The following is a 266,485-nucleotide window of genomic DNA, read 5'->3' on the forward strand; positions in this document are numbered from 1 at the left end:
ACTGGTACAATGTTCAACAGATTATGTCTGGAAGTGACAGAATAAACATACAGAATAACAGTGGGCTAAAGGAAGACCCTGACAATACTCTGAATGCAGAGAAGAAAAAGAATAAGTTGCTTTAGGGATTGCTGTTTGCTGTTCAGTATAAATATTGAATTGCTGAATACTTGTTAAAAAATATGTAGACTTCATCGCACTGAGCACAAAGAGTCACAGCCTCAGAGGAAACATAAAAATCAATAACACAGAGAACTATCTCCTAAGTGCAAGAAAGTCTCTTGGATTCTTAGTTTGTCTAGTGACTTCATGTGAAGCGTATGACGCTTTTCCAGGGAAGTGGGCATGGCACCAAGCCTGATGGAGTTCAAGAAGGCATATGGATGGGCTATCCTGTGCAGGGCCAGTTGGACTTGATGATCCTTGTGAGACCCTTCCAACTCAGAATATTTTTTGATTGCACAGAATTTTTCTACTCACTCCATGAAGAAGAAACCTTTGCATGATGAGGTTCAACATTCATGGACACAGATATTGTTTTTACAAGAGTTTCATTAATGTAAATATGTGGACAAGGCAACTGTATAAAATGTGTGTGTGTGTGTGTGTGTGTGTGTGTGTGTGTGCGTGTGTGTGCACAAGAACACAAGCTGGAAGAGAGTCTTTTTCCTTTCAGCATGGTGAAAATACGAGCCTGACTTGACATGGATTAAATTCCAAGTAGCACAAAAGCTTCTGGGCAGTTAGTTAAATGTCTCTTACTGTGTCATCATGACCAAACTACAAAGCTCTGAAAGCATAACTACATTTGCTAACTTATGTTAATCAAAGGTGATCACAATTCTTCTTCAAGCAGTCAGAAATGCAACAATAGGTACCAGAAGAAGTCCATTAAATAACACAAGAACCTGTATGTATTCAGAGTGAATAGACTACCTTGTCAAAGAAGAAAATACCTCAGATGTAATACAGTGTGACAGAGTTTCTCAATAGTAAGTCTTTAAGAAAAGACACGTGCATTATAAAATCAGATGCATTGTTATGATCATCTAATCTGATTTCTCATATACCAAATACCATCAAACCTGACCCGGTCATCAAATCCACAACTTCCCAGCATGCAGTATAGCTACCTGAGAGACTTCAAGCTTTACTTAAAAATACCAGGAACAAATTCCTTAGAATTAGTATTATTTATACTTGTTCTCCTGTTTCTGATTAGCTATGGCATCCTGCTATGCTTTTTTTAAATGGATCTAAGAAAATTTTGCATCTAAGTTCTCCTCATTGTACAAATACTTCTTGACCTTGGCAAAGATAAAATCAAATTCATCTAAGCTCTTCTTGAGAGCAGGCTTTCTCAGACTGATACTGTTCTTACAGCTTTTTTCCTAATTTGTCCAAGATCTCAACTTCCATTTGAAATGTTTCAGTGTTTTTTGGGTTTTGTTAATGCCAGAAAGGCAGAGATGACACCTTCTTATATCTCTACGAGATGTTTCCCTGCTTTGTAATCGAAAGACCATGAGCATTTTTAACAGCTGTAGCATCCGGAGAATTCATTATTAAAAGAGAAAGCAGCATTTTTACAGGAGGCTGTATAGGAAGACACAAGGTCAAGAGTAGGAGGGACTGGCATGTGTTGCTTTTTCTGATACAGTGTGCTAATGTCCTCCTTTTCCCTACTTCGTAGCCTTCCTTTTCAAACCCCATAATCTCTAAAACATTTGGAAAAGTGTCCTAAGTGCATGCAATTTGGAAAATGGCAGGAGCTTTTCCAATGCAAGGCTGTAAGTCAGTGTCACGATCAAGAGGGGTATGTGTTCCTCCCCTATGGTCATGTACCTTCTGTGTCTGGATTACTTGGAACATTCCCTTTTCCACACTTTCATGCAACTGCATCACATTTCATGCTTCCACTAGCAATTTTCTTTCCCTTCTGCTGGTGCATACTGTCATCCAAAGAAATAGTCTGTTTTTCTGAAATATCTTTCACAACAAGATACTTTTAAATGATACCAGCAACTTCCTGAGACATTTTCTCCCTTTTAGGTTTCTGTTCTTCTGTTCTGCAATTGCAAGTCTCTTTTAACATGTCGTTTCTTTTCCTCAGTGTTACCCTCTCTTTACTTTAGATGTTCTTTACTTTTTCTTTAAACACTTATGTTTTCAAATTAACTTTGATCTCTGTGTGTGGGTTGGCCTGGATAATACTGCTTTTTATCTCTGTTGTATGTCTGCACCTTTTTCTCCATTAATCTTCCAAACCTATAAATTATTGCGGAACATGTTTCTATTTTCCTCTCACTGCTTCCGCCACAGAGAATTCACACTGACTTTTGACTTACTACTTTAAGTTGTCCCAGACTTTTATCATGCTCAGCTTTTTGAGAAAGGCTGCTAATATCTTAAGGCTATATTTTGAACTCAGAGAAATACCTGTAACTTCAAGTATCTTCAGCAAAAATCTGTGGGCATCTTTCAGAGATGAGTTTGACCTTCCATCCGCAAACTAAGTTAAAATATGTGCCAGTGCACTGAACATGTTCTCTCCGCTGTCATATCTATATCTATGCCATCTTTATCTATACCATCTATATCTAAAATCTTTATCTATGTAACCTATATCTATGTCTATCTATAGCTATTCTCGATTATGTTATGTCTCATTTTTGGTACATCTTTTTCAAGTCAGGCCTATGAAAAAGGAGAAGAACCAACCAATTAAAATATAAAAATGAAGACAAAATCTCTTTTGGACTCTTTAAGAACACAAATAAAAATAATGTCTCTCTCACTTGGAATTTTAAAGATATGGATGAATTTTGGAATAGTGAAAAGATAAAAAGGTTGAAATCTTCAGCCTGGACTCCATTGGGAGGCAGAAGAATTGCTCATGCCATTAATCATTTTTGAAACATGAAAACATCCTTCTTATCCACAAAACCCTTCAGTGATTTAAGGTGGGGAAAATATATTTTGGGTATGTATAGAGCATTCTGTGTTACAGTATCAGAGGGAAGCCCCCCCCTGCAATGCCAGCATGCATTGAGCATTGACCTGTGCACAATTTCAAACCCCAGCAGATAAATGTTTACATATTCTTGATTTGCTTGTCCTCAGCTGCGTATTATGCTCTTCAATAAAACAGGTTGTCAAGTGACACTTCTTAAAGGAATGGGAGATTGCTCTTTTTCTGAGGTGCAGTGCAGATGGTGTTCAGATGGAGAACACATGGGCAAGCCAGTCATCAGCCCTCAGAGGCAGTGACAAGAGTCTTCATCATGACCAGAAGGCATAGAGCAGAGTTTGAGGCAATACAGAAAATTTCTGAGTCAGCTGAATGTAAAGGTGAATGCAAAGGCTTGCACCAAGCAAATGAAATTTTTAATGACACTTTTATTGCTAGTCACTTTGAGATTGTGCTGCTTTAAAATCTATTTAGGCTTGTATTTCTACAAACCAAGCTTTGGTTGCTTAAAGGCTTTTGGTTGGGAACTCACTAGAAGGAAACAGCTAAGTGGATACTCCAAAGTTCTGGCCAGTTCAATGCCCCTGCTGGAAAACTGTCGTCTTCATCATTCTGAATGTTTTATTAGTGTGTGACTACATGTAAAGCAAGGGTTCCATCCCTTTCTAGAAAGCTGAAAAAGACAAGTTAGAGAGAATTTAGGGTCTTGATTACCTATGCACCAAGGCATGATTATTGCAGCATGCAGGTTTGCAGCTCTCTCACAAGCATAGGCACAGGCAATGGCCCATATTAATTTTGTCTCACTGGTCTGAGGTCTCTGTCTCTCCTGATATCTGTGTCTCTGCTTTGGGATGAGCAGCCTCAAGTGCTCGGGACTAAGGTCTATCTCCATTAACTTCTCCATGTGATGACTTCTCCAGGGAAAAAACAGATTCATCAAAAACATTCAGTTTGGTACCTGCATGGTTCAAGAGCTCTCCAAACAGCAGCAGGACTATTTTTCACAATTATCTCCTTTCAGACATGTCCATAATATTAAATTGTGTTTTTCTTGGAGAGAAAAACATTGTTTTATGTTAATTGTGACCATAAAAAAAGGGAATGCACTACAATGTGAGAATGAATTTGCACAGAAGCAGACTTTGAAAATAAAAGTGCTAAATTACATTTTATTGCATAGCTAACTATGTACAGTGCAGTTTTTATAACAATGATATATCGAATTAATACAAATTTTCACAGGCTTGAATGAACCCTGTGCTAAATCAGGAAGGTACTTTTTTGCTATTTTCTAAAAGTAACTGAACTGCTGGCCTCCTTATCAAGAAGACAATTAATATTCTCCTGATTGTTTCACACAATTAAGGAATATGCCATACATAAACAGATTCTTTACATTGGCATAAAGATAATTTTGCCCATAGTCTCTGTATTCTGAGACAGCTTGAATACAGATGGCTTGCGATAATAACACATTTGAAGAATAACCTCTAAGCCAGTTTGTTCTAGAAATCAGCACTTAATCTCCAAATCCACTTAGTTTGGGGAGTGATACAAATACTGTTTATCAAATGCCGTGGTTCAAGATTATTTCCCTTAACAATGGCCTTCAGAGCTCAGGATATCCCTTTCTCTCAATGACAGAGTGAATATGTTTAGAACAGTTTCAATCTTCATGATGTCAGATAAAAGTTAGTTAGATTCAATTATGATCTGGGATTAAGGAAAGACCAAAATGAATGCTAACCATGAACAAATCCTTTAAATTGTCAGATTATGATTGCTTTGTTGACATCTTTAATAAATCAGACAGAATATTTACATTTTTCTATTCAGAGTGGAAATCACTGAATATTTAAAAGTTCCGTGTTTTCATTTTCCTAAAATTCTATATTAGATAAAGCATAATCACCCTTTCCTTACGCAAGACCTAACCACATGAAGAGATATTGAACAGAGAAAATACTATTGTCTCGGCTATACTCCTTTCTACAGTAACATTTCCTAAAAGTAAAATTGATAGCACTTAAATTTAAGAACAAAAGACAGATTAATCATAGTTTGAATAGGACATGAGCACCTTTGAAATTTTTACCACACTTTCTCAACACTTGTAAATCAGACCTTGATTTTTAAAATGTTTATTACTCCCTCCAACATTGCCACAGGCTCAAAAGAGTTGTTTTTAATAACAATAGTAGCAATTTCAACAGAATTCCCTTGTTTTTATCAATGCTTTGTTTACTTTTGAACTCAAAAGAGAAACACAATTAATTTAAAATTTTAAAAAAATCCTACTTGGATAACATTTCTATAATTATATGAAGAAATAATCTTCAAACAATACCATTTTGGTATTTATTCCATCAGAAAACTCTTTTGGTCACTTCTTTCTTGATTTTAGTCCATGCAGGCCTCAAAAGCAATTTAAGGGAACAAATATCTATCCACACTCAATTGCTAGGGATCAGCTTATATTCAAATGGTACAGACTACATATTTTTCTCCTGGCATGGACCATCTATGTCCATGATGTGCATCAAGTGGCACACACAGCTGCACAGAATTTTTTTAGCTCAGAATCTTTAATAGCTCATCAAACGATGCCCCTCTGATAAGAATCATATCTCCTCATCTGTTTAACACACCCCATGTGAGAGGACCACCCTCTCATGCAGGTCTATGGACAATTCTTACCATGTATCACTGGAGTATATTGTCTGCTGCCTTTTTACAGCACCTGAGGTTCAGAGAGCCTTGTCACGATGTGGCTCATCCTTCAGAAAAGGGTTCAAGTAAAATGGAAAGGCTTTGTGAGCGTACAACAAAACTCTGGAATGCTGGCTCTGGCAATGATCACAAATAGATATGACCAGAGAATGTGAGAAATTAAAAGCTAGTAGCACCTCCCAAAAAAATATTTTTCTCACTTCCAACAAAAGGAACATCGTAAGGCAAAGGTGATTATATCTAATAACTTTTGACAGTTTTTTGCCAATGTGTCCAGTTACTCCTGAAAGACATTAAGTTTCATAAGATGCTGTAGCAAGACGTTTCACAGACTACTTACTGGCTATTTGAAGAGTGTCTGAGTTTATTTACTTTGGGCCTCTTATTTTCCAACTTAATTTCATTCCCCCAAGCCCTTTTTTCTCAAAAAAGACTTTGGTCAGTGAGTAACCACCTTCTCAATGTCAACCTTCATCATACAGCCTCCAAACTAGTCTTCCTCATTCATCTCTTTCTCATCTAGAAGAGTCTATTTTCATTTGGTTCATACTCATACAGGAGGTGTTAAACTCTGGAGGAATCAACTCTGTACCACCAGCAAAAAATGAAGGACACCTTCACTGGGGACGTTTCCCAGCATCTCATCACCACAGCTCTGAGTAGTTCCTCTTTCCTTCTTCCTGAGGGCCAGAGGACCAGTTCCCACTGGGTTCAGGACTGTCAGGAGAGCAGTACAGATCACTGAGTGTCACACAGGACCCAGAGTCTGCAGCAATGATCCCACACCCAGCCATCGGGGAGGGGACCTGGGACTGAGGAGCTGCTGCTGAGCAGTGAGTGACCATCCCAGCTTTACGTCCCTTGAGCATAGGTGGTGGGGTGTAGTGGAATTGAGATAAAGTGGCTCCAGAGCTTGTCTCAACCTCTTAGTGCTGTGCTCTTGCAGTGCTTATCTCCTGTTCATTGAAGGCTGCAACCCTTGCATGATCTCTGTCCTTTAGGGCAGTGTCATGAGCCCCTTTTCATGGCCTGTTAAGGTGTCATTGCTGGAAGACTTTCTCAGGTGGGAAGAGTCAGATATGGTGCACCCTGTGGAAGGATTCTCTGTGTCCTAAACACAATTTCCTGCCATCACTTCTACTTGAACTGTTCAAGAATAAACAAAGATCAAACTAGTAAGTCTGTACTGTGGACATCCAGGACCAGAGCCCTGCAGAGAAATAGAAAGAGAAACAAGATGACAGTGAGGATGAGCCAGCCTTCTTTCAAAAGGCTTCAGAAAGAGAAAATCAGATAGACTGGCAGTTACATGACCTTTAAGCCAACTACTTGTGTGTGGCAAGAAGATCTGCCTCCTAAGACCAAAAAGGTATTGACTTCTCAAGTGCCCTCACAAGCTCTCTGGCTTTTCCTGGGGAAATGACCAGCTATCAGTGAGCATATCTGTGCAGTTACATTTACACCTTAATTTTCTCTACCTTCTATTCTGTTTTTATTTCCTCTGCCTTTTTTCACCTTCAAGTTTTCAGAACCAGAATAGAAGAGAGAAAACAGTGTTAGCAGGCTAGAGGTGCACAAGAAAACACAAATCTATGATCTGACCAAAATCCTGTAAGAGGTCATTTGATCATTTTTCTGGTGCTATTGCTCTTATTAAATTATATATCTGTGTGGACTTTTTACAGGAAGAGTTTTCCCTACAGTTCTCAAGAATTAAATCTCAAAATGGCTATGCAGGGAAGGAGCCATCCATTAGATGTTGCCGAACAGGAATGTTTCATTGGCTGCTTCAAAGCCAGTTACTGTCAAGTACTTTTGATGAAGAGACCTATGTGTGCAAAACAGAAATCAAGAGGCTGAATGGCCCCGACAGCCTTTTTGCACTGAAGTTGCTTGTTTAAAGCAAGTTCCAGTCAAGAATAATTGAACTCAGTTCATATTAAATTGTTGCTCCTTAGCTCTGTGAAATGAGGTAGATGATCACAGTCCATTTCCCATTAGCCTAACTGTCTGCTCTGCTGAAACCACCTGCACAATTGAAACTAATTGGTGCCCTCAACAGCAGTATCAACAGAGAGGATACAATTAAATAGTAATGGATTATGAACTATATCCTCCCCATAAAGACATGATACCTTTAGATACTGGCAGGAGCAAGCTCACCTAGTTGGAGCTTGGAGTGGGCTGAATTTACACCAGTGGGCTGCCAGTCAAGATCCAGTCACAAGCAGAAATGCAAGTCTATGCAGAAATGAACATTAATAAGGATATATTTATTCAGCTGGAATATAGGCTGGCCTAGAGCAGGGGAAAATACATCCTACTCTATTTGAATTGAAGGGATCAAAGTGATATGAGCCCCAGAGCTATCGAAAGGCCATCAGACACAAATCTCATGAGGGATTCCTAAACTTCCTTCCCTCTAGGGACTCATCAGTGCAGCAATAAAAAGTGAATGGCATTGACTCATAGAACAGGCTGAGGGTACATGTACTAGGTACAGTGCTGCTGCTGATTAAGAGCAGCCTCTGACCAACAACTGCGCTGTTTTCACCCATCAGTGGGAGCCAGACCACTGAAGAAGCCTGGTGCACTTCTGACAGAAACAGTTCCTCTTCTAAGCTGGGCAGTTGGATTCATCTGGCTCTCTGCTGTGCTGCTCCTCAAAGGGCAGTGTGTAAGAAAGGCATGAGCATGTCATTCAGGGGCTGCATCTTAAGGAATTTTTTTGTAGACTCACTAAAAAATGCTTTTATTGGCTTTTACAGATATATGAGCACTTGTGCTTCTCTGTTACTCGTTTTAATAGGGCAGTTTATACTTTGAATTTCTATAGAGTGCTTTTTTCCTAAGGACTCTAAAATGATTTTTAAAAGGCAACAACAAAGAAAACTTCATACGGCAGCTGGAAGAGAAGCAAAACTTTTCTGCTTGTGTAGCTATTTTCCCCTCTCTGCAGGCCAGTTTGCAGTTCAGATCATCAACTCCAGAGTCAGGACTGAATGCCAGGCATCCTTCCATACAGTCTAACAAATATTAAACATTTGCTCTAGCCATATTTGATGCCTCAGAGGGGTTGATGCTCTGACACAGCAAAGAGAATCATTTACTGTATTGTTCTGCCTACAGATACGACAGTTCAAAGCACAATACCTTGTGCTTCTTCAGATTTTTCTGTTTGTTCAACAGAGAATTGCTACTCACTGACAATCTCTGTTCAAAAACATAAAATATCTGTAACACAGCTGGAGTGATATCTGTCAATGCATCGACACGCACAAGCCATAAAGTTGTTCAAAATAAATTGTAAAAACAGCTTCTGGTTTCAGATAATGACTACACCACACTAGGCTTGCTCTCAGAGCATTGGTTTAAGACATCAGACAGGTGGTGCTCTCTTGGATGCACACAAAGTCCAGATTTCTCAGAAGTGATTAGAGAGCACAGCTGCTCCTGATGTGTGACTCTTACAGTCAAATTTTCAGATGACTTATTTATCAAACTGATCTGCTTTCAAAGTCCAGCCCTGGATATGAACGATAAATTGATTTTGAGTCCCTACTCTTTTTTGTAAAAAGGATAAGTCAAAGGTCAACCACAAAAAAACCCAGAAACAAACAAACAAACAAACAAAAAACTCAAAAAAGAGATCAAACAAAAAAACCCCAACAACCCTCTTCACTTCTGAAGAGGTGGTGCATTAAGCACCTGTAAATTTTCCCTGATAATACTAGAATAGAAAGGTTCTTAAACTTGTGAGTTTTCTAACACATAACTCTCCTCCAAATTTTCATGCATTTAAAAATTTTTGTGTAGGAAAAAATAATCACCAAAACAAGGGAAAAAAATGAAAAAAATGCCTAGATTTGCACATGAAAAATTCCCTACATGAATTGAAAGTGAATGTTAAAAAAAAAATTCAAAGTGAATGTGTAAAACACATTCAGTCTACAACTGAGTGCTCATGCATCTTTATTTTTTTAGATCTTAACATGATTTTCTGTTCAGCTGGCAGTTTCTTTTATCCACCCTGGGGTGAATGTAAATGGTATCCTCTGGTGATTGCTTAGGCACTGGCAAAGAGCTAAACAATGGCATCAGCAGTGCAAGTGTGAGTCAGCTGTGGCAATGCTCCTGCTATTTGCAGTTGTGCATAAGGAACTACTGCTGATTTATTTCTCAAGGGTCATCAAAGATAGAGTCTGCAGGCAAAAACAACTTTCTTACAGCTATCCATTCATTCCTGAAGGAGCAAAGAAAAAGAAAAGTATTAGAGATCCACTTTTCTCTTCTTCCTTGAACTGTTTTATAGTGTAAAATCTCCCTTCTGCCATGGTTACCAAACTAATTTTTCCTAATCAACAGATCTGTGTTTTCAGTCTAATCAGATCAGAATGGATGTCAGGATAGGTTATATCTACTGATATTTTAATTTTAAAAATAAAAATACTTGCGGACAGGAACATTTATACTTTAATTTATTTTTACAAGGCTCCTACATCCTTGTTTGCATCTCACAACAGAACATAAGCAAATAGGAAATGCTATCTAGTACGAAGACAGAGAAAACTGTTGAAAGCAAATGCATTCAATTGAAAAGTAGCATTATTTGGGATCTTGCTGAATCATACATCACTTTCCAACTATATTTGCAGACTTTAGAAACATCTTAACAAAGAACAAAATCTAAAGATGCAATCCAGAGCATCCTGATATTCATGTTTAATGAATATATACAGTGTTGTTCAAGTCTATCCCTCACTTTGATTAAATTCCCTCTTAAAGAAAAATGCATTGAAATACAATTGTTCTTTAAAAGAATTTAAGAGACAGTGTAGCAAAAAAAAAAAAAAATCCTGATCAACTGTTTCAATTTAAAGAGCACACAGTAAAACCATTAGAAGATAGAGCTACATGTCTTTAGAATACATAGCAATAAATAAATTAAATCACCCAGAACAAATAGCACCAGCTGCTCCACAGATAAATATAGAAACTTGGAAATATAAAGGATAAAGCACTTCAACCTAAAATAAAATAAACAGTAAGAGGCAGAGAAATGTTGTCTTAGTCTCAAAAGCCTTATGTTACCCATTTATTTTGTACTGAGTCCATTTATTTTTCTCTCATGCTCTTCCCTCTGTGCACTCAGTGCATACTAAACAGTATAACATGAATTGTACCATGCTGCATTTAAACTTGATGGTGTCTAAGCTTACCTGTGACTTTGGAAACAAGGGTTATTTTCAGGTTTGGAAAATCTCCTTTCCCTCTCTTCCCATCAGCATCTAAAATGTCATTTGTGAGTTGGCTTTGCAGCCACTTTATTGACCATTCTCATGGTAAAAGGAAGAAAGCTGAAAGATAATTAGATTTTGAGTCTGGGTGAGTAATTTTAAGAGCTTTGCTAGTCTGACTCCAGGATATATTTTGTGTCAACCTCAGCTTTGTTCATTCAGTATAAAAGGCTGCATGTTACAAGACAGGATGGTTCAGCTTCACAGGGTTATGGAAGGGCAAGGAGATGACATCCTCAGAGCTTAATTATGTCAGCCTTAATTTGAGTTCCGTCATCATAAGTGTAAGTCAGCATGTTAAAAGTTGACAAATCTGATCCTTCAGTAAGCAAAACCAATTAATTGCTTTAAAAGATGCTGGATAAATGAAATTGATAGCAATAAAATAATTTACACTAGGAAATGTACACTTCAACATAAAAATCAAACCAAAACAAAGTACCTCATCTCCTCAAAACTACTGTGAAAATAATGGATTTCCAATTTTGTTACAGATGAACTAACGATTTACACAAAAACACACACAGATTTTTCTATGAAATGTTAGTTATCACGAAACTCTTGAGAGTTAACATACTTTTTTTGCATCTGCAATAATATAGAAGGTAAAAGAGCAGGAAATCAAAAATTTTTGTATAGGAAATGTTTACCCACAAAAGCAGTGTTTTTCTGAGAAACTCAGCATTGTGTGCTAAGTGTTGCAGCTCATCTGAATTTGACCTCAGCACCCAGATGCCACTTACTCAGATAGTGAGTTGATTCAAGGAAGGCACCTATTAAATGGCTCTCAGAGTTGGAACAACTTAGATGTCCTCTCATTTTGCAGCTAAACTGATGTAAATGCTTTGACAGTGCTGCAATGCTGTCACAGCTGTGAGGAGGTAGAAAAAAATAGAAGCACCTTTGTGAAGGATCAAATTTTCTCCCTGCAGCTTCTTCATTTCTCTCAACTGAACTGGACTCTGTGTACAAGCTGCAAACTACTAAATCCTCCTCAATCCTCTTTTATTGGTTATGTACATTTATACTTCAAATACATTTTCCACATCCCTCCACATTCTTTCTTTTTTTTCTGTACTTATTAACGGTTATGAGATCTTCAGTCTTATCTCAGTAGTTTTTCAGGCCTTGCAGGCATCTCTAGGCACTCTAGACTTTCCATGTCATTCTCATCTCAGTTCTCACAGGTCTTTTAGTAACAAAAATACATTATTCACCTCTTTAAAATTTAGCTATGGAAAGGTTCAGCTGTCTAAATTGGTCACCATTGAGTCAATCTGTAGAAACAGGCATATCCAAAGGGGGATGTGTCTCCTCTTAAGACAGGCAGCTCTTTTGATGTCAATTAACTTCTAGACATGTAAAATCAGGCAAGATAGGTATTAATCACATGGCCTGTATTTTACCAGATCCAGCCCTTCACCCTTTTTGCACTCTGTATTTGCAATTCTATTTATAAAATGGGTTTTAAAACCCTCTATAGGGAAAGCTAGATGCAAAAATGTTTACTCCATTTACTTGGAGTATTTTTATGATGCACTTCTTTTGTATAAATAGCTCAAATTTCATTGCCTTGTTTTCCTTCAATATCAGATTACAAATTCATGTCTAATTTGCTGTCCTCTCTCTTCCCTAAGGTCTCTTTTAGCTTTACTGCTCTTTCCATCCCACTTAGTATATGTTTTCCAGTTTATTTTCTCCTGCATGCTTTAATTCTCATTTCTGCCATCTGAAACTCTTTTTACTCTATTGGAGCCCTCAGGCCTTTTTTCACTTTCCTCCCTTATATCCCTTACAATATAGTTCATGTCCTTGAAAACAAATTTAAAAAACTACATATCTCAATCCTCTGTCCAAACTAGATTTTTTTCCTAATCAAGAAGCTATATAGGTCTGGCAAACTACTCAAATGTTGTTGTTGGAAAGTGAAGTTTTGATGGAAATTGTGATCAAAATCTCTTTTACTGAAATTCATCACATATATCACAGGCAAGCTGAGCAGGGCAAAGCATTTCTGACCACTTCTAATTGTAATTTATTTTTCAGCAGCAGACTGGTTTATTTGCTGTAATATGCTAAAATTTTCAGTGACAGCTGGAATGTGGGTTTAGACAGCCTTTGCACTGTAAAGTTCATTTCTGCAACAGGGAATAGGAGGAGTTGTTTTCCCTTACCCTGAAGAAGAAAATCTTAAGCCAGAACAGTGAAGAAGATCAGATTTAAGAAAATTTAGAGGGGGAAAAGCAGAGGTCACCATAGCAAATTCTCTTAATCAAGAATATACATGAGTTGATAATATTTGCCTGCCATTTTGGAGTCCTTTCACCAATTTGAAGAACAAAGGTCAAAATTATTTCATATTGCATTCACAATTTCATGGTTTTTAATGAGTGAACATTATGAATAACAACAGGAACACTACAAATCATAATTTTATCATGCTATAACCATACTCAATGCATAACACACAGAGATGAGCATTGGAAATTATGGTATTGGTATTGGCAGTGTTGCTGGCTAGCTGTGTGCTTCAGATGAATAGACAATGGGTAGTATTTAACACATCCCCGTAGTATTTCACAAAAAGATGTCTTTATTCAGGAGGGGATTTTGTTGCTTTTTTAGGTTTGAAGCTCATAACACTGCTAAAGGCAGGTGTCATAAGCAAGTCCTATGCAATTTTGTCTTTTCAGTTTTGTCATTAGACTTCACAAGCTGGCTTCCATGGGATCCTTATTCTAAAGAGTACAGGCTTAACCATTGATAAATACTGATTCCAGTGCACCCTCTTTTCTTCCCTCTTGCATCAGAATCAAAGGCAAAGCTTCCATTTCAGGTGTCTCTTTTCACTTCATGTAGTGATATAGTGAAGTAGGAAGTACCAATGGGAAGAAAGATGATCAAGAAGAAAAAATTCTGTAAGAAAATGGTTATAGAATTATAAAATTAGGGAATTCATGTTACTTGTTAAAAAATGGAATTTAAACTTTCTGTTTAAAATAAGTAAGATGATGACCTTATTTGAGAACAAAGGATGGGAGAAATGAGCCATTTCACAGAGTTCCAAATTTCAGGCAGCCATGCCACAGCTGTCTGGTTTCAAAGAAGTCTGAAAACATGTATACCGTGCAGCAAGGGATAAAAATCTTCCCAACACACCTGCGGAAAGCCAAGCCTGAAGTATGCCCTAGGTAAAAGCAGAGAGAATCTTGCTAATACAGGTCCCTGTGCTTTAGTTGCTAAATAAAACTCAGAGACAGTCCTAAGATAGACAAAGACTGCAGGACTGCTGCTAATTTAAATTCAGTAAATAATTTTCTCTTAAGCTCATACCTGGCAACTGCCAGTTTTACACAGACTGTGTGATGAGAGCACAGCTACCAGACACCTAAGGATGTAAAACCATTAAAGGTACAATTTCACCCCATCTATGTCCACTCCAAGGTTTCTGAGGACAGTGAATGCAGACCAAAAGAGAGCCAAATACAGGTTAAGATAGGAAAGTGATGGCTTATTTCTAAACTGTGCTGAATAGAAACTCAGCAACATGGACATGATTATATGATTTTCTGGCAATAGCATTTCTAAGAGACACACCAGGTATGTGAAAACTGTCACTGCAAATCTGTGCCTTGGGAAAAATGACTTTCCTGGATCCTATGACAAATCTCACTTCATGAAATCTCCTATTTACTTATGTGATGATCCCTTTCCAAAGTGTATCACTCAGTCCCTTCCCTCTTTGTCAGACAGTTCCATAAACATACCTCTTGGATGGATAAGGAGCCTTCTTCCAATTTCCCCTCTAAATTTATTCATGGCCAATTTACAGTCATTTGATCTTTTGCCAATACCATCCTTTAACTTAAATAATAATACTCCTACTCCTTCCTTAATATTTACCTCTGTAGTATGTCATTCATTCATTTAATTCATTCAGTGTAAAATAATCCTTATAAATGGGGAAATGTTGTAGCTATAAAATGAAAATGCACTATGATGACCTTTACTAAAATCTGGCACTAACCTGATTTTATTAAGTATCAGAAACATTATAACAGATATTAAAATGTGGTGATATTCCTACATTATGCAAATCTATATGGACTCATTTATATTCTTTTTGTCTTTTCTTTCTACACAGTCCAGTTTCACAAATGAAGAAATTTTAATAGTAAGCCTAGATTTTTAGAGAATCATTTACATATTTCTGTCTGCAAATAAAAGATGAGAAAATACATGTTCAGAAAGCTCAATAGTTTATGTAACTGATCAGCTATTTCTGCAATCTCTCTTTCAGGTAATAACTATTACAGTTGTCTGTACAAATTAGTTACTTAAAGGTGCACATATTTTGCACCCAGTCAGAAAAGAAATTGAAATCTGGACTGGGCCATTAATAAGTCCACCTGAATTCAGTAGACCAAATACTAAGCAGCAAACTACTGACCTTTTCCGTTATGCTTTCCTGTGGTTACTAAACCTACATTGAAATATTTTGCATTACCTGTACAGCAGGCATCTGACCTGTGCTTTTTTATATACAAGTATTATCAAGTTTGCCTATAATAGTGTAAATTAATAATACCAGTAAAACAGTCTGATGAAAAGATCAGTTCCTGACTCAGAAGACTGGAAAACCTGGATTTTCTGAGAGTATGAACTGATAAAAAAGGTTTAGGATTTTCTTACAAATATCATGTCCTTAAGGTAAATGTTAAGTCTGGAGTCAAAACATAAATATGCATTGCCAAGAAATTCTGACCATGTCACAGACTTTGACTGTAATATTGTTCCTTGTACTGAGAGCAGAACCATATGTATATTAAGACAACAAAATTCATTCACCCACACAGCTGACCTCTAAGATGTCTTTGCAGTCACAGTGTGGTCAAGGTTGGAAAGGAGCTCTATCAGTCATCTGGTCCAACCCCCTGCTCAAGCAGGGCCATCAAATGCAGGTTGTCCAGGGAAAAATCCAGGCAGCTTTTGAACATCTCTAGGGATAGAGAATCCACAATGTCCTTAATCACTCTCACATTAAAAAATATTTCCTTCTCTTTCAGTTTTTGCCCATTTTTTCTTGTCCTGACACCAACTTGGCCCCCAAAGCATCCACTTTACAGCCTTGCGATCCATAGCAGGTATGAGAAAGAGACACTTGTGGCACTTTAGACTACTGGTGAAAGGCATGGTCTTCTCCATTTGAAGTTTTTGACTTTCTACATCTGCATATTTCCCCAAGCTACATGTGTGAGGCTGAATATGACACTGCACTATCCCTCAGTGCTGCTGACAACATGTTCTTGGGCTCTACTGAGTTATTTTCATTGCGTCAAGCAGGTAATTTCTTCCTATGCAGAGCTACTACTAGACCATAAACCATACACAAAAATTTGGCCTTGCCACCTTTTAGTGCCAGAAATAGTTATAGAGGGGGAAAAAAATGTGTTTTCAAGTGGAAGAGTTTAATATAAACAACAAAATATTAGCCCTTTAAAGCATGTGATCCTCTAGTGAAAAAAAATCAATATCCTACTCCAAGTGGGGAAATGGTTAGTGAATAACATCATATTGGTCAGGACATTGCTCTGGCATCAGCTGAGTTTTCAGCTTACACATCCAAGAGTTTCTTTTCAATAATAGAGGAGTGCCTAACACGCATTTCAGCACAGGGATTGCCCATGTAGTACTGCACTTCCAACAAATCTTTTAATAGACAGTTTTAGCCACTATTACTACTCTATTGCAACATGATATTTTCATATCAGTTATTAAACATCAAACAGCAGTTTCACAAACATAAATCACATAAATATGTGATTTTAATAATCAGGTTTTATTCATAAATGAAACTACTTAGAAAGAGACTTTTTAAAATAAAAATCTGTTTTCATTTAGATAGAAATTAATGTGAATTAATAAATTATGTTATTAAATAATGACTAATTAAAATAAATTAATAAAATTAATAATGTGAATTAATTAAAATTACTCAATTTCTACAAAAGTCTAGTGAATAGGCTGTTAAGTCCCTAACTCCCATAAGAGTAAGCATTCTGGACTTTAGATATGCTGCATAGTGGCTTAGTTACTCATGCCTTTTTTTGTTATGAACAAGCAAACAATCAGCTCAGAGCCCTAAGACTTGTGCCATGTATTGCAGTTGCTGTGCACAGGCATTCATTCATCCACATTTAGTAATGTGCAAAGCACTGTACAGTGTGTTAAAATTTATCTGTATTGCTTTCCCCTCATTGCTCAAGACATGAGGCATTCAAGATTCCCAAGATTTCTTGTGAAACACTGTTTTACTTGAAGCTTTACCATCCTACAGGGATTTTACCATCATTTGTCTGCATTTACAGCATTATCACTCCGGCACATAAAAGTATTGTCCTTAGCTGTCCTCAGAAATAAATATTTAACCGATGAGATATTCAGTATAGCTCTTTATCCTGCAGAGTCCTTAAGTGCTTAATACATTTCTGTGAGTTCTGTGTAACATAATGGATCAGCTTTATTTGAACATAAAATGGCATTGCGGCTTCCTGTGTTTTACTTGAAGCACAGTAATTCTCAACCTTTTTCAACAATCATTATGTCTTTTCTGAAAGTTCTTTTCTCACTTCTCAGTCTCAGGTTCTTACTTGCTCGATGAGAGTTGGGAGGCACTTGTCAACCCATGACCCCAGCCTTGGAGGAACCCTGGCCCCATTCTGAGAGCTATTCTCTCTGAATATCTCAGGGCACATTACCAATAATCATTTGTGTAATTGCTCCAGGAGAACATATTGTTTACTATTTTTCAAAGAAAATGTCAGCTATAATCATCAAGAATATTATCAAGCTGTCATGATTGCAACATGTTGTGAAAATAAATATTTTTATATTACCATCACTTGGTATTTGAATCAAGTAATAATACTAACATTTTGTTTGAACTCTCCAAGGTATTTATTCTGTTTTGTTATGATTCAGATCAATTATGTTGCATATAAATTAAACTCTTAAGTATGTTGTTGAAGAGGCGAATATTCCTTTTGTTTTATCCAGCAAACAATTTTTTTTTTGTTGTAGCTTGGTAATTCCATTCTTCATATGATGCTCTCAAATGGGAAGAATGCTTTTAAAACTCATCAAGTTCTGAAAATGCACAGTGGAAATACTCTTATTGCTTTTGAGGCCAAAAGAGAAAACACATTGTAAAGCAGTCTACACTCTGGACACAGATATTCACTCTACACTACACATATTCAAATCACAGTAAGGCACCAAGGACAAAAAAAAAATATCCTGATTGTAGATCCTTTCCTTGCCATCAAATCTTGTAGGAGAAAAACCTAAACAAATAAAAGAGCCTCCAGTCCATCTTCTATGTTAATTCTTGTTTTGTTTCCTTTTGTCTTGCTAATTCCAAGGTGTTGAAGCTCAAAGTAACTATTTGTCCTAGGGTGACTATGGTGCCTGTACCCCCAATCATCTGTCCTGTGTGTGCTGTATGTTCTGTACCTTTAAGACTGGTTCTGAGAGCGAGCAGGGAAAGAAGAAGAGCACAGTTTGTTTTGAAAACTGTTCACTCTCTGCATCTCCTCTCCATCCTTGGACGGTGTGTTCATTGGATGCACGAACAGTGGCCAGAGAGGTTATTTTTCCTTTTAGTTAGTCTAGCTAGCTGAGGCAAAGAAGCTTCCTGGACTGTTTTTTCTCCTTTTTCTTGGGACCGTTTAAATCTGCTCTGGACTGAAAAACCCAGAGGAGCACCAGGAGCTGCATCTGTGGCCCACTGGGGCCTGGACCTTGGCATTTTCCAGCACTGAAGGGACTGGGACTGATAGAGCTGAGAGAGCTGAGCTAACTCATGGCAAGGATTTGTCTCAGTTTTGCCATTTCTCTTCAGACCAGTGAGAGGTTTTATTGTTTCATATTATTCATTCCTTATGCTTGTGGTTAGTTTGTTTGTTAAATAAATAGTTTTTTCCACTTTTCTCCGAGGAAGTTCTTTTTCCAGACCGGCTGGGGGGAGGGACCATTTGGGTTTGCTCTCCGGAGGTTTCATCTCAAATTTGCCCTAAGGACACTATTCTTTACACTTTCTGCCATACTGTTCCTGGTGCCCAGAAGCACACTGTTGACAGATAATGGCTCTGCCTTTACAGCCAACACTTCAGGTTTGACATCACATAGGAAAACTGAAATAATGTTTCTGTTGAAGATTTGCAGTTTGGTCATTAAATGGTAGATTTTCACCAACCAAATCTCTATGTAGCATGAGCTATCACTGCACCTGCTGCTTTACCATCATATGTTTGATTTCCTACTAGATATCCTCATTGCCACATGCCATTGGCAGTGTATAGCAATTAATTCAGATCTTACAATCTTTTGCATTGTGATGGAATGTTTTAGTAGGGATATGATGGATTCTCATCAGATCGTTTTTCATAATTAATGCTATCTTGCTTGAGATTCTAGACAGCCTTTTGTTTTCTAACAGTGTGTCTACAAAATGTAAAATGTCTGGTGCATGGATGCAGTGCCTTTACTTGCTCAAGTTTTCTTATGACAAACTTCGTGGCAAATCCAAACAAGAAAATTATGCCTCCTTCACTTCTTGTTCACAGTCTCAATTACAATGGCTGTAATGAGTGCATTTCCAACTGTTGTCAACTGTAATTTTTGCCTTCAAAAATGCCTAGGACCAGCTCCATCTCTGCTTCCAAATATCCCAGAACTGGCTTTAGGACTATATCGCTGGTTCCTTTGTATTTCTTCAGCTGAACCTGAAAGACAAGGTCTAATACTGAAAACCAACAACTAATTCTGTGTTATTAGAGTAATCCTTAAAAAAACAAAACCTACAACAAAAACCCCACATAAAAGTAAGAGATACAACTTAAACTGTCCAAGTCTTTTTTTTCTCATTGGATTTTTCACCTGCTTAGCACAACCCTCCTGTATTTCTAAATATTTTGATTCCAAGCTTCCTTATGGCATATGTAAGGTTAAACATAATGCTGCTTTGCTGTTCTCAGTAGTGATTTACCATATTGCTGAAGCTCAGCTATTGTTCTGACCCTTTAATGAAGGAAAAAGACCAAAAAAAGTAGAAGTGTTGTTTAGAAGAGAAAGCCTGAAATACTTGTTTTTAGCTTTTTTAAAAAATTGATTTCATTTTAAGTATAAGAATAACTTAATGCACTAGCATGGGGCATGGAGGGAAAGCAGTTTGCATAAAAGGGCCATCAGGTCCTTGTGGAAACCAGGTTGAACACCAGCTATGTGCCATTGAAGTGAATCAGGCCAGCAGCCTCCCAAGCTGCCCTAGGAATGTTGTCAGCAGGTCAAGGGAGGTGATCCTTCCCCTCTACTCTGCCCTGGTGAGACACAGCCAAGTATTGTGCCCACTTCTGGGCTGCCAGTACAAGACAGGCATGGATACACTGAAGTGCATTCAGCAAAGGAATACAATGGTGATTAAGGGGTTGGACCATCTTTCACACAAGACAAGGCTCAAAGAATGGGGACTGCTCAGCCTGGAGAAGAGAAGCATCAAAGGAATCTTATCAATAATACACCTGACAGGAGGGTGTAGAGAAGACAAAGCCACATTTTTCTTAGTTGTGGCCAGAGGACCAGAGGAAATGGCCACAAAAATATAGAAAATTCTATCTAAACACAAGTAAGAGACTTTTTATCATGAGATCCATCAAACATCAGAACAGGTTGCCCAGAGATGTTTTGGAATCCCCTCACTTGCAGATTTTCAAAAGATGCCTGATCATGACTCTGAGAAACCCTCCATAGCTAATCCTGATGTAAACACAGGGGATGGCCACAAAGATGGTCAGAAGGCTGGAGTACCTCTCCTGTGAGGACAGGCTGAGAGAGATGGGGCATGTAGTGGCAGGACAAGGGCGAATGTTTTTAAGATGAAGGACGTAGGTTTCGACTATTAGGAATAAATTCTGCTCTATGAGGGTGGTGAGGCACTGGAATATGATGCCCAGAGAAGCTGTAGATGCCCCATCTCTGAAAGTGTTCAAGGACAGATTGGATGGGACTTTGAGCAACCTGGTCCCTGGGAAGGTGTCCCTGCCTGTGACAAGAGGTTGGAACTAGATAATCCTTAAAGACCTTTTCAACCCAAACTATTCTGTGAATCTATATCCAGAGCCTCATCCCATAAATTTCTAATTTATAGCATGCTAAGTAATACCCACTTACTTACTGACTCCTAATAAATACTGATTTGTTGCTTGAAACCTGAAGGCATGGTGGAGCATTTGAGGGTAGGAAGGCAGGGAAACTAGTTTGCCTATTTTTTTTCTTTAAAATCCTTAAACTATTAGTTTAAAGAAAATTCTTATTAAAATACATTTTTTATAACACTACATTTTTCTAATAGACAGAGAGTATATGTGCCAAGTTTGAATAACTTCAAAGATTAATAAATCTGGATTAAAATCATCTGGCTCTACCACCCTACATAAAGATGTGCATTGCATATATAAGATGACAACAAACACTGTGGGTTTTTACCTTGTGGATCTGACTGCCATTTTCTTATGGACATCTTCACGTGGATTTTTCACTTCTTTCAAGTGACTCCAGAATTGCCATTACGTACCAAATTTTCCAAGTGCAAATTTATCAAGTACTTGCAAATAAGCACAAATAAGCTCCATAATAATATCATATGTCTTATTAAACTCTCTATAATTTGCTCCATTCAGTCTAGTTTTACAAACACTACTTTATTAGCACATTATTCATCATAGAAATATCTGCCTGTGTTATTCTTTATAGTGAAATATGTCATGACATGGCTTTACCTCAGGGATTTTCATTCTCATTACTTCTATTCTTACCCAGTTTTTACACCTGGAATGCCATCATGTTCTGAAATACTATCACTGACAATGGGACAAAACATAACAGCACCAGAAGCTGGATGGGCTGTAGCAAGACCTGTATCATGACTCCAATTAAATTATTTATTTTGAAATTTTGCATTTTCTTCTTGTAAGGTTTCTGCAGTAAGCCATGTATCCTTTTGATTTCTTCATATTCTCATTCACTTAGAGACACCATGGTGATATCTTCATATCTCTAAATTACAATGTTTTTGCACTGCAAAGGACTATTAACTAAATTTCTTAATAATCTTTTCCTAAGCACCATTAACATAATTAACAGCCTGTTAACTAAGACATTAGACCTTCAGCATCACATAATAAATTGTAAGGCCACAGCTGGTAGGAAATCCTTTCATGAAAAACACTGCTCAGGAACACAACAGCTAGAACTGTGAAAATCTGTTTGTTCAGTGGTGGAAAACTTCCAGTGTCCATTAGAGACAAACAAATGTCTGACTTAAATTGCTCCTAAAATGTGCTTAAATAAATATCATGCTAAGGAGCTGAACTTCCAACAGCCAGAGCTCCATGAAAACTGGTTAATTATTCTTTTAAAGACTTCTTCCTTAACGGACATCATTTTGCTACAATAGCTATATATTGGGTCATTAACTACCCTTCAGCAACAATTATTTGATATTATGGTGAACTATTCAGAGAAACTTTAAATAAGAAAATAAAATCTTGCTGGTCATTAGGAAGCAGCTAAGGCAAAAGCTATCATGACCATGCATTTTGAGATATTTTGAGTAAATAATTTGCTAATAGCTAGTATCCTTTAAGTTTTCTTAGTAATTTAAAACAAGTGCATTAAGCAACTGTTGTAATTCTTATGCCAGTTTTGCCATGCAAGTCCTAAGTTTATGAATTTTAATTTCCTTCCTCTTTTTAAAACACTACCACACTGTTTTTACAACATTAAAGGAACATAGCTTAGACTCTTTTTCACATACACCAGTGCCTTTTCTTATTTGTCTGGGGAATGAACTGCTGTTAGACCAAATTAACTCACATGGTGTGACACACTTCACTCAGCCCTTGCCACAAGAGTTGGCACCACAAAAGTTGCTATGTCCTACTTAGGAAATCAGCACAGAAACAAGCTGCATAATGGCTCCATTATGGGAACATTAATAAACTGCCGACACTTAGACCACTTTAGAAAAGTTTAGGGGCTACGTGGCTGCCAAAATGATTGTCACTATGTTGTCATAAATACTAGATCAAAACAGTCAATATAGCTTTGAAAATCTGAGATGGACTTCACTGTCCATCCTGAGTTTTCCCACAGAATCAGGTCCTACCACTTCCACATGACATGAATTGCAGAAATTATATGTATCAAAAACACGTAATTTGCCTTTGAGCATCCTTTACTTTTCCAGTCATTAAAACAATCAATTCCTGTGTCAATCCAGAATGAGCTGTTTTACATGAAAACCTTTCCTGTTCCTCTCCTGAGCTGTCATGTTCCCCTGTTGTATGCCTTTCACTTTTTTATCTTGGTTAAGCAGGATAAAAAAAAAATACAAGCAAGCAAAAAAATTACTAGATCTGCTAGGGATTGTTTGGTTGGTTTTTTACAGTCACTCAGCATATGAGCAATCAAAGGATGAATGCAGAGAACAGCAACAAAATGAAGGTGAAATTGTAGAAAATGCTGCTTTGCTCTTTTAGTTGCTGAATTTTCTAAGGCAGTCACACTTTTGGAACTGAACACCATCATTTTGCTAGAAGTGTGGAAAGGAACAAGAGTATCTTCTGTTTCTAACCTCAACTCAAACCCTTTTGCCCATGTTCTGCACTATCGCTGCTGTTGCCATGGGCTACTTAATGCTCCACTTTACCTACAGAAGATTTTCACCCTTTCTTTGCTCAGTAAGGAAAAAGACTGTGGCTTCAAACCTTCAAGTCCCTCCTTAAGACCCACTTCTACAACTATTATCAATTCTGCAGGTTCAGCTGCATCTAGGACAGCTGAGCAGACACTGATCAAGGCCCCAAACACCATTATAGCAGCAGACATAACACATCCATGGACTAAGAACTGCATCCCAGAAAAAACACACAGCCAAGTCAATATTGTAATTTAGCCCACATTTGTACTCCAGTGTAAAAAAAAATAACAAGAGAGTTACAGATAAAGAGAAAACACAGTACTGTCAGCCATCCTTTCTCAAAGAGAGTCAGAGCACAGCTCAGCTCCCAACAGGTTGCAGAGCAAGGAGCACTACACTTTACTGGGTCTGTGGATTTGCCAACATCTTTAACACAATCGTTCAGATCCTGCTTGTACAGCCTCATATATGGTTGCAACCTCATATAAACCTGCATCTTTATAAGTCTGATTTCTTTGCTCTTAAAAAATAAGGAAAGATTTTAATGCTTTAAGGCATAAAATTTTCTTTCCCCATTTTTATATTTCTTAGTCTGAAAATCCCAGACACTATACTTTCGAAAATCGTTCTTCAGAGTAGAAATGAAGGATGTGAAGGAATAAAATGTGTAAGAACAGATGATTTTTCTCCTCAAACAACCTGACACCGGATACTGAAACCCCAAGTGGCTGGTCCTACTATCATTTGCTCACATGAACAGTGCTCAGTTCAACACAAGATATTACAATGAAGTGATCTAAGGCATGTCTCCAGAGTCACAAGACTATGGAGCAGAAAATCCACATGAAGAAGGGAAATCTTAGAAAAAAACTTATGTTTTGAGGAGTTTTTTGTGAATTTTTTCCTCCCTCTATCTTCTTGATATACAGTTGTAAGTGTTGGAATTAATACATGCTTCATTCCACGTCTGTGGATAAAGGCAGGATTTTTTTTTGAGCCTATAATTTTAGCACAACCTAATGAACACACAGTTCTCCAATATCTGCCTTGTAAATAATCACAAAAGCACTTGTTTTTCAGATTTCCATCACAAATATTAGTGTGTCACTTCAGTCCACCCATCTTCCCTAAAGACAAATAATTTGATCTAACAGGGAAAAGAATTTGAACAAAACCAGAGTTCATGCACACAGGGGAAATCACTGAGGAAATCAAATTTATGATCACTGTACTGTGAATAAATAGCACTTTGACACAGGCTATAAAATAAAATAAATATGTCTGCTAGTTAGTTAACACTTATTGCACAAGTAAATACAACACACATTAAAAAAGGTAAATCTTCACCAAGAACAAAATATGATTTGCCATGAACATTCAGCAAATCTGTCCACTGAAGTCACATGAACATATTCTTACATATCTTGACATATACTGATCTGTCAAAGAGTTCTATAAATCATTATTTCTTGATCATGATTCTATGTCTAGCCCTTCCATTTCACTGATGTTATCTGTGGCTGAGATTGGGATCAGCTCCAGAGCAGATGACTCTCACTGAAAACAATTCCCAGCTGAACAGAGTAATGCACAAAGACAGTGAGAGGCTCTAATGATCAAAGCCAACACACTGAGCTGCAAGTCTGAAGAGGCAGCAAGTCATATAGGGTCTGATATATAAAGAGTAGACGCTGACTGTGCCAAAGAACAGAATTTCTGGGCAAGCTAGTCCCTTGAGATGACAGTGGCTGTCACTCTGCTTCCACAGGACTGGGCTAACATGGAGCAGGATGATGAGCTCCCTCACCATCACAGACCACACAGTTCCCTGACAGCAAAGTCACTCTGCCGCACCCCATGCTGTTTCTCTTTGCCTTCTCTTTCCTGCAGGGAGGAAGTGATGTCACCTCTGCTCCAGGGGGCAATCAGAGACCCTCAATCTACTGATAAAACCCTCTCCTCGTCCTCCATGCAGAGCCTGGCAGTGGCACTGATGTAGGACCACAGCTTGAACATGCACTTGAATATGGTCTGGCAGTGCTTCCGGCCATCCCCATGCCTCAGAGAAGTCCTGGAAGAAGGAGTTCACTGTGTCCCTAAGAATTCATTCAGTTAAGTGAAAACTCATTTTATCATAGAAAAAAATACTACAAAATCTACAAAAAAAATTTTAAAATTATCTTGCTATCTTTTATTTTTGTACAGTTTGGATATCATAAGGCAAAACTGCAGAATTCAGTTCTCAAATAGTTTATCACAGCATGGCTTGGGGAAGTCCAGCTAAGGTTTTTGAACATTTGGGTGTGCACATGGTAGACAACAGGGCAGTGGCCTGGAGTTTGCCACAGGGAAACTGGTGCTGATATTACTGAAACAGAAAATTTGTAAGTGTGGAGGCAGTGCTGGGATGGATGCTGCTAGAGGAAGCCGGGGGCTCTGACAGAGCAGCAAGTGTGGCTGAGGGTGTTATCGCCCCATCTGTCCACCCCTCTTTTCTCTCCAAAGGCAGCCTTCCCAAAGCAGAGGCTGGAGAGACAAAGGTGGCTGGAGCCCGGCAGGGTCCCGCTCCCGGCTCATCAGCCTCCGGCACTGGGGCAGCGGAGCTCAGTCTGACACAGCCCATCTGCCAAAACCCAAAGTGAGAAACGGAGCGACATCACACAGGAACTGTGGTTGTATTAAGGGGATGTGTAAAGTCGCGCTTTCCAAGGGAAAAAAAAAAAAAAAAAAAAAAAGGTGTAATTAAGTCAGTTACTGTGCCTAGTGTTTGTGCACGGTATCTGTGGCAGCACATTCAATTAAAATTACAGAAAAGGAAATAAATCTCAGCTGGAGCTCTGCCTGGATAAGTGCCCAAGCAGGAAGTAGAGTTGTATTGTCTGAACGATTTATGTTTGTGAGCAATTAATAAAACAGATTTTTCTGTTGATTCTGCACTTTTAGCTGATAATTATGGAACATTTTGGGGGTGAGGAGCTGCCACCCTAATTGAAATAAATTTTTCACTTTAAACAAACAAGAAGCAAAAATAATATAGTATCTTATCAAATTTTTAAGGTAAGAAGTGTGTTTAAAAATTCATTGTTTCCCATCTATTGTGAGTTTTCTTTTGGTTCCATAAATATGGTTTAGAATACTTTAAAGTATTTTAAAGCATGCTTTGAAGTCCCTACCCATTGCCACAACAGACAAAAAGAAATCTTTGCATAAAACAGTTCTGTTAGTGCACATTTTTAAACAAAAGGGGTCTGGTATGACATAGAGCCTGCCATAGGCATTCCAGCTTTCCTACAAGATCTTTGTATAAACCTGGGCAAGCCACATCACCTCTTTGTGTGTTATCTGTGAGGGTGGGGAGGCATGGAAAGTCAATATAGCCCTTCCTTCCCTTAGGAAAATGCAGAGAGGAGAAAATACAGAGAGTAGGTATGGCCACACATATGGTTGCAGATATAGAAATGACCTCAAGAAGGTCAAGGTACAGGCCAAGAGCTGGTCTGCAACTCTCTATTCAACAGTAACATTCCCCAGTCATGACCACAGTCCCTAACACTTGTTTTGGCTCTGCTATCTCAAACATTGCCTGGGAAGGGCTCAGGGGCAGCAAGGGGCAGAGGCCTCTCTGCAGTGGTAGCTTGGACATGGCAGTCCTGATTTATGGGAGACAGGGAGCAGGGTTCCTTCTGGCTGGACACACACCATGCAGCACCAACTGGCCTCAAGACAAGCCCCCTGCCTGTTTTATTTACTATTATAGACATAGCCTGTAAAACCCTCTGATAAAGGGCCATGGCTTCTGCTTACAGACAATATAAAATTAGATTAATGGTGAGAGTCAAGTACATGCTGTTGTTTGTCAATTTGACCTGCAATTAGATCCACACAGACAGTTTCTTGGCTGAAGTTTTCAGGACACAAACAACGTTTTGCAAATCCAGACAACCCTTTGCTGGGTTGGATTCTGTCAATGACCTGAAACCCAACAGCACAGCCTCCCTCTCTCTTGCAATGTTTGTGCTGCTGTAAGGACCTCTCCCCTGAGTGTGCTGCTGCACACTGGTGTGAATCAGACAAGCCAGACAGACAAGAGGTCCTGCAGAGCTGCAATCCAAACACATTGGACCAGGAAACACATGAAGTGTGAAACCACTTCTCTAGCAAACACCCAAGGAATAGGCCATTGGAAGAACTTCTGGTGAAAGTTACAGTTGTGTAACAAAGCACTACCCAAAGAGATGAAGAGAAAAACTGGTTTAAAAAATTCCTGATGGAAGATTGTGTCCTACTTAAATCAAAGCATTTTTGCAGGAATGTTTCTATCTGTAGAGTTTACAAAAATAGTCTACTCATTCCTTTTCTATATGGCTGAAACATTTCATTTTGAGAAATTCAGAGCATTTTCTTTCACTGCTAGTGATAATGTGTTTTATTGCAGAGTATCTCAGAACTGACAGGCTGGGAGTTGCCTGAAGACAGCAACTGACTGTCCATTCCTTTGCTTTTTAGGTACAATCAGCTTAAATAGAGCATCCCTGGCAGAGCTTTGTCTAATCTAGCCTCAAAAGGCTTTTCTTTTTTGTAGGTTTCATTCTGATTACCAATCAAAAAGTTATTCCTAATATCTAACATAAAATTACCTCACAATTTTGAAACTATTCTAGAGAAAATGTCATCAAAGCATTTGGCTTTACAAAAACAAGACATATATTAAAAACATTATTTTTCTATTCCCTAAACAATTTTCAGGATGTTTTTCAGATGCTGGATCACAGTCAGATGTCAGTGTGACATTAAGGGATAATCAGAATTTACTATAGAATAGTCACTCTCATTTCCAGCTCTGTGTTTCCTCCTCACGATTATATGTGCAGGACTACCTCCGTGCACATCTGCAAATGTAAGGAGACAAAATAGGGTGCTGCTTCACCTTTAATTCAGCTGAAGAAAGCCTTGGGTAAGCTCTTAAGTATGGCACAGGCTGAACATGGAAGTGAGATCAGGAGGGACCACAAGAAATAACTGTTACAGAAAATTATTGGAGTATTCTTAAATTGTGAAGATCTTATTACCATAGAGAAAGTAGGGGCAGTGAGAACAGCAGGGAACTCTCTGCAAATAGTCCTGAATCTTGGCATGGGGAGATTTGCTATTTATGTGCTTGCAATACAGGACAAAGCTGTCTTTTCCTTTTTGAGTATCTGCTGGGAGTGCAACGTTTCCCAAATTAATGAAAATCAAGAGTTAAGTTAAATGACATAATAAAATCCAGACATTGATTTTTATGTTAGGAGTCATCTTTATGCAAAGCATAATGTATCATCTTAAATGTCACTCATTCAAGAATACTATTATAATGCTATTCCTTGGTGATGGCCAGGAAAAAAAAGTTGTTCAGGACATTCATCAACAGTCTCTATGCCATTTTTTTTGTCTACTATTAAACCTAACTGTAAGAAATCTTAGGTATTGGTTGAGAGAACTCTGAGAGAGTTGCTATCAGAGCTGGATCCTCTGTGTGCTCCATTCTTGTGCTCTTCTGTGTGCTCAGATACAAGTCACCCCTAAAAATCAAGTAAAGACAAACAGGGAGCTGTAGGGCCAGAATGCCAGAAAAAAAAGGGGTTTGTACCTGGAATGCTAAACAATGCTGACGGAGCACTAAGCCTACAACCAGCAGCTCCCAGAGGTGTGTAAAGAGTTTGGAAACTGTGTTTGAAACAATGTAGAGGGGACTGAGCTCATGCCCCTTTCCCAGCTCCACACCAGCTCAACCTAGGCATGCATGAAGCAGACTCTGAGGGAAGAGTGCCATCTACTGAACCCCAGCCTTTCTCTGGGCTGCCCACCCAAATATAGCTCGCTCAGCCTAGAAGCCCCACATGTTGCCACCTGCAGCCTTCCCAGCCCACTGGAGACAGACTTTCCCCTCTCTGGTCTCCCTTAAATGCAATGTGAGCAGTAGAAACCTATAGAAATACCACCACGATATAGAAACAGAAAACAAATTTCTCTTATATTTCCTCTTTTACAAATTAATTGCTTACTTATATAGCAAGCGAAATAGCAGTTAAGAATAGATGTAGTACTTGGATTGTTCTGGAGGTGGTTAACACAGGTGTAAATGTCCACAGCTCAGCAGCGCTGCAAAGGAATCATTCTTCATAAAGAAGAAATTGATCTATTCTCTTCTAAGACTAGAAAGCTCTACATCTACTGATCAACGTCCCTATTCATCAGAGCAGTAACTTGCTGCTACATTATCTGGGCCACAAGGGTGCTATGGTATTTTTCCATTCCATTATAATAAATTAGCTATTCTGCTATTAACGTGCTTCATATTTAAGAGAGATAGTCACCAGCTCCTAAAGAATCAGAGCCAGTCCTTTACATAAACTGTCCCAGGGCTCAATTAATTACTGCAGTGACCAAGTGTTTAAATGAAACTTCCTCTTCCAGATATACCCCATCAACACAGAGTGGAATCAATAAGGCTCATTTCAAGCAATTTACCCACCATCTCTATATTCCAGGCAGCACTTGCATTCATCTGGATTGTATTAGTTTATCATATGTCTCTTGACGTATTTTCCTGTCAAACCTTCCTGTTCCATGCTCATACAGATGAATGAACAGTGTCAAAATAATTTCATTCTGTTTTATCTTTGCAAGAATTTCAGAGCTGCAGATGGGAGATGGAGGTAATTATCTAGGTCTGTGAGGGCCATGGAACAAGGACAGCATCCTTTCTGATTGTCATAGACATACTTTAGTTGATACTCAGCCTTCAGCCAGATCGCTCTGAATAAGAGACAATGATAATTTACTGTATCACCCCAACAGCCTTTATGGTCCTTTGCTCAGCCAAGGCAATTGTCTCCTCAGATTCTTTGTGCCATCGGAATGATAAAGAAAAAAATTGTGTTCCCTTTTGCCTCAGGAAAAGCTGTGTAACTTGCCTAGATATCAGCTTGTTATTTTTTAGTTCCTTCAGCTCATTCCTTTATTCAGCAATTACAGAATATGCAGGAGATGAGGCAGCTGAAATCATCTTTATCAGAGTTTTAATCTGAAGCAAAGGGCCATCAGGCAATGAAAGAGACAAACTGAAGTTTCTTAGCAGTCTGCTTGACTCACAGAGATCAGACTGAAGGAGATGTCTGCTCCCAAGTGACTATTTAAGAATTAACCTTTAAAGAGAGCATTTGCTAGATTGAAAAGAAATGAGAATTCATTACTTCTAAGGATGTGGCCCAGAATTGCTCCTATTCTCCTGACAGGCATCTCTCCTTTAAAAAGCCTTCCTTTCAGATGATTAGCTATCATTCAGTAGTACCACTACACTCAAACACACATTCCCTAACAAGAGTTGTCTCCTGCCTCCAAACCAGGCATCAGAGGCTGGCCTGCAGACTTAATACAATTGCAACTGAGCGAAAAGCTCATTTGAATTTCAACAGCCTGTGGCCACAACAAGGAACAAGCAATTTCAGGTTTCCAGGAATTTCTGGACAAGAAGCATAATATAGCTGCATAGTTGCAGTACAGCAATATGTAAAATATGCAACTAACTGAGTATTTTAAATTATGCTCGCGACTTAAACTGATGCACACACTTCATATACAACTTGATTATCCAGGCTTGTATCAATAAGATGGAGTGGAACAGAAAAGAGAGCTGCTCCTGGCTGCAATATTTTTTCACTGCCACAGAGACACTACCAAGAGGGTCTCCTTCCACTGCAATAATGTATGCATCCAGTTACAGAGAGGCTTTTTATTTGCTTTTTCCGGCTGTAGAATGCAATGCTATACTTGTGCTCACATTGTTGCGCTCATGTCTACTGCAGAGGATAAAGTCTTTTTGGAAAGATACCCCAAATCCAACTAGAAGAAAATACTGCCTTCATATCTCAAGTAGGCATCTACATTGGGCAGTTAAAATTAGAGTAATCTGATTTTTTTTTTTCTGTTAAATTTCAAATTAGAAACTCTGCAATCTTATTTTGGACTGTTTTTCATGCTTTCTATTTTTCTCTACTAGGAAAATAGATTTTTTTTTCTTGAACTCCTTCACAAACCCCAGTGGGCAAAGGTTTAATGTTGATTTTGATCACAATACAGTCAGTAGTAGACCCTGATCTTGCAAAGAGATCAGTGCAAAACCTTCCTTGTGCTTTTAGCAAAGACAAAATTTTCATTCAGAGGGAGATTAGCTAAATCCTCTGCTCCTTTATTTTAGAGAACTGGCTGTTTTGCACTAGAAAACAAAAGTGAATAAATGCATTTCCGGGATGTTAACTTCCTTTTAATTTTTCATGGGAGGGAGCAGTGGCCTAAGAATGTTTGATTTTCCTTGGCCGGTAAGAAGATATTTTTTAGACAAAATATTTCACCCCACAAAAGGTGTGCTTGAGAGATTTAGTGTTAAGAACCCTTTCTGTTCCTATGTCAGAGATGCGAAGCACAGAAATTCCCACAAATCCAACAATTATGGGCAAGAGAGGCAAGGAAACCTCATCACTTTCTTATCTAGAACTTGATCCAATGACAACAAACTAGAAGTGAATTAAAAGACAACAAAGAGAAAGTCCATCCTGTGGAGCACCGAATGGCCTTCTATCCACTCAGTTCCCAGAAGAAAAGGATGCTCAGCAGCTCATACTTTTCTTGATTTTCCTACAGTTCATGTGTGGAACATTTTAAAAAGGAACATAAGTTTTGTATACTGGTTATGTCAGTCCAGAACCCTTCCTGAGAATGAGATTCACTCTGACAAAACAATCACAAAATATCCACTGTTCAACAGCTCCTAGACACAGTGCAGTGGACTGAGAATAGTATGTCAGATTTAATTTTAAATGTGTCCAATTTTCTTTTCTTGTATCATATTTTCTTGGGGATTTTTATAGGATTCTTTTGACTTTTCCTGAGTTAATGCCCTGATTTTTAATTTCTTTTATTATCATTAGGATACATGAGAACTGATATAGTCACATCATGATGTCAAGCATTTGCAAATAAATAAGTATTTATGGACTTCAAAAACCTGAATTATGTAAATAAAGTTCAATAAATTGTGAAAATACATAATATTTTCCACATTGTGTCATGTACATCTTCTTCAAAAAAAATTCTTTTCAAGTGATACTATGAGCTTGATAGAGCATAACACTTCCACTGGAACCATCAGGGTTTAATTACATGGCAGCATATGTGCTCCAAATATTTCTAAAATGGGTCGAATTTGCAATGTAAATGCAAATCAAAATAGCTACATGACCTGTGCAGTAGCCAGTTTTCAGAGGTATATAGCAATCCCATCCAGAAAACATTGAAATATTCTAAAAGGGGAAAAAAAAAAATAAAACAAATGTAAATCAATCAACCAAACAAAACAAACAAATAAACCCAAACTAAAAGACCTCAATCATTTGTACATGTTATGCTGAAAGACCAGAACCCAGCACAAGCAGGGCCAAACATCATCAGCCCACACTCTTCATTTCCTCATTGCTCTCAAGGGACTGGGCTGCTTGCAGTCAGCATTGCATTGTGTCCCATAAGACCATTTGTTATTTTACAAGACAAAAGGAATTTCAACCATCAGGAATATGCACTTTAAAAATAAGGAGACATTTTAGAAAGAAGCGTGTACTGATTTTAACAGCAATGTTGAGATATAATGATTTTGGAAAACATCCTGAGTAGAGCACATTTTTTTTAATTAGAAAAAACAGTAAAGACTACAAAAGGTGAGGGTTTTGCTATAAATACATGCATATTTCTCATACTCTCCAAAAGACAGAACAACCAGCATTTTTTAAACCAAGGCATATGCCTGACTTCATCCTTAAAGTGAGTCTGTTTTTAGAAGGGATCTGAAGACTCAGTTTTACGAACTTCAGCCAAGAAGCTGAGAATAGGCAAAGTAACCTATTACTCTGGAAAATACAGGCCATTATACATCTTCTCTAAAAATTTAATTACATAAAAGAAAAAGATCTTAGCTAATCAAACTCATGCAGGAAGCATGTGCAGGGTGACTCATGCCTTCCTCTGCATTGTGCTGGCAGAAAATGGAGCTGGTGGAGGAAATGCCTTCCCTGTCTCAGTGCAATGCACTCATCTGGCAGCTGTGGTGGACTCCAGCCACCCCAAATTCTGGCAGGGGAACAGGCAGGGTGTGCCAGGACCAGGCTTTTTATAAGCCAGAGGAAGCACTGCAGTGAGAAGAGGTTATGATTTTCTACAGGGCACTGATCCTGTTACCAGCATTGGTTATCTTTATACCCCTCTAGTTTGTTTTTCCTGGCAGAAGTCAAATGCCTCATATAGCCATGCTCATATTGACACAGGCATAAACTTGTGTCCATAACAGATTAAGAAAGATTCATACTCAGATTACGTTTGCTGTGATAATCACAGTTCTCAATTATACAACTGTATATAAAATACCTAACGTTTCAAGAAGTAACATTTTTCAACATTAAATTAAACTTGCTAAAAATACAGTATACTTCCTGGAACATCTCTCTATATGTCAGAAGAGTAATGCTGTATTTATAGCAAAGATGATACTCCCATTAAATCTTTCAATCAGCTAGGGACTGAGATAATTGGCAAAATTCTCTTCACTGCTATTTAGTCAGCTGGCTTTAAAACCACAGTTAAACTTTACAACAGTGTTTCTTACCCACTCTAGTTTTATTTGATGTTATTATATCTGTCAATCTTGAAGAGGAAGATGCAGAGAGAATTGAAAAAGTTTTTGTTTGCCTGATCATTCTGAATGTGGTCAAGGTGGCAAGGATAAGGAATGAGATAGGGCATCTAAGAAAGAAAATATTAGTTATGAGTGATAGAAAAGTTTCCAGGTATCATCACTGCACTATTTCCCATCTTCCATTCCACATAATAAAATACATCCCCATGGATGTATTTTGCATTCAACATAAGGTCAGCTGTCTGTGGAGTAGAGTGTACCTGGAGATGCAGGACTATGAAAGGACATTGCCTGCAGAAGAGGCACTTTCAGTCCCAACCAGCTGTGCTCAGGGACAATGGCTGACAAATGGGTGATGCAGAAATTTTAAATTTTAAACTTGTAGCATGAGGTTTACCAGTATTTTTTGTCTCTCATGCCACATCTCAGTGCAATCCATAGTAGTGTCAACACCTGTTTATTGGCAAATACCTTGCAAGACAAAGGGTTTGGATAGACTTTTACAGCTGTAAATCATAAAAGGTACAAAAATTAGTGCATAATTTTCCAATGTTTATTTTTGTGGGCTATTAGACCTCCTGAAATGCAGCTGCTTGATCAGACATTTTAAGTCTAAATATTTCTGGAAATTATGTGCAAAAGCATTCCACATTTTCACATAGCAGTGATCGTAGGAAAAAATATTGACTTTTTTACTCCAAAATGATATACAGAATGGGAACCATCTTACCTGGTTTTGCCCATCTCAAACATAGGCATTTACTTTACTTAAGGTATAGATTCACCCTATAAACTACAGAAAGACTGGAGAACCTCCAGACAGAGATTCTCCATCCTAAAATAATTGGCAAAGATGACTAGTGCAGAGTGAGCTGATTTTCCCTATTAGGAGCACAAGTGGGAGGTAGGAGGATTTATATGCTGTTTAAGTATTTTCATAAGGTACAAATCTTCACCACAAAAACTATTAAAAGAGGCCAGCTGGAAACATTCCCACTTAATATTTTAATATGGATTTCCCCAAGAGGAAATGTTTCACCGTCACTTAAGTAATTTGAAAACTGCTTGTTTGAAAAGAAACATGAGGAGGGAAAAAGTGATTTTGCCACGCATTCCAGTAATACAATTGTTAAGTAATGGGATAAAAAGCTTGACTGCACACATAGAGAAGAACACAGAGGCACAAAGGTAGGAGGGGGAGCTCAAATTACACCCACCCCTCCTCATGCCAGCCCCATCTCAGCCATTAACCCATTGAAGGCCCATGCCCACAGCCATGAAGGAGCACAAGGGCTCAAGGCAGGTAGAAAACTCCCCACCCAGATCCTCCAAGAGGGCCACAGGAGTGCCTCAGCACCATGGACTGGGGACATCCATCCCCAGGAGGCAGTGGGAGCTGCTCTCCAGCTCACCCAACACAGTGCCTAAGACACTTCTTGGCACTGTGAGATGCAGAGGAAGAGAATTTCAAGTTTGCATATGATTGATTATGGGATGTTTAGGGCAGGAACCAGAGGTGGAGAAAGGGAAGGATCAAGGTGATTTGGGAAGGAACACACATAGAAAGATAGAAGAGTAAGGGGATTAAAGGGATCAGTTATGTATGAACAGTAGCTGGTCAGCACACTCATCTGGCTGTGCCCTGCACCCTATTAGTGAAATGTGTCCTGTCCTCTTGCTAAACCTCTCTCTAACTCTCTAAACCTCTCTCTAACTCTTTTCCTGGGTGAAGGACTCTCTGGGGTGTGTGGGCATCGATGTGTGTGTCTCTGGGAGTGAGGTGGGAGGAAGTGGACAGTGGTAACCCAAAGCAGCTTCTGCATGAGCTGTGTGGCTAAGCCAGTTGCAGGAGGGAGACCAAGTGGGTGTGCTCTGTGTGTGCACCAGTGCAGGTGTGTGTAAGAGTATCTGTCCCAGCAGCTGGAATGAAGCTACAGCTTTGGGGGCTCATATGGCCAAGTGCCAGAAACAGGGGAGACTGGCACCCAGGGACAGCTACTGGGTGTAAGAGCCCAGCTGTTGGAGAGACCCACACTGTACATATGGAGATACCCATCTCCACTAGCAGACCTCCACCCTGCTCAGACAGAGAGGGAAGTAGGATGAGGAAACAGAATTAGCGTTTTTAATTTTATTCAATAAAGATATTTCAACTGACTCAAACTGTGGATTTTTGCTTTAAAGAAAATCTTCACACTGTTTTAAATGGGTTTTTCCTCCTGTTTTGAAGCACAGTATTCCCTAGGATACTAAAGATATGCTTCTATTTATTGCCTTTAGAAAAACTTACTGGTACAGATTCTAAAAGTATTCTCATCAAGAGCAGAAAATGTCTGAATGCCTTTCTGAAACTACAAGTTTCAGAAGTAATTCAAACATCACACAGAGGAAATTTTATGGCCTTAGTAACACAGTAGGACAGGTTAAACGATCATAATGTTCCCTTCTGGCCTTAAAATTTATTAAGTACCTCCCATTTTTTCTGTTGATAGGTTCAGTAATACTTTTCAATTGCACATCTCTCTGTGGATATTATATGGTAGCTGCATATAATTACTTCCATCTTAGAACATGAAAACTCAGATTCACAGGAGTTAAGTGACACAATCATCATGCAAGAGTGCACTAGAACCTACATTAGAGCTTAGATTTATTGAGTGGCCATTCTTTGTGCAGTCCATCAGCCTCCTAGTTTCTCCCTAGCTAGTTAATTCCAGTGTTCCTTTTTTCTTCCCTTCAGAAAAATAACAGCAATATCACCTTCTTATTTCTATTGATCTATAAACTGTTGTCAGCAGTGATTTCAGCTCATGGAATTTCTTCAGCTATTTCTAAGCAAACTACCATGGGCAATCTTAGCTGTGTAGCAGCAGTAACAGGGAGCTAATTGCAAAATAATTACCTTAGCATTTAAAAGACACGGTTTGCATCCTCTGCTGCCATACCTGGTAGAGAGGCATGAGACCTGTACCAAGAACCTGTACCAAAGCCAGCAGAGGTTTTCAGACTGCTTTTGAGCAGTAACTACACACCTTACAGTGTAGAGGTACCCCAAGTGCAGCTGTGAAAATCCTCTGCAAGTTTTCATATTTTATGGGCACCTGACATATGTAATGGGAAGTTTGTGGATTGTTCTGGAGATAGGATTGTAACTTGCATATGCACCAATCTTATCTTTGATTGTTATTCTGGGTAAAACTATTTACATTTTAAATGATGCACACTCATTCAACAACATAACAAAATAATTATGACAATATTCTTTGTAATAAATTGCAGTGAGCAAAAACTTAGATTTTTAAGTTTGAGATATAAAGTAAATTGGCTATTAATACTTAATTAGGCTAATAAAAAATTGAAGAACAATTTTCATAGCATATTTAATAAATATATTTCATGTGTAAAATGTCTGAAGCAACTTAAAAACACATTGAATAAAAATGTGGAGTTTTTATTATTATTTATAGAAACTGGAGCCCTGAGGTGGCTCAAGTTTCTCCTCTCTGGCTGAGTTCAAGGGCTGATTAAAATTACCTATTTTCCACATCAGCTCTGCCCCTTTCTCCGTTTTACTCCATAGCTGAAGAAGTTTTAGGGAGAGATGATAGGATAATGTACACAGAATTGATAGCACTACGCAGGTGAGAGTGAAGACCATGTGCAGCTCCTTCATTGAGCTCTCCTGGCAGCAGCCTGCTAGCAGTGCCTGGGTAAAGATGCAGAAACAAAACAAAACAAAACAAAACAAAACAAAAAAAAAAAAAAAAAAAACAAAAAAAAAAAAAAAAAAAAAAACAACTGAGAAAATACATTAAAGAATTGCCTCCTTGATAGCAATACCAAATGTGAAGGGCACCCACCCTCAGAAAATGTATTCATCACACACAGAGCCATGGACTGTGTGACATGCTACAGCTGTATAAATGTCTTTCCATCCTGCACGTAGGAGATTGTACATCACTGTTTTGTACATAAACCTGGGGCGCTCTGCAGCCTGCCTCAGTCCTACCTGGCATCTTCTATCCTGCTAAGTGCCAGACAGCAAACCTAATTACCAACCTTCCTAACTCCACCCAGTCCTTCACTCTTGTTAGATCCTTCTCTATTACATATCAGTTGTGCATGCTCAGAAGTGCCTTTTTAACAGAAATTAGTGTCTGTTATCTAACTGGGGACTTGTATGTAGATGAACAGGCACTTGGCTTCTCCCTCAACCCTTCAGAGAAACAAAATGCTTAGAGGTGGTCAGAGACGTGACTAACTTTACACAACTTTGTAATGACCACTGCCAGCCTAATAATCTATACATAACATCATTTACTATATCCCTTCTCAGGTGTCTCTTTTCCATGTCAGACATGCTAGGTTACTTGCCTCTTCTTACATAGAAATCATTCCCTGCCTCTGGTTTTTTGGTGGTTTTTTTCTGAGGGGTTTTAAGGACTTTTTTTTTCTATGTGCTTCATATTAAATGTTATTCTGAGATCTTTTTAGTATTTACCTATATGTTTTCCATGAATAGAAAAAGGAACACATACTGATTTCAATAATCACACAATAAATCCCTTATACTTTTCTTTTAGCTTTGGTCTTTTACTTGGTTTCTCTTATGTATTTCTTTTTCTTATTTGTGCTATTTTTTTCCTTTTTAGTCCAGGATCATTAGCTTCCACTGGAGGTTACTGATCTGTAAGGGCAACCTGTTTTGCCATTCTCAGGTACAGAACTCATTCCAGAAGAGGTGAGGAGCTGTTTTCTTTTACCCAGAAGAGACAAAGTACAAAATACAACTGCTTAACCTCAGTTTTACTAAGAAAAATAAATACCTTCACACACATTAATTCTTACATCTTCCTACATTAACTGGTCCTAGCTACTGGTTGTAAAAACTGAGGAAAGGAAAAAGATTACTTTTGCTATTATTTGCATTTTTAACTATATGATGTGCTTAAGTTTTGGAAGAGTGGCACTCAGATATATGAGACAAGAAGGAGAAAAATCCAGATTAGAAGAGGAGGAAAGAGGATTCTAGGGTTTTAATACAGTATTTAAATCTTTTATATACACTGCAATCATTTCCTTTTATTGAAGCAAGCTTTGGCTTTATAATTTAATCATTCTGTGAAGGACTAATGTGGAAGATTTTTGCATTTAAACTCAATCTTCATACCTGTACCAATATATGAGTTGATGGCAAATTAGACCAAAGAATTGCATTGAAGTGATTTGGAGGAAGCAGGGAGAGGAACAGCAAAAAAGGATTTTGGCAAGCCCTAAATGCTTGGGAAGACAGATAGCATACCTGACAGAATTAGCATGTGTATCTCAGCGTAGAAATTTTGTGGCCAGGATTTTTGCCGGTTATCTCCTCCTTTACCCACAGGGGGGAAAAAATCTTCAGTATTAACATATTTGTTGAATGAGGCACATAATTCTGTCTTTCACTGTACTCCATTTCTCATAAGGCACATAATCTATTCTCAGATTTCCCAGCTGAATGCAGCTCTGAGCTTGTGGAAAGGATTACAGAATTTTATTTGAATACAAGCTAGTAGTTGTGTTTTGTGCCCAGTGTGATTACTGAAATCACAATGTGTTCCTTTTTATGTATGGAGCAGATTTATGCCAGCGTATACAGAAAAGGCTTTCTCTGCCATTGGCAGTGAAGGATATCATCTGGAGCATCTCCTAAGGCCACACAGTTGAGGTACACCTGTTATTACATGTTATAGTCTTTCTCCACTGCTATAAAACACAAGGTCTGTATTTTTACATGCGCTTAAACTAATGATAGATGAGTCATATTCCAAATTACTCTTGTGGAAAGCCAACTCTCAGGCATCAACCCATTTTCATGCAAGCATGCCAAAATGAGATTATATCTTTGAGCCAAACAGCAATTAAAAAGGCCCTTAAAAACACTAATAATTTTGACTTAATCAATATTATTGCTCTTTTGAAATGGAGTTTAGAATTTGTGCAGTGGCTTTGATTTTCACTTTTTGTTAAATCAAGCACTGTTTTTGCCAGGATGGAAAATCTGTCACGTTGCAATAACACTTCAAGCACATAAGTACAGTATAAAAATTGAGCAAGTGTAGCTTTAACATGAGGATGGGAATTAATTGTTCTTTTGCTGTAATATCTGGGGAAGCTGAAGGCAATTCACATTTCCATGTGCCACCACAATAGTTTCAACCAAACTAATCATCCTTCTAGCATTATTTCCAAGGCTCTATAAAACCCCTGAGCATGACACAAGTCATGCAGCAGAATTCAAGTGAAGACAGTACTGAAAGATGAGATTCATGGAAGAATCATTTATTTCAGAAATTATTGTTTGGTAGCGTGGATTTAACTCAACAGGACATTCCACAAGAAGGTATTTCTATAGAATTCTTTCTACTGTCATGCCTTTTAATTGGGTTTAAAGTCTCTGATGGCTCAAAGTAATGTACACAAAATAAGTAAGCAGGCAGCTGCAAATACAATAGAGGGAAAGAAAAGATGTCATATGTTGCTAAACAAAGATGTGACATTTGCTGGATGGAGAAGAAAATAGAAAGAGTAGAAATATTACAACCCAACAGGATTCCTGATTTTACATTCTTCTTCTCTTCTACTTTCATTCTGCTAGCACATGGGATGGATGCCAGAGATGCATCAAATTGTCCAAGTATAATTTAAGTAGTCAGGGAACAGATGTTCACAACAGTTTCTGGTCAGTGCACGGATTTTACTACCTGCCCACAAGCTTCTACCCACTGTGAAAACTGTATTTCTGGAAGATGTATTGTATCAGTTTATATCAAAATACATGTATTCTGTAAGGCTGAATGACCCTAATTGACTAGCAAGGTAATGCAATATCTCCTCCTTTCCTCTCATTCTCCCATTCTCCAAGACTGGATAGAAATCACTTACACTGGCCAATATTATAATGCAGACTTCAAATGCTCAAATACTTTAGGAATTTGACTTTGAATGTTGGTGACTTCCTACAGCGTGAACAGGTGGGAGAATGCTGGAAGCTGAAGGTGAGCAACAATTCTCCTTCCCTTCTCCCTTGTACATTCAGCAAAGGTCACTACTTTAATCCACACTTTCAAAGGAAGAAGATTGTGCCAGATGCAGAAATCTACCAAAACTTTTTTCTTTTTTCATTTTTCCACAAAATGTAAGATAAATGGTAATTTCTCTAAGTTGATCATCAAGGTGTATTGATTCTTTTCATTTAAGAGGGAAAGGTGCTTTGCGGCAAGAAAATACAAACCAGCTAAGACTAATAACCTACTGTCTGAGTTTAGGAATAGTATGCTTATTGAACTGCATGCAAGTAGAAGATCTCTTTTTTGTAAATCCTCTGTTTTAAACAGGAGGACAATATAATGCTGTCTTATGTCATTAGGTCTACGTGGTACATATGTTCCTTCATGTCTAGGAGATCCCTCAAAATAGTCCTGAAACAAGTGGTCTGGTTGGATGTCCAAGCACTATCTTATACCCTGTGAAGAAACAAAATAATCATAGTAAATAAAGCTTTTGCTATTTTTCCACTGTCATAAAAGCAACCATGAGTAACTTCTTTCTCTCCTTAAACCAAAGTTCCTGAAGTGGCTTAATACAGAAATACAGAATAAGATAATACTATGTAGGCTTCATTTTCTCCAGGAAAAAATATGCTGGCTAGGTAGTTAAGAATTAAAAAAATAAAAAAAGGCAAAACACTGAGCAGGATCCTTCTTTCCCTGGTTAAAATGCACTAACACTCAGATGTTGTGTAAATGGTTCCACACCATCTGGCAGCTATAAAGGGAAAAGCAAACCATCATTTCAGGTTACTGTACTTCTCACATTTTTAATAATGTACCACAGTGTACTCATTGTCATAACATACAGCACAATGTACAAAGTATTTAAAGTGCAGTATGTTCCCTCTCATTCATATTTATGCTACATAGCTCAGGAATGCACTTACATGGTGTGCCATTGCTATTCTGTGTGTTGCCTGGCTGCAGAGATTGCATGGGATATATGAGAGACAGTGCATTGTACAGAAATTACATTCTCTCCACAACACAGCCTTGCACTGCACCACGGGTGAGAGTCATAGCAACTCCTTCTTCCACCATGCTGATACAGGGACCCTGTAACCACCTCACAGTCTGCTCCAGCACTCCCACAGACTGAAGCCTATCCTGCAATGGTTCCCACTGCATCCCTGCAGAACTGCACAGACATCGACAGCCAGCTCCCTCAGCACTTGGCCAAACCCTGGGTCTAATAAGAATCAACAGATTAATTCAGGGCATCCCATTCTCTCTCTGTATCCATTCACCTGCTTCAGTGATGCTGAACATGGCCCCAGCATATCTGTACCTATATTTTTCTCCATTCAGACATGGGGAGACATGTTTCCTCATTTGCCTTGCTTGATTATGATGGTGACTGGAAGCACCAGTATCTAGGGGAAGGAGTCAGGAAGGATGCAACCACAGACTTTGCAAGGTCTCATGTTTGCAGCTCCCTAGGTTATTTTTGAAGCCAGCCAGAATGGCAATACAGTCCTCTGATTCTTTGTAAATACTTGTCTGTCCCTACAGAGTTCCACTGACAGAAATTTAGAGAGGGCAGGTAAGGGGCATTGCTCATGGCCTAGAAACAGTGACAAAAAGGATCTTTCCAGGACTTGGTACATACATAGTCTTAAAAATGAGATGGTAGCAAATTATTTCTCACAAGCTCTTTTAGCAGCTCTCACATTTTTATAAATCACAGTCTCTATCAGATGTAGCTAAACTGGGGGAAAACTCATGATGAATTCTGTCTTCCTGGTTGACATCCAGTAGACCTCTTTTTTCCTAAGGAAGGCATCATTAAACTTACACAGCCAGACAACTTAGCATGTGTCATCCAGTCTGGGATAGCTTTCCATACATATCTTCTCAGCCCACACCAAGGCAATTAGCTATTTTAACCTTCTTTCTCTGAAAGTTTACAATATGGAAATGTCTTGCTCTACCAATTGGAGAACTACGCTCAGCATCGTCTTCCCCACCAGACTCTTATGCCTTCTGTTATCACAGTTTTTCTCTCATCTTTCACTCCTGTACCAAATGCAAACTTCATGCCTACTCCTGCTCTTTCCTCATCCGCTATCCATCCTACGCCCCCTCCTTCAGTTCAGTAGGGTTTTTCCTTCATTATATGTGCATGCTACCCAGCAGGCTCAGCCACAGAGTGAAGCTGGCATCTCACAAGTTCTGCCTCTGCCTTCTGTACATCTTCATTACATTGAGAAATAAATTATCTTGTTAGTTACATTATTATATTATAAGTTGACAAGTAAATCTTATTATAAAAGTGTAATGATACAATAAGATATTTTATTCATGCATTTAGCCCTCAGTCTCTGACACTTAATTATATCTACTGCTGCATGGTGATCTGAAACATTAATTTGAAAAATCAACTAAAATCCTCCATAATAGACTGGTTTCCTGCCCTGCTCTTAGGGTTCTCTTTTAACATATACTGAAATTACTTAAAACATGTCCAGTGAACCTTAGAAGAGCTTGATGGTAATGGAAAAAAAAAAGAAAGACTATACAGGAGGTATTTTGTTAAGAACTGCAGGGAGAATCAAATCTGATCTTGTGTATAGGATGAAATTTTACAAAGACAGAAATCGATCTTCCCTAACAAGAGCAACATAACACCCTTGCATCTGGTCCACCACATAACAGTGAGCACACAACCAAAGTGTGTAATGCTATTGCACAGTGCAGCCAAGGCTGCTCCCCAGATTTTCATGATGCTTTGGCCCATGGTACTTTTGGTTCCCATGAAGACATGCTCATATATCCATGCTGGCCAAGGAAGCTGTAGTGTGAGCTGGACACTGCACACCATGGAGCCCTGAGCACTCCTGTGATACAGCAGATCATCCAATTTTTGCCTTTAAGGCAACCAGCATTCAGTCTCTGTTGTGATTCCCTACAACTCCCCACCACCATAGTATAGATATCCCCAGAGCTATCTTACAACTTGAAAGGAAAAGTAATAAGTTGCTCCCTCTGCTTTGCAAGTGTACAACCCTTATCTCATGGTAGGATCTGATGGGGCAGCCAGTAACTGCAAAGGGAGTCAGGGCCAGACATCTTGCAGGTGAATCAGGCCTGGGATCCATGTGGGACGCAGAAGACCCATTTGATGCTCCCAAGAATGCCAGCAGGTTGAACGCCACCACAGCCCTGATGATTGTCCAGGACAGAGAGTTTGATATATTCATTGGAGCAGTACTTTAGGGATATTTTTCAGAAGCACTATTTAGATGCACCAAAGCCCTGTTGCACAGCTCTTCTCCCACGTGCCTCCCTGCATCACTGAACCATCCCAGTCTGCATCCTAAAAGAGCCCCAGAAGTGCTTGCAGGTGTAATGGCTACAGAGACACACCTGAATGGAGTTAGAGCTTGAAGGGGGAGGCAAGTCAATTGGATCTTAAGGTAACAAATATTCTGAAATGAAGAAAAAAAAATTACAATTCTAAAACTACCTATAAATTGTTCTCCTAACATGGGGATGATCTCTTAGCAAAGAATCTTCTCTCATGCTGAAAACTAGTCTGATCCTGCACAATTTCAGTAAGGAGCCCACAGACAATAGAACAGGGACATTTTCATTTTCTTAATGTGAACAAAACAAAGGATCTCATTAACTTGAACCACACCTACCCTCTTTAACTAAGCAAGCTGACAAATTTTCCCATCAAGTGTAAAGGAAATAGGAAGAAAAAAGACTGAACCTCTCCTCATTGTGAAAAATAAGTCTAAGAAAATTCCAGTAGAGTTGCTGCACACAGTGTAAAGGAAAGCCTAAGAAACTTTGACACTCAGTTTTTCATGAGTATCAGCTGGAGGTAAATGACTAACTTTTCTGCACTCCTTCAAAAATCCTTCTGAAAACTATATTCACTTCATCACCTCAGTAAAATTTTGTCTTCTGCTTGCATATCACATATCCCATCAAACTTCAGACTTGGCACTTTAAACAGAAGACTTACTATCAGTAAACATGTCTTTTCAAGCCTTACTCTAGCATGATTCTATTCATCAGTAATAAACTCTGACTATAAATCTTTTTTACTGCTATACTTCCCTCTGTGTCAAAAATTCACATATAGATTTGGTACAAGCAAGTCCAAGTTCCTCTGAAAGTTTAGGAGGCAAACTCTGCAATGACAGAACATTGCAAGTTATAGGCAACTATAAAAACATTCAAGTGACAAAATATGCCTGTTTGCAATTCAGGGAGAGTATCAGGACAGCAATTCATGCTACAGTTTTCAGAATAACTAAAACTCAATAGCTGGGACAAAAGATTTTTTAAAAAATCAGATCCCATTAAGACACTGATGCAAGTGACCAGGTTTTAATATAAAGTGAGTCCACAAGTTGTCTACTAGGAGCTCAGCATTTTCTCAAAGTCCAAATCTAATTGTAATCAACTCTACTGAAATTTTAAAAATTAGCACATGAATTATTTTCAAAGTCTGTTCTCTAAGGACATTCCAAAAAAAAATCTGGAAAAGATGATATGAAGAGTAAAACAGTTCAAAATCTTGACTTGACCCATATGTCCATACTATTTAACCATAACCTTGGGCACAAATTTACCATATAGTACTTAAGTCATCTGCAGAAGACATACTCAAAATCACAACTGTCTCCTTCAGTTAGTAATATTTAGGCAGTAAGCATAAAAAAGGTGCTGAACTGTTATGAATTGTTTAGGGTTCCTATAATGGTTTACCTCAATCTCTTTCTGAAAATCAGCTATCTTCTGGCTGGGAATAGGTGTAAATTAATCTTTTCATCTATGAATAAATAATTCCTTCTAAGTACAGTCTTTCTCTGATTTTCTAGTGATTCTTTTTTCTTTAATGTTGTTTTAAGAAGCATCTTCAATTAAGGAATAAACAACCCATTCTGAACTTGTTATTTCAGCTCAAGAAAAATGTTTGGTTCAGTTCTTTGTAGTCAAATTATTAACTTAGACAATTGTTAAGGAACAATTAGTTACAATGCAGTTCTGAAATAAGTCCTTAAAAATACATATATAAATTTAACCTAAATTCCACCAATAATATGGAGAAAGAATTTTATACAGAAATTATGATTCTATATTTAGAGAATTATATAAAACACATTTGGTTTTAAATTGACAGGTCTGAAGAACATATGCATGAAAAACTTTTTTGTTTAGTAACCAAGAAACAAGTTTCAAGAATAATGTAACAACTCAAAAATATACTATATTATCCTCAGTAATTGGCAAAATCAATACCTTACTGCATGACCTACAGTATCTGTTCCTAGGGGAGCAATAAATTGAATCTACTTCAGAACAGGAAACAGTGGTAAACAGAACCCTAAACTTTTCTAGAACTTCATTTGTCATGTATGATTTATCATTATTTTTTTCATTTCACAATGTAAGTGTCACTTGTTGGTTTCATCTTCTGTAGAAAGCAAATTGTTTTGATGAGGGTCAACTGTATGAGTTGGGTAAAAAAGGCAGACTGGTCATGATCGTTCACTTAAATGGAAAGCCATCCTACATGAGTGCCATTAACAGTATCCTTCCTGATGGCAGAGTATCTTAATGCAGTGACCCAAGAAGGGAAATGCTCTATCTCTGAATTTTACCTCAGGCATATTGAAATATAAGTCAGAGTGTAGAAGACTAAATACAAGGCATTTTTCAGCCTTCCATGCACAGAAAAAAATAGACTCTAAAGAAGACAGATTTTAATTTGCATTGCCAATTATATTATAACACTTAGAATTTTCCCTTCCCCTTAACCATGCCTTACCCTATTACACACTCATTGTGCTAAATACTGTTGATAGATAGAGGCCCCATGGACTGCAGTTCAATCGGAACAAAATGAGTGAGAAGGAATGGAGTGAGAAGGAATGGAATAAGGAGGCTGGAAAAAATCCCATGGTTATTATGTTAGACTATTAACATTAAAGAATTTGTTATATGTACACAAGGGATGTGGAAAAGACCATGAATAAATGACCTTGCTTTGGGAACTTTGGGAACTTTGGGAACTTTATGGCTTTAATGATATGGAGAAAAAAGCACATTGTCTGTAGAAGTGATTGGACTAGTAGAAATTGGTGCTGTTGTCAAAAATGGGGTGCATGCACAAGAAAGAATATGAAGGAAAAGCTGTGAAACCCCTACAGGACAAGAACCTGTGATGTACTTTGACTGCAGTTTAAGGTTCAGTCTGATACGGACATAACCATCTTCTTTAAAAGAGAACAAAACCACAAAATTTCTAGCTTTTGTAGAAAAAATGTAAAAATTCCATAAGAAATTAGTGTCATGGAATCCATTTGCTTTTGCAGAGGGCTCAAGGAGATTTACATTCCACCACAACTATCATACTTCCATTGGGTAGCACCAGTTTTTACATAGACCATGTTCTGAGTGGAGCTAGCACAAATCTGCATTATTCAAATAAGTCTGATATGTAGAGTAGCCACATGGGATGTAAATCCCATTTAATAAGAAACCTAAAGAACTCTGCTCCCTCTCAGCTGCAAAATTCTCTTGAATGGAAAAATTAGATGATCTCCAAAATGTCAGTCTCTTGTTTTCACACAATATTAAATCAACCTTTTTCTAATGCCTTGTGCTACTCAATTTGTTTTCAGTAATGTAGTTTTCCCCCCTCTTTTCCTACATAAGTAAAAATTTTATTAAATTATTTAATCACCACATAGAAATTTGAGATTAAACTGCTAGTAATTCAACCACACATCTTTAGACCTTTCATGTCTCCTCTGAAAGTGAGTTGTCTCCTCTGAACAACAGAACTTGCAAGATGAATTTAAGAGTCCATGTCAAAAAGAGGTAGCAGTAAAATGGAAGACTGATGCATTTAAAAAAAGGCTAAAGCAGCTACCGTTTTATATTTTATTTCAATACTTAAATCTCTTCTGCACTAAAAGTTGCTAAATCTGTTCCCTTGATCATGATTTGTGAATAATTCACTTACCAGTTGCACAGATATTTTTTATAGTTCCAGACAAAATGGAATTGTCCATACACTATGGTCATGCTGCAGTCTTCTGAACTGCAATTAATATTTTTTTATATATCAAGATTTCCTTCAGGATAACTGTAGGAGTAGTATGAGCCAGATGCTCAGTCCTGAGGTGTGGGAAATAGAAAAAGGAAAAAACTCTCATAGCAGTGCAGATGTAGGCCTAAAGTTAAAAAGATACAAGAATGAGGACGTAAAACAATAAGACTGGTTTTGTGCTGTGTAGAGTTAGGCCTTAGCAAGTAGAAAAATATGTTGAGCAAGATAATAAAAACATTTAATAATGAGGCTTTGTGCTTTATTTATAGAAGAGTATAAAAAGTTCCTAAGTAATGAGAAATATGAAACAAACAGTTATTGTTAGATATTAGGTAAACATGTAGTTTTAATGATTGGTTCATGCAGATGCTTGTAAGCTCTTAAAATTTTGCTATTGGTTAGAAAACTTTTAAAAGGCCTTGTAACACAGAGAATTCTGGCTGCTGTTGCCATCTTTCTTGTGTCACCCTGTACTGAGGCTGATGTTGCAATAAAGCTGGAGAAACATCTCCTGGCAGTCCCATCCCACTATTTGGAAAATTATAGATCCAGCAGAATGGTGCCCCCTTCATTTTAATTTTTATATATATATATATCAAGATATCCTTCTGGGTAACTGTAGGAGTAGTATGGGCCAGATGCTCAGTCCTGAGGTGAGCTGAGACCCTGGAGCCCTGGGTGTTCCAGTAGGGTCTGAGGTCAAGGGGGTCAGGGGTCCCTTGAGAATCCCTGATACTAATAATTTCAAAGGCTGTTCTCCACTCAGGAGTAGCATATTATCTACCACAAGTGTACATGTGAAACTAGTTTTGTGTTGATCATCTTTCACTCTAAAAGGGTCATTCCCTGGGAAAACTGAAATTCATGAAGCTATCTAAGGCATTCTGTGGACAGTTTCGTCCTCCTCTTTTCCTTTCTCACATCCTTCCTCTTGTTTTTCCTCCCAACACACAACTCTCAAACATAGAGAGCATTCTGCCAAGCATGGTAGAAGCTGAAATACTCACTTTGAATTATTCAAAGAAACAGGAAAGATTAAACCTACTTCCACCTCCAGATCAATTGCTCAACTGCTTAACCTGCATTTGCAAAAAGGTAAGCGGAGACAGTGCTGAGACACAAAACGGTGCATGGAGCCACATTTCAGCTTTCGGGCAACCTCTTGGGCCCTAGTTTCAGTACTGGCATCAGTGGGAACAAGAGGAAGAGCAAAGTAAAAAATTGCTGAAGTGGTGTGACAGGCCTCTTTGGCAACAGTTAGTGCCCGTCTGGCAGAATTAACAAGAATCAATCATGCAGTAAGATCATTGGAAAAAGAAAATGAGAATAACAAGAGACAAGCTAAACAGTATCTCAATAAGGTGGAAAGGCAGATTCTCAACAGGCTGATGAGAAGCAGTTGATAGAGGCTGTTACAGCCATAGACAGAATTATGGCAAGTAATTAAGCATAGGGGCATTGTCAGAAGGTGGGTTTGAGCTGGGAAAACACTGCTGTTCAAATGTGAGACTGGCTCTGGTTATTCCAGCAATGCTTATTCCAGCAGAGCTCAGGAAGAGGATCATCAGAGCTGTCAGGATGCAAGAAAGAGTCTGATTAACCTCTGGGTGGACAGATATATATTTTTAACTACTGTGCCATGTACTGACCTGCTGCCTTGCAATAGAACATAGCTCAATAGGGCTTACAACCTTTAACAGCAGAAGGACTTTCATATCCATATTTCTGTGTCTTGACATGAAAACTTATTTTTACCTGCCCCATACAACATAATTACATGATATTATGTCAGTGTTTAATCCCATTTCATCCACAATAGTCCCACCTGCTTCAAGAACGTAATCATAAAACTCTTAAAGGTATATATCCAAAGGATAACTCTGTCCATTCATTAGTTAGGAAATAAAAGGAAGATAGTATATAACCTAATAGCAAAATAGGGATTCCAACTTCTGTTTACTTGCATTTAAAATGTTTGATTGTTTTAATAACAGGCTCACTGGCAAACTTCTAATTTGGATCTATTATCTTCCTCATTAGAATTCCAGTGGCAGAGTGAGCACATGGGCTGCTTATTATACAGGAGTTCATTATCAAAATCTAGCACAGATTGATTATCAATAAAGTGTTTTTCATTTCCTTCGAACTCCCATCACAGCACTCTTTTTATTTATTATCCTTCCACTCTCTTTTCTTTATCTAATCAGCCTGTGTTGAATCAGCTGCTAAGTATTCAAGAGCAAATGATTTCTTCAGCCTCATAACCATTACAAGGTGGGAGCTATCCTTCAGACCAAATGTGTTATTGTTCTGCTTAAGATCCAGCTCTCCTTTCATTTTTAAATCCTTATACATCAGGAGTGTAATGATACCAAATGACAACCAAACATTTTTCAGTTAGATATAGAAAACACATTTCAAACAAAGAATTTACCCTTCTGATCTAGAAAGCCAGAGTGTGGACATGCACACTGTAACCCTCCTCCTCACCAGCTGGGGAGATCAAGTACTGCCCTCCCTGAATTTCTGCTGGGAGAAAGAGGGGCCTGAGAAAGAGCCTAGGCAAGGTGGAACCCAGGAGCTGTATCTGGGCTAGATGGCTGAGGTGGAGTTGCATACAGCTGGTCTCTCTGGGTGCCTCTGTGATTAACACGGAAACAGCACATAGCAGCTGAAGTTCCTGCTCATCTGCAATCAGTGAAATAAAAATAAGCCACCCTCCAGAGCTGTGATTCCTAGGACACAAGAAGAAATGGTGGACAATATTTAGACACCATCTTTTCGACTTAGAAGCTGTCAAAGGTCATATCAATAAATTATATAAAGAGGAAGTGTTGGGTACTCTTTTCAGTGGAAAAGAGGGAAAATAATTCAGAATGCTTAAAGGAAGACCATAGATCACCCTGTGATACTAAACCAGGGAAATACTTTATTCATCACCTATCTGGGCCAAAAATACCAGGGGGAATTGAGATACTTGAAAATTTTACTATCTCTGGTAAAGTTTATTTACACAACAAGGTAGATACATTCTTTAAGTCTTAGTACTAGTAGTGGAGATGAAATAACCTCCACCTACAAGCTAAAGAGGGAAAAATCTAATTTCTGCTCTATGATTTCTAACCCAGCTGTTTTATTTATATATCCCAGATCTAATTTACCTGAAGTGTAATACAGCATGCAGTACATTACTCTGAACTTTTCTATTTTCATCCTACAACTAATAAGACTCAAAACTGATAATGACTCAACCAACTTAACTGATAATATTCCATGAACTGCTCAAAACAGACCCTCATTAACAGTCAAGAACTCCCTATGGTCCCTCGGGCATTTGTGAAAGAGTATTTCAAGGGGTTTTGAGATGAACTCTCTGAAGTTTCCCAGCTGGCCCATGATATGAAGTGGCTGGTTTTGGGGGACCCTGCTGTGCTGGCTGGGCTATCCTTGGCTGGGGGATGGCTCTGCTGGCTGGAGACTGTGCACTGGGGAGCCTTCTCTCTGCAGCTGAGGCAGATAATGCTCAGTTTCAACTCGTGAGGGAAGTGTCAAAGTGGAATAGAGGACAGTATCAGAGCACTGGCTCCAAATAGGACAACCACATCTGAACTGGAGCAGCACTGCAGCACACAACTGATTTCCTGCTGGAGTTTTACTCATCTGTTTGAAAAGAAAACATCACATGCTTTACCCACAAAAGGCACCTACATATCCCATTCTCGAGCATTTTTTCATAACTGGGGGAAAGAAAAATCTGTAAAGACTGTAAAAATTATCCAAAAAAACATAAGTGACACTGTGTCCATGGCATTCATTTAAGAGAAGTTCCTTAGCAAGTGGCAGCTTGGTGATTCTCTCATCCCAAAGGCAGAAGTTTTAAGGAAACAAATTTATTGTCTAGCTAAAGGCTATCCAAAACTTTCTATCTAAACTTGTCTTCTCAAGTCCATCTCTGTAAAGTGACTGTCTCAGTTCCCTGCCACTGAGCTTTACTAGAAATAACCTTGCAACCCTGTCCTGTGTGTTCTCCTGCTGTAGATCTACAGAAATAATTTTTCTTTCCATTTTAAAAGCTGTTCTTTTTCTTCTTCTATCTTAGACCACAAGTCCAGACAGAGTAGGTAAAAGACTCAATTTAATGTTCTTAAGAAAAATTTAGGAGTCATATATAAACATAAAAACTGATAGAGGAAGGATCCTGCTCCAGAAAAGGTGCATAAGGTGAACAACCTTTTTTCCCAGTTGTTTTGTTTATATGTAGGTGGACCAGGAAAGTTCTTTGTAAGAAGATGTTTTCTTAGCATTGAAAAAGACTTCTCATATAATATGCAAATAACCAACATGGTATTTCTTAGCCAAAATGATAAAATTTTACCAGCATAAAATACAACTGCACAAAAAAAGGCCATAAGTAGTTCATACTAGCTGAAATAAGAACAATGAACTATATAAACTAAAGCCTGAGGGCTCAAGCTGATCAATGCTGGAAGCCAAAGAGGATTTACATCCTCTTATATAATATTTTATTCCTGTCTAGATATCCTGTGAGCCTTTTCTGCCCTCTTTGACAAGCTAGTAGGCTTGATGAATCATTGTTTGTTTTCTGATTTAGCAATTCCCATGTTCTTTTAAAGAAAATAACGTATGACAAGGTCAAGATTATGAACACAATTATAAAGGAAGCTTGACAGATCAGATAAAACTTCTGGGGTATAAAGGAAAAAAAGTAAATAAGGAGTTTGAGAACAGACATTAGTAAGCATAGTAGGAATACAAGCAAAAAAAAAAAAAAAAAAAGACAGTTTCAGTCCTGGAAAGGCACAGCAGTTATTTGTCAGCAACAGGAAAAAAGAGAAGTAACCATTGTTACCTGGTTGCAAACTAAACCAGGACTGGTAAGGTATAAAGTCATTGTTGGGATTTTTTTTTTTTTTAACTTCACCAAATTTAAATGAAAGAGGATATAATAATAATAATAATAATAATAATAATAATAATAATAAAGAGGAATCAAATTCTGAGCTAGCAAAATTGCAAATAAATCAAAAATTTATGTCAGCCCACTACAGGGCTTTGCTCCCTGTGAGGATCTGGTCTGGATACACTGCAATTGCTGTTCAAAAGTGTGTGCAAGCCAAGGGCACAGAGCTTGTCAGGAAATGAAAGACTGAGATGAGTAGATTCAGAATGAAGAAAAATAATCAGAAACAGCATATCAGGTTTTAGGTAAGCAAAGAAAAGAAAGTCTTCTTGAATGAAAAGCAATTTACAAGTGAGCAGAAGAAAAAAAAAGATGATCTGAGGAACATCAAGTCTTTGAAACAAGAGGGGAAAAGTTCTATAAAATTAAATTATTTTGATATAACTTACAGAAAATATGAAAGGATTTAGGGTAACAGTGAGAGATGGGCACACAGGAAGAAGGTGTAGAGGAGACAGAAGAGATGAGGTAGAAAGAGGACGGTGTAGCAGTCCAGATGCTGCGGGGTGGGACTGTGATGAATAGCACCTGTTTAATTTTCTGGTTTGCAGTTAGTGTTTTTTATGTTCCTTTTAAAAATCAGTGGCTGGTAGCAGGTAAGAAGACTGCTTGTCTGACTTCTCTTGACTACTTTGCCACTGGGCTTTGGCAATAGAGGAACGTTTTACAGAAGGGGCAGTTGCTTCTCTTCTGACAGCAACTGAACTTGCTCAGCAGGGAAAAGGTGAAGGAGAGCAGAGCTCAGCATCTGGGAAGGGACAGACTTGGCAGACAGGGAACTGCTAAGGTTGAGAAACAGGTGGAGAGGAGCAGAAAACACATATTTAATCCAGAGCTAAAGAAAAGAGAATTTTCTGAGGTACTTGGTGGGATGGTGGAAGCTGAACGAAAGCAGCAGGCTATTTAAATGTTCTAGACTAATAACAGGGCTGGAAAGAAAGTCCTGCCCAGCCCAGTATAGGAGATGAAGGTTTTTAGTCTTTTTTTTTTTTTTCAGCCCCTTATGAGTTTCTCACTTGAAAAAAATACTTACTGTTCTGTTCTAATAAAAAATAGTGTTAGAAGTTCAATGTACTGTGACACGTATTGCAGTAGCCACTTAAAGAAACAGAGCCAGACTGTGGCTTCACTTCAGGGTGAGGATATATTCAGCTCAATTTCTAGTCCCAGCACAGACATTTCAGGGGATCTTGTGTAATATCCTTTATGTTACTGCTTCAGTCCAAAGTTTCTGATATATACACATTATATGGTCACACATTATATGACCATAAACCCTTGCTTAATTCTGGAAATCTCACATATTCATATAAGTAAAAAGAAACTACCTTTGTGTGTCCTTTAAGAATTTGTCCAGTTTCTCTTATTTGATACTTTAGCAAAAGCTTTTCCATTAACAAAAATACCCTAGGTTTTAGGTGTAGTATAATACAATATTAGTGCTAGTGGAGGTAAGTACAAAATAGGAGTATATGAGAAAATGAAGTGCCTCAGAGAAGAGGTTAAATTTTAACAAGGAAGAGGGAGCACTGGAGATGGAGTGGATGCAGCTTTGTTGCTTCTGCCAGTTGGAAGTGATGATTCCTGCAGGCACACAACACTGCCAGCAGTGAAAACAGGGAGAAAACAGGATCTGTCATGAGATTACCCAGACTTTGTATCCTTCCATTCTGAAAATCCAAAGGAGGACCCACTGCCTTCTTCAAGCTCCTGCATAAGTCCACTGAGCTTGGCTCTGAGCTGTAAGTTGTCTGAGGACTCCATTCTCTTTAGCAGAAAGAGATTATAAAAGGTTAATTCCTTATTCTAAACAGAGCTACTGGCAGCATTTACACCCTGGCTTATGGACCTGCAGCAATGGAAGACACTTTGTCAGTGAGAATGTCTCTCTGGTGAGATGCAACGAGTACATGAATCATGATTTGGTTGCATTATTATAGTCTGCACTGTGAAACCTGAACTGCATTTGTGAGACTACAACAAAGTAATGCACTTTCTCAAAACCCAAGATATGAACTCATGAGCTTATCATCACAACAGTGATGCCTACAGTTAAGCTGATAACTGCTACTGAGGTGAGCAAAAACACAGGATGCTGAAATATTGTGGGGTGATTTAGCCAACCATATAGGTGAAACAACTAGAGGTATTTTTGTTTACTGAAACACAGTGCAGGCACTTCTCAACCTACATCCTTGTAGTAGAGTTCAACCTGTTCAGTAAAAAACTATTTAACGAAGGAAAGCTGATATTTATTTCATGAGATTATAGAGCAATACCACTGCTTCAATGCATCTGGCTCTGTTTTGGTGTGGATGTTGTTCAGGAAAGAATTCTGATAAGTAGACTGAAGAAATGCAACATATTAGTATGTTAAGAAAAGTGAGATATTGAATTATGTGTACACTGCATTAGCTGACACTATCTCCATATCACCAGGCAATGTGTCATACTTGCTTTGAGATTTTTTTTTGTTGATCAGTTATAAACAAAGGGAGTAAAATTTTTAAATTGTGCACCTGTGTTGCACCAATAAAACAGGCAATTTTGTGCCTAACAGGCCATACAAATGCACTCTCATGCTCTTGAGGATTTTCTGAGCACAAACATTATTATGGACCTAACTGAGATTGAAGTGACAAATGGTGCAGCCTGAAGCCATGTTATCTATTTATAATAATAATCTTTCCCTCTTGAAAGCTGTATCCAACCCATTTTATGATTTCAAGGTAAAATTAAAGAAATGTGTTTCCTGAAATGGAGTTTGGGTCGATTCAGCCAAAGCTGGCTGGATGAAGGATAGTTTCAATCCTTTATTGCAGTCTGAATTTGCAGGGAAACACCATATTTTGAACCCAAGACCTGTGCAACTGGAAAATGGAATAAAGAAGCTATAATAAATTCTGTTACTCTATTAAGGGCTAAGAATTTTCCAAGCAGCTGCAACTATTGGCTCACTTTTTAATTATGTAAGATACCATCTTTAAACATAGAGAAAAGCTTTGTTCATGACTTGTCCCTCTGTCACAAAAATGTGTATTATTTCTGAATTCAAAGGCATTCTTTTTCATGGCCCATTTGAGGCCAGAAGTTCACAAGTGCTTTAAGCTGGAATTTGCCAGCATTGACCCTAAGAAAATTGCCCTGCTGACTTCCTCCACTTCTCATGCCTGTTGTTGCGTTTCTCCAACCTGGCACAAGGATACATGCAGCTGAGTAGCAGACTGAGCTGAAGAAAGCTCAATCTGAAGTGGGAGAGGGGACAAAATGCTCATTACATAATTGCATGAGAAATTTAAGCACAAGGATGAAGGCAATGAACTAATAAGAACTAACAGAAGCTGCTGGGGAAGGGTGTTCAGCAAGGTTGGTGTTTTGGGCACCAGTGCCAGCTCCTGGAATGAAGGTGCATGATTATCCTGCTCTTGCCAGCAACACTCAGCACCCTTCTCCTCCCCTTCGCTGAGAAACCTTCAAATGCTGAGAGGAACAGGCTAGACATAGCCCTAACCATGTAAATGTGTGCCTCAAGCATTTCTCAAACCAGTTATAGATACATCTAAAACTACAGGAAATCTGTAATTTACAGTTGTCATTTTCACACTGTAAACAAGACTATTTGCTTTAAAGTGGTCAAGGCAGAAATATTTGGTGTTAGATTCATGTCAGTTACTTGGTAATTCATGTTAATGCTGTCCTAGAACTTTCTTTTCTGCTCTTCTACAAGAGTAATCGTGACATTAAAATACAAGTTTGTCCAATCTAAGAAATGTGTGCAGTGTAATCATGAGGTATGTTGTACCCTATGCTTCCAAATGGAAAGTAATTAAACATCCTGAATTACAATTTGTTCAGAAAAAGCATCATGTGAATTCTTTGTGGGCAATATTTTACATTTCGTTTCCCATTCCAGCACACCAGAGCAATAGCTCTGCTAAGGAATTGCATGTCTAAGGAGGTAAAGCAGAAATTCTAATAAAAATTTTAATATGTTCTATTTTACATGATTTTCTCTTTTAATGGATATGAGTTCAGAAAAGAGCATCTCATTTTTCTATGAGATAAAATAGGAGCAGGAGCAAATACTCATCAAAAGCTGCTAGGTCATGACATGCCTGGTTTGGAGTGGGTATTACCTAAGGAGAAAAGCTTTTGTTTCTCTCGGAGGGAAAGGGAAAAATTTCAGTGAAATAGAAAACCTGCATGATAATTTCATTATGTCAGATCAGTGATCCAGTTTGATGGACTAGGACAGTTAGTACCAGCAAATCTTCTGGCTAAACATGCAAAGGAGGAGGTTACTCACCCTTCCAGGCTTATTAAAAAAGACTGCAGGCATCATGGATCCTTTAAAGGACAGTTAAAGACGGCAGTTGTCTTTGCTGGTCACATATAGTTAGGTAACTTGTTGCCTGGAAACACAATCCCAGTGGTTTATACACTATAAAGAGTCAATTAAAAAGCTGTCATTGTTCCAAATTTTAGGTATTTTCTTATTTTCAGCTTTTGCCTCCTATAAGGTAACTGCTCTATATTTTATAAATTAGCCATAATAGACATTACACTGATTAAATACTTTCATAAAAGTAACCATTAGTAGAAAGAACTCATGGTAGGAATGAGTACTTGAAAAAGCACAACTAACTTAGAAGTGGTGTAAAGGACTCCTTTTGTCCATCCTTTCTTGATTGACTGAGTAACAGAAAGGTGTGGGATAAAGTAAAGATTACTTTAAAGTGCCCAAGAGGTAAAAGTGAGGAAAATAAAATAGCAGCGGAAAGCTATTAAGGGAGCTGGCTGCAGGCAGCACACTTGTGTTTGCATAAGGGCTGTCCTTCAGACAGACTCGTCAGTGTGCTTGGCCCTTTATAGAACATCAGAGACTCCAAGGCTCAATTTAAAATAAAACCTGATCAAACACTGTATGTAATCTATGCCTACCCTGAAGTGAAGGGAAATACTCCTGAGGAATGAGCTATGTGCTGCTTCTGAATTACAAACACCTCGACCCAGATTACAAAGAGACAAGGTGTTCAGTCTCACAGCCCCATTTTAGGAACTTGGCTCCCTATCTGAAGAGATGCCTCAAGAAAGGATCACAAAATAAACCTGCTGAAGGGGAAGCTGCTTATCTAGCCCAGAGGAGACAGAACAGGTTTTTCCTTTTTTTTTTTTTCTCCTGTTCTCCTTCCCTTCAATCTCCTCCCATCTGGAGGAATCTGTCTGAGAGACTCAGTGCCCAAGGGTAAATCTTTTTCTCTGAAAGTAGCAGGCTTTCATTCAGTTGTATGGTATTTAACCCACCTAAGACACAGGCTGTTTCATTCCCTTCATCTCTGCATATTTTGAAACTGGAATTTCAGTTCATTCTCCTCCCTGGAAGAGACTGAACTGCTGGCCAGGCTGAGGACAAGCTGTAAGGACTTAAAGAGCAAAGTAGCCTTTCTCAAAACACTGATCCACAGAAGGATCTTGCCATAAGAAAAGCACAGCAGTTACGTGAAAAAAAGCAGAGAGGGGAGGAATTTGCAAAAGGAAGGTACTAATTCACAGTCTGGTGAGGCAAGATCTAAATCACACATCCTGGTTAATGTATCCAGAGAAAAATTCCCACTGTGGCAAACTGTGAGGAAGGAGGCAACTACTCATACACATATCATCCAAGTTTTAGGGAGGGCATCTGCAACCACCCTGTGAATACACTGAACTTGGGCTGTATAAAGGTGGTACCTGCAGAACAATGACTCCAGGGTCCCCACCACTGAGAAACCCACGGTGAAGAAGGACTAACAGGATGCCACTGGATCCATGAGTGGTGCCCATGTTCTGCTTGATTTCTCTCTCCACCTGCTGCCACCCTTCTCTATTTCTTTCCATCTCTCTACCTTGCTATTAAATAAAATCCATATTACTGACTTTGGCGTATGGTCTCATTTGCACCTTACTTTGGGGAGAGGCACATCTCACTAACTAAACCATAGCACTGGCTCTCAGCCCGTGTTGAAGTCATAGCACAGTCCTGGCTGAAAAACCAACCAGGGCAGAAAGAAAGCTCCCAGCAATGAAACTGGACTGCTACCTACACCACAAGGGAATACGTTGTGGAGGGGTCTCTGGCATTTCAGATCCAAATATAAACATTTTACAACTTAGCTAGCATTTTACTCAGATACTGCATAATGTATCAACAGTACTCAGAAAAGGACTGCAACTCAGGATTTTCCTTTCCCTTCTTTCAAGTGAGGATTCCAATTTCTGATCCAGGAGCTAGGCTGAGAGCATGTCTAATACACCAAATATCCATGCTGAGACAGATGGCACAGCATCCACTTTGTGAAACGTGAATGCACTCAGGTGTAACACAGATGCCAAAATTCTCAATATTGTCAAATACATGGCATCTGTGAGCATGCACAGAAGCGAAGTTCCATGTTTCTATAGTACATAGGGTTATCCAGCAGCTGAGCAAAATGCTTTGGGATTTACTCATCAAACAGTATTTACGTCTTTCAGAGCAATATAGGATTTGATCTTCAAACCCGTGAGTAGGATTATTGTTTGATACTTTGTCACTGGCCCATCTGGAGCTTGCCATTATAGCTTCCTCCGGGACAAACCACTCTCAACATGTGGAATCTGCCACCGGAAAAGAATTAAGCTCATTTAATTTTCAGGATTAGAAATCAGTCTACAGGACTGTGTTTTGGGAGGAATGGGGATGTGGTACAGCTTCCAAAGTAGCAGATAAGTCTGCAAAGTAATTGCAATATAGGGAAATGAATTAGTAGCTATTATCTTATTATCTGGCTTATTATGCTCTCCAGACCAAAGTCCCAAATGCGTTTGTATCTTCTCTCACACAGTACTGCCACATTTTATGTTCCAGACATGGGTTCCCTTTTCTGCACACAGGAGGAAATGGGTACCTTGTTCTGGAACTGTTGCAGCAGCACAGGAGTGTGGTGAGAGTTCAGCAAAAAAAAAAAAAAAAAAAAAAAAAAAAAAAAAGCTGAACTGAAACCTGTATGTGAAATATTTTGTGGAAAGGGGGTCTGAAAACATTTGTTAGGGTGACATATTCATATCAGTCTTGATATACAGAGCTTTCATCTATGGGGGAGGGGGGAGGTGTATGTTTGTATTTAATACAATAAATTCAGGTGGGAAGGGACCTCAGGATGTCTCTAAGCAAACCTGCTCCTTAGAGCAGTGTCAGCTCTTAGATAAGACCAGGTTACTCAGGGCTTTTTCTAGCTGAGTCTTGAAAAACTAAAAGGATAAAGACTTCTCATATCCTGTGGACAACCTAGCACATAGCTTCATTGTCCCCATGGAGAAAAAGGTTTCCTTCCTTTCTTTTCTTCCTTTTCATTCCCATCTAAACATCTCTGTTTCAGCTCATGCCTCTTGTCTCTCCTCCTCCTTCCATTTCCTCCTGTGCAGGCCTGGCTCCACCTCCCCAATGACTTCCTGCAGGCACCTGGAGTGGCTCTTTAGCCCACCAGAAGCTATCCCTGCTCCAGGCCAGACAACCCCAGCCTCTTCTGCCTCTCCTCACAGGGCAAGTGCTCCAGTTCCCCACCATCATGGGGGCTCTCAGGTGAACCTATCTGTGGTTATGAGTCTCTGCCTGGGGCTGGGGGCAAAAAACATTTTTCCTCTCATTTCTACAACGCTTCCACCAGCTTATACAAATAATCAGGAAATAGAAAACTCCTCTTCAGTGCTTTTTTCCCTTTGTGGAATAAGCTTCCAAGCCACTTCTCTGTGGTCCTTTAAGGCTTCTAAATACCTGGTGTGCTAGGAAGGGAAGGTGTGTGCTCTGCAGATGCACCTGTCCTGTGCAGCTGGGTGGAAGGTGGATTGAGCCACTGTTCCAAATTTTTATCTTCAGGTTATTTGGGAAAGGGGGAAGAAAGGTGAGTTTTTTCCTTTTGCACTTTTTTTGTTTTAGCTTAACAGCTGCTTCATTCAGTTGAACTTTATCATTTCTCATCCAGAGTGATTTTGAAAGTCCCAGTTTCTCCAGCTGTTTTGCATGGCTGTAAGCTTTAAGTTTCCTTGTTAAGATGAACTTCATTTTCCAGCTATTGATCTTACCTTCTAAATTTTTCATTCTCTTTTTGAAGCTGCAGCCAAATAGAAATGTTCCTGCCACTGACTGTGATTTTCTCACATGAAAATTAAGCTCAGTGTATAGTGGTATGTGAAGGTAATGAAATCATATCATCATCTGAGAAAAATCAAAGCCTTTACCAAGTAGCTTTTATGAAATTTTTCTCTGTTTTTCTGTACAATGGAGGGCCATAGTCTCTCTTGGCCTAAGTGGGGCACTACTCAGCTGATAAAAATATTCTGATTCCATATAAGATTCATAATGATTCTGTTTACTCTCATAGATTCACTTTCAGCAGATTAATGATTGTTTTCTTTCTGGAGAAGATGAATCAGTAATAATACTTTTGGGTAAGAAAGAAAAACTTACGGGATAGAATTGCAAATGTTTAGGTGAAATATTGTACAGGACAGAACTGTAAATTAAGGCCACATACACATACCTGAAATGCCTAAACTTCAGCTGAATTTTTTATACATTTACTCTTCTATGGATCTAGGGAAATTAGTTAGAGTAAGGTGATGATCATTAGTCAACTACCAGAATAAGAGGTAGGAAATGTTGACTTCCTGGACCCGCAAGAGTATGTAATTAAATTTTCTCCTATTTTTAATCAGTGTACCTCTAATTATAAATTCATAAACCACCTACTGACCAAACTACTTCATGTAAATTGTTTCTGTGCACAGTACCTCAGTTGCAGGAAGGGTATTTGTCATAGAAATGGAGGGACAAGCAAGAATTAGAAAAAATAATTCCAGAAAATTTTTTTTCTGAGATCTATTTTACCATAGCTGGGAGAGCTCTTACTTATTGTAGGAAAGCCATAGCCAGACAGGCTTTTTAGGCATCTAGTCTAAGCTCTGAAGCCTGATCTAGAACCTCCTGGAGGAAGATGTTTCAGTATCCCCATAGTCACAAAGCAGCCCCTGAGATCTCAATATCCTTCTCTGGGTGCAGCTCAAATCAGCAGAAGCCGAGTGGTGTCAAACAGCTCAGGCACAATGATGGGATGCTCCTGAAGCCTGACAGTGTCAGAGCATGGACAATGTGGTGTCCCAAGAGTATTGGGCTGCAGGAAACACCCAGCAGTTGTAAAGCTTGGTCCACAGTTGTGGATGGATGCAGTGGCACCTCATGGCTTCCAGAGCCTGGCAAGGAGGAGCAGTGTCTGCCAGCTCAGACAAGTGTCAGAGGGGTGACACTGCTGCTCCTGCTGGGTCTCCCCAGCTGGGCCAGCTGTGGGGCATGGGAGAGCCAGGCACTGCCCTGCAGCTGCAGAGGGAGAGCATGTAGCTGAGGCTGATCAGCCCAGGGACTGGGGGACATAGTGGGGTATAAATCAGGCTCTGGTCCTCAAAGTCAGATGTGTGCAAGAGCCACACAGACAGCACCAGATATAAAATTTCCCTGTATATTCTCAAAGTAGCAGGATTTCTGGCTACCTTCTACTGCCCTCTGGATTTCACTATCAGCTATCAGTTTTACATGGAAGTCACTCAGATACCCCAGGGATGGAAAACTGTTTAAAGTAAACAAACAATTGCACTTCCATGCATGGTAATCACTGCAAATGTTAATAAAGCTGTTAATTCCCCATTTCATAATGAAAATGCCTGTTTCAAAACCTGTCTGACTTTTATCTGTAAGCAATGATGCTGCAATGCTCTGGCCATCCTTTGATCTTAGATACAATGAGACTTTGAAAAGCAGCAGACTGTCCATTGCAGCCTCAGAAGTCTCCTCTCTGATCACTATGTTTCTGTCAGTACAACCCTACTTTTATGCTGCACTTGCAAACAAAGGTCCTGTCTTCTTTCCTCACCTCTTCACATCTTTCGTGACCTATTTCCCAACAAAACTTTGTTCTTTTAAGAATGGTAGCTAAGAAAAATTTGCATTTTTTCCTTCATTTCTGGGGTTGTTTTTTCTTTTCCTTTTGATGCCATTGGTGACACGCTGAACTCAAGACTCTGGTCTCAGCACTCCCTTCCTCCCTCTGGCTCATTTTGTGCCACCCCTCCCCACCTTCCTGTGCTCCTTCCTCTTTATGCTATTTGGTTTATGAACTCAAAGAATATAACTGTTCTGTTTAGGAAAAAAAAGATCACCTTTTCTTTTGATCCACTTCCAGTGCTCATTGTACTACCTCTTATTCCATTTCTTCTACAAAAGTCATTGTTAAGCCCTTTTTTTCGAAAGTATATTCCTTTTTTTGATTCAAAAATCACTACTTCAGTGCCTTTTGAGAACTCTTTTATCAGTGCTGGTATCTTTTGTCAACTCCCACCACATTTTCGATCTCCATTTCCCTCGGTATGATCCCTGAAGAGTTGTTGTATTTTTCTTACCTCTCTTCTCCTCAGTGCTCATTTCACATAGGTTCCCATGTTACAAACAGCATAGTTACTGTAATCCTTCATATTTTTGGACAAACTACACATTTACCCTCTGAACATTAGTACGCTGAATTTTGTTTCATGCCTGCTATTTCAATTCATGAAAGTCATCATTTTTTGCTCTGCAGAAATAAGTGATCCTGCAAGTAGTTACATTCAACCTCCACTAATCTTTGAATACGGTTTACAGTTTTCTCTGTCTTAAAAAATGCCCATGTTGTAATTTTCCTCATATTTGTGATGTATTTACTCTCCAGACTGAAGAATCAGCATCTTTCTGACCCATAGCTTAATTTTGTATCATTGTCCCAAGCCACTTAGAGCTCAGCTTTTGAGTATACTAAGCCTAACAGTGTATTGAAGCACTTAAACATTGACTTACTGTTCAGCACACGTGCAATCTGCCCCAGCTGTAAGCACCTGCTCATGTATTTTAATTTAAGCATGAAATTACATCCTCAGGTGGATCAGAGTTCATGGGTTCAGTCACATGTTTTCCTCTGACATCCTGGGGTGTTGCTCAGTGCCAAATCACATCCGTGCAGCACTGAGCTCTCCAGAGTCAGACCTAAAACACTACGTTTTTTGTAATACTAATATGGGGGAAATCTGTGCCTTCTGTGCCCTCCAGTGCTGACATTTAATTTCAGTAAAACCAAATATAATGCTGGCAGACACACCCACCTGCCAATCACCACATTACCAAGTAGCTGTCTATAGATGTATCAAATCCTTTTACCAATTCTCTGTTGAATAATTTTCCCATGCTCCTCAACCACCACCCCAGACACTCCCCAAATTAAACTGGATTTCCAACAGTACTGTTGCAATTACTTTAACATACATCCCACATTGCTTTTCAGTACAATGATCTGTTCCTTGTAGCACAGGAGGAAATACAGCCTGAAATATAAATTTGGAAATTAATAGAGTCCAAGTAATTATGGATCCTGATACTGGTATATATTCTAGTTATGAAAAGCATACCAGAGAAATTGGAATAAATTGAAAACTTATAGGAGAGAGAATATTAAAAGAACAGTACAGTGCAGGGATCAAATTTACTCATGAATATCTGAGCAAACTCAAAGGTGGTAGTGCTGCACACGCTAAATGGTTAAGAGAGTTTTAACACAAAATAATTGTGTCTCTCCTACAAAGCTTTCTCATTTTCTGCTTACAAAAGCAGATGATTAGTGTCCCTTCAATCAGTGTCCCTTGAATATCAACTTTTTCCCATGCAAACTTCTGAAGCAGTGATTGAGTTTCAGTAAGAAAGCCATAACCCAGGCTTTCTTGCACATTTATCTTACGCAGTTGCTTTTCCTATCTAGATCATTTCTGTAAATTTCATGTGGAATTCATATTTTCACTCTGGGTCACAATATTAATTTACTTTCCAAAGTATGTTTCCCTACTGAAAATGCAAAATATAAAAACAAACCATACAAAAAACCCACTTATTTGCCCTCTGTTTTTTAAAAAAGACACTATCTTGCAGAGAATAAGTACCAAATACTGAGCCTAATCTTCAGAAGTATGTGTTCAGTTTTATAGCACCTTCAGCACAACAGGAAATTTAATAAGACATTTAGATTAAAAAATATATTCTGTAAACTGATGGCTTAAGACCAAGTTTTGACTGGCATTATTTTTAATTCTTTATAAATTTCTGAAAGGAATGGAAGATGAGATGTGTTTTCAGATTTAAATAAGTAAGACACAGATTGGCTAAGGGGTCTGGATTACTGCCACTGGTGCCTGAAATTCCCAAGTGATATGACCACTACAGCCAAGCACTGTTGCCCTGTGTTGCCCTGGAGTTACTGAAGTTACACAGAATTCCATCAGTGAAATACTCCAACATTTAGAGATTTTTTACATCTGGAAGGTACAAGCCTGGCTTGAGCATCTGACACCAGAAAAATAAGGAGGAACTTCAGTATTGCAAGAGCCTGCATTGGCTCCCTCAAGGGTTGAGTCCCAAGCAGCAGCAAGAGTGACTGTGAGAAGCTTTAAAAGTTTCCTAAAATTCATCTGAGAGCTTGGGCACAGAGCTCACAACTGAGTCAGGACAGATAAGGACCTGAAAATCTATTTTGAGGACTTTTTGGACATGCTCCAAACACATGTGGTGTGAGCAGACTCCCAGGTTTAAAGCCAAACAGATGCTGAGACATCCATGGGCCTGAGGACTGCAACAATCCTTTGGAAAGAGCTGTGATGTTCAGTGAAACAGCCGTAGTGGCCCAGCACCTGCCCGGCTGCAGAGATTGCAAGGCAAGCTGAAGGAGCTTGTTAAGAAATGCTTCCAGCAAAACTACACAGAAAATATCATTGTAAGGGAAAAAAAGGGAACACTTCAAACACAGCTTAAAATGATTATTCTGCAAATAAGTGCTGCCTTCAATCTCAGTAAAAATATGTGTTTGCATGAAGCCAGCTGTGGAGGAGAACAGTGCATGCTTTAACTTATAGAGCAAGAGGAGAGAACCTTTGGGGTCACACACCAGAGCAGGACAGCACAGCATGTGAGAAGTCTGTTCCCCTGTCCACTTCCCCTGTGACACCTCAGAAAGCCTTCCTGTGTGCCCCAGGGGACAGCTCAGCCTCACAGGGTCCAGCTGTGGAGAGAAGAGCACTCAGTCTCCCCCAGGCATTCCCTTGTCCTCATTCCCAGGTTTCCCAGGGCTGGCAATTCCCACAGCATAGCAAGGCACAGTGTGTGGGCACCTGCCTGGCAGCACCTGCCTGGCAGCACCTGGCACATCTACCAGGCCCCAGGAACCTTCCTCAGCACCAACTTCACAAACAAAAAGGAGAACTCTTGTTGTCTATGGTAGAGACCCATTTAGGGAATGTTTTGCCAAGTTCCTTTGAAAACAAAATGATTATGTAAGTGCAGACCAGCCAGCCAGTACAACAAATTCCTTCTTCCCTTACAGGCACTTTCATTCCTCAGTTCAGGGAGCAGCAGGACTTAAAAACAGATGGGGTCCTCTGGAGGGAACCAGCCTTTGGAGTTTGCAGTGTCTTTGAAACACTGTGTTAGCTCCAAGTCCTCCTTGCTGTCCCTCAGGAAACTCAGTGGAGGAGGATGCTGCGGGCCTTCCCACAGCAGGGGTGGGAACTCAGGAGAGGAGGATACTGTGGGCCTTCCCTGTGTGCAGGCGATGCTGCTGCAGGGCTGGGACACCTCAGACCTGTGTCTGTCAGCCCATCTGCTCATGTCCAAAGGAAGGTTCTCAGTCCTGGCAGCCTTCTCCAGTGGCTGGGTGGTGCTTCTCCCCTCCCAAAGCAGCTCTGTCTTCTCCTGAGTACTGCCCACCACAGGAGGAGTTTTAGCACTGCTCAGAATCTAATGGATTTGGATTGTACTGATGTTGTACTTCCTCTCCTCAGATGGTTTCCTCTGTGAAACTGCCAGGAATGAAGGTTGTACTTTAAGTGTTGCTAAATCCAGTAGCCTGGCAGAGGAGAGGCTGCCACTGCTCCCTGTGCCCAGGGCCATCCCAAGGGGACCTGAAGGTCCATGCTGCCTACTGGGAATCCATGGGGCTTCAGGGACCATTTACACAAGGTTTCCAGTCCCTCCAGCAGCCAGCTCTCAGAGTCTCTGGACTCTCCAGTGCCCATCCCAGACTGGGGGCTGTTTGCCTGACTGGGCTACAGGAGCTTACCCTCTTGCCTTCCCTTGTGCCTCCATGTTCTTCATGTGTGCGTGGTCTTTTAATCCCATCATTTAAAAATTTATGTTAGTATCTCCACGTTGTGCTGAAATGAGAAGTTTTACTATGGAAACTATAATTTGGTGGGTATTTAAATTTTACTGGTATTCATGTGATCTGTAAAAATATGTACCTTCTAAGAATATCTTCATATTTCCACGCCATAATCATAACTTGCTTCACATGGGCTGAGATTTATCATAAAGGACTAAGGAAAAGATCATGCTGTTTCTACAGCTGCTGCCTTATGTCTGTTTTCCTCTAATGCCTGTGCATGAACCCCCCAAACTAGAAAAAGCTTTTCTTGAGCAACTGAAAATCTTGGGAGTGAGATACAGAAAGACACTGTGCGCCTAGTTTTATATTTGAGACATTTCCAGATGATTCTTATATTTCCATTTAGTAGGTCAGTCACAAAGAATCGAATATAAATTATTAATGGAAAAGTGGATCTCTTTTTTTTTTCTTTTTTATCACTCCCACTGGGCCCTGATCAGTGGAGTTACACCAGGCTTTTTTACAGTCTACTTTGTACTAATCAAAATGCATAGGCAACTTCTTAATCAAATTATTTTAGAAGTTGCATCCTAGTGTTCAGTGATTGTTCTAACTCATTACTGCCAGGGCAGAATCAGTTTTCAGATTCTTTCCTTTTTTGCCATTCTGAAAGTGTATGCACTTCCACAACACAGAGGAAAATAACAATGTTCATGTATTCACAGTAGAGCTTTTGCATCATCAAATGTTACCTTTTCATGTGGGATTATGTTATTGCTCTTAAATAATCAGGCCCTCAATTTGTGCCAGTAAAATTATTACCATGATTATTGGGGAAGCATATTTTGGAAATAAAAGCCCACTTTGAAAGGCCGAACTGTAGCTCTCAACTTAGTGAACTCAGATCCAGTAACAAAATTTCTGGAAAATTCAGGTGAAAAAAGGGTCTGTCTTTTTGATATTACACATCTCCTTTTCCTTTCCATCTCTATAGTTGAAAATACTGAGTTTGTTTCCAATTATCTTTTATTAAGCTTGTATAATAAATTGGGCTTTTTAATTACAGAAATAAAAATATGAAAAGCAATTTAAAACACAGAATGATTCTTTAGGCCACCAGAGGTGGAAGATAATTACCACCAGAGTAAAGTATTATTTGTAAAAGACATCAGGAGAGGAACAGCTTTTCACAGTCACAAGTGGCAATTATACACTAACCTCTCCAGGAATCTCCATGGCCACTGAATGCTATCAATGCTTCTGTGAAAAATCGCCTTGTTAATGAATTTCAGCATCTCTTGTTAGCAATAAAATAGGTTATAACTAATTTACAAAATAAAACACTAGAAAAACACTGGCAAATCTACATATGCCACAGTTGACATCCAGAGATTTTTGAAAGCCTAATGACTGAAAAGCTCACTGCTGCTGTTGCCAGGTGAGCAGTGAAGGAAGCATGGCTGTAGACAAATTTTATTTGACAATTATGTGATCTCTTCTGTGGAGTTTTTTTATGTGCAGAAGCAGATAGCAATGTCTAAAATATTAGTTCATGTTTTACACTACAGCCTTAGGTAGAAGAAGATGATACTGGCAAAAGGAAGTGTCAGTAAAAACCACTCTGGAGTAAACACAAATTTTAGATGCTACTCAGTGGGAAGACGTGTGGTTCAGAAAGTGCAGAGAAATATATTACAAGAGTTAGTGCAGGCTAAATAATGAAAAACATGCAGAAGCACATTCTGCAGTTATGAATCATTTTTCTATCACAACTATCATTTTTATTAGCTACAATACTAATTGAGTTTCTTTGTAGCTACTTCAGTTCATCTCACTGTTAGCAGAAGAGATATTAAATTGCGAATCAGAGCCTGTGGTGATCTCATGGAGGCAGGTTCATAATGAAGGAATAAAAGTGCCCATTTCTGCAGCTATGCTTCATGAAGCTGCAGAGAGAATTTACTGAGATCTCACTCAATTTTCAGCTTCTGAAGCTAACAGATAAATGTTTACATGCCACAGGAAAACTAGGAAGAGTGGGGAGGAATATGATATATAGGAACCAGCTCTGGTTCTCATCATGCCCTGAGCTTATCAAACCCTTCCTAGGAGTGAGCTAGTGGAACCCTGGCAGGAACAGTGCCCGAGCCCACTAAGCTGCCTTTTGTCACTTAAAGCCGTGCTGGCTGGCTGCATCCTGTGCTCACAGGGCTTACAAGCAGAGTTCCCTGCAAACCTGACATCACCCCACAAAGATGTCAAATCTTGAGCTTAGTCAGAATAACAGGGTAGCATCCATTTTTCTTTTCCACATAGCACAAAGGGATAGCTGCACATGAATTCTGAGCAAAACTGTCTCCTAATTATATTTTTTCCATATGAAAACCAGCTCAGTAAATATCCCTTGTATCATGTCACAGTTATCAGTTATTAGCTGGCACGCTGATCAATTTTCAAATAACAAGTCAGCTGCCTTAAAGTTCTGCAATAATGATCTTGTTGCTCTTTTTCTGTTTACTGTAAAATATTTTCTATGCATTTGTTTATGTGTGGTTGCTACATTTCTGAAATTAAAAGGTTATCAGGAAATGCTGTTAGTAGTTGACTTTGGGGCTAGAAAGTAGGAGTAGATATGAAGTGTAAACACTGGAATGTCCCCTGCTATCTGGAAGGATTTTGCATGCAGTGAGCTGTAGGATTTGGCATGTTTGATATCCAAGATCAAAATTTACCTGCCTGCAGATCTGTCCAATGTGGACACAGCCAGGTTAATCACAAGCCTGGTTTATGCAGGTGAGGAGGAAGCAGTGAAGGAACCAAGAGTGACTTAAAGCTGTAAAATGTCATTGGTGCCACCAGATGGACTGAACCAAATGGCTGCCAGAGAGAGGGGCTGAGCATAAACAATTCTGTAAGCAGAAGAGGAGCAAGAGACTGACAATTACTTAGTTCAGAACAGGAGAGTCTCTATAAGTGAAGCAAAAAGCCAGAATCAATGAATCAAACTTATTCAGTAAGGGAGGAGAAAGTCTATTTGTCTGCTTGTTCATTTGGGGGGGCTTTAGTAGAGTTCTATTTCCTGCAGAGCTATATGTTCTGTGTTCTGTTGTGAGATATGTTCTTAGTCCACAAAGTCACAACAGGCCTTACCTCTTTCAGTCTGTGGAGGTTCACCAACACACATTTGCATGGGGCATTAACTGCTTTTGACTAAAACAGTGTCTTCTAGATGAGCGCTAGGAGCTGAAGCATTCAGCACTCTCTCACAGTTTGCTGTCACAGATAATCCTTATGTGGAGGACCTGAGCTCTGTTTCCTCACAGAAACAGGAAAAACTTTTGTTCATGGTAGTGGTTGCTCAGCATGTTTCTATTCTCACAGGAAGAACTCTCACAACAATTCCATGCAGTGCTATAGGCTGGGGGCAGAGTGGCTGGAAAGCTGCTTGGCAGAACAGGCCCTGGGGGTGCTGGACTTGGGGGTGCTGAGCCTGTGTGTGCCCAGGTGGCCAAGAAGGAATCCTGCCTTTTATCTATGTGAGCAGCAGGAAGTGATTGTCCTTGGTACTGGGCAATGGTGAGACTATACCTCAAACCCTGTGTTCAGTTTTGGGCCCCTCACTACTAAAGAAAGACATTGAGGTGCTGGAGTAAGACTGGAGAAGGGCCACAAAGCTGATGAAGGGTTTGGAGTGCAAGTCTGATAAGGAGCTGCTGGGTTAGTCTGGCTGGAGAAGAGGAGACTCTGGGGACCTTATCATTCTACAACCACCTGAAAGGAGGTTGTAGCCAGGTGGGGGTCAGCCTCTTCTCCCAGGCTGCTGGTGACAGGAGGAGAGGACACAGCCTCAAATTGCACCTGATGAGGTTTGTGTTGGACATCAGGAAGAATTTCTTCACAGAAAGGGGGATTAAGCATTGGAATGGGCTGCCCATGGAGGTGATGAAGTCACTGTCCCTGGAAGTGTTAATGAAATGACTAGATGTAGCACTTAGTGCCATGGGCTAGTTGACAGGATGGTGATGGTTCAAAGGTTGGTCTTAATGATCTCAGAGGTCTTTTCCAACCTTAATGATTCTATGATTACTAGATATCAAATGAAATTTTCCTGGGAGGTACTTACACATTGGAGTAAATCATCTCCCTTTCCTTTTTGATAAATCTAACCATAGCAATCTCTTTAAACCTGATAAGGCTTATTTTCCAGCCTCTAATCATATTTGAAGGGGTTTTTTGACAGTCAGTTGAATTTTTTCAGTCTTTGTTGTTTGTTCAGTGTTTGCTCTAGGACAATTCACATGTATTTGATGGATTTATAGAGAGAAAGCCCCTTCTCAGCTTCCCTTCTCCTAGACTGAAGGACCTGAACTTCCACCTTCTAAAGCAGATTTGTCACTCCTCCACCCTACCAACTTTTCCTGCAGCTAGTCAACATAGAAATCCCCTTTCTTGACCAGAAGTGACCAGAAGTACACACATATTTTATTCATCATCTTACCCCCATGTCAGTGGTTTTCCTTACAGAAGTCTCTGTAGCTTTTTTTGGGTTTTTCGGTTTGCTTTGTTTTCTCAGGAGCTGCTAAATACTAACACTTGTGCCTCTGTGCCGCATAATTATTTCCCAGTCTGAACTTTACAGTGTTCCCTCTGTCTTTGGAAGCAAATAAGTTCCGAAATATTCAAGGAATGTCTTTTTCAGTCATTCCCCTGTTGTCCATATCTGCTACCTGGTATACAGTGATAACCAGCAATCCAAATGTGCTGCCTGTGCCAGCAAGCCCTGCTGGCGCTTCAGACGAATGTGCTTGAGAATGTCTGGGACAGAACAGGGTTCTGCAGGGACCTGAGAAACTCTTCTTCAGCTGTCATTTGAACCTAAATAGAGACACATCCATACCTCGAAAAGAATGCCTCATATTTATTTTCTCTCTCTCAGAAACAATAAACTAATTTTTGCTGTTTAACTCTGGTTATTCACTGAAATAGGGTTCATTTACTCAAGGACTGAAAACTCCAAGTCACCTCCGAAGTCTAAAGATGTGAGCCCAGTGCTCCTCTCAGACAAAAAGAAACCTCTTTCTTAGACATCAGCACCTAAGAGCCAAAACCGTGGAAAAATATATAGGAAATTTATTCCTTGCAATATCTTTTTTCCATCTCTCTGCATTTGAAGGCAGACAACTTGTTATTCAGGGAATCAGGGCTGTGGGATGTGGCTGTTGGATAGCCAAGGTCATTTTGAAGTGTGTGTTTCCAGTTGAGGCACACTAAGGCCCCTGTGGTGCAAAGTTGAGATCGTTTAGAGTGTCTTCACAGAGTGCACACATAAAGGAATCAGTTTAGCTTTTGGGCTCCCTGTATTTAACTCACTGGTAGCTACTTCCCCAAACAATAAGAGCATCAGCCATCAAATGATTGCTGCATTCAGCTGTATTTCATTGAAGTGAAATTGAAAATCCTGACAAAGAAAGGGGAGAGACAAGATCTTGTTTTATCATTTTGTTGACTTTTGTCTCCTAAAGAAAAAGATTAAATTGTAATTAATAAAATAAAACAGTTCTGCAAGTGAACACCTCTCTAGGCATTAACAGTTGACAAAATATTCTAAAAGCTGTCAGAATAATAGAAATCTTATTAAAGAAATAGAAAAATGGCATCTTACATGACTCAGAGTCTCAGACTTCTGTTTCAAATTGATGCCTAAAGAGTCATGCTCAGCAAGTGAAAGGGCACAGTTCTGCACCTGTGTTTTCAAATATCCTGCAGTACAACTTTGAAAGAACCCTGCTGTGTAACATCTAGGCTCGGTGCAAGACCAGCCACTGAGATCAATACAGACACTCAGAACCCTGCAATACTTATAGGCCATTACAGCAATTCTAAAATCAATGGAGTATTTAACAAGGTGCTAATGTAACTCCATTGAGACCAAGATAGAGAGCCAGCGACAACACACCTGTGACAGATTTTTGCAGAAGCATTTTCAATTACTGTGTATTTTTGAAGAAAGGATAAATAGCAGTTTTCTTTGTGCCTGGCATCCTAAACAACACCCCATCCACAGCCTGCCCCGCACTGTGGCTGACATGGTGCTGCAGTAAGGCTGCTGTGCTTGAACCTGCCAGACTGCTAAACCAGCCCTTTCCAGCAGTGCTCCTCAAGGCAGCTCACTACCCACACCCAGCATCCAGTGGCACCGTTCTAATACACTGCCAGGCGATGTACCAAAGATAAAAAAGAAATGCTTAGAGCAACCTCTTCAGCTGCAGCCAATTAAACTCCTCTAGAGTGACCTATATAGAATATACTTCAAAGGTCACTTCTAACTTTGTGTAGGCCAGTAAACTGCCCCTTCATAACATCTAGTGTGCATAGCAGGTGCCATGGCAGCAACACTGAGGGGAAATTCTCTCTTTGCATGGAAACATGTGACCTGCAACTGCAAATTTTTGATCCCAGAGTACAAAAGGGACAAGAGAACTGAAATTATATTGCTGTAATCAGTCACCTCATTCATCCAGTCTTAGGCAGTGACTAGATGCCAATCCTCTACAACAAAGGCAATGTAACAAGTTCCCATTCTGTCCATCCTCTCTCACTGAAATTTTCTGCACCCAGTTGTGCAAGCATCTGTTGGAAAAATATTCCAAACTGGACCAGCCAAATGACTGTGTTTTTAAAAATAAAAACCATTTTAAAAAAGGACAACAACTACCACTCAAAAATATTTTACCTTGATCCTATTGCACAAGTGGTTTGGAACATGGGCAATAGCTAATTGCATTTGTGAGACCAAGTGCAGGCAACACGTGGAAAGCTTTGCTTCACAAGAGTGTAGTGGCGTGTTTTAGTTCTGTCTGTTACTGTGTGCATTTGTTCTTTGTTCCTTTACCATTCTAAGTAAGTTATAATGGTTCATTCTTTGTACCCCGCCCTGAGTTTGTTCCCTGTGGTTTACCCCAGTTACAGTTATCCATCAATTATTGTGTTATATAACCCCCAGGTCCTCTCTGTCACTTTGAGGCCTCACCCTGGGTCTAGAAAGTTCCAATGAGGCCATTAAGTGATTGGGCAGGATCCTGGCTGTTCCCTCCTTCCCCACCTTGATTTGCCCCTCAGTTTGTCTGTCTTATGCAGAGCCACTCCCTACCCTTACCTGATCGGTCCTTTGTTGTACCTTTCCCCTCTCTCCGCCCCCAGTTAAGAGTTGCTGTACCGGGATGATCACTGCTCTGCGGAGGTGGACACCCTGGAGGTGAGGAGGCTCCTCACAGAGTGCCAATAAACTTCAGTGGATAATTGTCAGTCAAGTTCTCCTTTTGTCCTCATCATCATCACTCTTAGCCATGCAGGTAACAGGCCCCACGGGATCAGCTTGGTTGTCCAGCCTTACTGGGCTGTACCGCACTTGTCACCAGTATCAGGGCTGGCCAAGGCAAGCTGGGAGAGCACTCCCAGGGCTACCACCATGGCACAAGAGAAAATCAGCATGGAACCATGAAACCTGAAAAACCACTTTATGATTGTTGTCTTAGTCCCAGAGACCTTGCTTCTGGAGGGCTCATAAATCTGTTCTCTCTTCCACCCTGCTCAGCTGCTGTAACAAGCTGCTGGAAGATGTCCCTATGGTACAAATTAAGGTGTCAGCACTATACTGATGGACTTGGGAAACCTTTGGTTCACATACAGGAATCTTTATTAAGTTTCCTAACTTATAGAAACTGTTGCTCCAAAGTTTCTTCTATGATGTAGCATTTGCACACAGGAACTTGAGACTGCAGACAGAAAAGAAAGATTAATTAAAAAAAAATAAAATTAGGGTGTCAGTCAAAAAGGTAGATGCAGCTTGCAGTTATTACTTCATGCTTTTTATCTCAGGAGTCATAGAATCATAAAATGGTTTGGATTGAAAGGAACATAAAGATCATCTAGTTCCAACACTCCTGCCACTAAACCAAGTTACTCAGAGCCCCATCCAATCTGGTCTTGAACACACACAGGAATGGGAGGTCCTCAACCTCTCTGGGTAACCTGTTCCAGTGCCTCACCATCCTCACAGTAGAATTTCTTCCTAATATCTAATCTAAACCTGCTGTCTTTCAGTTTAAGGCCATTGCCCCATGCCCTATCACCTATCACCTGCCCCTGTGAAAAGAACTGAGAGGAAACAGCCATGTAAGAGGCTAAAGCACTTGGGCTCCATATCCACCTTCCAGTCAGTATCTGAAGCTGTGGGGTTGAACACAGCTTTCCTGAAGACAGATTTTTTATTTTTCACTCATCCATCTTGATTCCCTCCTCTCTTTCTCCTTCATTCTTGTCACTTTTTATCTGTTCCCTTAATTCTGCTTTTATTTGAGATCTTTTAAATTCACTAATCTAGTAATTTTTACAGTTCAGTCTTCTCCCAGGAACATTTAATTGGCTCAGAGCTTTGTCTCTGAATGCTAGATCCTGCACAAAGTAAACTGTACATTGCTGGGAACCACAGAACAGGTGGTGGATACCATCACATTTAAACCATGATGCTGCATGAAGCCATTCACTGGGTACCTAAACTCAGGGTTTTTTCAGGTAATGTTCTAGAGCTATTTTCATTGGGATATGATGCTGCAGTCTATAGTCATTCTGAATGACTGAATTATGGTCAAATACTTTTGAGTCTTGATTTCAAGAATCTGGAATTATCAACTGCTTGGCAATAATTAGACACACTTCTGAAAAACAAGCTCTCTTTGTTTTTCTGCTAGAACTAAGTATTAGGATATTCTTAGTTCCTGGTAAAAGGTATTACTCTAAGACTCTTTTTATAACCATGTATCAAGTTGCAATTATAAATCAAATAGCTTTACAATTAAAAGACATGCTTGGCCTTTTTTTTTCTTGTGAACATTTGCATGAAATTGGAGCTTTGCTGTCAGGTTTTTTAATATAATTGAACCTTTTCGTAAATCCCTCAATTAAAATGTGTAACAGCTTTTTATTAAAAAGAGCACAAATTCATCAAAACAAGTAACAGCCCAAACTGTCACTGAATTGTTGCATCTGTGTTTCTTTGTCACCTGGTTATAGATCTGGAAAGTAACACAGAGGTGCAGATGACATTCCATTCTTCTTCACTGATATCACTACAGACTCCCAGCACTCCTCTGCCTATTTTCCTTCAGGACAGCAAAATCAGTAGTTCCTTTGGAGCATGACAGCTATTTGCAGCTCATTGATAACATCTTTCTACTAAACTATTGTTTTACCTGGTCTTTACCATTAAAAGTGTTTATGTCTGCAGTAATACAGCCCTTCTCTTCTCCACAGCCCTATATATCATCCGTCAAAGGGATTTCTACTCAAATGGAAGAATACATAACCCACTTTCTAGGACAGCCAGTTATCTTTATCCCTCCAATCATAGCACTACCTCATTTCATAGAAAATTCATTTTTATTCTGTCATAGGCTCCAGCCTTCTCATATTTTTCTGCATCATAGCATGGTGCAGTAAGCCTATGACAAAACATGAATTAATTTTTTGTGGCTGCAGGAAAAATCGTGTGTGCTGTAGGCTGCAGTAATTGGGTGATCCTACTGGGACACTCTGATTGTCACTGCAGGATTTGAAGTGGCAGGTGTTTAGTTGTGATGCAGATTCATCCCCTCATGCCTGCGTTGCCTAACAGCATGAAGGCAAATCCAAAGCTTCCAAAAGCCTGTAAAACTCTGATAATCCTGCTAAGATTTATTGCAACAGTTCAAGAAAGAGATACAAGCAAGTCCTACAATCAGATAAGAAAAAAATAAACTTTTTTTAAAAGATAAGCTAAAAGATAACTCTAAAGGAAGAAAGCCTGTAATTCACCTTAAGTACTATCCAAGGAGAAACTAATTCCTTTCAGATGTGGGGTCAAGTTTTATGTGGAGTCATCTTGACCTGTAATCAATTTGGCTAGGAATAAACATATGTACTCTAAGGAACCATGGAACGAACATAAAATATGATCCCTAACACATCTAGTCTAACTCTCTTGGAGCTCTGTGGAAAGGCTGCCATTGATTTTGATGGGATTTGGATGTAATTCTGTCATTCAACACAGGCGCTTTTATTCAGGACATTTTGGTTCTCAGCGTCATAAAAAATTGCAGCCACATTACCATCAGGAGAAACCAGAAAAGCATGATACTTCTCAAAATTAATCTAGAAAATCTTTTAGAAAGAGTTGTGCTACCTCTAAATGAGTCCTTCTCTGCTGGTGGTGAACACTTGTTCAAGTGCTAGTTTAAATTGGAAAAGGGTTTTCAGCACAGCTGGAAAAGTAGGGAGAAATTTCATGAAGCTGGAGCTTTCTGCTTTTGTCCTTCCATGAGTGGCACTTTGTTTAACATATGAATTCTGGGGCACTCATTGCTGACAGCCATCACTAAGCAGTGGTTCCACATCCTAAAGTGTAGGGAATAAAAATACATAATTGCATTTTGCACTGGTCAGTGCATTAACAAAAGAGTTTCCTATTCAGTGATTTCTATAACTACCAACAAAATGACCCAAATTGCTCTTTCTCAGACACACCAGATATAAAATGTAATTCACTTCACAGTGCTGAGATCTATGGCCTAAGTTCTTCTTCGTGCATGACAAACAGGGCCATAAGAAAATTTAAATCATATTTCTGATTGTTAGAGCCTTGGAAAAGACATAAAGAAAAATATAACTTTTCATGACTTGAAGTATTTGAATTTCAACTTCTGACTAGAACAGAAACTAGAGGGAAGTTGTAGAACCTTTGAGACAAGGCTAGAAGCAGCTGTTTAAATCAGATAGTCATACCAATCCACTCTGACCATAATGATATTGGACAGTAGATCAATGGCTGAGCATAACCTTGGCACTCTATATAGTCTGTTGATAATATTTTGTTTCACAAAGTTTGTGTCAGAAAACAGTCTGAAAATGAAAGCAAAATTCCTTGTGGGAAAAAAGTCAATATCAATGATTCTTTCCACTAAGAAGAAGGAAGGACCCCACAGACTCTCATTAGACTGGAATCAGCTGGAATATTTATGTTTTTCAGATGGGTTATCCTCAGCCCCCAGCAGGACAGACTCCTTGAGGCTGTACCCCAGCCACCAGTCCCCACACTCCACTTGAGCCCTGCAGCCTGGGGAAGTGGGAATGATGAGGATGTCCTGGCTGAGCAGCCCCAGCGTCAGGGCCCACCTGGGCCACCCAGAACAGTCAGTCAGCTCAGTGCAATGCCAGTTCCTAGTGGCACTGACACTGTCTGTTCCTTCATCTTTCCCCCTTTCCAGCAGCATGTCAGACACTTCCTGACTCCTGTTGGCCACTGAGGACCATTCTTTCTCTAGGAGTTCAGGTTGGCTAAGTGGAAGCCCATTCTCCTGTCCTCAGGATAATCATCCAAAAATGATGGAGCCTTGCAGTTTTGCCAGTTACTCTGAAACTGCCCTTAGGAAAGGGTAGGAAAAGCCAAAAGCAAATCTCTATACCACAGTCAAGGAGAGCAGCTCCACTGTCTGTGGAAACAGTTGGACAGAAATGAAGGGAAACGAAGCATGCCTCACATGTGACTGCTCCACTGGCGTGGTCCAGCTGAGAAATTGCCAGCCACTGTCAGCCCTTCTGTTGAGGACACTTTTATCCAATCTTGTGTCCTCCATTTGTACTCTTTGAAGAGGATTGGGTTGGAGGGCATCCTAGTTTCTTTCACAACTCAGCTCCATGCCTGGGTGTATGTCAAATTCTGAACTCTCCATGCTTTTTGTTTATTACCTCAAGCAGAAACATCTCTACCTCCCTCACACAAAGTCATTGCCTGTTACAACTGCTTCACATAGGCAAAATCACTCAACTGGTCATTACTGACCAGAAGCAACCATGCCCAGAATAAACCTTAGTAGAATATTAGCTTATCATAATGACTTTTCCAGGGATGTTATGCAAAGGTAGGAATTTTTTTCACACTTAAACCTCAAGTGCTGCATATACATCCACCTTATTAATCACATTTTATAGGACATCACAACCAGACTGATACATGCATTGTATTACCAATGGTCAGTTTAGATAGAATGGTACCCAGCTCTGAGAAGGGAATGAATTTGGGATCCTCACATCATCCTCCCTCCTGCAAGCTTGACTTTAAAAGTTCACTTTGAAGACAATCAACTGGATAGCAGGATGGCAGTTAAATTTTCTGGACTCTGAAAGCAGACACTCACAGGCTAGGTTTCCTAGGAAGCACCTGTCAGACCACACGTGGCTGTAAGAGATGCAGCTGACTCAAGGCACAAAAGACAGCAAATCTGTAGCCAATCTGTCTGAAGCAGTTGAGAGAACAAAAACTTTCTGTCATCCAGGCTGGGAAATTACAGTGTTTGGTTTTCACAAGGTACAATAACATCTACATTGTTTGCCACTGAAAAATTATATTTACAGTCTGTTGAGATGAAATAATGTACTTTAAAATCCATGAAATTTAGAAAAGCTGAAGGGTTACTTTTTAAATAGCATTCTCTGCTGCCTGAAAGTTTTTTACTGCAGACTATAAGACACAGCAGTAAATGTAGTCCCACTCCTGAGCCTGAAAGCTAAAATGGCCATGCTGACATACAAAATAGTGAATAATACAATTAAAGTAGTCTGCTTTCCTTCTAATATGAGCTTGGAGATGTCAGTGCTAGTACTCTTAATAACATTGTGCATTATTAAAGATCTCAACAGCTGTTTAATGTTAATACAAGACCCCTAAACACATTCTGAGAGGTTCCATGTCAGTCCAATATAGGAATTGCAATTTTAACTTACAGTACAATTACTACCTTCTCTTGCACTCTGAAAGTTTATTTCCTGTTTTTTCAGGCAATCATTAATCTTAAAAAAAAAAAAAAAAAGAAAAATTTAATGTTCAGAAAAGAGCTCCTAAAATCTACCTACAATTCTCCATATCTCTATTTGAAGAAAAAGAAAGTTACTCTAGAGTCAGCCAAATCTCTGCCCCCTTCCTAGAGCCTTGGTATTAATTCCTCGTCTTCATTTTGCCTTGAGTAGAATTCCACTGTTCCTGTTTTCCAAGACCGAGCAATACTGGCAGCAGCTGTGATTCGTAAAGAATCTCATGCAGGATCTGAGTTTAAATTCTAGCTGTTCACACACTGCGTGCTAGCATATGTTATAAGCAACCATAAATTGTGTACAGATGTGTTCCGGAATTCCAGTGAAGCCAAGCTAACAACACTGAATAACAGCTCGTGTGCTTTGTAATGATACATAATGAATGTCCTGTCATATAACAGAGTCCATCTCTGTGTCAGGATTTATCCACTGGGTTTGGAAGCAAGGAGTTATAATTATAGTGTGAATTTTTAAGCAAGATTTTTAATACAAGATATGCAAACCAAAGAGAGATGACTGATTTCTGGGGAACATTTTATGTAAGAGATTCTGATTAAATGAGCACACAAGCCAGGGCTTTATATATATATATATATATATATATATATATATATATATATATATTTTTTTTTTTTTTTTTTTTTTTTTTTTTTTTTTTTTTTTTTTTTTGTTTAGAACACTCTTGAAGGTCTAAAAACAAAAACATTTACACGTAAGTAAAAAGAAAAAGTATGCAAACATTGGCCTAGCTGGAAAAGCAAAGTGACAAGTGCCAACAAACGGGAAATAGAGGGAAGCACAATAAAGGAATGGGGTGGGGTGATGAAGAGGGCAGGCTGTTGTCAGAGGAAGATGACTCTAATGACCAGGAAGAGCAGGGCTGAAGGGAGATGAGTATCTTTAAAGTACCCTGTACATATTCTCTGCTGCACTCTTGTGCAAAACTGGTGATTTTCTTAGAGAGAAGATTGTAAATTAGAGTTTGAACAATAAATGCTGGGAATATTGACCATCTTTGTTGTGGAGAGGGCAGCCCATCATTGCTCACATACCAGATGTGCTTTTTCCATGAGTCTAACAGAACAGCAGCTTTGCTTTTCTTCTCTTCTGACCAGTGGCAAACACCAAGCAGATAGAGAAAGCTTGACTAGAAGAAATAATTCTTTTCTTTAAGCTGTGTAGACAAAGCAATAGAGGAAAAACAAAGGCCTGAACACAGTATCAAACTGTGAGCATAGGTTAGCTAGCAGCTGGCAGAATATCAGACCTCTGTGGCCTGCCCCACTTAGAGCCCTCAGGAAAAGTGCCTCAGCATGTGTTTTAAGATAATCTAGATCAAGCTCTGGTCCTGCTATCCTGCCCATGTCCAGCTTTTTATGCCCTTCTCTGCAAATTTAGCACAAGCACTTATTTGATTGCATAGCGAAGGGGTTCACAGAGCTGGAAAAACTGAAAGCTTATGAAGTAAAATAATGAGATTTCAGCGAGGTAATTCCCCAGGATAGGATTCATGTGAAATCAGAGAGATGCCAGGACTAATGCAGGAGTGGGGATAGAGGTGTGCAGCCTTGGTACACAGGGAATGTGCCGGTTACAGTTACCTAGTCCTAGATTACCTTGAGCTGCTGTGGAAGCACACCCTGATGACTCGCAGAAAATATCACAAGTTCTTTTGCAACTCCATAGATAAAATTTTGCCTCTTTGGCTAATAGAGAGAGACACCTTTTCTTATAATGTGTTATATATGTTTTGGTTTTTGTTACCCCAGGTTGCTTTCCGGATTGAAAGAGGGCTTGTATGCTTAATGAGAGTACTCTCCATTAGACAGTAGCAGCAAATCATTAGTGAACAGCATCAGCTCTGACAGAGACAGCTTTCAAGATTCATCCTGTGTTTGAAGGTGATTTGCTACATCAAAGCTGAGAAAATATATTAATAAGGCAAAAAACTCTGGAACTTTGATTTTATCTTGCTTTTTTGTTATTGAGCTTACCTTTTAGTATAGATCTTCTTTCTTCTTGCATTACGCATTCCAGTGCATTTCTCCATATGCATAGTATTTGCATCATTTGGCAGAGAACATGAAAACCTAAACGATGATCAGACTGTGCTAGAAAGGGTCTGTTAACAGAAAACACAGGCAGTTAAATCACATCATATTAAATCAGCAACATTCTTACCCTTGAAGCATGGCATCTTATTATTTATGGACTATTTATTCTTGACTCTTTGGTCTCCTTATATCTCATGAGCCTGATTAGCTACATATTTGATGGTTTCGTTTCCTCCTCTCTGAAATTCCTTGGATTAATCCATGCAGGTCATTTTGCTAACCCACTTTTTCCAGACTTGTGATACTGCTTGCTACCCTCGGAGTCTACCTTACAACGTTGATATAGCTTAACACTGGCTGGTCTCCAGCCTTTCTCTGGCACAAACAAAAAGATGAATACTCCTATCCCTTATCTGGGAGGGACAGATGCAGCTGTACTTCCTAGCTCAATTTTAACTGCATATTTCTGAAAGATTAAGTGCTATATACAAATTCAGAATGAATCTTTTGAAAGCATATCTATGGAAAACATGTAAAAGCACAGAACTAACACTAGAAAGGGCTGTGTCTCAAAAAATCTCAGGTAACATTAGATTGTCTGCCTACAGACTGTCAATGAACAACAATAGATTTCTGCTATTTTATTGTCCTACTGCCTTTTATCATGGTAGATGCTATATTATTTCCTTGAGTCTTCTCTTAAGGCAGACTATATTTGAATGCTTTATACAGCAATGGTTTCTGATTTTCTGGGAAAAGTGGTCTGAATTACATGACATTATGTCACATAATGATGATGGTAAGAAGCAGCAAACTGGTACCATTTTTTGGCCAAGATAAACTGCAATAGAAGAAGAGGACTTGATGATAAGTTACACTGGAGGGATTTTTGCAAGGGATGACATTTCATCTGAATGTCCTAAACTTCACCTTAAAGCGTGTCCTGTGTTGGGCAATGGAGTTCAGTGGCAATGGTGCAGGACTCCACAAAGGGCCTGCCATCAGCTCCCAGACCAGAGTCAGTCTGGCAGACCTGGTATCAAGTACACAGCATCCAGGGTGATTTGGTAAGAAAGAAAAATACAGTAAGAAAATAAATATTAAGGCAGTGTTTTGTATATATAGAATAACTCTGGTCTCAACAACAACAAAACACCTCTTGTTACTGGCTCTAGCCATTTCAATACTTTTTGGAGAAAAGCAGCACAAGAGGAATTGCTCCATCCCAAAGGGTGTGTGTTGCTACATCAGAGAGCATCTAACTACATTGTTAGGACTTCAGCTGTTAGGATTTAGCATGCTCCACTGCATTCCCAACCCAGCATTCCCTACTTAACAGATAAGGAATTAGTTTGGTGATTAAATTATTTCCATCAAATGCTCCCCCTTTCAGCTATGTTAGTTGTCCTTTGTTGCTTTATTGACCCCGTTTTCCAGGCCATTGCCTTTCCAAACAGCAGTCCTCAGAAGAACTATCCCATTAGGGAAACAATTCGTTTGCAGATTTTAATTTATCTGGGGCCTTACTGGGGCCTTACTGGTATCTGGTTGCATTTCTTCACCTGTTAGCTTGCTTCAGAAGGTTTTACATGCCTTTGCTGCCATTTTAATTGATTACTTTGGTTTATTAGGCAAAGCACTACCCCAGAGGCAAAGGCCAATGCCCAAGTACTAAGCCACATTGTGCTGACATGCAATGCAGCAGCTCCAGAACTTCCCAGATTTCAGAGGCAGGAAGAGAACTGCTTGGAAAATTTTGCCTCAGGGGATAATTGTCTTTCCTAAGGACAAGTGAGTCCAAACTGGGAAAGGCAAAATAAGCACCACAGCTGAACTTTCAGAGGTTGGTCTTGTCTCAAGAACTTTGGCATGGTCTCCTCATTGGAGCAGGAAGACAGGGTTGCCTTGTGCAAAAAATGGGGCAGGAGCATGACCCTGCTTTTCTCCTTCATGACCCATGGGTCAGTATCTGTCCTTGTAACACAGAAACTATAGACACTTTGACTGGGATTCATCCCTACCCAATGCACATGCTCGTATTGGCTCCTTCCATTTCAATATTGAACCAAGTTGCAGAGACAAATTCTGGCCCCATGGTATTACTCAAGGTGAACAGCTGAAGCATTCAGATAGTCATTTTGTGAATCAGCTTGCAGAGGCTAAATAGCTAGATTAAAAGAATACAGGTGAGAGAGTGATAAATCCCATGATCAGAGGCATTTACAATGAGATATGACACTCTGCTTTGTGCTGTTTGTTACTTTGGGCTGGGATTTTTAAATCCCAGTCTTTGTTGTTTTCCCAGCTTTGTTTGCTCAAGGCAAAGTGGTTGTTGAATACCTCACACAGAGGCCCCTAATTCTGACTGGGACAGCCTGTAATATAAAACTTTAATGAGACACAGTACCAGTATGAAGAGATATGTCATTCCAGTCTTACTGCTGCTGGTATTTCACTAATTTTACCATATGGTCCATGTCTTCAGTATGCTATTTTCCTATAGTTTCAGCTCATATACCAAAGCATAGCAAGATGTACACTAAAGGCCACATTTTGCTAGATTTATTCCCCTGAAGATGTGTCCTGTCAGATCAGACCAGCCCCCAAAAAGCCACAGAAATCATGCACACGATTTTCCTGGTTCTGAAGGCAGCATCATGGCTGGTTAAGCAAATCTCTTTTGACTGGCCTGACTGAAGGGAAGCGAGTAATTTCGGAAGCCTGGCTTGTAATGTAACTATCCCTGTCTGGCAGAAGCTCCTGGACCGCGGCTATTTTTACTATTCCTGTGTTCTGGCTGGAGACTCGATTGCTAAAGCCGGTTTTGTGTCTCAGCAGTAAAGGGTTACTGCTGCGGAGCCGAGTGCGGCTGAGGCGCTGCAATTGTAGGATAGATGCGCCCTCCCGTGTACCAGCTCTGAAGTGTCTGCAGAGACACAGCATTTGGACATCAAGGCTGGTCTCTGGAGATTTGGAGGTTTGGGGTTTTCTTGTTTTATTTTTTTTAACAAAATTTTGTCCAATAGCAACCCTGCAAAAACTGTCATTCGATCTGCCAGAATTTATCGAAAAAAAAATAATTTGGAAAAACATGGAGAAGCTTAGACTTGCTAAACATAATAAGATAATAAATAAGAATAGTGGGGTTGAGTCCTCCTCACATGGCTTTTTTTGCTCATGCAGAGAACACAAGTCAGAAGAAACGAGAATACATCCACCAAGAGATTTTGCTACTTCCAAATAAGATCTAATATGACTTTATACATCCACCTTTCATAAAATCAGTAAAATTTCTGTGAGATAGAGCAGGGTAAAGAAAGAAGTATTTCAAGGTGACAGTCCCTTTGCATGAACTTCTTTGAAGGAGTGTAGCACCAGTTGTACATTTTAATTTCAGGGAACCAGCAGAGTTTAGGTAGAACCACTTAGGAGAAATCTTTTACTTTTTACTTACTTCGATTTTGACACCATCATTGCTACATTGATTCACCACAAAATATCAAATCAAAATAGTGGCCATCAGTATCCATGTACAACAGTGGAAATTATTGTGTTTTTCAAGAGTCTGTATTTTTTCCTAAAGTAGGAGAGCATATTTTATTAAAATGTAAGATATCTACATTACAGAGCTATAATACAAGAATCTCCAAACTGCCCCAAGGGATGTTCTTCATTAGCAAGGAAAAGGTCCTGAAGACAATTCTATTTTAAGTAGCAGAAGACCTATGTCAGCTATTCTTTATATTTTCCCTCAGCAATGGAATGGAGTAGGAAAGAGAAGTCTTCCTATTGCCCATTTTCATGTAGCTGGCTAATCCATCTCAGTTCTTGGCACTTGTCCTCAGTGACTGGGAGCAGGACATATCTTTGTCCCTGGATGCAACTTAAAGGGATCCACTGAGCAAAGTAGGCACTAAACTGGCTGTTTAAAGGTGGTACTGTGAATAATATCTGTTGGGCGACAAGAGAGCTGCTTCAAAAATATGCTTTGCCTTCTTTCTTTCTTTATCCTGATATCCAAGACAATCAAATAGTCAATATCTTTATTTGGTTAGAGATGTATTGGACAGCTTTCCTTTCAACAGATTACCCAATCAGATTAAATGTTGTCTATCCTTTTTTCCTTTTTTCTTCTACAGAAGGGAGTGGTATTTCTGGTTTTGGATAGTTTTCAAGCTATTTCTCTTCATCTTCTATTGTAGGTAGGAAAATTCCAGATATATTTGGGTTTTATTGATCTATTTTGCCTAATCATCATACATTTCAATGTTGTTCCTCTGCTGTATTTGTTCCATCAGTCGTCTTAACTGGCAGTTTCTTTAATAGTCCTTGTTCACATATGAGATTTTCATAGCTTTGAGCTACTTCATTTCTCTAGAGAGAAAATTAATTTACACTTTAAACATAAGGAACACTTAGTCCCCATTCAGGCTGCTCTTATGCTATGAGCTGTCTCAGATCTATCAAGTTTGTTGTTGTTTTTTTGTGTGAATTTGTTTATTTCATTCAATAAAAAAGAATCTTGTAATTGGAACCTGGCTTCCTGAAATGACACTTTCTTTCACTCAGGCCAACCAAAAAAAGAGACTCACCATTTTTTTCTGAAGTTTAAATCACTTCCTTTTTTAATAAGCCATAAGATGATGCTGAATCATTTTCTCATTCTCTAGCTCCTGTTAGTGTGCCTTAAAAGCCAGTGAACAAAAAAAAAAAAAACACAAAAAAAAAAACAAAAACAAAAACAAAAAAAAAAAAAAAAAAAAAAAAAAAAAAAAAAAAAAAAAAAAACAACCAACCTTATAAAGATAATTATTAAAAAAGTGGAGGTTAATGCTTGTGTTGTTACTAAACTCTCAAATATATTTGATGTATGCAATATAAAGTTACCGCATATAATGACAGATTAGGAAGATTCTTTTACAGTTCTAACACCTAGGGCCCAAAACTGAATTCGACAAAAACTTCAAGAGTACACACAAATGCTTTGCGGAATTGCCTTTTGAACTGAGTTTAAAACCTTGCTGGTAGTATTTACTAATCTCTAAGAGGTTGTCCAGGATATATGTCGGCCCTCGGGACCCCAAAATTATACTGTTTGAAACCAATTTCTATTTGTTGGGGTGGTATCAATCCATAGATATCACTCACAGGTAGATTACATGAGTTCCACAATATGTTACCAATTATAGCATCTATGCCCTCTAACCACCATTTTCCTCCAACCATTCCTGGTATCTTCAAAGTTAGAGGGAAATTGGGTTTCTCCTGCCAGTTAGAAAGAAATCTAACAAAATCTACATAAAGAGCCCAGAGCAATTTAAGGAACTGAAGCAATAATTCAGAATGAAAAGAGGCATCTTCACAATGTTCCTGCTCAATAAAACTTGATGTATTTTCCCCTAGCTCCACTTGATAATTTGAAATTAAGAGTACCTGTGCTTTCTTACAGAAACTTTCTACATCAATACTTTACAAGAACATCGTATAAAATACAATCAGTGTATGCAAATAGCAAGACAAAAGATTGATGTTATTAATTTAGTTGAGGAACAACAATTTAAAGTGGACTGTCTGGGATCTGATACAGAGATGGGTTTCTAAACTAAAGAGGGGATGACATGGAAACTTGCCATTTCTGAAGACCTTGGTATCAAAGTTTGCCTTTTCTCCAGGCACGGTAATAAAAATACAAACCCACTCATAAAAAAGAATGCAAGGTTTAAAAGAGCTCTGAGAACTTAGTCTAACTTCTAATATGCAGACATGATGTGTCACCTATCACATGCAGGTAGTTCTCAGATAACTGTTGGATTCATTCTAAATTTCAGCAATAGCCTCCAATTTTTCCATTGCTAATACTGATGCTTGAAATCAGTGTACTTCATCAATTGTTTCACAACAATGAAGTTACTCTGTTTATCCCATGGATTGATTATATGCTACTGGTGGGTTACTTATTTGGGGGGGTTGTTTATTTTTTTTGTTTGTTTGTTTTAATAAAGAACACATTCAGTCAGGACACCATCAGGCCATTTTGTTCTTAACATACTGTATTCCCTAGAAACATGCAGGTATATGAAGTGAATGTATTTCACACTAATTTGTGTACTGGAAATCTGGTCAGCTAAGCAGGGCCTCCTCTGAACATTTGTCAAGTCCTCAGTCCCTATCAGATATCACCATCCCAGCCAACACTCCCTGTAGCGCTCTGCACATTCCATTCTGTGAGGTAGGATCTTTATCTTCCTTACTGTCTGGATAACAGATTATACAGTTTGCATGCTACTTAAATAGGAAGAGTAAACCAAACCATTACTATTACTTTTGGTTAGACAGAATGGGAATTTGTGTCCTATACATTTTACTTAGCAGCTTATACCGTTTATTTACATAACAAGCGGTAGGAGGAAGATCACAGTGCAAAGATTCCATTTTAAAATGAAGTAATTTGTCAACATTTGTTTTTCCACTCATTTCAATTTGCATGCAAGGATACTAAGTTTTATCTCTGTCTGTGCTACAGGGCTATAGTTTATTCACAGCAGGAGAGAGAGCAAATATAACAGCAAGCTAATGGGCTGCGCCACCATCTAGCTGGAGCTGAAGCTTACCTTAGGTTGATGTCACAGTACAGTAGCTGCAGCAAACAAGCCAATGTGAGCTGCAGATTATAACTTATTTGGGCCATGAGAATGAATATAAGATTTGAAATTCAAGAGTGCATTTTAAGAATGTGTCTGAGACAGCTTGTGATTCTTTCTGATTTATGTACAGGAATGCTGTTTCAAACTGCAGTTGTAGCAGCCACTTCAAAATACCAAACTGGCAACATTGACAACACTTTATAGATGTCCACTATTTGTCCTCTGGGCACCTTTAGAGCCAGTGGAGAGACCGAAAACTTTTTGGGAGTCACTCACTTAGAATCACAGAATCATGGAATGATCTGGGATGGAAGGAATCTTCAATCATCTGGTTCTAAGCCCTCTGCCATAGGCAGGGACACCTTCCACTAGACCGGGTTGCTCAATTCCTCATTCAGCCTGGCCTTGAGCACTTGAGCACAGAGAAGGCCTCCAGAGCTTCTCTGACCAAACTGTTCCAGTGCCTCACCACCCTCACAGTGAAGAATTTCTTCCACATATCTAACCTAAATTTCCCCTCTTTTAGTTTGAACCCATTAGTCCTTGTTCTGTCACTACAGTTCCTGAAGAAGAGTCCCTCTCCAGCTTCCCCCTTCAGATACTGGAAGGTTGCTGTGAGGTCTCCACACAGTCTTCTCCACACTGAACAGCCCCAGCTCTCTCAATCTGTCTTCATAGTGGAGGTGTTCTAGTCCCCTTATAAATTTCATGTTCCTCCTCTGGACTCGCTCCAAAAGTTCCACATTCTCTGTGTGTTGGGGGCAGCAGGACCTGGCTCTGGCACCTGGCACAGTCCAGGGTGTACTCAGAGGCAGAGGCAATGGCACCTTGAAGGGCATGAGGTCAGCTGGCTGGAGCCTGTGCAAACAACACCAAGGGTGTGGGTTCAGTCCTGAACAGGTCATTCACATAAGAGGTGGACTTCAACATCCTTGTGGGTGCCTTCCAAGTCAGAACATTCTGTGGTCTGGAAATAAAGACCTAATTCTCTCCCCCGGCTACAAAAGGAGTGTGACAAAAGCTCAGATGGAGATGTCTCTCCTTTTCTGACATACTGTAAGACTGGGGAGATAGTAACCTGCATAAATCAGCAAAGTTACTACTTATCCAACACTAAATCTTTAGTCCATTGATATCCCCCTGCCAAAACAAATATTTTGTGCTTACTATAATACACCTACATGGGGAATGCTTAAATTGATTTTCATATCAATTTAACTTAAATTGATATGAAAAATGACTAATATTATATATGCATATTATATATAAAATATATTCTTTTCAGAGCATTTCCATACTGACTGTTCAGTTTCAAAACTGAACAGATGTCCTTGGAATAGAAGAGATGGACTTTTTCTTATTACTCTTTCACAGATAACAGAGACAATATTATCCAGTATGATTTGAATTATTTGGAATAGCTATTACAACCCAGAGGATGACTGCACATGCAACAGGCTGGCCCTTACCATCAAAGCATTCACATAAAGTTTCTTTACTGAGAATGCAATGGCTGCTTCACCTGAATGTGAACAAGCTTGATGCCCTGTATTTGATGACAGTGATGGAGAGAAAAGTACTCCTTTTTAAAATTTATATAGAATTTTTCACTGATGCAATAATAGTAAAATATCTGGGGGAAAATATAACAGTGAAAATTTTCTTTACTGATATGACAACTTTATTCATTTCTGCATGCAAAAGCTGAATTATTTATTTGCATGAGGCAATTTATTCTATAATAAAGTTGCAGCAAATACTTGTTGATGTCTTAGGAAAAGTTTTTACTTGATCTTACTTACTTGAGGTAAGTATAGGACTAAATTTCTTTCTCCAGATATATAGTTTATTGTTAGCTGCAGTCTGAAAGTGCTTCTACAAGCACAGCTTTGAGCTGGAGCTACAGACTTCTTTTTTGATCACAAGAGATGAAAAATTACCAAGTCTGTTTGCTGTTTGAATGAGGTGTTATGAGAGAGATAGCCATCTAACTGTTGATAAGCCTGGGTATCTCATTGCCTCCTGTGAGTTGTCATGACAGCTATGTATTTTGTATTTCTGCTGCTAAAAGAGTGAACAGAATTGATCAAATGGGCTGGTAGCAGGAACTGTTCACTGGAAATCTCAGATCTTTCTGGATGAAGGTGGAAATATATGAAAATACACAAGCTGAATTTCAAAAAAGCTCTATGTAAGAGATTGCATCCTGCGTTTAAGGATAAAGTTGTCTAAATACCCCAAGAGGCATGTTTTCTCCTTTCTGGAAATAAGAAATTAATGGGAATAAAACTCCTCTATTCTCCCGGTTTGGTTTTGTTGGGTGAGAGGTTTTTTTCTTCTATTGCTCTAAATTTCAGAGTGTTCTTCCCATGAGGAGGATCTCTGAGAAGGCACAAGTAAGTGATGGTTGGATAAGAAACTTCTGGAATAAAGTGGATTGGATCCCCAAGTCCAGATCTCACAGAAATGAGATCTCAGTTCTGAAGGATAGAAAACAGGGAAATCAGAGAAATACCTATACTAAATCTTGATTGATTTGATAACAAAGACTGATCAACAGACATTGAAATACACTTCTGCTAGAACTTTTGGCCATTTCTGACTTACCTTTCTAGATGATTCTGTACTAGGAACAAAATGAATAACTGTAATGTAGTTCAGTTTGTGCCTGGGGCATGAGTTTTCAAGCACCTCTGTCCATGCTGGTTGCAATTTCAGACTTTAATTTTCTCTGATGTGGAAGCCTGATTACAAGGACAAATGTGGAAGTCCAGTTCAAATAACCATGTACTGTGCACATTCATTCTCCTTTGGAAGCTTGTAGGAAATTCTTGTGGCCAGGAAAAGCTCAATTTTCAGAGCACCTGTCTCTGAGAGGTTTTCTCTAGCATCACATCTCTCAGCCTCTCATTTCTGGCACATGCATTGACTCTCCTGTGGGCTCCACACAGAAGACTTTGAAGTGTTAAAAGAGTCTTTGATATAATGCCATAGCAATTTAATTATTTTCTCCCGTGCTGCCTCAGCTACACTAAGCTTAAGGAATTAGATGGGATGCAAGATTTTAGCTTTAACTTATAAAAATGCAAATGATCTGGAATTAAATTGCTCAGGAACTTGACTCTCCATCATACAGTGATAAGAAGCACTTGAGCTGCAGTTCTTTCCCATGGCACAGAATTCTTGCCTGAGTGATCACTGGACTGGGAGCTTTTCCACCTCACCTCCTCTTCCGATCTCCAAAGAATTTAATGTGCTACAAAGTACTTATCTTCCACTCCACTCTGTTTTCAAGGAGGAAGTGACCTGAAGCACAGATCAGATTTTCAGAAAGTCCTTTTTGATGTACTTCACATTTATATCCATGGAAAGTCCTCCATCTGCCCAGAATATCAGTTTTCCAGGGCTCCTTTTGCACAAGAAAATCAACAAATACCCCCACATATCTTGTGACCCCTTGGGCCTTTACTCCACCTTCTTGATCTCTTCTGCTTTTGAAAAGACAATTTGAAATATCTCCCATTGCTGCTTTTATGCAGGATCTTTAGAGGATTATAGCAGATAATGAAACACAAGTTTAATTCAAGGTGAGAAAACAGCATGATTACAATACATTGTCATTCAAGCACATAACAGACAGACTGCCTCTGCATCCCTGTCTCTTTTCTCCTGAATGTGGTATGGAGTTCTAAAGAGCAGAGTTATTGTCTTTGCCTTCCATGTATATTTTCTCACCAGACACATTGGATTATTGGAAGTCACTCAGTAGCTTTCCTGACATAAGATACTTGAGCTACATATATGTGTACACGTACATATACGTATACACATATATATGATATCTCTCCCTGATAGTTAATCTGCTTAAATCATTTTAGTTTCCAGGTCTTATTGACTGTATCAGCTGTTTAGTGTTTCCTCACTATGAGCTGAAGTTTCCCCTTCTTCTGCACCCTCAGAGTCATACAGAATTCTGTGCCTCCTCTGTGCACCTTGCCCTGATTTGCTCCACTTTCTCTTCAGTTTAATTCTGCTGTGGTGTCAAATCTATCTACATCTGCTTTTCCCAGAAAATGCTCAGTACCCTGTATGTACATGGTCTATGCACAGACACATCCTTGGAACTTGTTTGTATTACTGACTTGCAAAACCTACAAGATACACAAGCAGAGAGTGGCAGAAATTTAACTGAGAACTGAGGTTCTGTTAACACATTTCCTCTTGTGAGAAAGGCTTTTGAGACTGTAAAACAGAAACACACCTGAGGGCCTGAGAGATTTTAGCCTGCTAGCAGCTGCAAACTTTTTCCTAAGGAAAAGTTTCTCAAGAAAGCTTTTTCTCAAAACAATCTCGGCAAACAACTATCCTTTCTCAAAACAATCTTTGTCCAGCTAGTTAGCATTTGCCATTTCTCTAGTTTAACCAATGACATTAGAGAGGTGTCATTCCTATTCACCAATCATGTTAAGTCTGTATCAGAACACCTTATAAAAGATTGTAAGAATTTAAACAATAAAGCCTTCTTTTTCTATACTCTTTGCCTTCTGAAATATTTGGAGTCTTTTGTGTCCTACAGCGACACACACCCAACCCGTGCTTTGGCGCAGGGCACAATGTGTTGGAAGAAAACAATAAACACAAGCTCTCCACTCTATATAGCACTTTATAAATATGTGTTTATTTCCTCATCTTTCACCAGTTTTACAGTTTTAACCAGTGCCTCAGTGGTAATGTTTGTCAGAAGCATACAGTGGAACTTCAGATAGTTCTATTCTGTAGTTATGAAATTAAAAACAAATTAACAGGCCTTTCCATATGGAACTGTGCCAAAAAATAATGAAACTAATTTTTTGTAACATATTACAGAGTTACATAAGATTTCGACTTACATTTCTATCTTACTCCATGTATTGTATTTACACAGTTAACTAATTTATTATTTACATTTTTCAAATTCTGTAGCCATAAATTTTTTTATATTATACATTCTAGTTTAAATTTTTATTACAGAAATTATTTAACACGCATTTCAGACACTGCAACTTCAATATTTCACATGAGTTCTAGGAAATTACTGCCTGGTTTCACTAGTGATGTGTCGAGATGCCTCCTTCATAAGAAAATACATATTATAAAGAAATTTTATAATATTCAGAATCTTGAATGTTATAATATTCAGAATCTTGAATTTTGAAAAAACTAACTACAAGGGATGTAATAACAATAACGCTATTTCCTTTTCTATGCAATTTTTTTTTTTTTTTGGAATGACATTTTACCTGAGATGCAAAATTGTTTAATGTGTGGGCTTTTGATAAAAATTTTAAATTTTACAGAAATGTCGGCCTTCTATTTACTGAGAACTACTCATATCTGTATAGATATATAAATGTTATTTATATATCTATATCATATTTTCCAGAAAAGTCTATATCTACATAAATAAACATTGGTATTATATTAGGAAACTTCCCACTATCCTTAAAAAGCAATGTGCTCAAGTACAGTATTCAACTTCTGACACAGACACAATAGTAAATGTGACCTCTAATGGCAATACTTCCTTCCAAGGGAAGTAAGAGGTACCTGCTGAATTTGGAAGACATAGCAGACAACTTATGTGGACCCAATGAAGGAAATTTTATATATCCAGTCCCAGAAAGGTTATGCAGGAGCATCTGACACAGCAGACAACTTTGGGTCAACTTTCCATGTTACATGTAACTACCGAAATAATGTCTTAATAGAAAAAAGTTAATTATAGAAAACCCTTACAACAGTTAATGCTGTGTTGTCTTCTCTCGTTACAATAATATGCATTTCTATTAACAAATGATTGCAGATACCAAGTTTAAAGCAAATGGTCATAGATTTCATGTTTCTTTTATTCTGTTATTGGTAGACACTGTTAGGCACAATATGACATTCTTTGTAAACATAAATGTTGATACATTAGACCACAAACTGAAGTTACAGAAAGCAGTACACAGACATGTAGGAAGCACAGATCCACTACACATTCCAGGCACAAATGCAGCCATCTGGGAGGCCTGACCCTGTATCCATCACAACTGAAACACCCGGCTGATGCCACTGGAAAAGAAATGCATCCTGGTTGCCAAACACTCTGGCTTCTGAAATAATTCTCCTTTTTATCTTCTACCAAATATTTCATATGCTTTTAAAATACAGATGGTCTCATAATCACATGTTGGTAAAAATGTATTTTACTTTATTTACCCTGAAACACTTAATTATTTCAAAGTCTGTGTGAAGAACTAAGGCCCCTAAAACAAGTAATGTAAGTAACACATTTAGAAAGTTCTCTTCAATATGTATCTACATATTTTTAAGAAGTGGAAAATAATCTTCCACTAACAATTCATAAGAGAAAATCTCTTGAAGGTTTTTTTATTTCCCAAACTTAAAAGTGCACTACACTTTCTGTGCAACACTCTGCAACTTAAGAATCAAACCGAGGAACAACAAGTTTGAACTTTTGAGTGTATTGCTTATTGCAACTCCCACACTTCATAACCTTCATGGGTATGGTAGGCACAAATTAATATGAGCTATTTACATCCAACAGAGCAAATTAGAACTCTTATCAGAAAATATTTCTTGAAAAAAAACAGTGCTTAAATTATGTAAGTTTTAAGAAATTATTCGGTATCCTATGGTTATATGAGGAAATAGTAATTTTAGTCTATAAACTCACAGAGGATTTTGTTCTGCTAATGACCCATAAGCAATCTGAGTATACAGTTACTGTTATTGTTATTGGGAGCTAGCTCTCTTCCTCTGAATAATCAGGAAAAAAAAGGTATTAAATTATTTAACAAAAAAGCTTTGGAAAGATCTATTAATTTTCCTTTTCTAACTTGCTAGAAATGGAGAATAAGGCAACAACTGAGAAAAAAAAATCTTGCTTTGTAAACCAAGCTCCTTAATACATTTCTTAAAAGTGAACTTTCATGCTGAAAAATTGCAAGGCCTTAAAAGAGAAACTTTAATTACTTTGAAAAGACCATGCCTTCTGTTTAATTCACTATTTTAAAGCACACTCCAAAATGTATTGAGAGGGATTTATTTCAGTGTAATAGATGAGTCTTCAGCTTTAAGTAACTCCTTTTTATGGCTAAAAAGCTTCTATAACATCCTTCAAGACTGAATAGTGTTTAGAAAAATGCCAACAATTTCCATTGCAACCTTCTATATTCTTATATTATGGGAGTATTCTAACCTAATTCAATGGAAAAACAACAGATGGTGTGCTAATATCAGTGTCTTTTGAGTTATAACCAGACCTCAAAGCACAGTCCTTGCTGTCTCATATGGCCTGTATGAGTTCATTTTTGCAACTCAAGGCAGATAAATTTCAATGAACAAAACTGGCTGATAAAGTCATGGCAGGTGACATTGAAGTAATGACAAAATCATTCCATAAGTAGTTTTAAGTCTAAAATATATAGAAAAATTGCCCAACATAAGTAAGACAGACTACAATTCTCCTATTTAGAGAAGGGAAAAAAGAAGAAAATTATATTATAAGACTTCTGAACTCATATTTCATGCTAAGCAAAAAAATTCACTTTTAAGTTCATTCAGTGCTCGATATCCTGCTTTGTCCACTTCTTTGGTATTCTGTTCTCATTCTGCAAATTCTAACAGAATTTTAATGGTCATCTTACTTCAAATGAAAGAGCAATGAGCTGAAAGCATAACCAGAACAACAGATGCCATAAATCTGCAGAACACAATAGTTCTAATGATTTCTGTCTCTTTATATTCACTTTTTGTAATGATTGGGGGCATCTGCAAATGCAAACTTCAGTCTGTAGGCCTCTGCTAGGAGTACGCTGATGTCTTCATTTCCCCAGTGTACTGTGGGCAAATTCTGTAAAAATATCAGTAACTCCTAATTGAAAAGAAAAAAAGAAAAAAGAAGTAAGTATATTTTTTTCAAATAGCACTGTAATAACTATGTATTACTTATACAATGATCATTTATAAGCAACCACTCATGTAGCACCTCTGTATCCCAAACAAACCTGAGATCCAATTAGCTTTAGTGATTTTTACATAGATACTTGCTATTCAACCTTTCAGTTCAGAAACCTGCTAGTAATTGTAACTGAAATATGTTATTTATTAGTTGGGTGGGGGTTTTTTTTTGGTGGTGTTTTTTTTTTGGGGTTTTTTTTTTTTTTTTTTGAGAAAAATAATCTGTGTTGTTACATATCCAAACTATTTTTATGGTCCAGGGCATGAAGTTATACAATTGGATACATTTTCAAAATTATGGATGATTAGAGGGAATCCCTAAGTCTGGGATTCTCTCACACCAAATGCAAAGATAATGTATAGGTGAAATTCACTTCCAAGAAGCCTAAGCCCAGAATCAGAGGTAACAAGAAGCTCACTGGGACAGTGCCTCTACATTCAGTTCTGATGAACACCCATCAAAATCCACCATGATCCGCAGCAGCACAAAGCCTCAAATCCTCACCTGTAGGCTGAAACCTGCCAGCTCTGAGAGGACTCTTTGGAAGATCAGCTTCCACAAATTGTCTCCTGACTTCATGCAAATGACAATTTTTATAAGGCTCATATTTTGACTAAACTCAGGAAGTTAGTTTGCTCTTTAAAGAAAGAAAACTAGTGACCCATAAGGTCAGAAACCCTCAAATGTGATGCAAAAACTACTCTAGGCCACATTTGAAAATTTCCATAGAGCAGATCACCTGTCTCATGCTTTTAATTATTTTGATAAACTGTGGCAAAACAGCAAAAGAGAAGGTTTTGATGAATCACAACAAAATGAATGTGAATTTTTATGATGGGAGGTATAAGGCAATCTTAGGAATAAGTGAAGTTGTTAAGCCTGCTTGTGTCTTCTAGGTTGCTCTTTTTTCGCAGAAAAAATGCAGAAAATTTGTGCACATTTGTATACATGCATATGTATTTGTGAGGATGTGTATATTTTTCTGTGAGTATGTCTGTTAAGGTTTATCTAAAGATCAGAAATTAGTGAACAAGAATGCAATTAAAACCACTGCCATTATCTTATTATAAATCAGAATCCTGCAGTATCATGTATAAGTACCCAGGGAAATCATTCTTCTTCATAAGAGTCTTATTTTTCTTGTTCCTCTTTCTTCCTCCTCTGCACCTGTTTTCATAGAAGATGGCTGTAGAAGCCCTTAGCAAGGATTCAGTGATTTTAGGAAACAGCCAGGAGCAGAAATTAACATTAAATGATTTCTTTGTGTTTGTGAGAAAATTATTTTGACTCCATCTATTTCACGGTTTTGCTATACTGGTTCTTGTAATATGAAAAGAGAAATTATAGAAGTTGAGCAGTACTGTATATTTAATTATGAATAATAAGTAGTAATACAACAGAGTTAGCATGAGAATATCTCTATTACACTTGAGAGAACACATTTTTAACAAAGTATTGTACAATTGTCAAAATCCCACTCTTTAAAAAAAATTTCTATGTACTTATTTGACAGTTATGCTGATAACTGTAATTAATAAATTAGCAGTAGAGAGTAGGAGGGTTGTGTGGAGGGATCATAAATGCCTACCTCCATGAAAGTTCTTTTCTCCTTTTACAAAAGTAACTTTCAAGCAGCCCTAAGACACAGCAATTAATTCAGTGAGCTTTGTGAAATTACCTCTTTTACTGTTTGTAGTCTCAATACTTTTCTGGGTCAGACTTCTGGTGTAAACTAGTTCAAATAATTCATATTGCTGGAGCAGTGTTCTGGTTTTCTTTTGGGCTTTGGTTTTCTTTGGGCTTTGGAACATCCAAAGACTATACCTTTGATGCCCATGCTACTTGAAATTTAACATATAGCTCCAAATCTGAAATAGTACTGTTAGTGATGAACTAGTTCAATACTTCTACCATTAATTTCAAATTTGATAATAATTTTCATCTGAATCAAATATATAAATAAATGGCAGAATAATGCATTGACTGTCCAAGTCTAGTTCTGTTTGAGTGGGCATTTTGCCACTGTTAGCAAGGAAAAAGACCAAAGTCTAAGACTGATACTGACTACTGAATATATGTTATAAATCCAAGTAAAGTAACTGGCCAAAAACATACTACTTGTATGACTGTCTAAAGATAAAGCTTATGTTCCTGTAATCTATTACAGAGCTTCAAAACTTGCTCAGATAGAAATAAAGTTTACATCCTTAAAAAAAAAAAAAAAAGTTGGCAAAAACCTTACTAAAGAAAATGTTATTTTCTTTAAATAAGAAAAATTTATTTTTCTTTAATTGTTAAAGAAAATCATGCTGCCTTTATTGCTGCATATTGAGCATTCTTTGGAAATAAGGAAACTGCTATAAAGAAACAATCAAAACCCCCAAATAAAGTCTTTGGATTTGAAGAATTGTACAAATTAATTACACTACTTAATATTTACAAGACCACACGACAAGTAAAAGACAAAAAAGAGCAAGAATTACTACAAGTGACTCGAGCTTACTAATTTACTTTTAATTATCATTCTTATTTTTTTTGCCAACAGATGAACAGGAACTACTAAGCAGCATGTACAAATAAGGCATACATACTGACTTTTTAGATTCATTTTCCTATCCACAACAGTATTAAAATATGAGGTACTCTTTGAAATGGAATGAATCATAATGTGAATTAATATTTCCCATTAAAAACTTGTAGGTGATAAACTGCCTGGTCTATTTCAGAAGAAAACTGAGTCTAAAAAATCAATATTTGTAAGACATTCCCGGAAGAGTTTTGTTTTCTGCTTAATTTAAATGGTATTGTGATGACACCTGGCTGAAGAATCAGGGCAGCCAGGAGATCATCATCAGAGCTGGGGTTTCTAAAATCCCAATCCAATGTTTGTTTACATTTTGGCTGTATCAAGAAAAAATGTGCTCAAAATTATGTCCTTTGAATCTGGCAAATAGAGTGCCCTGGTTTCCTGGACTCTTACTGAGAGGAACAGCTATATAAATGCCTTGAACTGGGGCCCATCTGCACAGCCCAGCCTGCCAGCACAGCTTCAGCTTGGTCTATTTGTGGTGTCTGCCCTCTCATGCCTACCACAAAAGGCATCTCCATCCTCCCTCTCTCCCTCCTTGCCAGCCCAGCAGAGGAGGATCAAGGTACCACTTGTATTTGCTCCTGCCCCTCATCAAGCACAAGTGAGGAGATTTTAGTCAGTGTTACTACCGTGGTTAGGGGGCTGCAGCTGATGTTACCCAGGGCAGTGTGAGAAAACAGGCTTTTTTTAGCAGGGAGAAGAGAAGGCTAAGGCAGGATCTGAGACCAGCTCAACACAGAGGGACTTGGAAAGAAGAAAAGAGGTGCCAAGAGGCAACAGTAACAAGCTGAAGCTAACTTGTCATACTACGCTAACTTGTCATAAGAAAACAATCCTTTGCAATGAGGGTGCTTGAGCAGCTTGCCAGGGAAACTGTGAATCTGTCCACTGGGATCTTCGCAGCTCACCTGGCACACCCCTGAACAGGCTGCTCAAGCTCTCATGCGAGCATGGCTTGCAGCAGCAATTTGGACTATGGACCTCTCTTCCACAGTGAAATTTTCCAGCGTTTTATTTTTTAAAGGACATGGGCTTAAATAGAAAAGAAATCCGAAAGTGCAATAACAACAATAAAAAAAGTTAAACATTTGCCCCTTTGGACCATTTCAAGATAAAATAAAGTTTCCTGACAAATATGTATTTTTCATTTGTAATTAAAGGATATAGGGAACTGATGCAGCAAGGTCAGACTGAATAAATTACAAATCTATAAATCAAACTGACTTTTAAGTATGGTAAAGATCTGAATGTAAACTATATACTAGCCTTTTATTAAGGAGACTTCTGGTTTACATTGATGTATTTAACCCACAATTCTGAAATAATTCTTCAGTACATTTGAAATTCAACATTTTTGTTACCAAACAAAAACTTTATATTTTAGAGGATTTCACTCATCGTATTTCCACAGCTTTAACTACATTTGGATTTACATGATACTTTACATATGTGTGTTTGTAAAATATGCTAAAACACTTTATATATAGCATGTTCAACCATGCTACTATAGATAAAGTGTTTTTAACACTTAAAAGCAGCTACATAGAGTGCAATTTTAAAGTAAATATACTTTCAAAATGTAATTTTTCTCAGATAATTAACATGTATTCTAGAACTATTCTCTTCACCTTGTAGTCAAGACAAGACAGTAGTAAACATGCTGGAAGTGCTGTGGTATATAAAAGCACCTCTACATGTATGAAGAGTAAAAGTATGAGGTCCATGTTTTACACACCACAATGGCAAGAGTAATACTGTAGGTTAAGCAATGGCTGTTGTCAGACACAAAATTATTCTTGAGGGAAAAAAACGTTATCCCAGAAGATCCAATACACATATCTAAACCAAAATACCAGGCTACCAGATAGACAGCTCAAAAAGGTGATTTCCAAAGCCTTTATTCCTCAGTTTTCTCTAAAATCAAAAAGGCCAAGGTCTGCTCCTTGCAGACTAAATCAAAACTGAATATTAATAAAACTGCACAAAATACATTTATATTAATTATTACAAAGTTATCAGCCTCCTTCTCATTGAGATTTTTAGCCAGTGAAACCTCAGCATATAAAAATAATCCATAAAAAACCCAAACTCAGAGCAAAGAAAGCAAATTTTATCATGTTTTGGAATCTGGTTCATTATCAAAGCTCCTTACAGTATGATGTCTGCTATAATCATGTTAGAAATACAATTTTTTAGCATAAGACTGGCCAATAATACTGGTTATTTGGCAACAGCTATCTGTAGTTGTTATGCTATTTATTATCACTCCTACCTTGACTCTGTATGTTGATCTTGAAGGAAGGAACATCAGAACCAATTAAAGAAAAAATAACATGTTGATAGTTTATAAAACATAAAAATGTTATTCTAATGAGTAGATCACTAAGGTATCTTCTGTGCTAATCAAAGCAATATATTTACTTTGAAAATCCAGAGGTTTTGTCTGTGTGAATTATTGACAAATTCAATTGCAAGGTTGTTGGTTTTTTTTAATAGAAGAAACTTAACATGACATAAAAACCAGTAATAGTGCTTCCACTTTAGATAATATAAAATGGCAGTAACTAAAGTTAAAATCAAACTTGAACATACTGAGGACATTACCAGAGTTAGTTTTTAGTGTCAAAACTGAGAACCGAGCTATTAATTTACCAAATAACGGCACTCCTAAAATGCAGTACTTTTCTATGAGAGTTGTTAATCCTTCCTGCTGTTAACTGCAATGTAATTATGGTCTGAGTACTCCTGGTCTACCATAGCTCTATTTTATACTGATAGGCAGAACCTACAATCTTGCTATATTTTATGATCGTAAACTTCACAGTATTATACTTTAGGACCATATATAAGTAACTTAAAGGTAAATTAAATTTATATATAATCTTCAATGATTTGATAAGAAAATGCTAACAACTATAATTTTAATAAGAGCTGTATGGATTACACATTATGAACATATAAAAAACACAGCAAGATTTATGCTGGCAATTTGATTAAATGGCCCCTTTATGAGAGTTATTTGTACTTTCCAAAGTTGTACTTGAAATCCCAGAGCATAGCACCTACTTTTAAAGAACTAATGAAGAGAAATTCTACTAAAATTTATTTAGAGTAATTATTGAGACAACCTAAGGAGGAAACCAATTATTGCAATGGGAAAAAAAATTCTCTCATTTATCTTTTTAGATAATAGAAAAGAGCAATAAACCCTATGCATACATTAAAAGAAATCTAAATGGTTTTATGGGAAATTGCATAATGTTGGACCAGAGATAGAGCTGGATGATGACTCATACATTTGTTTGCAATCACATATAAGCACTATACAGGCAAAGAATTCCTTAATATAGGGATTATTTATTTCCCTTCTCCTTTACAACATTCTTTTTCACTTGATTGCATTTATGACTGTCAAGTGTAAAAGGAAAGGATGGCAGTGCCAAGTGGGCATCTCCTCCATGGCATCAATCCTTTCCCTGCACTGTGAGCAGACAGACAGGTGCCTCACACTCTGTAAGAGCTGCAGGAACCAGGCTGGCACGGTGCTGTGGCATGTTAACCTGTAATCCTCTTCCCAGATATTTAGGATCAAGGATACCTGCTGCTTTGGGACTCAGCCAAGCTCACTACAAATCCTCCCCCTCCAGCCTGCTATCAAAGCACTAACTGCACTTGCTGGTGCCATGAAAGCACAGGTCCAGCACACACTGCAGAGCCTGGATGACCTTGTTCAGCTGCCTTAGTGCTCCCTCTCCCCTCTCTCTGCTCCTTGCTGTTGATATGATAGTGCACCAAATGAATACAGCTCTAGCTCTGAGACAAGTTCTCTTTTATTTCTTGAGTAGTTTCTTGCAAAATGCACAGCAATATTCCCTATGCTGTTGCCACTTCTTACTTCACCAGATGTCCTAACCTGCTACACAGTGCTGCAAATAATGAGTTCTATTTCTGGAGTGCTGTGCATCTTATTAATTACCTGTGTCTTGAAGTAAGAAAAAACATTTCTTTCCTGTTGGGCCCAGCTGGAATTGAGAATACTAAGATTTCAAAATCTAATACTAAAGAGATAGTAGGAATAGGTCACCTACTGCAGCTTAAGAAATATCTGCTGCAGATATGAGTTAAGAGGCATAAGTGGACCCGGATCCCTAAGTGGTACAGCTGAGTGTCTGTGCTGCTTCCTGAGCATGGAAAGCACATGGCAGTAATGACTGAGGTAGCACAGAACAGTCCCTTTTGCATCCTGGATGCAAAAATGCCTTCTTTGCTCCTGTAACTTCAAAGACTATGGATGAACCAAAACTTTGATAAGCACAAGATGGGGCAACACTAGTTTATCTATGCTAAGTGGTGGGAGCATTGAAATCTGCACTCAACACAGTCTAAAAGGTTTAAGAGACATATTCTTGGTCAGTCATAAATCAGTGTCGCTCAAAAACTTCCACCTGGAATGCGAAAGTTTAGAGGAAAGAAACAAGAGTCAAAAAACCCTAAATCAAATATTTGCTGAAATACTGTAACATTGAACTTCCTTTTCCATTGAACATTGAAATTCAGTGCTACATTTGATCTTTTCTTGTACATTCCTTTATTGTGCATTACTTACATTATGCTCCTAGATTCCTTGAAAGGAACATTAATTCTTTCAATCAGTCATATACATCTTAATTTTGACCTTTTTTTCACACATCATGACATCTCAATCAATAGACTATAGCGCATGGAACTCAGAACAGTAGGAATCTAACTACAGAGAAAAAATGTTATTCAAAATTCCAACTAGACTTGTTGCACCTTAAAATTAATTTTTTTTAAATCTAAATATTTTAAAGGTTAATTTCTTCTGCTACCAGCTTATATTCAGCACCTCAGGGACACAGTGGTTTTCAGCAAGTATATATTTTTTAATCCTTTGATTCAAATACAGTATAAATATATATACATAAATATATATATTCTTTGATTCAAATATACATTTTAATTCTTCATTTCAGCTGATCAATCTGCCATTAATCTTATGAAAACATAAAGAAGTATGCTATTCTTATAATTAATTTCATATTCCTAATAAGAACTTCATAGAAACACGCCTTAATGTCCTGAAAATGAAAGCTTATGGAAAGTTGATGGTTTTATCATTTCCCTTTCATGTTTTCCTTTTCATGACTACTGAAAAAGATTCCAGGACTCAGCATACTAAACTAGCAATTAAAGTCCTGTTTCATCCAGTATAGATCTCTTACACAAGTCATTAGCAACCTTAATTGCTAATCATAAAATATGTGGTTCTAAAGGACTATGTCAGAGAAGCTGTGCTTAGCTTCAGCTCACTTAGCTGAAGAGAAGATTTACATCTGCTTAAAAAGTACATTAAAGGACCACATCTCAGGTGGTATTATAGGTAGTCTTGTTACCTTGGTTTCAAATAAAAACCAAACCCCCAAGTAATCTCCAACCATAAAACAGGAATCAAATTTGCATGGTAGATCTTTTTCTCAACTAAACTTCCTATCCATACATTATTGTCTCAAGTTTATAAAACAAGGTTAAGGAATCAAAGCAAGCATTGCCACAGAACCTAAAGGACTTAAGGTGCCAAAACCTTATAATGATTTTATGATACTTGAATACTGATTTAAATTCAAACTTAGAATGGACATTCAAACAAAAACAGTCCTAGGTTCTTTCTCACATTTAAAATAGATAAAACAGAAGTTCCATTTTACATATCTCACATGGAAACTGAGTATCTCAGGAAGCTTCACACTTGTATCCAGGAAAGTTTCACAGTTGATAGAGTAGTTCCAACAGAGATGACAGTTCCAATTGCTAGAGCTCAGAACAGAACAGCCCTGAACCACTCGGATTATAATTTGTGCCATTTTTTTAATAAAACATTGTTATATTGATGGTATTTGGAGATATATGTACTGCTTATGTACCAAAATACAAATCATTACAAATAAATAATAAAAAGCCCAAGTATGTAACTTACCACTAGTTCCATCCAAAACACAACAAATAAACAACAGATACAAATACCCAGAGTATAAAAGTATGAAGATCAATTGTCATATAATAAAAAGAAAATGCGAACAAAATTCACCCAAACATAGAGTACACTGTATCAATTAAGGCTGCAGCAATTATGGCAGAATTTAATTTCTAAAATGATTTACCAATAAGTTACTACATTCTATTTTTTTCTGCAAACTAGCAAGATCAAAATATTACTATATCTAATTCCAAGGGAAAATTTACAATTCTGCCTCTCCATGAAGTCCATACGCTAACCACTCTTCTTGGTTTTCCTGACCATAATTTGGCAATGCATTTTAAGAGGGACAATTCTACAGCTACAAATTCACACACATTTCATTTCCTTTTCTACAACTACTTAGATTTTAACACTGCAGCATGAATAGCTAAAAGCTCAGAAAAAAAAAAAAAAAAAAAAAAAAGGAAGAAAGAAAATCATAAAACAACAACTGAATATAATAATATAATGAAGCACAGGACAAAAGTGAATCAGAATTGCGTGTATTTCTGACCTAAAGTAATTATTACACTTTGACAAAGTGCTGTAAATTGTTCTGAGTAAAGTCTCATCTTGTTTTAGAGAAAACATATATTAGGATGGCTGATGCAAAATTTCCTGTTTTCTATAACTTAAGAAGTGCTGCCTGAGATATGTAACTTTTACATCCAATAAATATGCCACAGTGCAGAGCCCACTTAAACTAGTGTATTTTTAGAAGTAAAACAAGTAGTCCTAAACACTGTTCAAGTGGAATATTTTCAGTATCCATGGGGATATAGGACTGAAAGGCCATTTCCATTACATTGCTCAATCACTGCCAAATGAAGCCACACTTTGGTGTTTTGCTCTGAATAACAAACAATCATTCCCCACTTGCCATGTCAAAGCCCATAAAGCATTTGTGCACCTCTAAGAGACTTAAGGACAGCAGTACAGAGAACCAATAATTTGGCAGTGGAAGAAACCTTCATGAAGATATCACAGTTAAAGGGAACAACCTGCCCCATCTGATAACTGAAAATTTCCCAGTTAACTTGAGAAGCCTCACAAAAATCAATACGAAGTAATCTGAAAATCCCTTCATCTCTGAGGAAAATGCCACTGTTCAAATTAAGGAATCAATTAAGCTTCCTTGGTGAGCACAGCATGCAAGCACAAGAACACAAGACAGAGGATCACCCAAGCTGCAGAGGTTTTCCCAATGTACAAAAACAGCATCCCCACAGATTTCTATCCATTCCTTGATGCTTAAAAAAAAATATGATATAGAATGCCTCAGTCAGAGAGATATTCCAAAAGTGCATCCATAGACAATAGATTGAAACATCAATTCAAATTAACACAATGTAATCCAATTGTACACTATAAGCTCAAGAATTAAAATATGCTAAACTAATAAATACTACATGAGAAACATGACTAATAACTGAGACTGTGCTCAATACACCTCAGTTTGTTTGAGGATGAGAAAAATCCTGAACTAAGATTAATCTTCCTGTACCATACAATGACATAAATTTATTAAGATTTGTTAGAAAATATATGCTGCTCTTTATGTCCTGATATTTCACATAAAAGATGTTTTGCTTTATATAATGGTTTATAAATAAAAGTGAAATAATTTATATACTTTTGGTCTTTCACCAAAATTGCATTATGACTTAAATATTTAACCCTATTATAAAACATTCCAAAGGCATTCTAGAAGATGATCATATTCTCTATCAAGCTTTGCTTCACCAGGTTAAACAAGCAACATTCTTCTAATACTCTCTGCTAAGGTCAATTCTTCATTTCCCAGTCTACTCTTATTAAACACAGTTCTAAAGAAATCGCACAAAACCCAAATATATAATTCTCATGCAAGTCCCAGAGAAATGTAAATTTTCGAAACGAAGACGGTATTACTGGAACCACAGAAAAATAATAACTCTAAATAGAGTACTTGGAAGCCCTAAGATACAAATATCTTAAGGCCCTGGACTTCTAAGACAATTAAAATACTATCACAATTTCTTTATATAATATTTAATTGCCTTTCTTACACATCACTATACTGATAAAAATAAATATCTACAACTCAACTTTGGCCAGACAGAATTCGAGATCAAATTTCTATATAACCTGATAAATGCCTCAACTTTCATGAAAAATACGTGTTTGTAAACCAACAGCTGAATGCAGGGTTTATTCTTTACTTATACACAAAAGAACAGCCTCCAGACAAACATGAGAGAACTGAATGTCTTTTCAGTACAGTGGGTGACAATGGGCTAGGTTAATCTTTTCTCACTGCTCATTTTTAAGATTTCCAAGATGTAAGTCCTAAAAGCTCTTGGGCCATGACTACCTCTTCTTGGCAATCCTGGTCCACACAGATAAGGAAATAAAGAAGTTTACACTGAAACTTTGAAAGAATCTACACATTGAAAGCAGTGGCCTCTGTCATTGTATCAATACCCAAAGAGCAGTTTGGCCAAGGAACACACTGACAACTGCACAGCAAAGATCAGATAGGTCAAAGTCCTTAATTTCCCACTATGTAAGGAGAAATATTACTAAACCCAGAGAGAATCAATATGGAGAGACAAATACTGTTTTTATAATAATTATTTTAACTTGTGACAACTAGTATTACATAAACTGAATATGAGTAATATTTTGCTGTATTTCTCCCAGGTACTGCATTTTTACTTGGTTTTGTAAAAATTCCAATTACATCAAGAAGAAGGTTGTGGCCTTCAGAGATTCAAAGAAAAACCTCAAAAAAAAAAAATCTATCTGAAATGGTTATCCAAAGAATCAAAACCACAAATAAACCAAATAAGTTTTAAGGACAACATTACACCTAAATTCATTTTCTTTGGATAACTGGACTTGTGACAACTTTATTTCTTTTACAAGACTATACCTTGTGAATAAAATGTCATTGTGTTTAAATAAATAAACGTAACCAAAAAGTGTTTCAGAGTCTGGCCAAAAAGACACTAACATTTCTAATGGATAAACATTTCAGTGATGTACCACATGGTGTAAGGTAAGTGTTTGATGGGCTGGTCACTGACAGTGACACATCTCTCATCTCTTTCTGCTTCTTTAGCAGGCAGATGAGAGGAGAAATTCCTGTGTTCATCACAATAATCTCCTAGAAAGGAAAGTACAGCACAGCTTGGAAGATGTGACCTTTTCTCACAGAAGAGAATAAAGACGTCAACTACATGAAATACAATTTTCATAGATATACTGCTGCTGGCAATTTTGTGTTGCTTTAATAGGCCTGCGAGCTGGCACTGCCATAGCAGTTCTGTGCCACGCTCTGTCATCTTTTCTCAGGGGTGGCAATATTTAAGAAAGGACATGGTAGAGAACAACAGCTATTAAGGATTTCAGATGCCCCTTTTTAACCTGCCGGCCTATGGGGATCAGCACCTGAAACTAAACAAGATGTGTGAGGAAAAAAAAATCAACACAAAGCTTTAGTGAATCAGCTCCCAAGGACTGGATGGAACCATTGCTATTCATTCAGCTAACAGCAAGCAAATTCGACTCTGAAGAAAACAAATTAGGATGGAATAATAAGAGCTCTTAGAATATTTGAAAAGGGATGTCTAATGCAAAAAACACTACAGAGAGCTCGTGCAAAGTTGTGCAAAGATTTTACTCTTTATGGCAGCTGAAAGATCTAACCAGGAGGCTATGATAGTAATAGTAAATCTGCCATAATGACATTTCTGGAAAAAATCTAATTCTGATTTCTTTACAAGGATGACAAAACAATAGGCATTTCAGTTCTTGTTATTTTTACTGTCTTGCAGTTGCAAAGAGACAATTTTGTTGTAAGACAGCAAAATTTACATGCACTAGCATTTAGGAAACCATAGGAGAGAACAGAAAATTGAAAGAAAGAAAATTAATACTCTTTCATCTTCTTGTCTCAAAGAAAGGCATATGTCACTTCATCCTATTACTCAGCTCATACTCCAAAAGCTTCTGGTTTCTCTTTGTTCTCTTATCAGTAGTTTTGATTGAGTTTGGTTGTCAAGTGTATAGGCTCCTGTGATTTTAGTCTTCTCCAGGGTTACACACTGATAAGGCCAATAATTGACATTGCTATGCAGCAGGTTCTGCTGAACAAATAAACATGGAAAGAAAACAGTTTTCTTTGTAGAGAAATGTCTCCAGTGACAGCTGTGAATTACTAACTAAATGAAAGTCCTGCCAGTGCATTTAGTTTAGCAGGTCACTTAAGTTGCTCAGGATGAACAGGAGTTGTTTCTTTGTTCAAGAAAAATTCTTTTTATACTGAAATGGAGAAAATTCAGAGATCCCTTTGTGATATTTACTGAAAATAAATAAAAACATTGGTTGGTGAGAGAAATATATCATGCAGGAATGAGAAATTGCTTTTTCTAGAAACTTACAGGACAGTAAAATCAGATTTTCACTGTGTGGAAGATTTGATTTAAAACTTGGACAGCAACAGCAGCACTGTGAAGTAGAAGCCATAAAACAAGGCTTACTGGAAATCCCTTCAGATTATACATACCTAGCATCACATCTTTCCTCTCCTATAGCAGGAATGAAACCGAATACAACTCTTGCCAACATGTGCAGATGAAGGGGACGCCAGTTCTGTATCCCATCCTCAAAACCACACTGCTCAATCCCTAAGGAATTTAGTCCTAGCATCCTTAGACCTTAGAGGTCTGAACAGAAAATATACATATATTTCTTTTTTACTTCATGTAGCATTCCAGAACAAGGAAGGACTCAACTTGGAGGCAGAGCAAAATCAACTTGCTTCTAGAGTTCAATAACGTATTGGATACAGAGACAAAAATTAAAAACAGTAAGAAAAAAACAGTGATTACTCAACAAATATTGAACCTTTTTTTAACCAAAATAGTGCTCTTCCTCTGCAACTAGGCTTTACAGAGAATCACAATTTTAGACATATTTACCACTGCAATATGTTTCTAACACTGTGTGCTCCCAGTTGGTAAAGATGACTAAAAATTACTAGATTCCAAAACGTTTAGAAGGCATTTGTTTGTAGACAAAAACATTATACATGTTTTAGAAATGATGACCGACATTTCAAAATTATACACTCTAAGGCCAGTTCATTGTCTAACTGTTTCAACAACTGTGAGAGCTTTAGATACTTTTTGTACCTACACATGATAGGAACCACATATGTCAGTGGGAGTATTGTATCTTGACAGCTACACAACATAAACACCGGGCTGGTTCCTACGGTCATAGATGATACTGCCAGAGAAAATCATTACTTATCCTGTTCTAACTCCCTGTGTGGATAATAGGAACTAAATCTAAACATATAGTTGGTGGTTTTTTTAATTTTAGGGAAAACAGGACGTGTGACCTATTCTAATTTTCCTTTATTTGCAATTTTTTTTCATTTGACTATATCAAAATATGGCTCACCTGAAGAATTCAAATGAACAAGTGATTCAAGATTTGCTTATGCAACTGCTCTGCTCTCCTCACTTTGTCACAATGGTAAATCTGTGTCATCTGCAGATTTTTATTATCAGCTATTTTGTTAGTGGAAATGTTGAATAGCCTCATATTGACTCCCACAGACACTCACTAGACAAGGCTCTTCTTGAAGATGATTAACAAAAAAAGTATTTTTTTAGTCTTCCTAGTAGGACATTGTATTATATTTTTGTTGATATTGTTAAATGCTATTTAAGTGTACAGAATAAAATAGACCACAGTATGAAATTATTATATTGCACATTTGCATCCACCAATGTAGATTCACTTTTCAGAATTAAAGACAGAAATGAAGCTGTTAAGAATGACATGGGGGGAAAAACGTTTCATTTGTCTTAACTGATAATAAGAAAATTGGCTAAGTAAATAATAATAAATAATAATTATTAGACAGATAGTAAAATAATAGAATTTAATACTTGTAATTAAAACTATATCTTTTTTATCTTCCTGAACATAGTATTTTCTTCCCACAATATCTTCTGAGATAGATAAACAAAAACATGCCACACGTACAGAAAGCATTTACATGTTACAAGATTTCCATTAAAATCCATAAAGAAAAATGAACATAAAGCTCTTTTTGAAGACAATATTAATAACTCATTGCTACTGTTAGCTGGACACACTGTGGTCACTGGAAAACCAGTCTCATTACAGTATTATGCTCTGGTATGTTGGAGCTTCCCTATTTACAGTCTTCCTGAAAATTAGGAAAAGCTTTGGACAGCCTACTGATAAAGTGAACAAGCCCATCATCAGGAAGAGTTCTCATACCCATGTAGATATAGTAATGAAAATTGATTGAGTATTCAAAATCTACATGGAGGCAAAAATAAATATTCAAAGATATCCAAATAGATAAAATTATCCAAAATAATTTTGATTTCTTTCTGAAAAGTAAACATAAATAAAGGTAATAAAATGGCAAATTATTTCATTGCAGTTCTACATTCATGACCTAGAGTATACTGCTTATTGGTGAGTGATCATGTTGCCACAAGGGAAATGATAACACACTCAGCAAGACTGAAATAGGGCTGAAGCATGAAATAGCATCCTTGCAGCCCAAGCAAAGCACAAAGTCAGACTACTTATGGTGACTGGAACCATTCCAAGCCTGAAGCTACCTCATTTATTTTCTAACACCGTGTTGAGATAGCAAAGTTGCAGTAGGGATTTGGAAAGCCACAACAGTCAAATGCTGATTCATGCAGTTAAATCATGCTGTTACTACATTATATTTATGCTGTTATCATGCTATTTTTTGATGGGAGACTTCATTATGGTCAGAGCCAGAGCAGATGATGAACTACATGTCAAGAGGAAACAACAGTTTCTTGTGTGCATTAAAATATATAGTCTAATATCAGGTGAAATTAATTCTAGTGATTAAGAACCATTACCAGTTTCAGATACCGTCACACAGAACCCTATTTCAATGGTTATACAAACATACAGCAATGTTTTGCCAAATGAAATTTAGCTGCTAATTACATGAGAACAGCTCTTTTACATAGAGACTTTAACATGAGTTTTTATTTTTCTTTGATGCAAAGAATCCTACTTTAGCTGGGTGTGTTCTTTGTATCTTCAGGAATAGTGTAGTTTGGATTTTTCTAGGGTTTCCTACAGTGCATCTTCAGCAATTCTGTTTGACAACTATAACCAAATGATTTAAACAAAATTCCTGGGAACCCAAACGGCCAGAAAACCCCCTGGCTCACTGACAAGAGTTTATCTGAAAAGCCAGATTTGGAAAGCACTATAGAAATACTGTCGACTGATCACCTGCAACCTCCAATGAAAAATTCACCTTCTAACTTCTAATTTCTTTGATCAAATCTTCAAATAAGTTCAATCATTCCACTGGAGTATAATTTTGGGTACTGAGTTTCTTTTGCTGAATACCTAGACTTTGCTTGCTCTGAATAAACTCAGTTATTTTTTCAAATTTGTGATATTCATTTAATTACTTAAAATATTTTTAGATATTTTCATCTTTCTGTAAGTAAAATCTATATTCTAATTCTCTCCCCATTAAGATTGTAGAAATGGGCATTATATTAAAAAAATGTTAAACCATCTTCCAATTTTATGTTTCCAGCATGAGTCATTTTGTGCTGGTCAACTTTCTAAATTGTTGATCTTCACCACAGCAATTTTAGCTGAATTAGCTTCAGAATAATTTTTTGCAATACTTGACAGTCTGGCATTGCTTTTCTACAGCAAATATCCACCATTATGCAGATCTTTTTATCCTAAGCCTCAAATTGTTAAGACAGGCAACTTTACTGAAGCTGAAGTGTGATAATTCTGCAATTAAGATGAACCCAATGTTGCCTCTGAGAAAGAAGTAATTATGATGAAACCATTCAAGATACAGGATGACTGTAATGTAGCAAAAATGAAATCTGAACAGACAAGAACATTCAATGGAATTTAGAAGAATCAAAAATCTCCTCCAGTGCCCAGAAGTGTACTATTCTGTCAGGTGAAAATTCAAACATCATGGGAAGTTACACATTATGTGTTGCTCCAATGCGCAAATCATAGTTGGAATGTATATAAATGAACTCATTAAAAAGCACACATGTGGGGTTTTTACCAGATAGCATACACAGCCTCTTGTGGTTTGGATGGTTTTGGCTGGGCTTGTTGGGGCTTCTTTATTTGTTTGCTTGGTTTTTTAACATAAAGGGAGATTCGATACCTTTGAGGTTCTGCCAGACTGAAAATTTCTGGCAGCAACTTTATTTTCTATTGGTAGAGGGCCTTCTCTGGTTTGGGTACTTATTAAGATCAGCTAAGAAAGCACATCCAGAATGAAACAGCACTTTTTATAAACACCAGTATATGGATGCAAAAACCTCAGCTCAGCTTCTCCATATGATTTTCTGTCAGGATTTTATGCAGTATTAACAATGATATATGTAAGTCTTAACTATAAAACAGAAAGACTAAAACCTTTTCATCTTGGTAAAATGCTTTGCAAATTATATTTAAATTGCTCTGCATATTTGTAAAACATTTTTTTGTTTTGCAGCCTATTTACTGAACTAATATTCTATTGATTCTCAATGTGCCCAATTAAATATGCTCTGAAAAGAGGTATGTTTGTATTAATGTAGCAGCAGCATGCCTCTGGATCCCTGAGAGCCTACTCAAAATATTCAAAATGCTATGCCTTTTTATTTTGCTCTGTGATCAATTTAACTCTTCAACAGCAGCATTTACTAAAAATGGTGAATTCAATTTGTCAAATAACTCAACTGAAGCCAAAATCAAATTATTATTCTGGTTCACTTAAAACCATCCAAAGACCTAGAGGGTTATCAAGAAACTACTTTATGGATAAGAGAACAAAAATCAATCTGTTTTCTTGCATCCTTTCCAAGGGGTTATTAGCCCAGCAATATTCATCACCCGTTGCATTCTGTGTGAATACTTTAAACCTTATTCTTTTTCCCAGAATAAGCAAAATAGAATCCTGTTTCAATTATGATATGCACAATGTGATTTTCAGATGTAATCACAACTACTTAAACTAAAAGTTATTAGAATATTGTGACAAAGTTATTATAAAAGTTATTAATATAAAGTTACTGAAAACAGACCAAATCTGTTAGAGATTGTCAAGAGTCCTCTGTCCCTAAACAGGTATTTTCCCTCTTCATATATAGTTGTCTTTTAAAGAGTTGGAGAAGAAAAAAAAGTTTCCTACCAACTTCATTTTAACCTACAGATTTATGAATTCTACTAATATTACATTTTTATAAATTTGAATTCATTGTGGTCTTTGCACATTAGCATTAATGATATGTGTTTTCTTAACAGTATAGATTTCCCACAGCTTTTCAATCTTTATTTTCTGCAGTTGAATATAGCAAAACTGTGGTTCCCCTGTATCATAGGGGGAAAAAAAATGGTACTAGGGTTTTGGGCAGTTTGTTTGGGTTTGGGTTGTTTTGTTTCTTTTTCCTAAAAAAGCTATCTTCACCGTGTGCAATAGTCTGATAATGTGAAGAAACATAAAAACCATATGAGTACCATCAGTTGTAAGATTACAGTACAGGTCTGTTAATAAAAAACCCAACCAACAATAAAATATAAAATCCAAATTATAAACAGCATTGTAAAATAATTTTCTGATCTTGCAATATGCAAGTACTGTTCAAGTACTGTTCAAGTATTTGCACAGTAAAATCCACACCACAGTATTCCTGAAGATACAAAGAACACACACAGCTAAAGTAGCTTTAGAGCTGAAGAGACTCTAACATTAGTTTTTATTTTTCTTTGATGCAAAGAAAAATAAAAACTAATGTTAAAATCTCAATGCACCTAAACTCATCACATGTAATTAATTAACAGCTCAATTTTTCATTTGGCAAAACATGGTTGTATGTTTGTATAATCATTGAAGTAGGGTTCTGTGTGACTATATCTGAAACTGGTAATGGTTCTTAATCACTAGAATTAATTTCACCTGATTTTCTTTCTTCATGTTATTTTAATGCAGGCAAGCAAGTGTGAAACTCCAAGTACTGCTCTTCAGCTCGGGAAAAAGTTGTTATCCATCATTAAATATCTTATGCATGAATGGTTTATGACCCCATCAGAATATTTGGATCCAAACACTGGTTTCTGTAACACTGTTAGAAAGAGATCTCCTTTAAAATAGCAATGATTATGCTACATTCGGCCCAGGCCAGTCTCATTCACTCTAAAAGTTGCATTTGTTATTTATTTTTGTTGCTACATCTGGGCCTATTTATTAGGTAGCAGTTAATTCTGCAAGGACAACCTTCAAAAAAACCAATCGCATAAGGGACATAAAGCCATATTAAACATTTTCCTGCAATTAAAAACAGCATTAACAAAAACAATAAAGAAAAAAGCACTTAATCTAGCACAAATTTCACTAAGCAATTTCCATTAAAAAATTGAGAATTAATTCCTGGGGAAAACAGGAAAATCTGACCAATTACATTACAAGGTTAATGGGAATAATCTAATCACATTCGAAATATGCAATTTTCAGGGAGCAAAATAAAATAATGATTTTGGTAAAGTGCAGAACTTTGCAGACACTATGTAGTCAGCTTCACAAGATTAAAGAGCTGAGATCCTGGAGCTTTTATGGACCCACTGACCCAGAGTTCGAGGCAGGAGTTATTACTATGCCATTGTTACTGCAATGATCTCTGACTGTCTACATCGAGAAAAATCTCCATGTCCTGTATTTGTTTTAATCCTTTATATTTCCTTGTTCAAGAAGCTCTGATTCTGAAGAGACTGGCAGATAGTCAGGGACCAAGTGATATGTTGGTAATACTCTTTTTTAGGTTTTTCTGCTAATTAGTCACTATACAAAATGAGTAGTAATGGAAAGGTTTAAATCCAATCAATAAAACACATTAAATCAATTCTTGGCAAAAAAATACAGAATACACAGTACGATTTTACAGAATAACTATAAAATAAAATAATGATTAATTCTAGTGCTTACTCAGTGACAGTAAAAGATAAGATCCATTACTAAAAAGTTATTTTCCTATTATAATCACAAGGATGTGTCTCCCACAAGAAAGCCCAAATTGTATTCAAATCTGTAACACTAAATTCCTTAAGTTCAAATGATAAGAACAGGGGTGCACACAAAGGCTCAGGAGTCTCTGAAGAGTCAGGTAAATCTGTCCAAAGAAGGAATGCGTGCTAAAAAAAAGATTCTTTTTCCCTGAAAACATTAAGAATGTAAAGGGCTTTTCCAAACCATATGAACTGTATAAACACTATGTCCTAGAGTTTTTCTCCACACAACAGCAAGTTTCAGAGAAATTATGTTCAATAGCTCTTTCCCTCTATGGAGCAGCCTCCACTAGATTTGCTCCTGGATGCTTCAGAGCTTCCACCCCTCCTCTTTACTGGCAACATCTCTGGTTACAATCAGTACAGGAAACAATATTTGGGCTTGCAGAGACATTCACTTCCTCAAGGAAGTCTCCCCAGAGTACTTAATATTCAGACCATTTAATGTAGGATTTAACAGATGAATTCTAATTTCTGTCAATGCCATATTCCTTCATAAATAAAACAGTGGCATAAATATTTGCACAGGATAGGGTGAGATCAGAAGTGACTAATTCATACATGTCTTTCCACTGACTAGAATTGTAATTTATAGTGACTTTATTTCTAATTTAGACCTGAGTTACAGGATTCACTCTATTTCACCAAACCTTAAACCAAAGTACATAATGCAACACATTTTCAATCTAACTGGTCTCTGAAACACGAATCATATCTTCATACAATATTTGTACTGAACCATGCAGCTGGTTAACATCTTTGTTACTTAAAAGATTATTTTTGAAAAATAAGGAAGACATTAGCTAATATCACATATAATTGATTAAGAAAATAGAAATAACTGCTTACTTTGTGATATAGTTGATTAGGGTAATTTTGAAGAACACAGAGAAACACCAGAGTAAGAACTCTGTCAATACTAGTATATAGTATAACGAACTCGGCTGTCAAATACACTACATCTGCTGTTAAAGATTTTGCTCTGTATGAAAGAAGGGTTAGAAGTTAATGAATTGCAGTATGTCACACATGAAAAATCCAAGCACAAATCTGCACTTTCAGTGCTTACCTTTAAACTTTTTAATTTGATGCATCAACTAAAATTGCACCACATCCCCTGACTATCAGAAAAGCAAACTGTTCAAATAACAACTTAATTTGAAACTAACTGCAGAAAAAAAACCTGATGAAATGCAATTTTTCAAGTGGCATGAACATTTACATGGAAGAAAATACAGACTATTCAGGACTATAAATTACTATATCCTTTTTTTTTTTTCTTTTTTTTTTTTTCAAATAGTAAGCAGATATGAAAGTATTACAAACTGACACTTGTGTGTAATGAGTCAAATTATATCTCCGAACTGTTCTGGTGAGAGACATGAGTTAAGACCTTTGCTCTTCAAGCATGCTTCCCATCTACTTTCAAGAAAAAGTAGCTGGCCATCATTGCAAAACAATTCTCTGTACTCCTCTTACACCTTACACTTTTCCTCTAGAAAGAGGCACTGCAGCTTTTACAGTGAAGTACCTCATTCCCTTTTAGATGCTCTCAACTGATGTGCTAGGGAAGAAGGCACTTATTATTACCTCCCTTACCTTGATTTTCAGATTTGTTAAACTCCTGAGAAATAAATGACTTTGTAAAAGCCATGTGCCCCAGAATTACGCTTCAAACAGGAGAAGGTAAAAATGAAGTTACTGAATCTTAACATTCATAACAAAGATTACAGTTAGAAATATTTATAAAAGATTAAGATCTTTAAAAAAATATTTTAATCATATCAATATCAAAAGCTGAATATCCTTGTCCTGTTTCTTATCAGCAAGGTTTCAGTTTTCCACTTTTCATGCTGCATTCCAAATTAAATTTCTACTGATATAGTATGCTAGCCCTGTGGAACTAGTCTCTTTAGCAGGGATTTTGAAAATTTCTTTCCATTTTGACCAAGTTATTTCCATGCAATACAAAAACAAACAAACAAACAAAAAACCAAATAGATTTCCCAAGGTAAGACATGGCTGCAGTGATTAGATGTTTAAGGACTACGTCTTCCTCAAGTGTTTTGGAGAGAGCAACGCTCAGTCTCACTGACTGCTGTGATTTATCTGATAATATTAGACTAGATCATATCACAGAATAACTACTGAGTTTCAGTAGCAAATACATATATTTAAGCTACTTGAAATTCAAAATTATTGTACTATAGCTAGTAATTTTACTATATGCCACTGTTCCAATCATCCTGAGGAGGAAGGAGGACCTCTGGGAGACAGCTAGATGGAAGGAGGGCAACAGAAACAGGGGCAGATTTCAAATTCAGGTAGTACAAAATTTATCTGTATTACTGGAATCATATTAAATATTATTTTTAACCTGCTAGGCATGAGCGATGTATTATTCCCATAGTCTCTTGGCCCAGAAACTCAAGCAAAAGAAAGAAAGAGAGATGAATTTAGGAATGAAAATACACACATTGCTAGCTATATAAGATACAAATCAAAAGTGGGGTTGGTTTGTTTGTTGTTTTTTAAAAATTATTTTCAGTTTCTGCTTGGCACATTTGAAGGTAAACTTTGGGGGAAAACAATGTATAACATAGGAAAAATAGGCCTGCAATATAATCAAAGGAAAATTGAAAGCCATACAGAAAGAGATATGTAAGTAAAATTTTTATTTCCTTTTTCATGCTTCTTAAGCCATTTTTAGTGTACCATACAAGCTGGTCAGAATTTTCCAGTAGCTGTCCAGACAGAGGGAAAGTTCTCTTCCTAGTACTGAACAAGTACCAGTATTAAAAGAACTATGATAAACAGTCTGTTACATTTCAGTGCAATATTAAAATTTTGAAATAGTAATTTCTGTGGGACAAAACCTGTACTTCTAAGACTGTATGTAAAACATCTTTGAACTGTTGTGTTTAATTTACAACACAGTCACAAGCAGAGACCAAGTCAAGATATTCATGACAATCAAAATATGCAGAAGCTTTTGAGAAAGTTGAGTAGGGTTGATAAAAGAGCAGTTAAACTGTTACCACTCATATAATTCTCTGTTCATTAAGCTCTGCATGCAAAAATAAAGTCAGCAATTTTATTTTTGCAAATTGGCTCTTCTGAACATAAATGATTCAAGAGCGTTGAATCCCAGCTGTCTCAGAGATTACCAGTACTCAGAGATTAAGAACTGATCTCATGTTAGATCGCCAGCTATGACTTCCAAAGTCTAAAACAGCAGAGCCTCCCGTCTCTTGAAACACACGACAATGTTTGGAACATCTTCCAAAAGTGCTCTTTATTCCCTAATAAAATCACAGCAGCGTTAGTAGTCAGGCTCATTACAGTTAGAAAGACTGCCATGTTCATAGTTCTTAATTCTTTACAGGTTTTGGCACATCCACAGAAAAGACCCTTTTAGCTTCCATACACAGAAGAATGAGGGCACAGGGTGCATAACTACAAAATCATCTAATCAGAGAGTTTAGAGAGAAGGAGGGCAATCATTCCTCTGGTCAAAAAACTAATTCTTTCAGAAACATTTTTTTTAATTATTTTTTCTTTAATTGAAAACCATTTATTTTTACTGTGGAAGCTATGGAAACTAATTTTTTTAGCACAGTACATTCTAAGAAGCTATTAGATTTGTTAGTTACACCTCATATAATATGAAGCAAGCAGAAAAAGTAAAATTTAAAAATTTACATCATAAATTATGTAAAGATCACAAAAGATTAATGTAATCTATATTGCTGTGGTTGAGTGTAAAAAAATATGAAATTACCTCTCTGATATCGACACATTTCTACAGTAGATAATTTCTTGGAAAGCTATTAATATCAAACTTTTTAAACAAAGCTCACTACTTATATAGACAGCAGAACTGAAATAAATTTGTTTTCTAAGCACCTTGTTATTCAGCATTTATCTAAATTTTAATAAGACATAAAATTGTGCATGCATTTATTTTGGTAAACAAGTCAATAAGACTTACTTCTTATATATAAAATAATTAAATAATAATTATTTATATAAATAGGAATAAAGCACAGTCACTATCCTGAAGATCTTAGGGCTCAAGTATAAAGCAGGAGACAAAAAATTCTCAGAAAAGTAAAAAGAAGCAACACAAAACTCATCAATGTGACTGTAAGTGCTACTAACATACTCAAGCCAACCTGTCAAACCTATTCTGGGCATAGCAAAAAACCAGAACTTGACACGACTTAGGGCAAAGCAGCTGAATATCTGCATTAGGTGCTCCATTTAAGTAAGAAGGCAAAGTGGGAGATAGCATCATTACTTTCCTGTGAATGCAGGTTGGTGATGGAGCTGTCATCACGGGCTGATAGACTGGAGTCAGCATCTCAAGGCTGAACCTGAGATGCCATGTAAAGTGTCAGGATTAGACCATTAAAGGCCTCAAAAGAGAAAGTGTCTAAATTTTCCTTGGTGCTCAAAAATAAAGAGAACTAAGGGAGATGCAGAACAAGAAAGCAAGAAAAAATGATGGATTGAAAAATAATCTTTACACCTTCTTTGCAGTCTGGGTGAATATAATTGGAGCAAAAATGCATTTGTCAAAGACAAAGAAAAGGACAATGCAGTAATAAAGATGTGAGTTGATGACAGCATGGGTGAAAATGTCTTTTAGATAAGCCTATATCTTAAAACTATGAATAAAAGATCTGCAAGACAGGTTCCTTATCACAACATAATGAATTTATTTTTGTAGCTCAGCTATGTCAACAAAATTATAACTTCCTTTAAGTACAAATCTAACAGATAAGCCAGTATGAATTCAACTATTGCTAACTTAATTGTAACTACCATTAGCTTATATTCAGATCAACAGTTGAATCTAGTCCCTGAAGTCTTGTTTCTGTAAAACCTTTCCAATATCTTCCAACAATAAACTCAGTTGTCATATTTTCTACTAATAAATAATTAATTCCAAATATGTTCAAAATCATACATGAATACTTGATCACTTAATAGTATCAGCTACTCACATCTCTCAAGAATTCAGGAGAATTTTGGAATTATGGCAGTAGTGAGGAAAATGAGTAACAGAAAGCCAAAGTCTGAGACATGCTGATGAGTAGAAAAGTTTTCATTAGTTGCACGTTTAATTACTTAAGCTTAGATAGTAAAAGCTAACTGAATTTCACATTTTGTATTCAAAAGGCATACTTTATCACATTAAAAAAATTATTTATAATAAGCTTACTGCTTCTTTTTTGTTTTGGTTTGGGTTTTTTTGTTTGTTTGTTTTTGTCTTACACTGGTATGGAACCAGTAAATTAACATAAAATATTCATATCATCAACAGAAACATCAGAAACCAAGAATGAACTGTTTGAGTCTATAAAACATTACACTGGTTACATAGGAAAATCTAAGGCAGGATTAAAATTTTTGCCATTTACTACCTAGCCATTCCCTGCTCTTTCATATTGAAGTATAAACTGCCAATCTGAACTATGAATAGAGCAAGCGAGTTATACAAACTACCTTTCTGTACCTGGGTTTGAAGGGCACCCTAAAGAGGACTCAGTAGATGTGAAAACCAAGAGAGAATAACAAGCTCTAGTGAAAACTAAAAAAACCCTCACTCTTTTCCATTATATTAATCTTTGTATTATACATGGGCATGAAATATTAAAGCATCTCCCTGAAAACATGTCAGTTTAATTTCACTGCTATCAAAAAGTGACTCTGGGGAATTTGAAAATTGCTGAATGTAATAATTTTTATCCTCATTACATAGCATTGCATCACACAGCTCACTGCATTACATAGCAAATTTCAAAATGGGATTATAGCTTACTAGAAAGATCACTGAATAAGTAGGACAAAATGCAAGCAGCTTTAAACTCCTAGGAAAATAAAACCATCTGATATTTTGTACTTAACCAAATAAATGGCAGCGAGAGCAACTTGTTCAAATGATTCAAAAGAGGACAACTATCATCATGACTTGATTACAATCTCACAATGAAAAAATTACTTCGTTTTGTTATTTGAAACATGAAAAATATGGCAGAGCATCAACAGAGTGTTACATGCCTGTGTTCCAAGTCTATAGATACACCTGTTTAGGTATATACATGTACATCTATAATATATACATATAACATATACACATGAACCTTTGAGCATTTGGAGGCCTGAGTTGAAACATTTATTTCTTCTACCCTTCCTTTATCAAAACTTACTTCCTTTCATATCTTAATACTTAATTCTACAGATATAAACTAAATACCAAGAAATTTTCAGGTTGTATCACCCTATAGTAGAGTCCAGCTTAACTTCTTCCATTTCAAAATTATTTCTCTGCTACATGACAATACACAAAAAAGTTCCCAAAAACTACAATCACACACATAGCATGTTTGTAATTAGGAAATATTGAGGGATGAACATTTGGTATCTAAGTCAATTAATCTGTTCACATCAGGAAGAATAAATATCATACTTATACTGATTGCTTGGTTGCAGACATACTTAAAAGAATGAAAACAAGTATCTTAAGAGCAAGTACTATTTTCTATCATCATCTTGTCTGTAATATTGCTGATAATATACTCATCAAATAATAAAAGTATTGCATAACCAATTCTTTTAAAATTGGTCTTTCATTCAAAATCTGTTCAGTGTCTCTTCTGGCAGTGATACACCTGATGTTCTTGGGAAATTATTCCTACTTAGAATTCCTGTGAGATCTGTATTTCTACTGAAAGAGGTCAAACAAACATGTAAAAGACAACCAGGAGTTTTCATAGCTAGTAGAAAAGAACCAGGCCCTCTGACTGACAGTAAGGACAGACTTTTTACTCCTGTCATATACAGAAAAACAAACACAACACATGCTATGAGCAAAACAAATGACTGAATGCATGTAATTCTTAATACAGATTAAGAACAAAAAACTTCTGTACAAAATGTACTATGGCTATGACTCCTCAATAATGTGAATTCAATGCAATCAGAGTACTCCAAACAGCATTTACTGAACTTCCCAATTTTCCAATGTAGTTTAAGTGCTTATTACTTTGAAGACTAGGCAGTGATCTACAGCTATTATTAACAAAGTGGAAGAATAATGGATATTATTCTTGCCTGTGGGACAGAAGTATCATTTAGAGAATTGATAACACTTTAGTTTAGCCATTTTAAAAGGTCATGTTACACAATAAAGAAGGCCAAGGCTTTTAGTGATAACATATGATGGTGATAAAACTAGCATGGATCTACACATCCTCAAAATTACCAACTGCATTTCTATGTTGTAAGCAATCCAAAGCAGTGTGATAAATGCATTCCTGTGTATTCCTGATTTCTGTACTTTATATTCTAGTTTACAAGGTCTATAAAGAAATTGAACCGTATAGAAATACTTAATTATTAAATAAGTACACAAATCTGAATGTGTGTAAGGAGAACAAAAGTAGTCTTCATAGTACTATACCATGGTATTATTTACTTGAAGCATAGTTGTAATAGATTTGGTAGAGAGAGGAAAATTATGCTCTTCAGTGAGGGAAATCAACATAAAAATTTACTAGGGAGGATTAACAGTGAACAATTGTAATTGAGAGGTATGGATACCAACATTAGAGATGATTTTGACAAAGTACCATAAATTGAGAAAATCTGACAGTGTTAGCAGGTAGTAGAAATTAAAGCTGTTATGTTGTGCCCTTAGGGATTTATTCATTTCAAAGGCAGGCTATGACAGCTCTGAATAAATCCTTTCATGAAGATAAAATAGATTGAAGTGATACACAAATTTGCACAATGGTTCATTTGTAGAGGGCCACAGAGTTCAGTCAGCTGGAGAGAAAATAAGCTGGTAATGGGCCATTTCACCGGGGTAGGCAATGGTGGGGGCTTTGCAGCACAGGCTATTCACATTCATACAAGACTTTAAAGCCTTTTAGGCATTCAATGTGTATGATAGGATAAAATTCAATATAAATATTCCTATGAAAGTGAACTGTCACTAGTTCACAAAAATAATTGGACTTCTATGGATGCATGCAAATGATTTGACTATCTACCATATTCAAATCTTCTTACAAACAACTTCCTGATATGCTTTTTGCTGGAAAAGATGTAAGATATTGAAATGTAGGGGCCTGAAGTCCTTTTACTTCCTAATGAAAAACAGGGTCCTTATTTGAAAAGACAGCTTGCCCAGCTTTTTTGAAAAAATGAACATGACCTTGTTAGAGAACGTTATGCTATATAGATGAGAAATTATAAATAAATACTTCAGCGATGCATTCAAGATTAAAAAATCCAGTTACCTTTTCAGAAAATCTCTGCAAAATATCAAGGTAACAGCATCTCCAAAGATCATCTTCTCAAAGCCTGCCTCAGTTAAAACAGCTTTTTTTTTTTTTTTTTTCCAGAGTGGACAAAGAAAACACACCTCCTACTGCTTATAGTCCATCACTTCAGGTCTAACAGTTTTGGAGAACTCTAACAGTAAGATATCGTCAGTCTTGCTGCTCCTATTTTGTCTTAAATTCATCCCCAAGTAATGTTAGGAAGGTAAATCTAAAAAATGCCACCCTGTGCTTGAAAAATATCCCCTTCACTTACTTGAAAATCTTTCTCCTCCAGGATCTCTTTCCTCCACCTGACAAGGAAGGCAGCACAGACGTACAAGTGGAAGTGAGAAAAACCCTCTGGTTCAGACTAGAAAAAATAAAAATAGATCATCCTTTCAATACACAAATAATACTTTTGATCACCATATGCCCCAAGCGTATTTTTATGACATTTACTTCTAACTACAAATGTCAGCTACATCTGTCTCTCTTTGTATCACAAACATGCTTGCATGTAATCTATGCCAAACCTATTCATTGCTATTATCTGTACCACGGACAGAGATGAGGCAGCTTCCATTTCTCATACTTAAATTCATTTTTTACTGATGTGTTTTCCATTTCTGGTGTTATCCATTAGCTTATATCTGGTATGAAATACTGCACTGTCCAGCTCAACACTGTGGCGTGAACATATGTTTCATCTCCATTATTAAGTCAACTCTACTACTAGTAAGAGCTTTTGAAGTATAAATTTTGATATAGGAAATTATTAAGCATTGTAATAATAAAAATAACTTGTATTATACTGAATGGAATTAAATGTTTTTACCATAGGAAGAAAACCTACTTGTAAGATTAAATATTTACAGCTCAGTTTTGCATTCAGATCTGCAGCCTTCTGTTCTGGTTCAAGTCAGCAGATTCCATCATAAACTCCCCCTAGAAATTAGTATTTTTTAATTTCACATAAGAGTTTAGCAAATTTTGTTCTGAGGTCTTTAAAAGACATCACTAAGTTTTCTCATATTATCAAATAAATCTCATTTTATTTTCTATACCACTAAGAACCAAAAAATAATTATGATATTAAATTATCAATGTTATGACTGTGAACAAATGCTATGTAAAATCTCATTAAAATAAAATTTGAAAATAATAATTATAAAATTAAACTACATAATCTGGCAAACTGAGGTATATTTAAATTCTGATATATATATAATTTACAATATTTAATTGTATTGCTTTGAAAATATAGCAAGCTTTTTCATATTCTCTGCTGGTCATTTCAAAATTTAAGTTTACTCCTTAGAAAACTACAGTGTTCTACTCAAGTATAGTGAACTGAAACAACTTCTTATATAAAGCATAACATGGCAAAATACCTATTTTATTGCTATTTAACCCAGAACAACATGGTATTTAAAATTTGTGCAATAAATAAACTTCCCAGCTATAACAAGTGACAAAGGAAAAATATTCTCATACTAAAACTTTTCATTCTCCTCTATCCATGACTGATAAAAGAGCAGAGCATGCTACGAGAGATTTGTAAAACACCTTGTTAACAGCTACAGAAACTGCAGACCATCTGGTCCACCAAATCAGTAAGGTTCCAGAAAAGAGATATTGCCAATTATCTGGAGGGAAGTTTTTAGGTTTAAAAGTGTACTTGGAACTGAAAATAAGAATTAACTAATTTTGGAAACATTTTTAAAAGAATTATAGAAAAATTATCTGCCTATGTATAAGAACCTGTACTTTGTCTAATGATTTTTCTGTGGTTTTTTTCACCAATAAAAGTTTCTTCAAAATGAAGCTCTTTTAAATGAAACAAAATAGGTTTAAAAATGCAATTCATTAGACAAAAAATACATATCCCCAACAGATTTAAAAAAATTCATCATGCTTCATAGATAAGTCTAGGTACAAAGTATTTCCAATGGATAGTTTTAGACAGTTTTAGAAATTGAGTAAAACAGCTAATGCATAATTGCCTTTTCTAACACCTGATACCTATTATACTTTTCCATTTGCAGCTTTTGAAGTTACAAACAGTTTGATCTCTAAATGTACAGAAATGCAGACTACCAGCTAAAAGCTATTTAAAATCAAGTATAAACAATGACCTTGATTTAAATATTTTAGAAAAAAATCTCAAGGCAGATGTACAACCTTCCAGAAGACTTATTCTGAACATATTACAGACAACTCTGAGCACATTATCTAAGAACCATCTGTCACTATCAATAAAAATCATTTAGATTGTTAACATCACAAATATCTCATTGCCCTGCAAATGCTGGATCTCCTCTGCAGCTGAAATGAAAGGCATTCTTTGGACTGCACTCCCCAAACTTCTTAAATTACACAACCACCAAAAGAATGCAAATTTTGTTGTATGACAAGACTGATCATTGTCTTGTCAATGATGAGTCTAAGCAGCCTTCTGCCCTGGATACTTCAACATTTAGGGAGTGTAACACCTCATATATTTGTATTTATATACGAATGTTACTGTACATTTGTATTTACATACAATACAAGATTATTGTTCAAATACTCAGAAAAATTAAAGCTATGAAATTTTGTCAGGGTTAGGTATTAGACCACATTTCACACACAAGTAAGAGCTCAGACACAAAGACTTCCAAGCACTCAGTAATTACACATGAATAAAGCAACCTTAAGCACCTCCATTTCTACCATATTACAAAGAACAGATAGTTTAGCTGAAAAGAGATTTAAATAATTTTTGCCAAAATATCCAAGCAAACTATAGAAGAAAAAGAGAAAGAAGCCAACACATGAACATCATGAAAAGTGAAATATGTTGGCTGCTCCTCTAAGTTTTGCATTTTTGATCAGCCAGGAGCCTTGACTTCCTAGGCACAGACTCAATTCACTGTCCAAACAGACTCAAGAGTTCCATTCTGAGAAGAAATACAGCAAGAACACACCAGAGAAGTCCATCACAGTAACTCATTCCTCTCACTAGGAATGACCAAGAGCAGATGACTGAGAATAGGAGTGCAAGAATAGCAGCACCTCCGCAGAATACTCCAAGTTTCAAAAGTTTCATGCTTACAGATGTCCTAAGAGAAGCTGCAGAATATGTCAATTTAATAGGAGTTAATGGATTTCTCTTAACTTCCTAAATCTTTTTGCAACTGTAAAAAGATTTTGGTAAATCACCAAGTCCTGGAACAAAGAATTCCAAAACATGAGCGCATGCCATATAGTATGTCTGGTTTAAACCTGCTAGTTTCATTCAAATTAGTTCTGATATCTGCAGTGAAAGAGTATGAATCACTTCCTGTTCGCTTTCTCCAATCCATTCATATTTCCTTCTCTTTTGCAAAGTAGAACTGTTTTGCTTATTCCACTGTTCCTCATGTACCAGTTCCACCACTTTTGCTCAGCCCTCTTATGCATCCTTTCTTGTAGTTTTCTCATTTTGAAATAGGATTAGACTGTATATAGCATATAAGCTGCAGAAAGAATATAACTCTCATAGTGTTCCTAGTGATATTTTGTTCTCCTTACTTTTTCCAATAATTCCTAACCTTTGTTTTGGTGGTTTTTTTGTTATTTTTCTATTCTTGATTGCTGCTGAGCTTATATTTTCCCCTTGTGCTTGACTGTAGGAAGCTATCTTGAAGCCCATATCAGTAAAGCTAGGATTGGCCCAAACACACAATATCCCTTTATATCTGTCCACACCAAATTTTACGTGTTATTTATGCCAGGCTGTTAAGAGAAACATAAAGTTCTGCAACTGTTTGCTGTCCACCTCTCACCTTTACTACCCTTACTAATATGGTGCTGGCAGCAAACTTTGCTGTCTTAGTTGCTCCTGTATCCCTTTTTTAACTCTTCAGCAGAAAGAGCTTAAGCCTCATAAGAAATTGCAACAGAATTACATGTTAGTACTTTTAATTTTGAAACTTGCCTGCTTGTTCTTAACATTTGTTTTCTATATTTCAGGGAGTTATTATTCAAGCAAGGACATTCCCTTGAATTCCACAGCTGTGTTTCTTCTTCAATAACCTTTAGTGAAGGACCTTCTTCAGTGTTGTCAATATTCTACATCAACCTGGTACATGTGTTCACTGGCTCTCAAGCTTTGTGAGGTGTGATTTTTCCCTACAAAAATCATGTCAACACTTTCTTAAAATGACACATTTAGTCATGGTGAAATAATATTACAATCAAGTTTAGAGAATCGAAGTCACCTTAATCTTGTCATTCTAAAAGATACTGGAATACTTGGCAGGCTGCAAATATTTTTATTTACACAGCTGCGTGCTAGCTCATGTGGGATCATAACCTTCTCCTGCTTTCCAGTCAGTTATATAATGAAATTTCAATTATTCAAAAAGTGCTAAATTTTTTTACTTTTATTCATTGTACATGTTTAAAAGTTTTTTTACGGTTATATGCAAAAATACCTATTAACAACACTTTAGCAGAGTTTGCACATTTTGGCTGGTTTTGTATCACTGTTTTTCCTTCACAAGGACTATCCCCAAGAGAGTTATCCTAAAAACAGTAAGTGACCACGAGCAGTTGCCTAGGCTGAATCCAATCTCACCATAAACATAGCAATGAAACTGGATCTTTTATGCTTTAAAAAACCAAACCAAACAAACATAAAACATAACCTATAGGTAAGGCCTACAAGAAGCTGTTTCTAATGGGAACATCCATCAATTAACATGAGAATTTGTGGGCAGGTTTGATCTTTGCATAAAAAACATCTGATTCAAACATACTTCATAGCATTTCAAAATCTTTAATGGAAAGTAACATTTCCAGGTCATAACATCAAGCTAGAAATATCTGTCACAGCCAAAAAACTATGCAAATATCTCAACTTTAGAGTTCATTAAATCCCTTATAGAAGAGTTGTTTTTAAAAATACATTACAAGAACTGTGTTCGCATTCCCTATTTCTGCTAGGCATGTTCAAAAAAATTACTTATCATACAATCTTCCATTGGATTTGGCAAATTTATGCTGAAAATGAGGTGAAGGTCAGTTTACACAACAATTTAGTCATTACCCTCTCTGATCTAGTCAACACCAACTTGGCAACAATTCCTGAAATATGACTTGTGATATAAACTTCTGCTGTGAAATCCCAGTCACAAAGAACACAGACCACTGCTGGAATTTTTTGGATCAATACCTTGCCCTGTTGGAATGCTCCATATGGCATGCAAAATTCATGTTAAGACTACAAATCAATGTCAAATATAAATGGATGCTAGTGATAATTACTATTTACCCAATTTATCCACACTTCAACTAATAATTTAGTTTTATGAAGCACCTTTCATATAAATTTTCACATGACCTTGTATTTTCAGAATGGAGTTTACTGCCCTCTTCACTTGCTAACATGCTCAATTCAAATAGATTAAAAAAATAACTAACAAAGTGTGTATTTGACTTTTTTATCCTTTCTGTTCCAGAATAAACTGTAGTGGAAAACAAAAATCAATGTTTCTCATTTGGTTCTTTTAAAGAATTCACTATGAAGTTTTTTAAGAGTTCAGTCATGACTAGGATGTAAAGTGGATTCTCACTCAATGAAACACTTTCACATCCAACACTGAACTGTCATCTTTTACAGCTATTTCTCCTCTTGTGTGGTGGTTTATTACTTTTGCACATATGAGTGTTGCTAGATGTTTGCAAAGGAATGGAGCTTCTTATGCAACTCCTTTAAAGCCTTTTCTTGCTGAATTGGATATTAACAAAAGAAAGTAAAGCAGTTTTTTTGAAAAATGCCTTGGATACAAATGCAAGAAGATGTTGAACTCTACACAAGGAGAACATTTTGCAATATTTATTTCTAACATTATTTTTAAAATAATCTAGATAGACACAGAAGCATTATGAATAGTGACACTATCAGAAAACATAATTTCTTTCCTCTAATTTCCCATGTTAGTAAGCCTCTTGTTATCTGTAGTGAAGAGTGACCATGAGTTGGTTCTTTGTACTTGCTGGAGGAACTATTACTTAATCTACTGCTCTGAATTTCTATAGCTTGAAAAGGCAAACAACTTCTATTTTACCTAATAGTTATAACTACATAGAACATAGCAAAACAGGGATATGGCAATATGAGCATGAATTCTGCCAGTGATAGATCCATCACGTGATTTCAAATAACAATAGTGAGGGCTGTATATAAAATCCCAATCTAATATACACATTTGTGGCTCCTCTAGTAGGAACAAAAAATTACTTCCTGCAAGTTATTTGTTTGGCAGTGAGAACGCAAGAACCAGCAGCAAGAACTAATGAAACTCTTCCAGGTTGGTTTCAGTGCATTTACAAGTAGGAGCAACACAACACTATAAGCCCACATCAATAACAATAGATAATTTACACTGTTTAGGTTTTAGAGAGCAGTTGATTACTTACAGTTATATTTTCTTTGTTCACCATAGTTGATGTATGAAAAAACAAGCTATTTAGGTTAGAGCAATTAATATGGTTCCTAATTATCTTATCAAACCATGACACAGTGCAATGACTCAAAGTAGCGAATCTCTGTGTAATTAACACTGAACATCACTACGTCATTTACTCCCTCTAACAGCATGAAATACAAGCATACAATTAATTCTGTTTCTCATGTATATAAAGGTGAAGCATATACTTCCCTACACACCTTAGTCCTGAGTAATCTCCTCAGAAAAGGCTTAGGCAGACAGATCACACAAGCTGTAAGAGTATATGAGAAGACAACACTACCAACAGCCTTTTCAAAAACTTCCACATGCTTGAAAAGTCTAACTCTCTAGCTATTTCCCAGAAAATTCACTTTGTATCTTTAATTTCCTGATTACCCTACCAGAACTTAAAATCCCTCTTGCAGGTGTGGAGGTATTGAAGTTGTTATAGAAAGTCTAAGGAGCAATAAGATAAGGATAAACCCAGAAGTGACCAACTAGCTGCCTCCCCAGCATAAGTGAAGTTGCAGAAAAAACTTTCTAAAACCTGCAGGCTATTTCTTTTTTAATAGGTTACATGACAGATTTGACTAAAAACATCCAGACAAAATATTTTCCAAGGCATGCACATTTAGATTTCATCTTTGTTTCACCATTCAATGATAGAAAGAATATGCATTGTAAAAACTTTTTCTATTTAAGCTAGGCTGAAAACTGGGCTTCAATTATTCAGACATGACTATCCGTCTAGAAAGAAATTTGTTTTGAAGTTTCCTTCTAATTAAAACCCCATTCATTCTATCTGAAATCACTAATTTAATTTGTACTTAAGCATTCAAATTCTGTCTCAAGTCATGACTTGGCACCAATTAGTGGGCCAAAAATGTGGTGGGAAAAAAAAAGCAAAGCTGTGTCACACTAAAACCAACACTGCTTTTAGTCATAGAATTCCATTTAAAAGTATGATTTAACTTAAAAAGCACAAACTAAATCCAGATCGTTAGTAAATATGTGCTGCAACTGATTTAATTCTGAACTACTTTGCTGCAAGGCAAAATATCTTCACATAAATGCCAACCTGCTTTAAGTAAACTACTAATCTGTTATAGGGACACAGTTGATTAAAAAGGAATATGGCAACTCTTCCACCTGTGAGAACTTCAGCAGATCATGTGAACCAAAACCAGACCACAGTTTATCACTAATCTCCCTTTAAAAGGCAAATGAACACAAATAAGCAGTATGACTAATATTTACTGAACTAATTCCCTATTTCACCTTTTGAAATTCAAAATTATTTACCTCATGTATCATTTTAATTATTTTTACAGTTTATTCCCAGAGAACCTCGATACTGGAAAATTAATTAATGGGCACAATAGAAGAACTGTCAGCATTGTTTAAATATAATTTCTGCACTAGCCTCATTTACATGTATCCCTTTATTATAAACACTGGTACTGCTGAATTTTTTGTATGAAATTGTTAGTTCATTAAAAAGAGCACAACGATATCCTTTTCTGCAGATATTCATGGGTTATCAAATCTACTGAAATACATGCTCCAGACAATCATTAGAGTTTTTAGTAAAGGATTTCAAAGACACTGAAATAGTTGTATAATAGCTGTATCATTGTTTAATTAATTGGCTTTAGCTTTATCATATTATTAGGTTTCATAAAAGTTATCAAATTAATACTTCAAGGCAAACCTACAGAAAGTAGTAAGTGCTAGTCTACCATTTCACAACTGAAAAAAGTAATGAGAATACCTCTACACATAAATCACATATTTATACTGAAAGACTAAAGCAAAATTTAAGTAACAACATTAAAAAATAATGTTTGCTTATTGCAACTTCTCATCAAATAACAAGAAAGTGATTACTGACACACTGCCAAATTTCTTCGTAATTCAAAGAAATCCTCTCATGAAGTATGTTTTAAGCTACATATATCACTTCCAGATAGCGAGGTTCTCATGTGGCTTTCTAGACAAAGTTGGTGGTTGGATTACAAAGAACTCTTAAATAACATATTATAGGTCATTTGAGGAAAGCATATGAAGTAATCCAACAGAGATATTGCTGAATTCTGGTTCAGTAAATAAAAACTCTACAATCCTCAAATTCCTACTTCTGTAAATCGGGGGATGATTACATTAATGAAATGTAAAAGTTTTGTGAAGATTTCTTATTAGATTGACATTTATATCAGAACCTTGCCTTTTCTAAGAAATATCTATTTTCCTCTTAATAATAACAACAAATAAATTTTCAAGCAAACTATCTCCAAAACTTTTTCTTTCTGTCAAGGAACACACCATAAAAGCTGAGAATGAATAAATATGTCACATGTTCAGTCACATGTTTTCTAGGTGGTCTTGTTGACTAAGAAGATAAGCAGAAATACCTAAAAGATATTTAGTAATAAGCATGAGATATTACCCTCCTTCCTTGTTTTCCAAGCTAGCAAATTTAGGCATGACAGAGTTAAGTCATAACACAGAGTCAAGAACATCATTCAGCTTTCTAGCACAACCATTATCAGGATACTCAAGACGTATCACTGGCTGCCTCCTCTTCTCCCTTCATTAAACCACATTAAACTACGTTTTACAAAACAAGAAACAAGCAACAAAATCCTTAATTTCTGATCACCATTATTCCTGTTAGAGGCTAAGAAACAGCTGGGACTGGTATTTTCCTCCATTTGCTGCCCTGCAAAAATCTTATTCATGAAAACACTGCTTTCTTGCAGACCAACACTATTTGAATCAATCTCTACTTAGAGATGGCAATTTTCCTGACTGTTCGATCTTGCTTTGTGATGATGACTTAATTATACCAAGTTTTTTGTGACCATATGACTGCTTACAACATTCCTTGGTCTGCATGCTTCACATTTCATTCAACTTCTATTAAAACAAACTAATAATGCCCCAGAAACTAAAGTAGGCAGTTGCTGAATGCAGCAGCATCTTGTCCAATTAAAGAAAAGCACAACAACTGAAAACATTACTCAGCTGCTCTTCAGCTATGTCCAGCACAGGCTCTGTAGTCGTGATTGTGCTAAACTGCAAGTTTGTAAAAGGGCTTATGTCAAAAACAACTGAAAACCAACATCATTTCTCATTTCAAGTATCTGAAAATTGTTAATCACTCAATATCACAGCTGGAAGTGTTAATAATGCATGAATTTTAATTAAATTCATTAAATACTTGATAGCTATCACCAGGAGCTTGATCTTGTTGGGATGAATAAGACTAGCTGCTTCTTTTGTTAATACGAAAGACTCACAGAGCTAATCCAAAAACTACTCTTCAGACCACTTCTATTCCCATCCACCAACTGCTTAGCACACAAAGAATTAATAGTGAGGATCAGGTGCGGCTTTGCTGAACTCTGATCAGAATGAGAGCCTACATCTACTAAATATGACTGCTTTTATTAGATTCAGCAAAAATATTTCCTGTGAATAACACTACAGCTCTGAGGATGCTAAATGACTCCATAGATGCCACAGCTTGCTCAGAACTTAAACCTCTTTTTGGATGCTGAATCAAGGTAAGATCTTTGATTTAAATCTTCTTAAGATGCTGACAATCAACTGCAGAACAATCAAAATAAAGGCTGCTTTAATAATAAGTCTTCACACCAGACCACTGACTGAAGACAGCAGCATAAAGCAAAAGACTTATGTGGGAATGGCAACACCTGTAGAGCTGTTGCAATCTGCTTTATCAAGGTTCTCTGGAGGTTACCTCTGATGCTACTATTCTTATCTCTGAAAAAAAAAAATTTCTATGTTGACCCTGAAGAGCCCTGAGCAATTACGAGATTATTACAACAGTAACACATTTATACTTTTCTCCATCTCAGGCACTAACCATCAATGTATCAGACACTAACCATCAATGCTTTCCTAGCAGCCACTTCCTTAGAAAAGTTCCTACAAGAATATCCAGTAGCAGTGTAAATGAAGAAAAGTGTCAGAAAGTGAGGCAAATTTTAAGGTACAACCATCTATATGCAACTTTATTAATTCTAATATTACCAATAATGAATTGGGGTTTTTTCTAGAAAACCTTACTCCATCACAAATACAGCACAAGGGCTTAAAAAGCTCTTGTTCTTCAATGGCTTTTCCCATCCTGACAGCCCGAGGTAACCTGCACAGATTCGTGTTTTTCTTGTTTGACGTGACATCACCAGACTGCGAAGTTTAAGTTACTCAAATCTCTTACTGCTGTCAATAAACATGACTTGCTGTTTTCTTTCCATCAGCTTTTGTAAGCAACACTCCACTAATCCATGCTGACATTTAAAGGACTGAGTCTTCGGTACCAGGAGCTTGAGACACTTCCAACAGTTGACAAAGCAAACAGCACTGCTCTAAACACTACCCCTCCCTTTAAGCAGCTCAAAATAGGAGGACAGCTTTGATCCAAAGGAATAAAAGCTTTCTGGCTGATTTTTTTGACCAAATGCAGATCTTCAGCTGAAATTCACAGTAAACCACCTAGTATAGTACTTCTGCAAATTCCTTTATCAAAAACTATTGACCAAATGCTTTAAGAGGACAATACCAGTACCACTGAGAGGTCCTGGACACTGCATTAAATTCCCAAGCATCTGTCCGAATTTTCAGAATTTCATTTTACCTACCTCTTTTATTTAAGACTTTAAAAGACTACATAGTGAAGTTATAAATTACTCTTTCTGGATTTATTTTCTACTATTATAAAAGAAAAAAATTACATACAATTTTCTTTAAATCTCTCTTATTAAGTTGTAACAGGCAACAAAAAAAAATCATTTAAAAATTAAGCTGCCAGACTTCAAGATGAATTTTGTCAACAAAATGAATGTGAAAAAACAAATATGCTCCACACTAACAACTCAGCCTTTAGAAAATTAAGACAGAAACCAAACAAAATATTATCGACTCAAGGTGTGAACTGAAATATTTACTTATTAAAGGATGTAGCATCAAAATATAATTGTTAACTGTATCTGTCCTTCAGTTTTATAATATTTTTCAAATTAATCAAACTGATTTTTCCCACATGATTTTGCTTATAGCAATGAATACTGAAGACTCTGAACTTTTAGACTTTAAAATCTGGCTAACACATCCTAAAATGCTGGAAAGAAGGAAGTAAAGCTGTATGTTCAAGCATAAATTTAAGTTAATTCAATGTTTTCATATGTCACAAATAATGTAAATTGCAAATATAACTTCATTTAGTACATAGCTACAAGATTTTTAACACAGCTTATTCTGTTACTTTGTGTACACAGTAATTCTTTGATTCCTAAGCATGCTAAATCAATATAGCAAAGGATATAGAAAAAATAAATAAAATAGAAACCATATTTAATGCAATTAGATACCTCACAAAAAATAAAGGCAGATATTTTATGATAATCAATACCAATCATCCAGTGCCATTTTGGAAAACTGTTTTCTGTACACCTTATTTTTCAGGGCTGCATTAAAAACTTACTGGTATAAAATCTCTGCTATTACAGAGCCATTACAGAATGGCTCTGTGGAAAGATGAAGCTTACCACACACTGACAACATCTGTAGCTCCTTCCAGCCAAAACAAAGGCAGCACAGTGTGCATAGTTGGAAGAAACATGGTTGAAACAAGCAATGTGCAAAACAAAGTGATCAGCTCACACAAAGTTTTACTGAGAATTTATACACTGAAGAGACTCCCAGAGCCATGCACCCAGGCACAGTGACAGAAACAGAGGAGGCAAAATACTAACTGATTCCAGAAGTTTTACAATTCTTAGGTCTAATGATGAGCTACTGTAGATGGATCCTGGCCACCTTTCAAGAATCTGCATTTGCCACATAACATTCAGACAGCAAGGACTGTATCAGGAACATTCCAAGGGCTGTTAATTTTCCATGTTATAACACTAAAGCTTGGCTAGCCTTTGAAGGCTGTGAAAATTCACTCTGTCCCTGGGCACTTAAACAATAAAGCAAATTAATAATCACTTCTCAAAAACAACAAGGTGCTGCTACTATGGAAACAGGTGGGAAGTGTCAGCACTGCTCAGTGGGAACATACAGGTAACCAAACAGCAGAGTTCTGTTTCTGTAACAGGTACAGAACTAAAGAGAATTTAAAACAAAAAGAAAAATAAGAAACAAAGAAGTCATAGCCCAGATAAAATAAAAGCCATAAAGAGTGCATGTGTAATGAAATGGGACTCAATACCAAAGAGGAAGAGGATCTACAAGTCAGAAAAGCAAAAATCTCTCTATCATATACCTAATTTACATAGCAGATATTCAGAGATCATATTAACAATCACACTTTAAACATGAAAAATATATATATACTGCAATCATACATTTACTTTGCACTTCAATATTTTTAACTGCAGAAGTCATGCAGTATCATGAAACAAAACATTTCAAACTGTATTTTATGGAAAACTGAACAAAATTGGTATTTTTATTATGAAAATGCTTTACTAAAAAGCAGGTGTTGGCTTGTTTCAAGACAAACCAAGAGCAAATAACCACCAGAAAAAGATTTTTTTCTGAAATATTAAAATGAAGTTAAAATGTACTTAAGAGACAACTTCTCTTTTTGCAATCTAAGCCTTAAAAAATCACCAATGAAAGTTGTTTACACTTCTCAGAAAGGAGAGATTGATTTGTTTTCCCATTAAGACACTGATTTTCCACAGTTTTGATAAATTACTATTAAGAAGGAAAGAATCCCATTAGAAAGAAGAAAACCTGTTACCTAACAAACAGGAAGATTATTAGAACTTAAAGGCTAAATCATGAAAATGCTAGCAGTAGTTCTGTGGAACTTTTTGACCACAGTGAATAAGATTTTTTTCAGCAACATGAGAATTTATTAAAGGATAATCAGAAGATATAGTCTTTGTTGAGTTGATTTGTATTTAATAATTTATATAAAACTTTCTCAAAGTCTGTTCTCCTTTTACAGAAAAGAAACAGTAGACAATGATATCTGGAAATTTTCATCCATGACTTTTTCAAGAAAGAAAGAAAGAAAGAAAAACTGACTGAATTGAAATGAAAAGGAGGAAAGCATAGGTAATTCAACTGTTATCTCTATTGTCCTATCTACTAAACCATGTTTCCTCTCCAAAATATTTATTTCTGCCTAGAATGCAAAAAGTCCACTGTATAGCTATTTGTATCTCTTTAGCTTATTCAAGGTACTATTACTATCTCCTAAGTCACTTCATAAAACTTGCATTTTCAATACTATTTATTGTGTTTCATAAAAGTTCCATTAGAAGCAAATTCAGTGCAAATAGAAGCTGGAGGCATAATTTCCATTTATTACTTCTTATAATGCCTTTTTCATTCAGATATATCAACACAATCTACAGAATTTCTGCCATTGTTCTCAAAGACAGATAAAGGACAAAAGATAATCACAGCATGTAATTGTTCTAATCTACCAAAATCCATAGGATATGCAATAGGATATGTATTAAACGTTATGCAACACAATGTACAATATTCCTATGGATATTTACGATGATCCAATTGAAGAGTATTGTAAAAATTATACGCTTTCAGTCTGTAGGGGTTGTATTCTTTTTCAAAAACAGGCACAAGAGGTGAAGATGATGTCTCCAGAGGAAAAGTGAAATTCCCTTAGGAGCTTCCCTTCAGACTAATTGAAACTTTCAGGGATCATCGTGAACACCAGGAGAAAAATTACAGTAAAGAACACCAACCAGAGCCAGAAACACTGATGAGAGGATCAGGAGGTAAACAGAGTTTGTTTGATTAAAAGAATCTTGTAGAGGTCAGAGAAGGCTCCAAGGAGCTTTCTAGGATTCAGAAAGTAATTTCTAAATGACACAGCTACTGTGGTTTGGTTTGGATTGCAAACATTCTTTTGAAACACATTCTCACATACAGTCATGTACTGAACCACGGCTAAGGCCAACCTGAGGTTTTATAGAGCATCCAGAGTCTTGTCAGAACTAGTACATGTTGTTATGAACTATTCTCTTGCACATTTAAGTCTTCTTGCAGTTTTATTTAAAGTTTTATTTATCTCATATTCCTTCATTATTTAAAAGCATAACAGAAAAAAATAAGTCAGACTGGGAATTTCATGTAATGTTTTCCCATACAGTCCCTCTCTGCAGGAAAAAAACAATCTGACACAAACTATTTTAGTTTCAAAAACGTTCCCAAGCTAAACCACAGAAGAGCCTTTGATTTTATCTCCATCATCTGTTTCATTTATAAGCAAAGACTGTTCCATGTACTGCAATAAATTCAAAGCCTTCAATCTGTCTCCTGTCATAAGAAAACTGAGAATGTTGCAGTGCGAAAGATGGGAAAAATTATGCATTTCCATTAATACCTGAAGTGGCCAAACACCTTTTCACTTTAGACTAAAGCAGAATATCATGCCTAATTTCATTTATTCTGATAATCAAAAAAAAAAAGATAACTAATACAGCCACAACTCCAATTATCACTTAAAAAAATTAAGATTTCTCAGAACTTGGTAAACATTTATGACATAAATCTTAGTACTCTGAAGTCAGATAGATACCCCCATCTTCGCTCTAGGAAAGGAAAGTATAGCTAATTCAGAATTATTGCCACATGCTCTCTTTCATTATTCAATCTCTTTAAGAAAGCACGGACATGCACAATTGCTACTCCAACCTCCAGCAGTAATGGTATTCATCAGTAATCTTCTCCTGAGCCTTTACAATGGCTCTACTACTTGACTTCAATCAGCTGTAAAGCTCTTTTATTCTGTTATCACATCAGTGTGAGGGAATGAATGCCAAGGATTGAATGCCCTCCTAAAGGAGCTCAGTCATGCTGTTAGAATAGCAATGAGCTTCATCTGACACTGCTCAACACCTTTCACACTCCCTCACTCTCTCAGAGAAACACATGCATGACAAAAATAAATGTCTGTTCAGTGGGAATACTAAGAAACAATTCTACAGACTAATATACTAAATAGAGCATATCACAGTTTAATAGAAAGAGTTGGAAGTTGATAAAAAGGATGCAATTAATAGACGACTGGCAGCAGTTGTGTTCCATTTGTCAGAGGAAAGGGATGACTGGAATAATTATGCTACTAGTGAGAAAGACTCAGAATTTCTACACAGAATGTCTCATCTATTAATGCTCTTAAGCGCTTTTTATTTTTGCTGATGCATGGACCTAAGCACAAACTTGTTCTTAATCATTTTAATAGAGTGATGAAAACTAGAGGTCAGATCGAAAAATGGATGACTGTTGATATTCAAAGTAGAATCTTTTGGTAGCTCAGCCTGTCTCCTCCCTGCCCTGTTCAGTGTTGTGTACACGGCTTTAGCCAAAAGAAGGGGATAAGCCTGATATGAAATCTCTGCAAATATGCCCCCAGAATCCAGCCTGCCACATCGACAAAGCTATCAGACAACTCAGGAAAGCAACTGAATTGCCATTTATAAGTTAATACTGCTTTTAGAACAAACTCAGAGGGTTTTTTCAATTATTTTTATAATTTGAAATACATCATCAAAACTTCACCATGAAAGTAAGCTACACTTTGGCAGGAAAAATAAAAAGTGCCTTTTTCTAGCTCATGTACGTTATTGGATATTCATTAATAAATACATTATAAAGTGCTTTCCAAAAGTTAATATCTCAGTAGTTAGTTATGAAAAATTCCTGATTAGCTATAGTGTCTTTCCTCAAGAAAGCTTATTTCCACTAAATATTTTTAAAAAATTTAAATCAAAACTTATTTTAACAATTATATGGAAAAAACTACACAGTCTTGTAGATAAGATAGAATAGCTGAAAGGAGAAAAGACATCAGAAAGCTGGCAAAGAAAATGAATCAACTAAGCTAAGAAAACAGAATTCTTTTTGTAGGACATTCTCTTTTAAATCTACACTAAGTTGCAAGTCCATTAATTCTCTAAATCTTACACTTCATAATCAGAAACCCAATGGCTTTATGCTTCTATTTCCTGACAGTCATTAAGATATTCTGACTTTCTCCCTTCATTTAAAATGTTTATACTAAAAAGAAATAATCTTCCTTGCATGAGAGCTTATTTAAATTCCTGTGCTGCTCCATAAAGGAAGAAGAATGGTGCTGTAGACTGTGAAATGCCTTTGTGTTTGACCAGAAGCATATTATTTCAATAGTGCACTACGCTCTGCACTCCATTTTAGAGTGAACAGGAACACAGTGAAATCTTTCTGCTGTGAAGTATGCCAGCATCAACTCCAGCTTGGAGAAACAGAGGATGACTTTTGTGCCTCTCCTCAGGAATAAGGCATCGATGTGGCAAGCGAATGAGGCTTCCGAACATGTTTTGAGAACATGAACTGACATCTCAGCACACCAGAGATACAGTAAAACTTAATGAGTGACTCAACTGATAACATTTTCTTGAGAAACTACACTGCTCCAGTGACTTAAATTGCAACTTTTCCAGTAGGAATGTGTTAAATAGTTTCCTGCACCTCTCAATCATGCTTGTAAAAAGATCAAAACTCAAGATGAAGCTCTACAAAATATCTTCCCCAGTGAAAGTATATAGCTAAAATTGTATCTGCAGTGGTACTAGACTTTAGTATATAATATTTTGGTGATACCCTTTCTTAATAATGTAAGGAAGAGAAGGCATCAACAGAATTCACTCAAGGATTCATATTTTTTCTCTTTTTTTTAGTGTAGGTGAGCAACAAAACTTTATCATAACATGGTCCAGTAGTTGACTAGATGATAATTGTAGGTCCCTTTCAAACGAACTATTTTATTCAGTTCTACTAATTACATCATAAAAACCAGTTATTAACACATGCAGTCAGTAAAACCAACCACATCTCATGTAGAAACGGGGCAGAAATGACTGCTTCTAACATGGTCAGCCAGCCATTCCCTGCCTCTTCTCACAACTGCGTGATACAGAACTGCCCAGCTCTGCCTTGACTAAACTTAATCATGTCTAATAAACAATAAAATTAAATTAGAAAAGGATTCTCCTTATAGCCATGGGCAGAAGGAAAGAACTCAATGGCAGCTGAGATACCGCAAATTCAATCCCCTCTCTATCAGGAGAACAAGAAAGCACTCACAACTCACACTTGGCTTCAGTAAATAGCATTATTCAAAAGAACTAGGCTGCACCAAAGGTAGATTGCAAGAAGATACATGCTTGATGAGATAAAGACTTCTCAAGGTTGTTAACACACTGTTTTTACACAACATTAATGAACTCATGGGCATCAGTTTCAGAATTATGTGTGAGATGAAGCTTGTTTTAGAACAGGCATGCATGATTCCACGTGTTCATCTTCACACTTCCAAGAAGTAGAGTTTCCAAGAACTCCTTCTAAATATGAAGAGTTTTCTGATTCAGGATTTATTTGTACTTCTAAAAACAATGAAGCAGAATAAGAGAAAGAAGAAATCAAAATAAACTGCTTTAGTGAGTAAAAACATTTAATGAAGATATAACTCTACAAAGTCTACTTTTCTATTGACACTAGTAGAATTTTTGGACATGACACTAGGAAAAATATTTATAACAAGCTGATAAATCTGAATATAAGCTAAGGGGATAAAATGCACAGAGTAACTTAAATCTTAAATTCAAATGCATCTTAAAGAAAACAGATAGTGATTACATTTTAATACCAAAATGAGTAATTGTTAAATTCCCAATTAAAAAGTACTTTACAAGACTTATTTACTACAATAAAAGTACCTGCAACATTACTCTGACTTTGCATAATTTTCTGTTAATTACTTAGACTTAGCAATATGATGGAAAACCTAATAATGTGGTATTTAGTACTTATATAAAGGGGCAACCTGGAAGAAAACCAAATTCTGAATGGTTTTAAATTACCCAAAAGATGAAAGAAATTTTTATTTTCCCTTAATTTTCCAAGCACTTATTTGAGGGATCAAAGCATGTTACCACAATGGTTTTATTTAGAAATATTAAAAACAAGATGACTCATCTCTCCTACACTTTGTTCTCTCCACTTCATCCCTGCATCCCTGCTGAAAGTACAACATTAGGTTTTGTTAGTGCTGCTAAACAATACAAATGTCCCACCTGTAGTGGGAAATTATCATGATTAAAATTAAAGGAATATTTATTTCCAAATATATGCACTTCTGTCATTTAAACACATATAAGAGCAAAATGCTTCTGATATTAACAATGTGGAACTAAATAAGACATAAATTATTAAAAAGGGGATTACTGGAAACACTGGAGGCCAAAATGGATGTTTGCTTAACACCAGGAAAAGGAAGCAAGAAAGACAGGAGACAAACAAAAAGCAGGTCTTTATGAGCAATATTAACACTTAAAGGAAACCACTTTGCAGTTTGAGTAAGTTTATTAACACAAGAAAGTCTACCTATAGTAATCCCATTAAAAATAAGAACTTTGATAAAAAATTATTTATAGGCTTTCTTATTTAGATGCAAAGATATAATTTTCCTATAATACAAATGATACTTTATGTAAAATATTTGTATCCATGGTTTTTTTACACTTTCCTCTGCTTATTTATTTGTCAGCAAACCAAGCAACCTGGTGACCTGGACTGAATGAAGAAGCCAGCTCTTCTCTAAACTCCCATCACATATTTGAAGACCAAACAAGAAGTTAAATTTTCCACTTGTGTTATATTGCCAAGTGCTCAAATAAAATGTACACAGAAGGAAGAGCAGAAAATATATTTGAAAGGCAAAAGAGGACAAATTTTTTAACAAAAAAATTTTAAAATTTTTAAACAAAAAAAATTTACATAGAAAACCCAGATTTCAATATCTCTCACAGTAAAATGTTGCACTTTTCTGTTTAAATATTTAAATTAGAATAAAAATTCAGTATCAATATTGCAAGCTAACAAATACTGCAGACAAAGAAATGCTGCCTAATTTTGCTTGTCAACTTTGCATTCCTTAGACCCCTAGAGGTAACATAAAACATTCCAGCCAATATGTGGTTATGAAAAAAACACAGTGCCCTGTAGAACAAGACAGTCTTGAATCACATGGAGTTTGTAAAAAAATTTAAAAACAACAGCATCTTCTTTAACCTTTCTAATCTAAAGATCTTTTTCTATGTAGAATACATGGAAATGTTATCAAGAGAGTTTGAGAGTCCCAGTATGGCTACTTTAAAAGAATCTAGGTTGAATATCTTGTCTTTGAGTAAGGGAAAATCTAAGGAAGCGCAAGCTTTAGGAAACTTCTTCCCATCCACCAGTATCATAGCACATGGGTATCTTGATCCAGATGTTGGAATCTGGCTCAAGTCCTAATGATCGAATCTTCTCTCACAAGTTTGCCCTTTTTGAATCCACAAAACATTCAGGACCCACGGAGTGTTGTGGTAAAGAGTTCAACAATTAAACTGTGTGCTGTGTAAAGAACTATCTTAGGCTTGGACCTAACACCAGTTTTTAAATGTGACTAAACTTTTCCATATGTCAAATGTACTTTGTACACCTATGCTACATTTTCCTCTCAATCATTCTCCCCTCCCTCCCCCCCAACGCAGGCAAAGAATCTTGAAGGTGCAAGTCTTCACTTTCACTTATTCTTGACTTCCTCCAACCTGTTTCATAGGAACACCATAGATTTATATAGAGGCAAAAATTAGGGTCTCTTTCATTCTCCATTCTAAGATTTTCCTAAAAGTATTATGACCTCCAGTCCTTGTTCCTAACTGGCAACACATATGCTTAAACATGGTTAAGGATTATGTACCAGAATATAATTTCCTTTTCCTACCCAAATCTTTCCATGTCCCTTTACAATTGCATGAATGGGAATTTCAAGTGCCACTGGATTTTTGTCACTCTGTCTCAGACGGTCTTTAGGCTTTTCTTGGTTTCAGTTCTATGCTTATTCTGAATGAGTTTTTACCAGCTGCAGGCTTTCCTATTCTGTTATTCACTTTTCTTTCCTGATCACTTGTGATGACACGACATATCAGATGTACAACAGGCACACATAGGAAAAGTACAGACATCTGCAGTACTTTCTGTTCATCAACTTAAAACTGCATTTTGATCTGAAAACTTTTTGCTTTCATGCTATCAGATACTCTTCTGTTCAGATATGAAATAAGGGAATATCTATTTTGTTTCAACTTCATCTAGTGTGCATTTCAAAGTAATTAAAATTGACCTTTTTTTAAAAAAAATTCTAATCAACAAAGTTCCTTCACAGTGAATAAAGGAGAAACAGCGGTACATCAAAATACCTTTCCATTAGTACTTCCCAGAGGCTTGCACTGTCATCTCTGAATTGATAACTACTCAGCAACTTTATTATGTCAAAACTGATAACAAGAAAAGGTTCACCAAAAATACTTTAAGTGCAAACTATCCTGAAATGTGTTTAGTAGGGTTTTTCTGATCTGCTCCCCAATGGTAGTATTTCTGAGCACGTTTTCTCCAATTTGACATTTTAAAAATAAATCACCATAGCTATGTGGGGGTGCTGGAATAATATCATAAGTTTCTTAGTTGTAGGTTTGATGTGATTTGGACTTTAACCCTAGCCAGGTAAAGTTTCTGTCTTGGAATGTGCTTATCAGAGGTTGATAAGAGTTGCCAAGACAACTCTAATCCTCTGCCCTGGGTTTCGATCGTCCTATTGTGTTTTCCCCCATCCCATTGTACTTCTCCCCCACATGTCCACCATCCCCCAGACCCCAGACCTTCAGGAGAGGTGTCTGACAGGGATTGGTGAGTCTCACAGGGCCACATCCCAAATCCACCTGATTTGTTAATGTTGTGTATTGCATTTTGACCTTACCCACCTGGCTTTGTGTGATTGGTCTTGTAACCTGTATCCACCCCTGAGATTTTGGGGGAACAAAAACCCCCTGTAACCGAGGCCCGGGGTCACTCCCCAGAGGCACAGGCCTGGAACCAGGGGCTGCTCCCTGAGTTACCCGAATAAAACCTTTTCTCCCTGAGCCTGGAGTGTCCCCTCTTTCTAACCACGGCCGAGACAGCTAAGGCAAAGGGACTGCGGAACCAAAAACCCACGCGAAGGTACTGTTGGGTGTATCACAGCTAGCAGGGCGGCCCAGCTGACGCTGAGCTGACCTGAGAGACAGATACGCGAAGCAACAGATTGGCGCGCCAACTGTGGGGCCTGCAGACGCCTTTTGACCCGCTGTGCCGTGGGAGCTGACACGGAGGCCTGAGGAAGACTCGGACCCTGTGACCCAGAGACCTTCTGAGAGGACGTCGCCTTGTCGTGTCCCGAGGTCTTCAGCATTTCACGGAGCCACTGGGGTTGCTAAAAAAGCACCCCTGGTGGAAGAAGGGAACAGCTCCTGCCCAGAGGAGTCCCTTCAGGCTCGTGGTTGCCCCAGCAACGTCTCCAGTGTCCCGAGGGCTTGGTGAGTATATTTCCTATAAGGGAGGGAAGGATACCCACCACAGAGGCTTGGGAAGCCTCAGGGAACCCTAGGAGGGACGGGACAGGGGGGGACCGGGGGTCCACCCGAAGGAAGCCCTTACCCCTAGGAAAGGACGCCCACAGGGATTTGGGGGGTGGTTTTGCTGGGAAGGGGTGGTGGAAAAGGATAACAGCTAGTCGGAATGGGAAACGGACTAAACACCACCCAGAAAGAGGTTCTTAAAAGTTTAATTGGAGTTTTAATTGTTGCCAAAATTAAATACTCAAAAAAGGAACTGAAAAAGTTTATTAGGTATTTGTTTTTGCATTTTCCGAATATTAATTCGGACCAAGTGAACAGCATTTGGTTCTGGGAAAATGCTTCTAAAAAGTTGGAAAAATTAGGGAAGTCAGGAGACGTCCTGGCTGCAAAATTTGCATTCTGGCCGTGGCAAATAAAAGCTGCCTTAGAAGAGATCACAGGAATGCAAGATAACAAAGTTGCATTCTCTCAGAGCATTCACTCAGTCCCTTCCCCCCATACCCCTCCCCCTGCCTCTCCCAAGTCCCCCCAAACCCCCCGGTCCCATTCCCCTGCCTCCCCGAAATCTCCCAAACCCCCCAGGTCTCCCCTTTTTCCTTCCTCCAGGTCACCCAAGCCCCCCAAGTCCCCTAAAACCCCCAAAACCCCCCCAGGTATTTTAAAAAATGCTCCGGCCCCCCGGGGTTCCCCCTCGCCAAGCATTTTGAGAATTCCTGGATCCCCCGCTCCCCGCAGCCACGGCCGGGCTGCGAGAGGCTCCCGGGGCAGTCTGGCTGGCCAGAACGCCCAAACCCCCCCCACTACCCCCCCGATTTCCCCAGCCAACAAACCCAGAGTCCGTTTCTCATTCGCCGAGGAAGACCGCCAGTCCCCAAATACCCCGGGTGGGTCCGGCAGCGAAAACGGCTGTGAGAAACCCCCGAAGGGAGACACAGAGACCCCCCCCTCCCCAGAGAACAAAGGAAAAGGCCTCCATAATGGCGGCAGCCACGAGGTGCAGCCTCTTGGTGCCCTTCCCCCTTCTTCTTGTTCCCAGAATGCCTTTCAGCCCCCTCCTACTGGCCCTTCCCTGTACCCGCCCCCTTTTCCCTCACAAGGCCTTCCCCCGCCCCTTCTCCCGCCCCTTCTCCCGCCCCTTCCCCCGCCCCTTCTCCCGCCCCTCCCCACGCCCCTTCCCCCGCCCCTTCCCACGCCCCCGCAGAGCCAGGGGTGGGGTTTACCCAACTCCTACTGTGAGGGCACCGCCCCAACTCCGCCCAGAACCTTCCCCCTGCCCGCCCCGCCCCCGGGGCGGGCGGTTCCTTCCTCCGAGAAGACTCCTTATCCACCCCACCCCCTTTTTCCCCAGCCAAGTTTCCCGGATCCGAGCTTTGCCGAGCCATGTGGGCCCGGGGAAACCCCGCACCCCCCACCTTCCCCACCCCTGCTCCTGGGACCGGGAGGGGATCAGGGCAAAACCCCAACAGCGTGGGGCTCGCCGCTGCCCCCGGGGCTGTCGGCTGCCCCTCCCCCGCCGGCACTGCCGGCCCCTCCTCCCCCGTCGGGGCTGCCGACTGCCCCTCCCCTGCCCGGGCTGCCGGCGCCGCCCCCAGTGCTGGGACCGCCCAGTGCTGGGACTGCCTGGGCTGCTGCCTCCCCCCCCCCCCCGGAACCGCTGCCGCCGGGGCTGCCGGCGCCCTTCCCGGAAACGCAGCCGCCCGCTCCCCTCCCCCCACCGAATGCCGGCGCTGCAGCCGCTTTTGCCGGGTTCCCGGGACAGTGGCTGAAAGGACCGGACTCCGTGGCCCCCCCTCCCTTTCTCCCCCCGCCGCAGCAGCACCCCACAGCGCCGTGGAGCCCCTTCCCTCCCCACCACGGCGCGAGCGAGGCGCCGCCCCTGCCCCAGCCCGCGTTCCTGCCGCCCCACCACGGCGCGAGCGAGGCGCCCCCCCTGCCCCAGCCCGCCCCCCCGCGGCCCCCTCCCACAGGGGGAGCCCCACCGGCACCGCCCCCGCCCTACCCCCCACTCGGGAACACGGTGTCCCCGACTGCACCTTTTTTGGGAAATGCTTTTCCAAGCTTTCAACGGCCACAGCCGCCCGTGCCACAGGCAGGCTGGGAGCAGCCCCCAGCTTACCACTGGGAACCTGAGGCAGCGGCTGGGGTCCAAGAGGGAGGGAAGCAGGAGCTCGGGGATGCAAACACAGATGGGGTACCCACAGTTACTCCGGTGACATACCGAAGGAGCAGGGGGCAGGGAACCACGGTAGCCACCTGGAAAGCGTTGTCACAGACGCTTGTTAAAGACCTCATGAAGGCATTAAAGGAATATGGGCGACATAGCCCTTATTTCGAAGGCTTGTTGTTTACTTCCTTTGGTGGAATCACAGTTGTACCTTTTGATTTGAAGCAGATTTTCAAGTGCCTCTCAAGCAAAATGGAATTTGAGCTATGGGAGGTCACTTGGAGAAAACTGCTGAAAGCTGCATTGCCAGGTTTGCTGGAGGACCCAACCACAGCAACTGATAATGCAGGCAATCCTATTACCCTAAACCACCTGTTAGGGGAAGGGGATTGGAAAGCAGCCTCAGACCAGGCTACCAACATTCCCCAAAATGTCCTTGAGTTTGTAGCTAATCAAGCATGCAAAGCCTTTCTGAAAATGCGGCCCGATGGCCCCTCACAATATTACTTAGACATTTTTCAGGAACCACAAGAACCCTATGTCAAATTTGTGGAGCGACTTGCTTCAGCTGTGGAACAGCAATTTAATGGAGAGGAGGCACAGAAACAAGTGAACCAACATTCATGTGAGGAGTTTGAAGGACTGTGTTGCTTCAACCTGTCATCTAAGGCTGAAAGCGTCAAAAAATCAATCCAGCAGCTGCGAGGAATGGTCGAGTCCATCAAACAAGAAACAGGGGACTGGTTTGACAACCTCTTTAAAGGTGTTGGACTCTCTAACATCGCCAGCTCGTGGATCAAAACCGGACTGTTGTTTCTGTTCATCATCTTAATTGTAGCCATTGCTTCTGGTTTGGTCAAAAGCCTGATCATGAATGCAATTTTCCCCACTACTGCCCCCTCAGTGCATTCAGTGACACCTGCCATCGAATTCCCACCGGACTCTGACTCCAGCAGCGAGTGTGAATCAGATATATACACTCCAGACCAGTGACACAAATAAAAGAAAAAGGGGGAGGTGTGGGGGTGCTGGAATAATATCATAAGTTTCTTAGTTGTAGGTTTGATGTGATTTGGACTTTAACCCTAGCCAGGTAAAGTTTCTGTCTTGGAATGTGCTTATCAGAGGTTGATAAGAGTTGCCAAGACAACTCTAATCCTCTGCCCTGGGTTTCGATCGTCCTATTGTGTTTTCCCCCATCCCATTGTACTTCTCCCCCACATGTCCACCATCCCCCAGACCCCAGACCTTCAGGAGAGGTGTCTGACAGGGATTGGTGAGTCTCACAGGGCCACATCCCAAATCCACCTGATTTGTTAATGTTGTGTATTGCATTTTGACCTTACCCACCTGGCTTTGTGTGATTGGTCTTGTAACCTGTATCCACCCCTGAGATTTTGGGGGAACAAAAACCCCCTGTAACCGAGGCCCGGGGTCACTCCCCAGAGGCACAGGCCTGGAACCAGGGGCTGCTCCCTGAGTTACCCGAATAAAACCTTTTCTCCCTGAGCCTGGAGTGTCCCCTCTTTCTAACCACGGCCGAGACAGCTAAGGCAAAGGGACTGCGGAACCAAAAACCCACGCGAAGGTACTGTTGGGTGTATCACAGCTAGCAGGGCGGCCCAGCTGACGCTGAGCTGACCTGAGAGACAGATACGCGAAGCAACATAGCTATTAATATTTCCTCTGTGTTCAGTCTCTGAAGTAATATGATAAAACAGAAAATAATAATAGAGTTAAAATAACTAAGTATATCTAAAGTATACTAGGATAAAATGACATTTAGACATGTCTTTTTAGTCAGCAAGGAAAAAAATCACATTAAATTTAGAAATAACCTCTTATAATGAATCTCTCTTTTAAAATATGACTTAATCAGCAGGTTGAAAGATTATCACACCAGAAGATAATGTGAGTTTGTATGAATCACTACTAATCAGCTATCCCCAAAAAGGAAAGTATCTTTGATTGAAATGCTATATTAAAAAGTATAGAAAATATCTATCTTAGTTCTTTTTAAAGTATCAGCTGTAAGTTTACAAACTATATTTTAATTACTGTTGATGAGCATGATATAGGTTTTCCTCTTCATTACTCAGTTGCATACCAGCTTGCCAGTTAAATCTTTGTTAATATTCTCATTTCTAAATCATATGAGTGTGATCAGTGCTTACTTTCTGCTAGGAAAAAGGCATAAAACACAAGTTCAAATGCTTACTGGGTTTATGAAGAAGAATACTGTAAGAAGGATTGCTTTGACAGTTCCATTAGATTAACAAAATCCATCAGTTTGCACAACATACATTGCTCTTCAAAATGCAGGTATTGCAACTTCCTTAGTGGATGCTAATGCATTTAAATTGAAAAGCACTGGTATCACATCTTTCCAATGCAAATCTCCATGGAAAATAAATTGAAATACACTGAATGGCATCTGATTATGGCATTTATAAACACAGTGCTCTCACAAAAGAGTAAGGTAAAAAGAAATTAAGCACAACTACTGTATGTTTTCTCATGAAGATGTAACTATATTTTAAAAATGTACATGGAATTTGTAACAGTTTTTTCAGATATGGAAAACTACATGACAATTTCTGGAATTGTTGACCTATACAGGAAAAAAATTACTAAAACAGAAATTCAAAAATTTGCAAAATAGCAAGCATGGGTTTATGAAATGCAGGTCCTGATTGACTACCCAGAGCTCTTTCTAGGACAAGGTGACCTGCTGTGCTAGGTTCTGATTTATAGTTACAAAAATAAATTATTAATTTTATCATGTATTTTATCATGTAATCATGATACAGCAATGTCATCAAATCTAGATATATGTGAATTTTTGTTAAGCAAGCACAAATAGTCTGAAATGACTACTGTAAAATGTCCACAGCTTTTCTGTTTTTTTCAGCAGATGTTGAAGAGGCACTGAGTAACATTAGACACTAAGAACAATTTGATAGACTGCACTGATCTCCATATAATAACACAGTGCACAACTGGCCTTGACATTATGTCTAATTAATCCAGGATTATGTAAAATGGATTGAACAGGGCTATCTGAAATCTTATGTCAGTATTCACATTAGCAAGTAACTGAAGGCAATGGGAGATGATGGGAAGGTCAGAGCAGTCTGGGCTGAGATTCCAACAGGATATTGCCTATAAACACCTACAAGTACAAACCTCATAATAAGCAGCATGGCTATTGGCACCACACTCTTCAAAAAAGCTAGAAATTTTCATTTCCATGGCTGTAAAAAATACACTGTTAAAATAACAACTTAGTGGTACTGGATAGAGAAAATATTTTTAATTTCAAAAAAACAAAGAAAATACAAAAGCTGCAACTGAAGGACTTGGAAACAAAGGTAGAAAGGTTGGTGAATTGTCAGTGCTGCTGCTTAAAAAAGTGGAGAAATAAAAGCTAGCCTGTGTGAAATTAAAGCATTGTGAACCTCTGTAAATGGAATGAAAAGAAATCTCAGTAATCAACTAAATACAAGTGTGCTTTATTACTCTGCTAAAGTGGGCTGAAGTATCCTTAGTGTTATAATATTCAACATTTCAAAATAATAGTAGCTAAGTTCAGTATATAGCTCACTATAAACATTAGAGAAAAGGGTATTGTTAAACTTCACAAATTACCAGTTCGACTAGAGGCACTTAAAAAAAAAAAAGTATCACTTTTTAAATTCTTTAAATTTTTAAATAAGTTATCTTCAAATGAAGTTTCCAAAGGCATCTTTTGCAACCTCTGTCAGTATACATTAATGAGAAACTTGTACCATTTGCAACACACAGTTCAGCTTCTATGTGATTGCCTGAACTCATTATTTCTCAAACATCAAGGTTAATGCAAACTGAGAAAGCCATATAAAGTACACTGGTCTTTCTTACAATTAATTCTTTATTAAATAAAAATCAAGTCCTATTTCCTCCCTACTGTGGAAAAATACAGTTCCAGAATGTAAGACATCTCTGGCTTGAATCAAAACTTATCTTCATTCAAGTACCACCAGTCACAGCTTTCAAAAACTGTAACAGCAGATGTGGAGTCACCACCTCTGAAAGATGTTCCCCACAACAGCTATTTTCACTTTGTAAACACTTTCATTGTTTACTAAGTCATGACAGCAACACAGTAATGATGCTCAAGCTGTGATTCAGATATTATACTTAGTCTTGAGTGAGTGTTTTAAAGAAATTTGAATTTTAGCTTCATTGAAAAATATCATTACCCTATGGAACATTACTGAAGACAAAGGAGTTAAGTGAAACGAATCTCTCCTACTGACTCCCATGTACATATTTGTTAAATGGCCTATTGCACACATAGTGAAAATGGATTAGGGTGTAGCCAAAAAAGTTGAATATAAAAATGAATGTTTCAAAAAGGTAAATAGACTAGGCAAAATTTAAAACAAACAAAAGATGGAACCATAACATTAATTCACTTATTTAAAATATGTAGTTATTATTACTAATAACTGATTTGTATAGTTAATCAGAATAACCAGTATGTTAACTACATATTTCACAATTTGTACTTCCACAGTATATACTCTGTTCAGAGACCTGAATAACCAGGACAACTTTATTTCTGAAGTGGTGCCCAACAGAAGATTTCCATGCTGAAGTTTTTTGTTGTGTAGAAATGTATATTAACAGCTGAAGGTGGCAAAGATTTAGTGGAATAATACTTACTAAAGACAGCCCAGAGGACTGCTGCAATCAGATTATACTCAAAAACCATTGTCCATTTCTGATGCCATGTTAGGCATCACTTTAGAACTTCTTCATATTCACCTATACACCTGCAGCACCAGTAGCATTATTTCAATTTCAGACTACAAAAAAAGTAATTCCAACTCAGCACAGAACAGCTAAAATTTATCAGATTTATATACACTTAGAAATAGTTGGAAATTTTTGATCAGTAGTTTCTGAACTACTGCTGGGAGAATACAAACTAAATTGGGATAACCACATGAATACTTACAGAGAAAAATGTCAAGAAAATGAAGGAACTGAATGATGGAACATCTGAGTAATGACAGAAGAAGAAAATTACATATTTCATCTGATTTAAAGGGATTCATATTTATATTAGATAAAAATTGAAAAAAAAAAAAACAACAAAAGAATAGGAATTGGGCTTTTTGAAATTCTGTGAGGGGAAAGTACAGCACAAATTGTCTGGAAAATGTAAGAGAAAAATTTGTTGAACAAAAGAAATCCTAGGTAGAATCTACTAGAAAAAGTTATGAAATAAGAGGAGCAAGAGCTCTATTGAGGAAAAGAGGAATTCTTGGTATCAGTAACTGTTGTCAACTATCTCAGGAGAACTGTCATATAGTTCTGAAACGCGTATCTTAACTAAGGAAGACAGGTCCGGAAAAAAAGTAGTTATGCAAATCGTAAGTATAAGCTGACAGTGAAGTTTTAAGAAAGTCTCAGATCACCCATGAGTAGGATGGAGGACAAAGAGTGAAAAAGACCCAAGAACCCCTGTGAGACTGGAAAAAAGGGCAGAATAGCTCTCAAAATAGACAGCCAAGAATAATGCAAGTGGCAGAGCAAAGCACAAACCATCATGTATCAGGAATACAAGAAAGGCCAAAGTATTAAAAAAGTAGCAATCACTACCAGGAGCTACAGGACTGGAGAGACAAAAGATAAGATTCTTATTATTTCATGTAGTTCTAATGAAGTTGTGCATTCCAGAAACAAACAGTAATTATACTAATTTCATACACCCTTCACAAGGACCTACACAGCTACAAAGATGCCATTTTTACTGAATTTTACTAGATTTGTCAAATATTAGCTTGTCATTTCTCCCCCTCACCCTGCCAAAGTTGTATTTGAATTTAGGTACTATGTCTTACACAGTGGAAAAAAGTTTAAATTATCTTTAACATTGAATAGATTTTCTGTGCAGGCAGTGTTAGCTATGGATGTCTTAATAAATTTGAAACAAGGAACCAGAGACCTGTACAACATGTAAGGACCTTTGTACATGTGTTCAGGTTTTAACAACAACAAGACATCAGAACAAAAAGGGAAAAGTCAAATGGCAGTCATGGTTTAGTTGTTAGTGCTCACTTCTATGAACAATAACAGACACAACTAAATGGAGCTTCATAAAACTAAGTGGATTTAAAATATTAAACTAAACAACTTGAAATTGTAGTGTAGTCTTAAGTGTGAGGTAGCCAGAAAATACATCAGTGAAGCCCAGTGAGGAACAGCTCAGTGGGAGGAAACATATAATTGAAGAGCATATGGATGTAAAAAAGGCAATTTTCCTTTTTGTCTTCTTGTATAGCAACACAATTCTCTTCCAGACTTTGGTCTTTGAGAGCAATATCAATTTTTTTAAAAGCCTTCTAGAAACACTGGCTACTTTGAAGCAGCCAAGGAGCCAAGGAGCAAAACAAACTATTTTCTAACTATTTTCTATATCTAACATTCTACAAGTATTCTATATGCATTCACCACGATCCTGATCAATAAAGCACTTGAGAGTACATGGTTAAATAAAAAAAAAAAATCATGAGTTGTTCTATTGAAGTCAATGGGATTATTCACATTCTTCAAACTAAGCTAAGCATAAGAAAAAGTATTTTCTCTCTGCATTCACAATCAACCTGCATTTAGCCACAGAAAAATTAACATCTATTTTAACAGTACTGGAAGCTGCCTAGAAGAACCTGAATCTAGAAAAACATACAGGCTTCCCTATGCATATCACTGAGTTTTGATTTTCTGGTTTTTGCATACCTAAGTACCTTCCTCTAAAAAAGCATGAGTTCTCATCTTTTTCCTTTTATTTTCTACACTGAATCTTCCCCTATTTCAATGAATACTACCAAATTAAAATGGACAAAAATTAGTGATATACAAACATATTTCCAATTCACACTTACTTTAAAACACTCGATGGTGGTCAAGAATTTCACATCAAAAAAAGTCCTTTTAAATATTATGAAAAGATTTTTAAGTCACTTTTTGCAAAAATGGGAGAGCTTCCATTTTGAGATGAAGATTTTTAAATTTGAGTGCCTACCAGCATGCTGTGTGTTTACGCTACAAAGCTAATGAAGACGGAGTCAATATGTTCAATGGAGCCTACAAAGGCATTCAGCTGATAAGCCACTCTAAACCATAAATCTCATAAATCACTCTAAATCTCTCTAGGCTCCTGAGTTTATTTACTGGGTGAAGCTTAGATATCCAACACAGCAATGAACACAAACTTACAGAAAGATACTTCTTGCATTTATATCTCAAACTGAACCCCACCTCTGCTGTTCACAGCAAGCCCACTGGTAGGAAGGACAGACTGGGAACTTTGGAGTTCCAGATCTGACAGACCTCTAAACACAGAAATGCCCATGTATTGCCAAGTAATATGCAAACCCACTCAAAGGTATGCATTTGTGTGAATTAGCAACTTCAACTGTAACGAGGAGTCATATTTAACCATCTCAGAGAGGCTGCTACTGTCAGTTTTATATCTGCCAGTGCCAGTGCTAGTGAACCTGCAGATCACAGCTGGGAAAGTGAATGTGCGCACTGCTCTGGGCTAGAATGTGGTCCAGCAGAAAATCAGAACCCACTTAGTCTGCTTTCACCGAGAATTTGGGAACCCTGTCACTCCACAAGAAACTTTAAAATAAAAAGGAAAAACTAACAAACTAGACTTGGATGATCAACAAAAGATATACATACACACCATTGTAATTCCACAAATAGCATCCAGCTTTTTTTTATTTTAGGAGAAAACCTGTGAGCTATAGTCATATATAAAATACTCTCATATATGAAGGAGAGTACTCTAATTTCACACTGAAAAGCTGAATTATTAAGAAATTTGGTTTTTCTCCCTTGTGCAAATACTCCTTAGGCTTGTTAAAGACTGTACATAAAGTTATACATATCTATATATGGTTGAAGCATTGTGGTTCTTTTTTTGACCAACAGTCTTACCTTTTTTTCAAATTGCATATAACACAAGACAAACAATAAGGGGTTAGTGACTCCACTGGTGCTGTACCACTGAAATATAATTGCCTGCCACAATAAATTCCTAATGAGCGCAACTCTTGCCAGTGGAAGGTTGCCCTGGTAACAAAGTTATTCTAGAATGTAACTATCCGTTTGGTAGAAGGTGATGACATTCAGTTGTCTGACAAAGATTCGAAAACTGTAAAAACTTTTCAATTGCTCAAGTTCAACAGAAGCTTGATGTACCAGGACTCTCTTGACACAAGAAAATACTGATTTGCTGGATACAAAGGGATTGAGAAAATTCCAAATGAATGCAGAGTTAGAACAAGGACATTATGTTAAAACAGCTACATGTTTGGATTGGCAGTCTTGCAATAAAAAGTTCTTCTCTCACTTGTTCATGTCTTCCTATGGTTCCAAATAACTAAATATGATTTAAACCATACTTTTGCATTTACTTTTAAAGAGCACAATGTGAAAAGGTTTTCCTGAATTATAATGGAAGTTGGCAAGATCAAGGTTGGGCTCAGTAGAGAGTAGGACTGTGAACTCCAGCTCTGAGGTAGGGAGCTAAAAAAATTCCTACGAGAAAACAAGAGGTGGCAGAATCAAAAGTAGAGGCATGACCTGAGTACAGCTCCTGAGGACACTCATGCTTTTTAACACAGGAGCTGTTTTCTCTTACAGTCTATGGCAGGTAGGGACAAGAAGAGTCACTACCAAGACATACAGTATTTTTACCTTTATTTCCTAAGAAAATTAAACTTTCATGTTCACATTTTACACCTGGCAGGAAAGGTTATATCCCACTATGTCTGTCTCCACTACTCCAGAACATTTAACCTACCAGCCAGTTTCAAATTGACAAATGCCTAGAAAGCTGAAAGACATGATCCTACCCACATATTAATAATTGGATATTAAATATTCATATGTCCAGACAAAAGCCAGATTTTAAAGTTAAGTTACTGTCAAATGAGAGAGAAAGTGTTCATGAATTAAAAGGACAAAAATAACAGAGCAGAATCAGTGTTGTTCACTAAAATACTATGTGATCTTGAAAAATACTAGTTTGGTAGAGATGCAAAATTATTCAGAATATCTTTTACTGGTAAAAAATAAAGTTGGCTTCAAAAAGTTTCAGAAAGCTGTTGTGCCACTGAATAATAAATTGACAAATGAAATTCAGCCTGGATATGCACACAGAGGTAAAAACACTGGAAAGCATAAACATCTGATGTCATCCATGACATGAACAACAAAACAGTCAAGTTGGACTAACTATGAACAATTATCTTAAGTACTCACCTTTGACAGGAGAAATGGCAAGAAAAGGTATAAATAAAAAAAAAAAAAATTAAAAAAGAGGAAACAAATGTCATTTATGGTGTTCTGAACTGTTAAAGAAGTTTCCATTTTCTACACAACAGAAATAAGCACAAAAAGCACATGAAATGGCTTTTGTAAGTACAGATATTTTCAGCCTGTAAAAAGAATGATTGTATACAGAGATAGAAAAGAGTTTTGAGACAGTTGATGGGGGAAAAGTGAATAAAGAATGATGTGACACAATTTCTCATAATCAAAAAAGTGGAAGTGAATTCAAAAGAATCTTTGTTAAATCAAAGAAGGAAAATTTCTTTTCACAATGCATAAAGAAATTACAAAAAAAATCACTGCCATAGGATGTTTTAAGCAGCATACTTTAAAACAATTAGTTAAATATTTAATAATACTCAATAGGCATTAAAAATCAGTATAAGAGATAAATATATAATGAAACTTGTTAATAGAAGATGGGAGGGTATATACCTTCCCCACTATTTTGCTCTCACTTAAATGTGTCTTTGTCACTTAACCTAACCTGGTTCAAGGATCTTTGTGGCCCAAAAAAAACAGACAGGAAAAGTGAGAGGTCTCACACTGTCTAAATCCCTGGCCATGAAAAATTAAATTTGATTTCAGTACTCTTATTTTGAGTCTCTTGTCTCAGGTGGCTTAAGACTTTGATTGAGACCAGAGTAGCAATAATCTTTCTTTTATAGATTCCACAGTGTCTGTTGAGAAATGTACTCCAGTTTCAACTTTAATTGATTTTTTTTAAAAATAAGCACAAAACACAAGACAACTCTACTGGAAAACACTTAAATAATTCTAATGTTCAGGGAATGAAATTCGCTGATTGAGTCTATGTGAAAAATAGAAAGATAGGAAAAAACTATAACTGCATTTTTGAACACTTCCTAAATTCCTGTGACTTATGGCCAGACAAAAATTCATTATTATGTGTAATTTTTTTTGTTTGCATGTGGTTTTTTTTGTTGCTGTTTGTTTGTGGGGGTTTTTTTGGGTTTTTTTGTTTTTGTTTTTGGTGGTGGGTGGTCAGGGAGAAGGAAGAGCAAGAGGTGGTGGTGTTACTATTTATGTAACCAAAATTTTAGTTTAATAATTCCCCAGACTTAGACATCTACTTTCCATACGGAAAGAGAAAAAATGCGCTTCTGCAGTTTTTCATGAGTTTAATAAGATTTCTGGATTCTCAGCACTTCTGCTACAGTTGGAAAATTGTACCAATATTATTTCTTAAAATTTAACATTAGATGCCTACTTTTAAACAAAATCCCATCAATCATAACCTAAGTAATGAGCTACATAAATGATACCAACAAATAAATGGGAAACAAATATGTCAGTTACCATATTGGTCAATAAAGCCTGAGGTCCAATATGAGATACATGAAAATAAAAATGAACACTAAGTCAAAGAAATGAAAAATACACTCCAGCCTTCTGTGGAGACAGGATATAAATGGTGGTCAATACATTTACATTTTCCAGAAAACATAGTGGGTTTTGTGGGGAAAGAAAGCATCATTTCCTCAATTAAAAAAATAACAAATTGCAAGAAGGAAAAAAATGTATTTTTCTAGTCTCACCTGCAGGATTTCAGGAAGAAAGAAGCTGGCAGGCTCCACCAGCAACAGGTGCTCCCTATTGAAGTTTGTCTATGGGATGCAACCTGAGAAATGTTCTATCTACCAAGAAAGAAAATCTTCTTTGGAAAGATATCAAAAAGGACAAGCAATCATTCTGATCTAACACTAGGGCTGAAATCACAGCTCTTAGCTTTCATCCTCTCTGCTTTGCACCAGCTGTCGTGGTCGTCAGCCTCCTCACTTCCCTAATGTGAAGAAAACTAACAGATACTACTAAGGAGCTGAGGGGAACAGAAACTAGAAGAAAAAACCATTTCAGCAGTGAGACAGTAAATCAATTCACCAGGACTGTCAAATTCTATCGGTGCTATTATTTGCCTTTTTCTGTGTCTTTTGTTAATCTTTGTAACTGTTTTGCATTTTACATGGTAGGATTTTATAAATTCTTTTATTGGCACCTAATTTTACACAGTAAGCTTTAAGGTACCTTGGTAACAGTAAAGTTTTCCTCACACAAACACAGGGCAATGCTGCAAAGTAGGACAGCAGGGGACTGTAAACAGTACCTATCTCACCTCCCTGGTTTTGTGTTTCCAATGAGTCCGAGTGCATTATTCATGTCAACTGCATCAGCTACTTACTGGTGAGCTGGCAATACAGCAGTCAGCTAAGTGGTACGAAACAAAAATGCCTCCTGGCAGGTGAAAATATTAGGCTGTAGACTTCAACTCTAAACATTCGCTCAGCATATGACAGCATGTATTTAGAACTGAAAATTAATACACATAGCTCCTACTTTATTTTCCTTTTCTGTTTTCTTTTTTCTGAGCAAGCTTTTAGCTATGAAACCTGTGTTGGTGTCTCTTCTGCAAAATATGTACTACTGCTATGGTGAGTTACACAGAGAAATCACTGCACAAAAGACCACACAAAAAGGTGATTTATGTGAGAATATCAGATCAGAAGGTAAACACTTTAATAAAAAATATATCCACTCCATTCTACATGAAAAACAAATAAAATTAAGTACTTTTCTGTCTATGAAAATTCCTATCTTATTTAAAACACCAGTCAGTAACCTTGTTATCTTGCATCCAGATAATGTGATGGCATTGTTAGAGACTTCCTTTCAGCTGCAAACTGCCTACAAATTAAATGTAGTTTTGAACTCCATATTTAAGCAGTTAAAATATACTGATACTCAAAACTAAACACTGCTCTGCTCTAAGTATTGGTACACAAGCACTGACATTCAAGTCCTGTATTGCCATTTCTAATCAAGGATGAATAATTGGGAATGGCTGCCACCACTGGAATAGCATTGCTTCCTATCTCCCAACACAGGAAGACACAGCTCCATAAACACAGCACATCTTAGAAGTGCTCAGAGGGCAACACACATTTTAAGAATTTAAATAAATGAAAATAAAAACTTGAATGGAAACTACTGTAAAATGTCTTAGTCTGAAGGAAGGATACTCTGAGATTTGATGGTAAGCATATAAAATAAGACAGCACAGATGCCGAGCACTGAAGTGTCTCAGCCTTTTCTAATATAATATGTTGAATCTTGAGGTAAAGTTAGAAGGCCACAAAAGTCAGTTTCAAATAGCAAACCAATTTTTAAAATAGTGTCAAAGCATCCTTCTGTGAAGGACCAAATATAAAAATAACTTGCATTTTGTAAGTCCATAGAGATATGTTAAACACTTACATATACTGAATAATTCAGCCAACGTGCTATTTCATTTTACCAATCCTTCATGCCAAAAAAGATGATAACATATAAAATAAAAGGGAAGATATAATAAGAGATAAAAATCAGGTTTCTATGTTACATTATTTTGGTTTGTGGACATGAACATTCATATTAATCAGTTTCAGTTCTATGGATTTAAATTTTAAATGTCTTGGGTATAACTTAACAAGCAATTGCTATTTTGAAATAATTTACAAGGTATTTACTGCATTTAAAAAAAAAAAACACAGAATAAAACCCAAGACCTGAAACAAGTAAAGAAGTGGGATAATCCACTCATTAAAATGCAATTCAGGTTAAAGAATAAATCCAACTAAATACTTACAGCTAAAAATCTTTCTTAACATGTCTTTTGTAAGCAAAATTGCATAATGTTTTTACGTTTTCTACTTTACACTGTTCTTCCTCAGAAGAGAGTGATGTATTTTAGGGGATTTCATAGATGCACTTACAGAATGGCAGAGTATTTACTCAAGTGAGGATTTGGGAGCCTTTTCAAATTTCTCTTCCCCTCAACTCTAACTAGCTCAAGTACAGGTATTTTGGATATGTTCAATGATTTACTCCACAGGCCCTAACAACTGACTGATTGTAGTGGTTTTGGTTTGAATTTTGAGTTTTTTGGTCAACGCACCATTTATGTGGTGGTTTAACATTCGCCAAATTTTGTTTGCCAACTGGGAGATAGGATTTTGGGAGAAAAAGGCAAAACAGGCTTAACTGAAAAGTAAACAGACAGTCTATTAACACACAGTAAGGAAAAGAAAGAAAAAAAAAATGAAACTTCCAAAACCCTTCTCCTCCCCCCACAAGTGTTCACTTTTCTACAAACAACCTAGAGACAAAACCTGTGACATTCAGTCAATTTTACTATTTAAATATAGTCTTTTATCAACTCTTCAGGAGAAGAGTCTCTTGTTTACTATGGAATTTTTTTCCACTGACAACTTAGAAAAAGCTCTCTTGTGGGTTGGAACTCTTACAGAAACAGCTGTCTGGGGAAACTGATAAATCCTAAATTAAACCAGACAGAGAATGACTCCAGCCAGAGTACTCTTACTACCATATATTCCACCACAGAGGTGGACATCATTAAAGTGTCCAATTCTATTCTCAAGAAAGTCACTGGAAGAAAAGTAACAAATACCGAGACAGAATGGTGTTCCAACACCTCCAGCCAAGAGCACTTATCTCTCACACTAAGAAATACACAACAGCAGGCTATTTAAGTGTGCTGTTATTCCCCTGAAAACCCTCTGCTGCAGTTCATGAGAAACTGGGGCCTGCTGTGAGAATCACCAGTCTAAAATTTAAGCTGGAAACAGCACAGTATTTATTTTTCCACTGAAACAGATGAAAACAGGCAGCTTGGCAAAACAAGGCGTGGTTTCAGCTTTAATGAGGAGAGAGGAAGACAGAAGAAAAAAAATTTATTTTCCATGAAAGCAGCAGCAGTAGATCCTCTCTTTCAAAAGGTGCCACTGGTCTCCTCTCATTGGATTGCTGCAGGAAACAGAGCCAGAATGCACTCCTGGCGCAGACATGAAGGGATCTGACCTGCCTTCCTATTCCTTCCACATGAAGGAGGAGTCTGACTGTCCCACCCATCCTGAACCCTCCGCTGACACTGCTCCTATGCCATTCCCACATCATGACACTCACTGGGACTGGAGATGACGGTAAACAGGACCTCCAAAATGCCTCACCCCTTCCCAAGAGCCACAAGGTAGAGTCTGAGCAAAAGCCTGACATCAACAGTGTAGGGATGAAAGCCTGTAAATGTCCCTGCTGATGTTACATAACAACATAATTAGCTCACCCTTCTGAAATTAAAGTGCAGGTAAAGCTATTTCTGTTCAAAGTAGCTCATGATTATCAGGGGATAAAAGTCAGTACATCCTAAGTAGCCATTGAAATAGAAGACAGTAAAACTGTAAATCTAAGCAGAATTCTCATGTGTCCTTAATATACTGCATTAGGATACATAAGGTAGCAAAAGCAAGCCTGATAACAAGATCATCAGCCTTTGAGTTTAGGGAGAAAAGTAGTTAAACATCTATCCAGCCCTTACAATTATTAGTAGGATTACTCCCATCTGTATCTGAAAAGCTAATTATATTTCTTGCCTTTACTGATTTTTCATCTCTCGTTCAAATCCAACATCACAGGTCCATCCATAGCTAAACCCTCTGAAAAACTTTAACAATATATCTCTAAGTGAGAGATATATTTTGGCCCATAGCAGGCATTACAGTTAAAAATATGAAACACAAGAAAACCAACTGAACAAATTCTGTCACTGAAGTGTTTTCCATTTGGAAAGCAGCACTGCTAAACAGTTGTAAACAATTAAGTTAGAAATTGCAGGCAAACAGAATGGCTTAATGACAAGTTGGGTAAAAATCTGTAACATTATTGCTTAATACTTTAGCAAAAACTTTGCATGAACTTGACTGGCTCTTGCAGGTTCACTGCATTTATTATCCATAGTATCAGGGTGAAAAGATCTATATTATAGGTTCATAGTCTGTGTAATATAAGCACAATTGAAACCTGATTAGCAACTTAAGGAATTGCTTGAAGTTGCTTCAGAAAAAAGTGTCTACATTAAGATATCCTTATTGGTTTTAAATACACTATTAGACAAGACATGCATACAGAACAGTCTACTAAATAATGAAACCTAGGGAACAGCACAGATCTGCTGCACCTGCTGAGTCAAAACACAGAATTACTCCTTAAGCTTGTTTAATATACAAAAATAGTCTCCACTCTGTGCATAAGAATTCCATTTAGATATAAATACCTTGAAGAAATCTTGATTTAAAAGATACCCTTGGAAATCTCATGCAAAGATTTAAGTATTAAGCTTATAAATACTACTTTAAATACATCCGATTTTTTAAAAATATATAATTAAATAATCAGAAGTACTTATTGTGGATAAAGAATCCACTGAAGTGCAACTTGAGACGTGCCTATGGACTACCAATGAGAAAGGGCTCCTTTCAGCATGGCAATACTTTGAGAAATTAACCCCAGACTTCATTTTCCAAGGAAAATTCTCAACATTATAATAGAATCACAGCTCAGAGGTGAGCTGAAATTGAAATTCTGTCAAAAACATCTACTTTTGGGGCACATATGGGTGGTTAGCTGGATTAAGGAGACTCTCTCACATGATTTTATCATACAGATTAAGGCTAATGATCATGAATCAAGTGCAGTGCTAGAGGTAGCATGCAGGAAAACATTCAGTAGCTGGAAATACTGCAGCAACGGCAACAAAAAATAGTCAAAAGGAGATAAATTAGTTACAGTAAAACAATTATATAGCTCAATCTTTCAAATTATCAGAAAGGTCTTATAAAGAATAAATATTTTACACTGGAATAAAATGCCAGGTAATAACAGATATCACAATGAGTAACAGATATTATCATGAAACAAAGGAGGCCAAAGAACCTCAGATGGAAACAACAGCCACATTCAATTCAGATATTTACTGAAGATAAACTTTGCAAGGATACCACCTTTAAGAACAGATTAACAGTAGAACTGATAGAGTCCTCATTTCTTAATATGTTCTTTTCAGATTTGGATACCATCAGACTTCACTGAAACAATTTACTGGACTCATTAAATGAAGAGCAAGCGGTTCTTCACCCTCTGTCACAGGGCTGGATAGATGATCTAAGTACACATTCTGGCATCAAAGTCTATGAAACTAATAGAGCATTTCTACATAATAAGTAAATATAAAGACACTGATATTTAAAGATATTGTATCTCTTTACAATGCATAAATTATGAGTTAATCTCATATTTACTGACTAACACAGTTGAAATTTCTTATGGAATTTAAAATATTATTACTTTTCCCTCCCCCCAACTTCAACAACAAAGTTAGTAGATAAGGATATATAGTTTAAACATATAGTCAAAAATTGCAACCAGAAGCCACTGGAACATCAAATAATAGAACTAAGAATGGGTAAACCACTTTTCTCAAATATCAGTTCTTTCTGTTGACAATAAAAAAAAGAAATTATTGAGGAAAAATAATTACTGCAACAAGAGGTCAGCAACATAAAGAGTTTTGTTTGGACAAACAGTAAGCAAAAGACATGGCAAAGGACAAAGAATGGAAGATTGAAAGCTGATATTGGATTGAAGAGTTAAGCAGGTGGACAATAAGAAGCCTGAAACTCAGAATTGATGGAGGGCATTGATTAGGCACAATTCAATGTTTTGCTTCTCTGAAGAGACAGAAGGGAATATTGATATTAATTTTGAGTGAGTGTTCATTTTAGTACTATAAACTATCACCACATCAAGTGCTTGGCTTTGAAGGGCAAGAAGACTGAAGACATTAAATGTTTCTAAGTAGCAGTGATCACTGAAGGTTTTTCCTCTTATTAGGATGATTCTCAGGTGACACTAAAGCAAAGCATTCTAGAACCACTCATAAAGATACTGGCATGTTGAAAAAACATTATCAGAGTCATGGAGGTTTAAAAAAGTACTTACTTGGTATGTGTCCCATAACCTGATGGTACATCGTAAAGGGACTTCTCTCATCAGCAAGTTATTCATCCAACGAAAAGCAAATTGCAAGTATTTCACCTCATGCTGATCCAAGTGCCTATGAACTTGTTCTGAAGACAGAATAAACAGGTATTTTACTGCAACTTTTCTGAAATCTTGAAGTATCAAGTGCACTGCCTAAAACAATAAAATACTCCTCCAATCTCAAGGAAATAACTTGTGGTGGTGCATGCAAATTCTCACAACCAAATGAGAATATCCAAAATATAAATTAGTTAAACATTACACTGGACTAATTTTTCTGCCACTAGACAGATTAAATAGCTGGTCTGAGTTGTACTATCATAATAAAACATTAAGATCAGAGTTTTAAAAAATACACAAAAATAGACAAAGTTATAATGTGAAATTATTAGGTACATATATCCTCACTAATTTCTTAGGTGACAAATTATTTGGGGTAACACTACAAGAAACATCGTTTCCAAATAACATAATGGCCCCCAAAAATAAACTTTTAGCAATCAAAAAAGAAAATTATTAAATTAAGAAGCTAAAGAAATATAAGGAAAGGACATGTAAAGGTTGCATTCATCTGAGATGAGAAAAAGTGAGATTAATGTTAGGAAATACAGTGAGAACACTTGAACTAATTTGCAGCTTAAATAATTTCTTAGTACTACAAATAAATGGAAATAAAACCAATACTAATAAATAGTTTCTAAACCAGTATTCCCACACACTATGTTTATTGTAGAACATACACTATTTGAAAGCTGTGATAATCATTGCAGGGGTTATTGCTAGAGCTAACAGAACTAATCTAATACATGGCTTGTCTATATTGAGAGAATTTCCTGCAAAAAGGATCATAGACATTCTGTTAACAGGCTTTAGTTTACAGGCTCAAATATGACATTAGCATGGTGTAGATGACAAGTACTGCAGAAATGCTAATGTTTTATTTTGAACATATTTATGACAAGAAGTCTTTGTTAAAGCCTAAGTAAGACATTCCTACTGTCTTTCTGTATACAAATATGTTCTTTGGAGATTTCTGCTGCCCAGATAATCCCTTCATCCAAATTCACAGAGATGTATTATCAGCTAAAACAATTAGTAAATGTTCATCTTCCAAACTTTACAAATCTAAGAAATATCTAAGAAATCACTATACCACTAAATTAATTAAAAAGAATAATCTCAAGAGCATAGCAGCAGTATTACAGGAAACATTTCCTAGAGATTAAAGTAACAGAAGTGACACTAAATTATAATTAAGACTGAAGCTGTTCATTGTTTTTTCTCCACATATATTTTTCCGCTATATGAAAGTATCGGCCAATATAAAACAGTTGTTTCAATACGGAAGCTGGAAGTAGAAATCTTTTAGATTTTAAAAAGAATCAAAAATGAGGATTTTTTAAAATAATAAGACATCACAAAACATTACTCCAAATACCTACTTATCACACCTTGTCTCCAAAGATAACTGAAAAAAAAAAACAATGAAAATGTATTAAGCCTATCTATTTCTCCATAGCAGCCTACATTTATCTGTGGCTAAAGCAGTCTTCAGCAGACCTGGTACCTATGTTCCTAAATCATACCCTTCTACAATATAAATATTTTAAAAATAGACAATTTCTTAAATTGTGAGGCTCAGAACTGCACACCATGCTCAAGGTGATGCTGCACCAACACTGAATACAGTGGGAGAATCAATTATTTTGACCAGCCGCTGATGCTGTGCTTGATCAGCACCCCAGGATGGGATTTGCCCTCCTGGCCAGGACAAACCAGATCCCTTTCTTCAGGGCTGTTCTCCACCCCCTCCTCTGCCAGTCTATACCTGTGCTCAGAATTACTTCATCATGGGTGCAGAACTTTTAACTTGTTAAATTTTCAAATCTTAAATAATTCATTGATGACTGCCATGCTTCAATCTAACAATCCCTCTCCAAGGCATCTTCTTCCTCAAGAGTCAACAGTGCCCCCCTGTAGCATCATCTGCAGACTTGGTATAGGGGCATTCAACTCCTACGTCCTAATCACTAATAAAAATATTGAATAGAGTCAGCCTTAGACTTGAACATCTAAGAAAATTACTGATGAATGCTCACCTGCCAAATATAGCTTCACTCCCTACAACTCTGAGCCCTGTCCTCTGCCAGTTGCATCAATTTTAGATCACCTATTTACACCAAATGCTGAATTACTATTGTGTGTCTGCCTTTGCTTTAGAAAAATTTAGCTTCAAGTTAAATATACTGGAGTAAGATACTGGGTTAAATTTATTATTTGAATGTCACATTTGGATACCTACATTACAGATTATTATGATTCGATAATCTAGTACATCAAGCAGGATGCCAAAAAAAGGGCAGTTTTATTTCTAAGCAAAATCATTAACTCACAAAATTTTTGTTCTTCACACAGCAGAAACAATTTTTATTTGCTTGTTTGTAGCCATTAAAAGTAAGTAATGAAGAACAATAAATTGTGCCAGTTGTGATATTTCAACTATGGTAGTTAATTGGCATAATGAATTTCTTGAAAGTTGCTTTCTAGTCTAAATAAGTTGAAAAATGGAATCTGCTTTATAACTAATTGATGCAAGGCTGGAATAGAAGATGCATTGAGTTAAGAACCTAATTCTTCCTACTTTGTAAATAATTGTAAGCAGAAGCAAATTTGCTGATAAAGGTAATTTGGACCGGCATAATCTAAATCTAAATTTTCCATTTCAATGAAAATAAGTATGTATGTGCAATGAACAAGAAGATATATAATTATTGTCAACTCTAAGACTTCAAGTATTTCATAAAAACTACTTCTACTGCAGCTTCTGATAGCAAAATTATTTTACAGTTTAAAAAATAATTCTTTAATCAAAACACAAAAGAAATAAAAATTACATTTATTAAGTTTCCCAACACTTTCAACAAATCTATACATAAAATTTGGGTAAAGGAAGTCTTCTGATCAAAGAACAAAATACATGACAGAGATGTATTCCAAAGTAGCATACTGTTAAAAATAGGTACCCTGTAGACAAAAACCATTTATAACTATTCATATTTTTATTACATACACTTATTGGTACCTTATTTTGAATTATCACATTTAGCCACCTTAAACAGATGCTTCTCATACCAAATGGGCCTATAAACATAAAATATTTATTCTTCATGTTCAATGTCAGCATCTCATGCTGTTTCACTGAATTCAAAATTAAATTCTGTATGATTACAGAATCATGAACCAAACAGTAAAATATAGAAACAACCTGTTGAAACAACTTGACTGCTGTCCTGACAGGAGGACGGTGTTAGAACGAGTCCCTAGGCAAGCTTATACATAAGCAAAGAAAAACTACAAAATAATGTAAGATTATGCCTGAACTGACAAATTACATAGCACAGCATGGTGTCACCAGATCCATCTGTACCATTCAACATTTCAGAATGTTAGCCTTTAGGTGCTCACTTTTACTCAAAGATTCCTATCAATCCCAACAACAGTTTCTGATGTTTGACCTAGTTTTGAAATTTTGAGTATTACTTAAACTTTATTTTTCAGTCATACTTCATACCCTGACCAATTTGGTTTTAACTCTATTTTATCAATATTTTATACATATTTTGCTGTAAATATAAAAAGCACTAAGTGTTAAAAATTATCTGAAATGCAGGTAAGCTAACAATCTCTCATAAAGAGGCCTTTTAGTTCAACAAAAGGAAGAAAAATTAGTATTTCTCATGAAAAGCCACACAATTTTTCTTAAAAAGTGCAAGAGTAACTGCTCTGATACCACAAAGCAAAAAGCAAAATAATGAGCCAATCTTTGCCACAGGAGCTTATTGGCACTGCCCTTTGCATGCACAATGCACAATTTTTTTGCATTGATCCTTAACGTACAAAAATGTCACAGAAACACATTAGCACTCCTGTTTTCCATGGCCTCATATAATCATTCAGGCTGGAAAAGACCTGTAAGATCTTGATACTAAACCAAACACTGCAAAGCCCTCCAATAAACCATGCCCCTAAGGGCCACATCTGCACATCTTTTAAATACCTCCAGGAATGGTGACTCAAACACTTCCCTGGGAAGCCTGTTCCAGTCCTTGATAATCTTTCTGGTGAAGAAAAGTTTCCAGATATCTAATTGATGCATTTCTGCATGAGACCAGAGTGTTTTTAGCCCCACGAAGGTGCACCACCTCCTGAGGGTTGCCCATAGCCTCTCAGAAACGGCTTATAAAAATAGCAAGGTGGCATGATCAGAGATGTTTGAAAAGCAAAATGTTTTAATTAAGATAAAAATAGCAAACTATACAAAACAAAAGAGTAAGCCATGCACAGTGCAGGGACGATCCATACATCTGCTAAGATATCCCAAAAATACACCAAGAGTCTACATGCCTAACACTTGTTAAGGTGGGGGTGCACCACTACATCCAATCTAAACCTCTCCTGCCACGACTTCCTCCTCTTGTCATTTCCTCCTGTCTTGTCACTTGTTATTTAGGAGAACCGACCAACCCCCACCTGGCTACAACCTCCTTTCAGGCAACTGTAGACAACAGTAAGGTCTCCCCTGATCCTCTTTTCCAGGCTAAACACTCCCAGCTCCCTCAGCCACTCCTCATCAGGCTTGTGCTCCAGAGCCTTCCCCAGCTCCATTGCCCTTCTCTGGACACCAGTGTTTCAGCACCTCAATATCTTTCTTGTTATGAGTGGCCCAAAAGTGAACACAGGATTTCAGGTGTGGCCTCACCTGTGTTTAGAACAGGGACAATCTCTGCCCTGGTCCTGTTGGCTATGTTTCTGTTACAAGCCAGGATTACATTGGCCTTCTTGGCCACCTGGGCACGTGCTGACTTATGGTCATCCAGCTGTCAACCAGCACCCCCAGGCCCTTTTTTGCAAGGCAGCTTACCAGCCAATCTGCCCCAGCCTGTACTGCTGCAGGAATGTTGTTACTGAAGAGCAGGACCTGGCATTTGGACTTGTTGAACCTCACAAGACTGGCCTTGACCCATCAATCCAGCCTGTCCAGATCCCTCTCCAGAGTCTTCCTATCCTCCAGCAGATCAACACTCCCACCTGACTTGGTGCAAACTGACTGGGGGTGCACTCCATCCCAATGTTACAGTTCCCACATACAGAACCTTGCTGTCCAAAAGAAAGGCCCTTGTCACCAGTCTGACTGCTTTCCTTTTTAGTACTCTATTTGTTGAAAGCTAATTTTAAATCTAATTGTCTCTCCTGAATAATTTCTACATTGTTCAAAGCCAGGATTTTTATGGCATACAGAGGTAAAAGTCTGCAGTAAAATCTTGACACTGGATGTTGCCAGATGCAGAAAAGGCTTACAACCCCCAATGTGAAATTCTGAACAAAAGTAATTCTGTCAAGACTACAGCTTAGCAATGAGTTATTCATAGTTATGTATATTAACTTTTATTAATATACATTAATTACAAATTAAGTTCCTGATGACTGGAGAAGACATTCTAAAGATCATAAATGTGCACTTCAAGACAAGATCTCATCATGATACATAGTTCTATTTCAACTAATAGTAAAGATCCAAGTCAAATATTTGCATGCTGATTATATCTTCTTCCAGACTTAGTTTATTTTTTATAATTGGCTAAAGTTGTCTATTGTAAAAAATTACAACAAAAGCATTTAAAAATACACTGAAAGGTGCTAAAAATGAAAATACGACTGGCAGAAACACAGAAGTATTACCAATTACATTCTCCTCATGACCTACAATTTAAAGATAATGATCTATTTAAATTTAGCTCACTAAACATATAACTTGTAGCTAGGACTGAGAAGTATCTTCATCATAACAAAAGATATGGTCCATATGATAATGCTGAAAAGTCTGACACTGCTACCAAAGCAAGAGAAGAAAATATTAGAGGAGGGAAGGAGGGAAGGGAAGGCCTGGTTGCCTCATGGAATCAAATGGAAGAAACATTTCTGTGGTATGTAACACCAAATGGAGAAAAATATTAGGAAAAACATTTAGTAGTAATCAAGAAAGCTCTACCCTTCTAGCTAGAAGAAAAACCCCATGTTTCCAGGTGGACCTCAAACTTAATCTTCCAAGTGCAACAAACAACAAGGAAAACATATGTTTGATGAGACACTTGTACTTCTAGGTACCATCACTGGACTTCTCTAGTCTGTTATTCTAAATCATAACTGTATGCATTCATAAAAAGGTTTATGCCTGACCCTTTTTAGATTTTCCCATCATGTGAAAAATCTTTTTTCTTCCCTTTTTTCTCTTTTTTTTTACTTTGCCATGAAAATAGTAAGGTTTGGCTATTTAAGGGGTCTGAACTCTGTAATAGCATACAAATATAATCTCCACAGTAAAACATAAAAATATTATTTAAAAGATATATTAATTAATTATAATGCCCAGTGAACAGCACTTACAAGTGGATTAAAGTATAATACAGTAATTACAACCATAAAATCAGATATAAAATAACTACTAGTGAGCTAAATAAAATAGCTTTATTAAAATGAGAAAGAGCTTTGGAGTACAAATTAATTAAAACAATTATGAAATGCTTACAAGATTTTCCATCACTTCAGCACCAAGCTGACAAAGAAAGATGGACTAAGAAACAAGGTCCTTATTAATCACTCATTCTCAATAGCAGCAGTAAGGTCTAAATAAATTTTATGTCCATTTCCAATTCAAAATGCTTTCACATGGCTGAGAATACCAGTTTTGCAATTCCTGCAATTTGAGCTCTTTTTTCCAGATACTTCAGCACAGTCCTAACTCAAAGTTATTGGTGTCTGTAAAATGTTTTACAACATAATTAAACATGAATTTAATTTTGCACATACAATTATGCATTCTTTAACCATCAACCAAAAAAATCATTAGCATGATGAAATAGATCAAATGTCATCTATTACCCCAGTTTCATTATCATTTCATTGTAGGAACACCCAAGATTCAAATTAAAAACCAAATTAATTAATCTATATCTATCACGTATATTGAACAGATAACTTGTTCTGTGAGTTCTGATTAAACAACAGTAAATGGATTAATAAGAAAATTTATTAGTCTTGGTTGATATTTTGCCTTTTTGAGAGCCAGATTTTTCTAAAGAAAAAATCAAAACAATTTTCTCTACAGTTTAAAAAGTTCAATCAGCAGAGAAACTCAATGTCCTTCAGAAACTATGGAAGCATTAAAACTACTCAAGAGGTATTTCTAAGTACTTTTTGGATTAATTCATCATATGAAATTAAGTTCTGAGCAGAACTGTGAAATATTTGTTTGCAACATTGAACAGTTCTATGGGAATAAGCACCTTTATCTCCTTAGACAAGAACCTGCTGAATGGAAAACATCCACACAACAATCAGAGAAGAAACTGTAAGAATCCCAAGTCAGGACATTTAAAACTTTAGCAGCCCATTAAAAACACACAGCTCTTAAATAAACTCAGACTTTAGAAAGGATAATCCTACCAGTACTAATCCTATTCTAATGAAGAATGTTTTATAAAATTCTCCAATTAAATAAAACATATTATATATAAATATTAGGAGCTTTATCAACCAACCTTTTAGACATATCTACAGCAAATATTTCAAAGCACGAGAAGTACACAAAATGGTACAATTAAATAAGCCTTTCCACTGTGGTTAAACAAAAATGCATAAAAATTAAAAAGTTTTAACTGACTACATTTCATGAAGAACTTGATCTGCCCATATTTACACATAACACATACTATTTACAAGAGAGCTATATTTAAAAATTTTATGTGAATAGCATAACAATGCAAAATATGAATTTAGGCCATAACATGAAAGGACTTTATTACAATCCCTTAGTTCTGGCATCATCTATAGAACTTGACATAAGGGGCCAACCAAGATACTTGTAACCCAAGAGAGAAATAATTAAGGAAGGTATGATTACTGGAGTCAAGATTAATTTGCTCAGAACATTAAGACAAGAAGCATTATCTAACTTGTCTGTCATTTGGTGTGAATGAAAACACACATAAGATATCAGCAATAAGAAAAATAGGACCTGCGAAATTTTTAATAGAACATGGTTTTAAAAGGTGACATAGCAATTGAACTGCACTTACGCATAACTAACAGTATCTCCTCAAACAATACTACTCATTATTTATTAAAAGTCATTCTTTTAAGCAATCCAAGTATAACAACTTAAATTTCACACTAAAAATATCTTCCTCTTAAAAAAAAAAATTACAACAATAAAATGGAAACTAGAAATTGTCCCAATGAAAACATCTTATATAGGAATAGCTGAGTTAACTCTCCAAAACAGATGATCAGAAGGTGCACTCACAGTGGAAACAGCAGAAATTCTGAAATTTTACTGAATCTTTGAAAAATGTAGCTGAATTCCAGATAAACTTCTTTATGAGAAAGTTAAAATGCAGCACTCTTTTTATGTTCTTAGGTATTTTTCCATTACTTCCATTTTCAAGAAAAGAAGTAAAGCATATACAGCAAGAGCTTTTTTAATTATTATTTTTAATCATTTTCTGTGTTTTTCCATCTCTTGTTACTTAAATTCAAGGAAAAGTTCTACAAAATGGTTGATGATTTTTGGTGAAAGAATGTGAAACACTAGTAACAGAGAATTTCTTTATCTACAAGAAACAAAGAAGATCAGACTGTGCAGAATACAAATGCAAAATCTGGGTTGAGTTGTTCTACAAAAGATGCAAAAAATATTTTTTTAAACTTATCCCCACAGAAGTTGCAGAATATTTATACTGTGCAGAATATTTATACTGAGTTGTCAATACTGGCTTTATAATTTTCTGTAATATTAATAAGAAACCAACATATATAAAAAATACTTTTAACATTATAACAAGCTAAGTTTTTTTCCCTAGAACTGTCTTATTGCTAATTTGGAGAGACCACTACACAATTTTAACAACTTTTATCAATGTTTATGGAATCCCCAGACTACTTTTCTCTATAAATGCTCAGCCTTCTCCAAATGGCTACCTCAAACTCTCATGTAATTACCAGTTGTCTTATACTAAATTGAAGAAGTTGAAATTCTTCCAAGCTTGACAGCAGCCAAGTGCTAAGCACCTGTAAAGTCTGGCAACACAAATCCCAAATTACTTTGGACATTCCTATACCATGTCTCTTTGATTTCAAGCCTAAATGAAGTAAAAATGGAAGAGTGTCCCATGTAAGTATGACCTGTTACAAACCATGAGAAATGGTTCATGATTTAGAGTAGAGAAGCTCTACTGGCATTACAGGAAACACAAATGATAATTAGTTATAAGAGATTCCTTGTATTATTGATCCTCTCTCTCAATTTTTTGTATAATTCCGAGAAAAATCTGAATAGTGATGACGAGTAGACTAATGAGATTGAATAATGTTTTATCTTCAAACTCCATCTCATCTATAACAACATTCCATTAACAAACTAGAAAAATTCCATTAAACACAATTCATCAAAATTATTTTCCAGAGTTCAAGCAGCATGAGATTATGATTAAATTAAGAGAGTATTTTTGCTGTTTGAAGTCTTCTGCGATATTCTGGAGTGTACACACAAGGACAGTTACTTTGAGGGGAGTTCTGATCCATAAGGCTGGGTTAATGAAGGTTGCTTGAATGCCTGACATAATGCATTAGCACTCTCCAAAGCACAAGCATCATCTTTCATATACAGGTAATCCATTATTATTAGCAAATAAGCAGTACAGGCTTCATCCACTCACACAGCTACTTACTACATCAAGATTTGCTTCACCACACAGTTACCCAGCATCAAGAAAATCATATGACACAATGCCAACAGGAATATTATTTTCTTGCACAGTAACCTTAATGAGCACTTAGGATAAGTACAGAAAATACAGATCATGAGGGGCTTTTTTAAAAAGCAAAGCCACTGAATTTATACCAGCCATACATTTCCCTTTAACTATAGTATAGCAAACCCAGAATAAAAAGACAAAAGCAAAAAGGAAATTAAGAGTAAACAACAATATTCAATCAAACTATGTCATGATTGCAGCAATAAGTTCAGGATCCCTTAGCTGAGGCATCCAAAAGGTTATGACTGCAGTACATCGTGGACTCGATATTTTCTGAGCTTGAGAAGAGCTAGCTCTTCTCAAGGGAAACTTCAACAGTTTTTCTTTGTCCCAAAACAACCTTGTGTAAACAATATTCCTTTCCCATAACAACAGGTGTGGTTTGTTATTTCTGTTACTTAGCCAATGGGAGAAGTGTCAGTCCTATGGTCCAATAACATGTCTTCTTAGGGCAGCATGTTATAAAAAGGCTGAATAAATTGTAAATAAAGCTTCTGATTTCTACTGCGTTCTGACTGGAGTCAAGCATCTTTTTTTCATGTCCCATTATGACAGTACACAACCACCATTGTCTAATTAACAACGAAAACTTTATTTTAATCTTACACATACTTTGGTGTGCTTTTCTTGCAAAAGAAAGTAACTGAGTGAACAGTCTTCTAGACAAAAAGAAGCAGCCCAAAGAATAATGAAAAATGTGTATCTTTACTACACAAAACTTTTAACTGGACCCCTGTATTATAAAGGTAGTCAGCAGCAATACAAAGTCCAATTGACAACTAATTACTAATGGTATCCCTCCAGAGGCAGCACAAGGAGCCAATATCCTTGTTTAAAAACTAATGATAGCATCAAATAGACTTTGTGTTTGCAAATGATACCAGACTGGGAGAACTGCTTGACACACTGAAAGTGAGGGCTACTATTTAAGGAACCCTGGCAGGCTGGAGGAATGGCTAAGAAGAACCTTCTGAGGTTCAGGAGAGGCGGAGAGGCAAGTGTCCTTTATTCAGGATGGACTAGTCTCATTTAACATGCACTGACTGGGCATAGCCTGATGAAAAGCAGCTCTGCCAAGCAGGACTTGGGGATCCCGGTGGACAACAGGCTGTACCCAAGTCAAGAATGTCCTTGCAGCAAGAAAGAAAGACTAACATATGTTTGGCCTAACAGATCAGGGGAAGTGATTCTTCCTCTATATTCACCACTTGGGAAGCCATGTCTGCAGCATTACATCAACTCTGTGACTCTGGAACACCTGAGCAAGTCAGAGCACTTCACACGTGAAAGGAGGCTGATAGAACTGGGTTTGCTCAGCCTTAACAAGAAGTCTATGAATAGCTGCAGCTACCTAATGGGAGCATGCAGAGAATGTGGAGCCAAATTCTTCTCAGAGGTACACCAAGATAAAATAAAAGGCGGGGGGCATAAGCTCCATTAAAAAAAGTAATTATTTATATAAAAAATAGAATTACTGTGGAAGTAGTCAGACTTCTAATAGTCTTACCCAAAGAAGCTGCAGAATCTCCATCCTCTGAATCACTCAAAATTCAAGAGGGCAAGACTCGACACAGCCTGCTCTAAACTGGCCCTGTCCCATTAGATAAAGAGCGACTGACACAAGGGCAAAGGCTTGGAACACTGACTTCCAGAGGCCCCATATAACCTAAGCAGTTCTAAATTTCCATTAGTGTTTACTAGCAAACACTCATGATGTCTACTGAAAACTACAAAAAAAAAAAAATTATAAAGACCTCACAACCTTAAATTAGATAAAAAACAGGAACCCACACTTTACTTTCAGTTACAAAGGATGATCAAAGGGCAGTATAAGGTGACACAACTATTTGCTAAAACTCACATATTTTTGTAAGCGTGAAGCTTTAAAAATAATGCTTCCTAAACCTAATAATTGAGAGAAATTATTTAACTATATACCTAAAGCACTGAAAGTACAAATAAGACTTCAGCATTTCTTTTTTCCTTAAACTAAACAATAATATAATGTATTATACTTAATATTTTTATTCAACATGCATCAAACAACAACGTTGACTATCAAAATGTTATTTCTAATTTTAAAAACTTGGTTAAACAATTTGTTGATATAAATGTTCATTGACCATGTTAAGGAAGTCTATTTATAGAAATTTTAATTATACACTTCATTTAATATATAATCATTTGCTTCTGAAATGTAAACATCAATATTGATGCAAGACTAAAATTACATATAAAGAGTCACATTACAAGAAGTTAGATTATTTTTAAGTAACAAAATACACTGATTTAACTATATTTTAATATAAATATTTAGCTACCCAATATACAGAAATATGCCCTTATATTTTTCATATTCACTAGCATTTTAAAAAAATACATCTACAACAAAAAATGTTCACATACATTTAAGTTTACAGTGTAATTTTACACATTTTTCTCCTACCCTTGGTTTTTGATCACTAAAAATACCCTAATATCCTAGAAAAGCACAAAGACTATTATCAAATATCAATGATGTACATACAAGAAGGCAAAATCTCCTAAAGGATGTACATACAACCAGGCAAAATCTCCCATGACAAGCACAGGCACAAAAAAAAAAACTTCACAGTACATGTAACAAAAAGAGGGAATTAATGTTTCCAAGAAGATTATCAAATATAAAGCGACACAAGAAATATTTTTTCTCAGTCATCACTGACAGGCTAGTGTTGCAAATATATGCCTGGTTCTGCTTGGCAACATTTTGTTAATACTCTGTTCATTAATTTAACAAACTATCAAGAGAGTATGTTTAGAATGGGCAAGCATTATCTCTTGCATTTCATTTAATTAAACTTTGTTCTAGCTATATGACAGTCAGCATTTCATGAAAGGAATTATTTTAAGGATGAAGGTAAAATATTTCAAAATGCACTGCTAAAACATGAAAGCATAATCTAAAATTACCTCTGCACATACTGTAATTTATCTATAAAATTAAAGATGTTATTTCCAGAGTTCATAATTAATTGGATTCCACAGAGAAATTATGCAAACATTCCAGATAGCAAAATGATGCACAAAGGCACAAAACATAGTGCCGAAGGACAACCATAAACAACCACCGTGACTTGCCTGCATTACAACAACCGCTGAGGCTTAATGTGAAATGAATACTGGCTGCCTTTTGTATGTGGTCATTACTCTGCTGCAAAGAAATTGCCATTGAATTTTGATTATATTGCCTTAATAAAAAGTAATGAAAGAGGCTCATGCTCTAGTGGCTTTCTTTTAAATGATACACGACAGTGATCCACAAAGGCCAGTGTGCCACAAACTAATGATGACACCTCACCTCAGGAAGAGGGTGTTAATGCACCACTGCAGGTGACTGCAGCAATGGCTTTTCCTGCAAACGTTTTAACTAAAGTCTTTCAATGTAACATCAGTTAGAAATTAGCTTGCCTTTGAGACTTACCATCAATCCGACTAACAAGTTCTTCCAACATCTTCACTTTCTTCTGGATTCCTGGCTGTGCAAACGTGTAGTTATCCTAAAAGGAGACCACATACAAGTATTAGTTGCAGAAAAGCAAAAAAACATTTCTTTTCTTTCGATTACTTTTCTAAGTCCATGTATTTTTCATTGTTTTCTTATGGTGTTTCTGTTTTGTGAGCACATTTCCTAGGTCTGCTGCTACAGTAAAAGTGTAAATCATCACACTGTACAGTCCTGTGAGTCCCCCACCTCTAACAGTATATTCTGTACAGCTATTCCTGCATCAACTGCTCTCTCCTTGCTAATCTAGTGAAGTTACTTTATTGCAGAAATCCAAGTAGCTTTAAAGGGCCCTCATCTTACATGCCAAAATATGTTACACTAGAGATTTTTAAGGTGATTTTTTTTTCTTGGAAACTTACAATTCTACAAATAATGTAGGAAATATGAAAATTTAGCCTATAATCAGAGACAGGGAAAGAATTTGATCTTTTGAAGTACAGAGTAATAACTTCAAGCAGCATAAGAAATCAAAAGTCTTTTAATGTACTCATAATTGTTCTAAACCCAAGAATACAGTTAATATTATGAATCAAAATCTAACACGCAAGCTACATAGCTAAAGGGCATTATATTTGCATATATTTCTTTGAATGAATTAACTCTATATGGATTTTTAATTTGTGGATTGCAGCTCTATAATATAGACTTGAGTTTGAAAAAATGAGAGCAAGAAAGATATCTCCGTTTGAAACCCAAAGTGATCAATCTTTTAAAATAATGACATTATTTAAATATACAGCAATGTTTCTGAATATTTAATTGACAATCCCTCCATTCAGCTCATTTTATTATAGTTGTCTTCCTGTGGTTCTTGAGAGATTCAAGAAAAGAGAATTACACATACATATTTTAAAAGAAAGTTGCTATGTAGAAAATTTTTTTGTGTAACCATCACATGCATAGAAAATCAGGGTAAAGGATGTTTTGCCTCAACTGCTATTGTTTGAATAACTCCTTTATCGGCTGGAGCTAAGTAATCCCAAAAATTGTTTTAACTTACATTGAAATATTTATCTTTCTTGACTTTATTTCAAATTTTAACTTGGTCTTAGAGTAAACGAGATGATTATCAGCTCATTTTTATGTATCCTGATATGTTTTTCTATTTAAAACCAAAAAAAAAAGTTTTATTGACTCTCTTGACTTTATTTACATGAAGATTTTTAGGTTTTATTTGACTTATGAAACTGAACTGTAACTTAATCTACAAATTCTGTAAAACTGCTATGAAGTGTGAAGCTTAGAAGTACACAAGGCAAAATGATACACTAATAATTCTGTAAATTAAAGTACTTCAGCCAACAAGTAATCTACAGTATCAAAAAGTATCAAAAAGTCTACTGTATGCTCTGATTATTTGTAACTAACTGCAGCAGTAGCTATATTAAAAATTACAGCAAAATTTTCTACTGCTCTAGCAGTAGTCCTTTCACAGTAATTAATATTAGAACCCAGTGTATAAGCCAAAGCAGTATGGATGAGGAAGCAAGAATAATTCCCTGAATTTTTTAATTCCCCACAGGAATCGTAAAGTAAAATAGGCAACAATTTCAGCTTGTTGACATTATTCACAAACATAACATAAGCATCCTTTTTAATGCAATAAAGTGCCAAAACTGAAAGAATGGAAAGATTCACAGAGAATTTAGATCTATTATAATCTCATTTTGGGGAGAAAGAAACTATCCCATGCAGTAGAACACTGGCTTTTATACAAGTCAGACACATAACCTGTATTAGTTATGGACAATAAATATCCAGGGTACAAAATCTTTAGGAAATCATAATCACTTTATTTACAGAACGTGCTCTAACAACAAAAACTGTATTGACTTTATTTTTGTCCCAAAATGTTTATAAACTGTACTATTTATTTATTTAAACAAAATTTAACTGGTGTTTCTTGAAGTAGTACTACACTCAAAGTACAGCAACGTGGTATTTAATTATTTCCACTGTAACAGATCCTCTGTTGAAGAATGTTCCTGTATTTAACACTGAAAGCCAAGACAGAGTTAAAACACCAGTGCTTCGATCATTAGTCTCTCCCCAGGTAGCGTAACTCTTGACTGTGATCTATGAATCTGAAACAACTTTATTTCCTCAAAGTCTAATTTACTCCATACACACCTGGAAATGCAACCCAAAACTGCCATCTTGATTTGAAAACAGGTAAACTTGCTTTTCACTACATTTGATCTTTTGCCTATTTATTTTTCTGTTCATTATTTCAGCTGCAAATGAACACAGCTGGGGGTCAGTCTTCTACTTGTGCTGGCTCACCTTAACTGGAAATATCTTTATTGGATTTCCCAGTACTCTTTTCTAATTAAACTGTGTTGTACATATCCCCTCCTATGACACTTGTAGTTTACTTCCTGGAGCTTGTGAAATTGTGAGAAAGGCTTTGTAAATGTAAAAGGTATTCTGTTACCTACTATCCTTGCTCCTTTTGTGCTTACAGATGAAGGAAAAATAGTAAAACAGAAAAGGAAAAATTTGCCAAACTCACAAAATTAATGAAATATTGCTCAGGGCTGTTGACCCAAGACAATTCTTTTCTCAATTACTTACGACTATTTCAGAGTTTGTCTTTTGCTCATTATTGATGGTCAAAGTTTCAAATGAGGAAATGTAACAAAAATTTTCAGGATGAAAATAAGGAGTTCACATAAAATATCTCTTATTTCTAAACACTGCTCTTGATGCTTTCTAGGAAGCATTAACATATGACAAATGTTACACACCAGAATCCATGATAAACAAAAATTCATGCACTAGTGTGCAAGGAATATCTAAATTCCTTGACGTTCTTCTCACATAGGTTCCGACACACTTTCAGTGAACTATGCTAACCTACTTCACAGCTGAATGGTTATAGTATCTAGTTCAGACTGACACATAATTAGTTTCACCTCACAATACAGAAGATTAGGACTTTATAATGTCACAAGAGATCAAAACTTGCTTCAGCTTCAAAGCCTTGTGTTAGTAGTCTGCACTCATTCTGTAGAAGCTGGTATAATCACCTTGCTTCCCTACAACTACAACCAGGTTTGGCAGGATTTCTCAAAACGTAGTTGCTATGATTTAAAATAAAATACTAACATTATAGACTTCACTAAATATTTTAAAAATAATTAAGCAATTCCTTACATTTTTCTTAAGGGTAGAGAAATGCCAAATGGAAGAAACTTGGAAAAATGCTCACAACAAATTTTTCTGTCCTCCTGTGGGGGGGTCACGGAGAAGAGAGGGAGAGGGAGGGAGGGAGATTTCATAAGCACTAACTGAAGAAAACCCCCCCATCTTTTTCTCTTAATAGGTGATGATAGGATAATTTTAAAAGAAGAAGCAGCAAGCTGAAGAGGAATGGAAAACAATCTTTCATGCCATCATGAAAGAAAAACAGAGCCAGCCAAACTAAAAGAAAAAATACTGTCAGTTATTTGAAATAACGACTGCAGCCAAGCAGAGGCATAGGCACAATGCTTCTCATTTTTTCAGGTCATACACACTGTTCACCAAAAATGTACTGAAGAAAATATCAGAAACATTAATAGAAGCAAATAGGAAGTTTTGACACAAAGTGTTCATGTATTGTTTGCTCATTTTAACAAGGTTTTATCAATGAGATCAGAGCTTTTAAATATAGAAGATGCACTAAGCAATCCATATAAATCATACAGACATACAGACTTGGATGTCTGTTTTCTCTACTGATACATATTTAAGAATTCCTATGCATCAATTTAGTATGTCCATAACACGAACAAATGACAACTGAAAGAAAAATGTTTTCTTATCCTCATTATGTCATAAAGAGATCCCCTGAATTCTTTTTTACCCATTTAAGTACTTCACTCACATATTTCTGAATTCTCTATGCAAACTCCTACTAAAATATTCGTTCACCTTGCTCAGAAAGTTATGCAAAAAGATGGGGACAGGAGGGAGGGAAGCATGACACTGGATAATTACAGCCACCACATATATTAACACTATCAGTGGAAGCACAGTTTACTCCAAATGTGTCTTGAAGATAGAGATTATAATGTAAATTCCCTCCTGAATACAGTTCAGGATAGCAAGACTGTGCATGCACAAGAACAAACACACAAGTGTGCTGGACTATGCTATTAGGACAGTCCATAGCATGTTCCATAATTACTCCAAGACATTTCTTTTAGAAGCAAAGGTCTAGCAACCCTTGAGTCAGGCTTAATTATTAGCCTGACTTTTCAAAATGCAAAATGTCCTAAGTAGTAGGAAATATATGTACAAAGCATCGCAGCCCAAAAATTTTTACATACAAAACTGTATCTCACTTTTTCCTACATAATAGGACAAAAAAAAGTAACAATTTATTAAAATGTAGGTACTGATTTTCACATTAGAGTAGAATCCATAGAATCAGAACCAAAGATCCAACCTTCTACTTGTCCGTGTAATCAAACCTCAGTTTTATACAAGTGGATGTAAATTACAGAAACTGTTAAAGTAGCAATGACAAAAGTGCTCAGGGTATATTTTTGGATCACAGCATAGGCCAGACAACAGTTCAAATCTGGGTGAGAGCTAGAAATCATGGTACAAATCCCAAAAGCTGATGTTGCAAATTTTAGGTAGAGGATAAAACATTTTTATGCTAAAGTATACTCATAGCACAGTGCATTTCATCTACTGATTGCAAATAGATTTATTATCTTCCTTAAAATTTTACTCTCAGTGACAGGCTGGAAAACTGCATTATTAGCCTCCAAAGGGAGGCTAACAAACTCATACACATGGAAAACAAATCTGGAATTCTGCACAGCCCTAAACTAACCACCCAGGTGAATTGCAGACATAACCAAGAAACTTTTCTTGCAAGAGTTCAATAAAACAGTACAAAGAAAGCCATAACTGACCTATTTTTTCCTTTCAAGTAAACCTCAGAAAGGTTCTGTGAAGAATTTTCAGAAGAGTTATTTCTGCACATACTTCTCAACATTTGAAAAAGCATGTTAATGTTATTTATTGGATCCAGCAGACCTCCGAAGGGCTTTCCAAGCACCATTCCTTTCATCTATGCATTCATCCATCCATCCATCCATCCATCAGGCATATGTTAGCAACAACTTTCCATAACTCCGGACTGAGAAAGAACTCTGCAGGATTCCCTTTGAAGGTCATAAATCTTGTTATTTTATCAGAAATAGCTAATATGTATCTCAGCACACTCCAGTCCCTGGATATGAATTATCTTAGTTTTATACTAAAAATTACCAGGCCCTGACAAATAATTATATTAATATTCTAGTGCCATTTTTAGATCATTATGCAATGCATGTATTTCCTCTTTGGTTATTTTATTACCAGTATATTCAAACTTTAAATGAAAAGGTATACTCTATTTTATACATGAACATTACATTTTCAGGTGGTACAGATCAATGTGAAGTTTTTACTTGAATGTTAATGAGACACTGTTGAGGAAAGTGTTATAAAGGACAATTTAATAATAGAAAAAAGTTAATAATCTGTATATATGGGAATGTCTACTTAATTACATGGAAAAAATACTCATGGGATAATTCTAGTTTTCCCATATAAACAGCCACAGAAGAAAATTAAAAAATGCTCATGTATCATCTACAGTTTAGAAGCGTTGTAAAGACAACCAGCTTTATCACACGTATGGAAGAGGTATTTTGCATATGGCCACACACAGCCTCAGAAGCAGTTTTATAAATCAGCATAAATCAGCACCACTTGCAAGAATACAGGCTGGAGTTCTGTGGAAAAGGACCTAAAATCTCAGCAGACAGAAAGCTCAGACACAGTCACTGGTAAGCCCTGGTAGCAAAGCCAGCCAGCAAACTCCTGGGCCAGTAGATGGAGGGAAGTGATTATCCCCATTCAGCACTCATTGAGGAATCACAGAGGCTGGCAGGGACCTCTGGAGGCCATCGGAGTCCAGCACTGCCCAAAGCCAATTCACCTGGCGCAAGATCCTCAAGGCCATGTGTACTCTGGTTTTGAACTTCCAGGATGAAGATTCTATAATCTCTCTGATCAAACAGTTCCAGAGTTCCATATTTACTGTGTAGATTTTATTTCAAATGTTTAAAAATAATTTCTTGTATTTCAAGATCACATCTAAAATACCACACCCAGTTTTAGGGACCCTGATACAAGAAAAAGGTAATAACTTCAGAATAAACTGAAGCAAGAGCAAAAGGTCACCAAGATGCTCAGAGATATGGAGCACATGCTCTTTGAGAGGCTGGGGAAACTGGGCTTGTTCAGCTTGAAGAAACAAAAGCTCCATGAGCACCTAATCACAGGCTGATAAAAATCCATGTTATCATGATGACCAACATCCATTTAATAGTGGAGCACAGTGGGAAGGTAAGAGACAAGCAGCACAAACAAAAAATGCTCCATCAGCCTACTGGGGAGAAGCTTCAACATAAGGACAAGGAAGCACTGGAATAGGTTAACCCTCAGAGACCAGGAAGTCTCTGTCTTTGGAGGGTTCGAGACCCAACTGGACAAAGCCTTCAGAAACTTAGTCTGATCTCAGAGATGGCCCTATACAGAGCAGAATTATCCTATGCTCTTACAATTTCAGACGCTGTCATTTGTTATCCTGAAATAAATAAGAAGCAACCGAAGTTCGGCATAGTCTTTCTGGGACAAAAGCTAAAGAAAAAATTTACAGCACTGACACATGAAGCACTGAAAAGGAAACCCATTACATACACCATCATCCAAAACTGACTGCTAGAAGACAGCTACAGATTTCAAGATTAAATGATATTTTAGAAAAAATAAAATTATATTTAAAGAGTCCTAGTATTTGTTAGATCAATTTTTAAATCAAACTTTAATCAAACTGCAATATGACATAGTTGCTTAGAAGCCTAAAATTAGAGGCAACCAACAGAGAAAGAAGATGCAAAGTAATCTAAGAACAAAAAATAGATTAAATTATCATGAAAGATCAAACATTAACTACTGGAAAAGTTCTGCAAACTCTCTATCTGGAGCCAAAAACATACTTGCATAGGAATCTCCAGATGACAAAAAAAAAAAAAAAAGCACAGAGGAATCTGCTAAAGCGACAGATGATTTGAACAAGTTTTTATTTCTTCTCTCAGTTGAGAACTCTATGCATGTCAGGAAGTGACTGTCCAGCTGCCCAATGCTATCTCCTGTTCTTTATTGCACAGGTCTCTGTGGTTCAAAGATGCATTCTTATATTAAAAATACATAGTCACACTAGATACATAAGAGAGGGAGGTAAGATGAGTGAGGAATGAAGAAATGTGGTAAAATTTGAGCAAGAGATGCAATATGTCTTAATAACACCTTTGACAATTCTAGAATCAAGAAAATGAGAGTGTCTGGATGGACTGGAAAAATAAATGAGTTTTTTGCTAAGAATAATAAAGGGGTACAAATACAATCATTCTTCCATTACACCCTTCTGCACTGAAAAGATGAAACATACAAAAAAAATGTATCTAGCTCATATTAGCCAAAAATTTCACAAGATGATCCTAACTGTTATCAAATTGCACTCTTTCAACTCATTCAACACTGGTAGGGCAACATGAAATTGAAGCTTATATTGACAAATAAATTAATGGAAATACTCTGCAGAGATTCTTTGATTGCAGTTACCACATGTCACATATCCCTGTACAGTTCTTTCAGACATCTCAGACAAAACCATCGCATACATCACACAGGAGCTTCTATGCCATATTTTCAGAGAAAAATGGTTGTGCATCAGAATACAAGTCAGCCAGAACTACCACATCACACAATGAGCCCACTGGGAATCTTTAAGGTTCATCTAGTCCACACCTCCTGCTGTGGGCAGGGACAGCTTCAGCTTGATCAGGCTGTTTAAGGCAACATCAGTCCTGACCTTGAACATGTCCAGGAAGAGGACATCCCCAACTACTTTGGGCTCCTCATCATAGAAAATGTACTCTTTATGTCCTATCTAAATCTACTTTCAGTTTGAAACGTTGCCCCTTGTCCTATCACTACAGGCCCTGGTAAAAAGTCTCTCTCCAGCTTTCTTAAAAGCTCCTTTTAAGTACTAAAAGGTTTCAGTAATATCTCCCCGGAGCCTTCTCTTCTCCAGGCTGAACAATGTCAGTCTTCTCAGCCTTTCCTCACAGGAGAGATACTCCAGGCTTCTGATCACCTTCATGGCCCTCTTCTGGACCCATTCCAACAGGTCTGTCCTGTGCTGGCATTCCCTCAAATGGCTGCAGTACTCCGGGTACAGTCTCACAAGAACAGAATAGAAGGGCAAAATCCCCTCCCTCACCTTGCTGCCCACCTGCTTTGCACGCAGCCCAGGACACAGCTGGCTTTCTGAGCTGCATGGGCACATTGCTGGTCATGTCCACCAGTTTCCCAAGCCTTTCTCTACAGGGTTAGTTCTTCCTACCAACTCAACCTGCAACTACGTGACTGTTTTATCTGTTACGTAAATTGGTATCATCATAGAAAGGAAACAAAATAGGAGAATGGGAGAAGAAAAGCAAGAAACCTTTTTATTTCAGTAGCACTGCAGTTGCACTGAATTAACTGTAACATCATTAGTCACACCACTACCATAATCTTTCAAGCCTCCTTTTGATAGATGAGTGCATCCTTTAATACATCCAACACTATTCCACTTATATAACAGCTTAAATTTTCATTGATGCAGCTTAATTCCATTGCAATTGTTTTCCATATTTTGTTTCTCAGTACCTGATGATTTTGTATGAAAACAGAATTTTAAGAAGTTACCTAACTGTGAACTTCCTTTCCTAGAAAAAAAATAAAGCAACAGGCCAGTGACAATGATGTTTCAGAAGCAAGTAAAATAGTTAAAGGGTTTGCATTTCTTTACTTGGCTTTCTTCCTTTCCAGTAGATTTCGAGCTCTCACTTTTTTTCTTTATAATTCTCCACATATTTTTGCTATGTGGTCAAATACTTCAAAATTTAGGAGTTCTGAGAGATTGACATAAGCAAACCAGCATTTGTTACAGGAATTGACGTGAGAAAATGAATATGCATTTCAAAAATCCTACACAAAACACTAAGCTATTTGACCTTTAACCAGGAGAAAACCACTTAAAACACCTTCAAAAAAGTTAAAGCCCTTTGTTGCTGACTCAATTCTATAACCATTTTGTCAAAAATGAACTGTTACAAGTTTCAATTCACAATGCACCTTAGACAATGAAATATTCATATTAAAACATGTCAAAGGATATGTAGACACCTCTAATCTTCATAAACTTTTAAGGCCATGAACATTTACACAAAAATCTACCATTATTAGATTCCAATTTGCTGCATGAAACAAAAAATTGTGCCTTCATTTATAGCTTTTCCACATAGAAAAAATTCAAACACTCAGTGAAGTAGCGCAAGTATCAAGTTTTAAACACGCATTTTAAAAATACGAATATAATTTCAGGAACTATTAAGACACCAATCACTTTTAGGTTGCTATATTAACAACTTAAAAATTAATAAATAAGCCAGGTTTTCACCACTTCAGTGAGATCTTGAGCAACTATTCTTCATGCTTGGCAACAGATTTGCAAAACTTGTATCTAGAACTGGAGGTTTCTGTTCTGCTCTAGAACATCAAACACAATAAAACATGCAGACATTTTGATGAAGAGAAGTTACACAGATTTTTTTTTTCCTTTCTATGCCAAATTCACAGTGAGTTTCTCCAATCAGAAAATCGACTTCTCCTCTGTTTTTCATAGATGTACTCTTTTTCAGCCTTAAAGTAATTCAAAGCCATGACATTAATCAGTTAACTCCACTACTTACAGACAGGAAAAATCAATTTACCTGAATGCCATCAAGCAACTTGCTCATGCACCAGTAACTGTCAGCTTCTATGTTCTGCAGCACTTCTTCAGGCAGACTGGAAACATCAAAATTTTCCACTTCTTCTTCTTCTGTTTCAGGAAAAGAGAGAAAGACAAGGCAATGAAGTGCACAGAATAAATAAAGAAAGAATGAGGAAAATAATTGAAAACAAAGGCAGCCACCACTTATCTTCTAGTCAGAAACCAATGCATATTTACTTTAACAGGGACTAAATGAATCATTTATTGCTCAACTGTGTCATCTAATGGCTTTAAATGTTAATGAATACTTAATTTCTTGCAGACTGTGAAAATCTCAAATCACGCCTGGTTAGCCAGAATTAATATATAATAAATTACTTTATTCTAAACATTTAACACCTGAAAGAGAATCAGAAGCACTTTGAGAGCCCTCAAGCTATATACGAACAATCCCTAAAGAAGATGACTATGTTTGCACCATGCACAGAATGTGCAAATATGTCGCCAGTGTTCACAGAAGAAAAAGCCCTGAAAAATACTTCTCAGAAAACCACTGAACTTTATTTGGAAAGCAGACTATAGATTTTCAAGGAGGATTTGTTTCTCAGGGAAGTATTTGGAATTAGAAGGAAATCAGACAAAAGAAAACAGATGATTCTCACTCACCATCCCCCAAAAGCCCTGTGATTAGCAACACTGGAAAAGCACAGAATCCAAAAGACATCTAATTCATGGAAACAGAGTCTATCACACAAGTGGGTTTAAAGAAATTCACACTTCAACATGAACCACAATTTTAAATTGTCTTTTTAAAGGCATAGAATCTGAATTAATCAATTTTGAAAAGAAACGGAATGTGCTGTCCTGACACCTTACTCCCAAAGTTCCCAGAAGAGTGTTATTTAACATGACCTCTGAAGGCTCTAAAGAAAAATTGTAGCTTCATTCCTGCAGCAGCTCACAGTGCCTTACTGTATCAAAATGAGTATCAAGGAAGGATCTGTCCCAGTCCTGGTTTATTCTCCAGGAGAGGGAGGTGCACAAGAGATTAATTCTACCTAAACTGTGTATAGCATACCCAAGAAGGAATTTCCTCCATTACACACCTGCAAGGTAGCATAGAATAAGAAGAGAAAGGCAAGAATATGTATCTTAAAACTCCTCTATTACCTGTCTCTTAGCTTTGCAGTATGCAATTAGAGATGCCCAAGTACATCTTTAGGTTGCCACATTTGGTTATGCTACCTTAAAGCACTTATTTGTCCATTGGTAATAACTATTATCATTACATATGTTTTAGAATAATTTTAACATACCTGTGATTACCACTACTAGGAAACACTGGTAGCAAGGTGCTACCAAAGCATTCCTTTGTGCAGTGTTTTCTATATGTGGGTATACATCTTCTAAGGGATCAATGGTTTTGGACTGTGAAATATTAATAGCTGCAGAACAAGAAGATTAGGTTGTGCTAATAACGTATTACTTTAGATAGGGAAATCTGGTAAATAAAACGGGACTGCAGCATAAAATATGGGATGATCTCAGAGGTGGCAGGGTTGTAAACAATGAACCAATAGTCATTTACAGGTAATTAAAGGAATGCCACCTTTGCATTGGAGTACAGTTTTACAAAGCCAGTTTCTAGAAACAAAAGCATATTTCAAACACCCTATATAATAAACTCCGATGTAACACTACCTTTCAAAACAATGACTGAGCAGCAGACTGCAGCACCAGTATATTTTAATAGCACATCCTTCTGTGAGGAGGAAGAAAGTCTTTATGTCAGCAGCATTTTCCTCCCAGTAAAAAGGAGGGAGAAGCCCCTCAATGGACAGCAAATTCTCTCAATGCTCTATGGAAACTGAGGGTAGCACTGGCAGTAAGCAGGAGTGAACACTCCTCCTCTCAGCCTTCTGGCCCCATCACTTTCTCTCTTAGATTCTTCTCATAAAAGACAGGTTCTAGAACAAATCTGGCTTCATCTCACCTATTAAACTTAATCCCTCCACAAAAAAAAAAAAAAACATGTTGAGAAAAGAGCATAACATAATATAAAAGTATTTTCATGCTAAAAATGCTTGAATTCAATAGAGATAACAAGAAAAGTTTGAAGGAAGGCATACAGGTCAGCAGAAGCAGAAGAACCAAAACATTTTGAAATAAAGAAATCTAACTCAAATTAGACAAGTAGCCAAAGTGATGTACATTTAGCAAAATTAATCCAAATTGAAATGCCAGTTCTGCAGCTAAAAAAAAAAAAAAAAAAAAAAAAAAAACAACAAAAAAAACACCACAAATAACAACAACATAAAGGTCTCTGAGAGCCCAGAAAAAGTTGCAAAGAAATATCAACATGTTCACTACTAAGTCCACAAACAGAAAAATTACTAAGAGTACTCACTCTTCTGTAAGTAAGACTTATAGAAAAACTGAAAATTGCTAGACTTAAAAGACAAAGAAAAGTAAATTTAAGATCACAAGTTTAATATGAACCTGTTAAAAACATCAATTTTAAGTATTTATCTGTCTACCTCCAACCTGATTTGCCTCAAGACTTTAAACCTCACAAAGACAACCCCATCATTTTCAGCAGAGAGGCTCTTTTTAACAGTTTCAAAAATTAAAACTAAGGATAAATATCTGCACGAATTTAAAAAAGAAAAACTTTTCCAAATAGAAAAGAAAATTAATGATGTATCCACTACAGTAGGAAAAAAAAACTTTGGTACATCTTATACATATTAACTCACAAAGAGGTCTTACAATTATACAATTTATAATACTTTCATAAACCAGTGCCCCGTTGAAAAAAAAATTCTAGTTAATATTTTTAACTTTTATTTTAATATTTCAAATGGCAAAAAAAAGAAGCAACTCATTCTCACTCTGCCTCACTATGTCTACAGGAAAAAACAGTAAATGTATCAGAGTTCCTCATATTTATATAAAACACAAACATATACTGAACGGTCTTTCCTTTGAATGAAGTCTTCAGGCCCTCCTCCACTAAACATTTGCTGAAAGAATGAGATTATAACTACTTTGACAATGTGCTCCTTTGCAAATTTTCTGCCTTGGAGCACCTTTTCTTTTCATGACACTGTTATCACATTTCTGAATGAAAAGGCGCCTATAAACCATAGCACAACACACATGGGTATGAAAAGATAGCAAATGAAAAAGATTTCCTATGTTCTTTCTCATCTTTCTTATCTTACCTCATTTTTGTCCTCTCTCAAAATCTACCATTTCAGACTATATTCTCACATCAGGTTTTAAACCAACAAAAAAGTTGAAGATCCATATAAACAAAGGTGAGCATCTTCACCTCCCTTTACAGTCAACTAAGAAAACCAAGAAGTGACAGAGTACTACCTGACTTGTTTTAAACTAGAAAGATAAATAAATCAGATGAATCACAGTAAAAAAAGTCTTGTTTCTCAGTATTAACCATAATTTTCTCTTAAAAGGATTGCCTCAGAATGCAGACCTCTAAACTGTGGAAGTCTAAATTCAGCTGAAATAAAGCTTTAAACACCCCCAAATGATCTGCCATCCTGTGACTGAACTACCTGCAAGCTGTGAGAAAACCAGGGCAGTTTGTGAGGGTAGGCTTAATGAGGCAACTTGGACAGCAGCAACACTCCAGCATTAATATTTTTGGAAAAACTAGATTCTGAGTGTTCAGATAGAGATGGATTATGAAATCAGAATGATCTTTTTTTTTTCCCTGAAAAATACAATATAGCTCTTAAGAAATATCTTTGATGGTTCCAATTACTGTTCATCAGAGGCATGTTCCCCAAGCACAAAGAGGAAGACAGGACAGGCCTTTCTAAAAAGAACACAAATCTGACATAAATTCACTACTCTAAGTAAAATTCTCATTATTCCAAAGGGAACAACAGATATAGATAGCTTTTAGCATCTTTTCTTCAATGAAAGAATTGGCAGTCCCCAATTATAATGTCACAGAACCAAATGCTCAGCCATTACAGACATAAAAATAGCTGTTTTATGAAGTACTTGTCCAGCTGTCTTGTTTTGTCTCCCCTCTGAAGAGATATCCAAGAACATTTTGCTTTTCTGTGGCTTAAAGATTGATCTTTAGCAATTCCATAAGCCTCTTACACACAAAATAATTATTTCAAGAACTTTTATATGTTCTTTAAATATATAAGCTACTTCTAGACCAATTTTCAATCCCATTGTGCTTCCAAAGCATCATATGAAGTCATCTCTTCTGAAGTCAGATAATAAAGTTTTGAAATTAAAAAAAATCTAATTAAGGATTTAAGACAACTCAGTTGCATTTCTATTGTACCCTGGCAGTATTTCCCCTGTGTAATGCAACTGTGTCAACCTTTGGCTTAAAATTCTGCAACCAAATATTCCAATGAATAAATCTAATTACTTGAAGCTATACAAAAATATGGTTTCATTAAATCAGCTACGATATATATTTTTGGATATGTTACATTAACTTGTACTTTTTGATTCAAATGTGGTGTATGATGAACAAGGAGCTACACTATGGAAGCATCAAGAACTCTTCTAATAAAGATGGCACAGTATCACAAAAGCAAAGTCTCAAACAAGCAAGTGCTCAGTGAAGTCAGTGGTTTCTGCTCCACCAAACCACCTTACATTGCTACAGTTTATTGAGGAAGTTCAAAACTGACAATGAATATCCAAATGACCCTTTTCCACAATACAAATGGAATTTAAAAAGCCTATCCATTTTGACAACAAGCTCCAATTAAGGAACATTTGATTGGCAGAATCAAATCATAATCTACAAAATCATATGCAAAACCATAATCTACATATTTAACATTTATTTGGGTATGTACATAGAGCAAAATGCTTCTTTTTCTCTGCAGTTTTAATGGGAAAGGCAGTCAAGCTCCACGTTGGCACATTGGTCTCCCTCTCTTTTTTTCTTTTTTTTTCTTTTTTGGATGAACAAATAAACACACTAGAAAAGTTTTGAAAGAAAAATACAATGGATTTCAGGAAAAACAGAAGCAAAAATAACAAAATAACCATCCCAAAAGTATATGAGATATTATTTGTGCTTGTGAACATAATTGCAATTTCTGATTTTAAGTAACTTTAAATTTGTCTTCAGTGAGTGAAATCTGAATGGACAGTAATATAAAGACTGAATAAAAGAATGTGGACAGAAATAGGAGGTCAGTATGTGCGATATCTGGGGGAGAAAAAAATCACTGCCTAAAACTTCTCAATTACAAAGTCTTACAGAAACATTTCTTATCTTCCTCAGTTTCCTGTGGAGATCTTTATGATGTTATCTATACAACTGTAAAATACAGGAAAATAGTTGCCTGGAGGAAAACTGTTGTAGCATGGAGCCTGTTACATGCTGATCTGAATATGTGCATTGCTGTACGCATGGTGTTAACTCTTCTTTACCACTCCCAGGGTATGATTCTGAAACTTCCCATCATGCAAGAAGACTAACTTTTTCTAAACAGCTTTAACTGGATCCACCCACAAAGATAGAGACATAAGGATAAAATCAAAATTTAAAAAACATCGCTTACTGCTACTTACAGATTTTGTTTCCCAATGACAGCAGAAAGTAAACATGCTACACAGTTTGCCTCCACTGAAAGTAGGTTTTAAGTCAAGATTAAGGCTAATGGATGATTTTGTTCGAAGTTGTTCAGAATGTTAAAATTAAGTTCACATCTGATCTCTCTCTTTTAGATGTAATAGATTTCTTCTAAGGAGTGCTGGAATTTTACTAATTCAGTACAGATCAGGGGTATAAATACATACAACCAACAAAAAGGTAGTTTTCATTCAAAACTTCTCTAAATCTGTTACCAACACCAAAATTCAGTCTTTATAAAGTGTGAAAAAAATAAATGTAACTTGATAGTTTTCATACATCATTACACTAAGCAAGATTCTACAAAAGCTATCTCCATTAAATAAAGCACACATTCTCTCAAAGGATTTCTTTTAGTGAAATGCACATTTAATTGTGTTACTAATGTTTTAACTGTAGCTTTTTATATTGAAATTGTTTTTCAACACTCAGAATCAGCAGAACTCAGAGGAACCCAATGGAGTGCGAGGTAGGGGATAAAATGGATGGCAGGGTAAAAAAAACCTTGTGCTGAAGCCCAAAACAGACTGCAAGACCACCAATAAATTATGATTGCTCTTTACACACACCCAACATACAAAATAATACATAAAAAACATTAGTTCAGTTAATGAGTTGAACGTAATAGGGGTTTTTTTTAGCATTAATTTGTGTAAATGTAAAAAAACCATTACCATATACCTGAAGTCCAAATTACATATCTCTTGCAGCAGTGCAAGAAAACCATTCTGACCACAGATGCACAGCTTACTTTATGCTGCAATCTACTTCAGGTGTTGCATCTCCAGTCAGACCTAACACAAAGGTTACCATCCAAGTATGCCAAAAAGTACACCAAAAGTACCCATCCAAAGTACAAAATCATACACATATGACTGCATGCAGAAGTGCACAGTAATATTTCCACAGCTAGATCTTTCATATTCCATTCCAAACCCAAGTTTTCAAAAAGATTTATTAAACACCTATTCAGTCATTGCTGCACTAAGGCAAAGTTTTTCTAAGATCAGGACATAATAGAGCATTTAAATGTAAATTCTTTCAGTAACAATTGCCTAATTAAATATGCATATTACCATATCAATATCTCCAATTGAAAAAGTCCTAGTTACATATTAATCTTCAGAAATAGCTCTTGAGCTGTTAAGGATTAATCACCAAAGTAAAACCTTCCCTTTTCTTTGTGGTACTGCAGTCACAAAGGTAAAATTTGGAAAAAAAACTTAATCATCTCATCAGTCCAGGCTTAGGTAAACATGACCTTATTGCATTTCAAATATTCCCCTACAACCAGTCATGTTCTCACATACATGATATATTGACAACTTGTCTATTTTAACATTGTTAGCAATCTTGCATTTCTTTTCAGTTGATCCTCTACAATTCCCTTCAGATGCAACAGGAAGCAAGATAAATAATATCTTTATACATCCATATAAGAATGATGTTTCAAACATTAATCATTATATTTTATTAACATGAATTCTCTAAATAATGTTATTGCACGTGGCAACTTTTACAATCTTGTGTGACTTGGCAAGGAAGGTAAATCATCCTGTCCAAAAACACTGTAAACTTGATCACATGGACTGAACTTCTATGCTTATCAAAACTAATGTATGACCCCACAAGTACTCTCAATTTGCTCTATCACAAAAGAGTAGATACTTCATATACTTTTTCTTTAATTCCAGATTCTGTATGAAAGTAATCAGTAAATCAGTCAGAGACTTCCTTTAGTGGGCCCATATTGCTTGCCAGTAAGATCTTTTCTTCCCAGGCTTTTTCTTGGCTAGATTTTAATGGCAAACATCTTTTTCCTCCACACTAAATAATCAGAATTTCCCCTTATTTTATATTCATTAACGCACTGCACATATATACACAAAAACAGACCGGTTTTTAAGGATGATAAATTTATTTGAAAAATGGAAACTCTCAGGTCATGTTGCAAATTAAATAAAAGATATTGATTCCTCATAGGCTGCAGACTGAGATTACTACTCCACAAGTCAGACAGGAGGAAGATAAAAAGCTCTATGACCAAAACAGAGTACAAAGGAGAATTAAGTTAAACTGGTGGTATCAACAGGTCTTCGACTCACAGAACTTGCATAATGCCAAATACAGGATTGAGAACCTCTTCCACACAGGTGAGAAATGTGCCAGTAAATGCAGTTTGAAACTAGAAGGAAGAGGATAAGCCACATCCTTGGGTGTAACATTATTATGAAACAGGAGCCTTCAAAGCTTCTAAGATGGCAGCCCTTCTTAAAAATGGATTTCAGCAACAATGAACACAATGCTCAGCACTAATTCTTCTCATAGTGCTCACTTAAATAAGTTTGCTACTGTCAATGAAAGCAGCTTGCCAAGGAGAAGCTGTTCATGTGACATCAAATTAAGGGACTCATAATTAGCAACCAGTATATGCATGATGAGCACAGAATGCTGATGAGTATTTTCTTAGAATGCCTCATAAAGGAATTCCCTGAGAAATTCAAAAGGTGTTTTGAGAATAGGAAATGAAAGATTAAAGGTTGAACATGTCTTCCACATTGCATTTTTAATTAGCTGGTTTGTGCTTTATCATTTAATTTTTTAAAGCATCGACACATATATCCACAAACACACAGAGACAAAACATCAAGTGTGGGACAAGAGCAAATCATAGTGTTGTCTACAAGTTTAAAGCAAACCTCAGGAACACAGGCCTTCCCTGTGTTCAGGTATGGGACTGATCAGAGAGTTACTTCAGAACTATCACTCCAGCACTGGAAAAGCCTTCAAAAAGAATCTGTAAATTAATGTAGTTTTGAAAAAAAACTATTTATTGGAGACAGAAAAAAATCAACTGAAAAAAGGCTACAATGTATTTTAAAGATAAAGAAACCAGTGTATGTAACTGCATATGCAGGGGTGAACTTTAAAAGTACTGAAAATTAATACTTCTTTACTGAAACTAGTAAAAAAAAGGTCAAAAAAAAAGAAATTGTCTTGCACGTAATTACTTAATAATAGAAGGCTGGCAAGAGAACTCATTTGAACAATTTCATAAACAGCAATATGTTTGATATATTTCCTGGATAACTTAAAAAGCTCAAAGGTTCAACTCTAACTTAGGTAAATATAAAAGTAATACGAATTAACCAAAAACTTCTGCATAAATATAAAAACTTCTAAAAATTCAGAAATGTAATTTTTCCTGGGAATGAAGACTGAAAAATTTGCCACTGTCACATAAGCTCATCTACATAGACCATAACTCTGTGTAAGTATAACTTTACCCACTCATGAAGCAATTTTTATATTAACCCATTAATGCCATTGAACAGAATAACAAAATAAGTTCTCAAAGAAAAATGGACGGCAGATGTCCCTCAGTGACATCCCCTCATGTCTACAACAGTGACAGTTTGCTGCAACCCACACTATACAATATCCATTTATCAATTGGCTATATATCAATTTTCTTAACCAAAATTACATGTGTTTAGTAATCTCCCACATCATTCACAGCTAATAAGAAATCCACCTTACAGATTTCTTGCCTTATTTACAACAGAAATTAAGTAACATCCATTATTTCTGCTTTTTAGCACAAACTGCAAATACTGAACTTGAAGAAGCATATTTGAGGAGAATGCACTCTGCAGGAAACACTAGCTCTTATATTGCTTAATTGCTGAATACATTCCTTAACTACCTTAATCTGCTGTGATTCACACTTTTCTGATGAAACTGCTACATATGCTTCTGAGGCAAAAAAGCCACAAGGCTTGCTTTTTTCCTAAAATTCAAACATGTTTTTACATATTATATAGATATTTACTGTCAAGAAAAAGAAATAATCAAACCTCTAGGAAAAAAAAAGACTTCTCTGTCTGTTCAAAAATAGTAGTATGATCTCTAATTTTCTGCAACAATGCTACTGTAAGAAAGGTAGTTGTCTTTAAATTTCAGTCACACCACAGTAAATTTTTATGTCATGATTAACTAAAAATGGAACACGTAAATCAGTTCACAAATGTTTTTGAGGAGAACACAATTCAAAAGCATATTTTTATTAAGTACTGGGTTTTGTCAAAATGAATGTGCTATAAAAGGATTAAGTACTTTCTGCTTCTATGAAATAATGTATTGAAAGCCTACAGAAGAAAAACTAATTTGCAAGAAAACTTCCCTCCCCCCCTTTTTTTGGTTATTGTGCTTAAATATGTAATTTTTCACTTCTGCTTTAAAAGTTTGTTTTCCACAACTTAAAGTAAAAATTTAAAATATCAGATTTCTCAAATAAGAAACAAGCAAAATATCCCCATGCTAATGAAAAAACCCAATGACTTTATAACTGTGATCAAAAAAGGTTTGCATTTAAACTATAAGCAAAGCCAACTCAAACTGAGTTCCAGCACACACACCTCTGACATTGAAAATAAGACAAACCTTTTTTTCTTTACAATTCTTTTTAAAGCAGTGATCCAAGTAATTTGAAAATCTTTTCTTAGATCTTCAGCTGCTACTGATATATGCAACAGGACTAGAATGTTACACTTCTACCATTTGTAAAGCATGTTGTCATTACTTAAGCAACTCTTTCTCTTGTAGCTTTTCTTCCCACAAGTTACTTCAAAATATCCACACAAAGCTGTGATATTTGGATATCAAAAGCCACTTTCAGTGGCATAAAAGCCATTAAAGTAATTTCCCAGTCTGTTGGAAAGCATGCTTGAGAAGACTTAGATCTGGAAGTGCAACCACCTCTGTGCCACTTCACTATAGAGAGATGATCACTAATTATAACTATATGGAGACCATGGGGAGAGGAGAAATAAGAATGCAGAAGCGAGAACTAAAATAGGCTGCTCCCTTTGGAATACGCCTCTCCCATAGCTATATTTATTGCAATTAACTTCCTTCTTCACAATTCTTCCATTTTTATATCTGAAGAAATCTTATGGTTTCTCTTCAATTTATTTTACTCCTTCTACCACTATTCAAGATTTTTTTTTGCATTTATTCCCATGACCCAGCATTTCCAGTCTATAGTTTCAAACAGAATACCCTTCACTAATGTCTCATTACTTTCTCATAGTATGAGTCTATTAGTTCCCTAATTCCCTTCAAAAATGAGATTATATAAACCACAAAATGTATTTCAAACTCGAGAAATGCACCGTTTTTTTACATTAGCATTCATATTATAAAATTAATTTCATTTTTAAAATACCAAGAGTGTGCCCTAAGTACCATGAAATAGTACATCTTTGGACAGATACATTTGAAAATTTCAAAACGCATATATTGATGTAAAACAAATTTTAAAAGCAGATAATATAAACACACATCATCCTATGCAGTAAAAGAGGACTTTCATTGACAGATTTAGTATATACATGGGGAACAATAATTCTTTTTCCTCAAGTTCTTTCTAGCATACATCAGAGAAGGAAGAAAAAAGCAAACTTGAATAATACAAAAATTCTGTGATTTACAAGACAAATCTGAGTTAGCTGAAAACATCAAACACTTCAGATCAATAGAAAGTGTAGACCTGATGCTCTAACATCAATAATGTTATTATAATGTTAGGAAGAGTAGGAAGAGTAGGAAGATGATTGTAATCTCACACCTACAGATTTAGTAAAAAAAAAAATCATAAAATGACAATTACCAATTTTTCAGTTCCTATTTTATGCCACCAAGGATTAAAAATTTTCATTTAATTCCCTACTTCACAGGAAACCCAGTCATACACATCTTTAGGAAAACAACATTTAAAGAGTGGTACACTGAAGCTAGTACTACCAGCCATCAGAAATCATTAGGTCTGAAAAATCCTCTGTCCAACACTTATTTTAACCTTTGAGAAAGTAGGTGTTCGCTTCCTCCATAGTTGCTCTTAAAGCTTTTCTCCACAGCCAACCTTTCTTAATCCATTTAGATACCTTTTTTAAAAGCTTTTAAGTCAAATACAGAAGAAAAAAATGCAGCAATTTACTACACTTTCAACTAAAATATGATAATTAGTTACAATACTGTTTTGAAACATTTATTTATGTAGGGTAAAGTGACAGGTTTCAGACTCAGAGCACAGCAACTTTATATGTAGGTAGGTGCTATTCTGAAAAAAAAGTTATACAGATTGCCCTTTCTTTGAAGATCACTTAAAAATTTAAAAAATTCAAAAGACTAATAAACCTTAAAATTTCAGGCATTAAGGGCGGTTGGGTGGGTTTTCGCTTGTTTTAAACAGATACTCATAAGAGACTATGAGCAATTAATACCATTACTCAAAATACTGATTTTCTCTCACATACAAAGCTAAAAATAACAGGCAATTAAGCAGTTGGATATACTGAAGATAATGTCTCTTTTCCACTTCTGGCAGCTATTGTTAACAACAGCTAGAGAATTCTAACTATAATTAGGCTTTCTCCACCGCAAAATAGATAGAAGCCTTTTTAAAAATTATCCACAAAAACAGTTTTAGTTGAATTACATTAATTTTTTCCTGAAAAATAGTAAAGCTGAGCTACATCCTATTTTGTCAACTAATACATCATTATGATTTAAGTATCCAGGACTATTACTACTCTATATCTGTAATCAAATTGAAGAAGGAATTTTATCACAGCCCACACTTTTTTCAAGCTAGAATATGTGCCAGTTGATAAGAACAAGAATTTTCATTTTACAGTTTGTATGGTTTACTGAACAGATTCTCAAGACATTCATTGTTTCAGTGGTCATGAAGAGTACTGGAGTTATTTTCTCCATTGCATCAATATGATATGACTTTAAACAATTTGATTACTAAGAACTATAAATGTACTTTAAAAAAAAAAGTCAGATTATAGAAAATGTGACAGAATTAACATTTTAAAAGTCTACATAGGAAAAGCAAAGGAAGGGGGCAAAGCACAAGTCTATTGGATGCAACAATGCATCCAACATTTCAGATGAACTACTCTAATTAGCTCAGAAATCTGGCAGTATATTAGAGAGTGAAATAAAAATTGAAAGAAAAAACTGGTTTTGTAAAACTGCACTGTCTATAATTAAGTCAGAGTCATTCAAGACAGTACTAGAAGCAAAATAATAGAAAAGAAGGTTGCTATATCCTTGAGCTCTCTGTTATGCTGCCTAACCTGCTAAACAAAAAGTAAGTGTAATTCACAAACCCTTATCATGCACGTGTATTTGGACTAAATAATGCTAATTATTTAGCATTAATGCTAAAGCAGCCTCAGTGCTACCTGGCACTAACACAGACTTTGCTTCTCTCTTCTTCCCTAACATGCTCTTATCCCCACATCAGCACTCATTCTTCTCTGATCCTCAAGATGAGAGCAGATAGTTAAATAATTCAGTTTATTATGGGCCTAGTTTACAGCCAGTAAACTGTGCCCAAGGAAAGCCAATGCAGACCAAAAACAGAAGACAAGAATGCACATCTTAGGTTGGAAAAGAAAATGCAAAGCCACCTGTTTTGACAGCAGAAAGTTCTGCTTCAGCTGTGTCATCAGAGTACACAGCAAGCAAACCTTTTTGTGACCAACTAAACCTAATCTGGGAATACTCAAACATGTGACTCCAGTGTCAAGCTTAAGGAATAGAGAAATGAAGCTGGAACAGGCAGGGTATGATAACGTCTTGAAAGAACGAATGGGATCTGAAGATTCTTCAGCACATAAGAATCCAGTTCATGCTGTCCCAAGCCCTCAAAGGAATCAAACACATTAATGAATAAAATAAATGCAGCAATATACTACCCAACTACACATAGAGTTACTTGTAGGTATATGCTCAGCTGCTCATTATTGACACCTTCTCTCATGGGTTACTATATTCTAAAATATGCCAAAATTGGGTTGGTGCAATTAGCCAAAAATCCACTAACTAAAGAAGTAATCACTTAATTTTATCAAAGCCTATAGAGAGCACTTATGCAAACAGATCCAGTCACAGAGTTGATACTAAATGCCACCACAAGCCTCCAGTAGGTTAAGGAACTAGGGAAAAACAGTAGGGAACAAACTCTACCACTAGCAAGTCACCTACAAACTGTATATTCATTAGGACTTTTATACTACTGTAACTAAATTGAAAAATAATCCTTAAATTTAATGGTTTTATAACTCTAAGCCAGAAGAAAGTGCCCACTGCAAAATGAGTCCACTGCAACTAAAAGAGTAATATTCCAACAAGTCATGCTAAAAGATAAAGATTAATTTGTCCAAGTAAATAATTAAAATAATTACACAAAAGGATCAAAAGATTAATAGGAATTTATAGCTCACTGGTTGCTATCAATCAATCTTCTCCATTATACAAGTTCTGCCAACATATTTGCCCTTTTTCATGCTCCCTTACTCCCTAACCCCTCACAAACTAAGCATGAGATCTCCTCTTAATACTATATCTGTTTCCCCTAGTTCTGTTTGGAATGTCTCCAAATATCTTGCTTTATGAACCAGACAGAATAGTATAACATGGTGAGCACTGCTAGCTGACAAACAATTCAAAGAATTCAGTGCTAGTTATTTTGACATGGATTCTGCTACTTGTTTAAAGTGAATAAAAGGATGCAAAATAGTACGGTTTCTTTGTCCAATTAGGCCTGAAAAACAATATTATATATTAATAAAGACAATTTCTCAGACATTGTGAATAATTCATTTTTTCTTAAGTGAGAGATACATAAAAACAAGTTAACAATTTAAAAGTATAATCTGTCCAAGAGCTTCAAAAGCGTGCTTTTTAAAGCACAAAAATGCAGGTGTATATTCTTACTGTCTTTGTTTCCAAGTAATTTAGCTGAAGGAACTTTGGATTTTTTTCAAAAACGACAACTCAAAAATATTTAAATTAATGGTAAAAATTTCTAACTGCTTTCCCACTGCAGTCAAAATCAGTCCTGCTTCACAGCACAGAAGTACCAAGTCCTCTGTGTGTGGGCTCAACACAGGTTTTTTCTTACTTCTAGACCTTTTCCAGGTTGCAAAGCAAGAATCATCAATTTGTAAAACCAAATTCAAATATTGTCTCTCTTATTCATAACAGTTCTCCCTCGCTTCAGCTACCCTGCACAGCAAGTACAAAATTCTTTTGCTGACAACAGATTGGCATAGCAATAGGGGAGCAACATATTCCTAGAAATTGCAAAGGTGAACAGCACATATCTCAAAGCAAGCTAAGATAGTGCTGAACAATTCCTATGCCATGTTATAGTTATAAATATATATGTACACATATACATGTATATCCAGGTGTACATAAACTAAGTGTTCAATAATACATGAAAGCAAAGAGTGCAGCAAAGAAAAATGGTGGGTAAGTAAGAAGATTCAGGTCACCAGGTGGCTTGTGTGTACTGCAGCTTTTTCAGAGGAATGCATATGACGTGTTCTGGACTTACATAGAAGATGTCATTGGGTTTTCAGTACTTTCAAGTCTTGAATGAAACAGTTTTGTGTAAATTTTGCATTCTTTGCTAACCCGAATCACACAACAATACCTCATTTCATTATCAAAGAAAATTTCATGGAATATTGCTCATGTTTATGATAACCTGAGTCAATTTTCCTGACATCATGAGTATTACTATAAAATTATGGAAATATTAAGAAACAGCACTGAAATATACCTTCGCATATGGAAACCGCATTAGTAGAAATTTGCATTATGGAGAAAAAAAAAAAAAATCAATGTGATTAAATGGAACTAGTGTTATGGAATTTTTGTTTGACAGAAAAGTGATTTAAATTATTTTGAATCGCTTTTCCTAACATTTTACAAAGGTTTTAAAAAAGCATTTCTTTTCTTAATACTTTTACAACTTGCAGGAAAACATTAAAATATCAATTATGCTTCATGTCCCTTCTTTTATGCAAATTCATTTTGTGTTCCATAAATCATTTCAAAAAAAGTGTAAATAAAAACATTTCAATGCAGTACTGTGCAAAACCTTTTATTTATTTAAACAAAGAAAAGCATGAAAACAGTAGAAGTTTATTACAAAGTTTAATGCCAAAATTAAAAGAAAAGTTAAAGAGCGTACTACAATTGCAAATAAAATCTTTGCATCTCTCTCAAACTGAAGAAATCCCTCATATTCCTGAACCTCAGTCCTGGGAAGACTTCCAGAATCTCTCCTGGTAAATCAGAAGATGGAGAAAGTTGAAGGGCCTGGGAAAAGGAGAAGCATCCAGTTAATCCAGTTCCAGTTCTTTATTCTAGTTTATAAAAATAATTTGTCATCCCTCAGTTTCAGTCAGTCTCTTCCAAATAACTACAAATATGTTACATCTTTTCCACTTTCTCTCCTCAAAACCTCAAGGTATATGTCCTATTCATAATTCTCCAAGAACTAGTGAATTGGTGGAACTGAATAATAAAGGTCTAGATATTTAGACAGCAGCATAAATTATCTTAAATTAATTTATATACTGCACCTATCAAGGCTTCAGCTTGGTCTTGTAAAGGATATAATGCATGCTGAACAAAATTTTACCTTATAACCCTGTAAGTATGAAGAAAGGCAGTCCTCTAAAGTCAGTGGATTAACACTCTTTGCTCTCTGGCTTGCTGTCTCATCATTCAGAAATTCAGTTTTATGTACATTCCAAACAGATCTATTTATTCCACAAAAATTACAACTCTCCTGAAAAAAAAAAATCTCTGCTTAACTAACAATTTTTCATATTTTATAAAAAAACCACTGAGGAATTACCTCAGATTCCATGATGATAAAATGCCCCAAAACTTTACTCTAATTAGACAATGAAAATAACTGGTTTGATGCAGCATTCAAACTGGGGGGAAAAAAAATCCAAAATTAATAGCTTTAAATACCATTTTTCACTGTTGAAAAGGGTGAAAGGAAGACAAAAATCAGACTGCATACCAGTTATAAGGGCAGGAAGACTTCCTGCAACATATGAGAGGGAATGAAAAAAGCAGTAAACATGGGACTTACAGACGTCTTACAGATGAAGGCGTTTTCAGGACCAAAGAACCTTTCTTTACTCATAGTAAAAGTAGTCTGGGAATAAATCCCATCCCATTTCCACTAGGATTTGGGCCTAGATTAATTATCCCATAGAGATATAGCACTATCAATTTAAAAAACACTAAGTAACAGAAGTTTCATTTAATACCATCTACAAAAGGATTTAAGATGACAAGAAAAAATACTCACAAGGGCAAGATCCGTCTTTTTGAAGTTTTCAGTTCATGAATTCTTGTAAGCATCATCAACTTGTCTCAGGCTCCTCTGTTTCAAGAAGATTGCAGACAGTATCTCAATAGCCACTCCAGTCTTCAGCAGCCTCATTTCTCTTGTCCTTCTTTATCCAACATAAAATGACCAAGTGCTACACCAGTGTTCATTTTCTGCTCTTTATTTCCTACTAACTGCTAGTTTTCCCTTGATCCAATTCTCCTAGGCATCTTAAAATTATTTCATACAGCTATTCCACTTAGCTACAATCTGACATGCATCCTTATCATGGTGGCACTTCTCTGAAACATTCATCTCTCTGAATGGTGAATAAATCCAGGTCCTCTTTGGGGTTTTAGATATACACACAAGCCCAGTAAACAATGACATACTGGAATGTCAGATAAAGTGAAGTGTAGGTGAGCAAGAGACCACAAGTAATTGTACAGCACAACTTAACACTAGGAAACAATGTAGCTCTACAGGAACTCAGGGCAAGACGAAGGTGTACAAAGAGCCCATCTTAGGCTACTCGCAATAAAGAGGACTTGCAATCCAGTGCAAAATTTCCTTGTCCACATTAACTCTACAGACAGTAAGCAGTCACATGGTATATCTTATCTCATTAACAAAAACCCCTCTGGTGCATCTGCAGGGATGAGATTCATTTTCCACAAACTAATATGCTATAAACACAGAGGGCTTTCAGGAAAATTACTGCCCTGAAGTGCATTTTACAACACTACTATGTCATCCAGGAGGTTAGAAGTAAGCCCAGAATAGTTTTCCTGCACCTCCAGTGTTTGGATTCCTAAAGAGGCTGAATGATAAAAATAAGATTAAATACTTCTAGCACTTTTCCTCCTTTTGAGAAGGAAAAATTAAAAAAAAATATGTTGAGAATAACTGACACAATCATCTGGTATAAGAAACCCAAGGTTTAAAATCATCCTCCTCCTTATTTAGACCAGAAAATCAAAACTGAAACTACCGTATTCCAGCAGGGCCCAGTATATACCCCCTCTGAAACTTCCATTAATTATGGTTTTTCCTCTCCTGGCTTGGTTTGACAATTAAGTTTTATCTTTCTGAAAATGTTACACTGTTCTGCTTTTATTGCAAACTGGAAACTAATGAGACATTACCAGATTACACTTCCATCATACTGATGGAAAGTTCGAAAGAATGTCCTGAACATTTAACATACTCAATTCCTACATTCAATAACTCAATAATTCTAAATGTATGAATCTGTGTCCTAAAATTAGGTACCTCAATCCATACTAAACCATCAAAACATAGATGACTTCAGCCCTCATATACAGACCCAAAAACCTACTTTATGGCATTCAGATATGACCGAAAAGTAAATTAGCATTTTCATCCGTGTCATTTGTATCTTCAGAAGTTCCTTAACAACACTTTTCCAGTTTGCAGATGTCTTTAGCAGAGCAAAAAGACTCCCAGCACTAGAATAACTATGTCACACACTTGTTATGCAAGATTAAGGATTAAGGGCTCTCTCAGCTGTTGTAAAGCTAAAATAAACACGACTTTCCTTCCACCAAAATACTTGATAAAACTGCAAATGTGTTTAAAAATTACTAGGATGTACTATCAGATGACCTAATCAACACAGACTTATTATTAATGGCATTGTTAATCATAAGAATTTCTTATTAATACTTATTAATTCTTTAGGACTTTTTTAACTACAGAAATTATTACGTTCAACTACATAAGCTAGGATCCAAAGGACTTAGAACTGTAGCAAAAGGGTTTCAGTTAAATTAAGAAAAATACAAAAATCAGTAGTGAAAAGATTGCAATAAATAAAGCTGTTTAATGTACAAACCAATATTCATGTAAAACCAAGAAATGAGATCTAGAGTAAAAATCTGAAGTAATAAATACAGAATGTTACCAAAGTAAATATAAATACACAGAGCGTAAACAGCTTGGATAGCAAAATTCTGCAATTCTCTGTTTATTTCTATATAAATTACTAAAGCCCAATTCACAGTGTTAGTTTGAATCCTATAATTTTGTTACAGGATTTTTGGCGTACTTCATAAATGCAATGTCCCCATTTCCTTTATTCATTCTAACTTGAGTACATCACACAGTGTAACTTGAACATATTAGAAAGACTCAAATCAAAAAGCTATTAAAAGAAAAATCTTTGAAAGTTTTTGTATGTCTCTGGGGGAAATAACTGCTGTTAGCACTTAGCCATGACCACCACTACACTGAAAAACAAAAAAAACAAGCCTTCATTTTGCTGTTTTTCTTATGATATAGATACTAGTTTTTAAATGAACTTTCAGAATATAGTTTTCTGAGCTTCATACATTTCCCCCAACTATCTTTTACGGTTGAAAGTTTTGACATTTTGTCTTTCTTCACCAAACACCTACAGGAACAGCTGTGCTCTCCAATCTGACAATCCCGACAAAGCGGCAAATACATTAACAATCATCAGGGTCTTCAAATGTAAGTTGGTGGTAAAGACAAACTTATTTACCATATTAATTAAATGGCCTATTTAACATGGAATATCAATTCTCTAATCACATCTCATTTGAACTTCTTATTTCAATTAGCAATCCTAAAGTCTACTAGAGACCCTACTGTTCTAGGATCATTAAGAACATTTTCATGATCTGTCAAATGAGGGAGTAAAAGCCAGAAAGTGCAAATACTCTCAGGAGTAGGCCTCTACCCTACTTAGGAGATGATTAGGGAGAAAGCAGCAGTAGTTCTCATTAGTTGCTTAGCAATGAAACATTCCCCTATGAAACAAGAAATGAACAAAGCAACAGAGGTGTTGCCATACAAATGTATAAATGCATAGTCTATCATCCACTCAAGGATAATCTGTCCTTCATTAAAACTAATCAATCTGGATTAATACACCAATGGATATCTTGCACAGAAAGGAAGGAAAAATCCACTGTATGTAGCCCCACTGAAGCAGCTAGACAATACATTGCTAGAGTTTACATATACAACACTTAAATTTTTACTGTATGTGTTTATGGTAGACATAAGTACAAGAAAGTTTTAATTCAAACCAGACTAACATTTTCATTTTTACTGTTAAATCTTACCTTTTATATCCATAGTTATAACCAAGTTATTAATAACTTATTGTTAACAGTTATTCTCTTAATGCTTACAAGAATTTAAATACAAATCTGTAAATTTAGGATTTAGCTCACATCTAAGTTACTTATGTTTTCAAAAGTATATTCACACATAAAGCCAAAAATTCAACACAAATTGAGTTGTTGATGCTACCATTGTTACTAATGTTGTAAGTGTCAGAAGAGCAGAGTTCTTAACCAGAGAAATTTGATTACTGTTGTCTTAATTTTCTGACCTGATTCCAGGATGCCATTATATCAGTCACAGATACAGTTTAATAGGTTCCCTTTATTTCAATTTCCCCACAACTGATTTTAAAATATCCATGTTTTATGGGTTACTGTTTTTGTTTTAGTGGCGTTTTTTTTCCTGCAAGGCAGGCATTTTTTGCTCTGCTTTCTTGTTTTGCTACTGTTGTTCAGTTCATACGCACAATATAAAGTTTTCAAAGAAAAACATGAATTAGAAGAGAAAGGGAAAGTAAAACAGTGAACACTTCTTAAGCAGAAATCAAGAAGATTCCTGAACTTCACTGACTACCTAAATCTTCTCAGTATGTATTTTGCTTCTCAGTATATATATAAAGTGATACAGATTTATAATTATAACCATTTATGATAAAATTAATGTGTCAAATTATACTTTGATTAGCTCATCCAAACTGTTAGATTAAAATGAAAATGATGTTTCAAAATCAATACTAATTCATAATTCAGTATCAAGACAAATCTTACCTATATATTCACAAATGAAGACTACAAAAAACGGAGTAACAAGATCATTTATGCCCTGAACATATCCACTGGCTGGATGACGTATTGCCCAGATAAACAAAATTCTTTCAAAGATCTGAAAAAGAGTTAAAGAAACCATCAATTTAATTTAACAAGTGATGAGCACATTTTAAACAAGGCACTTGTAAATTATCTTAACATCATAGAACTATAGAATATCCTGAGTTGAAAGGGACCCATCAGGGTCATTGAGTCCAACTGCTGGCCCTGTGCAGGACACCCCAGGTGTCACTCCATGTACCTGAGAGCATTGTCCAAATACCAAACTCTGTCAGGGTTGGTGCTGTGACCATTTCCCTGGGGAGCCTGCTCCAGTGTCAGCCACTCTCAGAGTGAAAAACCTTTTCCTGATATCCAACCAAAACATCCTCAACTCAGCTTTGTGCTATTTCTTTGAGTCCAGTCATTGGTCATGAGAGTGAAGAGATTGGTATCTGTCCATCTGCTTCCCCTTGTGAGGATGCTGAAAACCTCCTTGCAGATACATTTAATATCGTGGAGTTAAGTAGTATAAAAAACACACATACAAAACCATAAATGAACATTGGTATTAATAACTAACTCTCAGTGCTATGTAAGCTTCTCAGTTCTTCAAAAAGAAGTATTTTCAGGGTATTGGCACATGTTAAAACCAACCTAGTATATAATTCAGTTACAGTAGTTAATACAAAGTAGCTCTTATTCACTGAAGCTTTTCCAGTAATGTAAAATTCCTCTGTTCTCAAGGGAAAGAAATATTAAATGATATTCCCATAATTTTTAATCTCTTTGAAAGAAGAATTCCATTAATGCAGTATTCCACTTATCCCTAAGTAACAGAAAGAAGGTCTTGATATAGTTTAGACTTTTTAATAACATGCCCACAAAAAGAGATTCCACAACAGTTAAGCTTGCCTAATACTGCAGTGTGGAGTTTTACACTCCAGGCATCTGCATACTAGGTTAATGAAAAACCTGAAAAAAAGCCAGGAAATGTAGAAATAAGGCAACTGCCTGCCATATCACAGAACCTCACACTCCCAACTCTGCAAACTGAAGGTTGCTGAGGATCTTCAAAAGCTCATGAGGCCACACCATATCTCAGCATGAGAAGAGAAAAGAACAAGGAAATCAGAGAACTTTTTTCTGACTCCATTTAGGTCTCTGACAGGCTGCATTTCCTCTCAATTATTTGCTTCTGAAGATATTACATGCCTTCGAAAGACTGCAAATAAGCAGCAGAGTGAAAGCTGCTACATGCTTTGTCCTAACTACAGGCACACAATCAGATATATAATCTGAAAAAGAAAAAAAAAAAAAAATGAATGCTCTCATTCATGAGAGCACAAACTATGCTGCTTCTCAGATCTGGCCTCAGTACTGAAAAAAAAAGGGGACAATTTGGAAGGACTCAGAGGATTCTGTGGTTTGCTGCAAAAGTCAATGAATGCTCAGGGTTCAGGAAAGCCGGTGAAAGACCTGCCCTGAAAGGATGCAATAAATGGAGGAAGCTTATTGGTGAAGTTAGGATTATTTATATTCAATTTCACTTCAAGTTTTTGTTAAGATTAAGAAGCTGATTGTTTTAATTCAATTTTAAATAAAATCTCATTATTTAGTTTAAAAGTCCTCTTGCAGTCATTTTTAAGAAAGGAAAGACCTCAGCATAAAGGACTCACATCCTGGTGCTTGAAATTCCCATCACAGGCTTCCACCTGAAGCCAAAATATATTTGCATCTTTTGCTTTGAAAACAAGTCTCAAATATCAACATTTATCCTTCTCTTAGAGGCTCTTTTGAGAGGCAACTCTCCTCCAGATTTTGTGTCTCCTTGGCTGAAAATTCACAGAACAAGGGAGACAGTCAACAACAGTAAGTACAAAAAACTTTGGTGGGCATCAAAAAATAAGCCTTAAGGCAACTCACGCTTGATTGATTACAGCCTCAACTGAGATTCAGTTTTTGCTCAGTGTGATTTCAGAGATTAGGCAAAAAGGAAAGTATCTATCACCAAATCCTCCATAGAAGCCTCTTGTTTCCATTAGCCAAGATGCTTATTCCTTTAGCTACAAATTCTTGGTACTACTTGGTACAAAAAAAAAAAAAAACAAACAAAAAAAAACATACAACCACCAACTTCTGCCCTTTAAACAATAACCAATGGTGTTTCACTGTCTACCAATAACTGTATAAAGATTTTACACTCAACCATTTACAACATGCTTTTACATTGTACATCATCATATCATGATGAAATTACAGTTGTTGATGTAATATTTTTAGGATTACTGGAAAACTGCCAATCTAGTAAGGTTAGTTAGCTCACAGGCACTCTGTCTGCTTCTGTCCATTGCCACCTCTACTTTCAACAACAGTAGTTTCTCAGTATTATCAGAATTATCATTCTCTTTTCACTTCATCATTATCATTTCACTTTTGAAAAAGGATATGTTTAACACACTGCAAATACAATCAACTTTCTCAAAAAACAAGTATCAGAATGAGCTGACTAGAGAAACCTAACAAAGTAGCAATTGCAGAATACAGAACAGGGTTATGCACTAGGCTAAATAAAAAACTCATGGTGTGATGGGGCTACAAAACAAGCAAAACAAGTCAACAACCCAAAAAAAAAAAAAAATTTAGAAAGAACAGTCAATCAAAATACCCACTGCAGAAACTATAAACATAGTGTTTTTTCATGAAAGCACACCTGAAGTCAAACAATTCACAAATTTGCACCAGCAACCTTTTGTTTCTTCAGAACCTGATAAGATAGTGAGTTTGCATTGCAAACTGAGAAACCTATGGATTTAAAAATGTTTTTAAAATCCAGGTATGAGGGGAGTGTTTTGCATTTTGTATTTGTTGGGTGGGGGGCTGCTATATTTTTGAGCAGGAAGCACCACTTAATGATGGCACATCAGCTTTAATATCCCCAAACGGTTCCAATCAGAATATCAACTACACACTGAAATGGCATTTTCAATTTCTTACCGATTTTTGTAAAGTTTCTTTTACTGTTCTGAATCAAAAAAATGAGCACTGAAAACCTGAACAGCAGACTGATTTAAGTCTCTATACAACACTCAGTCATGACTGTTTTCAAATAGGACTCATTAAAAAGGTCACTTTCCCAAAAGGATCTCTTCTCGATTTCCAAACCAGAAACAAAAAGTGGAATTATTTTTCTACTATGAACCACTACATCTCATGAGATGTCATTACCAATCTATTATTCTCTTTTGAATTTGACTCTCATTCATAATTACAGCAAGAATTACATTCATATGCATAAAGAAAAGAATCTATCAGCTTAAATGACGGTTTGAATTACTTGTGGGCTTTGCCACCCCAGAGGAACTTTAAAACCTCCAAAGCCTTAACTCAAAAGCTTTTGAAAATTTGCTTTTTGTTTTCTAAGTAGGAGAGGGAAAGAAAAAAAAAAAAAAGAGTTGGGAGGACAAAATTATAAACTATTTTAAATTGTGCAGTTTTCTTGAAATTATTATGTATAATATGCAAGCATAGATGGGAAATACACAGCCATGCACTTCCCATTTCAACAAAATTTAGTTAAAGCAAGAATAATAAATTAGACCACTCCATGTTAGCTAATTGAATTTATTACAAATAAATAATAAGTAGTCTTTAAAATAACCTGACTGCACTATATGAAAGACCACCCCTAACTCCTCTGTTCTCCTCTTTCAGAGACATTATTAAGTCATTCTTAGTCCTTTAAATCCTTGCTCTAACATTTTCTTCCTCTCATTCAGGATCCATGTAACTCCCATAAAAAATAAATACTTTAAACTGATTTTAAAAGAAACACATAATAACTAGTTATTTCTGCACATCAGATTCAAAACATCTTTTTCTAAACTGCAACATTTTATTACAGAAACCAAACTCTGAGTTCAGATAAGAAATTAAAACACAGTCTTATTAACTCTAATTAAAAGTTTTTTGGCAACAGAGACTCTGATACCACCAAGAAAGGCAAAAATCTTGGAATAGCAGCATTTGGAAATTTAAGTCAGGAGACCATGAGGTTTATACATGTTCTGTCTTTCCAAAGCTTTAACCAGTGCTTTTGTCCAGTTCTGTCACTTACAGTCTCTTCACCTCATTATGTGAGATTCTTCCCAGTAGAGGTATTATTACTCTAAATATTACTCTAAATATTTGCAGCATCAGAAGTACACATAAAACTCCCCATAATACCCACAAGCAACGGTTTTGCACACAGTGTCATCCCTTAAAACCTGTCTTTGACTCTTACTCTGATTCCCTTCTCCACTTTATAGCCCTTGCAATCTCACCTTCAAAGGAGAGAGTGCCTGTTGCTCACCAGAGACCAGCACCATCTTCTCTCTCTGCAAGAATCAGCTCTGGGAACAACACATCCTACCTGCAAGAGCCCTTGGGAGTAGGGAAGAATCCCTGTGGGGCTGAGTGATTCAGTGGTGTTATGATAGGTCTCCAGAAATTCAGAAAGTGAGACAGAAACATTGGAGAAATTGGGTGGTATGACCCTTTCAGCATGTTTTGTACAATGGCATTAAGCAATGGTAGGGAAGGGTTTGTTTAAGATCATAGACAGAGTAAAATACAGATGGCAAGCCCATTCTCCCAGTAGCCCCTCGATATAATTCATTTCTTTAATAGTTTATTTCTTACTGGCCTTGTTTCCTTCTTGTCCCTTGATTTCACTTACAGTACTCCTTAATTCATCCCTAGAACAGCACAGGTAAAACACCAATGTAGAAAGCAGGTGGAAAGCCCTCTATTTATAGGTTTTGCTTTTGAAACACTGTACTAGGCTATTTCTTTAAACCACCTCTCCAACATGTGGAAGAGCACTGCCATTAAACAAATAATTGGAACAATGGAAAACCAAATGAAAGTTATTTCTGCATTTAAGTGCTCATAATGAGCTGCCAGATTATATTCTATTTGGATCTATAATTGTATGAACAGAAGCTACACGGCAATATGTTTGAAGGTCTAACTAGAACCATTAGAAAGGAGACAAAGTTGAAGAATTAAACTAAATAACTGAATCCACACCATCTATTTATGACTTATATACTTCAAAATTTAAGTCCCTAAGAGATTCAATTCCCCAACAATATAGGCCAATTTGATTAACATATTTACCATTAATCACATTATTATAAATTTACATTAACTATATAGTTACAACAATAGTAAAACAATTTATATAGTGTACTCAACATATTAAACTTACGAGGAAGCAAAATCAGAGAAGGCATTCAAACCAGTCATGCTACAAATTCAAAAAGGAGAATTTCCCAAGTGGAACACTCTAAGAACTTCCAGACCTTAAATGATTTTGACAAATACACGGAACCACAGGACTATGCTCTGGATTACTTAAAAAACACAGCATTAACAAAATATATAAAAAGAAAAAAAAGGGGAAAAAAACCCTCAAGGGCACAAGACCACAATAAAAACTGACAGATTCGATAGAGGAAATTAATGAGGTGCCTTTGCTTTTATTACTCATACTTACATTGCTATTCTTAGTCTCTACATATATATCCTTGTGGTTTTTACTTCTTTAAGCTAGTTCTGAAGTCAAAATAGCAAGTGCAATCAAATTAATTATTAATCAAACTGTGATATCAGATTCATTAATAAAATGTTTTTTCCAACAAAAAGAAAATAAATCATTCTTACCTCTGTTACTTTGGGCTGAAGTCTTAAAACTTCAGGACTCATGCGTGGTATATCTATGTGGATCTAATTAGACAAAGAAGAATACTGTAAAAGGAACCAACAGCACACTTTCTAAACAACATAATGCTTAAAATAATTCTATTGATTTACACTATCAGTTGTAATAATACCACTATATCATTACTTTGGGGATAAAATGGATTTTTACTGTATTTCAAAACATACAGTCAAATCTTTAAGTTAATCTTTCAATGAAGCAAAATTAAAAAACAAATTTATTTGTACTCACATTCTAGGATCCTTACATCATATTTTAATTATTTGCAAATTATAATCATATTGACAATAGTCATTATCTCAGCATAATTATGAGTAAATACACACTACTACTTCTGTAAAGTCATATTTAACTGCCACTGTCATAGAATCATTTAGGTTACAAAAGACCTGTAGTATCATCAAGTCTAAAGGTAAAAGCAGAGTTTAGCATCCATTTTAATGTATTTGACAATCAAGAAGAGAGCCCAAAAATATCGGTATTTCTACCACCTTTATTCCAAACTTCATAAAGGAGTTTTATGCAACAGAGCTCTTAAGTGATGATTTTGGGTATTTACAAGTCTTACATCAGTGATGCTACATACTTCTTGTTACTAAAGATTAGTCTTGAAACTGAAAGGAAGATCTCAGCTTCTTCTATCCAAAGGAAGGCTAAAGTACCATTGCTTAGTGTTACAAACTACTCATTTCAATACAAAACTTGAAGAAAAGTTATTTGCATATCTGGGTGAACAAGAAACTTTGACACCCCTATGTTTATTGCACATCATATATAGTTTCAACTCTTAAGCAGAAGTTGGAGCCAGTAAGAAATAGTCACTGCTGTATTCTCCCTGTCCATCTCCACTCATTTGAAAGAGGGTCTGAGCAGGAGATGAAAGATTCAAAAATACAACTATTTTTAAACAGAAAACCATGGCAACACTAATGCTGAAATTAAAGGAAATGCACTATTTCAAATTTCAGATCAAAACTACTTCAAATTTTTGTTCCTGAAATTCAGGAAAATTAGAGGGTTGTCTACCTGGTAAGATTAAAGAAAAGAAAAACAGCAGCAAAGTTCAAAAATAATCTCCAAGTCCTTAAGCAAGTGTTCTGTAGATAAAAGTAAGTTCAATAGGTGCCCTACCTGTCTGTAGGTATCTTGGTGGTTTTCATCATTTCTAGAATCATAGTATTGTTCAACAAATGCAAAATACTCTTTGCGTTTTCTTTGTAAAGTGCTTTCTCTTCGGTCCACATTTGCAGGAAGATAGCCCTGAAAAAACAGTGAAATAAGAAGGATATTACTCTTTGCCTTACAAAAAACACTGCTGGCATTTGATTACATGTGACAGGAGATCTAACAAATTGATGTAGTGCCATGTACTCCCACACAAATCTAACTAATCCTTTACTAAATTATTTTTCTAACCACTCCAACTAGTACAAAAGTTCAGACACAAAAACCTTATAAAAATAGCTGCTTTTTTTTCTTTTTTCATTTTCTTTTTTTTCCTAAAAAATGCAATTTCTCATAAAAAAAATCTAAGATGGTGTTGACTTTTGAGGAGAAAAGCTTAAATAAATACGTACAGGTAAATTTAATACCATGTTCCTTAATTTTTACGTGGCAAGTATTGGAGCAATTTTATTAAATTTTTAAACAATGCGTATTAACTCAGTTGCCTTCAAGTAGGAATTATATACATTAGCAAGGAAGGATTAGATTCAAATTTTCTTCACAGAAAGGATTATCAAGCATTGGAACAGGATGCCCAAGGAAGTGGCTGAGTCACCATCCCTGGAGGTATTTAAAAGACAGATGTTCCTTAGAGACATGGTTCAGTGGTGGACTCTGCAGTGCTGGGTTTGTGGTTGGACCACACAACCTTAAAGGTCCTTTCTAACCTATTGAATTCTATGATTCCATATTAAAATCATTCAAAATGTTATTTCTGTACACTTTAATTACTTAGTTTATAATGACAACAGAATAAGTACAAGCCATTTTAGATTCCAGATACCTGAAGAGGTACTTTCTTTGGCAAAATTAATTCCTTTAAGATATACAGACTTGATTCCAAATACTTTAAATCCCACCAGCTTCGCTTTTGCCTAAAGACTTTGTCTGACGTTTAATATCTTGTCCCAGTGTTTTGTGTTAAATATTGAATTCTTCCACCCATTTATTCTCAGTAGTTGTGGTTTCTTCCCTGTAGGATAGTAGATAGTGCAACCCTGTAGTTGGTTGCATTAGAAAAGAATTCAGTTTGGGAATCAAATGTGATTGTTTAAAGGACACCAATACTTTCTCAGCAAGTCTTTTTGCCACTATTCAGTTTCAAAGACTGAACTAATCTTTCAATTCAACATGTCATGTTTCCTGTTCACTTTACAAATTAGTTTCTATTTTTAAAAGTTGGGAAGGCTTGCAACGTATCAGCAGCGAATAAATTGGTGGAGAGTTTAATCCGTTTATTCATTAATTTCCTCCAAAGGCTTTTGCAAACAGATCTTTAGTTTTGTTATTCAAAAGAGAAGAGAGCCTGTATAGTTCTTGTTATTTAGGTACAGTCTACTTAACATTTTTGCTATATTTTAAAAATAAATAATGTCATATTTTTAATATATATGGTTTCCAGTAGACACACATAACATCAACAGAGTATTATATTGAAAAATTGTCATCAAACACTTGTTAATATTATTAACCTGCTGACTATGTAACAAATATCACAATTGATCAATTTCTTAAATCATATTTTTAAAATTCCGATTTTTGTGCCAGTTTTACAAACAAGACTATCATCATCTGCCTCAGATAACACCAAGTGTATTCCACTTCCTGAAAAAAATTAAGTTTGGGCTTTTTAAATAAGACTTCTGAATAATTTTGAAACAAACATATACTAAAACCATAACTATACCTCAGTTTCTTCAGTTTTCTGGTTGTTTTTTAGTATTACAACTTATCTTTAATCAAAATATCACTTGATTTTGAAGAATATTTATTTCCCCAGGACTGTCTGGTGCACTGTATAGAATCATAAAATGGTTTGTGTTGAAAAGGACCTCAAAGATCATTTAGTTCCAGCCTCTCCTTCCACTAGACCAGGTTTCTCAGAGCTCCACCCAGCCTGGCTTGAAACACTTCCAGGGAACTCTACAGTTAGGCATTTTTCTTTCTAGATCAGGAATACTAAATTAAAATCAACTTACAGAATTAAGTTGAAACTTCTGGAAAGTCTATGCTCTTACTAGAAAGCAAGAGGAGCCAGCTCATTTTATATTTTTTTAATTTGCATAATTCTAATTCTCAAAACTTCAGTGTCAATCTTCTGATTCAGAACTTTAAAAATGCTTATCCTTCAGCTTACTATGTTTCAAAGTCAACTTTGAGTTAGTCATAATTTTTCTTACTTTTAGTATTTTAAAACAGACATCCTAAACTTCAAGAGAAAAAAACGCCTTTTTTACTACCAAAATCACACATAACTTTGGAAACAGAACTAAAATAAATTGTAAGCCCCATGTTTAATTTCAATTACAGCAGGATATTTGAATATCCACTATTAAGCTGCATCTGCATTTAGCATTAGAAGGAACTAAGCTGCAAATTTAGTTTAGCAAGAGAGACTCTTTCAGTCACTAGAAATCAGTATCAATCTGAAGTAAATACTTTGCATTCCCTACAGAATTATTCTATAAAAAGCAAAGCTATTTAAGTCTACTCTGAGAAATTGGATAGTGCTAAACTGGTGTGTGCATAATTCAGAATTTTAAACAGTCCTTAAATGCACAAAGATTTGCTGAGGAAGTGTCTTTCACAGCCTCTGGAGAGTAGACATCACAAGAGTTCTGCTTCTTTTTAATACAAGCATCCTCATAAACCTTCTCCCAACCACAGGCAGAGAAACAACAGCTAAAATGCTTAACTGTTTGTCATCACAAGTGTTATAGCTGAGAAGATTGACATGTAAAATATCTCTATGAAGAATAAACTGTATTTTTGCAGAACATAATGCAAACACCGAGATGAAAAAAAATCCTGTTCTGTAACACCAAACCTAGTGAACTACATATTCCCACAAGCTTCTCTGATGCCCAGCTGAAACACCTCCATGGTACTTCAGCCAACCCACTCTCAAGCTGCAGCCATTGCAAAATCCTCTGGCCATAGGGAAAAGATCAGAGTACTCAGCCAGCCAAAAACTCACACCACAAAAGAAGTGATTGGCTTTTTAATGAGGTTGTCTCTCTGAACTGACACAGGTCTGACATCAGGAAAGCCAATGACACAACTTAATTGACACAGTAGCTCAGAGTTGTTCATCTTAAAGCACTATAGAAGAATCAGCCAAAAAAACCTATAGATCCTATCACTGCTTTTCTTCACTACAGTGTTAATCCTTTCTTGCAGTTACTTTAATGTGAAGTCAGAATGAAGCCTTTCATAGATGCTGATAGTCTTTGCTTCCCCTACTGTGTGTCTGTTTTCAAGAAAACTGTTAAGAATGTACTTGTCTTTGAACTCTCCACCATTCCATCCCAACTGGCTGAAAGAAGCCACTGTTATCACAAGCCTTTCTTTCATAAAAAAGCCAGACTGAAAAATAAAGATACACAGCTGGCATGATTTACTACTACTTCTCATCCCCCTCCTTTCAATTTGATAGATTAATATTGAAATTGAGTAAAAGAACATAACTTCCATTACAATTCAGCACAAGACATGCTTCCAGCCATCACTGATGGATTACAATTCACGCAAAATCATTTGCAATGTTTGAAAAAGCTATTAGTACTAAATGCAGAGGAAGAATAAAAAGAAAGAAATACAACTTACTGAAAGAAGCTTCCATGCAATTGGACGAACCCGTTTAGGAATGCCAGACCAACTCAATTTTCGCAATTCATCTATTAAAACACAATGGTTTCATCAGAAGCAAGGAAACTACTACCAATCTACATGCACAGATATGTTCAAATTAGCACAAAGGTCTTTCCAACAATGGTCTTCTTAGCAAATTCAGTGAATACAGAAATATAGGGCAATCCTAATGCATTAATAAAACACTGGCTAATTGCTATCCATAGAGACATCTATAGTAATAGGTACTGAGTGTGATACAGTAACTCTCTGGAGTATTTCTCAGCATTACTTTTTGGTATACATGCCTTATATTGTCTCAGTTGGCAACTTACTACATAAACATATTATTCTTCCAAGTATTTTTGAGATACATATGAAAGGAATACAGTGTATCAAAGCAGGTAAAGCAGTTGTATTATTTAAGTCTAGACAAAATAAGGAGCAGCAGCATATGCTTTCAGAAAACATTAAGAAGTTCACAGTATTTCTGCACACTAAATACACATGGATGGAGGAAGCACAAAAGTATGCTTATACACATAACCCCAAGAAATTTCACACTCCACAGTAAATTTCTCTCTTATCCTTCATCTCAAGGAGTTGAGAGGCATTGGAAGAATAAAAAAAAATGACCAAAGGATCAGTGACATCAGAAAAATTCGACACTACTAGAGTTCAGTGTGAATCAAAGTCTCAAAGAAACAATGAAAGCAGACGTTATACAGGCTATAAACACAGATTAAGAGATAAATTCAAAAAGTCACAGGCTGGCACAACAAATACTCTTCACATGAGTATGCTGCCACAGCAAACACAAGGATTCAATAGGAGAAAGATTCAGTTACTTACTAAGTGAAACAAGTTTAATTTCTTGTCATACTCCAGCTGTGATCATCACTCACACACTGCCCAACACAAACCCCAGACAGCACCTGGTCACAACGCTTAACCTTGTTTCCCATTTTTTAATCTTTTTCCAGCCCACTTCTACTTCCTTTTCTCTGTCCCCATTGAGCAAACCACTCCAATTACTTCTGCCCTTCATGGTCCCAGCTTTGCTATTGCTACACCCAAATTTGGTATTTCTGAAAATTATCAGGCACTCCTGGTCTTGTAACATTGCACTTCCCTAAGCGATCCCAGCACTGGTCTCCATGCAATGGCACTGTTTGGGCACCTCTCACACAATTCTCCCTTTGCTACTTGTGAAATCCAGGCATGCCATAGGGTGTTGTCTACAACTTGTGTCAGCTTCTCACACTGTGGTTTGTTACATAAAGCAATTTCTCACATCACCTACAGTAATTCTCCACACCCCAGGGAGTTTGCTCAGCCTCCAAGCAGCTTCAGCATTGGCTTGCAGCCCCTACCACTTCTGCAACAAGCTTCAATTCCACCCATGATTTGATGCCAAGTAAATCCCCACCATACCAAGCACCTACAGCATAAGTAACAGTATCTCTGGTTATATTCTCGAAAAAGCCTGAAAGGCAGGAACTGCTCAGAAGATGTAAAGGCAAAGTAAGCTGTGGGGATGCTGGAATTGTTTTATAGGTTTTAGTTATAAGTTTAGTATAGTTTTTAATTGTAACTTTAGTGTAGTTTTTTAGCTACCTTAAGTGGGCTCCTATCCTGGAATGTTCTTATCAGAAGTTGATAAGAGTTTCCAAGACAACCCAGATCTCTGCCCAGAGACTGTCTCCCATTGGTCCCTCCCCAGGATGAATCCCTACGCATCCTCTCCAATGTATCTTCCCCCCCGTCCATCAATTATCTCCAAGGTCCGAAGGTTCGGCCAGTGGTTGGTGGATCCCCTAGGGACCCCTCCCCAATTTACCTTGATTTGTTAGTGTTTATGTAATTCAGTTGGCATTTGCCACCTTGCTTTGTTTTATTGGTTTATAACTTGTATCCACGCCCCGAACTGTTTTAGGCAAAAACTCCCTGCAACCCAGGTTCGGGGTCTCTCTCCTGAGGCACCGGGCCGTGACCCCCGAATAAAACCTTTGTTCCCCGAGCCTCGAGAGTTCCCCCTCTTTCAAACCACGGCCGTGACAGCGAAGGTAAAGGTGCTGCAGAGCCAAGAACCCACACAACGGTTCTGTTGAGGCGTATCAGAGCTAGCAGGTGGTCCAGCCGAACACTGGGCGGACCAGAGAAAGATACGCACACCAACAGTAAGCATATAATACAAATAAGAGTATAAAAACAGTATTTTCTATAGTTTATGAACAAAAACAATTTAAAGAAAGAGATATCTGCCTTAACTAAAAAATCTACAAATTATATATGTATTTCCCTTCCACCCCAAAGTATGACAGTTAGCTCCAGTTGTTTTAATATCAATGAAAGCCCCAAGACTTCAAAAGCAAAATCTCCAACTGTGAATCTTCCTGCTCTACTCCTCCTTGTGCAGTATTTATGAACAAATATGCTTTACTGGGTCTAATCTATTTGTGTCCAGGCTGAATGGAAAAGGATCTTGTGCTTTAGTTTATTACTTCCTTACACAATCATTTTGCTCAAGTGTCAGGTTTTGGCTACCTTTATACACAGCCATACCACTTACAAACTATGTAATTAGTATATGAAGAAGATAGAAAATAAATTGTAACTCAGCAACTACTTTTACTATTTTCTAGTAACACAATTGTCCATTCTCAACTCTATGCCCACCAAACCCAATCTAATCTTTCACCTTTCCATTTTCTTGTTCCATCCTTAAGTCAATTCAATAGGAATCCAAGCCCAAATGTGGGTACCACCTCTAACAACAGCCCATGTAAAGAGAAAAAGTAAAATATGCAGATCTACTGTCACAATCAGAAATGTGAAGTATGTGATTAAATGAATGACAGATCATCCCAAATCACCCAGTACAAAATTTCCACTTACTTCTAAGTAACTCATTTAAGGCCAAAGATAGGAAATAAACAAGAAAGTTGGAACACAGCTTATTTTCCCTCCTTCCCTCCTGATGCTATTCTGCAGTGAATATAAATTTCCTTTAATTAGGGATAGCTTGGACTATCACATAATTCCAAACAATAACATACAATTGGGAGTGGGTTCAAAAGGACTGCTCTTTCTGGAATGCAATCTCTGCAGCGGACATGGAAGTAAAAACCAAGGACAGATGATCTCTTTTTTACAATATAGCAGTTATTTGAAACAGATTCGCTATTTACCCATCATGTAGGATTTGGGAGTGAATACCTCCCCACATTCTTCCATGCTGTACATAAATAATTATATATGTTGCTTTGCCACTGCCTTATCCTCTCTGGAAGCTCTTTTTACACCTAGATTGTCTGCTGGGCCTACAAAATCTTTGGCAATGTTGCTTCTCCCAATATATCTGAGAAAAAAAACATTTAAAGCTACTTTTATATGTTTCTAAGTTGTTTCTCAAACTCTCTTTTAGAAATGCTTCCATTCATTTTCCTGACAGGATTCATATTCTGCTCTGCTCTCCTTATTTGACAGAGAACTTTACCTTTTGGATTGTATTTAATAACCTTCTATTGTATTTAATAACCTCCTCTGCTCGGTTGTCATGCCATCCTTCTGAACTTTCTCAAGGCTTTTGTTTCTGGTTTTGCTTTCATAAGTGGTACAGTAATTGTTTTCAGGACAGAGCACAGTTAGATGATTGCACATCTGAGAGTTAAGTCAATTCTATCATAAACTATTAGCCCTGGGTATGTGATAATTCTGTTTCTTCACACTGACTGCTGTCCAATATCACAGTCTTCCAAAATTCCAGGATGTCAGACTAATCCAAAAAATCATATAAAATTCTGGCCCTAACTTTTCACTACAGTGAGCTCAACTACTATTTTGCCAGGGACAAAGAGCACACGGTAAAACTCAAGGGGTTATGCAGGAACTCTTATCAGGTGTAGTAGCAAAACACAAAAGCACACGGTCTGACCCTTCAGGACACTATTGTTAAAGCATCAATTCACATCATGCTTTCCTCTGATGGTTCATCACCAAAACAACATGAAAGAAAAACAAAGGACCCGCCCTTTGCAACAACGATTACACCAGCAGGACAAAAGTTGCTCCTGGAAGACTTAGTCTAATACTACTATAACATAAAATAAAAATGGTTCTGGTGATGAGAAAAAAAAATTGAAGCATATGTACAAGAGCACCATTTTAGACATATATAAAAGACTGTCAGTGAAGCTAAATTCTAATACTGCTGTTAAAATACATTAACTACATGAGCATTTTATTAGATATACAAAACTAAATTTTACAGCAAGTGTCTCTATTACAGTCTTTAAGATGAGCTTTTTTCTTAAAAAGGACTCAACAGATGAGTTCCTAAAAATCAAATAGCAACATGTAATTGAAATACTTGCATTCCAGTTCTCAGTATGCTAGTTTGTTAAACTAATAAAATTGTCAGGGTCCTGCATTATGTGTGCATCTTGCCATATTTGCACCATGAAGAACCTTCATTGAAGGAAAGTGCTTTTTATCATCTTAATATTGTTTGGCTTGTGGCATCAAGCATCAGCTGAACCACCTTTCCTGAAGACAGACAGAGAGTTGGAGTTGTTCAGCCTGGAAAAAAAAAAGGCTCTGAGCAGACATTGTTGTGTCCTTTCAATACTGAAAGGGAGCTTATAAGAAAGATGGGGACAAATTTTTTGTCAGAGTGTTTTGATAGGACAAGAGGTAATGATTTTAATCTGAAAGAGAGTTGCTTCAGACTAGATATGAGGAAGAAATTTTTTACAGAGAAGATGGTGAAACACTGGAACAGGTTGCCCAGAGAAGTTGTGAATGTCCCATCTCTGAAAACATTCTGGGTGAGGGTCTTGGACCAACCTGATCCAGTTGAATATGTCCCTGCCAATTGCAGAGGTTTTGAACTAGATGAGCTTAAAGATCTCTTCCAATTCAAACTATTCTATGAAATTAATATTTTAATTAATTATTAAACTATTTGTCATTGATTGAAACATTACATTCTCCCTAGTCAAAGCATAACTTCAATGAATTGTCATTAGAGCAATTCCTTCCCCTTGTAGATTGCCCAGGGAATTAGACATCCTAGTTTTGAGTTGCTGAGAATGTTCCCAAGCACAGACTTTCTACAAGAATTTTAACAGCACCTACAAATCAGACACACATTTTCCATCAAGATAGTACTGCAAAAAATATTCTTGCTTCAATACAATTAATATTTCCCTAAACTTCCAGACCAATTATTTTGAAAATGAGGATTTGCAAACATTCTCATTACAGACATGATCAATTGTTAAAAGTGTGAGCAAAGAACCAGCTGAAATTAGGCAGATCCAAAAACAGTTATCTGTAAAATCCTATCAGTGAACTCTGTCCCAAATTGAAAGGATGCTTTCCAAAGAAACAGTTTAAACCATAATTGTTACTCTGTTTTTCAGCTGCCTCATAATTTGACATAATTCTGTGACCAATCAGTATGAAAGAATTTATAAATCCCCATAGATTTTAGATTAAAAGTATCTCAATTTGCTGGCACTAGCCAACTATCACTTCTGCTTAGAAGACAGCAGTTACTTTGCACAGAAACATTGTTGCTTTTAGAATATCTTATTATGAAGGCATAATATGGTATGAAAATGCTTCAAATTAATATGATTAATTAAATTTTGGGAAAAATTTTCTCTGGTTTGCTACAATACATTTACAGATACATTTCCTCTCTCTGAGGAAGAAAAAAGTTTAAAGCAATTGTTCTAACAGAAATCTTGGGAGTATCCTTTTACTGCATTTAGATTTAAAAGACTTCTCATCTTCTATAAATATTTCATGGGGAATTTTACAAAGAAAACATGCCATTAGTTTACCAGCCTACAACTGAACAAGCAATTACTGGAGTTATTACTGGAGTTATTACCCACTACACCTAAAACACACGAGGACAAACAACCAAGTCTATAAGTATTTTTCTTGGAACTACAAGCTAATCATTCTATCCATTACAAATACATAAAAAATAAGAAATATTAAAGGAATTCAAAATTTCTCAGTATGTATTATTCATTTTTGATACAGCTGTTATTTCATTGCGATTACTATAAATGGTTACATGAAGTGATGGCCTGCATGAGCAACTCCTTGACAGATATGATAAACTAGATTTACATGTTTTATGTTCCTATAACATAAATTCCTTGGATATTTTAACTATACAAAGCTGGAAAATTCTTTCAAAAGCATAGATGCACAGAACTGCAGCTCCCCCAACAGCATGTTATAATACAGGCAGTACATATAGAAAATAGCTTTAATAGAGGGCTTGTTATTACTATGGCAACCACAGCAACTGGTTTTCAAAATGAATAATAGCTCTGTTAGGCACTTCATTAGTTGTTGGGGGTTTTTTTAATCAAACACTGCCCTTAATCTCAATGGAACAAAGAGTTATTCTGAATGCTGCAGAAACAGGAAATAAAGTCCAATCCACCTCTGTAAATACAGGATAAGATCCTTTTCAGAGCCTTTGCTAGAAAAGAGTAGGAAAGTACATTTTGTCTGCTACTTCACATAAAAAGTCAGATGCAGAAGTGGTTGGTGTTACAAGGTGCAAGAAAGCAAGTCATTAGGAAAGCTAAGGCAAAAAGATTATTGAAACTGCTAAGACCTGCAATATGGGAAGCCAGTGATGGAAATAATAAGTAATGGAGAACAACTCTGGCAGCAGAAAATGTTGTTTTTCATAGTTCTCCCAAAACATTCAATTTCTGTGCATCATCAACTGTTTTTATTTTTACATTGATGCCATTGAAACCATTTCTAACTTTTCATGTACAGCTAAGGGAAAAGCTTTCAAACCCTATTCTGAATGTTAAAAAAAGAAAAAAAAAAAGCAGCTCTTACTGATTTAATTACATGTCTTTACTCCAGTGGCTGCACTGGAAATATTATTTTAGTTTAGCTTTACATTAGGTTCTATTATACCAAATTCTTGTATAAGGCTAGCCCTTAACCTCTAATCCAGGTAAGTTTTTCTCAGTTAACTGCAAACATACATTACATCCAGAGTAGTTGTCCATTGTGGCTAAAACAACATGAGAGCACACCTAACCAATAATCTGCATCAGGGAGGCAGCATAGCACAGACTACACAATGAAACTTGCTTCACTGTGTTTATCTTCCCAGACAAGTTTTATGTACATCTTCCAGTTCGATAGAATTAGCATGCTGCTAATGAAGCAACAATGACGTATGTTCCTACTTTATTAATAGCAAGAGATGCTGGCAAGAAAACCTAAAGGATTAATTATACTTCCTTGAGCCTTCATAAACAGACTTACAAGCTGTATGTGCCACTCATTACAACATGCACATTGCTAATCTTGATGCTCAAAAGCTTCAGGACAGAGAGCATGCTCAGAGTTCTCAGTAGTCTTGTTGGTGACATTCCTGGTAAATCAGGAATGTCGCCTGCCACAAAGTATCCAAGCTGTCATGGGAGGAGGCAAAGCTGCTGCCCCAGTCTGCAACCTCAGGAGAGAACACTGAGCCTCTCACCCATCTATTCAACTGGATAATACAGATTTCACAAAGTGTAAGGTCAGCTTTCATGATGCTATCAGGTAAGGAAGGGAGATGGCACAACAAAAACAAGCAAACAAACAGCCATATAAACACAAAAACTACAAGAACACTTAATCTTATAATACCTCTTTCTCCCAGTTCATGCAGCATAAAATACTCCTCTTCACTGTGTTGTTCACATGGCTAAGACTCAGACTGATTTTGAACACCTCATCACAAATCAGTGCAATGATCACCCAAAAATTCTGCTAAAACTCTAACAGACACAAAAAAAACCTTTTAAAAAGTCAATCTTGTAATTTGGAGTAGAATGCTAATTGTCTTTTTTTTCCTTTGATGATCAGTCAGTCATAACTACCATGGCAATTTTGTGTGTACACAGGAATTTGAATGATAGTTTAGTGATTTTTTTTAACAGTAACTCCTTCATATCAGCTGAACTTAGGGATCCCATTGCAATGCTCTACATCCAAATCCACTTGGAAAAAGACATAGTACAGAACTCCACTCTTTGTTAATGGAGCCATGAGTATAACATGGGAGTTTTAAGGACTGTGCTAAGAGCATACTTCTTTTTGAGCAGATCAGTGATTTTAACCTGGAAGGTTCTCAGTGGGTGTCCACACAAAAAGAAACAGCTTATTCTCTGACAGCTTATTCTTTTGTTACTATTTTGATACTAACAAAAATCACACAGATCTTTGATATATAGGCAAGAAGTCCAGAACCTCAGAACCAGGCTCATCTGTGTAGTTCACAATGCCTATTATCCATTTATTAATTTGAGTCATATTTGAATATCAAAACTCTCAACCAAAAAAGGGGAAAGCTTTAGGTTACAGTCTCCTTTTTCAGGACAAAGATTATCTTGTTTTTTAATAGAAGCTGTAGCTGTTCAGTCTTACTTTTTTTTTTTTTTCTCAATAAAAACTTAATTCAACAATAGGTGGTGTTTGGAACACATATTAGTAAGGAGTCTTTGCTCAAGTCAGAATGAACAAATCCTTGTTAAAGATAACAATACTAATATACAATTAAACTACAGGTCTTCTGTAAGGCCTTTGATACAGTCCCCCACAACAACTTTGCCACTAAAACTAGAGAGGTTTGTTTGAGGGATGGGCTGTTAGATAAGGACATTCAATCAGTTCCTTACCCAAAGAGTTACAGCCAATAGCTCAACTCCAAGTGGAAACCAGTAACGAGTGGTCTCCCACCAAGGCTCACACTGGGGCCAAAACCATTTAGTGTCCTCCTGGATGACACTGACAGAAGATCAAGTGCACCCTCCAAAAGCTGGCAGATGACACCAAGCTGTGACACAGCAGATCTGCCGGAGGGAGCACATCCCATCCAGGGAGACCTGGATGGGCTGAAGAGGTGGGCCCAGGCAAACCCTTGAAGCTCAACAAGAGCAAGTGTAAGGTCCTGCACCCAGACTGGAGCAATCACTAGAATCAGCACAGGTCTGGAACTACTGTGTCAATCTAGGATCTTAACTAAAGAAGAGAAATATATCCTGAAGAAAAACTATGCAAAATCTTCTCAAAATTGTTTCAAGAATCTGTTATAGTCTAGTTACAATGAAAAATCATAAGTTAATACCTTTACATTGAAATATTCCACTAGAGCAGTAATTAGAATAAATACTTACTATTAAATGAAAATACAAGTTATGAGACCAACCCACATAAAACAGGAAGACAAAATACTAATCCTGCAAAAAGGAACTAAAAAAGGAATAAATAATGAGTATTTGGCATTCGCTTCTTTCAGGAGACTCTGAATTAATAAATAAAAATGTTACTAAGTCTACTCGTAGAATACTGCCTTTTTTATTATTTTTTTTTTATTAGCTAAATAGGAAAGCACGTTTTTGCAGATCAAAAGCTAACTAGAACAGAACAAGAATCAAAGAGGACACCTTTTGGTGATAATAATTTGAAAAGACAGATATGACTAATGGAATGCCACAGGAAGCAGTAGTAGGACACGTGTTAACTTTATACAATATATCAACAAACTGAAAGAAGAATAGGCACCCACATGATCAACTACAAGTAATTCAAGCTGCAGGGGGACTAAAATTCTAAATGATATGGATGTACTAGGAGCACAGAGATAAATTACTGTGTAGCTTAGTGCAGATAAATTATTGAAGCTAGGAACAAAATTAATCAAGTTCATTTCAATTAATGCATTTTGTAAAGTTATCTAAACTTTTCAATAGCACCAGATTGGCAAGAAATTTTACAGGACATAACAGACTGCTGTTACAGAATACTAGATTTATGAGCCATAAGTGAAAGAAAGGGTAATTACTGTGTTAGATCAGGTTTCATATAAATCTAGAATGGATGTGACCATGAATAGAAAAATCCTATTTTTCAAGTTGCTGCAACAATACAGAAGACCACTGTGATGGAAAAACAAGACCTTGAATATGTTTTCATTCTGAATTTAATTTCTAGATAACCACTCTTGAATTCTTTCATTATAGTACACAGAGACAACCAGCTGTAATCTGAGATTACAGCACTTTTAAATCCTGTAAAGTTACACAATTAGTTTTCACCACCATCAGATTAATCAAAAGTTCAGCTATTCTTTACACGTTCTGTAAGACTTCACAACATTATCCACTACTTCCATAGCAAAGGACTAGCTAAGAGACAGCACCCAACTCAGCAGCTTGTAGTACTCTCTGAAATGATTTTCTTTTTTGAGATTTGGTCAGAAGGAAGGAGAAATAGATGAGGGTTTGTTAAAAGTACATGAGTTAAAAGTAAATGAGAAGTGCTCTTGAATGAGTACAGCAGCTGGAGTAAATTTAAAATGGGAATACTTTACAATTTTCATGTGTCCTTTTACAGGGTCTTCTATTATTTTTATCAAGGTAGCATGCTACAACATATTATTTTATTTAGCTTGGGATTTGTCACGACTAAGTAGAAAAAAAAATGACCCTAACATGCAAAACAATTTTCCAACTTAAGAAATTAGTTGGTTTGACTCTGAAATAATACATGTGTTATGTTGCATAAGAGTAGCATTATAATGTTATGAAGCTTTATTAAATCAAGAGAACATAGCACACCAAGCTCACCATTGGTTGTTCTTTTACTTAAACATGTTTCTCACATCCAATTACATATTCATGAACCATATATGTGTAAAAAAGCAGAAAAATAGTTGATTTGAAGATAAAGGAGTTAACGAAGTGCTTTAATCAGCTAATTTTTAAATTTATATTAAAAACTCAAACATCTGCTCTACTGAAGTTGCAAGTATGCAATAACTTGTTTGTTGCTTTGTCAGATTTTATCAACATTGTTTACACTCTGTTTGCACAGTAAACAACTCCCTAAAGCATTTTACAAAATGACTAAAAAACACAACTTTAATTGGAAACTTGACAGACATAGCAGTACTGTTCCTGTAATACGTACGAAGTGGTCTGTGAAGAAAAGAAAAATTTCTCTTCAGAAATACTCCTTCCACTGCTTTGCTGAAGTTCTGTTCCCTTCTCTTAAAGGAAGCAACTGTTTGCAAAAGATTCTGCAAGCCCATCTTCACTCAGTAATGCAAGGTCCATTACAAGGAAAGACAAGACCTAAAATTAAGTAAGTCTACAGCAAACTGACTGCAAGTCAAACATAAACACAGGTTGATTGCACAAAACTACCGTGAATTATTCCTGCTGAATAACCTGGCATGCAGTACCAGGGCTGGGAAGCTCTGCAGACAAATGGACTCTACAGTCCACTCTGCAGTTGCCTCCTGAACTCAGCTGTCCTATCAACAGTCCTACTGTGCTTCCTGGACCTGCACCTGTGCACCTCACTATGATCTAATGGACAGGGTCAGTTCTCAAGTCCCCGTCCAATCAGAAAAGGCCCCTTCTACCAGCCCACATTTCTTGCAGTAACTACATATTTCCACAAGTTCAAAGTATCCAGCCTGTGGACCAAACCCAACTCCAAAATCTTTAAGTGGTTTCCAATGACTAAAATAATCTTCACTTCCAAAAAATTTATACACATAATTCATCTTTTTGAGAGTTTTCTTGTGAAAGAACACACTTTCACACCTCTAGTTGGCATACAAGACTAAAATTGCATTTTATTTTATCTTATCTTTATAGGATAATGATCATTCAAGTGTGACTGAAAGGATTTCAAGGTCATTCGTATTACTTTGTATTCATAGTCAATGTTGATTTCTCCCTTTATGATGAGAGTATGTGTGTGACATGGCTGCAGTTCCACAAATTAACACACTTTTATTTTGCTTCCAAATGACTTGTTACATAATCTATTTCAACATGCAAAACTATACAAAGGAAACAAACACAATAGAAATATTTTACTTCTGTTACTTCTACCCCCAAGCAAAACCAAGCTTAATACTTGCAGGAAAGAAGAGAGATAGTTACAAAATATGCCTCCATGTCCATTGTGACAAACAAAGCCCAACTATTTGCGGCCCCAACACAAAACAGACCCACACACACCACATCACCACACAGACAGAATAAGCCATCTGCAACAGAATAGCCATCTGTCCCTATATCACACACCACAAATTTTAGCTTGGAGATTATTGCCTAGTCTCTACCTTAGTATATTTCCCGTATTGTTCTGAAGAAAATCGGGGGAAAAGAAATAAAACCCCACCAAAACCACTCCAACAACAAAGTAAAAAAAAATTCCACCACACACAACCTGCAACACTTGCCCAGGCTACTGCTGTCATTATAAATCAAGAATACTTTTTAAACATAATCTTCATTGTAGCACAGAGCTAAACCAAACATCTTCCAAAAGCACATACATTAAAAATGCACATAGACATGCACACACCAGATTCTGATGATTTTTGGATATGGCAATAAGCATATTCACGTTTGCATATGTATATATGTGTACACACACCTTCCCCAACATGTACCAACAATGCAGCCCAAGCATTACTATCATATACCATCTACTTCTGAGAGCTTCATGATCATCAAGAGTTTGCATGACATCAATAGTTTATTTCTTTTACTAAAAAAAAAAAAATATTACCTGTAGATAGATAGATAGATATATGCACTATTGGACATATTCCAGATACAAAAGTCAAAATATTTGCATCCAAAAAAAAAAAAAAAAAAAAAAAAAATCAAGGCTGGATATAAAATTCTATTCGCACAACTTTAAACTGTACTTTTCAGTTGGCACAGCAAGAAAAAGAACAAGCTTCCTATAAACAGATGTAGGAAACACATTATTTAGTGGTTTGTACAAGAAATAATATTGAGAGCTTACTAGATATTTTTCACACATTAATATCAAAGAAACATAACCAAATTTCACTTTCCTACATATATTTCAGTGTGAGATTCATAAAGTTCAATGGCAAAAAAAGAAAAAAAAGAAACCAAAAGAAAATAGTTTGTTGAAATAGTATTGACTAATTCACCACAGGCAGGATGACTGCACTCCTAATAAAAGTGGAAAATTTCTTCCAAAATTATTTCACTTTAATCCATAATTCTGATTTACCGGTAAAGTATTCCCAACTAATTAGACAGCAAAAGTGAAATGAATAGGTTTGAACTGAACTCTGTCTTTCCTCTGATTTTGCAACTTTATGTAACAAAGATTTCTACCATCACAACATTCTTAAGCTATGAGTTTTCATGTCACTCACAATCACAAAGGTCATTACACCTGTTAGATCAAAGGGCTAAAAAGCAATATTTGATTACCATTTTCGAGTTTATGTAAAATGTTCTAACACCTCCCTTTATTCACAGTTCCATTTTTTAAGAATGTCCTATAACTCACTGAAATGCTCAATCTCATGCAGATATCATAGTTTTCTTAATTGTATTTTCCCAGCATTAATCTCACAATAAGGCACAGCATAGGGAAAAAAAAAAAAAAAAAAAAAAAAAAAAAAAAAAAAAAAAAAAAAAAAAAAAACACCACACACACCTTGGACTGCATTATATTGAAAAAGGCTCATGATAATGACCAGGCAGAAGAGCATCAATCAAGAACTGCAAACAATTTCTACTTCTTTCTGTAAGTTTCCTGGAGATATCTTTCAGAATGGAAGACACTTTCTTTATTCATTATTTTGCCCTCAACTCCTTATCACCAAGTTCTCCAAATGCAGTGCACCAATTCAGTTTCAGATTTTCACTTGGGATACAAAGCCATTTGGTTCTGTGATACCCTCTGAGCACTTGCATTGACTATTCAGCAGCTAAAATCCAGTACACAAAGGGAACAGTCAAGTTATCTGACAATACATTTGTTTTCTCATTGAGTTGTTGTCAGTATTCACAGACGAGACACAGCACTACTGTATCAGCCTGTGAACATGAAGAAGGATCACTGAGCAGACAAGCAGCAATACCTACATGCCTCATCATCTTTCATTCCTATTTATTTCCAAGCATGAAAATCACGTTTATGCACCAAGCTGTTCCATTATCAGGCATTAACAAGAAACACAGCTAATTATACTTTAGGGTTTTTTTCTACAGAGATTAGTCTACTAGGAAGAAATAATGTGAGAAAGAACAAGAAGCCATCAAACACTCTACAAAATAGTAGAACACATGTAAATCACCTAAAAAAGCAGGAGTACTACAAACTTTCAATTTTATTCTTTTGTAAGATCAATTTTCAATGTTGAAAGGATTAGATCCTAACCAAACCATATGGTAGGACAGTACATCAAACAGGAAAATTCTATAGTTTAAGAATAATTTAGATGCAATTCACAGGTTCTATAAGAAACACTCACCAAGATCTGTATTTGGGCCAGCAAGTAGCTGCTTAAATTTGTCTAATCGAGATGCTTCCCTCTCAGTTAATGCAGGAGTAACTGAGGTGTTGTAGTCTGCCATTCCACTTGTTAGGGGAGGTATGGAAGTTTGTGGAAGTGACTGTGATCTCTGCATGGAAGAATTTTCACTAGCATTATCTGAAGGGAAAAAGAAAGAAGTAGAGCAGTTAGCCTCAGCTACTGAAAAGGCTATTCAGTTGAATTTAATTTGTAAATTTAAAATAGAATTCTGTTTTTGAAAAATGCAAACTCAAGTATGGCAGAAGTTTGAACTTCAAATTACTAGGATTTAGCAGAAGGAGCATTTCTCTTTGAAGCAGTATTCCACAATTAAAATACATCAATTAGAGATCGTATTAATAGCAATGCTCATGGATTTTTATAATCTGTTATTAAAAGCTGTTTTCATACCTAATGAACCCGATGTATGACCTTCACTGACTGATTTAACAAGCCTATTATCACCACATGCAACTGAAGTCAGCTGTGCAAATTCCTCTTGTTTTTCTTCCTGTAGATGTTCTTCCTGAAATTTATGCTGTTCTTGTAGCTTGCTGTGATTCTGAATTACTTTGTGAGCTGTTTCCATGACCACTTCTGTATTTAAGTTTTCAGCAGCTATTGCTAAGAGTTCATCATCATCATCTCCAAGATCCCAAGCATCGCTTGTGTTACTTTCAAATTCTTGGAAGGTGCTGACTTTCTTCAATTTCACTGGAGTTGTAGGTGGCTTTGAACCTGGTTTTATCAAGCTGTTCAAAAACAAATAAACAATACTTAGAAAACTAGTAAGGAAACAAAACTCTGGGTAGGACCAAACCCCAAAAGTTCATCGTTGACACTACACAGGTAGCCAATATTTATTTCTCCCCACTCATGTTGCCACTACATCCACTCATGGTAATATACAGATGAAGAAATCTGAGAACAATGGCTGTAAAAACTGACACTTTGTTGCTTTGAATAGAAGCTGAACAAATCTTTCCTTCCCTTTTCTTAAGAAAAAAAAAAAAAACCAGACAAAAAAAAAAAAAAAAAGACCAACCCCAAAGTCACAAGAGAGGATTACTACTAGAAGAGCTTATAAAATAGCCAGGGCACACTGCACTGCTCTTGCTTCATCCATTCTGTAGATTACAGCCCTTCCAATGCAATTGCTGCATAACAGCACAGAAGCTGCAATCAAGCCATGGCCTACTCCTAAGTGATCACAAGCAATCACGCAACACAATCACTGTCATAAACAAACCAGGTCTCACCTTAAGACTCATTAAATCTGTCATCCCTCCCCATCCAGGCATGCCAGCAAGGACTTCCTTCAGAACTTTGCTCTTCTCAGAGGAAAGATATCTCTTCTAGTTACTAGTCTAAGTGGACCCTGACCAGCTGCCAACCTTTTGCCCCTCTGCCAACAGGCAGGATGAGACATGAACCAAGTATCCCTCTCCAGCCTGGCACTTGTTCTCACTTACAGTAATGCAGAGCAATCATGTCACCCTTCAGAAGTAAGCTGAATAAGGGATAAATTTGACAGGTTTTCTTAGTCTGTTCCATTCCAAAAAGTAAAGAAGTTACTGCCATTAATTTAATTATGCTTTCACAGAATGGGTAAGATGGGAAGGGATCACAGATGGTCATCTGGCTCAAACTCCCTGCTCAAGCAGGGTGATCTTGCATAGAATTGCATCAAGATGGTTCTTGAGTTCATTTCTGATCTCTCTGCCTCCCCACCTGGGCTAGTTTTTTCTGTTAAGACAAGGCAGGCAGAACTGCAAATCAGAAAAAGTTCTTACCCAGTTCTCATATAGTATCAGTTAGAATGTTTCTGTTATGCCTGACAGGGAGTATCTTCCCTAACAGGTGCTACAGCACTTACACTTTCACCTGACTTGTCATCACTGTCTAAAACAACAAGGTCTTTCTCAAGTTCTGTCACTTCAAGCAAGAAACTTTCAGGTTTTGTTACTGGGTCTCTATACCTCTGTATTCTGAACCAGTTAATCTCATTTATTTAATTCCACCCTTAGGATCACATATTTCAACTGTGTCCAACTCTGTATCACCTGAAAATTAACTAGAATGTTCACTTCTTGTACCATCTCAAACCAGCCCTTGAAAAAATCTAGCATGATGTCCTTCCAATCAAATACTTGTCTTTGTAATACTATTTTTACTTTACCACAATTTCCCATGTATAAGGCATCAAAAATAAATAATAACTGTTGGCAATCTATGTCAGTTATCTGAAAGAGCAGATTGGTTCCTGCAAATACAGAAACCATCAGGAAATCACAAAGGAGAAGTCAGAACAAGAGAGAACTCAAGACCATGACAAAAACTGAAAAAGGAAGATTAAAAATAAACATTATAGCCAACAGGAGAAAAAATAATGAGAAGACAGAGGAGACACAAAATACTTGGAATATTTAAATATCATGTCAACTTACGTTCCGTGCAATAATGGATCAAAAGGTGGATGCTGAGCTCCATACACATGTTGAATACTACAGGAAAAGAAAGAGACTTATCACAAAAATAATAAACAATTGGAGAGTTTCTGTGTATTAAATAGTCAATAATAAACAGAACTGAAATATTCCAACAATTATCCGTTTCAAAAACCAAAAATAATGAAGTTGCAACTGATGTGCATACCAAGAAGTAATTTAATAAAAATCCTAGATTTGCTAAAGGGGAACTCTTTGTGAGACCTAAGCTAAGGCTATTTTAGGATACTTTACTTTTCTAACCAGGAATTAAAATAAGAAATAAGTTAGATTCTGCAGTAAGAATCTACAAAAAAAATTCTCTTTTCAGACTTATAATTTTTTTGTCTCTTGCAAAAAAATAAAAATTCCCAAAGAAATATCTATAAGGATTTAATCTTCTGTGTACTCTTGTCACCCAAAATCCAACCAGACAATTCTTAACCATTAATAAAGTACAAGGATGACAAAGCTAAAGAAAAATGCAGAAGGTGACAGGTTAGAGAATAAAAGCCACAGGAGTATTATAACAATGCTTTGAAACAAGCTCCCAAAGACAGACTTATTCACTAACCTTTAACATTACAAAATAGCATGTTATTGTGTGAAAATAAAACTCTCTACAAACTAAAAGTTCATTACCTCACAGTTATTGGGTATTAAACTACTTTGTAAGTAAAAAAAAGCCACAGAAGACACATCAAGACTTACATGTGACCATAATAGAAATTATTACTACAGAACTCTCTAACTGTAAGAGAAATAAGTCATATGCAACATTAGTATCTACCCAAACCTGCAATAAAAATCACAAAGAACGAACATATCCTCCTGACCTACCAAAAACAATCTCCAGGCCATAAGGATAAGTCCAACCTCAGTAAACCTGAGATAGAAACAAGCAAAAACACTGCAGCCAAAACAGATTTAAGAGAGGCTTAGACTATCACAACAGGTGCAGCATTAACACCACTGAAATTAGCACTAGTGGGGACTGAAAATGGTGGTTTATCAAAACCCTTAATGATTTTTATGTGATTTCATGGAAATAAATGCTCCACCAGCCTTCCACAGACCTGTACACCATCCTCTCCACAGGCACATTCCCTGCCCTGTGCTCACATGAGGGTCAGGTGTCACTGCCCATTTCCACACACAGAAGGTGCCTTTTCCTTACACCCCCTGTGAAAAACTGCAATGGAAATCCACTCAAATAGAAAGCAACAACAAACCTCTCCACGCCATGAAAAAACTAAATAAAAATCAAAAGCACGTTCTCCACAGCGTCCTTGTTTTTCCACAAGCCTGCAGCAGCCTGCAAATTAACTGCAACTAAATATAAACCATGGGCAAGAGAGGAAGTGTTTTTCCCTCAAGAGATTCAGCAAAGTTACAAAGAAAACATTGGAAGAAGGGCAACAGTTGGACTGAAAAAGTTAGTTTGTAACTAAAGAAACAAAACCACTCCCAGATAGTGCTTATGGGAAACTGAAAATGTAAGAAAGTAAATGATGAGCAGGACTATGTTGCTGAATTCGCATAAAGGGTATAAAACACAGAGTTACTGTTTTCTGAGAACCACAAGTGCACATCAGTCTCACAAAAAGAATACAGAAAACTGTACCGTGAGTACAATTTAGGTATGAGACCAGAGAATGTTACTGTTAAATAATAATCTGAACGTGCATTCCCAGCTTGATGTAACAGTCAGAAGGGTTTACGTGACTTTGGGGATCTATTCCCTGGAAAATCTTACGGGAGAATGTGCCTGTAGCTCTTTGCACTAATACAACGACTTGTCTGCTGTTCACACTTGAGCAACAAAGTTGAGAAACTGACAATGTTTTGAAATACGTAGCAGAAACCAAAATGTATCTCTAAGCCTAGAAAATGCAGTTTCCTGCAAAGTATTTCAAAAATACCATCACTTGTATCAAGTTTCAAAACATCCTAACCTGGCGCTGCTGAGAGCTACAAACACTCGAAATTTCCCGGCGAATACATTCCTAAGATCACGTTAACTCCTTTAACCACGATGTCAGACTGGGAACACGCAGTCAGACAATCATTTAACAACCTTTCTGACACAAGTTCTAGCCCACGCTGACTGACAGCGGCGATCTCCAGCAGACCGGAGGAGCCCGGCACTGGCAGGCTCCAGGCACGGAGCTATCAGGGGACGCGGCTCCGAGCAGTGACCGGCCGGACACGGTCCCTGCGGCGGAGGCTCCCCGGTCCGGGGTCCCGGTGGGCCGGGCGGCCGAGGGGGCAGGAACGCGGCTTTGGGGCCACCGCGGAGTCGGACGGGCACAGAGCCCTCCCCGGCCCGGCACCGCGCAGGGGCCCGCGACACCGGCCTTCCGCGGCTCCTCTCACCTGCCCGGCACCTTTGCGCCGCTCCGCTTCCAGAACTGCTTCCTGCCTCCGTCGCTCGCCATGGCGGCGTCACCTCATCCCCCTCGGCGCTGGCGGCCGCGGCCCCTCAGGCTTCACTCCCCGCCATTCCCGGCCACAGAAGCACCACTGAGCGCCGCCATCTTGGGACAGGAAAACAAGCCCGCGCCTTATTCGCCCCCCGAAGGGGCCCGGAAGTTTGATCCAACCAGAAGTGAGGTTGCTGCCGGGTGGCTCCGCTCGGGCCAATGGCAGCGAGGGGGCGGCCCCGTCAGGGCGGTCCCCGCGGGTGTTCCTCCCTTTGAGGCGTTCCTGCCGTACAGGGGCGGCCTTGGGGCTCTGCGGGTGTGACCTCTCCAGACTTTAATCCTTTTTGATTGGACTGTACACAGCAATTCCTCAGAGAACTCCTTAAAAGTGCAAAACTCGCTTTGTGAATGGATGAAGACATTAACTGAAGATCAGCGGGCATCGGTTTATAACAAAATCCATCACTTTTGTACTTGATCTTTTTACAATTATTTCCAATTATCAACCCCGTTAATAGGGATGGGGGGCGGGGAGCGGGGGAATTTAAGTTGTCTTTGATTGAAAGTTCTCTAGTCATTGTACCCACTTCATTTATGGCTTTGAGATGGTACAAGACCGAGGGGTCTTACTTGTATCTGTAGATTTCCCAGCAATTCTGATCCAAGGATGCATCACTTCTGCCCAGAAAAGAAGTATGGTTTTATTTTATTCTTTGGAGTATGACTCCTGAGAAAACAGTGCTGAGTTACAGGATTTTTTTTCTGCATCTCAATGCAATTTAGCATATAATTTAGCATTCAACAATTTAGCATAATTTAGCGTATAATTTAGCATTCAACAATTGTTCAGGGAACATCCTGCCATAATTAAGCCAAAAAACTGGCATATAGTACAAGACCTGATCTGCAGTATTGTTCTTTAGTATGTATTTCATGTGTAAGTTATTTCTTAATAAAATAAAATAAAATAACTTTCTGCTTTGGGATTTACTTTAGCAGTTGCCTTCTAAGAATTGACAAAAATGAAATGTTTCACAGATCACCATCCACAGGTGAAAGCTGTCATTTCAATGCCTTTTATAGATGGATATGCTGTAGGAAGTACCAACTTCTCCACATCTGCCCTTTAAGTAGAATTTGTCTTACAGATGCTGGACCTTGAGTATCATCAGTATTAATGGAATACACAAGAAAAATGAATGTAATATGATCTATGTCTATTAGCTAAAGTGAAATGAAACCTTCCACATCATGACTGGAACTTTGCTTGGTTGTAGCTAGATAAATTTAAATTACACTTATTGCTTCTAGAATACAAAAATGAGATATTTCACTTGTGACAGTCAAAAGAGTGATAAATCCATAAAACATAGATTATATACAACATAAAACATCCTTTGCATTAATATGGATGTTAAAACTGTGTTTCAGTTATTTTTATTTATCAGTTATTGATATTTATCAAAGGGAAATGTAGACTCAGCCCAAGCCATCTGTCATACTTTTGATGATTTACCTGAATCCTGAGGTGACACCATTTAATTTTTGTGTCAGTCTGGCACAGCCATGTGGAACATGTGGTTCATTTTAGCAGTGGAGGTTTTGCTGAGTTACATAATCAAGTCAGTACAAGGTTAACTGTATTATCAGTATTTCGTTACATTAAGTATATTTTACCTTGTGCCTAAGTTTTTAATGTGGTTCAGAATTTTGTGCTGGAAACAACTGGCTGTTGCATGGATTGTTCTGTGAATAAATCTGACTTGCAAATGGAGCTACATTTGTATCAAGAACTGCAAGTGCCCTCCTCTGCTGCAGTGAAGGGCTGCAGTTTTAGACCTGTGAGGACCGAAGTCCTACAGAGCTGGCTGCTGATGACTTTCAAGAAGGCAAGGATACAGGTTTTATTCCCTTCCTATTCATTTTATACTTTCTCCTTACCCTGAGTTTTGTTTTATGCCTGACACAAGCCTGTGTTGCCAGGGTTCTGGAGATGCAAGAGATGTGAAAGGAGGAACCTTTCAAGACCTCATCAGGTAAATCAGGTGCAATTCTTCATGCCCACCACTCAAGATGATCTGGCCACAGAGTGTGTCCTTGGAGAGAACTTATCAAATGGCACTGATTGAGTATCACAGGAAGGTAAGTTCACAGCTAGGGAAGGAGCATTTGGTCTGAGCAGGTGTTTTAGCAGTGTTACTGCTTAACTTTACAGAAATGCAGCATGGACAGCTGAGGTCGTGCACAGGTTGGGGAGAACTGCTGGTGTCCAGTGCTGACATTCAAGGAATGCAACACTGTGGTCACCTCTGGGACTCTCCTACTGCAGCTGCTGAGCTCAGGAGCATCCAAACATCCAAACCAGCTGTGTCAAATCTGCACAGCTGTATTAACCAGGCTTTGCCTCATGGGGACTGCAGTAATGTTTCAGGTACCATTTCTGTGGGAATTTCTGTTATTTCAGGATAATAAAAAATATTAAAATATCTACTGTAGTATTTGTTTTATTTCATGAAAAGTTGTATGCAAGAACATACAGTTCACAAGTGGTCTATTGTCAGTATGGTCAAATAATATATTGAGCTACAGGGTATTTTATAGACTTCTTTCTTTTTCCTTTTCTCCTTTTTTTTCCCTTCCAAAATAGTCTTTCTTTTTTCACTTTTCATTCCTTTTAACTTGAGCATTTTTCAGAATCAGGTAACTGCATACAATTGGTGACTGTTACTGAGGGTGCTCAGGAAGTTCTAGAATGTACACATGTAGCCAATGCTCTTGGCTGACCAAAATTAGGAGTGTTGCAGCTTACACTAGCAAGGTTACACAAAACAGGCACTAAGATGTTTATTTAGTGGTGAGCTGTACATCCAGGTGGACATTCAGTTTGGGTTTTAGCTCATGTATTCTGGAAAGCTGCTGCTGTGCTGGTGTGATTACACAGGTAGACTTCTCTGCAGGGGTGCAGTGGTGCCTTGGGAAAAGAAGTTTTTTCTTACAGCAGATATGAGGGTTTAGATTGGTGCTAAACATAGTTAGCTGAGCTGACAACAGCACTCTCCTGCTAACTTAGCTGCACTCAGACCAGGAGGATTTGCAGATAAAGTTTCATAAGCTGGGGAGTGCTTTTTCATGCTGATCCTTACACTGCTGTGTCAGCAACATGCTGCAACTGTGAGGTGTGGCTTAAACTCACTGTACAAGCTGACAAGGCCATGTGTCTCTACATGCATTTTTTTCCATTTGCTTTAGTCAATAGGAAAATAAGTGAATTCAAATGAGACTCTTCCATAGTGAAACATTATTTTATGCACATTTTTACTGCTCTAACAAACTAGTGGAAGTTCTTCTGTAGCACACAAGGCTTTCTATGGTTGCTGGTCACTTTTTTGTCTGGTCCATGGGCATGCCTTTCTACCAAGCCATTGTCTCCATGTATTTTATTGTGAATAAAATGAAAGAAAAAGTTCTTGAAAGTAAAATTGAGCAAATGGAGTAAAGTTACCAAGCAAAATCAGAATTCAGGTAGAATCAGAGAGAGGAAGACAACAGTTATTCTTGGGTAGAAAACAATCTCAGAGTGTACAGTACTTGGTACTTGGACAAAAAGATATGAGACAATGTAAGATAAAAGGAATAAGCAATCATGTAGAACCAAGGAAGAATGAAAACAGGAATGTTAAAGAAGAGGGATAAACAATAGCTACATTCAAAGAGCAAACAAACAATTAGACATGTTCCAGAAAATCACATAGTCACAAGATCTCTGTCAGGATGGTGCAATTTTTCTCCAGAAAATTGGAGAGGAAAAGAGAAGGAATCAACAAGAGTGACTAATGGCCAGGAGGAGTCATCATTGAAGACAAGTCATCACTGTAGCATTTTGTAACTTTTTCTCTGTAAGTGGCCTTTCCTATTACACTATTACTATGAATTGAAAAAGATTCTGAAAATAATAGCAAATTTGCTAAAATACATTTACACTGGTAATGCACATGTATGGAATCACGCACACTCACACTATATTCAGTATCAGTGAAAGAAGGCTGTGAGACAGAAAAATAAATAAGTAAATAAGTGCTGGTTTGGGGTAAATGTCTTTGTCTTGTTTCTCCATCTAGAAGAGTGATTGATATGGGAAGTTTTCAAAAGCTGTCATTCACTAAAATATTAGTGGCAATGCTCATGTTGACATTTCATGTATTTTAGGTGGAAGTTTTCGGCTTTACTTTTGTCAGTGTCCACACATCACCTGACACAGCCTGCTGGTGTAGCCTGGCACTGCACTCTGTCCAAGGACTGCTGCTGATCGGCAGCCCAGTGGGTGGAAATGCTCTTTCCTGAAGTCTCACACAATGTGCAGTTAAGGCCTAAATGACTCAGAGAAAGAAGGATGTTTTTTAAGTAGAAGTACTGCGTAGAAGACAGAGAATTGGCCAAAACAACAGATCCTCTTTCAAACGTATTTCTAGTTCCTTGAAATCCACCTAATTGTGCCTCCTATACATACAGCAAGTGTTTAAACATAGCATTACAACAGGACAGAACTTCAAGCCCAGAGTTATAAATCAATTTATATTTGTCTCTGAGCCACAATAATTCTCTTATGTTCATTGTTGAGAGAAACTTATTTTCTTTAAATTATATAGTTCATATCAGTTTCTGAATTTCACGTTCAACTTACTATCAGAACAGGGTGAAAAGCAAAATCAGTGGAGCATTAGTTTATGTTTCTTGAAGTTAAAAGGTCTCAAGATACTGGGAGAGCTTTAGAGATGCCAGGAGACCTGCTTAGTACAGTGATTTGATGAGGAGATAGGCAATACAATTTCTCTGAGATCAGTTAAGAATAGGCAGCTCCTTGGAAAGACACAGAAACTTTTTTTTTAATGGCAAATCACAACAAATAGCACAGCTATTGCTTTAGGCTAAAAAACTGGGCATGTACAAGGACAATGTAGAAGATATGTGTCCAGAGCTTTTCTGAATCTACAAAGTGGTTTGGTTTTTTTCCTTAAGAATCATCTGTAATGTACTTGAGTGCAAAACTAGATTTGGGCATGTAACATGAGAGTGGGTAGGGCTCTCAAATCCTAAGTTTCTGTTTTAAACAGCCATAATCATCTTACTATGTGCCTCACTTTTTTTCTTCTTTTCACAGTTTGTATTATTGAAAATTTTTAGAGAAAGCACCTGAAACGGAGTGTCTTGAACTCTAAGAAGGAATTCAACAGCAAGCTTAAGTGCTTTGGTTTAACCACTCTGTTTTGGTATTTTTCTCCTAATGGACAACCTAATCTCAAATTTCAGGAAAAACACCAGACACAGACAGAAGTATTTATTGGCATTATTTACTTTTTCATTATTTTAGTTAATTCTCTGGGCAGTCTGTCTTTCTTTTTGTGTTTGGTCCATTGTTTTCAGATGTATTCAGCAGGGAGGCATTGCATTTGGCATGCCAGTAGCATCAATCCTGTCCCTTTCTTGTTTTGGTCAAAAAAAGCTCTTTAGAATTAAATCTTTAACTCTTCCCCTGTATCTAAGAAGAGTGGAGACAGGAGGATACATAGAAATTTCAATGGATTATCTTCAGCAGATATTTTCAGGTATTAGAATGCATTAAGTTGTGTGTTAATTGATATCTACCACTTATCTTGAGAGCACACATTTGTTATCTCATCTGCAGGACACCTGCAGGATTTGGGTTTTGGGGCTTCAGGATTTTTTTTTTTCTCTAATCTTGTCTTTGACTATCCAGCTTCATCACCAGTGCTTTTATGCTTTTCTCTTGGATCTCTGTATCTAAGTCTAGCACTGACACATTTTTTTATGTCTCAAAGCCCCTGTTAGTGTTTTTTCATATCATTTGTGTCTATGGGACGGATTCATTTTCATTAGTGTTTCTTGAAGATAGCAAAGCCTTTACCATGCTATTTGACCCTATTTATCTCTCAATTAGTTTCTCTTTGATCCAAATGTGTATTAGAAGGTAATTAAGTTTCACTCTTTGCTTTTTAATCTCATTTCAGAGTTTCTCTGCATAGCACTTGAAATGTACACTTGAGCTGAAAAGTCTTATTCCCTTCTTTCTTAGTGTTCCACATATTTTCAGCGTTAAAATCATATTAATACAATTTCTGTAAAAAAGGATTAGTGGTAGAGTAAGTTGAGGTAGTAAAGGGTGAATGAAAAATACTTGATAATTTTTTAAAAATTGCAGCTCCCCTTACAGTGTATTGCAGAGATATCATTTCCAGAAGTACCTTCAGTGTAATACATTATAGTCGTTATTCAATTCAAGTGAGCTGTATCAAAGCCATGTTTCTTCTTCTGAAAGAGGAATGGAATTTGCTACTTATAAGGTAAGTCTTTATCAGGTCTCATGAACTGTCCATTGTTGAATATTTATTGCTAGTTTTGTGGTTTGTGTATGCTTTTGCTGGAGAGCAAATGTAAACATGAGCAAGGAGTGTAATGACAATAATGCAGCTGGAGTCCCAGTAACAGAGTCTTTCCAGCATGACTTTCAGTAGAAAACAGTTACTGAGTGCTCCTGGGGTAATGCTTTTGGCTGAGCTGCCCATTTTACTAGTGAGAGTCTTGGCAAGGCTTAGGTTTTAGTAGCAGAGAGGTTGAGAGCTTGGTGAAAGAGACATAAGCAAAATTACAGTGCAAAGAAAATGGGAGTAGCTACAGATTTTTGGATGAAAATCTATGATAAAGGTAACAAAGCATTTTATATGTTTGCTTTTGGATGTTGCTGCTCCTTATCCAAGAGGTATATTCTGTTAGTGAGTTGGATTTACAATGTAGCCTTTAGCTGAAGATAATAAATGTTTTCCCATATTTAATCCTGTTGGGGGAATTGGGAAAAAAAAATCAAAACTTACTACTTTTCTCTTTTTAGATCTTGTTACTTTTGAGAAGCGGATAGGAATAGTAGACAGTTTTCAGCTAAGTGAAAAAAGATAACTCAGTATAAAATGTAAGATTTAAGCATTTTTCTATTCTTATCACTTTCTGGTATAGCATAGCATGTAGCATCATGTTGTAAAGTAATAAAAGAGAACAGCTTAGCTTCTAAACCTTGAAATGAAAATCTGCAATTTTGCTTGAATGGTCTTGACAGTTGTTTCAGGACTGGCAATCTTAGTGCAAGAAATGAAATGAAAATACTGATGCAAAACCACCAGAGAGTCCCTAAGTTTTGAAGAGAAAATGATAAGGTAATCACAAAAAGCTCTCAGAAGTTAAAGCCATTTTAAATTGAAAGAGCTCAAAGATTTAATCTCTTCTACTGAAATCTCGAAGTATAGTGGTAATAATTCCAGTAAGCATGATCATTAAAATAAGATTTCACAAGTAACCAGAGCAAACAAATATGTTAAATGTGTAATTTTTCAATTAGACCTTTCCAACACTGAAACCTAGCCATGGCCCGTAGAACAGGAACAATATCGAAATATTAATGAAGTTTGAAAACTTCTGTGTCTTTTCCTTCTTGGTTTTGTTTTTGAGAGGAAAGACTTGCTCAAGGAGATTGTGTCTTATACTGGACTAATTAATGTAGCTGAGGGAAGAACAGATGGATTTCTACCAAACAAAGCTTTGTCTATTCTTTTACAAACCTTAAAATAAAAAAAAGCTCGTATCATACTGTATTCTTGTTCTCATATTAATAACACTGTAATTATTATTACTATCGGTCTGATCTCATACCATCTTTGTTGTCTATGGCTTATATAAATTGGTATGTGATGCTCTTCTACTTGTACCAGTTCTCAGTCAATGCCATCTAACCTTTTTTGCTAATGCTCTAAATATTCAAAATCACTCATGGCAGAAATTAAAAGTTTAAGTAATGATAATGACAATCATTACTCTATAATGTAGCAGAGCCATAACATGAATTAGTTGTTGGAAAGTAATGCTAGAGAAAGTATTATTAGTTTCAGTTATATTGCTGAAAACTTTTGCTTTAAAATTATGTTTTAACTATAATTCATCACTCCTGACTGAGGTTTTTACTGTGTGAAAAATCTGTGTTCTTTTTGCAGAAAATCAGAGGAGGTGATCATAGCCATCACTTGAGCTGCACAAACTATTAAGTGCTCTGAAAGCTATTCTGTTTTTAATTTCTTGGTATCATTCAACTCTCTTTGGCTGAATTAAACTCTTGACAGTATTATATTGGTTTAGATATGGCATATATACATATATGAATGCATATTAGATGCAGATGCTTACTCTTATTTAGAAATCAAATTAAAATGTGGTTTTGTTAGAGTATCACCAAGAATAGTGGACTTCTCATCTTTTTTATCAAAAGGAAATTTAATGAAACAAATTTATTTGAACTGCTGTGTCTTAAGTCTCAAAATGAGCTTTCCTGTGTTTGTGTACTGAAGAAAGGAGGCCACACAGCTCTACATAAGTTTCAATCCAACGAAAATCTAAATTTCTGTCTGGAAATTTGCTCTGTCTCTCATCACTGAGAAGTCACAAGAGTTGGCACCTTGTTTTATGGCAGGGGGGCCTGTCTTGGAACCTTTTCCTTTGGAAACAGTAACAGGCAATTTCTTCATAGTTCTTAAATAATTACCCAGATGAAGTGTGAATATATGGGAACAGCAAAGGAATAAATCACCACAGCAGCAGCTACATGCATTTTTTTATAGTATCCCAATTTTCTCTCTTTCATACTGCACAATAGAAGAAAACGTCCACTTTATTTCATTGCTAATAGGTGGCAGTAACTGGCTGAAAACCAGTAAAATGCAGTAAAAATAATGAAAAAATTATTATGGCAGATGAAACTAGTCACTTTTCATCTAGTTTTAGAAATGATGGATCTAGGATAAAATTGCCTTTAGTAGTCTTTGAATTTGGTCATGATGTTTTTCCTAACAACCTTGCTGTTCTGTAACCTTTCAGTATCTAAATTAGCTTTGAAAATTTTCTGTTGTATTTATAAGTTTCAATATTTTACTTTCATTTTCACTCATCTCAAAATGGGAAACAAACATACATGTTAATAAATCCTTGTTTGCGTTCAAGTTCTCCTTTCTTGAAGGCAAGGAGCTGTTCATCAGCCCTGCATCTCATTGCTCTTTTCAGTGTGCTCAAGCATGTCTGTAGAGGGGCTGAGGTGCCCTTGGCTCTACTGGAAACATTATGTCATCATCTAAACAAGATGTTGTTATGCCAGGAAAGGATCAATACTTTGATGAGTAGCTGCTGGCTCAAAACTGCATTGTTATTTTATAAAGGAGCACTTGGAATACATTCCAAAGCATTTCCCGTGGTATGAAGCTCTAGGGATTTGATTTGTCTCTCTGCCCAGGAAAATGAGTTGATTCATCTGTAAATATATTTCTGCCAACCTCAGATAATAAGAAAAAATGCATCTTTTGCCCGCATTAGGATTCAGCTTTCAGCCATTTAAACAGTATACTCTCTTTGTGAAGGAAGTACTTCACAAACCAAGAATTACTTCAGTGAGGAAGAGAGGAAAACTTTCAGCCTTTTTCCTGCTGCTGAGACCAGACGAGGCTACCCTTGGGTTTGTGTGACCACACAGCCCCGGCGGCTCTTTAGTGGGTGGGGTGCAAGGACCGGCAGGACCCAGAGGCTCGAGAGGGTGCAGTGCTGCAATCCTGGAAAGGGTGCAGTGCTGCAGGACTGGAGAGGGTGCAGTGCTGCAGACGTGGGAGAGGATGCAGTGCTGCAGCGCTTGTGAGAGTGCAGTGCTGCAGACGTGGGAGAGGATGCAGTGCTGCAGCGCTTGTGAGAGTGCAGTGCTGCAGACCTTTCCCCTGTACCCCCAGCCGTCTCCCTGGCCAGGCTGCAGTGTCAGTGCTGACCTCTATTTGCGCCAGGACCTGCAGCTGAGACAAACCAGAGCCACAAGCCTCTGGGCCAGTGCGTTGGGAAAGGCAGGACAGAAAGGGCTCTCTGCTGGAACAAGCTCAGCTCTCTGCTGAGAAACAAGGCTTGGAAGAGATTAGTGTTGATCAGAGTGCTAAACTAGTATTGCTTTGGATAATATCCCTAGTATACAACTTGTAATTGGTTAGCAAAATAGATTACAAAGCTTTTTGCCATCTTCTTGTGTCCTTTTCACGCAGTTGGCAGTGACTTTAGCAAAAAGGCTGCATGGAAGTCCTGTACATCCTTATGAACAACCTGTCATCTGAGGGAAAACCCTGCTAGATATCAAAGCATCATTTAACCCTCCCATTGACTCCTTTAATTCTTCTATTGGCTCAAGTCCCAAGTAATCCAATTTGAGAGTTTAGATGCATAAAGACATGGAATTACTTTGTGAAAGTCTTTTTCCTTTTATACCACTGAGGAAAATAATGACACTAATAACCTTAATAGGGGAGAGGGAAAAAAGGAGAATTCCATTTCTTTCCATGATATATAAATTTTCCTTACACTTTTTAGATTGTCTGTTTATACAAAGCATGATAGAGACTCAGTACCTAGTAGAGTTTTGAATGAATTTGACTTGTCTAATAGAGAGAAGTTGCTCATTGGTGCTATCAGAGTAGACATATATTTACCTTGACAGAAGGCATTCTTAAAAATGCCTACTCACTTCTATCCTACTTGTTCAGGCCTAATTTGTCAAAAATGCTCCCAGGTTTTTGCTTGTATTCTGGGGTGCTGAAAATATTGAAGAATTCCTGTTCATTCTAGCTCAATTTAACTATTACAACCCACTATCAAAACTCTGATTATAACATTAGGCTTATAAGAGTTTCAAAATTATTGACAAAAACAATGGTTATTTTCTGCAAACTTAACCAAAACCTGCTTTTCATACAGAAACAATGTGATTCTCTGCATCTGGAAGGCAAGGTCAACCCAAATACTTATTTCACGTTAAAAAAATTCCTCAGTGTTTGTTTTCTGTTTTGTTTCTTTCAACAGTGAAGCCATATGATTTTTCAGCTGAAGAAACAGGCAAGGAATCTATCAGTGTTCTTGTGAAAAGCCTTTCATAGCATCCGTCAGCTCCTGAAAACTTCAGTGGGATTGTTCATCTCTTTGATACCAAGGAAAAAGGATCAATAGCTGAGAGATCTATTGTAGGCTTAGGAGTCCTGAAGAAATCAGCCAGCAACAGGCATCTGTGCTCTCTGAATGTTTATTCTTTCACACAGTCTTTTTTTCTCTTGCCACCTGCACATCTAACCTGCATTGTTATTGATTTTTATCTGGCAGATAGGCCTCAATATACACATATACGATGCCTGGGAGAAACTGAACCTAGGTGGAAAGGTTTCACACGGCTCTGAGAAACACTACTTTTCTAAAAAGCTCAGATACAGATATTATGAATTCTAAGAACAGTAACCTTGAACAAAGACTTTTTTTCCCCAGAAAATATCTGAGAACTTTTTAACAGACACAAGAAAGAAGAGCCTTGTGTGCTTTTGAGAGGACTGGGCTTTATGACTTTGTCCCTTCTCTTAGAATTAGTCCACTTCATTATTTCTCTATTATGAAACAAACTGAACTTGTAGCATCACAGTATAAGTAGTTTTCATTATCCTTTCACACATGATCAATGTTTTGTTTTTTTTTTTTTTTCTCATTAATGCAAGCAAAATTAAAAATTTTTCTTATTATTCCTCATATAAAAGTATCATCAAAGCCCATTGTCTTGGTTTCAGTTTTGTGTTGACCAAGTATTGGACTTTAAATGTTCAATTTTTCCTCTTGGAAGAAGGACATAGCCCAGGAGCATCTTCCCACTTGCAGAGGAGGAGCTGGAGAGCACTTTCCTTGTGGCCAGCATTTCCATGCTGTATACTACCATAAATGGAGTTTTGCACTTCCTGATAATTTCTCTCTGAGAAAAAGCAAGCAGTTTTCTCTGAGGTTGCTATTAATATCTCATTATAAGATTAGGATAAGAGATCTCCTTGGAATCTGCCAGCAAAACAGCTGTTGGAGTAGATGTGTTGACACTGCTCAGTGCTGTAATGTTTTGGTAATCTCAGTCTTGAAGATAAAGTCAGGCATCATTTGCAGCATGTCCAGGTGTCAGTCAGCTGCAGACCAAGGAGTTCTGGCATGATGTTTGAACTTGGCCTTTCTCATGCCAGCATGACCATGATGGGGCTAATCTGCATTTTTGCAACTTATCTATTTTAATAATTAGTGCATTAGGAAACAAAGTGTCTTTCTTAGAGTAACTGCAACATTGACAACATTAAGACTGGGATGGAAATATATTAATACAGGAAAGGAGAAAAAGAGTCCTTCCTGAATTTTGAAGGGCACATCCTACTTTATCCCATATTTGGAAGCGTTGTTGTTCTATAGAGAAGGATGATTGGAGGGTGATTTCTGCTCGAGATGAGAAAAAAATCTCTTCACGTTTTATCTATTTTTAAGGTGGGTTTTTAGTCAATTCATACTTTCCCTATACAAACTTCCCAGAGATTTAGCAAAAAATTATTGACTTAGAAAAGAATTCTTTTTAATTCCAGTGCTATGATAGCTGCGCAAACTCATACAAAAGCTGCTTGAGCAGCAGTAGTAAAAACTGTGCCAAATACATTCAGCTGTTTACTTTCAAGCTAGGAAGTGCTGCAGGGATCTTGGCATATGGCCCCCACTATTTGAAATCTGAGGAAATTCCCACTGGGTCTGAGACCAAACACTTTCTTGCAGCCATTTGGTGGGCTTTTACTACTGTGGTGTTTTAAAAGCTGTGATGGTTAGCAGCCTCTCACTGCTCATGAATCCAGCTGAGCTGCCCTACAGAGTGCTGTTCAGTTTGCCTTGGTTGCAAGCACAATTCAGCCATTCCCAGCTGTGTTCTGCCTACTTACAGCAATGATTAATTTCTTCCCAAGACTTCAACATAAAAGTCGTCTGAACTGAGTGATGTGCAATGCTTCTGTCTTCTTTGCTATGTTTTATAATATAAAAGCTGTGAATTATTGTATTTTCACATTAGAATTTTCAGAAAAAACACCTTACATTCCCATTTTTATTCTAGTGGCCCTACATAAGCAGGCTGAAAACAAATCAGTAACTGAAAATTAGGGGGTTTTTATGTAAGAGGCAGCATTAAATCCTTTTAAACAGTACTGACTTCTTATTGGTTAATATATAATTCATACATATTAATAAAAAAGTGTTGATAAAATCTGAGGAAAACCTTTCCTTTCTCATCATTCATTTTTCACCAGTTTGATGTTTCTAATGCGTGTTTTATGATGAGCAGGAACCAGGACATTATGGGGATTAACTCGTGATAATGACAGTTAAGGGCAGAAAAGTTGATTGTTGACTGCAAAGTTAGTAGGCCCAACATTTCTTACATTTGATCAAAGTAATAATGGGTTCCAAAGTATCCCCATGGCTTCTCATTGCAGCTTCACTGCTGCAATTCAGACTTGTGCCCAGCTATGGGAGGTCATAGCAACATGAGAAATGGGTAACTAAAGGGTAACTGTTAAAACCAATTCATGTTGATTGCCCTGGAACAGTATAATAAAGTGTTTGTAATTGGAATCATTTCCAACAAGCCTTGAAACTATTCTTAAAGTTGCCTCATTTTACATCAAAGAGAAAAATGTTATAATTTTTTGAACAACCACTGACTTGAGCAAAGTTTTTACCCACTCAGAAATGAACTGGACTTTAAAGCACGATGGAAGAAACCAACTGTCTGAGAGATCTTCCCATGGGCACTGTAAAGATCAACCAAATTCCAAACCAACCATTTCCCCCACAACGAATATTAGCAAATGAGATTGCATCCTAGGGATTACAATGTTTACATTAATTTATGCATTTGTGCTATGCACTGCCCACAAATAATGAGGAACATTTAGTCCTGAGCTATTCCTTACTACAAAATCTCATGCAGGATTTGATGATTCACTAATAGCTTGCTCTAAACAAGATGATTTTCTTGTTTAGAGCAAGCTACTAGTTTATAGGCTGATTTTCTGCTTCTACTATCAATTTTCAAATATTGGTGCCTCCAAGGGGAAAAAAAGATTGTCTACTAAAAAGGAAAATGCATTATGCCTTCCAAATTAATTGGTAGGAATAAACTTGAAACTTCACTGCTTGTGTGGTTTAGTTATTGCATCAGCATGAAATTTCTTCTTCACAAAATTAAAGAGACACAGCCCTTTTGTGCTTATCATGCTTCTGTATGAGTCAGAGATTTCCATAGAAAATTCATCTACCTGTGGATTTCTGATCTATGGAAGATTCTGTGTACCTGTTCTTAACAAAATTATATGATACCTTTTTGGGTTTAGCTGGATTAATTGAATCTTTTTTGAGTCATTTATAAAAAACTCCCAGCAGCACTAGGTAGTTTGGGTAGACTATATGAAAGTGATTAAGTTAATCTCATACAGTCCACTGGAATATGTGAAAAGGAGGATGCATGGTATGATGGATGCATGGTAAAGATACTGTAGGAACAGGTTTGACTGAACATACCCTGCCAGCTAGTTCTTCTTGATTCCTAAGCCAAAAACAGAAGTCTTCTACATGGGGTTAGAAGTAACTACAAGTGTGTTAGCACTTGCCCCCTTACAGCAACAGCATCCTTGAGACCATGATAATGATGAATGTGGTTGTGATGTCAGAGTTGCCATTTCACTAGCTGTCCATTACATCTTTCAATAAAAAATAGATATGAAAGGAATGAGACATTCTATACTATTTATTTAAGTGTGATATATCACTTGTAGTAGTGGACAAATAAGCACTATGTGTTATATTTTTGGTAGACTGGGGAAGAAGAAATAATGACGTGAGCTACAAATACTGATTTTGTAGGGGGTGTCTTTTTAGATTCAGTTCCAGATGGATGAATACAAGATTTGTTTGAGCCTGATAATAACTTCACCCTTACAGAACTGTTTAAAACCAGGCTATTTTAGTCTGGTGGTCATCACCAAAATGTTTCTAAATTAGCTGCTGTCTCTTGAAGTTACTGAGATATCAGCTTGAAGTTATTGTAACTCAGCCAACACTTTCCTTGAAACCTGTTTGGCTTTTTGAATACTTGAACTGTAGCTGGAACTTGAAATGCATGAAACTATGGAAGATGAGGTAGTGGCCATCAGCTCAGTTGTCCTAACCTGTTTTTTGCCAGGTACCCATGATGATTTGGAGCCTTGGGTGACATACAAAGGCCAGTAAAGGCAGGAGAGATGCATTTTTAAAAAATATAACATTTTCTAAACCATGGAAACTACTACACCAAAAAGTGAAGCTGATAAAACTAAATAAATGGTCTGGTCTTGTGGCCCTGGGCTAAATCTAGGTTTTGAATGAGCATTGCAACCAGATGTAGCTTAGCAACATAGTGCAGAGCAATAATGCAGGTTTGAAGCAAATACCTTGGTAAACTTCATTTACTGTCTGTTAGGTAAGTTCTGAGGGCAGCTGTGGTACCCATGAAACAGATTCTCCTTGGAAGAAAACCAAACCAGGCACTGCAATGCTTTTCAAAAGCATTCCTGATTTGGTTGTGGAATATGCCACCAAAAGGTGCTCCAGTTTGTGCCTATAATTTTTCCTTGAGCATTGGACATAATGGAGATGTCTTAACTGGGAAATCAGATCACATCTAAACAAGGGGGAGCCTCCCAACCCTCTTAGAATGGATATGCAAGGAGTCTGAGCATTACACACTTTGATCTGACTGCGCTTCTAGTAGAGGACAAAATAAATATAATTAGAAGTTCCCTTGGCTAAGATACTAATCCTGGGATTTAGGTGATAAAACTCTTGAGGTGTCCCTCGTAGGGAGTGTCATCAGCCATGAGGCATGATATTCTGCTGCTCAAACCTCGGCATTTAGTGCTGTTCTAGATGTAGAGTAGCTTTAGGGTACACCCCCAACCACCAGCTACTGCTACAGAGGAGGTGGGTTTTTTGTGAGACCCTGTGTCATAATCTGCCTGTTCTAGACAGGCATCTTGGCTATCCAAAGGCTTCTCAATTAGCATTGGGCACTTTGCTTTAGGCAGCTGGATCACACTTGGCTTCAGCACCCAAGTATGTGCTAAACAAAACCAAAAAAAATCAAAAAACAACAGAAGCTGTTAACAATGTCAGAAGAGATTAGAAATCCAATAGTTTCCATGGTTTGAGTTCCAAATTCAGAGTTTTGGCATCTATCCAGGAAGTGGAAGAGGGATAAGAAGTGAGGGTGAGGACTTGAATTTTAAGTCTGCTTTAACCATGTATGTTTATGCCTTTCCATAATTCATACCTTCAAAAGTAATTTAGGAGACAACACTCTAACACTCATTAGGCTGTATCCACTTTCTGTGAAGAAAGCATGATTTATTCTCATATATCACACTCTCTGAACAGCTAAGTAGATTACCAGAGAGTTGAACACAGAAAGGAGAAACTTTTAACATTTTTAGGATTAGCAAATTAAGTTTTAAAGATGGAGAAGTCTAGGTGCATTATACTTTCATTGCTCTGAAGTGTTAAATGGTGAGTGAGGTGTTAATATCATTATTACCCAGTGAATTTGGAGGTTCAGGTAAATGATTTTCCATCTGGCTGTACATGCACACTTGCACCCATACCCACATGTTTTGCAGCATCTTCAGAGAGTGAGAGGAATTAATATCTTTCTTCAGTTTTGTCATTACTTGTGTTGCTTTTTATCCCATAGTTTCTGGAGAGCCATGTTGTCATTGATTCAAATAAGTAGGAGCAGTTTGTCTGTTTTACCCCAACCTCATGCTGTGTTGCTGTCGACACTGCTATGCATGTTTCTCTAACCAGCCACATGAAACATTCATTGCCTGTCTTTGAAACATTGCACGGTGAGTACAGGGCTTTGTGCTGGTTAAAAAGGGAAGGTGTGGAGGTTTATCTCCTTCTGCTCATCCTGTTTGGTTTCGGGTAAGTCTAGAGTTGCGTTTCTGGTTTTAACTGAGGCAATCTGTAGCACACTTTTCCATTTCTCTCCCTCCACTTCATGTTCTATCCCACAGTGTTCATAACGCTTCCATGTAAGACCAGAACGATTTGTGATGTTGAGATTATTAACCATATGGTACAGGCAGTAAGTCACACATGCTTCCTCAGTAGCCAGTGATTGCTGGCTGTGAAAGACACATATAGCACTACATTACCTTCTGTCCTAAGAATTCTAGTCACAGCCTTATAATTTTCTAAAAAAAGAAAAAAAAAAAAAAAGGCAAGAGGAATGAAATGTTGTACAAGTCTAATTAGACTGAATATTTATTTTAACTCAATACTACTTCCCTGGTTTCTATCACAGTTGCTGTTCTGTCCCCTTACGTGCTCATGCCCATCCTACTGTGACAGAGGAGGAAGTTTTTCACAGCTGAATCTAGTACAAATGTTTTATTAGTTCAAGTCTCATTAGTGCACTTTCTTTTCTAATCAAGACAAAGAATCTGCCATTAAGAATATAATCTTTTTTCCCATTTATAGCTACAACCATAAAAGTAATTGGTTTGAATCGTTCCTTTGCACTTCAGGTTCTTTTTTGAAACATTGATTACTCCTAATTGTCATTTCTTATCCATAATGATTTAGAATTGTGTCTTTCAGAGTCATGATTTTTGCAAAACAGTTAACATTACACTGTCTGGAGATAGTTTTGAGATGATTGATTTTTTCAAAGCATTGCACTGAAGTCTGATTCATAGTTCTGACAAAATTAGCTGATTGACTAAAGCCCTGTGTAATCTTTTAAAAACATATAAATTTCATCAAAAGCTACAATTTGTATAAATTATATTTCAAATGACATGTAGACTAGTCAGCTCTAAATATATTTCCGATAAAATGGTGTGCTCCAAATTAGTCAGCCATTGCCACCTGGTAAAACAAACAGTTTATAAATGTTTATTATGTTCCTTTTCTGTCTTCAAATTTTCTTTTCAGTATATTCATAACTATTCGCAAACTGACTATCATCCCTTTGAACAACTATGAAGTTGGATACAGAAAAGTTACTTAAATATATTTGTTTACTAGAACTAAATATTTGACTTCAGTTATGAGCTGAACCTTTCTTCACCATTGCCCTCTTTTTAACTGTGCCTGATTTTATATTCTCATTCTTAGCTTTCCATTTAAATATAATACCAGAAAATCAAAAAGAGAGTATGTCAATTCAAGTCAATATGCATGCTGAGATCTCAAAAGACATATGCATAAATAACTCTGCTTTGTGGATTTTATGCAAAGTATTGGCATGCATTTGCATTCTAGTATCACTGATTCAGACAACTTCATACCAGCTGTCATCATCTCTACTACAGTAGCAATCTGAAAAACAAAGTGAAAATTACTCTATTCAGACAAAGTGCTTCAATCCATCTTTGATCTTACCATTCAGAACCTTGGTCTGAAAAAGAGAATTTCACCTACATTTCTAAGCATTTACTTTACATTTATATTGTATTTTTAAAATACTGGACTAATCACAGAAAGCAATGTTGTTAATTAAATCACATGACTTAACTAACCTTGTGTAAATTCACTCTTATTCAAAGAAAAAAAACCTTTCCTTCATTTACCTCAAATCTGAAAATGCAACTCTGAAAGAATCTACAAACAGGATCTTTGTCTTTACAAAGGTAGTACTTATGAAAAAATAAATTTGTGTACCTGTGAACTTTCCAATTATACAATGAATCAATAAACAACTGATGAAACTGTGTCCCAAAGCAAATAAGATGGAGAAAATGAATATTATTTTTTATTTCATACACTCCTATATTTTCTGAATAACTTTGTTCTGCTAAAGGTATTGTGTAGGTTTGCTTTTTTTCTGCTGAAATCAAAATGGTCGAATACTTTAAATGAAAATATGAAAATATAAATCTTGGTTATAAATTATTAATTTTTCAAAATGGACTTTCAAGAAAGTTAACTCTGTGCTATTCAATTTAAAAGTGACAGTATTCACAAGAAAGACAGAGTTTAATCCATCAGATATTTTTAGTTTAGGAAAATGTCTTTGCCCTTCTGAGCATCCTTCTTCCTCCTATAGTAACTCTGCTGTCTTGTAAATAGTGGCTGTGTCTTAAAACCTCTCTTGCTCCTGTAAGAAGTTGGAATTCAAGATCCATCTTTAACCAATTAGTCATAGTCATGTAGACATAATAAAAAATGCATGAGCCTGTGAATATCAGTCAAAATGTCTTCCAAGAAGGCTGGTGTGTTTGTATTTCATTGTATATTTGATACATGATAAATTCAAAAGGAGAAATACTGATGAAAGTGTTGAAGAGCCTTCCAAATGTCAAATAGGAAGTAGGAGGATTTTTTGGGTAACTGGTCATTAGGCATTTTACTCACTCCTGAGTGAGCTCAATCTAACTATGTTCACAGAAATGACTACAGCTTTATTCAGAAATGATACAGCAGTGTCATTTCCTTGGTGATAAGGAAAAATTAAAATTATTTAATATAATAATATGAATTAGGTTTATGTTCCTTCTGATTCAGTCTGTATCAGTTCAATTTTTAATCCTGGCAGCTATACAGAATCAAGAACTCTTTTTAAGAAAGTAGATTCCTCACATAAACAGTCTGATGTCTGTGTTGTTTATGCTTTTTTGATTTATTAACACTGGAAGGCTACAGATATTTACACTAATACTTGGAAATGAAGAATTAATTTGATTGTCATGGATAACATTCCTGTTCATATGGTTTTTTAAATTTTATTTTTACTTTATTTTAGTATAATAAGATGATCATGGGTATTTATATAATATTTATGTATTATTATAGTAAGACCATGGTGGAGATGGTACATATAGAGCTGCTTCCATGGTTGCCTAATTACTAGATAGTTTATCTGGTTTTATCTCCTAGACTAATTAGTCCAACTAAGTATATCTTAGGTAATATTTGGTTTGAAGTGTCATGATAAATAATGGGGCTGTACTTATTTGTTAGTCCTGATAATCTGATTATCTATATTTCTGTTTAGTTCCTGTGTTGTTAATGAAGCTATCCAGAAACGAAGGAAGTAAATAATATTTTTCATTATGAAATTGTTTTATTTTAAAAATATTTCACTTGTTGGTTATTTTAAGTCTTATAAGTATACTCTCCAGATTTTTCTTTTCTGCTTTAGAGAAACAGAAACTGGTTTGGTTTATATCCTCTTTGGAAAGGGACTATTTCTACTGCCTCCACAGTCTGTGGAGGATGTTTTTTCTCCCCTGTGCTTTCCTATTATTTCACTTGCTGTGTTGATTAGTAGTTTTACAGTGTGTTCTTCTAAAAGTGACATAAAAATAAGTCTCTCCATCTTCAGTGGAAGAATAATTTTCCTTTATTTTTAGTTTATCAAGGCCATGCTGCCTGATGCAAGTTAGAAGAGCTCTGACATGGATTAGAGCCCTGCCTGCTGAAGCAAAGCATTTAGAGAAGCACTCCGGGAATAAAAGATCCAGTTAAAATGGCTCCACTTAGAAGTCTAAAAATGAGTTGGGAGAAAAATTGTTGCTTTGGTGATGGTAGGAATATTTATGTTAACAATACTTTCATCCTGAAGCTCTTTTATTGCATAGATTGGAGCCTGCACTTGAAATTTGTCCATAGTGTCATGCTGGTGGCACGCACATGCCCTGTAGTAGTGTAAAAAACCCTTTAGGCAGTTATAAATCGTAAAAAACCCCTACTGTTCTCAGAATGTATAAAAGTTAGTACATATGAGGGAGGTTGCTATTGAACATAATACATAGTTTGATAATACTTCAATATCAGAACCATAAAACATTATCTGCCTGCCCAGAGTTATGGCCTCTTTGAGGTCTTCTCAAGGACTGGTCCCTGTACCTGGTTCTGTAAAAAACACCTGGGTATGCTCTAGGCAAGGTCTGCATGGGCCTGGTAAAGTGCAGATTTTCTGCAGCTTTGAGGGACTGGAAGTGTCAACAAAGCATATCTTGTGGAGAAAAATAGACTCTTATTATACTGTTGAGGAGTGGACAGAAAAGAGAAACTTTCTGATGTTATCAGCATTTTCTTCATAGATTGACAGAATCATAGGGTGATTTGGGTTAGAAGAGGCCTCAAATACCTCATTCCAACCCCCCTGCCTTGGGCAGGGACACCTTTCACTAGACCAGGTTGCTCAGGGCCCCATCCAACACCCACAGCTTCTCTGGGCAACCCATGCCACTGCCTCACCACCACCACCACCACCACCACCACCCTCAGAGGAGAGAATACCTTCCTAGAATCCAATCTGAACCTACCATTTTTCAGCTTAAAAGCATTCCCCCTTGTCATATCACTGCATGCCGCTGTAAAGAGTCCCTCCCCAGATTTCTTGCAGGACTCCTTTAGGTACTGGAGGGTTGGTCTGACACTGCCAAAGAGCATCATCCTTCTGGCAGACAGGGACCTTTAGATTTCATTGTTTTTTTAAAAAGATGAAGTTAGTTGAGGGGGAGGGGGGGGTGTCTTACATCTCGTCTGGTACTTTGGTTGAGACTAATAATTAAAATAGAAATAAGGAACTAAACAAAGAAAACAAATCAGTATTTCTGTGTATATCCATAGGTGGGAGCCACAGCTACAACAGCTTGAAACAAATAATACTATGGTTTTTTTTCACTCTGATAGGCAGAGAATATAGAGGGAGGTTGGAACTTTGGAAGAAAGGAAGGATTTTGTAAACTTCCATGTTTCGGGAACAGCATGTAACATTTGCCTTTGTGAGAAAACAAAGTACCTTCTGGATCTCTTCCCACATTCTGCTCTATATCAACAACTTTCTCTCAATTACCTTTTGGCTCAAGTGAATAAAGGGTTGCAATCATCCTTTTTAACAAGCCTTTAAAATTGCTCTTTTCTTTTTTTCCCCACATCATTTCCAACAACAAATGCAATTTAAACTTTCATGATAAAAGTGTAGAAGAGCTTTAAAATAGCTCAGGTATTTTTCTAGAGAAGGTGATGTAATTCTTTCCATCAGCAGAAAGAATATTTTACTCATGCTTTAGTCTTTGTTTGCTGATAAGTACAAAAGGAATTAGAATATTAGTCAGCATTTTAATATCTAGTATTAATTTTTTTCTCTGTTTTATTATCTTTGTCAGCTAGTTTTCATTTCCAAAAGTATTTCAATTGCCAGATTTGACCTCTTGGTGTATTTACACTGTTCTAATGTGCCTTGTGTGTGTATTTGAGAACAGAATTTGATTCATATGTAAGTACTTTAATTTGCCTGATATGAACTGAGATAAAATTTTTTTATGACTCCCAAGCAGCCTTCTAAAAACTTTCTTGGGGGATTTTTCTTTGGAAGAACAGAAATACTTCATAGCTACTTGCAGGCAGTAGAAATGAAAAAGAAAATATGAAAAAGTAAAATCGCTTTTATGATTTTGGTTCCAGTTTTAAATTCTTGAGAAACGACATTAAAGTTTCATCTCTGCACTAGTTGTCATTTGGACAGGGCCACAGCTGACTCTCATATACATATTCAAGGAACAATATTAGGAACTCCTTCACTGATCTTGAACTTCGTTCTCTTCCCTCAGTGAGACTGAGCATAATTGCAGATGTTCCTTAGGACATGGAGGAGTCCTTGAGCCTGCAAATATTTCCCTGGAAGCACTGGGCATAGCAGCTGAAGGGCTCCTTTATGTTTCTCTGACTAGCTGTGATTTTCAGACCTCCTGCTACAAATCTGTGATTCCCTCTAGAATTCCAACACATAACTGAGTAGAGTGGCCAATTATGGCGGAATATTCTTCTTCTTTGTTCTTCAGCATACTTATGTGAGAATTATCCAGCTTTCACTGTGGTTAAGATCTTTTTCACTTTAGACTCACTCTATGAGATAAAATTGGATACACAGTATTTTCTACCTCTGCCAAAATACTACAAAGGAATACTTGATTTTTGCTATGGAAAATAAATTAGTTTCAGGATCCTAATGGAGAAGTACACCTGCAAGAGATTTGGAAGAGTGATAGCTGGAGTTTGTAATGATTTAAATCAATATTTTCATAATGCAGGTCATGCTGAAGAATATGTCTCTGCTGCTGTTGATTAAATAGATGTACCTACTGAGAAGAGTTCCTTAATTGACTGCCTGCATTATCGTGTAATGATCCTGTTCAGTATGACAGAGTTGCTAGAGTTAAGTACCTTTTACAGAGATCCCAGAGTCATAGAATGATTTCCTGCTATGAGCAGGGACTCCTTCCACTACACCAGGCTGCCCAAAGCCCCATCACACCTGGCCTCAAACACTGCTAGGGATGGGGCATCAAAACTTCTCTAAGCAACCTGTTCCAGTGTCTCAAAAGGTCAGAGTAAAGGGGGAGAAATGTCTCCCAGGGTGAGGCAGGCTGGCCACACTTCTTTTGATTTAGCCCAGGATACAGTTGTCATTCTAGGCTTCAAGAATGCATTGCCAAGTCATGTTCAATTTTTCATCCACCAGCACCCCCAAATCCTTCTCCTCAGAGCTGCTTTCAATGCCTTCATCCCCCATCTTGTATTGATACTGGTGATTACCCTGACCCAGGTATGGGGCCTTGCACCTTCCCATGTTGAACCTACTGAGGTTTGCAAGGGCCCACTCTTCAAGGCTGTCAAGATCCCGCTGGAAGGCACACCTTCCCTCAAGAGTAACAGCTGTACCACTTAACTTGGTGTCATTTGAGATGAATGACCTACTCTAAACTCAGACACTGAGGAGAGAAATTTGGCTTTAAACACTGTGTTATTTTCTAAATAGGTATTAAATGGATCACAGCAATCAACTTTGTAAGTTGTGCTACCTTCCTCCATTCTTCCCATTTGACATTGTGAATTTTACTTGTTATGTACTGTATTATTGTTCCCAAATTAACTACAATTGCAACCTTTCCTGTGGCCTCTCTGGACCTGTGAATAAAGTGAGGTATTTTCACAACCATGTCATTTCTCAGGGTGTAGCCTTGTGATGGGCTGTCTTTACCACCAAGGCAATAAATCCTGCAATTTACTGGCATCACTGCATCCACAGTAATGTCCCCTCAGTGGTAATTAAAGGCTTAGCTAATAAGTAGTAAAACAATAATTGATGCGTGTGCTTTAGTCTACTAAATCAGTCATCCTTTAGAAATTATTTCTCTGTTATAATCAGGGAAGAAAAACATAAAGTACTAAAACAGATTGAAAATAAAAATGTGTTGGCTCAAATTTGACCTTTACTTTCTAGAGACAGATGTACACTTCAGAGTATGAGAGCAGACCCAACAAAGCACTGATAAGAATTCTTTCAAGACATTCCTGTAGCAGCATGGAGTATTACAAATCACAGGCTCCTCAACACAAGAGGGACATGTTGCTCCTGAAGCAGGTCCAGTGGAGGGCAACAAAGATGATTAAGGAACTGGAGAATCTCTTTTATGAGGAAAGACTGAGGAAGATGGTCCTTTTCAGTCTTGAGAAGACAAGAATAAGAGCAGACCTCATTGATGTATATAAGTATCTGAAGGGTAGGTGTCAAGAAGATGGAGCCAGGCTCTGCTCAGGGGTGCCAGGCAATAGGACAAGAGGCAGAAACTGATGCAGAGGAAGTTTCCACCGGAATATATGGAAGAACTTTACTGTCAAGCTGACCATGGACTGGAACAGGTTGCCCAGAGAGGTTGTGGAGCTTCCCTCTCTGGAGATTTTCAAGAACCATCTTGGTGCAATTCTGTGCAATGTGCTCTAGGATGGCAAGACAGAGCAGAAAGGTTGAACCAGGTGACCCACTGTGATCCCTTCCAATCTTATCTATTCTGTGGCTCTGTGAACAAAACACTAAAACAGTGTGCAAGGAAGAAAAAAGTGGCTTCTTCTTATCTAAAAAAGTAAGAAATGTGGATGCAATTCCTGCTAGTGGTGCTAGTACACCTTAATAGGCTTTTAACAGACCAGAGAATATTTTATCAGTTTTGTATTTTACAGTTCAAGATTTTAGCCTTAAGTAAGCAAAAAGGAGTTTTCAAATTAATAAGAATAAAAGGAAACCATCATAGGCAGGAATGGTAACAGGAAAAAACTTTTTACTTTTTCAGCTAACATGGATCACAGTGTAAGAATATTGATTCTGGTGACTGTAGGCTATAAAATATTAAATCTACTTTGCCACTGGAGAAATGATAAATAAGTACCTCTGTGTAACATTTTTAAGATAACAGCTTTGTGTTAGTGATCCATTCAATCTTGGAGCATGTCTGAAGGGTTCAACAGCAAAAGCCTCCTGTGGGAGGGAGCTCGTTTTGGAGGAGGGGAAAGACTCCTCTCCCTGCAGTGGCAGAAGCAATGTGTGACGAACTGACAGTAACCCCCATGCCCCATTTCCCTGCCTCTGCAGGGGAAGGAGGTAGAGCTGGGAAGGAGGGAGGGGTGGAGGAAGGTATTTTTAAGGTCTTTTTATTTCTCATTATTGTGCTTTAATTTTCTTAGCAATAAATTCAATTAATATCTCTACTTTGAGCAT

The 266,485-nt window shown here is 36.9% G+C and overlaps 1 protein-coding gene across 2 annotated transcripts; it reads right to left on the reverse strand.

Moving 5' to 3' along the window:
• Positions 1-94,698: 94,698 nt before the first annotated feature.
• On the reverse strand, positions 94,699-241,127 carry TBC1D22A (TBC1 domain family member 22A). Of its 2 annotated transcripts, XM_083859537.1 has the most exons (14): positions 240,932-241,127; positions 238,517-238,573; positions 236,481-236,821; positions 236,028-236,207; positions 221,633-221,703; positions 217,934-218,062; positions 216,745-216,807; positions 210,997-211,111; positions 190,249-190,358; positions 180,296-180,371; positions 166,919-167,046; positions 125,824-125,919; positions 122,226-122,307; positions 97,274-97,384 (listed from the first exon to the last, which is right to left on the reverse strand). In XM_083859537.1, the coding sequence occupies exons 1-13, from the start codon at positions 240,991-240,993 to the stop codon at positions 122,239-122,241; spliced, it is 1,497 nt and encodes a 498-aa protein (XP_083715663.1). In that variant the 5' UTR covers positions 240,994-241,127; the 3' UTR covers positions 97,274-97,384; positions 122,226-122,238. The 2 variants fall into 2 exon arrangements, with proteins under 2 accessions (XP_083715662.1, XP_083715663.1); XM_083859536.1 differs by lacking the exon at positions 122,226-122,307 and having other exon boundaries at positions 94,699-97,384; positions 240,932-241,121.
• Positions 241,128-266,485: the final 25,358 nt, after the last annotated feature.

This window comes from Zosterops lateralis (assembly GCF_965231275.1).
Source record: "Zosterops lateralis genome assembly, chromosome: 4".
Classification (NCBI taxonomy): domain Eukaryota; kingdom Metazoa; phylum Chordata; class Aves; order Passeriformes; family Zosteropidae; genus Zosterops; species Zosterops lateralis.

Bases quoted from the DNA above. Each gene is read 5' to 3' on its own strand.
- TBC1D22A (XM_083859536.1), bottom strand. From the start codon at position 240,993: ATGGCGAGCGACGGAGGCAGGAAGCAGTTCTGGAAGCGGAGCGGCGCA. The intron at 238,574-240,931 runs GTGAGAGGAGCC...CTTTTCCTGTAG, and splicing joins GGCGCAAAGGTGCCGGGCAG to TATTCAACATGTGTATGGAG. The intron at 180,372-190,248 runs GTAAATTGATTT...GTCTCCTTTTAG, and splicing joins AGTTGCTTGATGGCATTCAG to GATAACTACACGTTTGCACA.